Here is a 246,777-nt window from a genome sequence, read left to right on the forward strand (position 1 = left end):
TCACAGCGACCTGACCACCAGACGTAAAGTACACATGGGCCAAGGACAGTACAAAAGGAACAAACGAACAAGTTGTGGAACTAGCATTGAAGCCCTCTTGCATGTCATGTCCTATCAATTCTTGTATTGATTATGTTGATTATGTGTTGCAGTCCAGTGAGTCCAAGGATGAACTTTCTGGGCCATAATTCCAGAAGGTAGATTTGGCAAACACGCAACACGGCTCATTACAAAATGAACAACTTACTTAAAGTGAAGCAGAGTGGTGGCACAACCTTATGTGGGACTGTTTTTCGTTCATAGGAACTTGGGCCTGAGTCAGAGTGGAGGCAATTATGAACAGTACAAAATACCTGTCAGTGCTGGTACACAATCTCCATGCCTCTGCTAGAAAGGGTCAGGAAAAGGTGACTAGAGCCACTCAAATGTTTTGGGGGTTATTTTGACGATGGCAGGTGTGTGATGACTCCTTTTTATTATAGGTTTGAATGTGGCAGATTAATTCTAAACTACTGACAGTAGTCTTTGCCTTTGTTTCACATTCAGTGAACTGGATTAAGATGCAAAATTGCTTCTTAGCACCCATATGAGCGCTGGAAAGACGATAAGAATTTCATTAAGGGTAAATCTTTCTGAAATTTGGAACAAGAAAATATCTGTGGGAGAGAATGGTACTCTTTTTAAAAAGTGTGTAACTAATGGTCGTTTCAGTTTGTAAGCAGAAGGAAACATGTTCATTGAATTTGCTTTACTAGAAGGGCAAAATATCATGTCATTATATGATTTCATGTGCATTAGCAGTTTAAACCGTTTGATCAGATAAACTGAGAATTCTGCTTACTGTATATGAATATTTGTCATGCCTCCTCTCAGGAATTCTAGAAAGCAGCTGTCTGAAAGCTGGTTTTGGAGGCTGTCACGATGCATGCATTGCTTTGAAAGAGCCCTTATAAGTAGAAACTTGGCAAATTAAATTCAATTGGTTGTGCCGCAAGACCCACATTTTCCACTGGTCATAAAGGTGTAACCCACTTTAATAGAAGTTGAACTTAGCAAATGTATTTTTCAATACATTATTCACGTGGAGAGTGCATGTCAGCATTTCATTGCAATTGCACCAAATAAATAGTACATAATCAGATCGTTTTACATTCAAACACATTCTGAAGAAGAATGTGACACTTCCATGAATAAAAGTGAATGAAATATCAAAACTGAGTGACCTAAAAAAGACCCATATTTCTTTCAATATTACACATCCTTTTTCATCTTCAGCAAAATATTTTCCCCCAAATGAAATACTTTTGCTTGTTATTCCAAATTGATTGAAAACTAGCAGTTTAACCTACCCAGCGCCTACTTTTGCTTTGTGGTTTACCAGTTGAGAGACTCCCAGCTTTAAAAACAATTTGATGTAGAGGGCCAGGTGGCAATGCCATCTTTTTCCCAGGCTCTGGTCTCCGGTGATTGTGCACCAACACCCTTCTTCCATGGCATTAAAGGACACACAAGAATCACAACCCCGCTTCCAGTTGACTAGTTTGATGAAGTCAAACAAGTGAAAGAGAGTAAAAACGTTTGTGTGTGTGTGTGCGTATTTGTGTGTGTTTGGTGGGGCAATTTATTGGGCTCCTCCGAGGACAGACAGTGTACAGTTGGAATGCTTGTGAAATATTTGCAGGAGTCACTGACAGGAGAATTCACCACAGTTAACACAGCGGTTTAAAATAGAGGGGTCACTGTCGCAAGTTGATTGGGTCATCACTCTGTCTGTCTTTCTGACTAAAAAAAAATGTTTTCTAGATCTAAATCAATCTGTCCTGCGTCAAGGGGCGTGGATTTCTTTTAACAACGCTCAGTAAATGTTTCACGCCTTGTTCTTGTTGCCACATCGTCTGGCTTTGTGTCCTTCGGCCTGCTGGTTCCCGACAACCAAGGGCAAAGGTGGTGTAGCCGACAACTGTTTGGTGAAGTCAAAGTGTCGCACAGGCGGGCACAAATAACTTTTCACCTCGGTCTGAATTTGAGCAACTGAGCTGTCATGCATGTTGCTTGCTTTGTACCAATTCCCTATACTGTACTTTCCGTCTCAAAGTGACAACATTATGTGTGGGTATAAATAGATACAGTGATGGACCAGTGATTCTGTTCAAGCGCACTTGCACATTGCCAGTCACCAAGAATGTTTACAGTGGGCGATTGGGAACAAAGGAATATGGTGTTTCCAAAGCACTCCATTCTCAAAAGCATTGGTGAGCTCCTATGAGTTGACATGACCACACAGACAATTGCGAGTCTAATACTAAGACTGACTTGTGAGAGGCAGAAAAACAAGTACGAGTTACGAGTAGCGGAAAATGACAGGTGAAGTGAAGTTGAATATTAGCTTGTAGGCAATCTGCGATGTATAATTCTTCTCCTCATCATTTTTATTGTGGTGGATGATTTGGGGGATTTTGCGCAAAAACATTTTGTGCAAAACAATTTTCCAAAGAGGAAAAATCCACTTTTATACACCCCACAGCACAGGATAATCACTTAGAACAGGGACTTGTCAACCAGTGGTCCGCGGTCCTCAAGTGGTCCGTGGCAGTATTGCAGGTGGTCTGCGAAATTGGAAAGGGAAAATAATTGTAACGTTTAAAAAAATAAAATGGGTTTATTATTTAGACTTGATTTATTTTCCAGCTAATTTTGTGAATCATTTACCCATCCAAATTATGTAAAATGCAGCTGAGATTCCTCAAAATAGACATACAGATGCAAATAAACAGCCTGGTTAGGTCTATCCTCCTTCGGTGCAAAATAAAATAATATTCCGCCAAAGCAGTGGTCCCAGAGTTGCTTCTCCGTTATTATAGTGGTCCTTTAGACAAAACCAGTAGAAAACCCATAGTTTAGAATAATCTTTCACAGACATCAGACCTTTACTGACTTCTGAAGGGAGTCAAAGTGATTTGGCCCATAACCAGTGACGTTAGCGATGTGTAATGTTGGCTACTTTATGTAAAAGTGCTGTCATCTAAAAGGTTACTGTTCTGTGTTGATTTTTTTTAAAATAATGCTTAATTTGATTATTTATTTTTTCATTTATGGAAACATTAGGTCAGGGGTGGGCAATTCCGGTCCTGAAGGGCCAGTGTCCTTCATGTTTTTTGTGTTATTAGATGGAGCATGCTATGCTGTCATATACTTGAGATCCATCAAGAGACTTCTTTTTGAACAGTAGCCTAACTGTTAAGAGTGCTTTTCTTCTTCTTTTTTTCTTTTTAGTACAAATGCTCACTTTGAGACAGAAATGCAGAAGATAGTGACAGCACATCTCAGAGAAGGAAGTAAACAGCCACTCTGTATACGGTCACCTCCTGCAGATTTCTTTGTGGATCACTGCACTGTTTTGTTTTGCTCCTGGAACCTGTGGAAGAAGGAGCTCCACAGGTGGCCTTTTTAAAAATCAGCCCATGTCAGTGTAAAAGGACTTGTCTGACGGCGCCATTTAGGCCTCATAAGAAAGCTTTTCATTGCTGATAAGAGAAAAAAATTTGGCTGTGATGGTCTGGCTGCTGTGTGCATACTCATTCTCTCCTGTTAGGGCTTGAATGGTCGACCGCAAGTAGCACCCAGCAGATGCTTAAACCTGTATCAAAACATGTCATGGCACGTATACTTAAACTTTGTTTTCTCCGCAGCGTTCAATATATAGTTGAGTATAAAAAAAAAATGCTGTTGAAATTAGGAAGAGGAGTACATCTTTTGCACACAAGAATTGTACCGAATGAAAGGGGAAAAAATGTGTCATGTTTAACATGGGGAAAACAAATGCTGTGCAGGTGACACATGCTTTTGGGTGAAAAAAAAACCAGTGAATGTTTGTACAGATGTCAGATGCTTGTCTGCAAAATCAGAAACAGGCACATGCATGTTTTAAAATAATGCATAGGAGTGATTTCTATGACTCATCACAGACGCCCACAGACTTCCAAGCACCCTGAAGAGATAGCAATTTAATCCAAACATTCTGACACACATTTTAATAGTTTTACCTCACACGCGTGGTCGTCAGGTCTGTTGGCAAGGGTGAAACCCACGTGTGTTGCATTTTCAACAAGTCATACTTCTGGCTAGTACCAAAAGTTGTGTCCTTGTTCTTCTCGGAAGCCATAGTTTAAAGAGACCCTTTTCTTAAGATGGTGGAAAATCTTGGAAGATTGGAGTCACAAGTTGATCGTCAGCTAGTAAAGTCACAACAAAGTTCCTAAAAAGCAGCTTGTTGGCCAGCCCTGACTTACTGTGTTGAATTTCACTTTGTTCTGGATGTATAGAGTTATCCCCAAAATATTTTTTTTTTTTAACCAAAGAATATAAGACAGTTTTCCCTACTCATCTTCACTTGCTTGTGGGTACTGACTGTTCTTTCCTGCTGCTGGAATTTGATTCATATGCTAATGGAATAGATTCCCATGGATTTCCCTCTCCTGCGCAATGGATATTTTCTACTGAATTAGCTAAAACCCCTACCCACCCCCTCCATCTCCCCTACTGTCTGTGTTGATGTCTCCTATGATGCAGCTTTCTTTTGTTGCTTGGGGTCGTAACAATATTCCGGTTAACTACACATATTCTTTTCTGAAAATATGCCACGTTACCTTTGTAGCAGGTGTGGATGCAACCCTCAAGCCGTTTAGAGATTTGGAAGAATCCTAAATAATCTTGCTGTTTGGGATCGCTTCTCAAATTGAACAGAAAATAAAAAAGTGCAATACTTTGCAAGATTTTCTGAAGATTCAACATGAAGAAATCTAATGTCACGCAACAAAGGCGGCACCCATTTTCAATGTAAAATTAAGTTGTCTTTTTATGTCTGTTATAGATTTTATCTGCGTCAATATCTGTATTTTAGGGCTTTCTGTCTCCTGTGCTGATAAATCAAAGTGTATATTGCACCTTGAAGGACAGTAAAGGATTATTCTATTCTATTCTATTCTATTCTATTCTATTCTATTCTATTCTATTCTATTCTATTCTATTCTATTCTATTCTATTCTATTCTATTCTATTCTATTCTATTAGCCATTTATTGGCCATTGTAGAGCCTGCATTGTTTTACAAGTCACTGACGGCGTCGTGGTTCACTCGGCCGAGTTTTTGGAGGAGGCAAAATGGGTTCAGTTCCAACTCAGTGATGTCGTGAATGAGGGCGTGAATGGTTCTATGTTTCTTATTTGCCCTGTGATTGACAGGGAAAGTCTGGGTGTGAATGTGACTGTAAATTGATGTTTGTGGCGACAAGTCCAGGATATTTTCCGTCTCTCGCCCATAGGTACCCTGGAATAAACTCCAGCTCACTGTGAACCCCAACAAGGACAAGTGACGTTCAAACGGATGATGATCTGTCTAAATGAAACACAAACAAACAAACAAACAAAAATGTAGTTCTAATGCCAAAAAATGTCCTTATCAAGATTTCCCTGTTTTTTGGTTTTGATCTTTGTTTTACTTTCTATTAAAATGCTTTTAGGTCGGTAGTAGCAAGTTTGTTGTTTGATATATTTTACTTCCCAGCTGTCTGTCATGCAGCATCAGACCTGAGCTCTTAACCCATAAAATTCTCAATGTCTGTGAGAGTTCAAAACAGGTGTGGCTCCCATAGCTGTGTGTGAGTGTGTGTGCGTGTACGTGCGTGTGTGCACATACACACGTAGGTACTTGAGACAAATTTAAAGACCCTTTAGGCTATCTTATTGGTGCAAATTGGTTTGACATATCTTTTTTGTATATTGAAAAAAATGAATGCAAAAGGAAATTGCTGCATGCAATTTTTAGCTTCTAAATCAATTCAAGTTGAGTTAGTATCATATTTTAACATGTTGCATATTTTATTGTATTTTGACATTACATACGTAACATTTTGATTGGATCACAAAGCAGTTTTGGAATTCCTGATGTATGACATTTAACTTTTCACCTTTCTCCTCATGACGGCCGCGGGGGTGCTGGAGCCTATCCCAGCTGACTTTGCGCAGAAGGCGGGGGACACCCTGAAGTGGTTGCCAGCCAATCGCAGGTCACACAGACGAACAATCATTCACACTCACACTGACACCTACGGGCAATTTGGAGTGCTCAATTGGCCTACCAAGCATGTCTTTGGGATGTGGGGGGGAAACCAGAGTACCCGGAGGAAACCCACGCAGGCACATGGAGAACATGGCAAAGTCCACAAAGGTGCCGGATCAATCCCGCAACCTCTGCACTGTGAGGCAGACGTGCTAACCAGTGCTACACCGAGCTGTCGCATTGCATATTTTTATATTTTGCATTTAACAGCAAAAATACTACTACTAAAAAACGATTCAAAGTCACAGTTTTAATCTGCCATCAGATACCAGTTTCTAATTTAGTAAACATTTGTAATGAAACCATTATACATGTATTCCACTGATGTTGCAGTCACCCAGAAATGTGTCAAGTGATGTATTGTCGGCATGCAGAATAATCTGGACCACCATGATAGTATTTTGTTCACTCTGTCTTGCATCAGATTCCAACAAACAGGAGAATCCTCCAAAACGTTATAATAGAGCAATTCTGTTTCGGCGCACAGACTGAAACAATCACTTTCGTTCATGGAGCTCCAAAAATGCAAATGAAACGAGGCCTTTACACTTGCACAGACATAGTACCTTTGTCAGCACTCCGTGTTGGACAGGCTGTAAGTCAGGCTGAGAGATGAAAGGTGCAGCTCCTATGGAAGCTGTCTCATGTATAATTTAGACCTACCTGCTTCATGAGCACCATTGGACTAAGGCCAGAACATTAATTAACAGATTAGGTGAAAACCAGGCTAAAACAAGCTGAGCTCATCATCTTGCTGAAAGGGCTAATAAAGTGCCTCAGCAGGATTTATCGTCATATTGCTGTTTTTGTAATTCATCATATTATTCTAATTAATCACATGATTATATCTGTGACTCATCTGATAAACAAAAAATAATGACTTATGTTTTCCATTAAATACCATAAAATTGAAAAGAAAAATAATGCTGTTAAATCTTGCCTCCCAAGATGAAATTTTAACTTCAGTTGTGTTGAGCTCTAACTTCCAGGAGTCTGCCACCAGTTGTCATTTAAATGGCTGATAAGTGCTGCTTCTTTTAAGTAAGTACATTATATTTAGAAAACACTTATAACAGAGAGGACTCCCAATGTGGTCCACATCGTTAAAATGTAGACTCACAAAGCAAGGAAAAAAATCTTACTGAAACGTTTGCCTAGGCAAATGTGTTTTCAAAGGCTAGTACTTAAAACTGCCCAGAGGAAGGAGGCAGCTTTTAGCCCAAATGAATTCTACTGTCTGGGAGCAAAGGACTGCAAGGTTCTATCACCTTTTTTTTTTTTTCTTGTGTGAGGGGCAGTAAGTAAAAGCGATCAGCCAACCGCAGTGACCGAACAAAACAATCAAACGACCCCAGATCCTCTACGCATGAAGCAACCTGACCACTGAGAGAATTGCAGGTGAGGGTTAAAAAATTCTATTGAATTCTAAAATGAACAGGATGCCTGTGCAAAGACGACAGAATAGGAAGTGATGTGGCAAACATGACCTCAAGGTTTCTCAAGCTGCAGGATACATTTTTGGAAAGCGACCCTAAACAGGTGGCAACTTAAGGAGCCAAGCTGTCTGGGGCAACATTGTACTTCAGTTTTTGATGTATTCAACTGATGCGCGTTGTGAACTATCCAGCCTTTAATTACAGTCACATTGCAGACTTACAAATTGTTTGCCATGGTTAATTTGATAGGTTTGGACAACCCATGTTTGTTTGTTCCCATTATTGGCTTGATAGGACTCTCACTGGATTTTGAGCAACTTTTCCTGAACTTAAATAGTTAAATATATTTTATTTGACTGGTGGAGTACATTTGAGTCAATTTGTTTGTGCGATTTTAATTAAGATCATCTTATATTTGTGTGACAAATAATGTTAAAAAAATATTATATTGTAAGGTTTAGTTAATGGTGACAGTTTGAACATTTGGTAGATAATTATTTCAATTGCGTTCAATGGCAAAGTCAACCAAAGAGGGTTGACCATTGTCAAGGAACGGATTCCTGTTGTGCTCATAGGTCGCTCGTAGATGGTAGGCGTGGGTGCTCTCATTTTGTGACTCATAGCCCTGGTTTTCCCAATATGTTGCAACAGCCCGTTAATACTCAGCTCATCATGGTAATGCCGGCGAGTCATATATTGATATAGATAGATAGATAGATAGATAGATAGAGAGAGAGAGAGAGAGAGAGAGAGAGAGAGAGAGAGAGAGAGAGAGAGAGAGAGAGAGAGAGAGAGAGAGAGAGAGAGAGAGAGAGAGAGAGAGAGAGAGAGAGAGAGAGAGAGAGAGAGAGAGAGATAGATAGATAGATAGATAGATAGATAGATAGATAGATAGATAGATAGATAGATAGATAGATAGATAGATAGATAGATAGATAGATAGATAGATAGATAGATAGATAGATAGATAGATAGATAGATAGATAGATAGATAGATAGATAGATAGATAGATAGATAGATAGATAGATAGATAGATAGATAGATAGATAGATAGATAGATAGATAGATAGATAGATAGATAGATAGATAATTTTCTCCCTAATTATACATGATATTAGGCAACAATGCAACAGTACATGACTTCTTCGTTTGTGATCCTTTGTCTCAGGTGGAACTGGAAGATTTCTGGTTTAAAAAAATAATTGAATGAAAATTTCCACTGTTGTGCACCTTAGGCTCGGGCATCACAATAATGTTGTCTGTGTTCAAAATGAAGGGTGAGTGTTCAAAGCGTGCGCATACTACAAGACCAGGCAGATGAGGGAAACCTTCATTTCTTACTGTAATCGGAGCCCTTTGGAGATGAATGTTAATCCACAGGATTGACAAGCAGCTGCTCTTTCTAAACAACACAAAGTCACATTTATCACAAGTCGTCACTGTGAATACAAGCAGTTGTAGCAGACAGTCAGGTTGAGGGATAGTTAACTGCTTTTGTCCTTGCAGCATGAACTTTTGTTTGTGCTGTACGAAAAGGGATCGAAGGAAAATATGAATGTAAAATTGTATGGCATATATAGTGGAGTCAAATAAATGCTAAATAAATAAATTCACAATCACAACACCCATTCTGGGAACACTTCCAGTTCTCGCATGTAAAATGTGTACAAGTGTTAAAACACATTGACACTTTGCCTATCTAACATCCCACTGAAGCATATCTTGTACATACTGTAAATAGAAACACTTTCAGTAGCAGCACTACAATGATAAATCTTCTGCCAGCTGAACATACAGTAAGGCAATCGTTGTTGGCGCTGAAATTGTAAACACAACGGAGCATGGAGTCAATCATTGTGCTATATCTAGTGAGGGGTATCTTCTCTCTAATAGTTCCTTTTCACGTTCAACTGCTTCGCCAAACCAACTAAATACACTTAAGGCTGATCCCACGAACTACGTAATTTGCTGCTTAGTTAATACTTTGGAGCAAAACGCCACTTGCAAGTTGGATTTTCTGGATCAGTGACGAACAATGTGTGGCGCTGACAAGAAGGTGTGAGGAGGTGGCTGGTATTTGAAGGGGAAAAGCTGAGTGTGACTTTGTGTCGCCACGCTGTCTCTGTGAAGAATGGAGATGCTCTTCAAAGCCACCCTGTAGCACTTCTCACCCTGACAATAACCACTTTCTGCTATTTTTGGGTCACCCAAAGTGTGCAGGGTAGGTTACTTTTTGGCAGGTTTACAAAACAGTTTTTGCATAAATTCACATGAATGGTGACGTTATAGATAAAACTTTGCACAGGAAAATTGTTCTTTCAAATCCGCTATGAAAGGGTGAAATTGCGTGCCAGCCCAGCATCCCATTTATGGCAGCTCATTCCAACTACTGTGTCGAAGACTACAATTAACTACATGGTAATCCCCTCCAAATGTGTGCATTAAAACCATGTGTAACACCGCTCTTAGGGATGAAGAATGTTTTTCATTCCAGGAAACACATTGTGAATGAAAAAGTGCTTTAGATGATAGCTACTGGAAGTGCAGGTTTTGATGTGTGTCAGGGTGCGTTGTTTGTGTGAATTCCTGGCATGATTGCAGGTTTGTCAAGGTGCAAACAGACATGAGCTGCATGGGACCGCACTGACAGAGACTAACTTTCAGAGACACATTCAATTTACAGATTAGGTGGCCTCCATTTAAATATGATTACAGTATGCTAGTCCTTTTCTTGAGAGGATTACAGTGGTACCTTGAGGATGGATCCAGAATGTCCCTGAAAAATGTGTCTTTGGGACTATGAGACATTTTACGGGGCCATTTGTAAGATTCAAGCCAAATCAAACGATTCACTTTTTTCTTTCCGCCACTTTGCGACATCTTTTCTGAAAGAAGGAGAGTGGTAAGGACTGAAGGAATGTTCACCACTCACCAGCACAAAATAGCCTACTTTTGTCCTGTGTCAGTGATTGTTTCAGTGTAATGTTAGTCAAGGATCACCCATTCTAGTCATGTTGACGACTGAGCAAAGGTGTGTGATTTGTATTTTCTCTGACTGGTACTTTGAGTGACATCTGTTTTGTGATGTTTGAAAAGCTTGTGATGGTGTAGACTGCAACATTAACTAGGGCGAGGCATTTACTCAATAGCTGATAACATGAAAACCTGGAGTATTTTATGTGTATATTTTGTGGTCTATTTTAATTATGAAAAGAAAATATTGCACAGTGTGCTTCACAGCTCTAGCTTGTTGTGTCAGAATGTACTGAGAAAGTGGATGGTGTGAGGGTAGAAGTTTGAAGTCGATTTGAAGTCTTCTTTTTCTGGCTGTGACACTTACGTAGCATCTGCCAGGTGGAGGAAATGTGAAAGAATTAGATCATCCTGTGATTGATTGGGAAGAAGTAACGGGTGGAATCACCTTTTGCTCGAAATCAACTGGGATAGGCTTCAGCTTCCCCATGATGAGTAATGACAAGTGCTGTAGAATACCGATAGATGAATTCATGTTTCTACAGTTAGAAATGTTCTAGCAGGACCCTATGTAAAATGGAAGAGAAGTAAGTCTGGGCTGTACGTCATCTCTAACCCTATTGAAGACGTGCCGTAGATTTAAAACACGGATGGATGGATAGATGGATGGATGGATGGATGGATGGATGGATGATGGATGGACGGATGGATGGATGGATGGATGGATGGATGGATGGATGGATGGATGATGGATGGATGGATGGATGGATGGATGGATGGATGGATGGATGGATGGATGGATGGATGGATGGATGGATGAGTTAGGTTTAGGATCACCAAGTCATGCGTAACAATTACTTTGGATTAACACACCACTGACTGTTTTTCCATGCGCGACAATATAATGCTTGATTTAACAATTTACACTGTTATCAAGTACAGCACAAGATATAGGAAGAAGATATGTAACAACTACATACTTGCGTGTTTTACTTGCTTTGAGACACAGTAGACTAGTAATTATCAGTCGACTGCTGAACAGGAATTGCATCATCCTCGTTAGTCACCATATGAGACTTCAGTCAGGTATGAAGTCAAAACTCAAATGATTGTACTAAGTTCATTTTGTTTTTACTTGTTAATCACTTCACTGGTTCTTTTATCTCAAACAAATTATTTTAGATTGCATTACCTAACATGTTTTGGCTTGTACTTCCGCGATGAAGTCAAACTCAAATGAGTTTGCACTTACAATTTTAAGTAGTGTTTGAATGTTGTTTAGTGCCCCACAGTTTGGAAAATATGTTAAACACCCCATCAAGCAAACATGAGAACGCTGTCTTGACGCCACACAACCCTGCCAAATTTAAATGATTACAAAAGTCTTCAGGTAACTGGTGGCAATTCAGGCTTTGTCTCCCAAACACTGTGTGTATATTTGTCTTTTATCCTTCTTTCGCAATAATTGTGGAAAAATGGCCAGTGAAAAAACAAAACTTGTAGAAGCTAACGATTTTTAATTATTTTTTAACTGAAGATGAGTGGGCAAGTCTCAACTCGCAGAAACAAAATGTTTTTACACATCCAACACGGGAGCGGTATTAAAAAACAAAAAACTATGCAAAGAACATAACACTTTTAACACGTTTTAATTGATAGTCTGTCTCTCATGCATCTAAATGAGACCACTTTAATGTTCAAAACACATTTGGATGCACTGCAGGTTTAGTATAAAGTGTTAATGTTGAATGTAAATATTGGGTCCCAACCAACATAGACTATGTCAACATCCTCAAATGTTCCTTCCGTTACAGGCTTTATACTTCCATATGGAGTCACTGCCTATACAGAGACTCGTATGAAGTTTCCCAAAAGGAAAATGAACAAAAAAATCTCAAATTCCTATTATGGTTCAAGGCTTTGCGTTTACTTTTACTAGCTTTGATTATGTTTGTTGTGTATGTTTGGGAAGGTAGCAAACTCTTGTGTAACAGATGCACACCGATCTTTTAAGCATGTGCGAGCACGTCAACGGGGCATGCCAGGATGTGAATGGTCATGCAGGTCTGATGGGCTCTGCTCGGAGTTGCTTTCTGTGTGTTCACAGCAGCTATGCACACCTCAGTCGGCAACAGGTCCTTTTGAAGTGACAACAAATGTCTGCTTTTAAACACCCACGCCAGTCATGGACATTTTCTTTGCAGTGGGAAAAGTATAGAAGCTCTGACTCATTGCTTCTTGTACAAAGTGAGCCCTGATCGTGTAAACATGGTCCTCAGATTCATCTCGCGTTGGTGGTATGATCATTCATCAGATAAATCCACATCACCTGAACTTTTTGACTTGACTTTTGGGTTACATGCCTTAGGTTGCCCCATAGTTCTGTTTTCAGGGTATTATTTTCACTTTGCTGCTTCACGTTACAGTTTGCTTCCATTAGGGTCCCGTGTGACAGTGATGTCACATGTCATGTCATCTGTAATCCCGCCACTTGAAGGACTAGAGTGGAATAGTTTGCCATGACTATTCCATCTGCCGTGATCACGACTGGACTATAGAAGTTGTAATTGCTACTTCGGGAGAAAAAAAAGATACTTCAAGGCCAAATTAAGAAGATCAGATAGACAAACTACAGAAAGGAAGAAAGGAAAACAACATTTCTCTTACAAGCATGTGCTCCCATTCCTCCAGTTACAGTACGAGTAGCCTGGAGCAAGTCAAGGCAAAGACAGTTCCCTCTACAAAAGCCCCAATCTTCAAAAAGATGACTCCCTGCTCCTTTCAATGGCGCTCAGACACATTGCATTGAAATCATGAGCACAAGTGTAAATGGGCGTGCATAGTTTGTGGAAGGCGTGATGGAGGAATCCAAGTTAAAAAGAAAAAAAAAGAAGCAGATATGCTTGTACTTCCTCTTTCATGCTCCCGACAGGCCCCCCGCAGTGCAGGCTTTGTCACTGGCTTAGAGAGCCTCTTTTGCCAGGCGAGAGGCTTTGGCAACATATGTCACTGGAGCGACTCTCCTGTCAACCCTTGGGCGCTTGAGTAGAGGGGCGTGTTCAAGTGGGCAGGCCTGAGGTGGAGCAGGAAGAACATGATGTCAAATGTGTTCGTTCAGAGGGAGGAGTTGGAACGCTCTCCTGATAGTGCTGTCTCTGGAATTCTAGCTTTCACCGTCATGCACATCAGGATGTAGAATGACTCAACAATTAGTAAGTACTTCTTCAAAGTCTGTTTGCACTCAACATTTAATTGGGCATTATGCTTTATTTCCATTTCATGCAGCAACTTTGTGAGTTACAGGAGGTGGATATAACAAGTAGTTCATATTTGGGTTGTCTTTTCTAATTGTATTGAACTTTAAATTGTGTGTTGGCAAGGATTAGTTGTGTAGCATGGTAGCCACAACTGATTTTCATACACAGTCTTAGGTAGCATAATCCCTAAGACTTTAAGGCCATGATCTGCCATGTGTTCAGGTGCTGGATGGCACTGAAAGAAATGCTTAGCTTTCTGCTCACACTGACATTAAAGATTACTTGTGTTATCATCAAAGTTGCAGGTTGACAGATCCCCATGTGAATAACAAGTATAATTCATGTTCTTTAGGAGTGCAATTAGTGGAATTGTGCACATGGATGTCATGTGCCGGGGTCTGGTTGACGCTGTGTTGTTGGGATTGACACACATTTACTGTAAATGAAAGGCCCAAACGTCTGCTACTGCCTACTACCGAGGGCCTTTCTGTAAGCAGCTTGTTTGCTCTCTTGGCACTAAAGCGTGTCTTTAACTGTTGTACTGGCAATGGATAACTCAGTCGCAAGCTGCGTGTGAGAATGCATGTGAGCCTGCACTTCACAATAGTAATAGAATAAAAGCAGCTTATCATGTTTTGACAGTGGGAAAATGTGTTTACTACACCACAACAAACATCTAGCCAGCTTTATTTACCATTTAATCCAAGGAAGATAATCACATCAGGTCTATGTAATATATAATGCTTTCTCAATTTGTTTAATTGATTCTAAATTCAAGCAGCTTAATCGTGAATCGAGTCAACACCAATTACCACATTACCCTGCATCGCTAAGAAGATCTAACACATGCCCACTCACATCTTTACAAGTCATACTCAGTCATTGTCGGACATCCCAGCCTCCATTGTTCTGATAGCGGGATTAGCTTCAGGGTGAAGCCGTTTGGCACTGCCAAGACTGCCGCTGCAGACTCAGCGCTGTAAACCGTGAAACGCCGGTGGGCTTAAGCCAATGTCTACTCTGATACTTGGATCCAGCCATCGTAGCAGACACCAGCTCAGCTTTTGTGCCAGTTGGGTTTACAGTAAGCATGCCATGCCACCCGACGAAAGAAAAAATAGGGTTATCTGCAGACAATTTTTCTGCTGCATTGTTCAACAACATCCCAACAATAAGGTACATTTGACGCTATACAAACTGGTTTATGTTCACTGGATTTGTTTTGCATTCATTAAGGCCATGCCTACAATAACATGGAATCCAAATAGATTGGTTGAGGAAAAAGTTTCAAATTAGTAATAAAATATCAATAAATTGAGTTCAAAAATTCTAATCTGAACTCATTTATAAAGTTTATCGGAGCTACAATCATTATTTGAATGACAAACAACTAATTGATTATCAAATTAATCGATTATGGTTTTGAGTAATGATTAATCATTTCTAGACCAATTTTTACCTTAAATTGTCCAAATCCTTTGTCCTGTTTTTGAGTAAAGCGATTGAAATTAAAACTTGTTTTTTAATCCGATTCATCGATTAATTGACAAAATAATCGACAGATTCATTGATTATAAACATATTCGTTGATTGCATAATATATTATGTAAAATGATTTATTTTGTGTTGCTAGCTTTAAAATCAAGTGTGATATTTGGCGGTAACTCAGTGGTGACTCATTTACGCCATTTTCTTAAATCTCCATTACTATATTGAACAAAAGTGAAAAGTGGCCTCAGTTTGAATGGGGTTATTGAATTACTTAAAAACAGGATTATGTAAAAACTATGAACCAGGTTTCTATGAAACTATGTACAAAGGGTGGCACGTGTAGGCCATTAATGAACCCATTCAATTTTGGTGCACATTCAGGAGAAGGTGCAGATAAAGGAAATATTTTCACTTTTCATTCATGTCTGTTTGCACCTGGTCAGACATTGAGGCTCTGAAACACAACATCCCAGTTTATGGACCTGTATCGGAAAATATTTGCAGCGTGGCTGCACACACACACTGACTATGTATTGCACGTTCTTGCTACTCTGTTGCCTAGAATCTTTTGAATTGTTTCAATTAAACGAGACAGACTGGGGTGGCCTTGACTTGGGACTGTGCTTTATTGAATGGCATCTTTCTTTTGACGGGTTGAAATGGCCTTACCCGAGGCTTTGATATCCTCTTGACAGTCTTCACTTTTTTCTTTATTTTTTAGTGCTGTTGGTGAGAACTGACGCACTTTCATTTACAAGTTACTAATTGAACTCACGTTTGTTTATTGGTGATTTGTGCTTTTGTTCATTTTGTTATTTTTTCTGAAAGTGAGTACTACTGTATTATTTTAATAAACGCCTTGTGGCTTATGTTACTGAAAACACGCATTAATGAAGCACATCATTATTTCCTAGAGGGAAAGCTTATTTTGAACAGAACAGAATTTCTCAGCAAAAAGCCGAGAGAAATAGTGTGACTTGTTTCATTTTTTTTCATGGGATTTAAATTTTAGCGATGTTTTCCTTTTGATTTTCCATCCATCCATCCATCCATCCAGCCATCCATCCATCCATCCATCCATCCATCCATCCATCCATCCATCCATCCATCCATCCAGCCATCCATCCAGCCATCCATCCATCCACTATACCGCTTGTCCCCCATGGGGGTCACGGGTGTGCTGGAGCATATCCCAGCGGTCATCGGGCAGTAGGCGGGGGACACCCTGAACTGGTTGCCAGCCAATAGCAGGGCAACCATCTATTTTACATAAATGACTATTTATAGATCAGATTTTGAACACCACCACCTTGTTCATTTGCAGACAAGCAACTCTTCATTTGAGAGGTTTACTCAGTTCTGCATATAATTAGAGCAAACGCTTGCAGTGCCATTATCTTGCCTTTTTATTCTAAACGAACTAGACTTGCCATGACCGTGTTTTTAAAATGCCTCTCTGCAGGTTTGCTGTGCCTTAAAAAGTCCAAGGATTGCCAATTGATCTTTCTCAACGCATATTCCATTACTCCTCTGTGTCCACTGACCAGCGGAGGGTGATGAGGCAGGCAGGGAGCCTCCACTTTGTTCTGCTGCTGGCTCTGAGCACTGAGGCCACAAGCCTCAATATCCCCCCTGAAGGTAAGAGAGTCATTAGTGATCAGCTCGCCATCAGTATTGAACATACATTCGATACATCCTTGGAGGGCCATCGGGGCTAGCAAGACTTTCTCTTCTGGTCTGAACAACATCAGAATCACATTTTTTTTAATTTTATTGTTCATGTTAAGATCATCAGATTGTGCATCCATACTAATGTTGGTTTTGGTTCATATTCGTCTTTACATTGCATGCTTTTGTCTCCTAACGACAGTGGAGCAGCTTCCCACTATTATATTTCACACGACGGGTCCCATAGTTGCCCTTCCTTACGACAACACCGTGACAATCAGGTGTGAAGCAAAGGGAAACCCTCCCCCAGAGTAAGCAATAGTATTTTTATTAATGCTAACTGTACAAAAATGGGATCAGCTGTTTAATTTTCATGTCACCCCTCTGCCTTTTGTTCTCTGCGAGCAGATACAGATGGACAAAAGATGATCTCGACTTTATTCCTCCCCAGTCTGCAACTATCAGAAGTGACCAACTTGCCACGGATGGTACTTTTGTGCTTCAAAACAAAAGCCTTTCTCGATTTCAGGGTAAATATCGATGCTATGCTTCCAACAAGCTGGGAACCGCCATGACCGAGCCAATTGAGCTGACAGTACCTAGTAAGTAACATTTACTGGAAAAAGGTTAACTGTTGTGAACAACTGCAAACAAATTACTGCCATGATAGGCTATTTGTTTTAATATTTATTTCCTATCCCTTTCATTAGGTATGCCGAAATTTCCAAAAGAGACGATTGAACCAATTGTTGTTGAGGAAGGAGAACCTTTCGTCCTGCGGTGTAACCCTCCAAAAGGCGTTCCCCCAAGAAAGATCCACTGGATGTCCATTGGTAAGATCACAATTGTGTCTGTCATTTACACTGACCAGCCACAACATTACACAATCCAATGATGTTTGATTTTTGGATGAAACCAACTGTTATCAAACCAGGCATATCAGGGATAAGAGCCTCATAATTGGTAGCTACTTGGAAATGTTATCATTAGATTGGATTATGACATTAGTCTCAGTATTTGAAAGGAAGACTGTAGAAGGTAGTTGATGCAGAATGGCCTACCTGATGTTTGAATTGTGATGTTTGTTTGCATCGACCTACACTATATTGACCAAAGCAGTGGGAAACCTGACCATTTGCCATCTAGAATGTGGAAAGGGAAGAAAATGTGGGTTGATGCCTCATTTGCTGCCACAATAGGACTTGTGGGAAGACTCGTTACAGAATGCTTGCATTTGTCGAAGGGATGTTAGACTGAAGAAGGAAGGCCAAGTGCCCCGTTGTGCTTTATAGGAATCATCCACCCTTAAGTCCTCCAAGCATGCCTTAAGTGAATTTGCTGTATGCATGTATGTTGCTCAATTCGAATTTACTGGAAAACCAGACACAGCAGAGAAACAACTACGTTGTATATTTAAGTACAAGACATGTTTCATTTTTTGCACGTTTGACTGACGACCAGTTCAGGGTGTTCTCCTCCTATCGTCCACGACCCTCGTGAAGATAGTAAGTAGTTTGGAAGATGGATGATTGAATGAAATTCATTTTCATATCAATGAAAATCATCCAGATTATTATTTTTGCTCCATAATTGCGCAGACCTACTGCATAGTATGGCCGCAATCAAACACTGTGCGGAAAAGAAAGATCCACACCTGAGTTTACCTCACATTGTGTCACTTTTCAAACCTCTGCCAAAACAAAGTGATTTGTTGAGCAAAAGGTGACCTCTGTTTTTCCCTAAGAGGACTGAGCCGAGCGTCTGCCTCTCGAGGAGCCCTCAAACAAATGACAGAAAGTCAGAACTCAAAAGAAGTGCTCGCTGTGCTTTTCTTTTATATACGACCCAAATGCAGAAGAATAGACGCCGAGTTCTCCCAAGTGCCATGGAACATAACTCTGTACTCAGTGTTTTATGAGTTTGCTTTGTGTATTGACTTAAGCAATGACTTCAGGCTATGCTTTAAATGAGACTCTAAATGAAGCTTCAGTGACCCGAGACATAAATAATAGGTCTGTGCAAACCAGCGCACTTCCAATTGGAGTTCACTGGTTCCATTCAAGTACACTTTGTGTTGAAGTCAAGAATAGTATGAGACTACATTGTACCCCCAAATTCAAATCCATCCATTCATTTTCTAAACCTGCTGATTTTTGCCCAAAAAGTGGACAGTATTTTGTAACACAAACAAAACAGGTTGCAGGTCGTAATTAGATCTTTGCGGTGACAGAGGCAATTGAGTCACCAAAGTCAGACACTTAACACTGTCATTAGCAAATCATGCCATGCAGTTCGACACCTACTGCACCAATAATTACTGTTGTTTGCCTTTTAAACTATCACTGTAATTGGCTAAAGAACATCTTTTCATTCACAGGTAGATTTGTTTGCAGACACATCAAATGCACATCCTGTAGAAAACAAAACTATTGTGTTTGTAAAGACAAGTATTCATCAAAACTTTTAATCCATAACTTGGACTCTACAAAACACTGATTTTTTTCCCCTAGTTTATTTAGCAATGGTAGTTTTGAAATAGTGGTAGATGGTAATTTTAACAGTCTACATATGCAGACAGAAATTGAATTCAAAATTCTATTGAGATGAAAAAGCTGCAGATTTGCACGCGTGTCACATGTGACTATATTGGATGCAATAAAAGATATCCCACGATTCCTTGATTTGTTGTCAAATAAATCTGAGTCATGGCTTTTAAAAACGTTATTCCTAAAAATTGTGTATTAATAATTGTTCTCTGTCACTTTCAATCCATGCTTTTTGATTGATAATGAACTTGTGAGAGTGTAAAAAAACATATCTTGCTCATATTTGTTGCTCAGCCTACAGTATGTCTAGTTTTGTTTTGGCATCCGTATCATGTTTCTAAGTGAAATGTTCACTCTTTTTGCAGGTCTGCAGCACATTCAGCAAGATGAGAGGGTTTCCATGGGCACTGACGGCAGCCTGTACTTCTCTCATGCCTTACAGAAAGACAGTCGTCAGGACTACTGCTGCTTTGCCGACTTTCTTCGCATTCGCACAATTGTCCAAAAACCCGCTTTGGCTGTCGAGGTCACTCCATGTAGGTGTATTAGGGTTTAATCAAAACTACTATTGTAGTATAAGAGACATCTGTGAAATGGTGTACAAAAAGAAGTCACTTTGACAAAGTGTAGAGCACTTGGATTTTGTTTTGTAGGCTTGCCGTATTTCCCTAGTTAACATGTTTTTTTATTGCATACCAAAAAGCACGGCTTGTCTTGCTTGGTAGACTTACTTGGGGTGTGTTAGGCAGGGTATTTACTTGGGATAGCTGCTGAAACCTCTGTATGTGTATTCTACTTACAATGTTTTATTTCCACTGCAGGGACACCAGCGAATAAATTTGCTGACAGCAGACACGTCAGTGAGTGATTCCCCCTGCCCCACTTCTTTTATCAGATCCAGCAAAACACAGATGTTTCATTTTAGTGCTTCTTTTGAAAATTTGAAGCAGTACAACTGGGAGATGTAAATAGCTTTTGCTGATATGCCCACTAAATTATGCATAAAAGTGAGGAGGACTATTGTTGTGGCAGGCCCCCCTGTGAGAACACCCAGCCTTTTGCTGCCCTCTGGTGTCCAGACAGAGAAAGTGCTGTTGAAAGGAGCTGAACTTCAGCTTGAGTGTGTGCCAGGGGGAAAGTGAGGATCCGTACTGCAACCGCATTTTTATAATTCCTAATAACATTTACCTTCTATGCCTTGACCGACTTACAAATGTGTATTTTTGCAGTCCCACTCCGACGATAGAATGGATGAAGATGGGAGACGAGCTTACCACTCGAGCAAAATTGGACAACTATGGAAAATTATTGACCATCGCTGCAGTAGAGGAAAGTGATGAGGGCAAATACATGTGCTTGGCCAAAAACTCAGCTGGAAAGGCTTCCCACTACTTTGACGTCATAGTAGAAGGTTAGTCAACATGAGATGCTCACTATGCAAGAAGCACACCGTGGGCACTTTTGTTTTGACTCAGTGATGACAGCTGATTTAACACAAAGCAACCACAACATGTTTTTTCTCAACAACTCCCAGAGCCTCCAAAGTGGCTGACAGCGCCGCCTCATAGCCAGCTGACTGTGATCAGCTCTGATGTGCACATCAAGTGCTCGGTCAGCGGGAAACCACAACCAGACATTATGTGGAGAAAGAATGGACACGTTTTTGAAGGTGGGTGATGGAAAGTCATGTTTTCATGCATCTGTTTGCACACCAGTCGCTGTTGTCAAACACAGAGTTCCAGATGACAAGCAAGCACCTCTTCACAGTAAAAAAGATGAACTTGACTCTTCAAAAAGCACGACAATTATAGCCCTAACATGTTGACACCACAGGCCACAGATTCCAATTTAGCGGAACAAATTTGCTGACGTCCCTTTTTTATGTTGCGCCCCAGTGGAGTCTCGTTAAGTGTCGAAGAACAAGCGTGCTGACCTCAGCCCCAACAAATGTATTTGGGATCAACTCAAACAGAGACTGGACAAATGTTCTTCTGGATGCAGTGGCAAGAATTCCCTTAGACACATGTCAGCATTCTGTCAAAGTCTTCCCAGGAGTGGTGGAAGCTGCAAGATATTCTCACAATTTTTCCTGTGTAATGGTCATGTGTAGATAAACTTGTAGCCCTACATATGTGGTCTTTAAAATGCCAAGTTTTGGTGCACACATCTTTAAGGAAAGAAAAAAAAGAAAACGGTAAATTTTATTGCGAATTTAACAGATTAATTTCTAACATCATTTAGTGTTTCTTTTTTTAGATGACCCCTTGAACAACAAACGAGTGCTTGATGACACACTGGTGCTCCACAATGCCATGCCAGATGACAGTGGCGTATACCAGTGTGAAGCAGCCAACAGACATGGCGTTGTCCTGGCCAACATTAACATCATGGTCATGAGTGAGTAGGCTGTGTATTAAAAAAAACTCTAGGTCACAATCAGAATCACATTTTTTTACAAAGTATGTTAAAGACATGGTGTCTCTCCAGTCCACGCTACATATAAAAAGTCAAATGTTAAACACATGTGCAGATAAAACATTCTTATGAAAAGAAATAAAGTGCAATAATGCATTAATGAAGACGGGTAGACAATTTGGGTAAATCTTCACAAGTTCATATACAAGATAAACGTAATGCAAAGACATGTTTTAAGAAGTTGTGTTTACACTTAAAACATATTCATATTGGTGTCATTTACTGATTTTGTAATTGTGTGCCCTTTTACAAGAAATTATTCACACTGTATACTTCTCATGTACAGTACATGTGTCATGCTCTCCTGGAGAGACGATTACTTACTGTGCTCGAAGCTGTTAAAGTCCCCGTAGAACATAATTGCTTACATTTTAACAAGATGGTATAACTGAGAAAATCAAAAAGCTGCCACCACATGACGGAAGATCAACAAATTAACATCGAAAGTAGAATGAAACCTAATTAGTTGGTGGTTTTGTGTGGGTTCTAATATAGCATGAACACGACATTGGTCATTTTTCCATTCACTTATAGATATGGCTCCTCTGATCCTGACCGCGGACTACCTCGAGTACGCAGTGATACGTGGCAAAGATGTGGCCATGAACTGTAGTGCTTTTGGCTCGCCACCTCCCACTATGTCTTGGTAAGAAGCACACAGGATTATTGGTGAGAAATTTCACAGAAATGACACAAAGGTACTCACAGTGGAATTTTTTGGGGGGGGTGGTCTTGGTCGTAAATAAACACATCACTGAATGTGACTGAGGGGAAAAAAGCGTATAACTGCAGTGTGCGAATCAACTTTTCAAACCACACAGCTTCAGGTATTCACGCCACATGGGCTTCTGTCTGCTTAATGAGATTATCCTTGCCATCCTCGAAATTGGGGCTAATTAGATTCTATTAATGAGCATTAAAGCTCTGCTTCATTTCCTTTTAAAGGGATCTTACACCCTCCAGATACACTTTTCGGTCTTACTAGTTTGTGTCTGGGGATGATCCACTTAAAAACTTGACTGACATGAAAAGAGATTATTATAAGACTGAGAAATGGGCTTTATTAAATTGAAACTTGCAGCAACAAAAACGGTCTTCTGAATATTCTGGTATGGAGACAACTAATAGAGATCTGCACAATAAGTATGTAGCAGTCATCCATTCATTTTCTGAACAGCTTTTCCTCACGAGCCTTGCGGGCGTGTTGGAGCCAATCCCAGCTGACTTTGTGCAGTAGTAGGCAAGGGACACACTGAACTGGACAAACAGACAAACAACCAGTCACGCTCACACTACGGGCAATTTGGAGTGGCTAATAAGCCTACATGCCTGTTTATTGAAATGTGTCTGGAAAGTGGAGTACCCAGACAAAAGTAACGCAGGCATGGGGACAACAAGACCAGAGCTCGAATCCAACCTACAATCTGCACTGTGAGGCGGACGTGCTAACCAGTCGACCAAATGTAGTCATTTGATTTCAAAATAACTAACTGCCTTACAGTTCCCATTCATGAGCCATTTTATTGCCATGGGAAGTACAGATTAAGTGCACTATATGACATACGGCTGTCGATTTGACCAACTACATCTGTAGCGAGGGGTTGTGTAAGCAACTCAACTGGGATAGAAATAGATGCCAAGGTCACAAATTGAGAGCGCCTAAAATTGAAATGAACACGAGCACAATCGGAACGGGTTGACGACGGAGACACTTGGCTGTTATGCATAAGACGTGAGAGTGAAGTGATGCAGTTTGTCAACAAGACTACACATAACAGTGTGGTGTCTATATGTGCTTAATGACTGACTAGTCTGCCTCTTCGCCAAAGTCACACGGGATAGACTCCAGCTCACCCACGACCCTAATGAGAATAAGCGCTATAGAAAATGGATGGATGGAGTTATTCCCACTGTTGCAATAGCCTGCAGCAGCTTCCACTCTTCTGAGAAACTTTGTTCGAGAAATGTTGGAAATTTTGCCCATTCACCCTGAAGAAAATAAATAAAAATAAATGATATTGTGAACACTGTAAAATATTGCTTTTAATTTAGTTCTGCATAATGGAACTTGGCTGTCAGATATGGAGCAACTACTGTATATGAAAGCATTCTTGCTCTCTCTCAGGGCCAAAGATGAGACTCTAGCAACCATTGAGGGAGAAAGATTTGTTGCCCTTCAGAATGGGTCATTACAAATCTCCAGTGTCGAGAAGAACGACAGCAGCAAATACGTCTGTGTTGCAGATAACAGCGAGGGCAAGACATCTATCACGGCTGTTCTGGCAGTGAAAGGTAACACAACGAAATACGAAAATTGCTGAAGTATTAGTAAACAAGATAGTCCTTCAAGGTCCTAGCACAAATGAATCCAAATGATGACAAATGAACTTATTACCAAGAGTTGTACTGGTTGACAGAAATTAGATGCTTGGCCTGAAGGATGACGGGGATTTTAGATGGCAGTTTATAATGACTTGGTTTCAGAAAATGGAATTAAGTGCATAAAATTGGCATATTTTCTTGAAGTCTTCATTTTTAATACTGATATTTATTGTACATTTTCAAATAAAAAAGAAAAGTTCGGTAAAGCAATTTTATGCAAAACAATGTTTTCTTCAATTGAAATTGATGCTGTTCCGTGTCTCATTGCATTCTGAAAGGAAAATATATAATAAATAATCAATTATTAATTATTTAGTCAATCTCCAAAAAAAAATGCATTCTAAACTTTTGACTTAATAAAGTAGCCGCCTTCGGCAGGTATGATATCTGAAAATACGGTTCGGGCAATCTGACCTGTTTTTTTCTTCTGTTGCTAGACCCCACACACATTGTCAATGGACCTCAGGACATGCAGGTCATCAGTGGAACCACAGCCCAGTTGACGTGTCAAGCTAATTATGATAAAAGTCTGGAGGACTCCTTTCAGTTGTCTTGGATCAAGGATGGAGAGAAGATGACATTTTCCATCGAGGAAGATTCCAGGTTTGCAGATGCCATCAAACTTTTCCGTTGCTTCTGTTAATGTATATTTACAAAGCCTGACCTAATTAACGCTTTTTATGTTCAGGTACTTTTTGGGTGATGGCATGCTGCAGATTATGAACGTGAACCTGAATGATGAGGGCGTATACACATGCATGGCCAGAACACGTCTGGATGAGGCCAATGTTTCTGCAATTCTCACGGTGCTCGGTCAGTCTGTCTCACTAAGAATGTATGTTTTGCCACATTGATATGGTCAGCATAGTGAGTAGTGAATAATAATATATAAATAGTGACCACCACATAAGAAAGCATACAAGTTTTATTAGAAATTACCTACATTGTTGGTGCCATACAATGTTTTGGACAATATATTACCAATGTGTAACTCATTCGAGTAATCATCCTCGTTTAATTCTGAAAAAGCTATTGTGACCGTAATGTTGGTGTGTGTTGCAGATGTTCCTGATGCCCCGCAAAATGTAGAGATAAGCGAACTTGAGAATCAGAGACATATTCGTTTGACTTGGGTACCTGGCAGTGATCACAACAGTTCCATTATAGGTGAGGAAAAACTGATGTGAATTATGGGTTCTCCTTTTTAATAAATGTTCACAGACACTTTGTCCCTTCAAAAGTTTATTACAAAGTTTTTGTGTCATTTCTGTTGTAATGTCACAGTTCCCAAGAATAGAATAAGGCTGACAGAAGTTGAAATATTGAAATGTTTTCTATGCTATTTTGTGTTACTCTAAGTGTTTAACTTGTGCATCTAGATGTGCAAAAAATATTTATTATCTCTGATAACAATAGGGCAAATATAGTATTTTCTTTCCCGGTTAGTTTACACATTGTCTTCTACTAATCATCACATTGAATTAGTTCAAATTAATTAAATTAAGTCAGCACTGTCTTCATGTTGAACCACACTTTGACCCTTCATTAAGATAGTACATCAGAAACGCAATGTCCATATATGATTTCAGAAGTTCAAATGAGTGTGCTGGTGTGTACGTGGGTGCGTGATGATAATTAAACGTGCACTGCCCCGATCTCCTGCATGAATACAGAATTCGTTGTGGAGTATGAGGAGAGCCAATGGGAGCCAGGCAAGTGGAAAGCTCTCCACAAAATCCCTGGTAACCAGGCAACAGCCGAGCTGGCACTCCACGGACATCTTAATTACCAGTTCAGAGTGTACGCAGAGAACGCTGTTGGACCTGGCCCCCCCAGTGAGCCCACTGAGCGCTACAAAACCCCCCCAGCGGGTGAGACTCGCTCGTTCGCTCACTCACTCACTCACTCACTCACTCACTCACTCACTCACTCACTCACTCACTCACTCACTCACTCACTCACGTGAATGCGTGCTTTATGCTCTGATGAAATTTTCACAGTTCTTTTAAAATTGTCTCGGGCCAGACAGAATGACACTGTAATTCTGCAGCAGTAAGCTTACTTAGCTTTGAACAGCTTTGTTCCACAACATTTTGTGTCAGCTTCATGTTAACAGTACTGTATGTATATAAATTAGTGTCCAAGAATTAACAATCCATATTTACAAATACCCTTCAAAGTTCCTGATAGGAACCCAGAAAACATTAAAATTGAAGGCCACCAACCTCATCAAATGGACATCAGCTGGGAGGTAAGATTTTACTATCCATAAATATTTCCATATACTAGGATCCAATCCAATGAAATATTGCCGTTGTAGCCACTGCTGCCTGTTGAACACAATGGCCCAGGCCTGGAGTACAAAGTGAGCTACAGGAAACTTGCTGTGGATGACACCTGGACAGAACACATGATCAAAAGACACTCCTTTGTTGTGAGGAACACGTCAACGTTCATCCCATATGAGATCAAAATTCAGAGCAGGAACAGCCTTGGCTGGGGACCGGAGCCTAAAATTGCTACAGGTTATTCTGGAGAAGATGGTGAGTGCATATTGCACCAGTTACTACACATGTAGCACTTATTTATTGTGGATATGCTGGGAAACAAGCTTTCACGCTCATACTTCAGTGCATCATGCAACATTTTCCCAAGAGATACTAAAAGCAGCGTGATTTTTTTCCTTTTCCAAATGGTGTTCATGAAATGGCTGCAACTATAGGAGCTGTCCATTTAATTCAACTGGCTTGAGTTCCATTGAACAACGGAAGTCAGGATGAGGGAGGGAGAAGTGCATGCACATACTGATTTTAGATGCCCTAAACCTTTCTTTTCTTTTCTTTTCTTTTCTTTTCTTTTTTCCCTTAACGCTAATCTTAACCTTTTTAATGGGTTAGCCCACACTGATGACAAGGTAAAATTTGGCAAGTGTGGGCTTACTACTCTAATACACAACACAAGACATATCATAAAAATATCATAATATTCCCACGGACAATAGAGTCTCCTCCCATAATCCACAGATGATCCAGACTGCCAGGAAATAAAAAACAAAAGAGAAGAAGCTTGCCTTACTGTTGTTATCTTATCTGGTAATTATATTACAGTTGCTAACTCTTCTCTTATCATTTTTATCGTGGTGAATTAAGGACACGGTATACAAACACTCAGCACAAACATCCACTATTCTCGCCTGGTCTTGAGGTTGTATCCTCAATGCCTTTCCTTCTCCTTCACATAACAATCACATTGTTTATTGCTTGACTGAACTATAAAAATGTGATTGTAAACATCGATCAGATTATTTTTCTTTTGTACTATTGTAGGACCTATTCTTTTTTTCTGGCAGAGATAGAGGTTAACAAAAGCCCAACACGCCACACCACAGAATGATTGCTGAGGATAATCTTTGTTTTTTTTTTCTTTGCCATTTCAACAATGTTGACAATGAATTCCTCAGCATTCACACACAATTTCCAGGGGAACGTTCATTTCATAGATACATTAAACGTCACTTCTCTCTTAACTTGAGCCTCAACGAGCTCACATTGGATGATTTCCTGAATTCTTTTGTTTTATGGTATCCCATCCCGTCTTCAGTCATCTTTCGCCATTGTCTACGGGAAAATGTGTCAGGTTAAGTTCTTTCCTTCTTTTCCTGTTTGCCTGTGCCACTGTGCTGTAGTGACTTCTCCCACCCCCGAGTGCAGCAGGTGGCAAATAACCTTTTGTAGAGCTGTGAGATCTGAAATGTACCACTTCTGTCTCTGAATCTGCGCGACCTTTATTAGATCACGACGCGCTTGGCAGCGTAGGCCGACTGAGGCGTGATGCTGCTGATATCGCTGCTAGTGTCTGCTTGGCTTCTGTCCTTTCCAACAACCATGTAGAACAGAAATTATGTAGAGCTTCATTTTGGTGTCTCCCCCCCTCTACATAAAAGATGATTTGGGGCATTCTGTGTGCCTGCTCATTTGCTACCACCATTAGCAGCTCAACCAAAAACACTTGCACCAACATTTCTGTGCAGTAATGTTTCTGAGTCCATAAGCTTGACTGTAGTCTCTGTAGGGTTGTGTGACCTCCCTCCATGTGTCCTTTAGTTCCCACCGCTGCGCCACGGGATGTTGCGGTGGAGCTGATTAACATGACTGCGCTGAGAGTAAGCTGGACCCCGGTTCCGCCTGCCACAGTGAGAGGTCATCTAAGGGGGTACCATGTGAGTTTTCGTCAAGTACCACCCCAAAAAATGTGTATGCCTGTGCAGATAATCAAATGAATAATCGGTTTTCAAATTTTAATTGCCTGCTGGTTTGGTACTGTCAAGCGGTGTGCATGTGATTGAGGACCCAAATGCAGGGAAGCAGCGAGCCAAGTGAGTTTCAAAACTGCATATTGCTGACGTCCAGCCAAAACCTGTCACAATTTGGGGAATGTCATATTTTGGGGAGTGAGATTGTTGATTTGGATGATATAAGAGAGATATGACAGAATGATGTTATGTTTTTAACGTACCCATACAAAAATTGGAATGGATTCTCCAGCTGGCGAGGACAACTCAGCGTACACTCTGGAAATTGAATTCCCTCGCCCACTTGTTGCTGTTGAACAAATTTCAATTATGTCACACAACACCCACCTTGTAGTGAAAGTAAAAGTATTTCCTTTAAATAATTCCTAAATTGGTCAGCTTTGCTTGAATTAATTAACGGCTTCTGCATTGACAATACGACTGAAGCCCCCAGCATGATCATTGTTTTTCATCGACTTTCTTCAGCATAGTTTCTTACCTTAAATGACAAGAAAATTGGAAGCAAACAGCTCTGTATTTAGGTCAAGGTGAATGGAAAATGTCTCCCTCGTCGGCAGTAATTGACCATTGCCTGCTTCTTACAGGTTCACTGGCTGAGGAAGCGAAGTTTCCTGAATCCTGACAGGATCTTGGCTGAGCGCCACACGCTGTCATTTCCTGGGAAGAGGACTCATGCCATTGTGCCCAGCCTTGACGCCTTCTCAGAGTATTCGCTCACTGTCAACGTCTTCAACAAGAAGGGAAATGGGCCTAGTAGTGACCCAGTCACCTTCACCACTCCAGAAGGAGGTGAGGTGATGACTCCAACTCTATATCGATCCACCTCCTGATACTCACAACTTTCACACCAATGTAAAATAGACAAATGAAATCTCAACTAGTTGTTGGAAAGGTGATATTATTTTTATACCTATTGTGCTTTTTTTGACAGTTCCAGGACCAGTGCCCATTCTGACTACCTCCAATGCCCAGAAAGAGTCCATCCGGCTTGTATGGGGTCCACCACTGGTGGCAAACGGCATCCTGACTGGCTACCTCCTACAGTACTACCTCAGTATGTGTACACGAGCGCACGCACGCACGCACACACACACACACACTCAATAACTTGCCTGATACCTGATCTATACACACATACTAAAGCCCTCTGGGATTTTACGCATTAATATGTGTTGCGCATTTGGTTTTATGTGTTGTGGGAGGCAATGTGTTTGGTGCAGAAATGTCGTTTAACAGGTTTAGCATATATAAAATGTTTAATGTACATTTAATTGACATGAAAACTTCTTTTTCTTTAAAACAGCCATCTCCATTTGATTATAGCCGACAATGTCTCAGGTCCAGAGGCGTAGCCAAGCCGGGGCGAGCCGGGGCGGCGCCCCGGTTAGGACTCCCTGTGCCCCGGTTGAAAAAAATTGAGCTTTTTCGATTCTTCATTTTCATGCCGTTTTTTTCTTTCGGTCATGCGCAAATGTGCTTGCGCTATTCTATGTGCGCGATGTTATCCATTCACCGTTTGCCTCCCGGACCCGGATGTTGTTTTAGCGATCAGCGAACGGCGTGGGTGATGTTCGATTTTTTTTCCTGTGGGCGCGCGCCCCTACTGGAAAAATTCCTGGCTACGCCTCTGCTCAGGTCCTTAAATTTTTTTCAACAGCTATAGTATGTTATACATTAGACCAGAAACAAATTTGTTGCATTGAAGATATACTGAATTTTCTGTATTGTTTTTGGTGGTCATGCCACGTGTTTGCATTGCCACTTGGCATGTTTACTTTTAGAATTTAAGAATAGGACACTGACAAACCATTGGGATTTCTCTCATAATAAGACTTGTTATCGATTTTTATGTGTATATATATTAATTTCCCTAGTGAACCTATGTTCTGGGTTGAATATAAATTAATTGGAACAAAGAAAGGCTCTCTTCTCAAATGTATGAGTCAATGTTAAACTCTAGATGGCAGTGTTTAATTCTGAACTAAGCCCCACCAACACCCCAAAGAGTGATGACATCTTACGTCTTCTAACGTCTCGCATCCTCTGGGACTGCAGATTCTTTTCCCAAAACAATCATTCATGTCTAGGCTGCTTTTGCCCTGATGCCCTCCCCCATTCACAAGCTTTTCCCAGATGCATGAGAAATGTTGGTGAGTGAGGGGCTTTGCTTTTTACATTTTCATTGGCTGGATAATGTTGTGATATGATAGCACCAGAGCCTCTTCTATGTCTGCCACATTTCAAAATAGAGCTGTGGGTTGATTGTGCCAACCTAGTGCCACAGAGCCATCCACTCTGTGCGTCCAAATTAGTGGATGACTAGCCCGATGGCGTTCATCAGCACATGAAAGACCCTAAATCGGCGTTGAGCTGTTTTGGCTCAGCATCAGCCCTCACCTGCATTTCAACATTGGCGTCGATATTGCTTTTTACACGGCGCACACGCGCTGTGCTTTGATCTATAATGCATGTTGGGTGATATGTTCGAGTGCTCTTGATTGCCGCTATATTCCCACTTCCTTGCACCGCCTCCACTTTATGCAAATGTTTTCTTCTTTCTTCTTCATTTGCTACTTTTCTTCAAGTTTTGCTACTTTGTTTACCCACTTTTATTATGCCGACTGTCTGTTTTGCCACCTCCCCTCTTCATCAACTGCCACTTGTTAAAACTCTTCCCTTCTTTTGAGTTCTATGAATTCCACCGCATCTCCCTCTTGACATCTTAATGTATTCCTGCTCAGCTCACCTGTCACGACACGTATCAGCGACATTTGCCTTCTGCACGAGTGAGGATTACACCTATTCATGCTTTCACATCCCGTGGTCGTTGACCCTTCTTTCAGTATTGTTCCATTAACATACAACATGTGCTTGTGACGTCTCAGACGTCCGCCACGTCCCTCCGCTCACTTGAACTGACATAACCTCTTTCTCGTAGTTAATGAGACCACAAAGGAGGTGCTCGATTTCCGGGAAATAAACATCACAGGGCCCGACAACACCCACTGGCAGCTGGAGGGCTTAGAAGAGGGCAGCCTCTACCGCTTCCACCTCAGTGCCTGCACTCGGGTAGGGTGTGGACCTCCACTTGCGCAGGAGAGCAGCACTGTCACTCCAGCACGTGAGTAGACAGAAAAGATGCATAATGGAGGAGTGGATGATGGGATGTATGCTCTTGTAGAATCCAATGTGATTGGTATTTTTTGGGAACACTCAATCTTGTCTGATCTGGTTAGTACTTGAATTGAATTGGAGGTGTTGTAGGCTTACCTAGCCTGTGGATGTGCAAAGCAGTCCAATTCAATGTTGGTCCCAAGCCCATATAAATGGGGATGTAGCCATTAAGATCAATCATTCAACTTCAAATCCAGTTTTTTTTTTTCTTCATATATAAGCCGCAGGTGTTTCAATGTTTAATAACCATACATAAGAGAATATGCACAAATAATACAATATCATAAAAACATGAGAAATTCATAGATAAGACGCTCTGGATTCTAAGCCGCAGGGTTCAAAACTTGTGCAAAAAGTAGCGGCTTATTATCCGGAAAATACTGTACCTCAAAATAGGCTCCCAAATAGAGAAAATAATTTGTACTCAGAAACAATACACTAGTAAGTTTGTCCACAAAACATTTCTGTGATGGTGGTTGAACTATCAAAACAAACCAAAATCTTTTTTGTACTGGTATTTTTTTTCTCAAAATCCATCTTCTCATTTTCTCACCTGCTTGTCCTCATTAGGGTGATAACTGGAGCCTATCCCTGCTAACTTTGACGATCGCATTCCAAATAGCAATAGTACAATAGAGATTGGAACTAAGCTAACCGACATGCCACTTGTCATGATTTAAATTTCATACAACGTGCATTAAAAAGAACCACAATGTAGTAGTGCATCAGAAATGACGCTCTACTGTATCTTTAATGTCCAGTGAGAAGCGGGGAGAATTGTTGCAATAGATTTCTATAGCAGGCAGTTGCAGTAAAGCATCTGTAATGTGCATTCTTAGTTGATGTAATTGAGAATAATCAATATTCCTTTCCAATGGCAAACTTCTCAAATGCTGCAATTGGCTGGCAACCATTCCAGGATATACTCCGCCTCCTGCCCAAAGTCGGCTAGGATACGCTCTAGCTCACCCGCAACCCTAATGAGGACAAACGCGATTGAAAATGGATGGCTGGAACTCCTCCAAAGGGGTACATCTGATGAATGCAGTATTGCAACTAGAATGTTCATCAGCATGTTGCATACAAAGTACTAGAGATATTGAGATGAGGTATGCTAATGAGAGTGAGAGCAACACCTCTAACATCTTTTATCTGTCGTTATGAAATGTGAGATTTATTTTGTGTTGGTGATAAATGTTTGGCATTTATTGGTATTCTGTGGTGTTATATTTCAAAATATCAGGTGTGTAGTTCAACTTTGGATAGGTATCAAAACAACAACAAAAAAACTATCCACGTTTTTCTCCCCATGTTCTAATAAAATAATAACAGCTGCATTGGTGTTGGCAATTTGTGGTCCACACCGTGAGTAATTATAGAATCATTTAAATTCCAATCATATGTTTACACTTCTGTGAATATCACATTTAGGGGGTCAGGTAAGTATAATAATAATATTTAAAATAAAAAAAAGTCCATAAAACTGTAAAACAAACAAAAAATGATTAGTTATTGGTGGAAATATTGATTTACACAAGTGTTTGTAGCTTTGTTTTCACCAGTCTGGACTCAATATTGACTGAACGGTAAGCAAGCTTCTTTTCCTGTTTTTTTAAACCAAAAACTTTCCTGGCAAGTTTTTTATTCCTATTAACAATTCATATCTTTATATACACAAGTATACTACCTAGGATTGTTAAATGTCTGTAATTTAATATAACTGATCACAAATTAATCAAATGGAAAATGGTTTGTTTTAATCAAATTAAAAAGGATGAACATCCTCTGTCTTTTTAGTTGTTGTCATAATGAACAAACAAGGGAATAGAATTAATACATTTAGGAAATAAATAGACAAAAAACAATGGAATAAATTAATAAACAACAAAACGTGAGCTTACTTATAATAGTAAATGATAACTTTGTTTTTATTTATTTTTTAAACTATGGTTTAGTTAGAGACCACTTAATTTATGGCTCTTAGAGGAGCTTTATTATGCCAAATAAACCTTTTGGAGGATTTAACCTTTACTCTGCAACAAAAAATAATAAAGTGGTGCTTTTCTCCATTCATTCTTGGTGCATTCCTGCTAATTCCTCCTCTCAAAGCACCAGTCCCGCCTTATCCAAGAAAACGACCGGGTCTTCACATTGTGATGTCACAAAGTGAGGAGCCTCCCCGTACCCCCCATAGCAGACTAAACACACGCCCAGATTATCAGAGCTGTACCTACAACCTGAGATGCAGCTGTTCTGATTTTAGTGCATCAAATAAATTATAAAATCTTTCCACGATTCTTCTGAAATGTGCTCAAGTATTAGTCATTGGTTTCAGTGCATTGAATATTTTTGTATGTCATTTTGAGATGTCCTACTTTTCAATGACAATCCACTCAGATATACACAATATCAAATTTGTACTATGGGTCAGTTGCACAGGCTCTCAATTGGGCAACTCCCTAACCTCGAAGCTTCGATTTATCCAGTGACTCCGAGTCCTGTTGTTCCCGCGCAAACCCACCCACTGCTAGATTTTAATGTGATCTACACACACCAAATGAAAATTTAAACAGAACTCGTAGAACACTTGATTTTTTTGTTGTACCATGTAATTTAACTCGGCCTGCTTCAACCAGAACATGTTATCTGTATCAATTCCGTTCAGGCTGCACTGTAATTTCAGCACAGTTAGTGCACAGGCAACACAGAGGCCATTCTGAGTTTTAGAAAACAAGCCCTCGATACACCAGGTGGAAAATGTGGCCGTAAAGGGAGATATTTGTCCTCTCTTTAATAAAGGTTACTCATACCTTTGTGGCTTTTAGGTTTCCTTTGAGGGTTTCTCAACTTTCTCCCTGCCGTAAGATTCATTGTTTGTAAATGCTGCTTGGTGGAAAGATCAAACTGGTTCTGTTTGGGGAGTGTGATCCTCCAGGCATCTTGCTCACGATGTAATATAGGACTGCCAATAGTACCATGCAGGAGCATCATGAATTTGGAGACATTAATGTGCAATGATTGAGAGACAGTGTGGGGGCTGGAAAGAGAACGCTGGGAGCAAATAATTCCACACACTGAAAGGTTTCTTCTATATTTTACCTTTAAGGTAAAGTTATTTGTCAATGATCTAGTAAAAAGAGGATTTTTTTTCCCCTCTTTGGGTCGTTTAAAAGTTTTACAACAGACAACTTTGTCAGTGAATTAGCTTAGAATGAAGTTTATCTTTCATTTTCTGCAAAAGGTGTTGTGTTTTGAATGCTTTTAAAGTTTTTTTATTCACATGAATAGTAATTTTTATGAATTACATTCCAAGGAGTATTTCATTCATTCTAACTCAAATGCATTGAGATACAGTAACAGTTTCTTAGTGTGAGATAGGAAAAGAAGCAGAACGTAGTAACTATTTACAGTATATTGCTGTAATATTAAGATATGCAGACCACTGCCACATAGCTCATTTCACAAACAAGTTTAGAAAAAGATGACATCACAAAACTGATATGGAAAGCAGTCATAATGGCATTTAAGATTAAAAAGAACTTGATTTGTGTGTGGCTAAGATGAGATTAAATGCAAATTAGTTGAAGGATTTCTCTACAAAAAAAAAAGGAACAGAATCAAACAGGAGAAAAAAGTCCATTCCCTTCCTGGGGTCTCATGAGATAAGAGGGCATAAGCGATAACGTGGGTTTCAAACTAGACAAACAGCATCAAGTGCACATATTGCGACTCAAATCTCAAGTCGCAGGAAAAAATAACGACAAGTAAACCACAGGGATTCAAATATTTGCTCTCTTGCACCACATTTGAGCTTGCGCCTTGTTATCGCCAATGTGCTAGTTGGTAGCTTTGAATGTAGGTAATGCTGATAAAAGGTTCTTTTAAAAAAAAAAAAAAAACAGCAATCAAGAACTCTTCAGCATCTCGGCAGCCAAAAATCAGCCATCAGCGGAATCATTCTATTTTAGGACAACACACACACCGACACAGAGCAATAATATTTCTTTTCATAGTTACGGTATTGTATTGACTCAAGTGGAGAAATGACTGAAGAAAAAGAGAGCCATTGAGCACATTTGAGTAGGAAACCGCTTTCAACAGCTCAGCTAATTTTCTACATGATTAGAGCTTTTCCATCCTTTTAGCCATTTAATATTCAGTGTGCATCATTTTATTTTATTTTATTTAACTTTTATTTACCCAGGCAAACAATTAAGAACAAGTTCTTATTTACAACTGCGGCCTAACCATTTTGGGGCTGTTATCAGTATTTTATGCCGTGACGTGACATTCTTTGCGGGAGCGTATCGGCACTTACGCATTCGCCGTCAGCCCGTTACAACGTTACTTTACCCCTGGTTGTACTTGGCCTATTGAACTATTGCAGCTTTTTGGCTGTAGTATTTTATTGAACGAAGAAAATAGACACAATGGACTTTCACTGCTTGTATGTCTTGCTACAACGGCAAGGAACTTCACACCGACATGGAGTCGGCCGACTTCCATTTGGCGAAGAATGTATCCCTCAGGAGATATGGAGAGGCATGAAACAAGAGAGAGAGGACTAAATTGGACAGACGAATCAATCCTTCTGGATCCATGTTACCAGCCAACCGACAAACTGTTAGAAAACTGCAGTTGTTCCTTTACATTTAAACTGAACTTGTAGCAGACATGAGTTATTATATACAGGTTGTCATCTGGAGATTACAATTTCATTTATATCCTGGCACTTCTGCACTGGTCAGTCACTCCAATATTGCGCCTCCTTTATCTAACAGTTTCAAGCAACATGTGCAGCAAGAGGAAATAAAGCTCAGCATATCCGTAATACTACATTTAAAGGCAAAGGTAGCTCTTCATTATTTTCTCTAGAAAACAGTATCTCACATTTTATATATTATTGTATGATGACATATCGTCTTTTGTATTTTATGTACAGCTTTTTGGTACAACTTGTTAAAGTGCTTAATAAATAAAGTTTTGTATCGTGGCAAAGTGTGGGTGAGAATCTGAGGGCTCTTTTCCATGCAAGAGGGAATCCAAGTAATTAACAATATCGTGACAGCTAGCTAGTGTAACAAGACTGTTGTGATACAGCCAAAGGATTAATACATCACAACAGGAAAAAGGTGTTTTGAAATATAAGACCTTGAAACAAACAGTTCTTGCACAATAGGCATTCATAAACACACAAAAAATGAGACATTTCAAGGAATGTGTGCACACTTGATGGCACCACTTTTTACTATTTAAAGCATGCAGCAACATTCTACCTCTACATTTTCTAAAAATATTGAAATTATATGATGGATGGATGGGTATTTTGTGTTTTTTTTTAAATTGCACAGTATAATAATGTGCATGTTAGTGTGCATGTGTGTCCACAACTTCAGTCTTGTTTCGTCACATTCTGCACTATCTAAACAATGTCATTAGTTAAAAACTAATTCAAAAGAATAGGCTTGCAATCCCCCAAATATAATGTATATCTCATGCTGAAAGATATACATTATGTAACGTTATGGGTGAGCCCTGAAAATACTACATAATATTAATGTAATGTTAGTTAGAGATTTCTTTTTTAAATCATCCATTTGTGTTCACTGGGATGCACCACATGTAAAGGAAAGATTCACATACAGTATTGCACATGTTCACACTGTTTTTCTGTTGAAAAAATGACTGATAAAAATTCATCTTTTTTTGTATTTGTTGACTGCAGCTGAGGCTTCTGTTCATAGCAGTATGTATGACCGTCCGCAGCCTCTGACATAGATGTAGTGCGACATGGATTGCAGATCTCAGTTGTAGAATATTTATGTAAGGCTTGGAATTTTTATTTTTCTATTTGGAGTTGACATTGAGGTTTGTTTGCAAGTTCATAGAGTGTGCTTCTTCCATCAGTCTTACCACTAGTAGTTCATTACACAGTAGAACCTTTAAGGCTGAACAGAAGGCTAAGGTCTCGCGCGTCAACATGGATGACGGCAGTTCAAGGACCGAGAGAAAGTCTGTGCGATTTCAAAGGTGATTCTTTTTCCAGAAAATGTGTTAAATTGGAGAGTTGTGTCGCCTTGAGGGTGTTTCCGGCTCAGAGGTTCTACTGTGGTCATTTCTGCTTGCTTCAACGTTTGCTTGCTTATTCTCTGAAGCATGAGTCTAACATTTGAGACTTGTGTCATTGCAGACCACAACTGCTCTCTTTCCTTTCCTCGCTTGATCCCAGGCCGTGCTACTCATCCTCCTTCTTTAGGTATAAGCAATATGGACTTCGGCTCATGCTCCCCGTGATGCAATTTTTAAGTTTACGAACTTTTAACGAAGAATGAGATTCAATGTATGGAGTTTCTTCGCTCTGTTTGGCTCGGGCACCAACTCTGCTTAAAAAAGGAATAGAGTCACATGCACCCACTAGCGCTACATTGAGCCTTCACAAGCCCAAATCTAGCTCTGCCTAATTAAGTCTGGTGGTTGCCTTTTTTAACTGTCATCTCGAAGGGCTTCCTTTTGCTGCAAGCTGCACTGTTCTCAAACCGCAAGGGATATTCTATTTGCTTCTGATAATCCTCATTTTCCTGCCTTCTGTCTCTTTTTTCTGTGCCTGGTCCTGTTTTCCTCTCCCTCCCTTCCATACTTTCCTCTGTCTCCTGCCTGTTTCTTTACACTGTCTCAGTTCCAGGCCTGTTGAACATAAGCTCTTACGTGAGCGACACCTATGCCAAAATCAGCTGGACTGCGAGGGAGGAGCAGCAGGACTCGCAGCTTTACGTGGCTTATATGAACAACCGTAAGCTTCTTGCGACAGCTCCACCCCGACACAAGATTTAGGTGATCGAAAAAAACACTTCAACATTTCCCCGTAAACATTGCCTCAATACCGTAGATATTTCAATTGTACGTATTATAGGATGCAATGGAAACTCTTAAGATCAAACACAAGGAATGTTGCTTTTTTCATGTCAAGGATGGCATTGTGGGGGATGGCATTCATGAGCAACCACACCTCCCAAAATGAGTTACTGTGCCCCCCCTCACAGTGTAGCCTTTTCATGCCAAACTTTATATTTATTTTTAAGCTATGTTTAAATGTATTTATTAGAGCCACCAATCTGTGAGGTAAAGCTAAAAATAAATCAAAACAAAATAGAAATGAGAAAATGTTGTTGTTGAACATCCTTTATACACAAATGTGATGGCTTTACCAAGTGAGCTTTCAACCAGGCCCAACATTTGGCACCTCCTCAAGAAGTTGAGAATTCATTCTCCTTTCTAACAAAGTTGTTTTTCAGACCACAGCGCTGCATAAATCAATCACTTGCCGCTTCAACCCATCCAAAGCAAAACCATGTGTTAAATGTTCTCAATACCAACCATGGTTTGCGGGTGTTGATTGTGTGACAAAATGCGCTTTCCACTCTGGGCTAAGAATCTCCCACCCACACGTATCTGCTCAGACGCCGACACTGGTCATTTCAATTATTTTTCACATTTAAAGTTTCTAAAAAACGCCAGACAAAATACAATGATCAGCTTCAGGGTAAAACCATTCCTATCACAAAGCTCTAAGTACCATTGTGACACAAGTGTAATAAGAAGTTAACTATTGTTAAAAGTAAAACTAAAGCAGTCACATATTTATACATAATACTAATTGATGACGGAAAAAAACAAACTGCAATAAACACCTTAACAATGACAAGCTAAGGTCAGAAACATTTCGTGGCTGGCTCAACTGAGCTCACAAGTGTGTTACAACTCTCTAGCATCATGTTATTATTCCCTGCCAGGATGATTGTTTAAGATTTGCTGCTGGTGCACTTGTTGTGCTTGGCTTGTGTGTAGGTGATGGTAACTGGCGAATATCCGAGGCGGTAAACACGTCTCGACGCTTCCACGTAATTGACGGGCTCAAACCGGGGACGGTGTACACAGTGCGCCTCATGGCCAAGACTTTGCTCGATAACGCTAGCATTTTCGAAGACGTTATCCACACGCAAGTCAAAGGTAAGGGGAGGCAAATTTGTTGTGTGACGTCAGTAGCGCTTAGTGTTGTCTGCTGTTACGGGCCGGCCCAAGGCATATGCAAACTAAACACCTGCTTAATGATATATTTGATTTAATTATTACATTTTACATTTGTTTTTAAACCATTTTGTCACCTTGTTTAAGGTACTTTTGTTCCGTTCAATAACTATTGACATTTCAGTGTAGATTTTCTTTGTTTTCTACAATTTTGCTGATATTATTTAGATTTTTTTTTTGCACTTTTTCTAGTTCCTGCTGTTGCACCTTTTTTTTTTTACCACAAATAATACTCCATATGACACTTTGAAAAGGAATAAGTGGTTTAATTAACACTTAATTAACACTGGAACCATTTTGTTCCCTTTAGTAGTCATTGGTGATATTCCGTATTCCGATGCTTTGGCAATTGTGTGAAAGAAGCCCAATCTCTTCCCGTCATGTAATTATTAAAAGGTTGCAACTGATTATACACATTATCATCTATTAATATTCATCAATGACTGGTCAATAATCAATATTATTGCCAGAAATAGAGAGCACCAAAATTGAATTTTGCTTCGGGCCCCACGTAGGATTGGGCCGACTTTGCTGCTTTGCCGCAGTTTGATATTCACTTAGTGGAGGCTGTGTTCCTGCTCAAGGGAATAAGTGTCATTTTCTCCAGCTTAAATCCGTGCTGCCCCTTCGACATAAACGTTCATAAACTGCCGTTTTAAATGCTTCTTTGATGTCGTCTGCAGGCGTGGCAGGCCGTCAAAGAAACATATCTACCAAGGGCTGGTTGATCGGGACTATGTGTGCTGCAGCGTTCTTCACGCTCGTTGTCCTCACCGTGTGCTTTATGCGGAGGAACCAAGGTGGCAAGTATGCAGGTACGCCGCCGCCTGGAAGACAAGACATGCTCGCCATGGACAAAGGTCAGTTAGTCTTTCAACGGGTTTTGCTATAGGGTCTCCTGTGTCTTTTTTGGAAGTCAACCAAAATAGTGATACCTTCAGTGACATACATCATCCCCCTTGGTTTGGATGTACATCAACTTTTGGTCTTGGTTTTGGTTGACCTCCTGAAAGAATGGGCCTCAACCCTAAAAAAAACCCAACTCTTTGCATCGTGTCTGCATAATAATCTTATCAGGCCTGACTGCGGGGAATAAAGTGATCATGACAGAATTTAACACTTTTCTCTGTCCTGAAGATTTTGTAGGACGACTGGAATACTAGTATGGAAGTTAAAGAAACTTGGAGTTCCTACTAGTCCAGTAGTGGAACGCAAATCCTGAATCCAAACTAAAGTAGGGCGAGATGGAGAATATAAAGTAGCAGGTGTAATTTTTTTCTGTAAATTCTTTCATAATAATAGAAGAACATGGGAACAATAATAATAGAACTAAAAAAAGACCCATAGCTGAAAGCTTATACACAAAGGTAATGCACAGAATGAACAAAATAAATGAGATGGTTTTTTTCCCTCATATTCCTATTCCACCTATTAAAAAGCAAGTCTTGAATTAGCCTTGAAAATGATTTTAAGTGTTAAGTGTGTCTTCCCTGAACCTGTAATTACGAGCTGAGGGTGAGGAAGCTTTAATTAATGAGGTAGCTTCTGTCACTTCTCTATGCAATACAAAGTGTTAGTGAGTTCCTACCAAATTCCCAGCACAGCAGGGTCTGACAAGTTGCTAAAGCACGTGAAAAATATTTTGCATGCCCGTGTAAAGTGTTTCTTCTGAATAAAAAAGAAATCCTGTCAAGGTGGATGAGGCAGTTCCAACTTCTCACCTGTGCTTGTGCACCCGCTTGGCCTCTCTGCTTCTTCATAGAAGAGAAATACTCATTCTCCTCACATGTACTTTATTTCCTCACAAGCTGTCTTCTCCCTTGCAACCCACCTCAGCGTGGGTAGCTTTTGACAAGTCTTGAAAAATTTCACAAGCACTTTTGGACCTCCCATTTTTTTCCCACCCATTTCTTTATATAACAATGTTTTTTTTACTCTGCTCAGTTCAATTTCAAGGCAAGAATAGATAAAAAGTAAGGAATAGAAGCTCTTCGTACTCACATTTGATAGAATGTTTACACAAATCATTTGTTTGTTTTCACTCCTGTCTTTTGAAATTGAATTCTGGCATGCACTCAAATGTTTCCGTGTTGATTTTGCATTATTGCAGCTTGGATGTTAAGTGGCGCTTTACTTTTTTTGCAAGCTTTGCCTGGCAGAAAATCAGCAAAATATTTTAGAGGTGCTAATCGCCTATCAAATTAATTGATAACTATTTTTGATAATATAATAAAAAGAGACCTTGATTGGTTTAGAACGGTCTAGATTCTCAGAATTTAAGCTTTTCAATAATAAATATTATACAATTTCTCCAGTCCGATATGAAAGAAGGCTAACATCAAAATGAAACAAGTGGAAACATCTGCTTTGAATTTTGTCCATTGTCTGAAATGTTATGGCTCAAACCAGTAAATAAATCAGAATTCATTCATCTGTGTGTTGTATGCACTGGCAAATTGAATTAATGACCTGTTTTGCAAAAAAGAGATTGAAATTAAAAGATGTTTTCTAATTGCCAAAATAATAAACATATTGCTCGATTATTAAAATAGTCATTAAGTACAGCACCAAACTGTTTTATTACAGTTTTAGCTATCCTTCTGTGGGCACACACAGGAAACCTAACAATTATATTATTGTAGGTGTGCAAATTGTGGCTAAGGTCTGTCCAGACAAAACAAAATCATGTCTAATAGCCAAAATGCCCCAATTGTTTTTGCAGTGAAAGAGAAGGAAGACCACCCTGATGAGGAGTCACAAGCCATGAATAATGACACCTTCTGTGAATACAGGTAAGCTGCAGCATTTCATTTTAAGGAACCGTCCAGTGATCAATGTGTGCAGAGCCGGCATGCCCATTAGGCAATAAAGTCAAATGGTAAGGGTGCTTTGAGGGGGGCATCACAAAATCGAGAAAAAAAACGATTCAATCATATTTAAATGAGTTATGTATTGCGTAACGTTTTCAAAGGAATAAGCTAATATTCAAATCTTCTCTGTAAGGGGAGGGGCACATTTATTGATATGACACCAAAGAACTTTGTAATCATGTCAATCATGGGGCACAGGGAAGAAAACAAATCCGACAGGAGAAAATAAGATCATTTAGCACAGTGTACTAAGTTGATGGCGTCTTTTTCTGTGCCCCCCCATTAGCCCCCACCCCGACCCAAGTCGAAGGCAAAGTGCACTCTTAACTGTGTGCATGGGTGGAGTTTTCTTCCTTTTGGTATTTTGGTAGATGGCGTCAGTCTTTGACATTGCGGAAGCAAAACATGCATAATAGGCAACCTGTATTTATCAGGGTTTTCCATGTTTATATTCTAAACTACCAATATTGAATTATTCTTAAATCATATTCTAGATTGGGTGACATCATCCTATACGTATATTAAAGTCACAGATAGAAGGGGACCACTGTATAATAGCTCGCTTTGTGGACCATAGTGGGTAAGGCCGGCTCTGATTGTGTGTAATGAAAAAGCTACATGTTGAACACACTTTCAATTTCTTTCTTTCATTTCTTTCTTCCTATCCAAAAGCAAACCTTCCGTTCACGAGCTTTACGAGGATGAGCCTAGAAGACACTTTTCAACTTTCCGTCATGAAATTGGCTAGGTAATCACACAGAGTAGATGAAATTAGTTGAACTAGGACCTAGTAAATGTGTTGTGCTCCCTTTAGTCAGATACAGAGCCTTTTGAATTAGACTAAACATAAGCTTGTGTGTAGTTTGTGTATTGCTTGGGGCATCCGTAGTTTGTTTATTGCAGTGCTTACATATGCATGTGTATGTTTTTGTGCCTCTTACTTTATGCTGCGCTATCATTTGAACTGAGTATTGACAGGGACACTTCATCTAAGCAACGCAATGAGATTTGATACGAGATACATGTATGAAAAATGCAGTGGTGCTCCGACTGATGAGCCATGATGCCATGCGCATAATTTTAAACACATCTTAAATCATTTTCCCCCATTGGAATCAATGCAAATACCAATAATCCTTCCAGCCCACGAAAAATACCATCATTGTGGTCATGTCCTTCAAAAAATACAGTATAAAATAATTAAATACAATATAAAGAATTGTTTTTGCATCATAATTTCATGATTCAATGCTCAGAATTGCCTGCACTTGGTCTAAGGTCAGGTGCGCCATGGCCTTATTACAAAAGAAAAAGGCCACAGTCCACTGAAATACCCAGTATGGTGCAGTGTGAGCTGCCAAATTCCCAAACACACAAAAGGATGCTTGCACGAGCACGAAAATGAATATAAAATATGTCCGTTCTTATGTCCAAACTCGCATGTGCTTTTTATGAATGCAATTCCAGGTCATTTTCTATAACTGCACCACAACAATTCTATCATTCTATGTGGCGCGGTCATGTATGTTTAAGGCGATAGAGAGAGAAAAATATGAGGAAAATGGCACCAGAATAAACCCATCTCCTCTTTCAGCACCATTTACAGCACCATTTACTTGTCAATACACAGCCCAGTTAGGCCACTTAATGTTTCAAAGCCACAGGCAAGGGTCAGAGATTCTAACCTGTGTAGTCCAGCGGCAGAAAAGGATCAATGAGTCACACTGACTAAAATCACATATTCAAGTGTTCAAGACTTCCACAGCAGTACTCTCTTTGGCACATGGGGCTCGAGATGAGTGGGCGGAGGGTTAACTTGGCTGTTGCATTGGATGATTTGATACTATTCAGCTTTGGATGGCAGCAGCCAATGACCGTGTCTCAACTATTTATCTTTTAGCCATGCACAGTGAAAAACATAATGGGACGGATGTTGTTTAAAGACAAAGATATGGCTCTTTTTGGTTTATTATTGCTTGTAGGGATTGGGCCAGTGTAAAAACATTTACCTGCACAGCAAAATGTTAGATTGTTAGTGTTGATAATACCATTTTTTAGTTCATTAAACCCTTGTTAAGGTTAATTTAAGTACAGCAGTGAGTGTGAGTGTTGCAGTGAGTGTTGATTCTAAAAGTAAATTGTGATATTTTCCAATAAACATCTGTGTTGATTTCGCTACTGTATATTTGGCACCATTTGTGATTTGGTGTGAATCTGTGAAGACACTTTGAAGTGTTACATTTAAATTTGAAGTTGTTTAATTAACACTGCCAATTTAGCTGTCAAAAATCAACCAATTGTATGCAATGGCTCACTAATGCGAATAAACACATTGGCAGGAAAATGCAGCAAGCAAAAATTTACTTGGTGGTTTAATTACACACTGAATAGGCACCCAGTGACACAAGCTATACTGGAAGGTAACAATTAAAAGGCCAATTGTCTTTTAAAAAATATGTTTCTACATAAAAATGAAACTTTCCATAACTTAAATTGATAACTTTCTGGACTGTCATTGTTCGGTGGCTTTTTTTGTTGTTGCCGAAAGAAAAGAGAATCAATTGAATCCTGGTTTTCTTGAGATCACTGCTTGGTGTTTTTGTGACAATGATGTTTTTGTTTGTAGAAATCCCCTAAAATAGCCCTTTCTGCCTTCTTCCATTCTGAACATAGTGAGTCACAATTGCATGCTGACTGCCGATTGCATTCCTGTGATGCCTGCCAGGACAATTATTCAACAGAAAGAAACGTGTTGTCTTGGGTGTCTACAAACTGTTCATGCGCTGTACCTCCAAGGGTTATTCTAAAAAGAAATTCATTGAAGGTATCATCATTATCGTCACATTTATTAAATCGTTTCCAAGTGTGCACTTCACACTGTAAATACTTGAAAATGGGTTACGTTGCACATTGATGACTGTTTTAAGGAATTTAAGTCTTCAGATAAAAAAAACTCATCATTATAAATGATGGCAGCGTACTCGTTTAAATGTTGAAGGTTTGAATATATAAATATTTGTTCAACTCCAGTGTATTGCTGGAGGGAGTGTTGGGAATTCAGTGGAGAAGTGAGACTGCTCCTATCTGTTTAGAATGCCTCTCATGCTTGGTTTCATGAAGCTGTTCTGACTGCCATCCCCCCAGTGTGCCTTTAGCCTGCCTATGATGTTGTTTCCTGGCTTTAAAGCTGGATCCGGGCCTCACTTATGCCCTTTGAGTCTCTGAAGGCAATAAGCCACCCACTGCTTTGCCACGTGTCCGGAGAGCTGACAAGTGGTAATTATGCCTCAGACCATTTCTCTTAGGAGACAGCCCACTGCTGCTTTGCCCTCCTATCCAGTGCAGGAACAGCAGGTGTCAAGGCTCAGGGTCTGCTTCCACCCATGAGAGCAGACAGGGGTGTGATTCCATTTTTCTGTTTTTCTTTTACCTTCATCTACTTTCCTGATTTTTTTTTTTTTTTTTTCTTTAAGCAGAGCCTTCCAAAAAAAATTTAGCTTACTACATTCACGGTTGTTTTTTGCCTGTGCACTTAAAGGTGTTTTCCCGTTGTCTTGTTCAATCTCTTTTTGTATAGTATAAGTATAATCCTTCCAAGAATGCCTGGTTGGTTAAGTTTAGAGATATTCACAGAATCTGAACAAGATTCATAGATGGATGATTTATTTTATGTCATTAGACTGCAAAACAATCGCATAAGGTAACGTTTAGAGGGCGCAATATAGACCTGTGGCACTTGTAGCAAACCTGAAAGGTGCACAATGGAAAGAAGCCAGAGTGGATCTTTGTGTTTCCATTGCATGGGCAAAGCAAACCGCTGTGGGCATGTTGCTAATATTAGTCATATATTTGACTTGTCAGAGAATGCTTACTGATTCTTTGGAGTTTTCCAAGACAGTATGAAAAGACTTGAAGTGTGAAAACACTTTAAAACTTAATCAAACCTGTGGATAGGACACCTGAAACCTCCTCCTTGGATCTGATGTTTCTGCGATACCCTGAAACCAAGTCAGTACAGGTCAATGGCCAGACAAAAGTAATTACTCTGGGCCCGGTGATGTGGCTCCACTCCATCATCCAGCTTTTTGTGAGAGGGGGCCGCAGGAAAGCTTTGTTGCCCGACCAGCTGAGGCCAACTTAGAGCGAACATCCCGAAGGAGCCGCAACACAAAAGCATTGAGCCTTTCTTTTTTTACCTCCTTTTTTTTATTTTTTATCAGCGCATTCAAAGTCACGGTCGGCGGGCAGCGGCGTCCATGGCATTACACCGCTTTTCGATAGCAGACACTTATCTTCACCGCACAACAATCATCAGCCAAAGGAGGTTTGATAAGAGCTGAAATGTGGACCGCGTGTGGCCTGCATGGTAAAACTGCCTAATGGAATAGAATAGAAAAGGAAAGATAAGACTGCTTATTAAAAGTCCTCGTGAAGGAGACCTTTGAAATTGTAACGTGCGTCTTTGTGCTCCAAATGGGTTGGACAAAGGTGTGGCGTATATCGAGGGACAATTCTTTCTATAAGTACTTGATGTGACTGTAAGATCATTGCAGCTGCTTTCTGTTTAGAATGCACTTTGCCAAAAATAAGAATAAAAAACAGACATTTGTAGATTTGAATGAATTCACATTTGTCCGAAATCTTTGTGTTTGACATAAATGTTTCAAATCTTTCACACTAGTGGTCTACTTTAAAATGGATTCACGAAATTACGATAATAACAGTGTAAAGCACATTTTGTGAGATTTCAAGTTGTCATTTTGTTAATTATCATTTCATATGGAATCACCACTGCGCACCATCCACAGTGTTACTTTGTGAATTACTTTCCGAACATAGTATTTAATTATTCTGCTGGTGTCGAATGTTAAAAGCAGCCTGATTTTTGGCACTCGTGGAGGGTGCGATCTCACTGCCTGAACTTAAGACCAATGCATCTTGCCTGTTAATAATAAGTAGCGCTTTTCAGAATCACAAAAACACTTTACGTTTAATGTTACGTGCTGAGGGCAGGTTTAAGTCTATTTCTCTTCATCATTCTTAAGAGACTGCACCTCCTTTAAAGTCATCTTGCACCTCCCTAAGAGAAGACGCAGCCACCTCTGCACATAGCTGCTTTGTGTTGCGAATGCTAAATCAAAGGACGGTTGTTTAGGGAATTAGAAAGCAGGACAGCAAGGGAGAAATCTCCTGTTTTGAGGTGACCTCCCGTCTTGTCGTGAGACACCGGCCAACTTGGCCGGTTGCCTGCTCTTAAATTGGCATCTAATCTCCTCGGCCCTGGTGTGCACCCCTTGGGAATTCCGGGAATGACAGGCTGTTTGTCTGGAATTGTATATGCCCCCACTTCTCTCTGCCAACCCCTTCCTTATTCCTCTCTCTTTCTCAATCTCAGCCTTCAACACCAACCCTCCTCTCTCACACACACACACACATATACACACACTCACACACATTTTCGTTTTTCCAGGGTTTGGAATGAGCGAGACTCTTGCAATTTCCATCACGGGCTCTAAAGAGATTTGAAATTGCCTTTGGTCCTGGAGCCATGGCAATTAGCAATTAGTGAAGTGATTGTAGCAAGCCCTCGCCGCCTCCCTTGTGCCATGCAGCCCGTTGCATCTGCACCCAGCCCGCAACCCGTACTGGTGCATTGAAAGCATAAGAACTTGCCTTGTGAGTTGAGGCCACTGTTTCTGTGGCCAAACATGGCCTGCTCATGATTTGCATCAGTTTTTGCTCTGTGTGACATTGTGTATTTGCTTATAGAGTAAAGAAGTCGCCGCAGGTCGTACGTGAAGCTCGCTTTGTTGTGTGCTCTACGATGTCTTTGTATATGCATTCGCTACTGACCCTGGTCTGTTGTTGATGCCAGTGACAGTGATGAAAAGCCACTGAGGGGCAGCTTGTGTTCCCTGAACGGTGATGATGCGGTCGGGGACAGCGTCAGCAGAGACAGCCTGGTCGACTACGCCGATGGTGGAGGGGAATTCAGCGAGGATGGCTCCTTTATCGGGGAATATTCAGGACACAAACAAGGAGGATCTGTCACCGAGGCCAATGGATTTGGCCCTGTCACTACATAATGCCAAGCATCCTTTCAAATTCTGACAAGAAATTCTATATATTTGGCTACATTTATATATAGCACACATAGCTCAAATCTGAAGCAATAGAAATGTCTTTTATAACAAATCTTGCCAAGAGACAAGTGTTTTGTGTACATACTGTAAGGCAATGAACCGAATAATTGAGCTGAGGATTTTATTATGATAATTAAAGAACTTTTTTACCTGTCAATTACATTTTGTTCATACATTGTGTGTTTTTACATGGGGCTCAGAGTCAACACACATTCAAATGCAGACATTAAAGTCCATCATATCCGGCCTGTTTATTTTAGGTTAAGAATATTCTTCTGTTGTCTTTTTTGCAATTTAAGAAATGCTGTACCAAGTTGTATAATTAGTTCATCGATTCACCCATTTTCTACATCACTTGTCCTGCGAGTGAGCTGGAGCCTATAATACCAATTACAAAGCACATAAGGGCAAAAAACAACATTCACACACCCATTGCAGTGGTATTCAATTAACCTCATGTATATTTTCAGCATGTCACAGAAAGTTGGAGTACCAAGAACAAGTGTCACCGAGCAAACATGTAAGATTTAAATAGTTTACTTCTATAATATTTTTTCATAAATATGTAAATCTACAGCAGTATCACAACAAAAAGTAAGCAGCATATATGGTACATTCCAGCTCATCTTTGTTGTAAAAGGTTAGATTTGACTCATTAGTAGTTTGTCACTTCCACACAGAAATACCACATCAACAATATGGATATTTATACATCTTTTTGTATGTAACGGTGTCTTGACATCACCCCTATTAGACAGAGTAAAGTTATCGCACTTAATACTGCTTCAAAGGAGTTGGCTAAAGCTCAAAAAGTGTGGGGCAAAGCAGAGTATTAATAATTTGACACAAATGTCACAAAACATTACATTTTTTTAATGCTGAATATCTCATGGGGTGTGCAAATCAATTGCATACATGTGAATTGAATTCCAAATTGAGAACCAAACAAATGAATTAATCTCTCGGATAACAGCTAAAGTAACTTTATCTAAAGGTTTTGTCTTGTTAAGGCTTTGTTATTTACTAATGGTCCTTAATTTCATAGTAAGAAACTAATTATATTCTTTTAAGGAGAAAATGTATTGATGGTATTGACTTTTTTGTTGTTATTGTTTACCTTATAATTTACCTTATAATTTAAAAGGTTTTAAAAGCAAACAGTCAATTGTTTGCACCAAGTGACTGAGCTATCTTCCAAAGGGTCAAACACTCAGGAATCCCTTTTTCCCCTACCGTTGACCTCTCTTTGGTCTTCGCATGCATAATGCATATCGCTCAAATATTAATCAAGGATATACTTTACATGATTCCAATGAAATAAAGTAATGAATATTTCATTGGCTTGATGCTCTTCTTCTTAGTTGTTGAGGACTTAAGAGTGAAACGAACCTAAAATTATGTAAAATTATGTTGAGTTGTAGCTGTGTTTTTGGCGTCTCTCATGATGTGCAGCATATTTTGTTTTAAACTCACCAGAACAAACATAGCCTTATGGAAGAAAGTACCGTAATTCTCGGACTATAAGTCGCTCCGGAGTATAAATCGCATCAGCCATAAAATGCCCAAAAAAGTGAAAAAAAACATATATAAGTTGCATTTTGGAGGGCAATTTATTCGACAAAATCCAACACCAAGAACAAAAACAGGCTAAATGATACGGTATGCTAACGTGACAAACACAAACGAGGAGCTGAGAACGGGCCTGACGTAACATTCAGTTATTTAAAAAAATATATTACATAAATAACACGTTAATAAAACCATCTGTGTCACTCCAATTCATTAAATCTATCAATCGTCCTTTGTCAACAATGCGTGCGCGCCGCTGACGGCTCTTGCACTTCAAAATATTCCACAGGCCCATATAACGATATATAAATTATATATCAAATAACTATTATATAAGCAATAATGTTATCAAACCATCTGTGCACTCTAAATCATTAAATCCATCGATCAAATTCCTCGTCGTTTGTCTCTGAACAATGGCGCGCGTGCGCCCTGACGTTAGCCTCGTCGTTATTCCACAGATCTAGTAGAAAGACGTGGGTTTGGTAAACGGCTCTTTATTTAACAAAACAAACTTCCAGGCGTGTGGCGGCGTGGACTTCCAGCCACGGAAGTGGAAGAGAGCTCCATAATATAGGACCGGGCGTCCATAAAAGCCATGATCGAGCCCCATCCACCGTCCCCGGACAGCCACCCGGCCGAGCGCCGGCCCTCGACTTCAATCCACGGAGGTGAAAGACAGCTCGGTAGAGCAGGACTGGGCGTGCGTAAAAGCATTGTCCGAGCACCATCCACCGTCCCTGGACAGCCACCTGGCCGAGCGCCGGCCCTCGATTTCCATCCACGAAGGTGAAAGACAGCTGGGTAGAGTAGGACCGGGCGTGCGTAAAAGCATTGTCCGAGCCCCATCCACCGTCCCTGGACAGCCACCCGGCCGAGCGCTGGCCCCCGACTTCAATCCACGGAAGTGAAAGAGAGCTCCGTCGAGTCAATCTTTGTCCTTTATGTAAACAACCGCCGCGCCGCGACGTCGCGCTGCTGACGTCACTTGAAATTCAAATTACAGTAATCCCTTGCTACATTGCGCTTCGTTTATCGCGGTTTCACTTTTTTTTTTAATCTTTTTGAAAAAAAAAACACATATAATAACTCGCTCCTTAGTATAAGTCGCCCCCCCCACCCAAACTATGAAAAAAAACGCGATTTATAGTCCGAAAATTACGGTAGCTGTGAAGTTGTCAATCTTTCCTGAAGCATTTCCCATAACACCAATTATCACAGTGGCTTCATTCTCACAAAATATACGTACATTACGCTTTGATGCGGCAATCGAAAACAATAAGAGAAAATAGTGAACTAACAAAGATGGCAGATGACAACACGTCTCGCCATGCACAACATTCACACTATTTAACTATGTTATTTCTGTACCATTCCTATAGCCACTTCACATTACCAAACTAACTTATTTGCTTAACCAGAGGTGTCAAATCCAGATCCAGAAAGTTATAAAAACTGTCACAGTTTAGCTTTATCCACAAATTCTTGGAATCTACTGACAGTGGCAGGATTTTTCTTTTTTGGACCTGGACATGACACCTCTGGTTTAAACTGCTACATCTGGCTCGAGGCAACACTGTTTTTCTATTTTATGGTTTCTTTTTTCATTTCTACACAGTGCTCAATCATACAAAAAGTACATCCATACATACATACATAGGCTACATAAAGTCCATACAGTCGCACCTACAAGGGGCTTAAGATGTCAGTCCAACCGGCATTCGAGAAAAACATCATGACAAAAACGACACAACACAATAAACAAAAATGTTGCTCTTTGTTAAATATACATAATGAATTTGACCGAAAGGGGAAAAGTGTCTGCAAATGTCATTTTACAAACTATTCACAACTGGAGCTTGTGTGATTTGAGTTGAGTTATTCAGCCTGCAAAATCGTTTGTGCTCATGTTGATAGGTTTCCTGTGACCATCTTGAGCAAACAGCCTCTCACAGCTTTATAAATCTGTCGATAGTCTACTGATTTAAAATACCCAAAGCAGACCTGGCATAAAGCAGTCTGTAAAGCTCTTGCTGGCTCATGTGAGGATAAAGGTCATTTAAAGTGATAATCCCGGTATTGTTAGGGATGATGCCCTCATACGTTTCAAAATTGCTTTCTCTCCACCAAATGCTAAAACATCAGAACAACAACAAACCATTACATCGGTCAAAGCTGCCATTAGGGTCACACTAAAGTGCCTTTTTATGCGAGGATGTGCAGGGTCTTGGGTCACAATGTTAAATATTTTGATTGATGCATTGCTGCATACGGTAGGGCAGTATGGAGGTGTCAGGGTGGTGGTTATAGAGGTTTATAGTTTAGCTGTAGCTTAGCTTTAACTGACATCAGTATTATTCACACACAAAACCATTGATCTTGGTTAAAAGCAGATAACCCCCTCTTTTTCAGTCAATTTGATCAGTATCGATATTTAGGCTAAGTGCCTTGGAAATTGCCTGGTGGGAGGAAATCGATAACATGTTTTCCCTTGCACCCATGGGCAGAAAGCACTCATTGGCTTTAAACATTCCACCTCACACGTGCGCACAAATGCAACGTTGGCAAAATGTCAGTTCAGAATAGGTCTGTCCGGTGAAGAAGATGGCGAGTGAGCGTCACATACATGAAGGTCTCATCCATAATGCACGCGGTCGGGTTCACCGCAAGGGGAAGTGTGTGTGACAGGTGTTTGCTGAGGTGCTCTCATATGCAGCCGGTGAAGAACCGGGAAGCAAAAGCCACACTATGAGGAGTTATGGCAACGTCACCGCTCTGTTTTTTGAAATGGACCAACAATCTTGCGAGGGAATGGCTTCAAGGGCACACTTTCAACAGTCCCACCAGTAAAAGGAGTAAAGGATGGCGGCAGGAGTTGAGCACTTGATGTTATTTCATGTTCTGCTCTTTACAGCTTTGACTACACTTGGAGATAAAGAAAAGGAGGTCGGACTGAAACCAGGTGACCTTGACAGCGAATCGAAATGGTAGTGTTTTATTTTAGACTCTGAATGACCTTTACTTGCCTACAGCTGTTTTCAGACAATGTGGGCTTTTCAACAAAGAAGACAAAAAAGTAAGGGTGTCGCTCTTTAGTAAGGTCTTCTACTCCGTTTCAGAGAAACATGTAACTCTGATGTTCCCACATTGAGGTATTTTATAGGTAAAGGCAGCAATAATGTTGTCAAGTTTGATACATATCTGATGTTCCCATTTTTGTGTCTAATCTTGATTTTTCACCAACTGACGAAAGCAAGATATGAGGTGGACATTTCATCGCAGGCGCTATGATAATGACTGCTAAATTGACCAAGTGAACCAGGACCCACTTCACTAAAGTCATCTTTTTGCAGCGCTTCGTCTGATTAAATGAACTTTTACACTACTTTATTTAATAGTTTTGTATTGCCTTATGTGTGTTAAATGCTGCCCACTCTGCATCCATTGTAGCTTATCGGACCTGGAAGGGGGATCCTCCCATCTGGATTCTCAAGGGTTGACATGTTTTCCAGGTTGGTGTTTTGGGAGTTTTTTCTTGATTTCCTGGGGATTAAGATCAGGGGATGTCGTTAATTTTTGTCAACTGTGGGCATGTAAAGCCCTTTGAGAGGTTTCTGTAATTAAGGACTAAATGAATACATTTGACTTGACAGTAGTTTTCTTGTTTTAATTACCCTTTTCATAGCAGTCATACTGACATAGCTGGAAAGACTCATGTCAAAATGGCACTTTCTATTCTATTCTATTTTAGTCATGGTAGTGTTTTAGAACTCTTACTAATTAACATTGTTTGTCACGTCAACTGACAGAGGCAGGGATCATTCGGTCAAAATATCCACTAATCGCCCTCCAGACCTGCAAGGGGTAGAGAAAAACAGTCACCAAATTTCCTGTAAATGCCAGGGCAGCCATATTGCCTACAAACCAGCATATGAGCTGGGGGAACAAACAAGGGAAGGCCTGTTAGTGAAAGAATAGAAAAAAAGCTTAAAGAGAGAGAGCAAAGATAAAAACCCCAAAGAGACTCCACAGTTCCTGGCCCCACGCAACTGGTAGGAAATAGATTTGGATTCTATAGTTGTAAGTTTGGTTGATGCTTGTTTTGTTTGAAATGTTTGGTTTGGCCTACAAGCTGCGTTTATCTGAACTTTGAATGGCTCAATCAATTTGAAGGATTCACAAAGGCAAAGTGGATGTTTATGTTTGGCATATGCTTATGTTTAAACATTCAATTAAGTTGCTTATTTACTTTTACTTAGTTACTTAATTCATATTTTCCTGGTATATGTATGCAATTACTGAATTTAGTTAAACTTAAAATAATGCAATGTTTTCTTTGTTTAAGGTGATCAAGCGAATCACCCTCTAATTAACCTTGCAATGAACTGCAAAAATGAAAAAGAGGAAGGTCTAAGTTGTTCTTGCGTTCTAAGAACCAAGGCCTTTTTTCAATGTGGTTCAAAGAACTGGGGAAAATTAAGCAATATGTAAAATATGTAACCCATAAAAACAAACACCAAGACTTGAAAAAGAATAGTGAAAGAACACACCACATGATATGCATGTAATTTATATCAGTTACAAATTAAAATAGAAAAATAAAATTCACGCACACAATCAGATTACAGGTACATTTGTTAAAAAGAAATCTGATCCTTTGTTTCATGCCTCAGAAAGAAATATATTTTAACTTTTGTCTTTTACCCATGGGGAATAAAAGTCTACATTTTAACAAGTCTTACCTAAACTCAACTATGACTTTTGTCGTACGTTGTATAACTCATTGAGTGCTCAGAAATGTTAAGCTTGGCACCAACATAATTGAAAGAACACCCCCGACCGACGAGACGTCCCATGGGTCCACCTCCCCTGTTTGTATCATTCCTCTGTCACCAAAACAAAGGACACCACTCACCTTCTGCTCAAATTGAATTTGTCTCACTCAAATGCAAATGTACCAGGACGACTCTGCATACACAGAATCCTTTTAGAAGGCTATTATTTCCACGCTAAACTGCTTTACATGCAAGCCCAGACATTTTAAAATGCCAGCAAGCATTTACGTTTGTGCGTGCAAGTGTGTGTGCATACGTACATGCATGTGTGCAGAGGAGGCAGGAACACTCAACCATGTCAGAAGCTAATGAGACATGCATTGGTAATATAATTACAAAGTCAGGCTGCCAATGTCAGAGAACAGCTTTAGTGAAGACATGGTGCAAGACAAAGTGGACAGAGGGATGCTCACTTGCTTGTGCTTCAATTGATAAGTTACTTAGTTACAAAAAGCACTGAACCTAATATGAGAGTGTTTTAGGGATACTGTCTGGCCTCTTTCAGGTCAAAGATTGATTTGATGAGAATTACTGCAAGCAGGATTGGATAAGAGACATCTAAGTGATGTGTGGGTGGAGAATAATTCTCACACTTCTTCCTACAGCCCAGAGTTGTCAGAGCAACAGCGCGGCACTCGACAAAATCCATATTAAAAAAGTTCATTCTCTTAAAGTCTGTGTGAAAAATGGCATCCTAAACTTGATGACAAATGACTTCCATTTGTTTGTGTACTCACCAGCGATTCTTTTATAAAATGAGAGTTTGAGTGCGTGAAATATTTTCTAATAAGCATTCAGCAAATGTCACAGCAAAAAGCGGCCTTGTGTTTATTCTTCTATTTGCGCTTACATTGTAGAGCAGCAAAATCAGGGAAATTGAGTTTGAAATATCAAGCCTGTAATGTATGAGAAGTATAAACAAGAACATAGAACACTGCAACTAACAGGTTTCAGATTTCTCAGTCTTCGCCAGAGCAATAACTCTACTGAATTTCTGTTCTGTTGCTGAGGCAACGTTTATCAATCAATCTATGTACTTAAAAAATCTGCATGTCAAAGCAAGAGCTACTCTGAAGATCAGAGAGGCTGTGGAGAGGAGTCTCCAGCAAATATGCTTTTCAAGGTGTTTTTTGCACAGGACTTTTATGCGTGTTGAGTGTCCGTGTTTTCCCTTCCTTCTGCATTCTAAAAATGTACATGTAGTTTTAATTATTTTAATAGATTTTCGTTGCGCTGTACTCTTGCAATAGCTATGACAATAAATTTGATTCCATTCCATTCCTGCATGTGCTCTGCAAGTGACTGGCAACAAGACAGTGCAAGGTCAGGCAAAGTCAGCTGGGATAGGCAAATTCCCTGCCACCCTGAGAGGGGAAAGCTGCAGAGAAAATGGATGGATGGCAGTGGTGAACGAAAACAAAATATTTAGCATGAAAAATGTCTTTTTTTTTTTTCCAAAAAGCTTGTTCATACTGGGATTGATGATTGCAGAAGCATAAAAAATGGTAACTACCTCTGATGTCAATTAGGGACTACTGTGGACTACACCTTGCATCGGGTGCTGGTCTAATAGATTTGTTGAGCACAAGATTAATCTCTAATGATTGGTGAGCAGTAAGGGACTGAAGATACTTGAGGCAACTGGGATCGAAAGTTATGTTTTCTTATCAGCAAATTAAAACAAATTTTCGTCGCTGCCTGCCAGTAATTAGTCGTCTGTCACGCCGTCCTCGTTAACAGAGTTCTCAAAGCTGAAGAAAGAAGGAATGAGCAGGCCAGGTTATTACATGTTCACAAAAATTACTGCATTGTCAATTTTTATCCTTTTTTTATTACAACTATTTTCAGCTCGTTTGTTCCTGTATTGTGCTTTGAAGGAACACAGCACCTGAATTATTCATTATGCCTTTATTAAAACGGAGAGATTTGCATAACACACGGGGGGCGGTGGAAAATGCATTAGGGCTTTTGATCCTCGTGTAAATGTCAAATGATTTAGCCTGCCACTGGATCGTCAAACAGCCAGGAAACAGAGATGACGTCTCGAAGTAAACTGAAGGCCGAAAAAGGGGATGGAAAACAACAGCCTCCACTAAGTCAAAACCCCACGTACACACACACACACCGAATCGCCCATAATCAGCAGCCCCGGAACCAGCCTTCTACAAACCAGCACCCACTCCCATGGAATCAAACTCTTCTGCGAACTTGCCCCACCCCCATGGCCTCATCACCCATCAAACCCGGGCCACACCGGCACATGCAACTGAATATGAGCTGACCAAAGAACTTTGAACGTTGCTTTTTCGGGGGGGGACTTTCTGCCCTTGAGCGTTATCACACGAAAAGCCCGGCACTGTATTGTATTTTTCCTGAAAACAGAACTTTCTTAACAAGAATTGTGATTGAACTTAACCAACCTGCGTAAGTCTAATTTTGTTTAGGTGTCTTAGTCTTTTCCTAAAACTGAGGAAATAAAACGAGCATGCGGATATTGGATAATTGGCTTTTGTCGTGAGGCGCGGGTAGCGCGCTTCCCAAATTGTGTACCAAATCCTAGTTGTCCCATTGTTGCAAAAAAGAGAACTAGTGTGATGGTGGGCCCTGACTGATGACTGTGATTATATACAGGCTTTGCCCTTCGCTCCACCATGGAAATACTTGATTCTTTCACTCGCTACGCACATTAAGGCTGTGCGTTAACGAGCACTTACATGCATACGCTGGAACAATGCGCACAGATGGGTGTTATGTATTTAGTGAGCTTTTCTATCTAACTGTCTTCCTTTATTACTCTCTTCGTTAAAGCAGTGTGCCAAGTCCTCGAGGCACACTTGAACCACCTCTGTGTTTGTACTGACAACAGCGGTTACAAACGGCATTAGTCGTCTTACTGGAGTATGTTTTTCTGACGCTTCTGTAAATCGTTGCTAATTGTGAAGAAAGACAAAAGAGCAGCAAATAACTGTGGCGTATTCATCAGATGTGTTGTGCGTCATCCCAAAGTGTTGTTTTTTTGTTTAGTCACAAGAAATGTTGTCCTCAGTCGTGCAATGAAATACAAATTTTGAGTCCACATTAACATTTCCACAGTTCTATATTCAGGTTGATGATGAAGTGTTTCAGTCCTGTCAATGTCATGGGCTCTACAATGCAACCACCGTCCAAAAAGTCACCGCCTCCCCTAATTTTGTGTCATGTGTGGGTCCAAGTGGGCCGACAGGTGGCTGGTTTGCCTGCAATAAAGGCCCGAGGAAGTATATATTAAAAAGAAAAAGCTTGACACTTGAAGCTCTTGTAACTTGATGCTGACATATAAACGGAAACAGGCAAATGAATATTAGCATGGATTTTACATACACTCAATCTAAATAATCACACAACTGTTACTTTTGCATAAACTGACAGTAACACAAGCAAAAAGAGCATCCAATAATACACACAGGCATACAGTATGTTCTTTTCTGCTCTCTGGAAACAAATAGAATTGATGCTGTTTAGATTTTGACTTAGTTTGTTTTGCTAACATTTTGCTTCATCTTCAACATCATCAATCAACTCTACCTCTGGTACACATCTGCCACTACTCGGCTAAGGGATGGGCACCAGAGGGCAGAGCCCAGTACACGTTATGTGGGTTATAAACTAATTGTCCAATTTGCCTTTCTGTACGTGTAGTTCTAGTACAGTAATGTAGTAATATTTGCATTGTGCACAGGTAACTGGAAAGAAATTGTCACATTGCGCTAACAATAATAAAATAAACATTTATTCAAAACTATCATACAAAAAGTACAATGAGATAAACCTAAAATAAAAGTAAGACACCCTTTGGAGACTCGCGGACGAGGCGGAAGATTCAGATCTATAGAGAACCATACTGTCACTTGGTGACATCTTGTGCATGATGTTGGGAGAAGTGTTTGTTCAATGTGTCTGTCAGCAAGCAATGTAATCCTCTATAATAGTTTCATTGTGCACACACAAGACATGTCTGTGCACAATGTCTTTGCATGAATTAGCTTTTGTGTCAAACTTCACCTGTAATGTTAACATTGACATCTCGACATGTCCAAGTGAGGGGCACGGAACCAGACTTGTCTGGGCTGATAATGCCTAACTTCTTCACACTCCAGTGCTTGTGGGTTGTGTCCTCTGCATCTTTCAGTCCAAATCACCTCATTTCATTTGCCGCCATTATACTTCATCACGCCTCATATCTCCCGTATGACTTCACCAAACTTAATTTACTCTGTGTCTACAGGCAACATGCAGAGCGGCACAACGGGGGTGCCACATCCTCAATTAGTGGCCACTCATCCTCCTCTGGAATCCATCAACTTTTGCCCACCTTGGCTTATTGGCACCCTTTATTTTAACTTCACATTTTCTGCTTGAGAGACATCTTCTGAGACGCTCAATTATGAGCCTTTAGCTGTCCTTTACTATTATAGTTAGCCAACTTTGATGCTGACTAATTCAGCTCTTGAGATGATGGCGTGTGAAATGCAGTTCTCCTCGTATGCTATTTGATATGTCGTATGTGGGTGGTTGTATTTGCTCACCAAAGACTATTTTCTCTAGAATGCAAAAATATTAATAGATGACTATTTATAATCATGATCTTCAGTAGCACTAACAGTACAAAAAGAAAAAAAACATGCAATGATAGAATGACACTTTTGTAGTTCAGTAAATGCATTCTTAGCACAAGATGATGATCAGTGGCATTTATATGAAAACAACCATGTTTACCTATGAATGCACTTAAAAAGAAAACAGTATGTATTTACATATTTGACTGGGTTTTATATTTTATAAAACAGAGTTCTATTTTTCTTCATCATCAAAAACATGCAGCAAAGAATATGCTGCTCTTTGTGGACCTGAATCGGATTCAATGCATTTCAAGTCATTTTACTGGGAAAAGTTCATTTTATACACAAGTAAATTGAGTTATGCTTGGTGTGTAAGGCAATACAAGACTATATTATATTAAGGCATATGTTTCGCTTTTTCCTCTGCTTTGTTTCCTCGGTGTCAATCATAGGTAGATCTCAGGCATTCTTGGGTCAAACTACTCTAAGGATAGAAAGTATGGTGCACATTAACTTGTAATTGTTCAAATGATGGATGGATGAATGGATGGATGGATGACTCGATGGATGACTCGATGGATGGATGGATGACTCGATGGATGGATGGATGACTCGATGGATGGATGGATGACTCGATGGATGGATGGATGACTCGATGGATGGATGGATGACTCGATGGATGGATGGATGGATGACTCGATGGATGGATGGATGACTCGATGGATGGATGGATGGATGACTCGATGGATGGATGACTCGATGGATGGATGGATGGATGGATGGATGGATGGATGGATGGATGGATGGATGGATGGATGGATGGATGGATGACTCGATGGATGACTCGATGGATGGATGGATGGATGGATGGATGGATGGATGGATGACTTGAGGGATGGCTCGATGATTGAGGGATGGCTCAATGGATGGATGACTCAATGGATCTAGGGGTGGATTGATGGATGGCTCGATGGATGGATGACTCGTTGGCTCGAGGGATGGATTGACGGATGGCTCGATGGATCGATGGATGGCTTGATGGATCAATGTATAGCTCGATGTATTGATGAAATTCTCTGTTTTGGGGGTGAGGGTCTGTCTCATGCAAATGAGCTACTGTTCACCTGCCTTTCCTTTAGGGCTTTGCTATTAGGAAAGAGTTTACTTTGGCTCAAACAGTCCGAGTTTGAAGTGAAAGGTGGTTATTCATATATTTTTACTTATTTGACTAAATGAGAATTTGATTCTGGCAAGATTTATTTCTACTCGCATTGTTTCCTATGGGTTAAGATTATTTCAGAATTGGAGCAAAATGCTGGTCAATCTGTAACAGATTGTGTCTGAACTTGGAAGTTGCAGGCTATTTCCACTTCTTCCATTATTATATAAACAGCGCAGCATTCACTTGCTGCTAGGCAAAATTGACAGGGCACAATCCTTTCCCTGATTGTTCCTCTGGACCTTTTATATGCTGTTTCCTTGGCAACTTGGGGAAGAGGGCTTGCCTTTACCACATAGCGAAGAAAAAAAGAGGGTTAGATGGCCCAACATCCAAGAGAAAGAGACACACATGCCGTACACACACAATGTAAGGAAGTTACCATCATATTCATTGATAATTACGAATCACAACTTCAAGTAAAACAACCAATGTAATAAAATTAACTTCCATGTTTGGCTTCAACCTTTATAAAGAGATAACTGTACCCTGTGGCTAAACTGTATGAACTAGGTTGTTCATCTGATAGTGAATGGAAAAGACAGACGGCATTTCTTGATGGCATAGCCCACTGGAGGGCCAAAGACAGTTTGCAATTGTATGGAGGCACATCTTTGTGTTTTATCGAGTCTAGTGGAGTTATCATACCGCAGCTGCAGAGGAGCATTTCTACCCAGGTTTTGTTGCGTATAATTTTGCCACAGAGGAGTACATTTTATAACTCTTATCAAAGACTCAATATGTAGAAGCCCTGAAGCACAAGTGCAGTGTAACATCCCATTAAATGTAATGAATAACCTGCTGCCGTGCATACGCATTATTCCAGTCGACCTGGTGGGCTAGTCAGCCTTTTTGGGTTGTTTTTTTCCCACTATTGCCAAGATCAGCCATGAACAAGATGGATGAAGATGGTAAATCTTATTGTCATTTTCTATTATCTTTTATTGAAAGGCCATGCGTTTGTCTTTCCCCGGACACTAGGCAGCTGAGTAGTTTAAGGTTTTGGGAGGGCCGGCGTGCCACTGAATGGAGTGTAATCAGAAAACAACACAGCAGGTCATAAAACTGCACTGCAGTCGCTCAGAGGAATTTGGTGGCCTGCTGCCTTTTTTTGCAGAATAGAGGGAAAACTTTCCTGGCTTTGAACACAATTATATTTGGTCAATGGGGTGTAATGTACAATACATTCATAACTGACTTGGAAATTATATTAGCTGGGTTAAAATAGCAAACACAGAATATGTTTTCTAAGGCTAAATGGTTAAAAAAAAGATTAACAGGTGGCACCCCCACGTTTCAACCGCTTATCTTGTTGGGGTCACACAGGTGAGCTGGAGGCAATTGGGTGATTTGGGCGAGAGGTGGGTTCCACACTGGCCTGGTTTCCAGTGAATCACAGGGCACATTTAGACAATTTAGAATCGGTAATGCAACTTAGATTTGGGACTGTATTTTTGTGATCAGCAGCACTTTCCTCCACTCGCAAAGGTACTCGTTTGTGCTGTTGCACATTGTTGTCGATCGAATGGAAGCGCCTCTCCTCATTCCTGTTAAGTTCAGAGAGTGGCGCAATGCGCAGTCTGCCTGGCATGTATACACAGGTGATCGGTTACGAGTGATGGACAGTTCGAACTGATAAAGACCTAACATTAAATGTTTTGTCAAGTACTGGAGGTGCTGTACATGTTTAGGAAAATTAAAATATGTTGACATGGGGTGGTGGTCTGACATTCTGCTTCAAGTTTCCAAACGTCTCCCTTTTTGACCGCATGGTAAAATTGTTGCAATTTCTGCCTACAGTCTGGCCGGGCATAGGAGCATCTTCCTCCTCGCAAGAATGACAAAGCAGAATTCCTTATCAGTCTGTCGTCTTTGTGACATCTGTCTTTTTACAAGGGGAATTATGGGGCCACGAGCAATCCGAGAGCAGAGATGCATGGATACAACAGCGGCAGCTATCACAGGAGCTGTAATTTGGACCATGCATTATTCAATAGTGCTTTAAGATCTGTGAGGCTCTGAGGTTATTTACACTTTGAAAAGTGGTGGCAGGGCAATTGCAGACATGTCCTGCAGAGCCCAATGGTAATATCTCAGCAGGTGAGAGCAAATATGAATGTGCTAAATTTCTAATAAGTGTCATAAGAACATTGCAAATCATCCCCCCCCCCCCTTTTCTGGAAATGTCATGTTTGTGCCCCTTAATTAGCCTTGATCAAATGTACTGAAAAGTCTTCTATACTGTATGTTTGTATTATATAAGTCCCTATTTACATCACAAGCACCCTTACTCTTACCTATATCATTTTAACGTTTCAGTGTATCCAACATCACAGCACTGTAACTTTCATGTCTCTTCTCTGACAGTAATACAAAGATGAAGGCAAACTTGTTGGTACCCATTGAATCAGCGATGTGGCACAGCTCCTTTGCAACAGCATAGAAAGGGATTGCTTGTTAATGGTGAAAGCTGGCTTCTTGTTGGGTGTCTACCTCAAGAGGACAGCAGTCACTTTTGTTCCCTTGAGCCGTACAGGATGACTTATCAGACTATTTTTGTAATTGTGTCTGTGTCTTCAGAGTCATCTTACATTCATTATAGTAATTGTCATGGCAGGCAGCGACGACTCTCAAACACACTGTCCACCGAGCATGGCCCACGCACTGTGGCCCTTGCTCTAACGCACACTGTGTTGTTTGTGTGTGTGTGTGTGTGTGTGTGCCTGGATGTATTTGCGCCCCAGCTACAGGCCTTCCCTACAAATATTACTCAAGTTTCCTTCTTTATCTAAATCCTTCTGTTGCCATCTACATGTCTTTTGCCTCTGTCTGTGTCAGAGTGCAGGGTATGACGCTCATCCGTGGAGCTGTAAGCATAAACATCTCTCCATCTCCACATCAAAACAAAGAGGCAGCCATTGTCAGGCAAAGGTAGTGAGGGACCAGTCTTCAACCATAAATAACTAGCACCTCCTCGTTACCATTCATGAGGTGAAATGGCAGTGAATGGAAAAGGAAGTGTCATCTGTCCAAGGCTACATTAATATGGTGACAATCAAAATTGTTTCATGTAATTAGCAATAATAATATTCCATCCATCCAATATAATAATAATAATATTAATAATAATGCATCGTTTGCATGCTTTGTGACAAAGTGACGGCTGATCTTGTATTCTTTGAAAACCGCAACAGCTTCTTGGCATGTCAAATAATGTCCCGTCTATATTAAACACTCAGCCCTCACTGTCCACTTGACTTTTCTCTGGTCAGCAGATTTTTACAGTGGGGTTCAAATGGCAATGGATGAATGAAAGCAAATTAGCAATACTCATTTTTTATACAAGGAAAAATGGTGGCAGCATCTTGCGTTTTGCTTTGCTTGAACAAGATGAAGGGAATTCTGAACAGTTCCTAGGGTGAAAGGGTGTGCACACCTGTGCAACCACATTTCAATGTTCAATTTTTGCTCCCCCTCTCAATAATAAGGGTGTGTGCGCAAGTGCGTGTGTGTGTGTGTAAGCGCACGTGTGTATGTGCCACTGTACAAGGGCTGTCGTGCAGGTGACATGGCCGAGACACTCGTAGCTTGTTAAAAGTTGGCTCGACTTTGGATCTTGAGCGCTTGTCTTCCACCTTCCAGTCAAATGCACATAACATTCAGTTATGTGCATTTGATAGTTGGAGAAAAGCTGCAAGAAGACAAACACCTTAATTTAAAATAAAAAATAACTAGTAGAAAATCTGTAACACTGCAATTAGACTTTGTCAAGAAAAATTTATCGCTTTCCAATGTGTCAAAAGTACTCATCCTTACTGTATATACTGAAGTACAAGTACTATTGATCGCTGTCATTTTGGGGAAGCCAGCAACTGCATAAAAGCTTTAATGGGTCCCAAGTGCCCATCTAGCGTAATATTGCATCTAAACTGTTGACCGCATGTGTTAATAACTGCTCTGGGAAAGGCCAGCAGACACTTGGCACACAATGCTTAAATGACACAGATGCAAAGAAAGGCAGAGTTGGAAACAGACTTGTCACAGGTGATATGTCACGACTCCTTCGTTTGTCAGCTCTTAGATCTTTCCGAAGCTCCAAAACTGCATTGCTGATGTTTCACTTCAATTTTTGTTTGAGATGTTTCAAAGATGTTTACGTGAGCAGGAATGAGAGTTATCCCTCTGGCATCTCAATTTGCCTGCGCCTTCTCGTCATTGTGACCGCCTCTGTCAGACATGCCAAATCAATCACCTAGCATAATATTCAGGTTTGATAAATCATATTGTACAGGCAAAATTCATGTCTGTGCAAATCCGCCTATCAGATTGCGCCAAATAAGCTACTTGGCAATTTTGACGATTTGGTGGAAGCAATTCCAGATTCCGCTGTTTTTGATCACGCCAGTTTTTAGTATATCAGGCTCATGGTCTCTCAATTGAGATGTACTGTATCACTTTAATATACTTCTTTGACACCATCTATTGCTCTCCTTGGATTTTGGTGCCATCTTGTGGCATCTCAGGGTATTAGTAGAAAGAACTGAAAGTCGCAAATGGGTGTTTTAGAGTGAATAGCTGCAGTTAGGTTGCAGGGGGGGGGAAATGTGAGTAGATTAGTTTGTGAAACGGGGACGTAGAAGGTGGTTCATTGTTTCATCAAAGTGCATTGACAGTGCAAATGTAATTTTGATTTTTCAGACCCATCTTTCTTTTAATTGATATTACCCATGAATCTGAAATGATGATTATGGTGGTGTGATGTAATCTTTCAATGGATAGTGTGTGCAAAAGTCACCCTTAGCGTTATTGCTTCCCATACAATTATCACAGAAACTGCAGATCTCCTTGGGGGATGGATGCTTCATTTGCTATAGTAACAAGTGACTCCAATGAGCTGCGCATGCTCAATGCAAAGAAAATAAAAAATAAAATAAAACAACTACTTCTCAGATCTAATACACCTGTATCCGTCAATGCTCGTGTGCTTTGTGTGACTGTCAAGTGAATCTGCATTGCGTTTCCAAAACAAAGACTGACCCAAAGACCCTGGTAAGTCAGCACATATTAGCATGATCAACCTCAGTTTACCCGAGAGAAGCTCACATGTCCTCAGAGGGCTTGCGTTTCAGCCCAGTCGCAACTTGAAACACAATCTTTGTGAGGCTGAGCCATGAAATGTACTGCCTGAGAAACCTTCCCTCATGAAAAATTAATTGAGAAATCGAGGAGGTAACATCCAGCTGAGACACATTGCACTGCGTGCAACATTGCATTCAGAAAAACAAAGAATAAATACAATTAACTTTAAACTGTTGTGTTTTTGCTTCTGTCAGTTTCATTTTCAATATTTAAATTTGCATAGCACAGTCTTAAAAGTGAGGTGCGCTGATAAATGAGAAATATTACGCTTTCCATCTATTATGAATACTCTCGTTTCCCTCTACGACTTTGAAATAAACGAGGAAACTGGGCAGACAACAGACAAAAGAGGCATTCGGGTTCCAGCAAAATGCCTTCGTTCTAGCTGCCTTTGAATCTACAATCAGTCACTTTGTTGGTCTGATATTCTGGGATGCAAGGTCAAAGATTTGGCTCCTATTTATCTTTGTCAGATCTTTGAGAGCGGATGAGTAATGATGCGGACGGATCGACAAGCCTCAAGCCGCAAGAAAGATATGATGTATCCCCCTTATTAACCCATGCCATTTCCCTCCATTCAAATTCTTGACTAAATCCAACCTATTTTCTTCCACGAATGCCATTTTGCATTGTGCCCTGTTGTGATGTATAGCCAAGACAGATTTGCTGTTCACACAAAGGATGGCACCCGCAAAGTGTGAGGAGGGGTATGAATCTTGCATTACAATTTGTGTAAGGAGCACAGGGTGTAAGCTGGTTATGCACAAAATGCATACATAGGAACGGAGGATGGTTGCTCACAAACAATGACAAAACATGACATAACAACAAGGGACCCAGGAACTTTGAAGGAGCCAAATAAATTATTTGTGCCCTTGTTGTAGTAGAAGGTGTGAATTGAACCTTTTTTTTTTCTCAACTGTGTTAGGCAACCATGACAAGCATATTCTGGAAGATGGGAAAAAAAAAAAAAGCCAAAACAGTTCAAATATTTCCACTCATACAGTGGGTCTGTGTTTATGCTGCAGGTGGACCACCTCTTTTTCTCTCTGGCATCGATCGAGAGCGTGTTCTTCGTGATGGAAACAAGCAGGAACATCTATTGCATCCATGACCAGTCAAAGCACCTATCAGAAAAAGTCATTCATGAATGTATCTCATTTTTATCAGCACTTTCTTTTTTCCTCGCTACACATCACTAACAAGTATTTCTACAGTTAAGGACTTGTTGGTGAGTTGCATGACGCTCGTTGAACTTTGTTCAACTCGAAACTTTTCCCTCTAACTTCAATATTACTCTATTTAGGAAAAAATATTCCAGAATCATATACTATATTATCTATAAAATCTATCTCCAAAGTTATCTAAAATAATCCTGACAGCTAATTAGTCGGAGGCCAGCAAGACACTAATGTAGCAGTAATGCATAACTACCGTTTTTTTCCGTGTATAATGCGCAAAATTTAACAAATTTATTGTCCTAAAATCTGGGATGCGCATTATACATGGGTACAATTTTTTAAAAAAATTTTTTTTTAATTTTTTTTTTTTAAGAAAATCATGGTACAACAAAACCAACAAGAGGACTGACCGACAAAGTCGTGGAACAAAAAGACATTACCAAAGACAGGAACAGAAACTAAACAGACATCATGACAGTAACACATGCAATGATCCGACGGTGAGCGAGGGGCAGACAGGACTTAAATACAAAACACGTTACATTGATTGAGGTGACACAGGAAGGGAGGGGCGACAATTTAATTTAAAAAAAAAAAAAATTGAGTGCGTATTATACATGGGTACAGGCTTTTTTCCAGCATCAACATGCCATTTTTAGGGTGCGTATTATACATGGGGGCGCATTATACACGGAAATAAACGGTATTCGATTCAAGCAAAAAGAGGAAGTAACAACTTACAAAATAAGCAAGTAACTCCACCAAACGTCAAACATGCAACTATTGATTTTCTCAGACTAGCATGCTCACTCGCTTCATAATATCGTCAATGGATATTCTTCTCTTGTCACATTCTTTCTCATCAGTCTTCTGGCAGAAAAAAGTGCCAAAGAAAAATAAGGAAAAGGCAAGGCAGACAGAGTTCATCATTTAATGATGGCTGAAATTAGGTGTGTTGAGGTGATTTTTTTTGCTGCCTTTATCAAAGAAAATAGGTTCAGCAGACATAAGATAACAAAAGATGAATGAACAACCCTGTCTGTCAACTGTGTTCCATTGATGACTCATGATAGTTTGTCATCTGGTATGATAAATAGGCTACCTGATACTTGGCATATAACTCTCAGTGGTACTTTTACTGAACTTTCAAAATTCACGGTACTACTTCAACTGTAAATTACTCCCCTGCTGAACATGAGTCTCACACAATGCTAAGTTAAATGACAAAACAAGAAGTGGATAGAAAAGCCACTATTTACTCTAAAGTCGCAGTGCGCACATCCATTCCAAAATGACCATTTGTAGTGTTTTATTGCATGCTAAATATGGGGATGTGAAAAAATGCTGCAAAAAACACCCCCAAAACCAACCACATAGAAAACATGTCCTTGACACAGTTATTATAATACCCAGATGCAGCCCTCAATAGAAAACAGTGTTTCAAAGCACTCTCCACATGCAGCGAAAGCTCCCTCATTCGGGCAATTAAATAAGAGCACAGAAACCAGGCTAATTGCTGTGCACCTTGCTTGTTACCAATGCCCCAAGGACACAGTTGAACATTCAGAATATGGTGTCTCCAGGGTGAAGATAGGTTCACCACAGTGGCGAAATGAGATACGGTTCACAGCATGAAGTAGCTTTAGATCCGTGAATGTGTATCTAAATAAGATAGGCAGGTCTTATATGCATCAGCATGGCCATTCTCAACACAGCAGCACGGAATCACACTTTTCTTTTCAATCTTTTCTTGGCATGCGGTGACATGGAGGGATCATTCTTCTGTGCTGTATCACGTGTACAGTAAACAATATTATGAATGTGCATCATCATCATGACGAAGGTTGTCTCAATCCCATACGTATATGAAGCAGAATTATTGGAGCCCTCCACATTCCATGGTTCTGCTTCTTGCACTGTGCAGTATGTTCAATGTTTAGATTGGGCAGTTCAAAATAGTCCATTCAATTGTTCTTAGTCATTTTGGAGGGATTTTATCTGAGTGTTTTATTATGTGGGGGAACTATGACAACTGAGAACTGGCTTTCTGACACTAGGCAGCACATTTCACTCCAGAATGGCTAAATAGTCTTGAGAATTCATTGTACGCTGCAGATTGGAGGTGATGTGCCAGACAAAGAAAAGCAGTCCAAGACAACCAATCCTTCTCCAATGTTATCTCTTTTATGCTTTATTTGTGAGTCTGTAAACTTGGAGCTGATGCGATTTGTCAAAAAGATCCAGTTTTGTCTCGTCTCTGCAAAGTAAATTCTCCCTGAGAGGCTGTGTGGATGCTAAATATGAATTTTCCAAATTCTACTCCCATCAATTTCAAATTATTTAATTCTGGGTTCTTTTGCTTCTGAAGGAAAGGTCACCTGAGCACATCTGCCTCATAGATGCAGAGGTTGCGGGTTTGATGTTGGCTCCGGCCAACTGAGAAAGAACACTAGTCAGAACAGGCAGACAGATATATGGAACATGACAATTTGAAACATTCAAAAAATATTTCCACATTTGAAGTCAAGCAAGTAAATATGTTGCCAAATTTGGTTCCTGTGATTAGTAGGCTGTATAGTGGACTTTGGTTTTCATACATGCGTTGTTTTCAATTCTTTTTTTTTTTTTTTAATTATTTTCATTTGGAGATTTGAAGGCTACTGTGGGCAACACATGGTGCTTTGAGAAGACACTAATTGACTTGAAGACCCTAATTAATTTGAAAGTTACATGGCTGTGGTTAGAATGTGATACATAATGTCAAAACTAGTTAATAAATAACACCATGGCTAAATATAGACAGATGGTATTTGACAGATGCGAAAGCAGATGGTGATAACACTTCAGATGGTACGTAGGTGCTTGTCGGTTTAACTGTGTTAAGGAATCAATGTAGATTGCTGTGCGCTCAACAATTCGGCCTGTCATGCTCTGATGATGTTTCACGTTTCTCACATTCTGTCAAGGTTTCCAACTGATCTTTGGAACATATTTGTGGCCCTGACACAAATGACACTCCCAGAATGTGCACACCGGGTCAGATCAGTGGCGTAGCCGAGCCGGGGCGGCGCCCCGGTAAGGACTCCCTGCGCCCCGGTTGAAAAAATTCGAGCTTTTTCGATTCTTCATTTTCATGCCGTTTTTTTCCTTTCGGTCTTGCGCGAATGTGCTTGCGCTATTCAATGCGCGCGATGTTATCCATTCACCGTTTGCCTCCCGGACCCGGATGTTGTTTTAGCGATCAGCGAACGGCGTGGGTGATGTTTGATTTTTTTTCCTGTGGGCGCGCGCCCCTACTGGAAAACTTCCAGGCTACGCCTTTGGGTCAGATTGTGGAAAATGCAGCACGGAAAATCTCGCCCATCAACCAACAAAATGCCAGGACACGGCATGGATGAATGTGACAGAATGGCTACGATACATCCAAGCTTGCCACAAGAACCACAGCAACATTGGGACAAAATGCGAACCAAACACTATACAATGTGACACCATTTGAAAAAGCTGTGAGATAATTATATTACATAATAGATAAACAAGCCTTCCATCCTTCTACATGTAACGCCTCCAAATGTTGACATGTTCTACTATGAATTTGTCAAATTAAGTTGCGTTTGCCCATTTTGCGTCCTTGCATTGTTTCATAACCATCCTGTTTGGTTCAGGGTGACCTGAAACGTGGTTGTCATTGGCGTCGTGAACATAATGTATAAACAGAGCTTTATTTACTCAAGTCACCAAACTGTTGCACACACTCAATTAAAAACTCTAAAACTCCTTTTGAGTTGAATTTATTGTCAGTTTGACAAGCAGTGGGTGGACGGGCCTCGAACTTTGGTTGTGATAACACACAGTGCTTGGACCATGTCGAGCTGTTCATCAACGTATCAAAAGTGGCCGGTAACCTGTCAGTGTCAGGAGCGAAATGTCAGTTCTGAAAGGCAGCCAGGCTTTTTTATTCTTTTTTTCCCACACCTTAACATCTGCACATTGCCAGGATGGACAATGACACCATTTTTCAATATGTTTGTCTTTTTCTCTGGAAAACAAAAAAATGTTTAACATAAATATTTAATGTCTGGAAAAGACTTACCAAACAAACAAATAAGTACTGAACATTGTAAAAATTATGCCAGGACTAAAATTCAGCCCCCGAAAAGAATCGGTAGAATTTGTATCTTTTTTGGAGCTTGGCTTGTGTTTTTTTTGTTGTTGTTGTTTTTTCATCTGAGCCTGTCCGTGTAGTAGGAAGGCAATCGTTTTGGTTTGTCACGTTCTATTATTGTCACCTCATGTCTGAAACAGTGACCAATCTCCACCAAAATGATACTGTCTGTAATATGCACATTTCTACCCTTATCCATGTCAACGTCTTCGGTTGTAGTTTTCACAATTTTTTTTAATTGTGCCAAAGTTTTTGTTAAATCTCAGGAGGCAGGCAGGGAGGGTAACAATAGCCCCTGTAGTGATGTTAAAAGTAACACAACTGCTCAAGGAAACATTTATCTTTCAGCCACTAAAGAGACGATGTTAGCAGAACAAAACAACGTCCTTGCCAGCCAGATGTGATACGCCTGCCACCACTCGTGCAGTCGAGCACGTTCATGTCCGCCAGTCAGCCAATCCATAAAGCCAAAAGGTAGGTGGGTGGAAGTTTTTGAGAAAACATTACCGTCCTTTTCCATGTATAATGCGCAAAATTTAACAAATTTATTGTCCTAAGATCTGGAGTGCGCATTATACATGGGCACAACACTTTTTGAAGAAAATCTCCCTCCCTTTAATCTCCATCGCAAACCGGATATCATACGGAGGCCGCCATTACAGATGCGCAGAACGGATGCGCAAGACACGTCAGCTATATACTAAAGAGCGAGAGTTCAGTTCTAAACCTAAATGCGTATTACAGGTAATATTTTATTTCAGAACACTTTGCCTTGTTCCTTTTGTCTCTGCTGTTCAAGGGTGTTTTTATTCCTCTTCAACTTCTCTCCCATACAGAGCCGCCTTTTTCACATGTCCGCACGTCATTTTCCACTCTTTTCATTTTAACCTAACTGATCGCGGTGGTGCCTTTCTGGGCAGTCGGAGAAATCAACGCCAACAAAAAAAAATACATCCAGCCTAGTTAAGAAATCACCAGAAAGATCACCATGACAATTATGAACACACAGAAAGATAATAAATAACTGGAACATCACTCAAATATTGCTGATCCCGTTGAGAGTCTCACATATTTCTTCGCTATCGAGTTTGCTACCGCATGCACAGTGATACTGACCGGCAGAATAATATCTGGTTGTTCCCAAAGATTATCTTTTTTTCTGAAATAATTTTACGTTTACGGGCTTAAATAAGAGTCAAAATTTGGGTGCGTTTTATACATGGGTACAGGGTTTTTTCCAGCATCGACATGCCATTTTTAGGGTGCGTATTATACATGGGGGCGTATTATACATGGAAAAAACGGTATGCCATGAATTGGAACTTGCCCAGGGTGCTAACGAAGAAGTTCATGCTCCCAAATTGACACCCGCAAATTCAAGTGAAAAATTATAGGCGCCTATGTGGACACACCTAACACCTCCTGGACAAATGTTTATTGGCCAGACAAGAAAAAGACAAAACTATTTGGCCAAAATGAGATTAGAAATTAGATGGGTTCAAGATGAAGCTTTCAAAACAGAGAACTATGCTAAATTCCGCAAGATTTGATACCATGTTATTTGTTTTGTGGTCATTTACACCAGTGTTCCAATAGAACAGCGATCCCACACACATATCAAGAGTACTTTTAGAAATAATAAAGCCGACTAAAATTAGGGGCTCTAGTTTTGTCTAGCACAAGACACGGTCTAAATTTATGAGTGTTAAATGTTGCCTGGCGGATTCAAAAAAGGATGTTTTGCATGGTTGTCAGTGTAAATGTAGTCGACTTGATTTGCCGCCAATCAAAGCGGCTACTTGCACTCTCTTTACATGGATTTAATGTCCTAGATCTGGAAATTAATAGATAATGTATTTATTTCAGCATTGAAATGTTTACTTTAACAATTTCATACCTCCTGGTGCATTAACAATTACAGGGACATAAAGATCATGTAGGTAATTACCTACTGACTGACAGCTCACTCAATTTGAAAGTCCTTGAAGAATTTCAAAATGGTGTGCCAAATGGTAATTCAACCTGTAACAAAGACCAGAATGTTACCACGGTGACCAACATGGCCGTTATAGTAGGTGAGGAATATGCCCTTTTACGCAGGAAACACTTCCACCGATTTATTTCTATTGCACGTAAGCTGTCAAAGCATTTAACTTCCCACTGAAATCAAGCACCAATGTCATGCTCAAAAAACACAGAGGTAAAAAAAATAATCAGCCTGTTTTTGGAGTAAAACCTAATGCCATAAAACTATTTTGTCTTCAGATAGAAGAATACCATCTTCCGTCACTGCTAAATTGCTGCACGCTGAGAGCCTTGCCAACATAAAAAATAATTCCCACTCTGGCTATGTCTGTGAAAACCAACTTAGACTCATCCATTCTCTTTCGTTATGAAAGCTTTTCTCTTCCTGCCAAATAGAGATCCCAAAGTGTCTATTACTATATTGACGGACAGAGCAGCATCTCAGTGTGTTATCCTTGAGGGGGTTCAACCACTTTAGGGAAAAGTCTTTACCCACTCTGAATCCTTGGTGAGAAGGTTTGGGGTGCACTTTGTTGGGGTTCCACTACATATCATTGAGAGTCTGACCTTAAAGGGATGAGTTGTTATGGGAATTACGCCACAATTTTTCCGTGAATGAAGCCTTTCTTTGCCTGGGCACTCAGACGTTCTGAAGACAGTATCTGGGGATATTTGCAATCTGCGGTGTTACATTTGCAATGTCAAGGACTGGATTTAGTTGACTCCATCCTTGTATTCTACCATTGTTTCTTTTCTACAGGACTCCCAATTCTTCCATGAAATAACAAGTTTATGAATTTACATTGTTAAGTATTGTGTGCAGCTTCTAATCAAGCACAAGTCTTGACTTGTCGCTTTCTCCCTTTTTGTGGTGGATGTCATTCCATTCATAAATATGGCAACAATGTTGGACAATTCCTCTGAATCATTGGAGAAATAATTTCATTGAACAAATTATAATCATCATCATCCACCCTGACTGTGTGGCTTAACTTTTTAAGGGGTGAGGGGGTGGGGTTCATACAGTCATGAGTCATACAGTCTCCAAATGCCCATGCTGCATGTGGGACCGATTACATCATCTGCAAGGGGAGATCTTGCAGTTTACGTGCCAATGTCATGCACAGACCCCAGCAAGACTTTTTCTTTTGCTGTAATGTCAAGTCAGCATGTTTTCCAACCACCCTGGTTTTAATGCAAATGAAGGATGAGGCCAGGACTGGTCGGAAAAGTTAATGTCATGTACAAATCTCAATATTGGTCAAGCGCATAATACCCAGAGGGACGATTGAGTGCTTTCGCCAAACTAAACAGTTTCTGCTCCTAATTTACTATTTTGAGTTGAATAAGGATACCCCTCCTTTGCAATTTAGAAGGTGGCTTAGGAGTCTTTAGACAGAGCAGGTGCTTGCACACACTGTGTGATGGCTCACAAACTCTGATAAGAACTAGACAGAACAAATAAACTCCAACTATGACCATATTCCGAAGTGAAGAGTGGGAACAATGATGCATTTCTCACTGCATGTCAAGTATAAACTACATCGCAGGGTCTGGCTAAAGATGAAAACCAATAACAACAAACTGCTTGAAACAAATAGAATTATTTTTCTCTGAAGCCAAAGCGCTCATTAACAGTTTAAAGGGAAATTCGGATTTGCTGGTTGACCATGCAGCAAAGTGGACCTAAATGGCACATCAATGTAAGTAGTCAATGTGGTATTTATCTCGCTCTGTGCCAAGACAAATTCCCAAAGATTTTTTTAAATCACAATTATACCAATTAGGAACCTTTTTAAATACGTTATGGATAAGTTATGGCTGTTTAAAAAAAATCTCTGTGTTCACTGGCTTCATCTTAGATAACAAATTCCCACTGAAAACCTCGAGAGGCAACTCTGCTCAGTCATGTTTCCCTGAGCTTAAACATATTCTTTAATTAGTATGTGCTGTCCCCTTTGGCAGACACAGATCATTTGTGAGCAACGGAGCTGTGACATTTCAAAATGAAGGAAGGCAGCACAAGTAAGGCTTACAGTGGCATTAACTCCTTATGAATGATCTTAACTTGTATAATGGGATGGTAAACTGTGGTTGACCAGGAAATAATGGACTTAATGATTGCCATGTGTATCGTTTTTTTTTTTTTTTACCACATTTGTTTATTTGTCACATCAGATGGGGGGTTAAATTTTCTCATAATGCTCGGGTGAAAGCTTTATGCACGTGCTTCCAGGCACTAGCATCCGTTTAACCCAAGGGTACCGCTGTTATGTAAATGTCACAATTTCATGGTAATGTTCAAAACATGTGTTCAAATTTTGCTAAAATGACTTGCACCTAAGATTTGGAAATGTGAAAAAAAAAAAAAAAGCATTTTCATTCAACCTAATGACAAAATCTCCTACAAGATCCCTTTCAGTGAAGATAATATCTGTGGACAAAACAGGCACAATTTATCAGGCCATCCTGAAAGCATATCAGAAGACAACACCAACCCACATCTTTCCCCCTCAGTAGTGGCATAAATAGCTGCCGAGGTCGCTGATTGATAATTATCCTTATCTCCAAATGTCTCCCGTTACGGGGAAACAAATAAGGCTAGCGGCGCATTGGCAGACAGAGGTCAACGGGAGGACTTCTACATTTCACACGGCACACACTAAGAGATACAGGTGCCACGGAGTCAGCCTCTCCGACCCCTAGGTGAGATCTGAACGGGATGATAAAGGCAACTGACGGAGAGAAAATTGGCAGATAATTACAAAGGCTAGAGGGGCACATTTTGTACCCCCGTGTCTCTTTCTCTTTGTCATATAACACACATTTATCACCCCCACAATACCACCAACAACAACACACACGAATAATGCAACAGCATAGTCAAGTCAGTGTGCTGTGCAACCTCCACCGAAATGACCTGTGAGCCTGTTGTAATGAACATTTTACGAGATGAAAGGATTATACATATAATGATCAACACATTTATGAGCCCACCAACCAAAATAGTCTTTATGCCACAGCAGCCCTAAATGTAAAGAACAGGTAATTACCTACATGATCTTTATGTCCCTGTAATTGTTAATGCACCAGGAGGTATGAAATTGTTAAAGTAAACATTTCAATGCTGAAATAAATACATTATCTATTAATTTCCAGATCTAGGACATTAAATCCATGTAAAGAGAGTGCAAGTAGCCGCTTTGATTGGCGGCAAATCAAGTCGACTACATTTACACTGACAACTATGCAAAACATCCTTTTTGGAATCCGCCAGGCAACATTTAACGCTCATAAGTTTAGACCGTGTCTTGTGCTAGACAAAATTAGAGCCCCTAATTTTAGTCGGCTTTATTATTTCTAAAAGTACTCTTGATATATGTGTGGGATCGCTGTTCTATTGGAACACTGGTGTAAATGACCACAAAACAAATAACATGGTATCAAATTTTGGGGAATTTAGCATAGTTCTCTGTTTTGAAAGCTTCATCTTGAACCCATCTAATTTCTAATCTCATTTTGGCCAAATAGTTTTGTCTTTTTCTTGTCTGGCCAATAAACATTTGTCCAGGAGGTGTTAGGTGTGTCCACATGGGCGGCTATAATTTTTCACTTGAATTTGCAGGTGTCAATTTTGGAGCATGAACTTCTCCGTTAGCACCCTGGGCAAGTTCCAATTCATGGCATACTGTTTTTTCCATGTATAATGCGCCCCCATGTAGAATACGCACCCTAAAAATGGCATGTTGATGTTGAAAAAGAGCCTGTACCCATGTAAAATACGCACCCAAATTTTGACTCCTACTTAAGTCCGTGAACGTAAAATTATTTCAGAAAAAAGATCATCTTTGGGAACAACCGGATGTTATTCTGCCTGTCAGTATCACTGCGCATGCGCTAGCAAACTCAATAGTGAAGAAATGTTTGTGTAGGGTACATTGTGACAGCAAACGAGCAGGTGATCTAGCAAGCGTCTGATACGAGAGCATTGTGTTCGTATGGAGTGTGTAATGGCGGCCTCCGTATGATATCCGGATTTAGAAAAAAAATATCTATTTTTTTCTTTTCGTACCCATGTATAATGCGCACCCCAGATTTTAGGACAATAAATTAGTTAAAATTTGCGCATTATACATGGAAAAAAACGGTACTTGAGCTTTTTACCAGAGGTTTGTGTTTTGATCTTCCAGACTTTGGAAAATTGGTGAATTATCAAAATTACTTGTATTTTGACTGCTTCAAATAATATATTGGAATTTGGAATCAGTTTGAAATGACTCCAATAATGGCAGTCGTTCCAATATCCTGACATGCCTGTAAAGTAGAACCTTACAATGAATGACCTCTCGGACCTCAGTGAGTGTATCACTCACCAATTTGCAGTCATTTCAATCTCTTGAGGGGGGAAATAAATAAACATTTTGCAGTGTATTTTCTGAAGGAGTACTAGGAGAGTTGTCAGCTTGATGGGGCACACAAAGGGTACTGCAACCCGGATCTGAGTAACCTCAGGGCCTAAACGCGTTGCTCAAAGGGCACCGCAGCGAGTGGTCAGGACATCCAAAACAAATAGTTGCAAAAATACCTATTGTGTCTGTGCACATCAGTTCTAATGTCTTTATAGTCTGACTGTTACTGTGACTTTTTGGGTTGAAAAGAGTTGAGAGTGAACTCGCATTTACACAACAAAACAAATCAGACTCAATAATCTCCTGCATTATAAATGCTCCGATTAAAATTGTGGTTTTTTTTTAACCTTGCCAATTGAGTGGTGATATGCTCTTGTGTTCATTTTGTTTACTTTGGTGAACTTTATTTTGAATTCATCCTCCGTGTGTTGGGTTAAATCACAACCTCCACATTGGCCTTTGGAAAAACACAGCCAATCAGGACCAGAATATAACATGCTAAATAGGCACTATTGGAGATGAGTTGATTCATAGACAATTACTTGTTGGGTAATGTCCGTAATGCAGAATACTGAGCACACTCCTGAGAACTGTTTATTACTCTGCAGTCATCAACCATTATATTGTTTGCAGTAATTGCAGCTGTTTACCGTTTTGATCGTGTTATAAATAATATACTGTTGTAAAGGCTCATGCTGCATGTCTTATGTTGCTTATTGCCCTTGAAGCAACATTGCAAATGTCCTAGAATTAAAAGAGGATTAAATTAATCTTTTCTTTTTTCACTTTTTGTTCATGATATTTAGTGTTCCTTTTTTGTAGGATATGGCAAACTAACTGCAAATAAAACTATTGGAGAACACTGGCAAGATTTTCCTGTTTTGCTCCTACTTCAATTTTTAAGATGAATGGCTGGCCTTTGTTGGCCTTACGGATATAGTCAATTTAAAGCATCCATCTCTCTTATTTGGGCAAGGCATTATTGACCGACAATATTGATTGTTGCTCAACAGCATATTCCAACATAGCCAAAGGACTAAAGCAATGTGTGGGGATGTTGAGGTTTCTGCTCTTGATTGCTCTGTAATTTCTTCTCGATTCTGATGCCATTTAAAAGTGTCACGAACATGATAGCGCACCGTAACAATTCAAACAGAATGAATGCCACTGCCAGGAACGGATTGTACCTGAATGGACTGATTGCAAGTCCGAGCACCTGATACATAATTCAACATGAGCGGACAGTGAGTGACACTGATCCATTGCTTCGATCGATAGCTTTGTTGACGGAGAATCCAGATGAAGCAGAATTGCCGGTAATGATAGGTGGCTCACTCACATATGCTAAGGTTGAGAGTGCAGCCTTAATTGCACAAGCAACACTCACTGCCTTCTTATGTGAAGTCGTATTGACATGCAACATATTGGATTCCATGCTGCGGCAATCAAAGATGGCGGACTTTGTTGTGCAGCGCGACCAGGAGACGGCATAATTAACATTTATTGATAGATGACTGCTGTAAGCCTGTTTGCCTAGTGAATTAAAACAGCTCATTCTGGACTTATTGGTTAGTGTGAGAGATAAATAATAGATGCCCCTCCACTCACTGGCACTTTAGCATGCACCAGGAGAGCCCTTCACCACCCATTTCCACAATTTCTGACATCGATTTGACCCAAATGAAGTCATGACATTCTCCCTCGAAACCAAAACTCACTCCGATCAAGTGCTTTCCAGTGGCCAATTTAATGGCTGCATTAGTGGAATATAATGAGCTTGCAATGGGCTGTAATTTTAAAATGACTTACACGGACATATTTTTAATATATCTTGATTATTGTCAAGCTGGATAATGTAAGTCCTTGAATTTTGTGCCCCCTCCCATGACAAGCAACACTATTTGAATGTTATTTAAAAAGAAATTCAAAGTTGACAATACAGACCTTAGCTGCCATAAATTAACAATATCAGTGGCTACCAAAACCAATTTTAAGTTTTGATTTGCATTATGTTTCTGGAATGGGTATTTCAAAAACCATTGAATCCAAATAATATTTCACTCAAATACAATTATATTAATGTTATGCAAGGATATTTTTAATTCACTGTTGCAGAAAGTACAGCACATAATGCATTGATCAGTATCAAAATGTACCTGTTTATTGTTCACTGATATGTTTCTGAATAGGAAAAAAAAATGGCTATAGCGATATAGGTAACTTTCTCAATTGTAAGGGCTGAAAAGGAAAATTCTGTTTGAAATTCTTCATTCATGTTAAAAAGGTTAAAACATCAAAGTCAAATGGTTTCACATTAAAGCGCCTTAATGTTTTTTTTAAGCAATGTACATAAGGTTTTGTCCTTTTGATCACTCAAAATGTGTTGCTCCTGACACAATCCCAAATGTTGAATTACATTTAAAGACAAGAGGTTTGAAGGGAAGCAATGTAGTGTCTTGGTTTACTGTCGCTGTGCAATTCTTTTTGTTTACACACAAGCTGCTAGTGACTCTGATCCAGTCAAATACTGTACTTAAATAAACAATAGAGTGTGTTGTAGTTTATTTAGTACACAGCTGCTGTAATAAAAATAGAGGCATATTCTTGAGTCACCGCAAATACGGAGCAGCAAAATGAGTAAATAGAACTTTTGTGCTCCATTCATCTTGCTGACATCGAGAACATTCTGTAGCTCAGTTCTCATAAAACTACTCTCAATGTCCTCATTATGTCACTTCTGACATCATGAAGCTTTCCTTGTTCTGGCTTGTCGAAAGCACATGAGGGTCCACTGCTATCAAAGTGTCATGTCTGAAACACTAGCACAGCCTTGTCGGAGAAGAAAAAGCCATCTTAACATTTGAGTAGAGACACAATGAAATACAGTGGATATAAAAGGTCTACAGACCCTTGCCAGGTTTTTGTAAGATTAAAAAAAAAAAGAGACCAGAATAAATCATTGGCAAACATTTCTCATTTTTCACTAAGAATAAGCGCAAAGACCTGTGGAACTCCATTGAAGAAAAACAGCCCCAAAGTATGATGCACCTACCACTATGCTTCAAAGTAGGTGTACTGTACAATGTTCTTTTGGTGATGAACAGTGTTGTTTGGACCGCTCCATTTACAACTTATGAAATTATGGCGACTTTGCTTTCATTCCACCAGAACTCAGGTCTGTGGTGGTTCCTGTCATGGTAAATTTAGGTTTGACATCAAGAGATGAATATGAGACAAAAGACTGCAGTTTATTTCTATTTCAGCTTTTGTTTGAACCTGTCCCATTTGAGTACAATTATTGGAACATGTGACCAATTTTTTATGGCGAACATGATTATGTTAATTATTCAAACTATAAATAATACTGAAATCTACGCTCAGTTACAGCTTTGGAGTTTGTGAAGCGTTAGCGGTGTAACCAACGTAAAAACCACATAAATGTCTGTGGGGGAAACAGACAATGGAAATCAATCAGATCCATTGCACAAACAGTGGCCAAAGCCAACACCACCATTTGGAATATAATGAAAATTGAAAACAATGCCAGAATAAAATATTTTCTGGAATGATAAGACAATAATTATTTAGATTCTCAGATCTTCTCTATTAGCAATAATACTGCATGGTGCTGTAAATCATGTGTGTTGTATTGGCCGAGAGTGTCTAGTTTTATAAACTTCAAAAGGTTGCCATTCTAATTAGAGCAGTTGCAACTCCATTTCATGTTGTTTAGAAACAAATATCGAAAGTATTAAATATATATTAAATGCATTTAACCTAGCTTAAAGATTTCCTGACATTACCTGCAGCGACATGCCATGTTTTCAATTTTACGGGTAAAAATCATGTGACCACATCACTTGGAATTATTCAAGCACTCCAAGCCTCACTGCTGCACCTTAACATTGGCGGAGGATGCTTCCCTGAATAATGTTTCGCTCTTCAGCTCTTTAGTTTTGTTGCCACTGTTTTCACTGTGACCTACTATCTGTCTGTGAAAAGAAGCCCCCGCCCTCTCTCTGTCTTTTCACTGCAGCATTTTGCCACAAAATCTGTTAGGGCATTATTTCTACATGGAAGGTCTTCACTTTCATTCAACATCCCACTTCAAAATCCTTACAAATGCTTCGATTGCCTTATTTTTAGTTACTGCACACGTGACAACCGAGTTATTAAAATTGTTGCATTGAAGCCAATATTTTTGAGTCAAGATTTTCCTGGAATTCAAAAGGAGAAACAGCATGTATAGTACATGAGGGCGCCATGCTCTTCAAATGTGCACATTAGTTATTGATGTTGTATAGAAGCTGTCAAAGTAAATGCAGGAGCTACTATGACGTCCCGAGAGTGCTGAAAGTACCATACAAGGGTCATGGTTATGGAATGGTTTTAATTGTAAAATCATGATCATTAATTAGTCTTGTCCCTTGACTATAATCACATTTATTGATATCGATTCTGTTGAAACATTGTGCAAGTACGAGGTACTCTTGATATTGAAGAATTGGCCAAGTGAAGACTATCAAATGCAAGTCAAAAAGGACTTTGTTGGAATAGTTAATGCTAAGCTAAATCTTTGTGGTGAACCTTTCACTTCTGCAACTTTGTCTTAATGCATTCTTACTCGATTGCAATCTCTGTAGAAACCTTTGTGAAAGTTTTTAGTGGTTTTCCAGGAGAGCTTCTTTATGCAATCAAATAAACATGTCCTTCTGAGATAAAACATCCAAATAATCTGCAAAAGAAGAATACAATTAAGGTTCCAGTAACCCTGAACTTTGTAAGTAGTATACAAAGTGGATGGATGAATCATGGTACAATAGCAGGTTTTGACTTTTTTTTTCACTCTGATCTGGGTGCACCATGATGCACTTCGCCAAATGTAAACAACGCCACTTGGCAGTGTAGGAAACACGTCGATACTTTGAATTAACGGTGCCACCCTTTTACATTGGTAGACCGCTGTTGTACACCAGCAAGAGGAGGCAAAAGTAGGCAAAACCATCCATCCATCCATCCATCCATCCATTTTCTGTACCGCTTAGTCCCCAGTGGGGTCGCGGGCGTGCTGGAGCCTATCCCAGCCGTCATCGGGCAGTAGGCAGGGGACACCCTGAACCGGTAGCCAGCCAATCGCAGGGCACACAGAGACAAACAACCATTTGCACTCGCACACACACCTAGGGACAATTTGGAGTGTTCAATCGGCCTACCAAGCAGGTTTTTGGGATGTGGGAGGAAACCGGAGTGCCCGGAGAAAACCCACGTGGGCCCGGGGAGAACATGCAAACTCCACACAGGGAGGGCCGGAGGTGGAATCGAACCCGCACCCTCCTAACTGTGAGGCGGACGTGCTACCCAATTGCGCCACCGAGCCGCCTAGGCAAAACCAAGGCATTGCCAATTGATAGCAGCCAAAACAAGAAGAAGTGGTGGTTATTGCCTGTACAGCAATCACTTCATATCAAGAGTCAATTACTCAGCAATCAATAAGTAGATGATTTGTTGTTGAAGTTTGATTGTTCTATTATCACATCCTGAGAAGTTCAATAAAATGTTGTGCTTTTATTTTTATGTGCATGTGTGTATGTGGTACAAGCGAACAAGAGGAATAACTTATGTCTTCAGAAGTGATGGGAATGCCAGTTATTTTGACTGTACTGAATAACTAGATTGAATTTAAATCAAATCTTTCAATTTTCGTAAGGTATTTCAAACTCGTTCTATGTGTGAGATTCTAGCGAACTGCCCTTTTTATATTAACCTCACTCTCGTACTTTCTGATGGTGCTGGCGTTTTGCTAGCTTAGCAGTCAGCACACTCCACCAAGCTGGCGGCAAGCTGGCGGCAAGCTCGCGGCAAGTTGGGGCGGGTCCGATGTGCCCTTGTTTTTTAACCTCAAGCACCTGCCCCTCCAAAGGTCACTGCACGACCCTGTCCCTGAGTGATATATGTGCTTGCACTAAAATCACCGCATGTTGAATGGAAATCCTCTGTTCAAGTACTTTGAACTAGGAAATGTGGGGCAATTTAAAGCAGCTTCTCTTTTGCTGATAGCTCTCATTACCTCCAATGCCGTGGTGGACACTTCTCGAACTTTTCCGAATCATCTGTCACTGTCGCTGTCCACCTCCAGCATCGGCTTCTTTCCGACGTCCTCTCATCTTCTCAGGCTCAGCCACCAGTGGCACCAGTGACCATCTTTGCCATTACTGCTGTGGCTCCTGCTGGGGACTTGCCTACAAATGTGTTAATTATTGTGGTTGTTCTTTGCAGTGGTTTAGAACTGCAATGCACCATAATGCAAGAACTGAACTAGAACTGTATTTTTCACGGGCTTCTCTCACTCTTCATTGAGGTGCATGCTCAGGGATTTGAGGATTCGCTCTCTTTTGACAACAATAGTGTTGGTCTGAGCAGTCCAGTCAAAGCCTGCCACAACACGCCCACAAAAAATAAGAAACCACATTTTACATCATGAAAAGTGTGGATGTTACAAAGGATATTGATGTTATTCCAGCATCTCATAAACTATATTAGTCTAAATGCCAAATTTTCAAACCAACAATGTGTTTTAAACTGTAATTTTCATTAAATAATGTTCTGTTTACAGATTAACTTTAATTTAATAAAATGTCATCGCCTTAAATGTTCAAGTCTTTTTTTAAAGCCCTGAAAAATGTTAGTTATCTGGATGGAACTTGTTTCCTTTTAGCTTATATGATCCTAAATCATACTTCTTCACTCATTGGCTGCAAAACATTAAAATTACTCTTGTTCCCTGGATGGTCTTTTGCATCTATTCTTATTCAAATGCGACTACTTGAGTGGGCTCTTCAAACACTCCTTTATTTATCAAATAACGTTTCATCCAACTTTAGATTTCCATGTCGTGTTTTTCCAATCAAGTAAGGTGCAACCATTATTTTGCAACATAAAATCTGACTTTTCCTGAGTTTTCCCTCTAGGAACATATTTTTAATTCACAGGTTGGAATAATGAACAGCTTTTTTCCCCCCCATAGCTTCTCATTCCAAACCCCGTGTCCACCTTGAGAGGGAGTGATAAGACAATGAAAGGCATTCAATTAATATTTCAATGCGAGTAAGAGGGATGGACTTTGGCCCTTGGAGACCAACAGAAAAGTGGATGACCACAGGAGACAAATCTTCTGAATGAGTTGCTTCTGATAATAGCGGTAATGCCGCCCTGGAGCGTAAGACAATGCAGAATGTAGCTGAAGGTGATCATGTGTTGATGCGAAAACTCAAGGATGCGATGGAAACATGAATGAGGTGGCTGCATTTTTACGATTTTTGAGTGACAGCAAAAAGAACATTCAGAATGAAATTGAATAGCCTGCAGATACCGATGGCACTGCGAGAAGGCAAGATACAGGCTGTGACTGAGTATGCCCGGGGATAGATTTAGTCAGGGAATAAAGCTTTTTTTTATAACAAATGGAAACAAAATATGTGAATTAGAGGGTGGTAAACCTTGAGTATGCGGGCTCGATTACCAAAGGTTAACTATACAAACCTACCAACAAAGCCTCATGCTCATTCATCCCTGCATGTTGAGCACTCTATTCTTCTATTCTTGATTACCTTGAAATTATCGTGTCACATTCAAGCCTCTTTCATTTTGTTGAGTAGAGTAGAGGCAGGTAGATTTATCGGTAGAAACGGGGCTTTACTGAGATAACTTTTGACCTCCCGTCCCATATTTTGTGCCTTATCGTGTGGGGAAAAAGTGTTACTGCTTAGAAAATGTTTGCAGTACTAATATTTACGGTAATTATTACTTTACGACTGCTTTTTAGAGTAGCTTAGGGATGGACTCTGGTGAGTTCCTCACTTGCATACAAATGTGAGTTATGTCACCGTAGGAGCATTTGATCTTACCTGGGGCGTAAATACATCTTGCAGCGGTGTTTAAATGGGCTCTCAAGGTTATTTTCCCACCTAAGTATTGATATTGTAATTTATTAAAAATGAAGAGATCAGCGCCAAGATATTCATTTTTGTACACGTGGTTGCCCAGCTCATTCTCATCTGATACTCATCTAATACGGTTCTTGGAAAGGCACTTTGAACATTTAGGTGTGAGTATATAGAAATATGATACTGGACACGTTTTCATGAGAACCAGTATGTTTTGCCACGTTTGACACATAACCGTCATGGAAGGGTGGCAAAATATTCAAATCAAGACTGGCTGCTGGTGAGGTGCAACTACGTTTACCAAATGGTGCCTCTCTGGGTGCCTTTCCTGGGTGCGTGTCGAAAGACTTTTACTGTAGCTCTAAAGTTTTGACTCGTGTGGTAGCCAAACCTAACCTAAGGATCACAATTTAACTCACAAACCGCTCAGCTTTAGTGGCAATAAAAACAGAAAACATTCAATTAAAGCCAAGCTTTATATGCAGTACCAGATTGCATTTCATACTGTACTGCCGTGAAATTACCTTGAATACTATTGTGTCAGTATCACACCATTCAGTTATATGGTTTGTATCACATTGTATAAGCTTTACATCTATTGTGCATTGTATCTGGCTCAATGTTTGTTATGCGCATCCATACTTAGTAGGAAAAGCATTATGGATAATGGATGGATATGTAATGCATGTTGGACTGCGTTAAAATAAAGACTGGTGTAACCTTTCTTTTATAAGATCAGCAGCGATGTTAGAGTGCAAGCCACATCTTTTTTTCAGTACACACTGCTTCCTTAACCAGTATTGGCCAGGCCTGCCCATCCCCTCCCGACACGAGTGTCCCTCTTCCCATTATTCTGCTCCATTGAGTAGAAATCTACTTGCACCCCTCTTGTTCTCTGCTCGAGCAGAATGGTTGGGAGTGACAAACCTCATTATAATGTTTCTCAATGAATGCTCCACCTTTAGCTGCATGTTGTAGCCTGCGGGGGGGCTCTTCTCCTGAGTGTTCTGACCCACGTTTGCATGCTCTCTGTTTGACTGTCCACTCCAATAAATCAGACGCCCAAGTCACGTTTTGTCCTCTTTGCTTTTAGACTGTTACGCATGAGTTGAAAGTCTTCAGGGGGGAAATAAAGTGACATCATGTACTATAGCCGTTTCATTAGTGAGCAGCCTCTGACTTTATTAAATTCACAAACAACCAAGAAAAGTATGTTCTGTGAAATGGTGAGCTGTTATCTTTGCTTCAGTGTTGTATATTCAGAAAACATTGCTATCTCAGAAAATGTGTGAGAAATAATTCATTGAGTTTCAAAAAGAGTTGTTTATTGAGAGTGATTATTATAGCTGCAAAAACCTACGTTTCAGGCCTAATGTTACTATAAATGAATTAATAAAGACATGGCTATAAATTATGTCCAGTGCATGAAAAGCACAGTTTGGGCGAATGTCATATTATGCAGAAACAAGACTCATGAACGAGCCGCAGTCCACTGCAGTCTATATATTCTCACTATCCTCCCAAGTGTGTCCATGTGAATTAGAGGTGATTTACATTTTAAGCCCGCAATAAGCATTAAGTATTAATCCATAAAGAAATGTGCTTGAGTCAGTTGAGGGCTGTTTGTTATGACAGAGCATTGCTTAGAGAATGCCTCCTGCAGATTCATTCAAGCCATATTAACATTTAGAATTCTCAGCGGAATGTCTGTCACTGTACTCATAAAAACAAGCATGTGCTTTTTATACCATTAAGCAATTATATTATTGATTGCTCAGAACATCTAACCATGAATCTCTGTTTGTGACCATTAAACCTGATCTACAGTGCCATTAATGTCAATAAAATTCATGAAGCGCAATTCCTATTGGGCGTGTATCTCGACAACAAACAAAATATTGTCAACAGTTCATCTGATTTGGACTCTTGGATGCACATCAGTGACATGACGCTGTTTGAAAATCACGTGGTGACTTTGACCTTTCCTAACCTTGGCAACATGATGTTGTAACCAACTGGGAGGCAAGCTGTCTATCTCGCACTGTCTTTCAATGATCCCTTTTATGTAAGTGTCGAGGCCAGAAACGTCACCGTATTACGCTTTTTTTATTTAAATATAATGAGTCATTTTGTTATTCTGTGCAGTTAAGAAAATCTGTGCAATCTCACATTGTATTCCATAAAATGTCCCGAGTTTAGAGGACGTGTGTGCATTGGTTACTATGGCTATTGAGGACATCGAGTAATCCTGACTGCACTCATTCGTGCTGCAGAATGCTGTTCTGCTGGTCCAAAATTATAAAGTCCCCTTCGGGCATCCCTTGGTTTGTCCTCTGGGATCAAGTGTCCAGTGTGTGGCACACTGATGACAGGTGGATTGCTGAGTGTCCCAAGGAGGACAGGAGCTGTAACATATTTTTGAAAGATTAGTCAAACAACGTAGAACTTAAATTAGCAAACATTTGCAAAACTAGCATAGTTTTACATCTGACCATAAATTGTGGTGCATTTTTGCCATTGCGACCCTAACTCGAGTGTGCGCTTGTGTGCGCGTGTGTGTGTGTGTGTGTATGTGTGTGTATATCCATCCATTTACTGAACCGCTTAGTCCCCACGGGGGTCGCGGGCGTGCTGTAGCCTATCCCAGCAGTCATCGGGCAGTAGGCGGGGGACACCCTGAACCGGTTGCCAGCCAATCACAGGGCACACAGATATTTTAATTGATTTAATTTTAATAGCAAAACGACAAACGTGTTTAATGTTTTATACAACTAAATCAAAGTCAAAGTCAGCTTTATTGTCAATTTCTTCACATATTTTCTTCAAACCAACATTAGGGTGAAACGTGCTCAGAACTATCAGATACTACCTGCACTCATAAATGTCCCACAAATCCTGGAGTACACACACAAAGACACGCACGCACACACACGCACACACACACACACACACACACACACACACACATGCACACACATTTCCTGTCAGACATTGAAGCATGAAATAGCATCTTGATCACACCCACAGCCGTGGCGGTTTCATGCAAGTGCATTGTTCTAACGTGCAAGACAGCAAGCGCATCTCTTCGGGAAGTTTATGCTGCCTGCAACTATGATTCTGGGTTCCCGCCACAAAAAAGCTTCTTGCATCTTGAAAATGCAATTGTCTGTGCCTCCTGCAAGAGGATTAGAGGGTTGAGAGAGCTCGCCGACCATTCAGGTTCACAATTGCGATGCTTTTCCACGCATGAAATCGTGAAGCCTTCCCAAAAGCTTAGTCATCCGCTGACAGCAACACATTGTGTCTAGCATTGAATATCTCGGGACTTCTTTGTGCATTGTCCAATATTTGGTGCTGATTAAATATTGATCTCTATACATTTTTGAACACGGTGAAAAATGTTCCCCTGAGTTAGATTATATGGGGCGTTACTGGAGGCCCCTCATCATTTTTCTGATTCCAACAGTTTGAGTCAAGAGGCGAGATTACTACATTCATTTCTCTTGCAGCCTCTCAATATTCAAGCTGAGTAATCAGCAAGCTTCTCTCCGATGACCTTTCACTACATTTATTTTTCCGCTGCACTAAAAGCCATCAAGATTGAAGGGAAAACATTTCATGCCAGTTAGATTATCCCATTTATTCAAATACTGTCTCCTGATCATTTTGGTTGGAATGGTTTATTTAAATGAAAATGGTTAGTCATATCTGAAAACTTTGTCAAAAGTAATGGAGAGATGTTTGTTGTCTACTCATACAGTACTGTAGCAAGGCACATATACGTAGATAGTGTGCTATTAAGGGTAGAAATACAATACTCAAATTTAATATGTGAATACTGTACTCAATTTTTTCTCTAGCCGTAATATATCAGAAATTAATAAACCGAAGCTGCTTTCATCCTCGACATTGTGCCGCCATGATTATAATAGATGTTGCATTTAATCATTTCTCTTGGGTGAGGGATTTTACTGATTGTGAAAAATGAAAATTAGTTTCAAGTGTAGGAAGGCAGCTTCATCAGCATCCTTAACCTTGGTTCATTAAAAACTCTTCTTCAACACTAATAATTACAGAGGATCTCCTACTATGTGCCTTCATGTTGCCAAAAGGTACGTATGTCTCATTTAATTGAATATCAGTTACCTGTGTGAATTAGGGCATGACTTAGACCTCCTACTACCACCTCCGACGCATCGCCAAAATCCGGCATTGCCTCTCTCTCCCTGCCGCTGAATCCCTCATCCACGCCTTCATCTCATCCCGGCTTGACTACTGCAACTCCCTTCTCACTGGAATCACTGCTCACTCACTCCATAGACTTCAACTAGTCCAAAACTCTGCTGCCCGCCTCCTTACCCACACCCGGTCCCGTGAACACATCACTCCTGTTCTCCACTCTCGTCACTGGCTCCCCATTAAGGAGCGTATCATCTTCAATATACTCCTCCTCACCTTCAAAGCCCTTCACCACCTGGCTCCCACTTACCTATCCGACCTCCTTGTCCCCTACTGCCCCAACCGTCCCGTCCGATCATCCAATACCTCACGTCTGACAGTCCCAAAATCTAAACTCAAATCCTTCGGTGACAGAGCCTTCTCCTGCACGTCACCCCCGACCGACTCTGGAACTCTCTCCCTCAGTCTGTTTGTGAGTCACCCACACTCTCCATATTCAAGTCCCGTCTAAAAACTTACCTCTTCTCTCAAGCCTATGACCTCCCCTACCCATAACTGGTTTCCTCTTCTTAATTTTATCCCATTGTCTCTTCCCCGTCCCCCTCCCCCTCCCCTCCTGTATGTCTTTGCCTTGTTCCCTGTAAGCGTCTTTGGGGTTTTGAAAAGCGCTATACAAATTTAATGAATTATTGTTGCCAGCCAATCGCAGGGCACACAGAGACAAACAACCATTTGCACTCGCACTCACACCTAGGGACAATTTGGAGTGTTCAATCGGCCTACCAAGCATGTTTTTGGGATGTGGGAGGAAACCGGAGTGCCCGGAGAAAACCCACGCGGGCCCGGGGAGAACATGCAAACTCCACACACACAATATTATTATTATTATTACTTGTATTCTCCTGAGTTAATTTTACAATGATTTCACCAAAACACATTTTCTGGAAGCTTTGGCATAGCTAAACTGGACTAGAAGTGTTTTTTTACTAGTTTTACTAGACTAGTTAAAGTGTCAGAATCAGATGCTGAAATTTTGATTCGCTATCACAATTAGGCACCAACATTTGCAAAAGATGATGAGTCTGAGGTCGCTCCATTAGATTCTGTATTTACTTCCACATGCCATGTTGCAAGCTGTCACGAAATAAACAATTAAGTGAGAGATTTTGTTATTAACAAGCTTAGTAATAGTACATCAAAGACGGAGGAGTGGAACAACTTGAGTATGATCAATAGACCTCCATCCATTTCTCACAACTGAGGATTTAAAGCTGCTGACCTTAATACCGCTAGTGGCGCTAAATAACCAAAGAAAAAGGAAATATAGAATAAAAGCGGACAAAAGAGCCCTAAATTTAATAATTGGACATCATTAATCCAATTTGACCAATCTTTTTTGAATTGTTACACTGTGTGCGCTGATCGCCTGCATGGACGCCAACATACATTGGTCTGGAAACAAGCCGACTGTGTTCACTCCCAAAACGTTAATGTCCATTTCTAACAGCACGCATCTAGCAAAAGACAGAACACTCCGCCCATATGCAAAGTTAGCCCGCGCTTTGCGCTAGACTTGCCCTTGTCGTGAAAACTGGGCCCATAACGTCAAGAGTGTAAGACTTGTCTTTTGTCTCCTACAATTGTCAGCTCAGTGGGCTAGTGGTAGAGTGTCCACCCTGAGACTGGAAAGTTGTGGGTTCAAACCCCGGCCGGGTCTTACCAAAGACTATGAAAATGGGAACCATTGCCTCCCTGCTTGGCGTTAAGGGTTGGAATTGGGGGTTAGATCACCAAATGATTCCCAAGTGTGGCACCGCTGCTGCTCACTGCTCCCCTCTCTCCCAGTGGATGGATTCAAATCACATGGGGATGGGTTAAATGCAGAGGACAAATCCCACAACGCCCAGATGCGTGTGTGATGATCATTGGGACTTTAATCATTTTTTTTTAAATATAAACTTATACATGACATCTCTATCTGAACCACTTTCCACATATCATCAAAACTCCAAAAGTGTTTGAACCTTTCTTTAAAGTTATTTATGCAATGTATCAGAGCTGTTGAGTTTGATGTCAGTCACCTCAGTACTATAACGGCACAGAAGATGTCAAGATATTATTTTCTTGCCCAAGGCTAGCGAGCAGTATTCAATCAGTCAGTCCGTCATTTCAGTACTGTAATGGCACATAAGATGTCAAGACATTATTTTTTATTCAAGGCTTGCAAGGAGTATTAAGTTGTTTGAAAAGAGAACTCCGATGACGCTTGTATTGCTCCTCTAAAGTGCACTTCTTGTTTGATACTTCCTTGCTGTTTGTCGTTCATTTATCCTCCCACACATGCACATATACAACATATTGTAAGAGCAGACGTCAAGTCTCCTTTGAGCAGATGTGGGTGAGGTGTAACAAATCAATGCACTAAAACTGGGGAAAGATGGACTCATTTTGGATAACTTTGACTGCATTATTCATTTGAGAAAACAGAGAAAGTCACAATAGCAGCCACAGCAGTGTTAATCTAGAGGCAAAGAACATTAAAGAGAAAGAAGTCAGTAAACCTCAGTGCAGAAGTATATGGTGGATCCTGGTGGTGCTCTTGAACAAATTGAGACAAAGCTCACCCGGAAGGTCCTGTTAATTAACAAACTGGAATATGTTACTTGGGTAAACAGTAATTGCAGTGTTAAAAACCAAGGTGAAGTGACTTACTTTATCGTCACAATAGGTGATATAATATGCTGGAGTAAATTCACAACATTTTCAAAATGTTAATTCTACTTGTAATGTGTTCGTGCATGTTTGTGGTCTTTTTTTTGAAAAATATGCTATTCTTGTGACAACACTGGCAGAGACAATGTTCCACAAAGATTTAAGTTGTCATTACTGTACAGTGCCTTCCCAGAGTGGCCACAACTGGCAACATTGTTCAAAATTTGATTTGACCATTTTCTAAAACAAAGCATTCCGTTGAGATCAATTAGAGTTAGAATAGGGTATTTTGTTCCAAAGGCCAACCTGACACCCCCATAAAGCTTTTAACTGTACTGGCGATGTGTGATAATGTTAAAGTGTTACTTTTAGTCATACATGCACAAGTTAATTACGTTAGAATAAAAATAAACAGTCTTTAAACTTTTTCTTATTAATTATAATGGTGAATGAGAAGGGGTCGTAAACATAGCGTTACTAAGGCACATCTCTGACCTCATTTCTTGACATCAGTGGTCCCCAACCACCGGCCCACTTGATACTGATATGTATAGCACCTCACACCAAACTCCCGGGTCGGTGAACATATGCTGGAGTATGCATTGAATAAGAGCATAAATGTGTCCACTCGGTTTGTTTGATGTCATGTTATCAAAAAATTATCCACCTTTTGACAGATGGTGCCGGTCCGCAAGATATCTGGAGGCCATGTCTGATGATGGAAACATTTTTTGAACTTCATAACTTATTTTGGGATATTTTGGTCAAATTGTACAACTTCTGCAATGGCAGATAAAGAAAGCTCAACCACTTCATGTACGGCAAAGAGTCACAAGCTGTTATTCTTGGGCAATTGACCACTTCAATTGTTCTCGGCTGAGTCAGGTGTGCGGCGGGGTGGGCCTTACAGAACTTTTGCATACAGGTTTTGCTCATTCACACTGCATGACAGCTTTTTCCCCCCATCTGCCCTGCGGTGCATGGAGACAGCTGCTTACACTGCAATGCACATACCTTCACAATTTCTTTACAATGTGTCAAATGAGAAAGCTGCTCCAGGATACGTGACAATAATGAATTCAGCTCATGCTTGTGCTACAGTATGTTTGATTAGGAATTCTACTGGCCTGAAAATCCTTTTAGTTTTAACAACAATCATGTTGATAAAGATTTAAAATTAGTCAACCATAGCTACCTTAATTGAGTGGCTTCCCTGCGATTGTAGCCAGTGTTCATAGATCCCAGGCAATGAGTTCATGCCATTTGAAATAGCATGAACTGATTAATCGTGAAGTAGTCTGGGTTGTAGCCCTCTGTTAGCGGAACATCTACTTCTATTTCATGGTTCAAGAGCTCAGCTTTTTAGCAATAAGAAGACAGATTGGCTCAAGGTTAAATGCTTTGGCAGGGCAGTCATTAGTGTGCAGCAAGTGAAGGCTGGTGGTAAGAGGAAAAGCGAGAAAAGGAAGAAAAAATCAGTCTTGATTTTCTTTGAGATATCTTGCGCTCACAAAATTTGGCCTGTGGAGCAAAAAGTCTCAAGTCAATACCAACGTTCTTACCATTTTAAGAAAGAAAATAAACTTTTCATGTTTGTCCATTATGAGCGTTGAATCGCAATATTCATCTCACACTCTAGAGAGAAGATACATGGATACATATATACTTTTATAAAAATTGTTTCCAATTTAATGCATCAATGAAATCATCAGGCCCTACAGCATTAATCCAGCATATCATTAATTTCATGATCCCTTTATTGATGTTGACTTCTTTTGGGTAAGGCAATCAATGCTTAAAAGATAAAGGAGTTATGCTCTCAAAGACGATCAGAGAATAGGTTTTACGAAGAAAAAAAATCAATACCACTATAATTTTTATAAAGCAAGGATGCAACCCACACAACAAGAAAAACAGAAAATGCTCAACTGGCCATATTTTTGTTTGGGTAAATAAGATTGAACTTATTCAAGTTCTCCCTCAGTTGTTTGGCGCAGTGATACAACCACCGACTTCTGCTACTACTAACATTGTTTGTGATATATACTAATTTTATATAGATTAAAAAGATATTCTTTGCTTATTGTCAATTTGATACAATGCATTCCGGCATGATATGGTTGTTGCCCACATTGCTGCCCTCTGCCAAGCAAAGCAAAACAATTGCAAACTACTACTTGCATCAGTGATAAGGAGTCAAAATGCCACACTGGAATAAAGTAAGCGAGATAAGCCTCTGTAGCGTTCTCTAAAAAAAATTAAGAAAACAATGGGAGGGTGCAATTTGACAAGTCCACCTGCCCAAATACCAATAGGGGTGCGCCCTGTCGTTTTAGCCCAGGCGCTTTTAATAGGCTGTTTTCAGGGTGCGTATAATATTTGAGTGTGTGTTACCCTTGAGAAATTATCATAGTCGACCTACTTATGTGATATTTTTATTCAATAGCATGGCGTGTGATTTCTGTAGTTAAAAATGGGTGCCTTGTCTCAATAATTGCTGTGAAATGTGTTGAGCGCTGGGTTAAAACGGCAAGACAGGTGATATAGTTTAATTACTCAACTACAGACAGTACCGGGATTTAAAAATAAAACATCTATTCTAAAGGTGGCCATTGTTTGCATAATGCTTGTGTAAGGTTAGAGGCAGACTGTAGACACGGCAACATCTGTTGATTGTTGCTTAATTGTTACAATGCAATGGAGTGTGTAACTGCTTCACATTATCTGCTTGTCATTTTATTCCTGGTTGCTATCAGTACTGCAGTATAATTAGAGGGGTAACTCATTTAAAGATATTTGTGTTTCTTGTTTGCCTCATTGTTGAATCCCCTGATGTCTCAGACATTACACTGCAGCAGTGGTGTCAAGCTATTTTGAGAGCTCATCTGCAATGTTTATCTCATAGACGTTTCACCAATTTTTTTTATTGTTTAGTGAACTCTTCCGCTTGGTGGAAATACGGTGATAGCAAACAAGTTATTCATTTATTGTGTCGGTTTGGGGTAAGGTTTTTATTTTTGAAGTGATTGACACACCCCTGAATTTACCGTGACAAGCTTCTGTTACATTTGATTACATATCCTTTTCTTCTTCGACGGTATAATTTGGTAATAAACCACACATATGTTGTCCTAAATGCACAATGTCACAAAAAGGCATATTTTGTAGAAGTCAGGCTTGATATATGGTGGTTGCAAATATTTTAATTTCTGCTATAACTGCAGCTTTAAGTACTTTTTGTGCATAATTTTTAAACGTCATTTGGGCCTATTCAAAGTCCTGCTCTCAGCAGAAAGTTGCTGTTACTTTGCACAAGGACATTCTTATCGGCCATAATGACTTCAGGCTACTGGAATGCGCCAAAGTCACAATGAAGCCTGCCATTGTGACGTTTTCATTTTTTTTTTTTATTTTTTTTTTTACATATCTGCTCTCTGAAACCCTTTGTTTCAAGCATTCATGCATGTACACATTATGAAAAGTACAAGCAGTTGTACACTTCTACAACTGCCAAAATCTGTGTGCATTTCATGTCAGTGCTCGACAGCATCATAGTGGATACACTCCTGCAACGGGACATTGTTCTCACCAAGATTGCTTTGATATGAGACACCCTGACAGATCTATAGCAGCTTCTTGTCAATCAAAGGCAGAAAGCAAAGTGTGGCGGAGAGATGAGTTTTCCTTGACTTGTCTTATATGAACAGTGCTTGAATGAGCAGCCTATTTCACGCAGGGTCCCGCAATTTTAACGCATCGGAGGCATTAAAGAACATCTTGAATTTATGTGTCCAAGACTTTTATACTGAATCCAGAAAAGATAATCTCCATTCTGGAGTCAGATAAACAAACGTGGTGTGTGTCAGGTGTTAAATGGCCCATTCCATTCCTGGCAATAGAATCCGCTTACTCGCAGGTGACTCCCCGCCTCTGGTACGGCTTTGATTCATTGTATAAAGGTGAAAAGTAATTAAGGATCTCATTCCGATATCTTTCTGCATGAGATTATGAGCTACTTTTTTCTCGGTGTTGAAGATGCCGTCGAAGATGATCACATTGCCACAGACAAAAGGTGTTGCGCCTGCTCAGCAGCAATCAGCATGGTGTCCTGCCCAGCTTCTCCACACTCTAATTTCAACCATTCACCTTTTATACGCATAACCAAAACTCATTGCTGAACATAACGCTTCTTCTTCATAACGCTGCTTACTCTCAGCACCGTGACAGAGGTACTGGGTGTTCAAAACAGCCAGGAGCTATAAGGAACGAACATTAAAGACATTTTACTCACTCCTGTATATTCTCACAGAAAATTTATAGAAGCGTGTGGCCTCAGCAGTAAGCGTCTAACTCCGATTATAACAAATAAGAGAAATCCAACAATATGGCCCGGCTATATGACATATTTAATGTAGCCTTGTGTTAGACAGCTTTTAAGGTCTGTTTCCTCCTGACTTAAGGACATTCACCAGTGTGAATGTGTCACAGAGATAATTCAGCTGTCGACTGTCCTTCACTTCATTAAAATTGAATGATATCACACAGAGACAGGTGTACAGTGGGCTGACCGAACTCTGCCAATGCCAGGTTGGGCCATGTGCCAAGTATTGTACTCTCACAAATAGAGCTGGCCCAGTAGAAAAACCTCATGTGGTTATTTTTCTCACAAATCACACTTATTTTTTAAATATGGAATAATGTGCGGTGTTGTGATTTGAAATAAACATGTTTCCATTAAAAATGTGCAAATAGAATGGCAGTTTAAACTGTGCAAAAAAGGTATATTTTTATGCTCTCAGAAAGATGGTCTTGGAAATGCATGTCGGTCTGACTCTGAAAGTAATACCAAGTTATTTGTTTTAGCATCTCAATTACTGCCTGAGGAAATATCTAATCCAAGAAAGAGCATGACATCCTCCAAACAACAATGAAAAACTAGTCATTTATAGAAGTATATTCATACTCGAACCCCCCATGGAGAGCAAAGCGAAACAAGTAAACCGCACGGGGCAAAATTCTTGTCTTTCTTTTCTAGAAAACATCATAGTTAGAAGATGACAAATGTTCCCTCCAGGTTGGAGGATATAAATACTCTATATTCAAGCTGTTTCAGATGTTTGGTTTACGGTCGCCTATGTATACTATCAAATGGTCCTTGGTGTGCCATAATTAGCATAGTTGCTTAAGGACTGTTGTACTCGTTTGGTAGGTTAATCCAAATGGTCCTTTTCTCTCCCTTTCTTCTTTCGAAGGCTCAGCAGGGCATTAATTAATTTCTTCTGTAATTATCTTCACCCGTTGATTCTCTTAAATCCCACTCAACATGGATGAATTATGGGCTAAAGGCATGGCGAATAAAAAGAGTTTTGTCAACACAGCTGGTTAGTCTACAAAGATTGGTTTAAATTGTGATGATGGACCTGGCATGACTTGTATCAGGAACAAAGTAAAAGGCATGTTAAAAATTTCAGGCAACACTTTTTTCATTTCATATATGAGAGTGTATGTGCTCAGCTTTTATATAGTATATATATAGATATACGGGCGCGCGCACACACACACACACACACACACACACACACACACACACACACACACACACACACACACACACACACACACACACACACACACACACACACACACACACACACACACACACACACACACACACACACACAAACGTGTATATATAAGTAATGTTTACATGATGATGTTTTGAAAAAGCAAAAACAAAGAAAATAAGCATAACCCTACGTAGTATCCATACATTAACTCCAAATCTCTGTTAAATTATCAATTTTATATATCAACACTATTTCAGTTCATTCTGGGGGATCAACTATTCCCCCCCCCCCCTGCTTTTCTCTAGCAACCCAGGAAATTTTCCATTAAAGTAACGGATTTTGGTTTTAGTGTGCCCCTTGAGTGCAACTATATCTTAGAAACACTGATCGAAATTGTAGTCATGTAAATAATGTCTACTTTGCAAGTTGAATAATATATGGTATTGGTAGAAACGTCTCTGCAGAAACTTGAGATAGTTTACAATCTCTATGGAATTAAGACTCGGCTCGAGGGGGAATGAATACTGCACATAAAAATGTAAAATTGCAGCGCGTCTTCCAGCTCTGCGTCCCTTGTGCGCAGAGGAAGTGCGCGTTACACGCTCTCGGACGCTCGCTCGTCCACCTACGTCAGACTCCAGCGAGCCTACCCCAACTAGTCTCAAACCCCAAATCGCCACACGCGAAGCGCGCTCGGGAGGAGAACCAGCATCTGACAGCCACTGCTGGGCTTCGTCACATCGGACTTCTCAGAGAAGGAGCGTGAAGTAAGAAGAGCTGCAGAGGAGAGAGAAAAAAGAAAAAAGACGAAAGAACGAGCATTCGATGGGATCTCGAGGATAAAGAACAGAAGCGTGAGAAGAGTTTGTTTCCACGCTCGGTACTGGTGCGAGGCTGAAAGGAAATGTGCGCCTTAACATGGATATCCGAGGAGGGATAAAACTCGACAAACACCACCTACTCGAACTGAGGCGGGTAAATCATTTCTGCCTCTTCTAAGTACTATATTTGATTTAATTACGGCGTCATTCATTTGTGTTCATTGACTGCTTCGCCATCGATCTCCATCTTCCCCTCATTAAGGTCGCGCGTGTCCTCGCTGACTCCGGGTGAAAAGCTGGGTGGTACACCCTGGACTGGTCGCCAGCCAATCGCACATTGACAGACAGACAAAATATCCATTCACACTTTAGGAAATTTTAAAGTCTACATTAAGACACCTCTACACATGAATAACGCATGGTCAAAAAGATAAAGAAAATTAAAGGGGGAGTGCGGGGCAATATTGAGTTTTTTTCAGAATCCTTTTTATTTCCCAAAGAAATTACTGAGCAGCAAGCACACATATTGTACATACATGTGTCTTTAATTGCATGGCTTTGTAAGCATATGCATCATCAGAGAAAATTTGTATATCTTGGGGATGTATTGACATTTATCTTTGTTTACATATCATGTGTTCTGTGCGGGGTCACAAATCCACCTATTGCCACAGGCAGAACTCATTTGCTGTCAGTAATCAGAGGGGGGATTGAACTGAGTCCGGGCTCATCATCTCTCCCAGTTTTTAATTGAACTGAGCTCTGAGCTTGATTGCGGTTAAGATTGTCCAAAAGCCGCACGTCAGCAACTTCATTGCAAGTTATTCTCAGAATCCTCATAGAAAGTGTGTCCGATGCAGCTTAGAATTGATCACTGAGAAACACAATGGCCCCGTGGCAGTTCTTTTTTTGGTTTACCTTTTTGTAGGTATAATGTTGACTTTTAAACCAATTTACTCATTTTTCAAAGATGTATTATTCATCCCACATTTTGCATCTTTCTACATCTATTTGGGCACCTCCTTCATTGACACACTTGTGATGATGCCACTGTGTCTGAAATAAGAGGATGAAACAACATAACATGCAGAGAAAAGCAGGAAAAGTAGACATTGCATTGGTAAATGAGTACTAAAATGTTAGATTAAGTTGCTTCTCACCATGTTCTGAGGTGCATATGAACATGTGGTGTACGGCTGCATGTTTGAATGTCGGGGATTATCGTCTAAATTTAGTTAAGGTCATTTACTACCCCACAGAGAGTTTTTGCTCTGGGGTATAGTACTTTTGGTTATTTTGGGCAGTCTGTTGCTCTGGATATAGCTTATGTGATTACGACTAATGAAGCTTTATTTCACATTGCCGTTTGCACAGCTGTTTATGAGCACCCCCCCCCCCCCCCCCCCAACACACACACACATTTACAACATGTTTGTCATGCAATGAGACATGAGGCTAGGTACTGGTTGATTGGTGCACGTGGAAAACATCCAAAAAGAACCCAAAACTGCTGTCCAGTATGAGAAATGTATTAGGTTTATCTGTTTTGTTGTAAGGGCACATGGTGAAGCAAGCATAGTGCTGCAGAATTTCCCACAAGATCAATTAAATGTCTAGTTCAGCCGGGCAATATGGCCAAGGCCATAGCTCAGTATTTTTTTATTTTTTTTTTCCTCTGAATGGCGATACACAATATATACGGTAGTCTGCAATTTTTCCAAAGCTGGAGATTGTTAAACTCATAACAACCCAGTATATAAAATGTTCCCAATACTTAATGTTTCCTTCCTTCTTTGAACTTTGTGTAGCTGCTCATCAAGGCTTTGTTTTTTCATGGCTAGTGCAATTTGGCATGAAATCTGTGCAGGGATAGGCTGGAGCGAGACTCGGTTTGGGTATTTTCATAAATGCATGCAAGCGGGTGCAACATGCCGCATTAATAAAGAGAGGGGAGGGTTGCCATTGTGGGCATGAACACATCTGACTTGAAGTAGCTCTGATCAGTCCCTGAAAAAGCGAAAGACGTGCTGATATTCTTTAGAAGAATAAATTGATTTGTTCGTACTTCAATGCAAGAAGAAAAATAGACGTCTCCTTTAGTGTGTCGACTCCATGAATTCGTTCACAAGCCACATAAGCAAAACATCTATCCATTGTGACCAGTTACCGTAATTTTTGGACTATAAATCGCACCGGAGTATAAATCGCACCAGCCATAAAATGCCCAAAAAAGTGAAAAAAAAAACATATATATGTATATAAGTCGCTCCTGAGTATAAGTGGCCCCCCCACCCAAACTATGAAAAAAAAACGCGATTTATAGTCCGAAAATTACGGTAATTGTAATCTCTGACTGGCAATAATGTCATTAGTGCAGACTACTGGATTACTGGAGAATATCCCATCTGTTGCTTATCCCCACAACAAAGGGGAATTCAATGCCCAAACTTTCTTTGGAATAATATGTTCTGTGCAGCCCAACTAGTCAAAACACACTCATCTGATTAATGTTTGTTTGTGCAATATGAATTCAGCTGGGAAAATACATCTGTTTCTATCCATCTCAGGGGGCAACCATTTTGCAACTCGACAATTTTCTGAAACTGAACCGTGATTGGCAACTGTGATGTCATTTTCAGTCAACAGGAAATGGCCGCCCCTGAGATGGATAAAACCGGGTGACATTTGCTGCTTAAATTATATATAGATATATATATTTTTTTACCGTTTTTTTCCGTGTATAGTGCGCCCCCATGTATAATACGCACCCTAAAAATGGCATGCTGATGCTGGAAAAAAGCCTGTACCCATGTATAATACGCACCCAATTTTTATGAATTTTCTTTTATGAATTTTTTTTTTTTTTTTAAGTCCCAATGATTGTCACACACGCAGGGAGGCAATGGGTCCCATTTTTATAGTCTTTGGTATGGTCCTAACTAGGCTGGATGTAATTTTTTCTGTTGGCGTTGATTTCTCAGACTGTCCATAAACGCACCACCGCGCTCCGTGCGCGCACGGGAAAGAGGCGTGCGGACGTGAAAAAGGCGTCTCTGTATGGGAGAGACGTTGAAGAGGAATAAAAACACCCTTGGAAACCAAAACTTGGTGATTTCAAGTTTCATTTCGAGGGACATTTGTCACGTCTCGTCCCCAAAGTTTCTGTTCGCGTCGCCCCTCTCTTCCTGTGTCACCTCAATCGATGTAACGTGTTTTGTATTTAAGTCCTGTCTGCCCCTCGCTCACCGTCGGATCATTGCATGTGTTACTGTCATGATGTCTGTTTGCTTTCTGTTCCTGTCTTTGGTAATATCACCCTGTCTTTTTGTTCCACGACTTTGTCGGTCAGTCCTGTTGTTGGTTTTGTTTTCTAAAAAAAAAAAAAAAAAAAATTTAAAAAAAAAAAACTTAAATTTTTTTTGTACCCATGTATAATGCGCACCCCAGATTTTAGGACAATAAATTCGTTAAATTTTGCGCACTATACACGGAAAAAACGGTAAATATTAATCAGAATGCTCTGTTTAGACTGGTGGGGCCACATACGACATATGATTGTAAAGACAAGTTTGGGGTTGAGCTCCCCTTTAATAAAAAGGTTAGCCGCCTTGAACCCTAAACCTGCATGGCAAACTTGAAGTTCATGAATAAAAGTCCCTGGCTTTAGTTTAGTGCCTTCTTCTTAGCAATCTACGAAAACGTTGCAAACAATAACTGAAAAACAATAAAACATGGGTTAGAAGATCTTGCTCATTTTGCTTCTTCTCATAAGGCACATGCAAAAAATGTAGTTCATATGAATTCCTGTTTGGTGAAAGCATCAGCAGTTTTCCTGCCCTATACTCTAATACAACAATTTCATTGTGTGTGGAAATGGAAAACACTTCCACAATACCGGAGTAACATCAAAGAAACATATTTCCATCTGAATAGGAACAGACAGTAATTGGCCCCTTTTCCAGTATTTGGTGAGAAAGTGAGGTCTGATCTGATGCTGCTCATGGCTCCTGCGAGTGTGCCAGCAGGATTTAGTGAAAAGAGCTGCTTCCCTCACTGAGATGTTAAAGTTGAAGCCTGTCTCCTGGAGCTTTTCATCTAAAAGCTCACAGTGCCTGCTCCTTCTTGCTACAATTCTCCCACTGCAACATTTCAAACTGAACTTTGAACTGTTGGGACAAAAAATCCTGAAATTGCTCATAGAGAGAATGGCGGCAGCCAGTACTCAGCTCACTAACAAGCACATTGCATTTTCCGTGACTATTGTATGACAAGATATTGTTGCTTCAGCAGCTCAACACTTTGGAAGAGCAGTCAGAGAAAATGGTTTTATTAGCAGTAGCAGGTGAATACGTTTAACCCTGCAGCAATACATTATTCTCTCTATTTTTACTAAATTCATCACTGCCATGCGACCATATTTAAGTGCTATCTTCTAAGTTATTACTTTAAGGAGCTACCTGAAAACTGGTGCCCAAAAATTGTTAAAATTTCAAGCCTATTTGGAAGGGATGAATCCATCAAAGGACAGTGGCAATTTTTTTGAGATGTTTAAATCTGGACATGCAGATAGATGCAAGCAGGGACAACCTTTCAACATGTGCTATTGTTCTTGTCGTAGGGGAGATTGGGACAAGTGGTCTCGCAGAGCGCCCCGTTTGGAGAAATGAAGAAGCTGGCATATGATGTGTCACACCAGCGGCTTGTGGGCTTACATCAAAACACTATTAGTCTCTTTGTTTTGCACCGATATTTGAGGCTCAGTCTTGGCAGGCGGATATGTTGGATTTTCCTCAATTGGCTCCCACGGTGAGCTGTTTGTGGAGAACCGAAATTAGTTGGCGTATATAACCTCACTTCAAACAAGTTTTCAGCATAATCTCACTGGCTACTTTATTAGGTGTACCCGCACAACCCTGTGAGGTGCAGAGCTGGATTGAAATTTCAATTCAATTTCAATTCCTTTGCAAAGATAATAATGCCACTCTGACATTGGCAATCAAAACAAAACCTTAATCTATAACCAGAACAATTCAATTGAAAAGACATGCAACACAAGAAAAGGAAATCAGTACAGAGAGAACTAAAGTAATGCGCATGCATAATAAAGAGATCACAACGTAGAACATATGACTCTAGTCCGAAAGGCTTTACGCTGTCCTCCAGTCAGTTCTAGACTTTAAAGTTCTGCTACTGTTCTATAAATCGCTGACTGGTCTTGGTCTTGAATACCAAAGGTGGCCATTTACACCTGTTGTCACCTGTGCGTGGGTCCGTCATTGACAAAATGTTGTCATCAGACTTAGCTGGCGTAAATTTAAAACACTGAAGGAATAAGCATTGATGAAATCAATTATGGTTTGTCACCTGGTCCACCACATCTAAAATTAAGGTTTTAATTTTTTTTTTAAATAAATCAAATATTCTAAATATTGTCTGGCATTATACAAGCTACAAATTCTTTGCCTTGCTTTTATATATATTTACATTTCACATTGAATTACCTTGTGAATGAAATGTGTTTTATAAATAAAGCAGCCTTGACTTGAGACTGCAAAGTTTTGTGAGACATGCACGGATATTTGGAGGAATCGACATTGCGTGCTGGTTGCAGCCAAATTATGCACTCCATTTTGCCTCTACAGTTTTGAAATGTATCAACATTTAATTCCACACAACTATGAAATTCTTAATGATTGATTTATTGATTACTATGGTCAACTTTGGTGATGGATACTGTCAGTCTCTGTTGGTGATGTAATTGTGTGAATAATTCTGACACAAATTTCCCCCTATAAATGTAGTTCCAAAAATTGGTTGCTGTGTGTGACTGTGCACCTTGACTGAAACTCCAGTTTCAGCAGAAGAAACCTCTTAGCTGTGTGTATGGTGTTGTGACAATCTGCAACAGTATGTTGTTATTGGTTCTGAAAAATAATCCAGGTTGACTGAAAGCATGTGGGTGGCCAAATATCTTGCGTTACCTGTAAAGCTTCAAATACTGTAACCAATGTTGATATCGTCATTGTGTACCCTGTCCCTTCTGTGCTCCTGCTGCAACATCAATTTCCCTTTAAGGGACAACCGTTTCTGATTAAGATTCTGATAGAGCTCTATAGGATGTAACAATATCGTGTAGGTACACCATATCTAATGCCAGTGAGAGAGTACATGCATATTAATTACCTGTGACATTGTGAGGTAATCTCAAATACTGAAAGACAAATGAAGCTCAATTGCTATCGTTTTTGGTCATTTAGTTTCACAGCACCACAAAACTGCGAGACACAATCTGACAAGATGCCGCTATCTGGTCCAGTCTGTCACGGAAGTGCTACTGTGGCACTTTGATTCACGTGCGTGGAGTCAAGAAGGGAAATTTCACGATTACTAGCAATCTCAATGGGAGCGGGGGCAGAAAATGAATTTTAAATAACCTGCAGGGCCTCACAAGCTGTGGGATGGAGGAAAACACAGATCAAGCGGGTGTCAGTAGATCAAGCAAAGTCACAGCTCAGGTGATAAAAAATGTAGCATCTGCCATTTTTACTAGTCTTGTATCGTCTCTGTAGGGAGTGGGTGTCTGGTCTCATTCATGTTTCAGTGCTTGAGGGTGTGCGCTAGACCGAGAGTGTGTCTGTACTACGGCCCAGGATTTCAGTGTGGATTTTTATCTTCATCTGGACGAGGAGCACCTTTCTATTAACACACTTTTGATCCCTGAAAAAAATGATAGCGGCTGCGTGATCATTCGTAGAGGAGAGGGTCAAATCACCCGGCATCACTGTCCGACTGTTCTACAATTTTCAGTTTGTCAGCTTCAGCGGCTGCTGTCAGATGAGACAAGGATAAGAGGTAGCATTCTGACAATGCTTGAAATCTTGAGTGCTTTTGTCTGTGGAGATTAGAGGTTATTCACCAACAGGAAAACATATATTCAAAAGTCAAATAAAACACTTTTATATAATAGTCTTCTTTCAGGAGTAGGACAAAATGGCAATATTGCAGTATAACACAAGGTTGTCAATAAAGGATGCATCAATAGAATACAAGTTCAAGAACTTAAATGTGCATAGGATACTTGCTGATACCACCAAAAAAGCAGGCAAACAAGAAAACCCGCGCGCACACACACACACACGCACACAACATGGGAGTAATCAATTTCCGTAAGTCATTGCTCTTGTGACAACCAAGTCATAAGGGTAAATCACTGAAGATGTTCAACAACTGCTGTGGTCACTGCGGTACCTGACCTGCTACTAGTCAGCATCTTTAGATCAAAAGATGTCTTTTATCCACCAAGTAACTGAGGCCTCGTGTCTGCCAGTAATGGAGGTAAAAAGTTAACGATGAGAAGATTAGATGAGACTGCCTTTTGAATGGAAGATCTCAAGTGTTTCCAAACATTTGTTAATTGAGCTCTCAAAGGTGAATGATCAGCCAACACAATTTTATATATTACAGTGAACCCATATTCCTTTGTGTGCCTTCGTGTGCCTCCTCCCTACTCACCACACACCCATTCCCAACCTCCAGGCCTCCACAGCCATGTTCGACCAATTCTCAATTTCCATCACCATGTCGTAACATAAGGTAAAGTACAACTTGAACGAGACGGTGCCTGGGAACTCAAAACAAGTTCCTGTAAAGCTGTCATTTTGCCCGTTCAAGGTTTCCGCCCGACAGCGACGTTGAATGTTTCTCAGCGTTTTTGGAAGAATTTGGGTGATAAAAATGTTTTTTTTTTTACCCAGTGCATTTCAATTTTCCCTATTGACCTCCCGAGCTGGCCCCTCTCCCCGCGAATAGCAGAGGGTCCACTGTACAGCCGCGTATCATTATACACATGTCAGGAACATTACTTGTAAGGCTATAAGTGCCTTTCTGTATGTGTAAATCTACCCTGCCTCCAGCCCAAGGTCCACTGGGGTTGGTTCCAGCTCTTCCACGACTCTAATGAGGACAAGTTGTATAGAGAATGGATGAGGTTGCAGTGCTACTGTAGGTTCTGGTAAATTTCAGGTCCTTCTCTTTTTATTATAAAATATGTAATATGTATTCAGTGAAGCTCTTGCAATTATTCTCTGTTGAAGGAGAAGCCCTGCAAAAATAGCTGAAAGCATAAAAAGGTGATTTGAAGTCTCTGTTTTATTATTTAAAGCTAACATTTACTTATGGCATTGGCATTGTAATAACCGCAGGATATGTCGAAGCAAAGATGACACTCTAAAGTCAATCTCCATATTGAGATTTATGGGGTAGACGTGTTGCCTTTTAATGGCTTTGTAGACTCAGAAGTGAGTGTATTGTATGCAAATGCAGCGCATGTACAGTATGTATTCACACAATGAATAGGCATGCTTGCTTCTGCTTTTCAAAGATAACTCTCAAAGAGCAAATTTTCCGTTGTCTCTTTTTTCCACTGCTTGCTTCTTGATAGACTCAACAGAATAGTATTGTTTTCAACTCTCTCGTTAGTTCTGCACACTGATTGTGACCAGTCAAAGAAAACTGTGTCCTTACTCAGTTCAATGTATCAGCGAGAGTAAGTTTCGCGAATTTTTTCATGTCATTTAATCTTTTCTCACTTTATCACTAGCTTGTCACAGACAAATATTTAATCTTGTAATCACACTGGAGATGTCAACATGTTTGGGTGTGTTTGACAGAAAAATGATGTCAGCGACAGCAGGAATATGTCTCATTATGGGAACTTTTTTTAGACCCTAATACGGGTTGCATCAAAAATTAGACTCCAAGAAAATGTGACTCCTCCAAGGAACTGCGAATAGTTTTGCGCTGTCAGCAATTTGCAGCAAAGATTTAATCTCTGCATCTTGGAGGAATTTGAGAAGACGTCCAGTGCTTCATTGCATGTCTGACAACCAGTCTCCTTTTTGTTTTGTCTCAGCAAGTTTCAGTACAAGCTTGAAATCCCATTTGTTTTTATTTTGCAGACATGATCCCTGCTATGCACTGTTAAGCACATTTGAACATTGATTTTGTCTTTGTAGTCTCTGCCTGGACAAATCTTTTTGTTTCTGTTTTTACACTTCCTTGCCTTAAAGCTGTTTTCAGCTAATTTTCTTTTGTCCTGAAATGCATTTTCAAAGATTTTTAAGAAACAAAGATCAAGTAGTTTTTCAGCATTTTTAGGTCTTAAATAATGTAAATAGCTGTCGAGAGAGACACTACTATGTTATCGGAAACCACAGTACTCTACGAATCAGTTCTTAAGAACTTATTTTAATTGGAATTGGAGTAGTTGATGACTGATGAATTTATTTTTGTACAAATTAAACTACAGAATATATTATTGCTATGTAAATGTCTCTCAGAGAGGTGCCATGGTGCACATCTGCTTGGACGTAACATCACATAGCTTTTGTCTCTAGCCCACTACCTCGTCGAGAGTGAAATAAGAGTTGTTGTTTGCAATGCAAAAAGTAATGCGCATTTTGCCTTGATTGAATCAACATTCAATTTCAGGCAAATAATTGGTTCTTTATGGTCAATAATTGCTTATTATCCCAAATAGATATACTATATGGAGCACACTCATTCAATGCATTTTCTTTTAACTACAACTAACAACTAGTGTGTCCTAAGAAAAAAAACTTTATTCACATATTGGTCTCCATCTTTAGTAATTTAGGAAATTTAGCCTAATGCCCATCTGTATTTGGAATTCACTTCTAATGTGCCCCCCTTCCTTCTCTTCTTGTTAACAGGGAACAAGTGTAAGTGCTCAAAAGGACAAAGAAAGAATATCATACATTTAGCATTGGATTTAAGATCGCATCGACCTGAGACCATCAAAATGGAGTTGCTGTGGAAACTGGCACTGCTGCTGTCATTGCTGGACTGCCTGGCAGGTAAACCTCCTGAATGACCAATTTTTATTTTCTGTGTATTGGGATATTAACTATGAATTGTTATTCAAAAATTGATGACAGCTCTAGAAACTACTGAATAGAGGGCATCTGAAAAAAAATGAGGTTTTATGGCGCCCAGCACCTTTCTAGTAATCCCTGTAATTTGTGGACAATGTTGATGTCTTTTCCCTGCGATCTTCAAGCAGCATGACTTCAGTTTAGGGGCACTGCTAGGAAAAAAAAGAGACAGATTTTCCCCTCTGAAAAAAACCCTCCCTGTCTTGCAGTTGAAAATGTGGTCATTCTTTTTAAAGGGCACTTCAATCATCAACCTATTTGTGATTGCATGGCTAGTCGCACAGAAATCCTTTCACTGATCTTGCTTTTAATGAGAGACCTAAATTGAGTCTCTTACAAAATGTTCAGGGTCAAATGTGACGTCTCCTAATGTCGGAGTTTGAGGATGAGAGCAATATAAATGAGGGTTTTGCGGCATGAGCATAATACATAAAAGAATGACGAATCTTTCATGTTGTCTTGTTACAGATTACCCGTTCCCCCCAGTATCTGGGCTGTAAAATAATTAGCATCTGTGTGCCTTACTTCATCACTTTGTCTCTTTGTGCTGCATTTTCACACCTACATATGCAATTTTGGCAATTAGCACGGTTTATCTGTAAATCCAGTACACATCAGATGATGTGTCGCTAAGTGTCAGTTGATAAAGGATTAGAATCTGCCGTTTAAATTTGTGTCCCTGTATTATAGGCCCTCAGGCATTATCTGGACACAGTAAAGAGTGAAGAGATTTGATGCCAGATGAACAGTTTTAATCAGAGCATTCATGACAGTGCTGCATACCATACAAAAAAAACTAATTAAATGCAAATTATAGAATATTTTTATGTTAAAGGCAAACTACTTCTTTTGAAAGGGTTTTGTTGGTCAGACTTGGCTGTTTGCAAACAATCACTCTATATGATACATTTGTCTTTTTCTAAAGACAGATTATAATCAAATAAAGCAAAATTACTGAATTTCAGTCACTGCAGCAAACTAATTCACACATTTTCATACAATAACATTGATTGTCCAGATACCGTAATTTTCGGACTATAAGTCGCGTTTTTTTTCATAGTTTGGGTGGGGGGGGGGGGCGATTTATACTCAGGAGCGACTTATATATGTTTTTTTTCACAAATCTTTACTTGATCATTAACACATCACTTACTTACAAGTATAGTTGACCACTTCACATGTTATTTTTAGTATAGTTGATCACTTCACATGCTTTGATATCTTTATCTTGAACATATTCAAAACATAAAAAATAGAGAGAAAAAAATCAAATAAAGTAATTAACACTAAAGCGCCATATCCTCTGGACATGTCCTCTGCCACCAGGATAACATAAAGGACGAGACATTTGATCGATGGATTTAATGATTTGGAGTGACACAAATGGTTTGATAATATTGTTGTTTATGTGATAGTTATTTAAAATATAGTTTATATATCGTATGGGCCTGTGGAATAATTTGAACTGCGGCGCGGCACACGGCATTGTTGACAAAGGACGATCGATGGATTTAATGAATTGGAGTGGCACAGATGGTTTTATAAACGTGTTATTTATGTAATAGTTTTTTTTAAAATAACTGAATGTTACGTCAGGCCCGTTCTCAGCTCCTCGTTTGTGTTTGTCACGTTAGCATACCGTATCATTTAGCCTGTTGTTGCTCGTTCATGTCTGTTCTTGGTGTTGGATTTTGTCGAATAAATTGCCCCCCAAAATGCGACTTATACTCCGGAGCGACTTATATATGTTTTTTTTCACATTTTTGGGCATTTTATGGCTGGTGCGACTTATACTCCGGAGCGACTTATAGTCCGAAAATTACGGTACTTTAAAGTGCAACTGGTTATGGTAGTTATGTATTGAAACATGTGAAGCTGCCTTTCACTTTCAAATCTAATTTTACTTTCAGAAAAATTTCAAAGTGAAAAAAATAATTCTCTTTTTACTCATGACAAAAGGTCTGTGATTATGACTGATGTAGTTTCTGTTCCCACAGTATATGAGAGGAGGTTGGGCAGTTGGCCATGACAAAAGCCTTCTTATAGCGGAATACATTAAGACCCTCAAAGCCTTGGTATTCTAAGAAATACATGAATAGTATTTTAGAACGCATGAGCACGATACTGAGTAGCATAAGCAGTGTCATTATATCAGGTATTTGCTTTGAGGAAGGTTATACGTACACCAGGCAGCCAGCCGGCTAGTACGTGGACGAGCCGATGAGCCAGAAGGAAGTCCTTTCCATAGAAAGTTCATCGGGAATTAACCAGATCCCTCCCCATTCTTTCCACCCAGGGGCGCTGGATGTGTGTTTGTATATGTCAGGGAGCAGGGAGGTGACTTTGGACTTGGTTGGAAGATGCATTTTGACCCGTCCGCTTAGACTTTCCTGAACCAGCCATCATGTGAAAAATGCTTCAGCAATACTATCACAACTCTTGAGAGGAAAATTACAGTCAATTTCAGTGTATTCCTTGCTTGGTGAAATCACGCTGATACCTGTATCTCATATCTGACTTGCTGTAAATACACTAAACAGGCACTCACAAAAAGAGTGAAGCTTGCACCCACTAGGGGTAGAGTTTTGACAAAACCACTTTTATCACAAGAGGGGTAATGAAAAAGCGTTTTTATTCTTTTATATAATACAACAGTTTTTAGCGGGGTGGGAAAGCAAGTCTAAATTTCCCTAACTTCTGTTTCTATGCCAGTGTTCTGTTGAGCCAAAAGGAATTAGCTCAACTGTCAACCTAGATCAGGGGTGTCTAGACTGGGTCCTGGAGGGCCGCTGTCTTGCCTATTATCCATGGATGTGTCTGAATGTCCACTCTTATCCCCTAACCCAGGTCTATTCAATTATGATTTCAGTTGGGCCAGATTTTCACATCAAGAAATGTAGCTGCGCCATACACATTGGTGAATTGACACTTTTTGTCAATTTTCGAAACAAAAAATTCCCCTATATCTTGCCACTCCTCCTGTTTTTAGCACCGCTGGCCACGGTTCAAAACAACACCGTCAGCAAGGTGGGTAGGCTACGCGAATGTTGCATTCACCGTTTCAAACACTGCAAGAGTTTTTGAAATCTTGCAAACTGACATGCCCTCTGCATCTCTTAAATGCAATTCAATTAAGGCAGCCTGAAACATAGGCTCGGGGCCCCCTGTGGCCTGTGGGCCACTAATTGAATAGGTCTGCCGTCTTAAAACGCACTCGATAGGGAATAGTAATAGTGTGCACATTCGGTCGCAGCCCATGTCTCCCTGCTGCAACGCACCTGATTGAAATGAGCGGGATCGTGTTCAGGCTTCTTCAGATACGAATATTTACATGTTAATGTCGGTTATGAGCCAGAGGTGTCCACCTTAAAACATGGGATATTTACAAAGAAAGGTGTTTATGAAACAGCCGTTTTGATGAATGTATGTGTATGTAAACGAAAATTGAAATAGATCACTTCACAAGTGAACAGCATTTTCATTCCATTTGGTCATTTGGTTTCATTCTTATAAGAGTACAATGCTTCAAGTAAACTATAACTGATATAAAGCTTCACGTCCAATGACGACAGGACACTTTCCGGATTTGGCAGTTTCATTGGTCAGAAGTGATGACACTGTCGATAAATATATTGGTCGCATGGAGCTAGTTGCTAAAAATAAATTATCCGCGTCAGATATAAGTCGCAGCGCAGTGTTCAAAATGTGGGGAAAAAAGTAGCAGCTTGTTGTCTGGAAATTATGATTTATACGTAATATGCATCATGTAAATATTTGTAGTTTTCAATGAAATCTTACAAATCACAAGCACTTCATGAAGATATGTTTCATATATACTTTATATCTTAGGATTTCTGGTTTGAAAAATTCCTGATTGATTGGCAACCAGACCGAGGTGGATTCCACCTTTTTCCCAGTCAGCAAAGAAAAGCTTGAGCTTGCTTGTAACCCTAAAAAGGAACGTTTTGAATTTTGGATTCTGTTTTTCATTTATTTTGTTGATTTATCACAGGTGTCATCTGTGGTCAAGCTACTGAAAAGCTGTAGGCATAGCAGGCAGTCCTTGATACATTGTGACTTTTCAAATTTATCATCACCACTGATCTTTTGAAAGTGCATGCTCTCCTGAAGATCTAGTCAGTAGAATGCAGTGCGTTACATGAAAAGCAGCTTTGAAGGCTGGTCAAAACAAGGCTTTTTGTGAAGAAATATATTATACAGCCCTGTACGTGACTGTCGCTGTTTTTTTTGGTTGCTTCATTTTTTGGGCAAGGAGTTTGCTAAAATGCTCAGAAAGAAGGTATAATTGGAGGTAAAACAATTATTTCATTTTTTAGAAGTTGCACTTTTTTTATTGATTTGTTTTGCAGCATTTGTTTGGATTTAAGACCATTGTGTAACATCAATGTGATAGTGTTGTGACTCAGAAAATAATCTAAGTTTAAAAACGAATGGATTTTTAAAAAAAAGTGTTTATCCTTTGGTTGATGTTTCAATTAAGGTAGCCTCTAGTAGCTATTATCTGACAGCTAATAACCTCCTCACCATTGCTGAGGGAATAAAAGCAATTCAATAACAAATGGTCCTTGCTGAAGCAGCATGTTTCTCTGCCTATGTACATGGTCAAAGGAAATAATAACAACCAAGAAATAGCTTTAGTTTTCTCATCCCACATACAGAGTTAATCGTAATCAATGATATGTTTCCCCAATGAATCTGCTGTTAGACACCATCATAAAAGGGGTATTATTGCATTTCTTGTGAACTAGTTTTGATTTGCGCGTACATAGTATAGTGCAGCATGCTTGGCTATTACTTGAGAATATTGATCTAATTTCTCTTTTTACAGACAATATTGTAAGTAGTGGCAATACCCCAAAGCCAAAGTTTTCACTCTTGGGCATTTTCATTTTATGTATCAATATTTTTCCTGCTTTACCAATAGTGCTAAGGTTATGAGCTTAATAAATTTGAGAAGAAAAAAGTTGCCTAATATTTTGATTAGATGTGCTTGAACCTATAGTATAACACCTGGTATAACCTAATCCTTGAAATAATATTTGTCTCAATGAGAGATCTGAAAGATGTCCGTTATCGACTCACACAGAGACGAAAGCTGGTTCTAAAAATAAGATTGGCTTTTTTATTTGATGCATAAAACCTTGAGCTGAAACGAATGGATTTGGGACCTCTCAAACGGCCGATAACTCCCCTACAGCTGACTCCCCATGTGCCTGTTTATGCATGCTGAGGTAAGATGTAGGTATTCATTTGGCGTCAGCTTGTATTGAATTGGAGATAAGTTTTCATGTCAGACCCCAAAACGGCTCGGCTCTCTTCCTTCCTTCCACCTACTACGGTTTTTCCTTGTTTGAGAAGCCTTATGAAATGTCTGCATATTATCACTATCAGGCAGCAGGTGACGGATAAGAGTAGAGGCGACCTATTTTCTTTAAAGAATCTTTCATAATGACCTCCATCTTGGTCCCAATGTATTGAATGGGGAACTTTCTGTCAGGATTTTGGATCAGTGCACTTGCCAGATAGAGTGATTTTTCATCATTTTGCTTTCGCAGCCCAGAGGTGCTCATGGCTGGTCTAGCCACGGGATTCTGCCTTAACCTCGACTTAGATCTGCAAATAGGTGACAATCTGTCACCTCTGGTTACTTGTCAGATGCATTCCCACATTGCACCTGGTTGCTCAAATTAAATTCTCTAGGGTAAAAGAAAACGTCCTTGTTCTGTTGATTTCAGACTGATACACAAGCTTTCCTGAAGCTCTCTGTCGCGAGGGGAAATAAAAAGTTTCAGGGTGTTTACGTCAGTGTGAACAGGGCCTTCAACCTCAGCCACAGTTCTCAATTCCTTCCTGTTTTTCCAACCCTTACTCAACATTATGCCAAAAATTGCAACGGTGCTCTCGACAGACAGGCCATTTAAGAGCTACCGTCATAAGCCCTTGGTGGTGTGACCAAATAGAATACTGCTGTTCATTGACTTGACTATATTAAGTGCACTCCGCTTTGGCATTCATTTTATTGATTTCTTTAAAGAGGAAACAGTTTAGTCTTATATGCATCAATTTTCTGCACCACCTTTCCATATTATGGTCACAAATGAGCTGGAGGCTTTGGACACGAGGTACGGTACAATCTGGACTAGTCGGCGGTTAGTCACACTTCCATTCACATGGTACAAAATCTCTTCAGCATAGAAAAACACATTGACAGATGCTTTTTGTTAAAAAAAACACATTAATCTCTATCGGTTTTACACAGCTCCTTGTTAAAATGTCCTCCCTCGCAGTACTTTGACAGACATCCATCATCTAACAAAACCACGGCCTTTTAGCCTGCGTAACCTTTTGAGAGGCTTTTCATTGTGGAGGCGAACAATCAGCACACAAGGCCTCTTGTCAAACATCTCCACCATTCTCAGTTATTTTTGGGGATAAGCCTTGTACTCTCAATGCTCTAGAAACCTGCTTTTCCGACGAATAAGTTGTCTAACCTCCACAGCTTTCTTATTCCTGTGCCATTACACAAATGCAAATGCATTCTCAAAAAGTCTATAATAAATTCCCTTTACAATTACTCCAAGCATCTATTGTTTGCAATGCAATTACCATGAGCCTTGCGGACTATTGTATTCACTGTTGCACCTGTCTAATTAAAATAGGGAGGGGATTTTGCATAAAAAAAATCACGCTGCTTTTCATTTTTTTATTCATTTTGTGGAATAATCTTTTTTTTTTTCGTTTCCAAAAATCCCATGCTTAACATTCTGACTTAGATAGCAGACAATTTCCCCTGGACAAGCGAGCGAAGTGAGACTATAAATATGCAGTGGTTCCCCATTTGCAGCAATTAAAGCTTTCACCGTTTTCGACAAACTCTCTGTGACATTGGAAAACATGGCTAAATGCATTCTTCTTGTAGTTGTAAATGATTAATTTAATTTTAACAGATGCATTTTATTAAGAAAAAATACTGTCAGCTTATGTTCCTTGTTGACCCTGAAATTTCTGCGTGACTCTGCCTTTCTCTATGTACAGCATCTTATCCCATTTGCTTCCTTGTGCTCTACCTGCCTACATGTACAAAACAAATTTTAGGTTTACTCGAGGCATCAATACTGATATACATATTTTTGTGTGTCTCCGTATAGGTAACAGACTTTTGCTTAGGCCCGTGTTTACCAAACAACCCGGCAGTGTGGTGTTTCCCCTTCAACCTGGAGAGAATCAGAGAGAGGTGGTGTTTAGCTGCGAGGCCCAGGGCCATCCCCCACCCTCATACAGGTAAAGCCTACAGGCATCGCTCAGTGTTCTGGGTGGTAGCAAGCAATCTAAAAGCATGTTTGCTGTAGACAAAAGGGTTTTATGTTTAAGACCTGTTGCAAAACAAAAATATGGAAAATTGGTCCATCCGCCACAGAAGTGAAGCCACGCAACCTTCGGAGGACCCAGCCTGTGAATTATGCACAGCCTGAGAGTTTGTGGGTTTGGAGAGGCAGAACATACCTGATTGAACTGTTTCCATCTGTACTGCCTGACACTTTGGGTTACAACACTCCCTTTTGGGGCACTCTGAATAACAGAACGGCACATTTGAACATTTTTCTTTGATTTTCCAAATGGTCTTTTTGTTGGCTCAAACACCATAAACATATACGTATATATATTACATAGATGCTCTTAGCTACACCAGGGCTGCCCAAGTTTGATCCTCAAGAGCCCCTTTCTAGCCTGTTTCAGATGTGTCACAACTGCAACACACCTGATTCAAAAACAAACCAACCAAAAATGTGACTCGCACATATTTTTTCTTATTTGTGCTGCATTTTTGGAGTAGTGCAACTTATACTCCAGAGTGACTTATTGTTTCAAAAAATCTAGTATTATGTATGTACATTTTTTGTGCAACCCTTCACTAAAAGACATTATGCTCTTTAACTTAATATATGGGATGTGATACGATTTAAAGACGGTTTATTTTGAAGTGGAACAACCTGATTGAGGTCAATTAAGTGATTTCGATTCAATCCAATATGATACAGCCCAATTTGACAGGGTATAATGCAATGAGATTCTTATTGTCATTGTGTAATATGGGTGAATTTGTCAGTAGGTAACTTTAATGTAGCATTTATTTTAAATATAAATTTCTCCGATAAATGACGGAAGTATCTTGGTAAGTTTTAAAGTGGAACGTTTCGATTCAGGTCGACTTGATGTAGTCGCATCTTTTGAATCAAAAGTGATTTTCCGATTCAAATCGTGTTTTCGAGGACATTTGTTCATTTTTCTGATGTATGCCCAATAATACACATACACATGCAAAAAAAGAGCATCATAAATTTATTGGACAAAGCTATTGATCAATGCCACACTTGCGATGACATGTGGATATGGATCTGCGGGAGTCTCCTTAACTTACTGTTGTCTTTCTGAAACCATATAGCAACTCAAAAGAATCTTGCAAAAGACCTTGATGGTCAGGAAGACAAATGATAGTCTCAAAATGTTTCACATTTAAGAAACTACATGTCAAAAATCCTGTAATCCACCAAATATGTACTCTAGAGTCTCAGCATTTGTTTTACGCACTGATCAATGCCCAGCACCTTGCCTCTTAGAAAAGATGACAAATGAAAACAAACTGAAATATGCTATAATTTGTGTAAAGGCCACAATCAATCCTTTGAGACCACATCACATTTGCAATTCAGCACAATATAGTTAAATGCAAATGGCCTTTTAATGTGTAATAGGTTGAAGTGATCCCCTTGAAAGACAGTTTATTCTGCCAGCATTATAGCTTCTGCATCCTGGTTGTTATGTTTAATTGAAACAATTATAGAAAATCTCATTATGTTTATCAAATTAAGTGCACATTGACCAGTTTATTAACTATTTCTGTGTGGACAGTCAAACTCATCTTTGATAAAATGAGTCTTTTATTATGCCAAAAGAGCATGTCCAGCTCACATTAAATTTAGCTTTAATTACAGCAAGTACCAGGTGGCAGTTGATATACTCCATTTAGATTGCTCGCAAACTGCTATGCTGTAATGCTTCTCTTTCACGGAGGTGACTTTTATGGATATTCGAGTGGTCATTAAGGGTTAAATAAACAAAACATATTGCACTCATGACTTTGGCAGCTTTTTGCTTATGAAAGGTCACCGATTGGGAATGTTGGAAAAGGCTTTGGTTTTTGTAGATTTTGGATCTCTCTGTTGATCACCTGGAGGAAAACAACTGGGCTATTTTTAGGAGCAATAAGGATAAATTCATTTGTCTTAACCTACAACGGAAGACTGCTGCCGTGAAAATAAAAAGTCTTCACAACCCTTTTAAAAATGACATTTTTTTACAATAGATACTGCATACATAATATACTTATATTTATATATATATATATATATATATATATATATATATATATATATATATATATATATATATATATATATATATATATATATAAACGAGACCAAATAAATCTTTTCAAAACCATTTTGATACGATATGTTTCTGTTTACTGTTACAATATGTATTGCAATACGTGTGCTTTATTTTACCAATATATTTGTGAAAATTGTCATATGAATACCCAAATATTAGTTTGATTATACCTGATATCAAACATGTTTTCTTCAACGGTTATTGATGCTTTCAGTTTACCACCAGCGCAGTGCCTGTTTGAGATATGTGCACTTTGAGAGACATGCCAGCAAATTTTATGAAGGAATGTGCAATATTGATTGTGACGCCTTCTTACCAATACGTGAATTATAAAGAGGCCCGCAACGTTATATTCCCAAATAAATTTTTTAGCACACCCCTACAATTAGATGGGAGTCACAAGACACCTGTCATCGCTTAAAGTGCCCCTGACTAACCCTAAATTAAGTTCTGTTTTAGTCGTTATTTTCCTGACATTTTTCACATCTAACAGCATAAGAGGAGAGCACTTCTACAGAATCTAGTTGATCTCATTATTCAACAATATTAGTGAAGAAAATAGTAAGCATAATTTCCAAGGCAGGAAATATTTCATGGAACACTGTGAGGATAAGCCTAATAAAATACGGTGCCAACAGTGACACCATTAAGAACTTCAAAATTCATGAAAAACAAGTAAAAAAACTGCTCAGGTAGGTTGCCATGACATTGCTGCAACATTGAGGGAGCATCAGGAATTCATGGAAGGCACTGGTTGTGAAGTACATGTGACAACCATCTCCCGTCTTCTTCATATGCCCGGGCTGTGAAAGAAATTGAATCAGGAAAAAATCAAGTTTTGAAATCTCCCAAATGCATGTGGGAAAAGGTGTCTTGGTCCGATGAAAGCAAGGCTGAGCTTTTTGGCCGTTATACCAAAAGGTTAGTTATTTGTCATGACTGTTTGCATGCAACGCTTTCAAAAATTCAATTTCAGAAACAGCGAAGCATCACACTTTTGAAGTAAAGAGGAAACTGACTACTTTATCAGTATGGTGAAAGACATCATGACTACAAGGTCTTTTATTGATGATAGAAAGTAGAAAGCGGAAATTTGCGCCATGATGTCCGTGCTTCACGGTTTAGAGATAACACAATTAATCAAAACTACCATACATATATATATATATATATATATATATATAGACACACACGCACACACACATATACATAGTACAAATTAAACACAAAACCACACTCGCATCCACACACACATCGACACACACACACATACGCAGACACACCCACGCAACCACACACCCACACGCACTTACACACACACAAACACAACAACAATAATGCAAACATTTGCTGCATTCTAAAAGCAAGCTTTGTGGGAAGATGAAAAGATATTCTCAGAAAAAGTTAGAGCTTTTCATTTTGAAGGAAGGTCTCTTGCTTAAAGCCTAAATGAGCCAGAAGAATCTTTAGAAAGCTGCTTTGTTGGTCATTTCAGGAGATTGCATTATGGTTTGATGCCTGCATCAAACATGAAAATGTGCTATTATTTCTGTCATGAAAATGTTTTTAATGCCACAATTTGTTTGTTGGTTCGTCTGCAACTTCCCATTCCATATATTCAATTGAAGTTTTATGTGGGTTGATGAAGCAAAACTTTCTTAACGATTGTATTTTAGGAAGCCATTCTGATTTTAAAAGAATCCTAGTTGCAGTATTTCTTCATTCCTTACAAGATATTTTGGATTATGACTTACTCGCTCTTTTTGCTCTGTCTTATTTTTCACAGGTGGAGGCTTAATGACTCTTTCATCGTGCCAACGTCGGGGTCACGATATTCCCTTACGGGAGGAAATTTACACATTACCCATCTGAGTAAAGCAGACGATTCTGGCATATTTCAGTGTCTGGCATCAAACTCATTTGGCACGATCGTCAGCAGAGAGGCCAGTCTTCACATTGCCTGTAAGTTCATATGGGAAAACTGTTCTTTTCAATGTTTAGAAAACAATTGAAACAGAAACATTTTGCCGCCATTAAGAGGAAAGTAACCTCGCAAGATTTCCAGAGTCACGGTGCCCTTGTGAGCTGTGTGCTTGTCAAAAACAAGTCAGAAGAGGCACTGGAGAAATATTTTTCTGCTGATATCTTTCCACAAATTGTGGCTAAAAGGGGTTCGAATGAAATTGTTATCATTTACAAATTCATGTATTGAGAGAAGGGGTTTCAAGGAATCCTCAATTTTAGTTACTGATATTTCCTTGTGCTAATTTAAATACATTTTCCTGTGACAAGGTGACAAACAATCCCAAAAGGTTGTTTATGTTGAGCCAATTTGGGTTTATTTTTATTTTATGTATTTAAAGTTTGAGTCTCTTCAATTGAACTTCAAATGTTTTCACTACAGCCTGATGTTTGCCCGAGTAAAAGTTTCATTGAAACGGATGTAGCATTTTACTGAAAATATTATGACCTCGCATGATTCTCTAGGAAATGACGGATGCGATCTCCCTGCAATAACAACGCTCTCCATTGCGTTAATAACGAGAAAACACAAAGCAACTTTTTGTGTTTATACAATTCAAACAATCTCTCTAGTGCTCCATTTGAGTCTTTGACTCTGTCATGTGTTTATAAACTTGCGATCCATTTCATGAAGAGTGTGTGATTGTGTGGCGGGGCCTTGACAAGACCCCATATAGCTGCTGCATCACTGGCCTCATCCGTCATATTTTATACGGGTCTGGGGCATCTCTGATGGCAAGGTGAGCTTGGGGCCTGCTCTGTTGATGGGTGTCCATATCAAGTGACAGCCCTCATATCGATTAATAGATTGTACAGCTTGACAGAATGCTGATGTCTGTCTACCTGTCGGTTTGTCTGCCATATCATATAGTAGAAGATGCACAGATGATCTCTTGGTGCACAGAGGGCGAGTACTACATGTACCCACATCTCTAGGTTTGGGTGCGTCCTTGTCCCTAGTGTATAGTACAGATTGCGGGGCTGATGTTCTATCAGGTTTTCTGTCATATTCATCCTTCCTGTCACTTTTCAGACACGACCTAAACTGCATTTCATTGTGATAGCCCTCATCCATCTCCTGGGCCAGACCTCAGACTCACTGCTTTTGTCAACAGCTGGGGACAAGTTTCAGGGCTGATATGTCATAGATCATATTTATTGGTCCTGGTTTAACTTAATTAAGTGTGTTGTGTGATTGAGCATGTCTTCAGCCAAGAAAATAACTCACAGTGCAGCAGCCTGTTATGAGAGTCAGTCCTGGGTCATTTGTAACACACTGCGAGTCCGAATAGGGCAATATGCTTTTTCAAACACCTCGGGGCTGACACCTCCCTCGGCTATGTGTGCTGTTAGACAAAGACAAAGCTCCCCCTCAATGAAGCCAGGGCTTGGATCTTCATTCGTATCTGGTAATATAATCAAGGCTGGTTTCTTAAGAACATAAGAGAGCAATTGTTTCTAAAAACAACACTACATCGTCTTTAACAATGTCTTTATGTGACTCCCTGCTGACACTATCACTGTCTTGGATTTGCCTCAGCCAAAGATAACTGCAGATCCAAATCCAGGAATGTGGAGCTCATATGTTAAGAACACTTGTAATCCTCTGCCAGATGGATGCTATAACAGTTTCTCTTACCATCTGGACAGACTTAAACCCTGACAAATGTTCTTGATCCAGATGACAACAATTACTTTTTTTTTAAAAAAATAGAGTCTCTATTTCCCTATTACAAGTGTTGGATTAAATAATTTTGGCAATTGCTTAGCCAGATTGTGTTTTAAAATCTGCCTGGGTTATTCCGGTGCTAAATGGGCAAGTTTTGTAAAATGACATCAACTATTGCGGTGTCAGGCATGCTGCATTGGGTCACTGTCCTGATAAGGAGAAATGCACAGCCGAGTTAGTGAGCTGCATATAAATCCACAAGGGTATAACACTGTGTTTAATGAAGGGTGAAATGGCTGTATATATGAAAGCAAAGCAGGATGTGACTCCCTTGTATCTAGCTGCCCGTGATTTCTTCTATCAAATTCAGCCCTGTAATTACTCTTGCTTTGCATTCTCCACATTTTGTCCTATTATCTTACCTGTGTAGCATATTTGTTATTTATTTTTTCCCACTTGAACAACATCAGCTGTGTACACATTAGTCAATGCTTCTGGCCTAAAATCAGACCTTTGGACTCTGTGAGGTAGCCAGTGTTTCTTAAAAATCAATTACAGGCCTGAATTTCACGGAGGAAAGCAATACTGCGTATGTCCCGTAGATACACTCTGCAGTGTTATTTTGAGAAGAAAGGAGAAGTAGTCAGGGAACAGTTGAAAGCCTTAAGAAAAGTGATGATTGACTGCATTTTACTAAGCAGCTGTAAAACATTTCAAACATAAAAATGTCCGTGTTTGTGTGGTTATTATTCACACTTTTGAGGCTAGACACTCTTTATTTGCCTTAGAGTTATGTATTTCTCTATTATATGTACTCTATTGTGTGCTGACAAAAGCACCCTGCAGTGCAGTCAGAACAAATAAGTATTGCTCAAAAATACATATTAAAAAATATACATGTAAAAATGCATATAATATAAATCGCACCCAAATAAAAGCCACACCAGCTAAAATTCGGGGAAAAGCCCCTTTTTTTTTTTTTTTTTTCAGATATAAGGCACACTGGCCACGCGTGATTTAATGTTTTATTTCCATATATAGTTAGAGAAAATGCCCAAATCTTACAACATCATAAAAATCATGAAAAATCCATAGATAAGACACACTGGACTATAAATCACAGGGTTCAAAGCTTGTAGAAAAAGTCGCGGTTTATAGAATATAAATATAAATACAGTATACATTTTCAGAATACATTTAACTCTTAATTTTTGATGTCATTATTTTCTTTAAATCTGAAACACATATACTAATTTTACATTGGTTGCGTCAGTACAGTACAGATTGAGAAACCTCATTACACATTTAGAGGAAAAAAATGGATTTAGAGATTATTTTATATCTCTATTTTAATCTGGTTATCGTCTTGGAAAAATAAATGTAAACGATCAGACAGATTTTTTTCAGTATTTAAAACGATGAGCTTTTTTCAATACATCAAAGATAACATTAAATAAATCCAACTAAAATGTTTATAATTTCAGTCTTTGTTTAATTTCATGTTTCTGTCCATGACACTTTACTGTGGTGTTTCTCATGGCACACCACCAAACAAAAATGTAAAAGATCCCATAATAAGCCAGTCCTAATGTAAGCACTAATTTACTTATTCAGTGTGAGATGAATCCCTGTTTACCTGAACATAAAGCTATTATTCTGTTTTATGAACATAGATTAATTGTACCTTCTGCCATCAAGTGGGAGAGTATTTGTTTTGCATGTCACTTGCAAAGATATTTTTTTTGTAGTAAAGAAATAATTCAGACAAATTGAATCAGATCATTATCTGCAGAACACTTCATGATCTCCCACACGTGGCACAGTGGATGTGAATCTGAGTTATTAAGAAATCATTTTGTGGGAGTAGATTTTAGGCGACGGTTGGCAGGCAAGTCTCTCAAGTAAACAATGAATAAAAAAACAAAACCAACATTGGCTTCTTAAATGTATTATCAATTGTGTGGGTCTGTAATGCTTGTTTTATCATAGATGTAAAAACACCCAAAATGAGTTTACCCTCTAACAGAGTAGCTTTGATTTTTCTTTGGTATAATCTCATTCATTACAGTGGGTCACATTGGAGCAGTGCTTCTCAATTATTTTCTGTTACGCCCCCCCCTAGCAAGAAGAAAACTATTCGCGCCCCCCCTCCCCACCGTGACTATCCTAACTTGTCTTGTAAATCGTAAAATGTTGCACTGTCGCAAACGTGACAGAAGTAACAATGGGAGCGCCACTGCCCCCTGCTGTAGTAAACGCGCAATTACACTTTATTCTAGTACTGCCAAAAAAAAAGCCTGTTCCCCAGGGTCACACGCGCCCCCCCAGGAATAGCACCGCGCCCCCCAAGGGGGGCGCGCCCCACTATTTGAGAAGCACTGCATTGGAGTAACCTGGCCAAAACAGCTAATTCACATTCAATTTCATGGATCTGAAGGCACTCAAAATAGCCCAAGCAGCGGCATGGAGAAGCACATGGAGGTGCAGAGCTGTGATAGGCTTGATAAAATGATCCAGGAGTGCAGAACAGCTTGGCTTGTCAGGCATTGTTGGCTTTTAGTGTGTCTAGCTCATTTGCACCTACCTCAGCATATGCAACTTGAATATTGATTAGTGGAGTTGCACTCTCAGAGTTTAGGAAGTCTTATCTTTTTCTTATACCTCTGCCTCTTCTTTAAAAAAACAGTTATGTCATATAATCATATCTATATTATTGTGAGAAGAGGTAAACACTGGTTGTGAGCAGTACTCCGTGAAGTGTTGTCGCTAAGATTAAAAATGTATTGCACAATTATGTATGTGCATGCCATGACATTTTATAGCTGCATGCAAACTTTGATATCATTTTTTTATTTATTTTATTTAGTAGATATTGTGACATTTTTGCGAGTGGTGTAGGGGGACACGCTCCTGACCTGTGTGGGCAGCATGGGATTGATTCTCGCTCAGTGGCGGTGTGCATGTGGGTGCGACTGGTTGTTTGTCTCTCTATGTACCCTGCGACTGGCTGGCGACCAGTTCAGGTTGTAGTCTGCCTTTTGCCTGATGTCCACTGGGAGAAGCTCCAGCACCCCCCGCGACCCTGTTCGGGATCAGTGGTGTTGAAAATAGATGGATGGAATGTGAAATGGAAGACTGACTTTAGTTGCTCATGTACAAAAAGTTGCTCATGATAGTTTACCTTGACACCTGGAATCACTTTGTGTGTCTTTAATAGATCCTGGTAGATTTTCCTCTGGGAACGCTGCCAAGGTGAAGGTTGGCACATTCTTTTGTTGCATTTTGTTGCATATTAGTACATGTTTGGATAGATCAGTTATATAGCCACCATTAAAAAAAAAGTATATTAGTCTGGTGTTGGGCTGCAGCAAAACAGTCGGTTGACAAAACAGTCACCATTTATTGGCAACAATTTTGTATCAGGGTGACTAATATTTGCCAAGAAAAAGACAATTGTGACTTTCACGAAGCAGCCAAGCTTATATCACCAGTCCATACATAGTTTTTGTTTTGGATACTTCATCGAAGGTAAGCTTTAAGCAATGTTAGAAAATGTATGCTGCATCTCCATTTTCATGTAGTGAGTGATTTAGTCTTTGCCACTGCATCCAAGGTTTTTCACTATCCACTTGTCAACCTTTTAGCCTTCATTTTAGCACATGTTTAGTAGATTACAATATAGCCCACATTAACTCATTAGGGGAAAAAAAGCAAACACAAGTCTGTATACTTTCCCTGACAAGCCTCTTATCCTCCTAATCTTGACCTACAAATGTGGCATATTAGTGATTGACATTTTTATTCGCTCTCTATATTTTTAATTGAATAGTATACCTTGTCTACCTTGTATTTAATTATTTATCTTGACTGTATTTAATTTATTTTCAGTTTATTCCCACTGTTCAATAACCCCACAATATCTGACACTATCTGATTCTTGTGTCCTTTTCTAATCAGTGCAGAATACATGTTGGTCTACCCTACGTATATGCAATCCTGTTCATAATTTGCTCTTTCTATGAAGTTTATATTTTCTTCCACATTTTTTATTTCACGAATCATTTCGGGCTCACTCTATACTTCTTTCCTGCCTGTTGTTTTCTTTCTATCCATTTATTGTGTGCTTTGTGCAGCTAATTGCTTGTATTGACTTCTACCTGTTTCGACACACACTGTCACAAAGCAATTGTGTCATTATCGCAAGAAAGGGACAAAATAAATAGCACATATTCTCTTGAGCTTTAGTCCAGATGGAGGGATCTACAGTTTATGCTGCATGAGCGGGTGTATGTGTTTCTATAAATAATATTTCCATTGTGTAAGAATATCATCATGGATCCGCCACAGAAATTCTGTTGGCCATGGACGCGTATAAACAATATGCCATTACAAAATAGGAAAACAACTTTATGGGGGTATTAGGAACACAGAGACCCATTTTTTCTCTCAATGTTTTTGTTCATTTGTGTATTTTTCAATTGAGTGATGATTATGTAATTTTATGGCAGCTGCATCATGGTTTTGGTTTGCACTACCTGCAGTATCTAAGATGAAGGCAAGATGCAAATTGTTCAAAGTTTGTCATCATGTACTTGGTCTTTTAGTCGGAGTCATTTAATTGCTGCTGGTCTTTGTGCAGTCAGAGGATGAAACACAGAAAGTGATAACAATGTGCAATTGCAATTAAATTCACTCATGCGTGACTTGTACGAGAAGCATTGCTTTCTGCCCCAGTCAGAAGTGTTTAAGCACTTTAAAAAGTCGTGTCGACTTCTATGCAAACATATGTGTCGTGAAAAGATTAAATTGTTATGCATTGAAACAAAGCCTCAAATGATAGTCCATAAATAAATTCATGGAGAAATCACAGATATGACTGATGTTTTTTCCCCCCATCAATAAAGAACTTGACATTTCTTGTTTGCCTCATTTTATAGCTTTTGTGAGAAATAAAATGATGATTCATCTTTATTGTGTTTTTAATGTTAACAGACTTGGAGAATTTCAAGACTCAAAAAAGAAATCCAGTGAGAGTTCGTGAAGGCCAAGGAGTGGTCTTGCTGTGTGGCACACCACTCCACTCTGGAGGTAAGGCGCCTTTTTGTTCTACCAACACTATGCATAAGTTTAACTAATAAGTGCCCTAATTGTGGTGAGCTTTTGAAAAAATTCCATGATCAAGTCAGTGAAAGAGAGAGAGAGTGAGAGAGAGAAACCTGGAGATTAAATAGTGGAAATTGTATCATTATTCTGTGACACTATGTTGGCCCACTGCTTTATGGGTTACAGTTTGTTTTGTGTAGGATATGACACTCTCAAATGGTAAATGTGCTTATACTAAGCACTTTTCCACCTTCAAGGTACTCAAAGCGCTTTCACGCCATCTCATCATTCACCTACTGATGACGCAGCATCAGCAACAAGTGTGAGGGTTCTGTTTCTTGCTCAAGGACTCATCAGCATGGTCACAGGCTGTGACTTGTGTACTGTGAACAGCAAATGGATTTTCATTAGGGGTAAGAAAAGCTTTGGCAACAAGACTGGCGTAAAACAGGTTGTGTCAGGATTTGTTAGGGCTCCCATATCTAAAAGGATCACCCTTTAAAATTCGAGACATAGCAATACATCTTCATACAGGTCAACATGTCTTCTGTCAGTAGCAGCAAATAAAGCTGAATGTTAGGCCGATGCTAGAGGAAAATAGCAGCCATAGGAATAATGCACCGGGCTTGCGCTGACTTTTTAAAGACAAAGACATAGCTCCTCCTGCCACCTCTATGGTGTGCTTACCATTATTTTCAGGATTTGATTTGAACACGTTTAACAGTGAGCCGGTATTACAAGTGAAATGGAAAACGTTCACATAAAAATCTCACTGCAACAAAATTGAATCAGCGATTGTAGTTTGTCTATCTTTTCTCCATTTCTCCTTGCATGGCTTCCCGGCCAGCCAGTCACAGCTTCGGCCGCTCGTCTCACTCGCTCTGTTCCTGTCGGCCATTCCGTCAGAAAGCTGTGGTTAAGGGAATCAAAAGAGTCTCGAGCTGTGGGAAAACATTCATCCTCATCTCAGTAGTGCTTGTCATTGTTATTATTGGTTGCTTTTTATGTTTTTAGAACCTCAATGTTGGTGCATCTGAATTGTAGAGCATTTTGCACTCGATTTGGTGGTTGCTTTTGTTCAAAATAATCTGTGCATGTCTGTGCGTGTACTGTGGAACAGTGAATGGCCATCAAATGAGATATTGTGCTTTGATGGTTTATTCTGCATTTATTGAATTAAAAGGTCGTATATGGTAACTTTAATATTATTCCAGCAATCACAGTGTATATTTTAAAGAGTTTGTTGCTGTCACTATTATAAACGCTATCCATTAAACTGTTGACTGGAAGTTAGCCATACCCAAAATGTGAAAATTGTGCGTGCATAGAGTCCATTGACTTGACATGGCTTTGCTTTTGATTGATTGCGTGCACCAAATCCCTTTGGAGTTATATGAATAAAATATACAAACAGGCATGAGCTTCATTTGCTCTTCATGTACTCTCTTGAAATGACACTTGAGTCTCAGTCTGGAGCTGTTGTATGTTATCCTTCAGGGAATGCTAATTAAGAATTGGTTGTTCTGAATTATTTGAGATGAATTGACTTCACGCTTATGTGTTATTTTTGTTTGCTGATACACAATTACCTGAATTTGATAACCATGTATCTTCGTGCACAAGCTGATGTTACTAAAGGCTGCTACATTGGTAGAATGGTCTAGAATGCTGGACTAAGCCTTGATGGCCTTGTTTGGGAGTTTGGATCATCTCTCTGCAGCGTGCTAGGGGTTCTGGCTTGCCGAGGATGTTTCCCTTGATATGTGCCTGGCGCATCTGACAATTTGGTGGCACAGTCATTTGAAACATATGCCGCTATGTGTTGACGCAGGCAGCATAAGACAGTTTTAGTCAATTTGAATCGGGGCATAGGCAGATTTATGGTTGTGGATGTCGTGGACGTCATTGTATTTCATTTATAAATATGACAATGGCATGCATCGTACACTACTAAATCGTTATTTATTCATTTTCTGAACCGCTTATCTTCACGAGGTTCCCATACGTGTCCTTGGGTGGTAGGCGGGTACGTACACCCTGAACCGGTTGCCAGCAAATCGCCGGGCACACATAGGCAAACAACCATCTGCACTCACAATCACACCTACCGACAATTTGGAATGGTCATTTGGCCTGCCATTCATGTTTTTGGGATGTGAGAGGAAACCAGAGTACCCAGAGGAAACCTACACAGGCATGCAGAGAACATGCAAACTCCACACAAGAAGGACAGAACTGGACTTGAACCCTTCACCTCAGAACTGTGAGGTGAATGTGCTAAAAACTGAATTACCCCTAAAAATAATTTACATTGTATTTTATATTTACGTTTATTTATTTGTTCATATTGTACTTGAATTACTGCACATATTATAGTGTCAAAATATGATTGTTACTTGGGCTGTGAAGTCTAATTTTGAATATTGAATGAAATGTAAATGTCATTATAAACAGGACCTTTTCTTTTGATTTCATCATATCACTGAAATTTAGCCCAAGCCTGCTTTTGGACAAGCAAGTAGACTGCTTTTAGTATTTACTCCATAAGTCCCTTCATGCCTTGTTGTGATGGATCCTAGCTTTTCTCTTGAGACACAGCACAGAAATTGAAATGATCCATTTTCTACCAATATTTTCAGAAGCTGTCATCAACGATTATGACTAGTGATGGAAAGGTTCAAATTGTGACATGATGTCAGTCCTAAATTTTTAATGTCATTTCTGAAAGCCTGCTAATATCAGCAGTCATAATGATGTAGTATCTGATAGTGTTTTCCCTCGGCACACACAGACACATACAGGCACACACATTTACACAAGCCCCCCCCGCCAAAAAAAAAAAACAAGTGGCATACATTCACAATATTTATATTTTTGTACGTGTATACATGCTTCATACATCATGCATACATTACTTTTCAATTCAACACAATATTTGAAACACAGATAAGACATTTAGACTACACACTCAGATTTATCTATCTGTGAGAAACAAGCTCTCATAAAGGCTGAAAGGATGTAATTCATGATCACAAAACAGGGATCTGCCTCATTTCCCCTTTAAGGGATTTCAGTATCCCATGCATGATTCAGGGAGCCATTATTTCACTTTCACAATGCCTCAAAGTGCTTTTGACAGCTCTAGAAAGTAGCTGGATGCACTTAAAATGTAGTGAATCTCTGAGCTCAAAGTATTTAAATAAAAGAATGTCCAAAATTGTATAAAATGAAAATCTATTCACAAACCATCTTTTTCTGCATTTAGGTTGGATGTTATTCGTGCCATCCTTTGCTTTTTAGAAGGTCTGAATATGTGTGGTCAGACAGAACCTGATGCATCTGACCTCTTTTCACTAATGGAAGGAGTCCTTTTATATCTACTCAAGGCTGAAATCGCTTGTTCTGTTTTTGCATTGCAGCTACCCTCAAACATTATGTTTGCTAGCAACAAACATCACATATAGCTCACAGAGATTTTATGTGCGTGACCTAAGCCATTTCATGCAGGGAATGTGGAACACATTTGTGAGTACAATGAACCCAAGACCTGCATTGAACATCTAAACTCCCAACCATAAATATTCCTAATTTTAACACCCTAGATGTAAACCAAATTCAGTGTTCGGGTAACGTGTTACAAAAGTATTAGTTGTAGGCAGTAACAATTTGATATAACTCAAGTTTATTCTGAAATATAATTAGTTTCTAGGTCCATGTTCTTAACTACAATAATTATTCACTCGCAAATTTGACTGGGGATGCGAACTATTACATCATTTACAAGATGAACTCAGCTACTCTAACAGGATTTTTTGCCCCTCTGAGGAATTCTTGCAGCAATTTGGAAACTCATTGCCCATTTAGTAGTGATGGGCCAAATGAAGCCCGATTCAAAGTGTCTATCAAGTCCCACACAAAAAAAAAATCATGCGACCGAGGCCTCAGTTTGTATGGAGGACCTCATTCGTTCATACCTCATAACACGACACTATATAGTTGATCCTCATCGCAAGTAAACTTTACCAGCTACATTATGGTTGCATATTTTGCTTTCCCTTTTAAAATCATTATTCATTGAAAATAACTTTGTAACATCACAAAACACAATATAATTTTAAGCTCATTTCAACATTATTCTTAAATCTGAATGTTACAATTTATAATTGACTTCTTCGCATGTGTTTATTTACAAAGTGTGAGCATACTAGCTTGTTAGTTGCATTTGCAGTCTGTAAAAATAGCTATTCCAAAAATGTTTTCTATTAGCCAGTTTTGTGTTACATCTTGTGCCATTTTAGTGTTAGACATAACACAAAAATATGTTGATAGCTGGTAAGTTTGTTAGCAAATATCAGATGTTAATACACAAAATATACCCACCCCCACACGTTGAAACAAGTTGCTTGTATACTCTCCTCTGATACAATACACACACATAAAGCCAGTCTTGATTCACTTTGTCCTTGGCCTGTCATGTTCTATTTTTATTTCTTCATCTCATGCCATTACAAAGGAAGTGATGCTGCATGTTCATTATACACAAGCTAAATAGAATTGCAATGAAAATATGCCAATCACTGTCATATAGTTTGGATTACTCCATTCCAGCCCTTTCACAGAATGAAAAATCATCAAATTCCTAGTGTTTTATTATTATTATTTTTTTATTTATTTTGTTGCCGTAATTTCTAACCATCCTGTTATGGACTTCTTATTTGTTGTTGCTTTTGTCATTCACTGCACCTTTTGCAGGATGTTTCAAAAGTGGCAATTAATTTACACGATCTTGTTAGAATGAGTCCTGTGTTACCGTAATTTCTAACCATCCTGTTATGGACTTCTTATTTGTTGTTGCTTTTGTCATTCACTGCACCTTTTGCAGGATGTTTCAAAAGTGGCAATTAATTTACACCATCTTGTTAGAATGAGTCCTGGGATGTATTATTTAGGCACAGGGGGATTCTTACAACTGCCCCCACAGTGAGTCCAATGGATCAAGTGAGGGAGTTATTATCAATATTTGTCAGAGGGACGAGGGTAAACGTCAAAGTAGAAATCTATAATTTATACATGGTTTCAATCCAAAGATAAATGCTTGACTCACTTTTTACTTAAATCCGGGTGGCGGGTTCAGTTCATTTACAAATTACAATGTTACACTGTTTAAGAGGAGTGAATAATAGATAACAATGGTTATTGTCCTGAACGTTGTCAACTAGGTTTGTCTCATACCTTGACTTTCTCACAATGCATCGTTACAATTCCATTATTCTATGATCGTAATTATTTTATAATTGAAATACATAGTTGGGGTACGAGGTGCATACTACCTTAGTTATTATCTCACTCTAAAACAACTTATAGCAGCTATTTAGTAATAGGTTTGTCAGATGTTGGTATGGGGACAGGATAACTGCAAATGGACAATGGAAAGTTCCATTAACATCAGAGACACCATCCTGACGAGGGCTGGACAAACGCTGCCGAATTATCTTGACTCTGAATAAGAGATATGGCTGACTGCGATGCAAGGGCAGGTGAGGATCTTATTGTTTCAGACAAGAAAAGACAACAAAGATACAATAAATGACAGTGAGAAATGAGAAGAAGTTGATGATGGGGACTATAAACAGTGCAAGACACTACTCCTGAAGTAGAACAGACCACCATAGTAACACATTGTGAGTTTGCTAACTAGATTCCAGATGATATTTAATCATGTACCTGCAAGAAAATAATGTAAAATGGCCCAAACATCAAACTTTATCAATAGCTGGATCAGAAATTTCCTGTGCGAGGAGAAATGGCATCACCACTATTATGAGACTGAAATCTGGTTCATGCCTGATTTTGCTGTTTTGCTGAAAAAGTTAATCTGACATAAATAGGTCCAATTTCTGCCTGTTATTTTAAAATTATCTTGACCTCACTAAAATTGAGTAAATGCTTGACTCTCTTGGGGTATACACCTAAGCAGACTCATACTCCAGCACAGGCTGGATAAAAATATAAAGCTGGAACCATTGTGTGTTGTATTTGATCCTGAGGAGGGAGGTAAGTGTTAACACAGCATGTTGGGTAGGTTTCAGAGAATTGATTCATCATTTTGTGAGAGTTGTACTAAGCTTGTACTTTAGGTCAAGGATATAATAAGGAGCAGACCAGTCTCTCTGGTTGTTGGTATCAAAACTTTAGGTTTTTATGGGGAATATAATGTTTCTGTTGCAAAGCCTCTCTTCTACTTGGTTCATATTACTATGGAAACTCAATTTAATGAAGCATTAATAGTAGGATGTGGTGGTAACATCCAATAAAGTAAAGATGCACTTGTTACCATCCCAATTTCTGACCTCCTCCACCATAATTATCACACTCAAAGCAAACGTTTCATATCATGAAACCAACTTTTAATACCTCACAAGGACAACCCAAGTACATATAAACTGCGATCAATGATGATTTTATTGATTAATTCACTCAGTACTGTAGTAGAGGGCTTTCAAGTGCTATGTCTAGACTTTGATTTGGCATTGGCCAAGTCTTCTGTTTTTTTTTTTGCTGTTCAGAGTGAGACTTTCTTTTATGTTTTGGAGCATTTGTCACATAATCCAAGAGTGCTGGACCTTGAGGGCATGACTGGATGTATGCCTGTAGGAATTTTTGGAAGACATCAAGGTCCCAAAGTAAAAAAGCAGCCTGCCCCAGACCATCACACTGCCACCACTATGTTTAACTGTTGGCAGTTTTTTTTTTTTTTTATTGTAATGGGCTGTACACCTCTACACAATTTCTCCTCAAAATCTTAAGGTTTTCTTGGCGATCTGTGTTCTTTTTCGCCAGCTGAGGTTTTCGCCTTGCAACTCCCTCTCGGATACCTTTTTCTACCAGTTGTCTTTCTCAAAACTTGTGTCAGAAACAATTACATTCCGTGAGGCCTGTAGTTCATGGGATGCAGCTTGTTCTATTGTGGCTTCCTGGAAGATTCGCAGTTTCACTCCTGGAGTAATCCAAGACACCAACTTCGGCAAATATTCACAAGTGAACCTAGTTTTCCTCATTTGTAGATAATGGCTCTGATCATGGTTGGCTGGAGTCCCAGAGGCCTGGAAATGGCTTTGTAACCTTCCACAGACAAAATGTGTTTGTATTTTACTTGGCCTGTCTGTGTGATAAATCTAGAGTTTATTCATAAATCAGGTAGAGGGCATTATTCAAGGCATCATATAATTTTTTTAATAAAGCATCTGTAATTTGTGGATTTATTTTTTGCTTTGAATACTTGCCAGCCACAAAATATAATTGGAATACCTGCTCTTAAAATGTACTCAAGTGTGGTCTGATCATTACAGTAAGTAGAATAATGAATAAGATGCAGTGGTTAGTATTGCGGTGTAAATATTCTAACGTCTTTGTGCCATCACAATTATCACTACAACATAGTGAACCCAATGCATTAAATCATGCATTCAGGATGAGGAGAGTAATTGCTTCTTGGTTATTCATTTTATTTTTTAATCACAGAAAGCTGGGTCTGTTCGATCCGCTAATGACTTTATCACTTAAGGCATGTCTTTAACTTGAAATGGCTGCTGATTTTCTCTGCGGTATTTGGAGAGAATGTACAATCATGCATCTTACATCTGCTATGTCCGTGACTGTTTACAGAGCTTACCTTCACATGGATCTTCAACGAGTACCCATCGTTTGTCATCCAGGACACACGGCGATTCGTGTCCCAGAAGACAGGCAACCTCTACATTGCCAAAGTCGAACCCTCGGACGTGGGCAACTACACTTGTGTAGTCACCAACACAGTCACCAAAAGCAGTGTTCAAGGATCACCCACACCCCTCGTGCTTCGAGTAGACGGTAAGAGCAATGCCACAACCGGAGGAGCTTGCATATATTCAGATTTTGATTATTTTAGTTTTGCATTATGCTTCACATACAGATCTAAATACAATATGAGATTGTGTCTTCAGTTATCCTTGAAATTAGCATGGCTTCTCCGTTTTTCTTTGTCATCTCTTCATGAGAACAAAATTAATGATTACTGACTTTGGAGCGACTTGGCAACGTGTTTAGCTGCACTTGTGGCCAGCTAAAGCTTGCCTCCAGCTCCGTCTACTTCCCTGTAAGGTATTAGTGCCTTGCACAATGTTAACGTGCATGCGTGTGATCCAGCCTTGGGGTCACGTCCTTAGATATTTCCATTGATTGTCTTGCACAGGCATTATCACCATTGGGGAACTTTGTTTTTCATGTTTGTGACATTTTCAGGCTTTAAGATGAATACAATTATGTGACATCAATTCTCAATTTGTCTTTGGAACACCAGGTGTAATGGGTGAATATGAGCCAAAGATTGAGGTGCAGTTCCCTGAAGTTGTCCCAGTCGCCAAGAGCTCTACTGTTAAGCTGGAATGTTTTGCGCTTGGAAAGTACGTTCCCCTGTGTATTATAACTCCAGTGATGACTCACAATAAGTTGCCGACTGTACCAATAGAATCTATTTTGTAACGATTGGAAAATTCAGTGACAGTAATTGGATAAACAAAGTATATCACATTCTAATGAATCCTTTTTAAGCTTCAATTTTGACCTTAATTGAAACATATCTTTTCAAGGCTTTTAATCCTTCAATCTATACTTCACCGTACAACAATGTGATATAAAAAAAACCAAAATAGTTTTCATATAAAGTCAAGTTCATTATTGTTGCTGTTTTTTTTGTGGGTCTTTTTCAAAATTTTCAATTAAAAAGCATCTGATCTTTACTTTATATTTGATATGTTGTGAAATTCATCGAGTATAAAATTGCACATGTAAAGAGTGTATGGCTGATGTGAAACCTATCTGTATCAAAATCCCTGAAGAATTTGATAAAATTATAATTCATGTACTGGAGCCAAACAGTTACCGCAATACAAATTAATAGAAGAGGTCTTTGAGGACTCCTAGTTGAAGATGGCAGTTCGGTCTCTATCTGCTCAATCAACTGAGACAAAGTACCAATCAGGAAGACTAAATGTCTTCGGCATTAGACCGAATGATGAAAGTCAGCCTGCACAGACTTGTGATGAAAGACGTACATTGGCGATATGAAGATGAAAAGAAATGTCTCTTGAGTCAGTGTACGCGCCAACTGTCGGCAACCTCTCGTCTACAATTAGTGTTTAGGCGCTGAAAGTGCAATGCTTCTGTTGCCTTCTTGCCCATGAATTTGAGCAGGAAATATGGAAATTCAGCTGTTTTATTTGTTTTAATCATGAAATTATTATAATTATTGGCTTGACAAAGAAAGTTGATGTAAATTAAAGACCACAAAACTAAAATAGAAAGTAAATTCATTCATCTTTCTAACCACTTATATTCACAAGAGTCGCAGGCGTGCTGGAAGCCTATCCCATCCGACTCCGGGCAGTAGGCAGGGTAGGGAGGTCGCGGCCGTGCTGGAGCCTATCCCAGCAGTCAACGAGAAGTAGGCTGGGGACACCCTAAACCAGTTACCAGCCAACCGCAGGGCACACAGAGACGAACAACCATCCACACTCGCAATTACGCCTAGGGGCAATTTTGGAGTACTCAATCAACCTACAAAGCATGTTTTTGGGAAGTGTGAGGAAACCGGAGTGCCCAGAGAAAACCCACGCGGGAACGGGGAGAACATGCAAACTCAAACACACAGGAGGTGTAATCGAACCCACACCCTCCTAACTGTGAGGCGGACGTGCTAACCAGTGCTCCACTGCCACCCTATTATTATTATTATTATTATTTGCATTTTACATTGACAATCTAAAAGTAAAAGTTCAATGCAGAGACCTGCGGTCAGGGAAAGCAGGGTAGCCAGAGCTTTGCCTGTATCACCACTCACAATGGCCTGGCCCTGAGGGCTCTCAGTCGTCTCAGCAAAAAGTTTTGACAGTTTCTATCCCATTACACAAACCGCAAAATTTTTAAATCAAATTCCTGATTAAGTGGAATGATTAAAAACATAATCCAACTGTCCATATCTGCTGCTGGTGTATTGATATTATCTTATGACAACACTGCAATATATTGTGATAAAAGGAGTCTGTCCCATACCCCTGCTAAACACTCATAATATTGCTTACATCCATGTAGCCCTGTGCCAACCATCAGTTGGAGGAGAGTCGATGGCGTCTCTTCAGGAAGAAAAGTGGACATCAATAAAGCCAACGGAGTGTTGGAGATCCCTTACTTTCAACAGGAGGATGCTGGGATGTATGAATGTTTGGCTGAAAACAGCAGAGGCAGGAACTCTGTAAAAGGAAAACTGTCCTTCTATGGTAAGCTCATTCGATTGGAAGTAATGGCTTGGGTGTAAATTTCAACATGTCTTCCCTTCCTTGCACTGCTTGCCCAAAAACTGTCCAGTTACAGTCTTTTTGTAATCAAATACTCTAGCCAATGATTTATAGAGGTTGTTAAAAAACCTCAAGGATTCTCCAAAACTGAGCAAGATTGAAATTGGTTCAGCAAAAAATTGTAGTTTGGGAGAGTCCGGCAAAAAAGTTTATGTTGTTATAAAACGTCTAGCTTTTATTAGAGCCTGTAAATAACTGCATCATATATTGGTATGTGGCAATATATTAACCTGTGCCCAATAGCTCATTTCTGGCAAGCTCTTTATTGTATCGGCAGCTAACATTGGGCGTAGCATGCACAGATTTATATCACCTTTCAGGGAGAAGTGAAGTGATTTGCCCCTCGCCAACACTGCCCTTATGGCCGTATTCTGAGTAAGCTTTTAATGGCTCTTGATGAAAGAATTTATAGTTTTTCTTCCCATTATCTTGCACTTCATGCTTTAATGATGTCTTCATATAAAGCTCAATTGGGATTTGCTTGAATTAAATAATCATCCACATCTCATTTCTGTAAGAGGGATGCTTTTGATATGATAATGTGGGACTTTGTGGTGGCACATGTGGTGGCTCAGTTATCTGAGGTGAGAATTGAAAATGCTATTTATGTAACAAAAATATGCACAGAGAATTGGCGTATGATGTGATCAGGTCTAATTTAATTTGAGGTTTTAAATCACAACATAGTCATGTGATTGTGCTCTCAGTATGCAATTTCAACAACTTGATAGCTTGGTGCCTATTACACCACAAACTCTTTATGCAACACATCATGTCAAGGAGATGGACTGACTTAGATTCCTCTCCCTCCTTGACCCTGGCAGGTTTTCCTGTATTAATGGGTCTTCTCCAAAAGCACCATAAATCTTTCTATTCTGTCACCAGAGATTAGGTGCAAATTATTTATGTGACATAAATATAGAGGCATTCTTGGAATTTTAGATGCCTCAAGTAGTAAAAAGAGAATGCAATGGTAACTCAAAGATAGACAACACTCCATTAGTGGATTATTTCAAAACGTATAATTAAGATCAATTGTATTTGGAATAATTTGTCTTAACTGTTACGCCATATAACTCTTAAAGTTCTAGCCTTATTTGTCCTTGTGCAAGTATTTGCCAAAACAACCGGTAAGATATTAGCTTGTTAGAAGCGATGAAAAAAGCTGAACAAAAGCAACTGGACACTGTTGGAGTCTTCTTATTTCTTGGTAACTTCTGTTGCATATTCTTCTCTTGGAACATTCTTGTTCTTCTAACACTGAAGTTGTCATTTAAAAAAAAAAAATACCAAAAAAAGGAGAAAAATCAACTCCCACAATGTTGAATGTTGCTGCTTACTATTTGGTGCAAATTTAAATGGATGTGTGAAGATTTTAGTCTCGTGGTTGTTGTGTATGTTGGGAGTTCTTATGAAGATTTTGGTTGAACTTCTAATTGTATGTCTTTGGGATGTTCTGACTTTCAGATACCGCTGTGCTTTTTACCTTGCTAAAAATTACCGTATTTTCTGCACTATTAGGTGCACTTAAAAACTTAAAATTTACTCAAAAAAACACAGTGGAATGCGGCCCCCGAGGACTTGAGTTTGACGCCCCTGGGTTAGTTGGAAGTCGATTCATATTTTGTGTCTTGAGCTAAAGAGTCTGAAGAGTGACTTGCTTGCATTACCAGGTAAACAGTTAGTTTGCATATTTATTGTATGTGGTTTGTGACAGCTGCTCCTCATTTGACTGAGAAGCCCCCAGATGCTCAGAAGACTATTGATGAAACTCTGGTGTGGGAGTGCAAAGCCAGTGCCAAGCCTAAACCCTCGTACCGCTGGCTGAAGAATGGAGAGCCTCTGGACATGATCGAGGTAAGGGACTTCTCCTGAGTTGGAATTTGGATGCTTTTAATTGCTTAATTCTGCACACCCCAAAGCACCACAAATATTAAGTGGAAAAGGGACAAGAAGTCAAGGATAACAGATGCAGCCGCAAAATGAGCCCCAACGTGAAATGTTTGGCAAAAAATATTAACGATGTTTCTAAACAAGGCGTATTCCAAGTTTTGCTGTCTACCAACTGCTGTGCTTCACAGTTCCAGCTACGGATATTTAATTAGAACACAGTTGAAAAAGGTTTTAGTCCACGATAGCCAGAAGCTAAATACATTGCTGTATGTATTCATCTGTATGCATTACAACTGCAGACTTTGGTTTGTACAGGCAAGTCTGTATTAAATATCATAAAATCAAATATGCAGACTAAATTTGTCTTCAAAAAAAGAGACTGATTTATACATGTTTGCGGTGAATCTAATGAAGCAATTTTCCCCCACCAATGACTCTGTCAACAATTATCTCCTCTATTTTGTATACTACTCAGTGTCTTTTCTCCTTTAGACAGTGGCACAATACCTTAATATTTAATCTCCATTCCCAATTTGCCCCATTTGTACTTTGTTGTAGAGTCGCCCAAATGAGTACAGGTAACCTCCGCGTGATTAGCCAATGTTTCTCTCTTTAAAATGATCGACGACGTCAGCTTCCTGGTAACTTGGATTGTGAACTGATATGATATTAGTAGAGCTTAAACACAATGATCACACATTATACAAGAATGTTCTGCTTCAATTCATTCCCCAATGGGCTATTAACTTTGAAACCTAATTCCTCCACATATAATGTGATATAATAATATATAATATAATAATATTTTATGTCGAACGTTGCATATTTCTATCACAGAACATTAGATTGTTCTGGAAAATACACAAACTCAAATTACTATCCCGTTAAGTGCTCTGTTGAAAACCAGCAAATGGTGAGAGCGTATAGTGCATAAGTACAAAGAAAAGGCTTTTGAAGTGTGTGTTACTCTTGTCTTGAGGAACTACCATTAATAGCCGCTATTACTTTCCCTCCACCTCTAGTTGTCTTCACTGTGGATTTAAGTAGTGCATTTAAGAACAAACCTTCTCAAAACCTCACCTTTGAAATTATGTTTAGCAAACACACATTTATTGTGGAATTAATCCTATTGTCAGGGACTCTATCAGATGTTTACCACATGTGTTAATTATTATGAGATGTTTTGCCAGTCAAAGGTAATTTCCCGGTTTGGCACCCATAGTCACTAGAATGCCTCAATATTGATCTGTAAATACGTACTTTTGTGAAACGTCCTCTGACAGTCTACTCAGGTAACATATTCTCTGCGCATGTGACTGTCTACCCAGGTAACATATTCTCTGTACATGTGACTATATTAATGAGTTGAGGAGTTACCATTTTCAAAATGCCACCGCCAACAGCAGCAGCATTAAATCAATTTCCAAACCCAAAGGTCAGTGTTGTAGCGAGAGAGTGAGTGGGAGGAAAAAGTGAAGGGGGAGCCAGGGGGAGCATTTGTTATTTCTCATTAGAACGTATCAGTCCCTGTCCCTGTCTTTTTCTGTCTTTTATCTCCCTTTTTTGGTTCACCTTCTCTGTGGGTCTCTATTATGTTATTTGCTCCTGCTATGCTTTTCTGACCCTTCCTAGAAGAATAAATGACTCAAAGGAGAGCTGTCACTTCAAAATGTCCTCTTGTCAAAACAAGGACCTACTCACTATGTACTGGATTATATTTTGCTTAACCATCAACATGCTTGCTTCAGTATGAGTGTGGACTTTCAGTTTTAAAAAAGTCTGAGCACACTTTCAGTGCGCTTTCAGATGTCAGGGAGCACCAATACCTCTATTGTTTGTTCTTCAGAGATCAACTTGCAACAGTGCTGTTTTCGGAATAACAAATGATTTAATGCTGCCGGAGGAGCAAACAAATGCAGTTATTCTCTCCACCGTTAAAAATTTAATGAGGCCAGCACGATTTTTATTAAATCAGGACAGTGGGAACAGAATGGTAGTGTGACACCACCTCATGCAATCACGCAGATGTCGTTAGTCTTCATCACCTCCTGGGGCTTGCAATATGTAACCTCAAAAGGGCTATCTATTCAAAGTCACAATGAACACACATATGCATCCTTCCCTGGCCCCAAACCATGCAGATAGTTGTGTTTTATTTGGAAACTGCATCTTATCCATCCTCACACAGAACTCCCTCAGGCGCCAGGTCACCAATGTGCCAATCATGTGACTGAGCTTTAGATCTGGCACCAGTTTGAAGCTCCTCAGCTGTGTCACTGACAGACTTGAACCAATTGACTTTTCAAGTGCCAGCTCTGGAGTTATTCAAGATGACAGACACACATATTTGCCACATAGCCATTGAAACTAGAGTGGGACATCTCAGGTCAAACACAATCTGTTCCAGAACGCTGGCTGATCTCCATTTTTTACGTAATTCAACAATTTTTTTTTATTCAGTAGAAAACAATGGAGATGGGGTAAAAAGAACAAATACTGTCAATATTGATACAACCCTCACCAATCCACCCACCCCCTCCCACACACACACACACACGCACACACACGCACGCAACACACACACACACACATGCATATACTGGCTAAACTGATCTTGATTAAGACTTACTGAAGTCTCACAATATTAGCTGATATCTCACTTGAGATCAGTCACATTATGCATAATTTCAGTCGTACCTCCAAATGTATTTGTGACATGAATTTAGAAAAAAAAATTTCAACCTTAAAACCATTCAGATTTGGGTGTTCCACAATACTTGTCAGTCACAAAAACAATTACTACAATGGTATACTATGTTAGAATTACAAAGTAGAAGAGTCAAGTGACCTTTCTTTGTGTTGACATTTATCTTTTCATTTAAATTGAATGGTTTAAAAAAAAAAAAAAAAAAAAGTACAGCAATTGCGTGATGAAGTGGTAAATATTTTTTTTAAGGTGTGATCTCAACCACTGTGAGCACTGTGTTAAACAATGGGGAGTTGCAGCAATTCATCATGGTTCTATTAGGGCTGAAGAAAATTAGCACGGTTTTCGATTATCACCCCCCAGGTCTGGAAAATCTGCTGCTAACACTTGAATTAAATCAGGTTATTCATCAGACTGAATCCAAACCGTCCAAATACAGCACTAATTACCTACCTTCCAGTAATGTGTGTTCTCGTATGAGCAACTATTTTATTTTGTGATGCCACTGTGGCACTAATTGGGGAGTTTTCTCTCAGGATGGTTTACATAAAATCAAAGGTCAGTTCAGCAAAGTAGTACGTATATCTCCTGCATAGCTAATTGCCTGTGTGTGTGTCTACCTTAGTTAACTTTCAAGATGTCCAACTACAAAAAGGTCTACACCAGAAAATTAGATTGTGTTTGCAGATGTATCTTAGACAATATAGCAAAGTTCCAGCATGAAGGCCAAGACCATTGCCCTTTGAATACAAATGATGTCGCAGTACATGACATTCCCTGCATAGTGATTACAAATGCCTTCTGTGTATGTCTTAAGCAGGACCGGATTCAGGTGAATAATGGAGTGTTGACTATCAGCAGCTTGAGTCTGGCTGACATTGGCACGTACCAGTGTGTGGCTGAGAACAAGCATGGAAGAGTATTCACCAATGCTGAGCTTCGAGTCATAGGTAAGAAGACTTTGTTGGTACCTCAGAATATATTCACATGATGTAATTCTATAACTTCTGACACAGTTCTGGTAAAAATTGTGTTACTAACTTTCGTCAACAGCTAAGAGACAAAAGCTAGGTGTCAAAAAGCAGGTGTTCTGCACTGAAACAATCAATCGTGATGCAATGCCTGAAACAAAACTTGTATTATAGTGTATGTCAGTGTGTATGGCAGATACATACTGACATGCATTGGTAGGCGCTCACTTGCAAGGTGTGTTCGAACAACGCCAGGACTGGTGTTACAAAAGACATTCTGAATCCACACAGTTTTTTCCTTTTTCTACATAATCCCCTCCTCCTTAAAGGATTCTTCAGAGCTAAACTGCGGCTCCGTTGTCACATGGATCTTGATTTCATTTAGTCTTTGAAACGGGTTCCCGTGAAGATAGTTTGTAATCACCCACAGCCACGTCGGGTGTGTAGGGAAGTCGCTACAGCATGACAATGTTCTTTGTTGCCATGAACTGTTGCATGCTGAGGGCATTGTGAGTTACGGCAGGCAAGTGATCCTGCCTCAACTCTTTCTATTGATGTACTGATTGATTCTCTGGCCCACATTGATCTCGCAGTTTGAATTATATCTTTAGTGACACCAATCCTGGAATCTCTCTGACCACCGTGTATGTCTCCGGCGCCAGCTTGTGTGCAGACTTGCAAGAGCTTTCTGCTGAGCGTGAGCGCATACCAAACTGTATGACACACCGTCACCTCAGTAATTGAGGCCTAAAGGACCACCAAGGAAACCTCCCTCTCATTTTGCATTCTTTCATTTTGCTACACAGCCCTCATTCTTCATGCATAATGTCCATTTTAAGGGAAATGCATGGAAATGGAAAACCCACTTTCTTTCACATTAAATATCCTCTTAAAATGATTGTGTGTGGCTCTGTGAGCATATGTGATTGTGTCTTTCTTTTGCACAAGCAACCATTTATGGTTAGAGAAAGGGGTGTGAGAGCCGGCCTATATTTGTATGTTTTTAGATGCTCATTCACTCTAATAGTGTCCTTGGTGGGGCTCTAGCTTCTCTATTCATGACCATCTTAGTGGCCTAGTGGTAGAGTGTCCGCCCTGAGACTGGAAGGTTGTGGGTTCAAATCCCGGCCGGTCATACCAAAGACTATAAAAATGGGACCCATTGCCTCCCTGCTTGGCACTCAGCATTAAGGGGTGGAATTGGGGGGTTGGATCACCAAATGATTCCAGAGCGCGGCACTGCTGCTTCTCACTGCTGCTTCTCACTGCTCCCCCAGGGGATGGATTAAAATCACACAGGGATGGGTTAAATGCAGAGGACAAATTTCACCACACCCAGATGTGTGTGTGACGATCATTGGGACTTTAACTTTAACTTCATTGCAGCAGTAATTCAAGCCTTCCTACTAGAACTGAATGATTTATCGTTTTCAGATCGAAATCCTGATCGCAGACAATGCAGATTTGTGATCACCAAAGCTGCATTGTTGTTTTTTAAGTGTTCTTTGTCGCCAAAAGCTCATTAATCAGAGGTGGCATGCTACTCGTGGATAGGTCACGCTAATGAATCAGCTCTGAGCTGATAAAAAAAAAAAGAAAAAAGCGGCTTGTCCACGTCACACAATCACCCATCATCCCGAGTTTCCATTTTCCCATCTGTTCACGAACGCTAGGCACTAAGCTAACTTGCTCTGCACAATGTTTATGGACAGCAAATATGAGCTGCGTGGTGCAAATCCTCTGCATTACGGAATTGATCCTCGCCTCTGTTGTAACTCTGTGACTACAGGCAAGTGTGGAGTAGCACACTGTGCAAGAAGCGAGAACCTAAAAAGCTGAAGAAGTTACTGCAAATTACTTGACTTGTATGAGATGCCGAGTTTTGAAAGACCAGAGTAAATCCTTAGATGTTCAGTACACTTTTCACAAAGGTTTGACTCGAAATGTGTTAGGGATAGGAACAACAAATTAATATCACAATTAACAAGTATTTGAAAATATAATAGCACAGCAGCTACGTACGTTGTAAGTGTAAAAACTGAAATTGAGTCGAATTACGGCTGACGTTAGCAATGAGGAGGAGCTTGTAAGAGCAAGAGTATGATAAATGTTTAGAATGTCAGCCATATTATTTGTGCTTAATTTGCACCAGAATGTACTGGGTTTTGGGACCTACTAAAAAAAATAGACAATTACATAGCTTATTTCATATCGTAATTCATAGGGAAGTGTTTCACATACAAATAGGATAAATTATAATGCCACTAAAGTAGTGGGAAGAAACCATCTAATTTCTTGTTTGTTTTGACTCTCATCTAGCCATCGCTCCAGACTTCTCACAGAATTTGTTGAAGGCCCAAACTCTGGCGCGACAGAGTGGTGATGTCCTGATCGAATGCAAGCCCAAGATGTCTCCTTGGGGTGTGATTTCGTGGAGGAAAGGAAAAGAAGCCTTGAGAGACAACCACAGGTACTGGGTTTCACTGTGAGTGTGTCTTGAACAGTCGACTGCTATCGTTATCGAAGCGAATTTCATGGACATGTTAGCTTTTGTCTACTTTTTTCTCATGTTGACAAACTGCAAATAACCAAACCACGGCAAACAGTAAAATCTGAATATCTTAAATTTTGCATTCCACCCTTTTCTCTTTTGGATTCCACATTTTCTCTTTGACTTAATTGTTCTAAGGGTCTGGCTGGGGCTGGCTTCCACACTGTTTACAAAAAGGTAATTGACCATTCTTAGATCTATCAGCTCATTAGCAGCATGTGAGCTCTGCACGTCTATTCAAACTCGAGCCAGATGATGATGATGCAGGCAGTGAGACGTACATAATAGAAACAATCCCCAAAAGGGCAGATCAATGACAAGCTGCAGAATAACATGCCTTCTTCTGCAGTAGTGGATGTGGCATCAAGGGAGCCAACTGGACACCTTATCTTATTAGAAATCAGCTTGCATGGATCAATGCAGTACCTCATTGAGCAAGGAAAGACAGGACGATAAGGGGCTCTATTTTCATAGACAGTGCTCTGCATAAAAACGGCCACAACTTGATTTCCGTGCAGGTTCAAGCTTTCTTTCTCACAACGCCACGCTGTGTTCTGATGGACCTAGGATATTTTCATTTCCGTGCTCCTAACATGCACCAAATAATTTGGTGGCAGAAAGTACAACAATCTTTAGCCCGGCTAAAAATGGATTTAAATTGTGGTGCATGTGCATCATCGCACATTGACACTGCAGCTCAATTAGGATTTTTTTGTCCGTATGCGATCTGTATCTGAAGATAGTCTGAACGGCTCAATTCCCTTTTTTTTTTTGCATCCGACCTAGGACACTTTCATATGTCGTCGTAGAATAGATATGTATCCGTTGTTTTGTTATGCGGCCGCTATCTGAACGGCCAGGTCACGTATATGCGACCTGCATGTCATCGGGGGTGAGGCAGATTCTTTTGATTGTCCGTGAATCTGCAAATTTGTTTTGAGCAATGGTATTCACTTTATACTTGACGTTTATTTGATCTCGCTTGAAACATGAAGCATAACAAGCAAAATAATGTAAAAAGTATGCATGCAAAATAGTTGCCTCAATTTAATTGTCACAAATTTATTTTGTCTATGTGAAATCTGAACTTTTATACACATTTTGCATCCAATTGACGAGCATTTTTTATGCCTGTCACCGTTAGCATAGCTAGAAAGACAAAATAAAATAATTTAAATGAGAATACAATAAAAATAATTAATACAAATTAATTCAATGAACATACACTACTTTCACTTATAACCTATACATGACATACGGTAATTGGGCGTGTACCGGACCGAACCAAAAACCATGAGCACAAAAAGCGTGCATTTTGTGAATTGTTGAATAATAATGCAATTATTTTATTTTTTATTTGGAGGGTGCTTCAAGGGACCTTCAGGATGCACATTGTTAACGTGTCCCATTGTACTTCCTGGAATGGTGTCAAATGCAAGTCAAAACCTCCCTTATCAAAAAGTGTTCAAATCTGTTAGTGATTCATTGCTATGTGTTTGAATGTGTTCAACGTTCAGGAATGCGCCAGCAGGAGGCAAATCACACCTGCTGCAACATACATCGAATCCAATTTTGTCATTCCACACGGGATTAATTGCTCGGCTTGTTCAGCATTTTTCTTTCCTCAGATATTTATCCACACCACAGTGTGGGAGCAGTTGAAGTCTTAACTCAGAAACCCCAGCCAGACAATTTGTTGGGAAAACTGATAGGCTGGTCTGATAGTAATACCAATACCAGCCCAAATGACGCAGTGGTTACAGCTCTAAGATGTTTTATTTGAAACCGAGCGGCTGCATCAGCACCAAGATTATTTGTTGTGCTGTGAAAAGATCGACCCAACTTGCAGCTTCATCATCCTCTTAAACATAAAAAGAAAAATGGAGCTATAAGGCCATGTGCAATGGCACCCAAATGGGGAGATTTCCCATTCGGGTTTGTAGTGGGTGAGTTGCATACCAAATGTAGACTTTGACATTATTGCAGCATCTCTCGCAAGCCTTTTCCCTGCTTCCTCGCTCGTTAGATTTTAGTTTCCACTGCACAGAAATGAAGCTTCTACCAGCACTATTACAGCAGTAGCACAGCAGTAATCCATCCCACTGGCAGAACTAAAATACCCATAATTCCTACTTAATCTTTCAGGGATAATGTTTTCAAGGATGTGGAGTAGAGAGGTACAAACTAGCTAAGAATAAAGCAGAACCTGATGTGTAAATAAAATCTTGTGGCAGCGATTCCGCTAATCTGACGGCATGCAAATGCAAATAGAACAAGATAGCCTTGACGTTTACGTGTACTGTATGTGGAGAGCTGTAGGTCAATGTAAAGTGTGTAACGAATTTAATGTAAACCCTGATCACTGCCACTACTATTTGTAATACAATACTGGTAATCATGCTCGAGAATAGTAATATGGTTAATAGCGTAATTCATCAGATATAGTGCAAGTACAGTTTTTCATGCCCTGCCTATGAAAAAAACATCATGTCATTGCAGAGAATGAAATAAACAGATTGCCAGAATATCATAGTAGTAAATAGTTTTACTATGCCATCTTTCTTTAGTGGTCCAAATTAAGTTTTCTTTTTATTTACAGCCTGATAGTTTTTTGTTGCACCATGGAGAGACAGACTGAGCTATTCGATTACACCCACTAGCTCACTTTAACACCCACCAATAAGGTTGAAAAGTGCCTATTTACTGTATCACACTACTCAATCTTTTATGTGCCTCACAAATATCACCACTCCTGTTAATTGCGCTAGTGCAATATTTGACAGGAGGGAGACCAACGTAAAAGCTTTCCAGATAGATAATGCTCTTCACACATCCTTATCCTCGATAATCCCTTTCAAGATTGCTGAGGAGAGAACTCCACATACAAGTGTGACATCTCATATCCATAACGCAGTGTTGCCGTCCACGACAAAAGACCCCTTGGGTTCGCCTGCAAGATTAAATTTGCTGTCCCACAGGTACAAGTGGACAATGTATTTTTATTCCCAAAGTCTTTAGGGCAATATTGGTCATTTTGGCTCAATTTGGAGGGCTTCAGGCCGCCTGCAAGGTATCCATTAATAAAGAGGCGTGTTCAGCTATATTTTAAGTAAGTTGTGTTTGAAATATTGGCATAACCCCATTACTGAGTAGAAAATGGCATCTTGAGCTGGGTAATTAATTTCAAAGCATCCAAATGTGTTCAGGAAATTGCTGTACAATCGGGGCTAGGAGGCAGGATAAAAAATTGATGGCAAGAAATTTGATTAAATTGGCACGACCTCTCTTACTGACAAAATGACTTAGATTAAAGATTAAAAGACAACTTTGTCTGCTGCCATCGAACATGCCAGCGGCACTCAAGTGTTGTTTAGCTCCCTGATAATTTACTCAGTAAGGACCACAATGATTATGTTAATGCTCAAATCTGTGCTCAGAGGAATTTATGGTAGCAGCTTCTTTTTAAAAATTGAGATAAAACCATTACCCCAAAATCAGATAATTAGATAAATAATTCAAAGAGATGTGATTATTTGCTGGAGGGTGTTCATCTTTAACAAGGTCATGGGATTAATGTCTGTCAAAGATTTTTTTTGCTGGTTTTGGGAGAATAGATTTTAGAGACCATTCATATTATTTTTGGTCATTATTGTCCTTTGTAGATTATCATAGTCTGATACAGCATTACATGATAAATGAACATGATGAGTCTCTCAGTAGTAGTTTTTGCTTTCTCTGCAGTGGATGGTGTGTTTTTCACTGACTCTAACAAAATGATTTTGCCCTGATTCTCAATAGAACTATTCACACCAGTAATTTTCAGCCAATTTCTCTATGTTTACCTTCCCAACCAAACAAATCCTGCTGTCTTTTTTAATAAATTTTTCGTTTTTTTTCAAAAGGTGTTTGCAGCACACAATAAATGCAATGCCATGTTGACACCGAAATGCTTTTAAAAAATGCTCCCATTACAACCGAGGTGTTTGGAGGCAGCATATCTCGGTGATTGTATTCTACAATGAGGCATTTCCAGCCATTTTTCCACTACATCTGCCACAGAGATCTTTCTATGTGTACAAATATTGGTCAGACGTTTTTGAAACATCATAACAGTACCCACAGGGTCATATTATAGTGTATTTTCAAACACACAAAATGTGAGATTACTCTTTGTATTTGCTTAGCAACTGAAACACCCCGAGTGTGTACAAACCCAACATGTGTGTAAAAAGCTATGTAAGTAACATGGAAATGAACATACACACACAAAATATCCATCCAACCATCCATCATCTACAGTTTATCTGGAGGCGGGTCGCAACTTCAGCAGGGGAGCTCAAACTTCCCTCACTCCAGCCACCTCATCTGGCTCCTCTAAATGTGTTAAACTCTGGGTCCCTCCCATATGACAGAGATAGGGTGAGCGGCTCGAAGGGAGAGCCTGGACACCCTGCAGAGGAAACTTTCGCCTGCTTGTCATAGTAATACTATGTGTAAACTACAGCGTCCTGCATCCTTGCCACATGTGCAAGTCTTCAAGATCTTTTTTTTTTCAAGTGCCCACGTTGTGCTCCCAGCCCCACTAAAGGTTGCTTAGCTCGTGTCTATGTCTTTCTTTAAATTGAAGAAATAAAATCAGAGGTCAGCTTTTTGTTTCTGTCTCCACCTGGTAGGCCTCAATGTGGTGTCATGTTTCTAAAAAGAATTTCATAGCTCTCTAATTGGGACATGTCTAATGATGATACAAGTTGTTTCCAGTCCAATTGTTACACGCCGTTAGCTGGTCAGGACTGACGCTTCCTTAGAAAATGTCTCCCCTAGAATTGTGGTGTTGTGTAATTCCCTCCAATCAATCAGTGTACATTTTTTGTACAATATCTCAATGATGGCAGCACAATGGACACTGGTTAGCATGTCCGCCTCACAGTTCAGAGGTTGCAGGTTCGGTTCTTCCTCTGGCCCTCCCGGTGTGGAGTTTGCATGTTCTCCCCGTGCCTGCGTGGGTTTTCCCTGGGCACTCCGGTTTTCATCCCACGTCCCAAAAAGATGCTTGGTAGGAAGATTGAGCACTCCAAATTGCCCGTAGGTGTGAGTGCTAGTGCAGATGGTTGTTTGTTTCTGTCTGCGCTGCGAATTGGCTGGCAACCAGTTCAGGGTGTCCCCCGCCTACTGCTCAATGACTGCTGGGATAGGCTCCAGCACGCCCGGGACCTCCGTGGGGAAAATCGGTAAGGAAAATGGATGGATGGATATCCCAAAGATGTACCAAGGGATTGTGGGACTTGCGTTCAAAGCAAGCAAGAAACCAGTACATTGAATTCTGTCATGGTAATTTACATACACACGGGGTCCCATTAGCCAGCGATAAACTGATGCACCATAGAATTACTTAGAGTTTCTGTGACATCAACTTGTTCTTCAAATCTCTGGGAATTGGAAGCATCTGCTCTTCACTGCACAAGAGTTAGCTTGGCGAATTTTCATCCGTCATATATGGTTATATTTCACTACAGCAGCTCGTTGACAGGTAAAGCGGCACAAGCACACTTTTTGCGTCAGATGAAATCTGCCAGGCTTGACTGATGACGGCAACATTTGAAATGAGAAGCTTTGTTGTTGTCGCTTGCTGGGACAATCTGTTGTAGCGGCTCAACCTTCTTTTATTGTCACGCAGCCAAGCGGGTCGACTTTGTTCCTCCTGAGATTTCACTGACATTTATGAGGAATAATTGAATCAATTTCAATAACTGGTGAAGGCGATATTTATCTTTTGTCTGACTGTGCTTTTCTCAGCTTTAAGTCGTTAATATTCATAAATGCAACAGCAACACAAGAGACACGGCAATTGAGAGAATTCTACCCGGAGAATTTTTTCATTCATGGCTTTACACAATAAGATTTGACAATTTATTTTTATGATTAACGGCAGTGTGAGATTTATAATACAAGTATACAGTGGAAGTGTTGGACTGGAACAAGTTTAATTTATGATTATCATACTGCATACAGGGTGAGTGCATGCATTTGGCATCAATTTGTGTATATATGCCTTAGGGAGTCAGAATTTAAATATTAGCAATTTAAGTACAGTTTACACGGTATGAGTAGATCTTCCCATAAAGTGTACTGTTCTTATGAAGTCACAGTGCAGCGAAATCAAACTGTGGCACTTAGTGCTGAAGTCCTGCCTATGTCACACTGCAGCGCAGGGAGCCAATTAAATTTTGCTGAGATAAACACCAGGCTCAATTTAAAACGCTTTAGGATAGTGGGCTTGTTCATTTCAGCGGCATGACCATGCAGGTTGGCGCAAGCCGGGCTAAATTTCCATTTAATTTCCTTAAACCAACACTGATGCTGTCAACGGTCTTAATCAGATACGCCTTATAAACTTTGTATAAACTGTATGTGTCTGTGTGCGCATTGTTTTCCGCAGAGTTACTGTGCTGGATAATGGGAGTCTTCGCATATCCAATGTCTCTAAAATGGATGCCGGTCTGTATACGTGCGTAGCCAGAAACCAGTTTGGCGTAGCAAGCAGCGCCGGTAGCCTTTTGGTTAAAGGTAAGAACTTCTGTTTTGTTGGATTAATCATTGCCTGGTGAGTGACTGACAACCAGACTTCTCGCCTAAAGTTAGATGGGATAGCTCCAGCTTTCCTGACCCTAATGAGGGCAAGTGCAATAGAATTTGGGTGGATGGATTATTAATCTTCCTTCACTTTTAACATAACACACTTGAATGAAAAAGAATTAGATCACCAATCTGAACAGAAGCAAAAAAAGAGAGAAACATCTTTACCATTTCTTCGTTTTGCTTGCAGACTTGAAAGACCACACTTCATTGCCACAAAATGCTATGGCGACATTGAATAAAAGTCTTAATTCAAAGAGAACACTTGGTATTTCTGTTTTCCTGTCACATATCAGTGACGAGCAGCTAAAATTATAAAGCAATTACAAACGTATAAATACAATAAAATGAAAGCAGCTGATGTGCAAGATATCCTCGACAATCAGCAGTCATTGTTGTTGCGCTTTAAATCACACTAAAGTCACACACTTCAACTAAGGTGCCCATGTATATGCCATGGCCTTTTAAATTACTTTGTGCAGTCCAATTAGTTGCAAGAAGCTAAAAGCTGATTGCATTTGTTTGCCTTAGTGTTTCGTTTATTTTTCTGGACAATGGCTTTTCTTTTTAAAACCTTCTAAATAACACTCCTCTGCTGTGCAGTAAGATCTTGGGGTCATTTTAAAGAGCCGAGTTGACAACAGTGCTCTATTAGAGTGGCCTTTGGTGATTCCTCTTCACATCTACTTTGAATTGCAAATACATTTGCTAGAAACCCAACTATTCATTCCCACATCCCCAGTTCTTTTCTTTCTATGTACAAGTTGTGGTAACATATGGATGATCTGTGTGTTTATATTTATAAATTAGAATTTTAAGCTCGTAATTTTTCAAATACAGTATCACTTTTACATTGTGTCTTTTTCAATGATCAGCCTGAATGTTTTTTCATAAATAATTATTGCTATATTACCTCTTCGTTGTACTGGGTCGCATGCCTCTGCTAGAGAGGGAGAGGGAATTGCTGCTGGAATTGCACTGGTGCGTTCGTTTAAATGGGAATTTTGACATTCACTAGTTAAAACTACAGACAACTTTTTTCTCATCAGACTATGTCTTTGTGGTTTATTTTAGTAAAGGGATCATTGCAACAAATAGTGTGAATTATACAAACAAATCTTGCTTTCTGCCTCCAGAGCTCAATCCTACTTTAATATATCTAATTGTTGTGTACCTTGGTTTTCAGAGTGTGAATTATTCTTCCATCTGGAATTCATGTCATGCTTTGTATTCCTTCTTAATGGGAAATTAAACTGCAGACATAGCATTTAGGCTCTACTTGATCAGTATGAGCATATTGAGGCATACCCACAAAATTTGCAGCAATTTCTATGCTAATTCTGATGGAAATATTAAAATCTAGGTTGTAAAAGAAGCCGCTTCAGAGCTATAAAAACAGAACTGTTCCGAATGAGGATTATCGTGTGCAGGGGAATACTGTATGTTGTGAATGAGGAAGCCAATTTGCGATTTCCCCCGCAGTCATAACAAGAAACGAGCGTGACAGCTCTGCTATCAACGGGCAGAAAGTTTCACTCGTTTTGCATCCAATGTTGAAACGTTGCCCAGACTCACCTACAATGCACCACGACGACCAGACAGTTCTCTTTAGCCGCGACCAGATAAACAACTTGCCTTGTCTTGACAGAGCTTTACTCCTCTGTCTACTAGAATACTTATGACATGCATGTATAATTCACTGCTCACCGGACTCTCAACCTTTGCTCCATTATCTATTTTGTGTATTAAACGAGAACCCATATGAGACAGAATAAAGATCCCGTAGCTGGAGAAAAGTAAAATGCTAACCCAAAAAGTGTTGACACAGACTTAAATTGCATTTCAGGCCGAGTTTATTTTTCTTTGCCACTGCAGCAGTATAGTGACATTGGAATGTGTTGTAATTTATGCAACCCACATAAGAGGTACAATATTTGCTCACTGACAGACCAAATACAATTTATTCTGAGTTGGGTGAATATGTGGACCAGGACTAAAAGAAAACAAGAATGAGTTGTATTTTTTTCCATTTACAGTTAAATGTTTATGGAACATAAAGAAGAAAAGTCATAGGATAATATAGACCCATACTCAAAAAGTCATGCAAAAAGTGTGTGATTCATGAATAAAGGGAGAACTTATTGCTTAGCAATTTTTCAACCAGTGCTCCATGTTTCCAGAGCCAACTGTGATCACAAGCCCGGCCGGTCATCTAGATGTGACGGTGGGGGAAAGCATAGTGCTGCCATGCCAGGTTTATCATGACCCCTCGCTGGATCTCAAGTTCACATGGTTCTTCAATGAGCAGCTCATCCACTTTGGCAGCGCTGGAGCTTATTTTGAAAGAGTTGGTGGGGTAAGTGTTATAGCTCTGAAAGTAACACAGCCACATACAAATAAAATCCCTCACACACAGGAATGGTAAGGCTTGCGCTATCATATACAGCAAATATCTTTAACCGCACACTTCTTACTTAACTAGTTTAAAGAGACTCATGGGAGAGTTGGTCTTCATTGTATGTAAAAGAAAGCTCCACCAATTCAGTTTACAGGTTAATTTATCCTATACATCAGGGAGCAACCTATTCATTGTTTGCTTATAAGAAACATACAGATAAGTGTTAAGGGCTCTGTGGTTGCTCGTTGAGCTGGTAATATTATCCTCCATCGACAAGAGCAGCAAGTAGTTAAGTCATTATGCAGTGTGCAGCCAAGCATATTAGTTGATCATCTATAACAATGTTTCTCTCCTAAACAAGAGAAGCAATTATGATGTGCTTGATCATTCCCTATTTATTTTTATCTTGCACTCAACATGATCATGGGCAATAGTAGCCTAATAATGTCTCCTGCCCTGCAGTTTATTTAATCTCTTGACCCCACTGCATTCAGATCACTAACATGCTGTGAAAAATACTGCATAGCGAGTGTAGGATAATTAGCAAGCTCCATGACGACTATTGGTCAGTCAAGAGTAAGGATGGAGAGCGTTTTAATGTTAACGATACTACAATGATCCTGTAGTTAAACACTAATTTTATCTGTACTTTTTGTTTTTAGAAAAACAAAAATATTAGAATAAACATGCTGTACATACTTGCAATATTTTTGAAGACAGTCATAGCAGAAGCGATATTATGCATATGTATGTATATATTAACGAGGTAACACTTCCAACGTGACTATCTTCCAAAATATTACCAAATGTTGTTCTCATATTGTCAGATTATTATTTTTATATTTTTATGCATGGCCAAACAAATTTTGGTGACAGTCGGGCACATTTGTTTTCGTTCAATCAGTGACAGAATGTTGCCACTGTATGAGACACCGTAGAACTTGTAAACTTATACTAGTTTTGATCTATTTCCCGAGAATGACTATCATATACATACACCTGGGCACATACATTTTGAAGGTAGAATGCATTTGGCATTGAGAGACCTTTGTGCAGAAAAGTTGAATAAATCAAAGGATAGATATGATTGAAAGAAATCTTAAAACAAAAATTGGAAATAACTGCAAAGCACGACTGTCTCCCTGAGGTTACGCCATTGGATTCACTACCACGGATCTCACTCATGAAGTGAATACCAAGAAAATCTGCTATTTTATTGAAATAAATTAACCTGAAATGTTTTGACAGCGCTCGGCCGGGGACATAATGATCCGCAATATTCAGCTCAGGCATGCTGGGAAATACACATGTGCAGTTCAGACCAAGGTGGACAGTGTCTCTATTGCCACTGATATGGTGGTCAGAGGTAAGATAAGACGTATCACATACTCTATGCCAATATATTCAAATTGTGTAGAATTTAGAAGCACACACAGTATTGTAAAAGAAAGAGAAAACTTTTAATTCAGAGAAAATCAGTCATTTTTACATTTGAATTTTTCTTCCTCGTTTCAAGTCAGCTTTTTTCTCTTTTCTTAAACGAGTCAGATACTGCACAATTGATGAGAGCTCTCAATATAATATAATATCAAGTCAAGTCAAGTCAAGTTTATTTGTATAGCCCTAAATCACAAGCAGTCTCAAAGGGCTTCACATAGACAGAAATTGACAATTATTCTCAAAGCATCCCCTGATCTTAAGCTCCCAAAAGGGCAAGGAAAAACTTAAAAACCCCTAGCAGGGGGAAAATGAGAAACCTTGAGAAGGGACCACAGATGGAAGGATCCCCCTTTCAGGATCACCAGGTTGAAATGGATGCAGAGAGGGCACAAATGATACAACATGAAAATCAATTAAATAAAAAGTGGATGTCCATGTCACAGCAGAGGGCTGCCGAAAGGAGCCCTCAATTGTCCTGGCAGTGCTCTTCGAGGAGGTTGAGCTGCAGTTCCCCTATCCTGAATTGGCCACGAGAATCCAGATAGCCGCTGTCAGCATGGGTACCACCTAACCACCTCCCCGGCCGGGGAGGGGGGAGGGAGGGGGTGGAGAGGGAGAGAAAACAAACTCCAGCCGAATCGGCCACTGCAGGTTAGTTAAAGGCCATGTCATAGAAATGTGTCTTTAAACGTGTCTTAAATGTTTCTACTGAGGTAGCAGTCCTAATATCCATTGGTAGGGCATTCCAAAGCTCTGGAGCCCGAATAGAAAATGCTCTAGAGCCTGCAGACATTTTCTTAGCCCTCGGTGTCGCTAAAAGGGTAGCGTTTTGCGAACGAAGGTTACGAGACGGAACATAAGGAACAACTAGGTCGACGAGATATGAAGGCGCTAAGCCATGCAGCGATTTATAGGTTAATAGAAGAACCTTGAAGTCACATCTTAAATGGACCGGAAGCCAATGTAAGTTGGCTAGTATTGGGGTAATGTGATCAAATTTTCTTGTCCGAGAGAGCAGCCTTGCAGCGGCATTTTGTACTAACTGTAGACTTTTGATGCGGGAATATAATATAATATAATATAATATAATATAATATAATATAATATAATATAATATAATATAATATAATATAATATAATATAATATAATATAATATAATATAATATAATATAATATAATATAATATAATATAATATTGTCCCTCCCTGTGTGGAGTTTACATGTTCTCCCCGTACAGAGTAACACGTACGGTCTATAACAATGTTTCTCTCCTAAACAAGAGAAGCAATGCCTGCATGGGTTTCCTCCGGGAATTCCGGTTTTCTCCCACATCCCCAAAACATGCATGGAAGGCTTATTGAGCACTCCAAATGGTCTGTAGGTGTGAGTCCGAGTGCGGATCTTTGTTTATCTCTGTGTGCCCTGCTAACGATTGGGAGAAGGGGAAATCTATCTTTAGTATTTTCTGCCATCTAAGGTTAATATTAAAATTAGTAGTGGAAAAAAACTCTACGTTTGTCACATTATACAACATACAACATAGTATAGTATAACAACATACACGCAGTAGCAGCTTATTGAAGCAATACAATTTACAGCTTTACACACAATTAATACATTTAAAATGTTGGCCCTCAACAGCAACTCCAGTTCCTCACATTGCCCCTTTGGAAAATAATTTCACACCCTGGCGTCTAGGTCCTCCAGGGCCCCCTGTGGACTGTCAAGTGACTCAGGTGACAGAGACCACGGCACTCTTGACCTGGGGACCTGGGATGGACAACCACAGCCCCATTCTCAGCTATACCATCCAGGCCAGGTCACTTTTTTCGCTCGGGTGGCAAGCCGTTTCCACTGGTAGGTTGCTTACATCTAAAGGATTTTAAAATATACATATGAAATGAGTAAATACTTCAGTGACAGCTCCAATGTGGATTCTTCAGAGTTTTGATGAAAGGTAATTTGGTGTGATGTCTCTTAGTTCCTGAGCTGTTCGGGGGAAAGCAGTTGTCAGCCACTGTCATCGACTTGAATCCCTGGGTGGAGTACGAGTTCAGAGTACTGGCAACCAACAGCATCGGAACAGGAGAGCCCAGCAAAGCTTCTAGAAAGGCCCGCACCAAGGACACGCGTATGTACCACAACTTACTCATAATTAATTTCAAATCAACACCACCAAAAGTAAGCTTATTCAGGAGCTTTGTTGATTGAAAGTGGGGAAAACACACGAAGCCCAGCATTAGATATTATGAAAGGACTCAATTGTGCCTCTTGCTCATGCAAACCTCCCTGCTGCTGTTGTCAGCCAGGGTATTTTGTAGCTTCACTCGTCTTTGTGAAGAGAAAAATGAATGAAATGAAGAACTAAATTGAAACTTAGTGGTTCTAGATTCTGAATGTATCATGCAGTACATGAACTACATTTCTGTTTGCAATTTCAAAATGCCTGAAATATCTGAATCTGATTGCTCTGATGAAAACATTACTTATGGAGTAAAGCGTGTTTTTTTTACGGCATGAGGCATCTAATACTTTCTGTTCATATAAAAGTTCCCAGGGTGACTCCGGCTAGAGTGAATGGTGGTGGAGGGGGACGTTCAGAACTGGTCATCACTTGGGAGGTATTTCTTTTTTTCTCTGAGTTAGTATTCTACCTTTTATTTTCCAGAAAGACATTCCTGCACATTCTGTATTTTCTTTATTTATTCGACTTTCCCCCCGCCTGTGAACCGCAACATAAAGATTAACGCTCAAGGCCTGTTGGAATAGTCATCTTTTTTTTCTCCTTAGTATAAATCCACTTATGCAGCGTGATAAGTACTTGCAATTTCAGCATCACCCTCAGCCATATTCCTCTATATTCCAATGGTGCATTTCGTTTGGTATTAATAACTTTAAATATCACTTTCTTGAGTCATCCTTATGAGTCATCTTATCCTACTCTAGCCTGTTCCAGAGGAGCTGCAGAGCGGCCCCGGGTTTGGCTATGTGGTGGCTTTCCGCCCACTGGGTGCACAGGGCTGGATGCAGGCTGCTGTCACATCTCCTGACGCCTCCAGATATGTCTTCAAGAATGAGAGCATTCCCCCTTATTCATCTTATCAAATCAAAGTCGGGGTTTACAACAACAACGGAGAAGGGCCTTTTAGTCCTGTGGCAACCATCTACTCAGCGGAGGAAGGTGTGTAGCTACAACAAGTGTAGTGAAACAAACACAACTGCGCAGCATGTAGCATCAGATAAATGGTACGTAATGTGTGACAGTGAGAATGGCTTCAGAGGACATAAAACAACCTACGCCTTCCCTTCTACCCGCGACATCCACCAGATATTGTTTTTAGTTCTTTACTCTTGTTCTGTCTCTTTTTGCTGATTTGCATGCACCGTAGGTCGATCTTACCCGCGACTTTGGTGGTGGTTGGGTAACGCTAATGCTGACACTGCAAAGAGTATTAGTTCACTATACTTACACTGCATTAACATTGAATGAAGGTTCATGTATGCAACTATCCTCTGTCACATAACTATCACTGCTAGAGGAGCAATTTTGCACTTTTTAAAGTACACAGAAACAGTTTTTATTATTTTCAACAGCTACAAAAATATCAGTAGTTATCAATATTGACGAAGACAATGTTGATATCGTATATAATTCCCTTATATTCAGAACCATGTTTCAGCTATATCGCCCAGTCCTACTATTATGTTTAAGAAAGCATTTATTTAATGTTTTTATTGGAGAACAGTTTATTTGACTTTTTCAAAGGTGTGTTGAACTCAGATTAAAGGTTAAGTATTATATTTTAAAATGATATTAAATAAATGCAGCCTTATTTTTCAAGAGTTAGAAAAATAAAAATAAAAAACATATACATTGATATCGACCATATACTTTGCAGTCAAATCGGGCAATTTTTAACATCATAGTCCCCATTAAATGTGGGCTATCTTACTTTTTGTATAATAATCACAATAATAAGTAAGTGGTAAAAAAAACGTGTATGAAGGTGTGAAGCAAGTATATATCGAGACAGTCTTGTGTACATTTCAGAGCCCAGCAGAGCACCAGGGAGGCTCAGGGCGAAGAGCATCTCAGCATCTGTGGTGGAGGTCACCTGGAAGCCTCTGGCCTGGAGCAACAATCGCAGACGCATCCTGGGCTATGAGGTCAAAACAGCACATGCCCACACAATTGCAACTGGTCACAAAAAAACTATTCATAGCTTTTTCTTGCTACTTTTAATTAGACACACTATTTGTGCATCGCTATATTGATGAAGACAGTCATTTTATATTCCGGACACACTGTGTCTGTACACCTCAATCTACGGCTGTTCTGTGTGTTATAAACAATAACATATAGTTTGGGTTTTTTTCTTTAGTTGCAGTACTGGGGGGTAAAGGCGAAGCAGGAGGCGGCCAGTGTGATTAGGACGGTGGGGAATAAAACATCAGTGCACATCAGAGATCTGGAGGGCAGCAGTACCTATTTGATAGCTCTGCGGGCTTATAACAGCGCTGGAGTGGGTCCACAGAGCAGCATTGTCAATGTCACCACCAAGAAGCCTCGTAAGAGCTCCTTTTGTAACATAACTGGCAAAATGTATCCATTGATGTGTGGGTGTGTGCAGGTGACAGTCAACACAAGATAAATATTTCCTTCCCAGAGTAAAATACAGTACTTTATACAAATAACCAGTTGGGAATTTAAAACATTCAGTCTGAGACTCAACATTTAACCTTCCAAATGCTCTTAAAGAAAGCCAACCTCCCAAGTCTTATCAGACAATAAATTGGCCATGACGATCAGTTCAATTGCTGGGGAAAAAAAAGAATACTTAGAGCCTTTAGGGATGTAGAGTTATTGACACATTCACTTCTCCAGTGTTTATACATTATCAGCAAAACATGATCTTGTTCCGCAATTAAGATCATAGTTCAATTATACGTTGAATCGTTATGCTTCGTTTGACTCCTTGCTACTCCTTGTTTGACTGTATTAGTCTTGCTTCTACCAGGAGTGAAACTCATCCTTCTATTTTATTTTGTCAGTTTATTATGTCGCTAATTTAATGGACCACCTCCTTCATAATGCAAATTATGCTCGAAGAGGATCTGGCAGTCAGTGTTGGGCCACACTGTGCACGTTGTTTCGGCAAGATAGTGCACGTCGCAAAATGAATGCATTACAACTGAGCCATTATGTTTAAGTCTGGTGCATTTAGCCGCTGTTGGACGGGATGTTTGGATGATATTAAATGCATGTATAGATGTTCAAAAAGAGCAAATAATAATCACAATAGTTTTGACTTTTGTTAACCAAGGTGTCTTGGCACCTCATCCTTCTCACAAGCAAACAAAGCTACTACGCCTGCACCACCTGCGTCACTGTTCAACTGTTAATGAGAAATATCCTTCATGCTGAGTTGGTTCTTGACTTTAATGTTTATTGATTGTCTGCCTTGTTGTTTTTATCTCCTCACGACCGCCTCTTCTCCACCCCTCTCCAACTCTCTCCCTCCCACTCTAGCACCCAGTCAGGCTCCCGTCAAAATCATGTGGAACACTTCCAACTCCAAGGTCATACTGCACTGGGACCAAGTACACGCTCTGGACAATGAGTCTGAAGTGACGGGTTATAAGGTAATGATAGGAGAATAAACTCAATGCTGCTTCACTGGCAATTTAATGCAGGCAAAAGCGTAAAAGAATACAATTGACACAGTTTAAAAATTATTTAGTGACTAGGACATATATTATATACACCCGAACCTCTATTTTATATGCTTCAATTCCACGCGGCTTTGTGTTCTGCAATTCTTACAATGAAAAACACATATCACTCATGTTCCGGACAGATTCAACTGTGAAAAACATGAGTAACTGATGAGCCCAATTTCTTTTAAAAAATGAATCATTTCCAATGTGAATGCACTACAAAGTACAAAAATACAGTGTTTTGGGAAAATGAGACACAGACGATCCAACGGTTAATCTCCCTACCAAGCAGCCTGATCCCAATCTGATCTAGAACCTCATATGAAAGCAATTTTGGTCAGATTTGAAAAAATCTGAATTGAGCCATGCAGACTGTCTTCAAAAAGACACGGGTCGCACCTGGGCAAACATTTTGATCTGGGTCGCATTTGCCTTTTTTTTTAATGACAATTTTGTGTCGTGACTCAGAAAGTTGGGAAACACAGCATTACTTGCTGGAGTTGTTCCCATTAAGTGGTCCTACGACCTTCACCATATCCTTGTCGTCTGTCCCAATGTTTCATCGTGCAGGAAACAAACATATTTGTTTTCATCTCTTAGGTGATGTACAGCCAGGATAGACACAGCCGTCCCAGCGTGGTGGAGACCAACACCACATCCTTAGAGTTGTCGCTGCCCGTCAACGAGGACTACGTCATCCAGATTAAACCTTTCAGCGAAGGTGGGGAGGGCATCAGCAGTCGGCAGATTACAATCCCCAAGATAGCAGGTAGGAGAGCTGATACATAAAACATGCAAACAGAACATTTCCCGCCACTGTTGCTGTATCACATGGAATCAATCATTCGACTGGAAACATAAGAACTGAGTGTGTAGTTACATACATGTGCATGTCAGTGAGCTTTGCAATGAGTATTGTTGTTAGGCCTCAGTGACATATCAATGTTTCTTTTTTGGGCGGAGGATTCACATTTTTTGTTGTAGAAGTTTTCCCCCTATGGGATTCTGTCTTCTAAATTGATTTTTTTCCTTGTGAGAAAAAATAGATTTTATTTTTGGGAATATCGCCCAGCTCTAATTGCTGTGGGCCAAAAATGGATTTGAGACAGAATTGTTTGTTTTTAAATAAAACATGACAGAGGCCTTCAAAGCAGATCAGTTTGGCAAGTTACTGAGAGAAGTGCTCCAGGCTTTTGATTTCACTGCAAGTATGGATATGGCATTGATCCTAATTATTTCTTGGACTATATATCTCGAAAAAATTCTAAAGATGCTGAAAATAAAGAAGATGTTGTAAAGCAGTGGAATCAGGTTTATCGATGCACAGTTCCACAGGCAGCAGTACAAATATTATTCACCAACGTACATTGATGGACGCCATGTAAATAATGTACTTTAGTTGTAAAATGTTTTTTTTATTTGTTTGTTTTTGCAACTTTTTTTGAATGCCAGGTTCTTCTAAGCGTGTGCTTAACACACTAGTGCCACCCAGTGGCCCTCCTTCAAGCAACACATTCATTTATATTTCTTTCTGAAACTTGCCCGATCCACCACAAGAGGTTGATTTAAAAATTAAATAAATCAGAGCGGCACAGTGGGGCACTGGTTAGCATGTTGCCTCACAGATGTGTGGAGTTTGATCCCGGCTCTGGTCTTCCTGTGTGGAGTTTACGTTTTCTCTCCGTGCATGCATGGGTTTCCTCTGGTTACTCCCACATTCCAAAAACGTGCATGGTAGGTTAATTGGGCACTCCAAATTATCCGTAGAGGAGATTGTGAATGCGATGGCTATGTCTATGTGTGACTGTACTTGAATGAAGTTGTGTTGTTTTGGTCGGAAGTATGCCAAAGTGTTTATTTTTTTTTTAAATTATGATCATTAATTTAGTAAATTGTAGTTTCCTCTCTTAAATTACCATTGAATTTTTCCAACTCTGAAAATTCACAGAATTTTGCTACGGTACCCTAAGCACTGTTTTGAAAGATATTAAAAGCTGTTTCTAATATTTTGACCATGTCATTATTATTTAATTTTTTACACAAAAGGGGGAAACTTTTGAAAGTTTGATGTTGTCAACAACAAACATAGTCAACTAAACCTCTCTGAAGGTGTTAGTCAAAATTTGATGTGCAGGTTTTCCAGTTGTTGAGTAGGCATTTCCATTACATGTTTGTGTGTGTGATTTTTTTTTTCAAGACTCCATCGCCACGGGAGCTGCCTCGGTGTCTTCATCACTTCCTGTGGCCTACCTTGCTGCTGTCATTCTCACAACCAGGATTGCGCTATGATCAATTCAACATTGCAGCCTAACATCAAGACAATGAGCAGGTGTAAGATGTGAGGCCTGGGAGCCTTGTCTTCACTTTCACCTGCTTCCCACCTGACTGTGTCTTTTGTCCTGTGCAAAAGATCGACTTGCGAAGAATGCGCTTCATCCTTTTTTAAGGAGTTATTTAAAGAAACTGGCCCTTTAAGGAGGCGTTGATGTGACAGGAATTGACCTGCAGCTTTTCTGGATGCTTTTTTTGTTTGTTTCTTCTTTCCTCACTTCTAATATATGGATAGTGTCATCTATTAGAGGTTGTGTACCCATGATGGATTTTTCCTGGATTTTCTTTCTGTCATATGGAGACTAGCAGAACTTTCAGAGGAAAAATCCAAACAAGTGACATTCTAGTTCAGAGTGGTTGATTGATAAAATTCATCTTGCCTCCATTTAGACTGTGTTTTGGAACACAAAACAAAACAAAAAAAAGAATACTGCTGATTCCGGGCGAAACAAGGTACCCGATTGCCCTTTGACAAACTCCAGTTTGAGACGTCTGTGACTTTACCTGCGTCTTACTGATGCTTTTTTTATTTTCAGGCTGCATCCCATCAGGCATAAAACAGACTGGAACCAAAGTTGTGATTCATAGATTTGACAAGGCCAAACCTGCTGATGGTGAATCGATGTCTTACCTTCCTCCTCCATATTCCTTTCTCACCAAGTGCATAATGATGGCACGCTGAGAGTTGTACATTCAATGTATGGAATCCTCAGGTCCCAATTGAGCCTTAAGTCTTCTAATTAGGATCCATGTTGTTGTTGTTGTTGTTGTTGGTATTCAACAGTTGCATTCATTTATGTTCCTAATTTGTTTCTCCATGTTGTATTGTGTGTTCAATGTACTTTGGGGCAATGTGGGCTCATACAACACCGTCTTTCATCATGAGAGACAGACTCTTCTGGCTTACTGAGTATGGGTTATTTGTAATTGGCTGTTATCAGATTGAGGTTGGCAAATTTGCTGGATGTTCAGATGGTTAAACAAGCTTTTAATAAACATAATGCCATTTTCCTCCTCAGTCTCTTTCTCTTGACTCATAAAAGTAGTCTTTGAATGGAAGTGATGCATTCCTGGTCTGTATGCAGCCAAAGGTTTCTTGAAGCTGCGTTTAAGACCTTCAACTTTTTTCGCTGTTCATGAATATCACATTTGTAGGGAAAATGTCACCAAAATGCGATTGGAACAAAACCAGTTGAGGAGTTCTGCTGTGATACAGTTTGCTGTCCATGCCTTTAATGTGCAATCATTATAGATTATTATCTTAAAAATTATATACAAATAAAAATGTTTCCAAATGTCACAAAAAATCGTTTTCTAGTGATACTGTGCATTTCTTTTGACACAATATTCAACTGGCCAAAGTATTTTTAATTGTATAAGAAGCCACACTCTCGTACTGTATCACCAATTAATTTTACCACTCTCGCAATCGATTTTATTTTACAATGTATTTAAATTTCTGGAATATACTTATTTTTGTTTGAGGGAAAACTTTACATTCACACATTTCTTATATGTTGCAATATTTGATCAAAATAATCATTTTAAGTGTTTCATATTAGGTTAAGCTATGAACAAGTTGAATATGCAATATGGGTATTTTGTTCATTTCTGAATATAATATGACCATATTTTTTATATGCGGCCTCAAGTGATGCATTTGATCACAAATGTAATTCATGCTCAAATGACAAACACTGAGCAAGGGAAAGCCAAGTACTAGTTTTGTTTATTTGTTTGAGAGAAATGCAAGGACAATGTACAGCAAGGACACGGCACAACTTGACGGAGAAGCACTGCAGAAGAAATGAAGCTGCAGAAGGAGTGCAGAGGGTCTCAAAGTCAAAAGCCCACAGCATCTGCAGTTGATCTCAAGTAGGACAAGCACGTTTCTGTCACGTGCACAGGAAGATCCGATATGATTAAGTGTAAGATGACAAGCTCACGTGCACTGTGTTGATGCAAGGCTGTCTTTGTTCGCCGCTGCCCTCTAGTGTCCTTCAGGACCTCGGCAACTACTTCACATCTTCACTGACCTCGACCGAATACAGTAACTACAAGGTACATGACTGTTTTATTTTTGGTCCATCTTCCATTCCAGTCACACGACACGCAACGGAGCTACACCACACAAATGTAAATGTTGGATAATCCCCTTACTTCTTGAGCAAAAAATAAATAAAAAATCTTACAACAATTCTTATCAGTCACATGATCCAACCCTTTGCAGAAGTTCTACATCTAAGGACACTAGTCTTGAGTCCTTGTCAACAGGCTGGCACTTCAGTAATTACATTTCTAGTTGATACAAAAAAAAAAAAACTTCACAAACCACAGCCCATTTAATTGACAAGTGGCACATTGCACGTTTGTACTGTCAAAATAAACTGCAATCCGAGTGCTGCACTTTGCTAGATAAAGAACAGCATTCTTGACGAAATGAATGAAGCGTAAATAAAACGTGGAACAGCAACAGAGTGTGCTTCTGTTTTGTTTTTCATCATGGAGGGGAGGAGAAAATGTCTATTTTTATGAAGCCTATTAATTGTAAAAACATACAGGTCAGTGTCAGTTGTGGGAAGAGGGATACAGTTTATTATCTGTTATCACTGGGTTTTAGGAGTACGTAGCCTGGGTAAATCTGCACCTTCTTTCGGTGAGCACTTTTCATTTCCTGTCAGGAAGTTAAATTTCCTCTTTTATACATCTGGTCTGGATTGTGATTGACTTGATCTCTGTTGTTTCTGTCATTACAATCTGAAATCATAACCATTCACATTGGCTTAAATGCATTACTCAATTAAAGACCAATAATGCAAAGACATTGCCATGCAAATATGATCTCAAATATCGCTACAGAAGCTCAGTGATGATCTTAATCTAATCACTACACAAATATGCAGTTAAGCTCCTTGGGCTGAGAAAGAAGGGAAGGAACTGGGCCCCTTTTAAACATGCCGAACTGTTATGGGAATAGAAGATGCATTAGCAACTCCTGATTTGTAGATTCAAAGGCAGAAATTGTTTGAAATGTACAATTCACAACGTTGCAGCAAGTCATATTCATCAACACCACTTACACAGTAGAATTATAACTCAAAGTAAACGATGGGCCTGGAAGACACCACAAGAGGGCGCTATTGTTCTTCTCTATTTAACTCCTTTATCAGTGCAACGCAGATATAACTATGTCCATTTCCAGTCGTCATGACAGTTATTCAGTGCATTACCAATTAGGAAGCATTCACAGCAGAAGTTTGGGAACTAAGAGTTATACTACTACATATTCACCTCTCATCCCTTTTTGCACCACAATATCACAAAAATGAACAAAATCTCTTTGAAGTATAAAAAGTAACAATTGTCGAATTCTTATAGGGCAAGTTATCCACCACCAAACTTGTCTTCCTTAAATTTTCTTTACAGCATCAACCCAAAGCATTCTGTGTCACAAAAACGAAGCTGTGTGTCAATAGAAATCAGAATAGTAGAAATTAGATTCAAAAGGTTTTGACTGGGTGGTATGGGACATATGGAGACTGCCACTTGGGATGATAGGTCACAGCATCTCATCTCTGGAAATCACGACTGTAGGAAACAGAAGAGAGGTGTACATGTAATTTTAAAACAACGGGTATTCACGTGACTTCAAAACAACTAAACTGGTTTGGACTTAAGAGAATAGCATATCTGTTATTGCAATGGTCTGTCAGAAAAGTTCGAGTTGTATTAACGCTAGCTTGTGATTTTACGAATAGCAGTACCAAGACTTATGATTGCACAAACTAGAGTTTTCTGAGTGACATTTGTTTGATTTTTTTTTTTTTTTTTTTTGTGGTGTAAGATGAATATTTAGGCACTCGTAAGCTGCAAAATAGCAAAAGCCACCTTGTTCATTGCATGCTTATTTTTTTAACATTTATCACATATGACCTCACTTAGGGAGAACTCAACAGACACTTCCTACACTAGTAATCATCAGTTTCTATTTGAACTGATTTTTTGCATGCACATTTTAAGAAGTCAACATGGCTTCTTGCACCTCTTCTCCATGCCGTTCCTCAGCGGATGATTCTGTTTCCCTGACAACTACCGCCATGGTCACCTGCATGTCCGGATGCTGCTGCTTGGCCTCCTGGATTGCAATGGCCAGAGCCTGCCAGATCAGATCAGATGATATGATATGTATGAAAAATCAATTTACTGAGTTCAATATTATGGCATGGAAGGGCTGCAGTGCCATGACCTTGTTTGCATTGAAATGTGCACTTCACCTGTTCCTGGTCCACATCATCATCTCCTGTGATGATGATCCTCTTTTCAATCCTGGTCTCTGAGTAGCCTCCTTTCACCGTCTGTGAGTTAAACACCACACTAAACAGACTATTCCACATGAAATGATGATCTTTGTAAATGTTTATTCTCAACCTTGGTAACCTGTGTGGTCGCTGATGTTACATTTTCCGTGACAAGGATGGGAGACCCCGTTGACTCTCTTCCAAGACTGCTCATATGCACCTGTAGGGGGGAAAGCAGTTCACACACCTGCCACTATAAACAAACTTCTAGTTTGAAAACCTGACTTCATATTAAAACAGTACAACACTTAACCAATAACCTTATCACCTAATCCAAGAAGCCCGTAACCCTAGTTTGAAACCCTAACTTTAGATTGAAACCCTACTTTCAAAGCCTAACCCTAGTTTGAAACCTTAACCCTAGTTTGAAACCCTTTTACAAAATACAAACCCAGGTTTGAAACCCTACTTCGAAACCCTAACCTTAGTTTGAAAAGCTGACTTTTGTTTGAAACCATGCTACGACACTTAACCAATAGCCCTAGCTTTAACACCTAAACTCTAACCATTAAACCTAATCCTAGTTTGAAGCCTTAACTTTAGATTGAAAGACTCTTCCCAAAGCCCAACCCAAGTTTTGAACATTAACCCTAGTTTTAAACCTGTCTATAAAACCCAAACCCATGTTTAAAACCCTACTTGGAAAACCCTAATCTGAGTTTGAAGAGCTGACTTTAGTTTGAAACCACACTACAACACTAGCCCTAACCTTAACACCTAAACTCTTACGCTTAACCCTAGTTTGAAAACTTAACTTTAGACTAAAAGCCTATCTCCAAACCCTAACCCTAGTTTGAAACCTTAACCCTAGTTTTAAACCCATCTACAAAACCGAACCCGAGTTTAAAACCTTAGTACAAAACCCTAACCCTAGTTTGAAAAGCTGACATGAATTTGAAACCGTACTACGACACTGAACCAATAGCCCTAACCTTAACACCTAAACACTAACCCTTAACCCTAACCCTAGTTTGAAACTCTAACTTTAGACTGAAACCCTATTTCTTAGGCCTAACCCTAGTTTGAAACCAAAACCCTAGTTTGAAACCCTACAAAACCCAAACCCAAGTTTGAAACCCTACTTCGAAACCCTAACACTAATTTTGTACTTCCAAATCATAACCCTAATTTCAAACCCTACTTTGAAACCTTAACCCTTGTTTTAAACCCTACTTAAAGACCCAAACTCTACTTTGAAACCCTAACCCTTGCAAATGGTTTGAAAAATTTCCAAGTACATTTAAAGTATATTTCAATTCAGCTATTACTGAGCACAAGCCGCAAGACTAATCTAGCTAAGGAGAAAGCTGTTACAAACATCAACAGAGAATTGTTCCTTTTAGTCTTTCACGCTGATCAAATGCCTATATTTTTCCGGCGTGGAAAGACTTGAGCTAACTGTGAAGTTGTGTTCAATGAGAGTAAGAAAATAGAGCCCACAACGCTGCAACGCGAGAGTTTTAAATTGTTAATCTGCTATTTATAAGATGTGTCAGTGACAAATGGTCAAATGAAAAAGCAATTGTAAGGACATCTTGGGAAAAATCAGATTGCGGTCCTAATGAAACTGCAAAAGACATGTCCCCACCATCCACAGTGTCATATGCGGCTGTGACACTGTATATGAGATGTTAAACTAATCAATCAGGCCCCCAAAATCAATTTTATCACCCCCATAATTAAAGAAAATGTTAACAATCTTTATAAAAATGTTCAATTAACATTACAGAGTTTCTTACTCTTGCAACAGATTTTTCTGAATTGTGCAAGTGTATCTGTTGGCGGGTATAACACTCACAGGGGAAATGCTCTGTCTTGTGGAGTAAGAGACCTCGCTCAGGCCAGTCATACCGTGATCCTGCAACAAGTTACAGGTCAAGACCCAAACTACAAAACCAGTTCCTCTCTTGAGTCAAGATGCAGTACAAAGTCACGATTGCATCATGACAATGAACACAGAAGAACACTTTACTTAAATGTTGATACATTGAAGAAAAAATAAACCGTGTAAAAACAAGGTGCCCCAGCAAACCATTACTACCATATTACGCAGTCCTAACCAACCTGATCTGTGAACTCCACGATGGTTGTTGTGACCTCTGACCCATTGGGCTGGGTTTCTGTCCTCACGTCCGTCTTCCTAACAGCACCGATGACATCACTGGGTTCCCGACTCAGAGGCGTGGCGCTGGTGACACGACTGGCTTCTCTGTGTAACTGCTCCCTGTCCACTGAACATGACACCGGTACCGACCTCTTGGGCTTTTTGGGCACTACAGGCTTGGGAGGAGACCATAAAGCAAAGTGTTGTTTCTCAAGAGAAAACCAGTAAACAAAATCACATATTGTTTAGGCCTCAATTTATGCAAATATCACCTTAATATAGCAGTTTATCCTTTTTTTTTTTGTATACTACGTGCCCTCAGTAGAGATGATTGAATGTTTTTTTGTTTTTTTTTTAACCTGTCAACAAAAAGTGTCCACAACCTACTTTTGAGTTCCGATCCATCAATACAGAATCAGACAGGCTGAACAAATCTGAAAAGTTCACCTGCATATCAGGCCGTTTGGATTCCGTTCGAACTTCTTCAACTTGGACAGGCTTAGCCGGAGGACTGCTGCTCACTCCTCTGGACACAGGAGGCGCAGACACCAAAGGAGGCGACGACCCAGAGGGCCCTTGCTGCTGAAGGAAGTCGATCCCGAAGCGCAGGCCCCCGTCAGGCGACGAGTCCCGCTCGCCCAGCTCGGTCATGCCACGGGAGAACTCTTCCATGCCTGTGTGGAGGTCTGTGAGAACGGTGAAGTCGACCTCGGCCTCCAAGCTGGAAGTGGAGCTGACTGTGATGCTGGAACATTTGCGCTCGATGCCGAGGTGGGTTTCCTTCAAGTACAAGATCTCGTGGTCTTGATCGTCCTCGGACACTGACCCCAGACGTCTCTCCCAAGGCTCCCGCTACAGATACAGAGTCCACGTTAGCTCTGTGATGCAGTTGAGAAAAACTAACTAGCCTAACTTTTGAGTATGCTGTATACCTGCGCTAAGGGGAAGACTGTGGAGAATTTTGAAGCACATATTCCAAATACACATCAATTGTTGTAACATTACTTCATATAAAACTTTATATTTGTAGAATTACTTGACATTAATTACTGTAATCTTTCTATTCTCCTTTTGCATGTGTGACTTTTTGGGACAATTTTTCTGAATAGATGATGAATAATGTGAGACATATTACTAAGCTCCAGCAAGAGCATGTCGTGAGCAGATTCACATTCCTAGAAAACACTCAAGTACTGTCAAAGTATTTCAGTGTCTATGATCACCAGGTAATTAGTCATGGCGATGACTGAATATAATGCTTGATCATTGTCCACACTCGTATCTCCCTACATCCATCCCTGTTTATGACATTCCTATCTAATGGACATAAGAAAAAGTGGCCTAATGAGATATAAAGTACCCCAGCGTTCCAAATTGCAGCGCTTGGGACGAAAAGGAGTAGAGTAAAAAAATGCTGGGACTCCTAGTGTTAACCAAGGTTTAACCAGTTTTATCATGGAAGCTTTCTATTTTTATTTCATTAGTTAGCTTGAGTATTAATATTTTGGATTGTTTTCAGTCAAAACTATCATCCAGTATGATGCTTATTGACGACTCACCGAGGAATCGTTGAGAGGTTCCTCATGAATGGCAGGTGTCGGAGGGGTCTCCTACAGAAGAACAAGCAGAAGTTATTATACAGTCAATAATGGATCCAATCCAAAATTCATTCACGACAGTCTGCCTAATAATACCGAAATAACAGGATTCAGTTAGAAAAATGAACACATTGGTTATAACATTTAAAAATGTTTGCAATGTTCTCTGCTGATTGTTTGTGTAATGCGTGAAAAGCTGCCCATTGGGATTTCTTACTCAGGCTGGGAAGAATCACAAGAAATGTCCTCACTGATGCTATAGTCAGAAGCATGCTATTTTTCATTTCAAAAGAACTGCAATGCCATGCACTGAACCGTTCCACTTTTTACACAAAAAGAATAAATAACTATTTTCAAGGGAAAGGTATACTACATTGGAAATGGAATGTATGAATGCCTAAAACCAGAAAGGTTTGGCAGCTCTGCAGCCTCTGACCGTGTCTAATCGACGTCTTTTAGATTGACGAGTGTTGCTACAGAAGTGCCAATGCAGGTCATTTAGTTTCACGGCCTTTCTCGGCCATTTACCAATAGATTTCGGCGGAGGAATGGTTGGAAAAGGCCTTGCGCTTCTTGCGACAGCAGCCACCTTTGTCATGTGAGGATGTTGGAAGGATAAAGGGGACCTTGGTATAAAGGTCTGTGACGTTCTGAAATGACCAAGCAGATGTCAAGCTTTGCAGAGGGGGGGAAAGGAAAGCAAAAAGCTCGCTGGAGCGTGGAGAAGAATTAAGTCGATCAATGACTTTTGCTTTCTCTGTCACATGAGCTGTAAAGGATGAGCGCGTGATTTTGCTGTACTTTGGAGATGGCAAACACAAGTTCTGCATGTCATTGCGTCAAGCTCATGCAATGTTTTACTTCCCCATGATGGACAGACAGTTTTAGGTGGTTTACCGCTTGCTTCCTCTTGGTGGCGTCTTGGTTGGTTCTGTAGTGGATGTGGCTGCAGTCAGTGTTGCTGTGGCGGTCTCTGGACCACTGTTTTTTCAGAGGGAGTGTTCGTGGGGGAACAGTTGGTAGCCTGGACAGGAGCCTCTCTGCGTTATTCTGAGCATCTTCCGGCTTTTCGCCACTTTTTGGCAGCGGACTTGCTGCATCCCTAAATTCTCTCAAGTCTTGTTGATGATGCAATGTTCCAGCGCCACTGTGGTAGTTTCTAGCTGCTGAGTCACTGACTCTATCTGTGGCCAGTCTAACATTATCCTCCACACTTCTTTTTCCCGCGGATTCACCTTCTGATTGTGTCATTGCCGTATCCCCCACAGTAACCCACGTAGACTGGTTAAGAGGATTTATACAAACTATGGTGTTTTTATTCAAAGATCTTTTGGATCTCTGCGGCTTGAGAGGAACGACTTTGGTGACTTCATGCTGTTCACAGTTGAAACTGTTACAGAAATCTTTCAGCAAACCTTCAGAACTCAGGCTTTCGATTTTCTGTGTGTCATTTGACATCTCGGCCCCTTTTCCCTTTGAGTCCGAATCCAGAGTCTCAGAGGAGAAAGCAAAGTTCTTTGATGGCACTTGAGGTATGTTATGCTCATGTTGGCAAAGCTTAACATCTTTGCTCGGTGTTCCATTTCTTTGTTTTGTAGTTGGTGAACTGAATCCATTTTCATGAATGTAACGCTTTGTTAGAAAATCATGGCCATTGTTAGCAGCCAAAGGACAATCCTGGGGGCTTCTAATTGTCTGTCCCATTGCTCTTAAGTCAGTTTGAAGAGATTTGCCACTTTGAGAGTTCCACATTCCCCCATTTTCCTCAGCCCAAGGTGTGACCGTCAGTGTGTCTCTAGCCTCATTAGAGTCACAATCCAGCGCTCGTCCAAAAGCATCCTGCTTGTCAATCAAATTGACTTCACCAGTCGCCTATGTTGACATAGAGTAAAGAGTTAGCCTAGCGTCACACCCCAATGTTTACCCTACGAAAGACCAAAAGGGATTTTTCAAGACATGTCAAGGGCAAATGCAAATCACGTCATTCCTCCGTTATTCATCAAGATGTCTTTTTCTCACTGGTTCGTTCAGCCTCAGTAAGTAACATTTGGAATGTCTGCTTAAGACATTACAGGACATTTGGCCAAGCCAAACAGATCAGACAAAAGGAAAATCTTGAAGTCATTACTCAGTAATCAAATCACATTCTTACTGGTTTCCGCTCCGGGGTTCCTCCGGGAGGAGTAGCAGAGCAAGCTCGTTTCTCCCGCTGGTTCATCTTGCTATTAGGCTGCCTCAAGGCCCTCTTCAGCTCATTGATGCTGGCCTGGTGTTTCTGTAGAACATCTTCTGGCTTGTCCAAGAACTGCTACTTACACAGTAGAAGTCAAGGCTGAGTTACAAAACACCAAAGAGATATTTTCCAGATCTTTTAAAAAGGCCCAAATTAAACAGGGTGTTTTTGCACTCTCTAAGGCTTACACATTTCCTCTGCTAGATTACGTATCATTTGACTTTGTTTACACCCTCTCGTCATCACATTAGCAAACTTCCAGTTTACACGTTGAACAAAATGTTTGGTCCTCTTGGATACTAAAAATGTTTCTTGCCAAGAATGTCATACCACCAGGAAGGCTCTTTTAAAATATACCTTATTTCTAATGATCATGCATTTGGGGGATGAGCAGCACAGCTGGTTATGTGCATTCTCCCCATGTAAAATGGCTCACATCATCACAGCCTATGCCAACCACCTTATTTTATTGTTGCTGTTGACTTGTTTGATGTGCTTTGTTAAATTACATTCTGATCAGTAGCATATGGTAACTTTCTACCGAGACATATTGGCATTCTTTCAAAGAACATTCTGGGTTATGTGGAAGGATCATACATCGCTAAAACAGCCTAGTAATGCGCATGATCCTCAACTAGTCACACATTTGTCACACTGCTCTTTACTTCCTCAGGAGTCATAACAAGTCAGCCATTGTGGTTGTGTTGGTCATTTTAGAATACATTCCACACCCAAGCCAACGTGTTCACTTGGTTTGAGGTGTGGACTGTTGGCCAGCCCCTACAATTTTCACACTCCCAGATGTGTAACAGTATGGGTGAACGATTTTGGATGAATGACGTCGGTTCCAGATGATGGCGTTATACAGTAGAATGACTTATTTTTGCTTTGGGGAAGACACCACTCGACACCCTCTCACTACATTCAGACATACAGGTTCCAGCTCCTTGGTGCTCAAAACAAGTCAACAGCCTCAGCAAAATAAGTCGTTTGACACATTGTATAGTGGAATGCGTTTGCAAATATGGCACTCTGAAGTCAAACGAAACATTTTTCATCTTGTGTTCTTGCACGACAATAATTGACGGACATCAAGGTAGACAAGATAAGCAAATACCTCCTGCTTGGGCCGAGCCGAGGCCAGATCCTTGTCCAAGTCGGGAGCAAGCCAAATGCGATGAGGCGATTTAAGCAAAGCAGATGATGGTGTGATTTTATTTCATTAGTTTGGTTGATTTTCATGCAAAGATGTAAAAGCAAAGGGGGGAAAAAGGAAAACCAGCAGGCAAACATTCATCATCAAACAATCTCTTTCAACATTGGCTTATTGATTATTAATATACTAATTCCCAGACTAAATATAAGTAACAAGGACTACTTTCCCTAAAGACTGTGTAGTAAATGATTGTGTAAACATTGTGAGTGTGTGAATACATAAGTATATATTGTGTGGCGGGTTCCAATTAAAAAGCATGTTGATGCTCAAAAATGATCATTTTTCACACTTGGCTGTTGCAGACTGAAACGTCAAGAGATTAGTCATTTGAGAAAAGAAGCACTGGACAATCAGCAATGCTTGAGGACCATCTGTTTGTAATGAAAACTAAAAATTAGAATGAATCATTCCCTTTAATACAAGTGAATGAGTGCCTCTACAGAAGCATCCCTGCCTAAGTGCTGATCTGTTAAACGTTTTAGTACATTTTCATTCATTATTTCCGAACTGTGTTTGTTCTTAAAAAGTATTAAGGTACATTTTAGTTATGTGGAATACAGTGTGATGAAATAATTATTAGGTGCATAGTTTTGATATTTAAGTTTGATAATAATGTTAACATAACACAAAAATGTACAGTCCTTATGACTATATGAGCCATATCGATTAATTTGATAATAGAAACAGGAATGTTTTATTGTTTTAGCAACATGTAGGCCCATTACACAATTGTACTTCATTTTGGTCATGAGGATTAAACTTTTTTTAGGTGGTGTGATTGACAATCACTGGTGTACATTGTAACTTGGGTAATGTTTCTTTTTAAAGATTTACTAATTGATTTAAACGTAAACTATCCATTCATCCATCCATTTTCTGAAACGCTTCTCCTCACGAAAGTCTAGGCGTACTGGTGCCTATCCCAGCTGACTACAGGCAGTAGGCGGGGGACACCCTGAACTAGTTGCCAACCACTCGCAGGGCACAAATGGACGAACAACCATTTGCACTCGCACCTATGGGCAATCTCCAGTGTCCAATTGGCCTATCGTGCATGTTTTTGGAATGTGGGTGGAAACCTGACTAGCCGGGAAAAACCTATGGAGGCACGGGGAGAACATGCAAATTCCACACAGGACTGCCATTTTTTTGTCCCCCCTTCATCTTCTGTCCGTTAATTTGTGAACAACTCACAGTGTCACAACAAATTACCGTAATTTTCGGACTATAAATCGCTCCGGAGTATAAGTTGCACCAGCCATAAAATGCCCAAAAATGTGGAAAAAAAACATATATAAGTCGCTCCGGAGTATAAATCGCATTTTGGGGGGGAATTTATTCGACAAAATCCAACACCAAGAACAGACATGACCGAGCAACAACAGGCTAAACGATACGGTATGCTAATGTGACAAACACAAACGAGGAGCTGAGAACGGGCATGACGTTATTTAAAAAAAAACTATTACATAAATAACCCGTTTATAAAACCATCTGTGTCACTCCAATTCATTAAATCCATCGATCGTCCTTTGTCAACAATGCCGTGTGCCGCACCGCAGTTCAAATTATTCCACAGGCCCATACAACGATATATAAACTATACTTTAAATAACTATCACATAAACAACAATATTATCAAACCATTTGTGTCACTCCAAATCCTTAAATCCATCGATCAAATTTCTCGTCTTTTATCTATCGTCCTTTGTCAACAACGCCGTGTGCCCCGCGCCACAGTTCAAATGATTCCACAGGCCCATACAACGATATATAAACTATATTTTAAATAACTATCACATAAACAACAATATTATCAAACCATTTGTGTCACTCCAAATCATTAAATCCATCGATCAAATTTCTCGTCTTTTATGTCATCCTGGTGACAGAGGACATGTCCAGAGGATATGGCGCTTTAAAGTGTTAATTACTTTATTTGATTTTTTCTCTCTATTTTTCATGTTTTGAATATGTTCAAGATAAAGATATCAAAGCATGTGAAGTGATCAACTATACTAAAAATAACATGTGAAGTGGTCAACTATACTTGTAAGTAAGTGATGTGTTAATGATCAAGTAAAATTTTGTGAAAAAAAACATATATAAGTCGCTCCTGAGTATAAGTCGTCCCCCCCCCCAAACTATGAAAAAAAAGCGCGACTTATAGTCCGAAAATTACGGTACCAGCATTGGAATTCTGCAAAATCTCCAGCTGAATAGAAGTAACATTTCTTTCAGGGAAAAAACAGTCACAAAAGGACATGGGGTGCAGACACAAGTTGCGGTACTAAACCAACAACAACCACAAACAGACGCACGCATAAGTGGCCAAAATACCTCTGGTTTTGAGTCTACAGGCGAGGCTGCTTCCTCGGCCTGCAGGACAAGACAAGCCAGAAGGGGAAAAAAAGGTCAAAAAACAGCAAAGGGGGTGGTTAGTGAGAAAGGATGATGACATTAGAGCAGGGAAACGAGAGAAATCTTGTAGAGATGCTTCAAAAAAATATAAGGGGATTTAGAGGCAAGTGAAAGATTTTTTAAATGCCTGGAGAGGAGCTGAAAACCAGTGAGATTAGTCAAATGATTGGCAACAAAGGGATGGTGAATACCGCTGTCCAATGCAAAGGACGTTGAGCATAAATGGTTTCACAGATTTTATCATTGTGGATGTTTGTCAAGTCAAGGATGTGGGTCAGTACAAAACTCTGAGAACTGTATTGAATAAAATCTGTTTTGATCAGCAGTAAATGTGAGAAAACATACCTTGAGCTCCAAAGTTTTGCTGCATGTTGAAATGCTCGCACCACGAATGTGCTCTTGACCGTGGTGCAGCTCTAAGTCTCGGTCAGTGTCGTGATCATGGTCTTGTTCCGCATAGTGGTAGTGATCCTGGTCTAGGTCCATGCTGCCTTCCTGGTCCAGGTCTTCTCTAGACATGAACTGTGTTCGTTCACTCGAGCTTCGCTGAGACAACTGGTCCATACTATTACCTAAAGTTGAAGCTGGTTTGGTGCCAGTGGAGGGAAAGTGCTGTGTTTAGTTTTAATAATTCACGCAGGTACACTTTACAAAAATCCATTTGACACACAATAAATCTTGATTTGAGGGCAATTATACGGTGTGGGGTGCAGCTTTCTAAATTGTTTTTGTTCACTATGCTGTGCGGCCCATTTTTGCACTCACCTCAGAGGCATTATAACTGAGCCCTGTGAACGTTGTCAAGTAAAAAACAATGTGACCAGGAAACAGATTCTGAGTTGGTCTATTTGATTCCGGCCAGTAGTTTTATACTTTGTCACAAATAACATTTCTCACTGGAGTCATTTATAACATTGTGGTGACAGAATGACAGGTCGTGTACTGTGCTGTAAGCGAGCCGTGCAGTTATACTTTTACATTTTTAAATGATGGGCTCACCATCAAAAAGAGTCTACAAACGTCTAACCATATCTAAAAGTCAGGACAAAGCCTTGCCAAGAAAGATTCCTTCCTTCAGAAGACCATAAAAAACATGGTTGCAGCCTGGAGGGATTCAGGACGAATAGGAGCTCTTACCCCCGTCAATACTTCGGGACAGCAAGTACCTCTTGCTAACAGAGCGATCAAAGAGAGGAGCAGGCCTGTCAATCAGAGCACTGGCCTGTCTGGTTTGGGCTTGAGTTCGCCCACTGTAGCGGAACTTGGAGCCAATCACCAGGAAGCCCTTTGGTGGTGGCTCTGGAGATACCAACCTGTAAAAACAGTTCCCAGAGTATATTTTTGAGGTTAAAGAAATTAACGTAAGCAATTTAGTCCTGGATTTCTGCTGATAAAATGAGGTCCCTAACCCATATGGCCAAGATTTGTCTTGATGCACCCAATCGAAAAATGCATGACGCAATCAGCATTCTTTAAAGCAGTGGTCCCCAACCACCGGGCCGCGGACCAGTACCGGTCCGTGGGTCACTTGGTACCGGGCCGCCAAGCCGCACAGAATTTTTATTTTTTTTATCGACGATCAATTAATTCAGGTCAAGACCGGTCACGTGACATGCTTCCCCAGTCGAGCCCGCAAAGCTAATATGTGGCGACAGGCTAACTAACCAGGCAATGAAGCATTCAAAACTGCTTCAACACATGGAGACCAAGCATCCTGCAATAAAAGACAAACCTTAATCACTTCGGGTGTCATTGTCTCACGTCTAGATAGGACCGGCTCGTTTCTGAGAGACAAACTCAGTGCTCCCACTAATTCAACGTAATGGTGAGTTTTATTTTTGTCATTTGTACTTGTTTTTATGTCAGTCGTATCATTTTATTTCATCGTATTTATATATTTATTATAAATGTATTATTCATTTATTTATTTATATAAATGTATTATTTATTTATATAAATGCCGGTCCACGAAAATATTTCTGACATGTAACCGGTCCGTGGCGTTAAAAAGGTTGGGGACCACTGCTTTAAAGAATACGTAGAGGCAGCAACTACCTACATGAATGGTTTCTGACTGAATCAGCAGTCCCGCTGCTTTGACCAGCTAAACTGCATTCTGTTTTGTCTCGGTTGCTTCAAGATGATCAATCAACAATTGCACACAGACAGCAGCGTTCTTAATGATTGTATGATCAATGATCAGGCCCATTCCTAGTGGCTGTTTTGTGCCATGCAGCAATGCAGAATAGGCGAGTACCCAAGTCCTACCTGAAGAAGGTGTGGTGCTCAATGCAAACCTTCCACAGGCGCTTCGAGGCCCGATGGTTGGGCAACTTGAAGCCAATGGTGCTCTCAAACTGTTCATACTGAGCCGTGAGGGAGAAGGAGTGATGGATGGTGAGAAAAGAAAGGAAGGGTGAGAGGAGAGAGTGCGGGGAAAGATGAAGGGACAGTGTGAGGGTGAGCTGTGTTTACTGCAATGGAAGAATCGATATATTTTCTTTTCCCTCAGACACATTTTCTTTGGTGACACGTACGGTACAACTCCAGCCAACTGACAAATAACTCCCTGCATCAGATGTTCAGTGATGTGAAGAGAAGTAGCATCTGCCCAATCAATAGGTTGTTAGCAATTTCACAGGCCTTTAAATTGTCCTTTCAAAAACACGACCCTGACCGTAAACATGTAAACTCACACTGACTTGAGGAGATAGAGAAAAGAAATTCAGAAAACTTTGGCTTTGTTAGTCACTGGCAAGATAGAAAGAAAATTGCGCTCATGAAAGTTCGGGAAGAACAACCAGACATGTTAACCACTATTGCACCCTGCTGACAACAGTGAAACCATTACTACCGTAATTTTCGGACTATAAGTCGCACTGGAGTATAAGTCGCACCAGCCATAAAATGCCCCAAAAAGTTAAAAAAAAACACATATATGTATATAAGTCGCTCCGGAGTATAAGTCGCCCCCCCACCCAAACTATGAAAAAAAACGCGACTTATAGTCCGAAAATTACGATACATGAAATAGTGGAGTCTATGTACCCTCGTTTCACTTAGCGAGGATTTGTCATACGATCATGAGCCGTCGTCATTGGGCATTGGGTTCATTAATTGGAAAGTTAAGCATCGTCCAAAAAGACATTACCTCTCCAGGACGGATCTTGATGTAGAAATTGCTCCTCTTGTATGAGATCTTGAGGATCTTTGGCCAGGCAAAACGGTTGATCCTTAGACGGTCTCGGTATATGAGCAGACCATTGGCGCTCACGCCAAGCATTATGTCGATTCCTTCGGAATCCTAATCATGGGAAAATCTCTGTATTAGCATAAGTAACTACCATATACTAGAAATTGTATCGCCACTATATTCTGTACTTGTACCTTAGCGTGATGTAAGTCTACCCCATACATTGAGAGCTTCTTTGCATTTTCTAGAAAATTCACTTCTGCATCTGCTGGACTCATTCCTCTAGGGTGGAATAATCACAAATGAGTCATCATTGAATCTGCCATACCCCACAAAGTTTCACTGGCAATTAGGTGAATTTGTGTGCCGACCTATAGTTACGATGTAGCTCCATCACCCTTTCCTCCAGCTCCCGCGTCTGATTAGGGGCAAAGCGAAAGTCAGCCACATAATCCAGCCCGTGTTCCTCGGGCTCATAGTCACCCAGTTCAGCCTGAACAGTGTAGGAGCCCAAAAGGGCGTGCGTTACAAAAGAACAGGGCAGACGGCCGGACAGGATGTCGTCCCTCAATTGCAGGCACAGGTAGTACCTAACAAATATGTAGAGACTTGTTAGGTTTAGCCTTCTGTCTTTTTGTTTTTAAGATGACTGCACAAATACACTTTCACCCTGCCAAAACATCCATTGTTGCCAATGTAGGCTCGAGAGACTTCAAATCTTGTGAGACTTCAGCGCACTTGATTTTTCATTCATGTTTTTTTTGTTTTTTTCTTACCTACTATGGCACAGGGTACCCCTGGCTGTTACAGATGATAAAAGTTTTATTTTGTTGACATTTGGAGTGTGGAGTGTCCAATTTAGCAGTTGCACATTAGGTCATGAGCAAGTAAATGAATGCATTATGTGAAGATTGGTGATTAGTCCCATAAAACTTGCTCAAAGACAATAAATGTTATTCAATAATCAAAATTGGATCCAATTGTACAGTATAACAGAAGAATCTTTCATCGCTTATATATTTATAACCACACAGCTAGTGGTTGATTACTCCTTGGCGTTTTTAATAAAATGTCCGTCCAGAAACAATTTCACAGTTATACAGACTGGTTGTCTTGGACACGAGAGTACTTTCAGATCGGGGGGAAAAGGTCATAAATACAAATACCAGTCGTGCCAAAATTACAAAAGAACCATTGCTTTGCGGTTGAAACCAACTCCAGTAAGGCTTCCTGCGTGTGCTCACTGGGTCACATGGAAAAAAAACATCTTCTATAAACATAGTAATTGGAGCAGCATGGCTTTAGAGCGTTTTATATTTGCTCATTAAATAACCAGTCAGCAGTTCATCTATTATTACTAATACGGATATGCATACTTTATGTCATGTTTGAACCCTTTTCTGTCAAATATGCCTTTTTTTTGTTGATGTCAATGCATTGTGGAGTTTCAACAACCGGTAAACCTTGTTGGGGTTTTTTACCAAAACGATTGGTGGCCACAGACAGACAGACTTTTGGATCTCTCGATCATTCGATCTTTTGGGGTATTGGCACTGAACTCTACATCTGGATTGCATATTCTACTCAGGGGATACACTTTCCTAACACAGAAAGGTTAAACGAGTTGTGGAATTTAGTCACACATGTTGCTATGCATTTCCACAAATTGTGTGATTCATCCTTTTGTAATTTGTCCCAGCAGTATTGGATTAAAACAATTAACGCAGTGTTTGGAACCAACTGGAAAAACCTAATAATTTTACTTGGACCCAAACATCAAACGCTGTTCTGGGCGAAGGTTTCAAGACCAAAATAGGTCATGTCTCAATCAAGCTTTGGCTCAGTCGCTCATTTGATTGTCCAACTATGATAGCTGAAAAATATAAATTACGGTCGGTTTGTCTGTTTTGAATTTACGGAAATATTTTTAAATAGAATTGGTTTCACACTTTGAGGTGAGTCATTTTGTCTCTGCTCTGTCTAAACTGTTTTGTTCAACAATCTTACTCAAGTGAAGTGATGGCCAAAGACATTATTAAAGACTTGAGCTGTAGAATTCCGACCAACCTGGTGATGTCTTCAATGAGCACTGATGGGTCTGGGGGGTAGAATTTAACAGAGAATCCCAAAATCCAGGCGCCAACTGTGAACAGATTAGCAACATAGACAGTTAAGCACATTTCCAACAACCTTCAACCACTCAGCTCAAGTTTACATTGTTGATTTTGGACCGAATATCCATTCTATTGGACTGTACCGAAATAATTTATTGTACCTGTACATTTATTTCTGCTGTATATTATGGCAAAATATGAATTGGTGTGATAATTGATTACAGCCATATTCACTAGGTCAGCGTGGCAGTCTTGTTGATGTCTTGTATTGATGATATCTGCTTGGTTTTCTGCCATGTACAATTATTGTTGATAATTATTGTGCTAAAATCTTTATAATGATTTTTGTTGTCACTGGAGGGGTCAAAACTAATTGATTAATCAAATATCTTTAAAAAGTACTCATCCTCTGATTTCCACCTCTCAACAGTTACAATGCTTTGATTGGTGTAACAATTGATGATTTTTGTTTTTCACGTAAGCAGACGACATATCGTTTGTGTTTCATCAGAATGAGAAATTTGTTAACATCTGCTTTACTTTGGAAAACAATAATGAACATTTATCCTTCTTCTGACCGGTTATGGACCAAACAACTGAACCGTAATCAATTCATTGGATACGAAAAGTATGGATTACCTGTAATTGCAGTGCTAAATTTAAAGTAGCCTCAGACGCATGTATCCAACGAGCAGCTCTTTGCTAAACCCAAGAAGTTCTAAATTCAAGAAGGTTGGGGCTCCTGTGTGATTTTGCTTTTGTTGTTTATTTGGCTTTGTTTAATCATAAAACAATAACAAATGATTGACAATCATCGATTAATAAAAAGTCATCAAAAATATATATTTTGTTATACAAAATGAATTCATGGTCCAATTAGTCCAATAATCGATGGAATAATTAAGAGAATAACTGACTCAAAAATATTTGATATTGACGGCCTTAGTTACTTATGATGAATGCCGTTAATTCTTAATGCATGGAAAATGGAAAATGCCACAGAAACAGGGGTTGAAAACATTTGAAAACTATTACACCCTTACTTTAAACTCAACAGAACTTCACGACTTGATAAAACCTTCCCCTTGCATGATTTAGCCCTCTGTTCAACTTTTCTTAAATGAACCAACCCCGTTCTCGCTCATCTTTCTAATCTTTTGTTTCTTTGGCAGTCTGATAATGAAGTCGAGGTCAGATATTTTTGAGAAATCATTTCATTGACAAACTGCAAGCACGTAGTCTAGTTCATTAATCGGATACATACATGCACACGTGTGCACTCATACACACACACACACACACACACACACACGCACACACAGAATATACTGAGTGTGCATAGTCTCTGTCTTGTGCACTTACTTCGAATTTGCTTTTTAATCTCCTTGGACGGATCCAACCAATGCTGATAAAGATGAAAAAAAGAGACAATGCATTTTTGTGAGATTTGACCTCAGCAAAATCCCTCAGCTATATTTCAAGAGCTCCTTGCTGACTGTCTTGCATAGCTGAAAAGCAAAAACTGGCCTTTACAAATGACAGGAAACATCAATATGGGTGTGATGAAGGTTAACCAAATCCTGCTTGTTCTGTTTAATGTCACCAGCAGCTTTTATGAGTCTCCTTCGAGTTCAAGCACCTTCTTTTAAAAATGCTGTATAATCCTATTTTCAGTCTGAAGCCAACATGTTTGGACAACATCAATGTAGCATTGATCTTGTTCGAATTAAGGTTCCATCTGGTTCATTTGATAGAATGTCCCATGCATAATCAATCATGTAAACATCTCAATTCACATTCCAATCTTTGCGCTCACAAAATAGGTGTACAAAATCAAGCACTACATGCTGTTTGATGTGTCATTACATATGTGCCACAATGATTTGCCTCAAACACTAGGCTAGCAGGTCTTTATGCTCAATTTGTATTTTTTTTTTGATAGAATCCAATTTCTTTTGTGGAAGCGTTCACATTCCATTCTGAAATGCGCCTTCAGTCTAACTAGTGTGTGAAGCAAATGTGGTCAGGAGAGTAGGTGCCACGGACTTGTCTTGTCATTATGTATTTCAGATCCACAGAGTAGCGATTAGTGAAGAGGTGGAAATACAAACCCCACATAGGAAGGCCGGAGCTGGAATCAAGTCCTACGCCTCTGAACTGTGAGGCAGACATGCTAACCAGTGCTCCACCCTTATATAATTTTTACATATTGGCTGTGAAGGAACCGTGCTCGGAACAAGCCATCCCAAATATTTCCAAAGGTGTGTTAATATGTTGGCAAGACCTTGGTATTGTCGGGGTCGTGGAACGTCAAACCGAAGTAGTCCCTCTCCAACAGGTTCAGATGGCCACAAACCATATCCAGCAGTGTTTGGCCCTTGGAAAATTTCTATCAGACACACACACACACGCGGACACACACACACATCGTTATGAAAAAAATGTACAATAACAGTTGTAAGTGACTAAACATGTTTAATTTATGCCAGCAACAACTAAAAAAGAGGCATACAGACTACGGAATGTTTACCACCTAACATCCATAAAACTATAAGGAAGTCCTGACGTTGTCGAAGGCTTATTTGTCAAGGCACTAAACAATAGTACTGCATGTTGTATAAAAAAAATTATTCATCGTTGACGTTTCATGTCCCATAAGGGTAAAAACCAATGCTTAACATCATACAGATGCCAAGTAATGACTACCCCCTGCTGAATGGGAGTGCCAACAAGCGTCAGGCGAAGGAAAACACATCACCAGCTAAACAACAGATCACACATTTTATTAATGCAGCCCTTTGGGGGAAAAAACATGCACACTGTTGATTGCACACAAACATACACAATGTGCACACACACATCTCCTTGGGCAGTCCAGCTCCTACGGTGACAAAGCAACCAAAGCAGCTGTTACCATAGAAACAGACGTAATAGGTTCCTTGTGCCCTCTCCCACTCCATCCTTTTCTCTTTGGTAAGAAAAGACTAAAGCAGTGAACACGAGAAGAAAGCCAAACAATGTGCCCTTTTTTTCAAAACAGTAATGAAGAGGAATTGGACTTTATTGCGCTTGAGCAATACACTATCAACACCATCAGCGACCGACAGTGTGTGTGTGTGTGCGTGTGTGTGTGTGTGTGTGTGTGTGTGTGTGCGTGTGTGTGTGTGTGTGTGTGTGTGTGTGTGTGTGTGTGCGTGCGTGCGTGTGCGTGTGCGTGTGTGCATGTGCACGTACATGTGTGCCCTGGGATTGGCTGGAAGTTCTGGGGTTACTTCCTACTGCCAAAGGATGGATGGATGGATGGATGGATGGATGGATGGATGGATGGATGGATGGATGGATGGATGGATGGATGGATGGATGGATGGATGGATGGATGGATGGATGGATGGATGGATGGATGGATGGATGGAAAAAAATATTTAACCCCATTTTGAAAATGTCTTTCAGCTGATTATTGAACACAACTTACTGTACTGTATTTTCCGCACCATAAGGCACACTTAAAAGCCTTTAAGTCATGGCAAACACGCGCACTATAATGCTGTGTGCCTTATGTGTGGATTAAATACAAAATAGACCCTGCAATTGACTTTGCACTTTTTAACCCGAAATGCCTTATGGTGCGGAAAATATGGTACTCATACATACTGTAAAGTGTGCCCTGGCTGGTCCACCACGATGATGCTGTAGACCACTAAGCTAGGAAGATACAGGGTCGCCGTGACAACAGCAGTGCATCAACAATGCCCCTTTAACATGACTATTGTCGTTGGTTCAGTAATTACATGCAAATGTAAAATAATAAACAGAGCAGACGCTAATCCCTTGTGACCTTGTGTCAGTACAGTGGCTTTATTTTTCTCCACATTTTTTCATTTGTTATAAATATATTTAATAAATATCTTATTTAAACTGATCTGAAGCAAAGATTTTTACATTTTTGAATTTTGTTGCTATTTGATTCTGTTTAGCCACAAAATCCAGAAGACATAGAAGGAACTTCCAAAACAGTGAGACTGATTCACATTGACGTGCGGTTAAGTAGCAGAGGTGAGAATATGGCCATTAGCATTTCTGTAAATTCAGTTCACTTTACAAACACTAACAAAAAAGAGAGTTCCTATGGAAGCCTCAAGCAAAAAGGGAATAGAATCCCAGCTTTAATTGTGGGACTTGATCAATATCTCGTTTACCAGCCAAACCTTGATGGTAGGCAAAGTCAGGCTCTCTGAGTTTTTCGCATCAAAACTGCTTGCTCAATGCACTTCATAGCTGAAATTACAGTTTGGATTTTACAGCATTCATCATTGTGTCCAAACACTAGACTCACCCACGACCGACCATATGTCTCTGCCTCTCCTCCCCCCACTTCTCTTTATCGTTTCCTACGCCTATCTCCCTCTCACATTCGATTTTCTCCCTGGTCAAACATCATCTGTCAATTGCAATGTATGGATTTGCTGTCAAAGTGCAAATTCTGTGGACCAAGAGACGTGAAGGGATGGATGTGTGTGGATCTGATGGACAAGGAGGAATTATGTATGTAATGTAATGAGGTAAAACAACGCAGATACACAATACGCATAGAGGTTAGATAGAAATAAAGATTTTATTTACTAAAGAATGAGGTAGGCAGTTGGAATATAGACTCACTAAATGCCTTCCTCCCGGAGTCTGACCGAAGCCACGGCCCTCACCAATGTGAGCCTGCATGATCTGCACTGTCAGGACGTCACGTGTGCATGCACAAACCGTTCTTAGCTAGGTCTGCTGCATCACTAGCATGATCAATTCATTATAGACTGTTGTGTTATTGCTCTTCTTTTCAACTGCTCAATTTTTTCCATAGCTTGCGATGTCATTAAACAGCCGAAAAGCACGCTTCAAGGACAGCAGAATCACACTCGTCACACACTTGCTGCACAAGTAACATGGTCCATTCAGGGTTCTTTCACAACATCGGGAAGAGAGGCCAAATTGGAAAACATGATTACATTTTGGCTTAATTGCCTCGCTGGCTACGCCGTTTAATGGAGGAAGGCAGTCACGGCAAGGTCTACAAGTAATGTTGTCGACAGGGATAAGGTCAGCCATTGTCGTAATAGACCAGGGGTGGCCAACCCGCGGCTCGCGAGCCGCATGCGGCTCTTTGGCTGGTTTCATGCGGTTCTTTTACATTCATATCAACATTTGTGTTTATTTTTTGTGCGTATTTGCTTCGCTTGAGTTCAATATGGTATTTTGGTCAAATCCCGCAAAGGAGGAGGGACAAGCGCATTTGTGGAGTGTCAATTCCGCTCTCAAAATGGCAAGGAAAAAATGCACAGCTAAACGAATATATGACGATGAACACGGGACATTTTTAACAGAGTTAAAGTTGGTTTTTGTTGAACGCAATGGCAAGCCATTCTTCCTGATATGTCGGACGTCATTAGCGCCTTTAAAAGCTTCAAATGTTCAGCGACACTTCAGCTCACTTCATGCCAATATCGATAAGGACCTTCCAAAAGGGACTGAATTTCGCAAGTACAAGTTTGGACACTTTGAAAAGTCAGGCAGAAAAATAGGTACAGTTTTTCAAAAAAATTACGAAGCACTCAGAGACTGTCTCGCTTGTATTGTTTCAACTGGCTTGGAACATTGCACGGGCTAAAAAGCCATACAACGAAGTGGAGTTCGTTAAAAAATGCCTCAGTGAGGTTATTGAAATCTTGTCTCCTGAAAACGACAAACTAAAACGAATGGTCTGTCCCGCCACACATAGTAAGTGAAAAAACGTATGTCTTTGTTTGTGGAATTTGTTGAACTGAGAGTTTGTCTGTGTGAGACGATGCGCACAATGTTCATTGTTGAAAATGTGGTCTTTGGTCTGTGGTTTTAGTACTGTAGGAGTCCATTTGTCATTATCATCTTGGTGTGTGACATGATAATGTCACACAATAAATTTGGCTGAGCATAGGTGTGTGTGTGAGTGTGCATGTGTGTGTGTGGGGTGGGGGGGGGACGTTCATCTGTGCTCATGTGTATGATGTGGCTCTTTGCGATGACACAGTAAAAAATGTGGCTCTTAGTCTCTGACTGGTTGGCCACCCCTGTAATAGACCCTTCAACAAGTGCATGGGCCAAAGGGGTTAAAGAGCTTCAGAATGAATGATCTACGGGCAACCGGGAATGTGGAATGCTCAATTAACATCCACCAATCTTCCTGGAAAGTCACCTCAAGCCGCACAGTTGCTGAGCAGTCGCGGTCGTTGATCTGAGCAGCACCCACCCCCACAGTGAAAGCTGTAGTATTTCCTGACTCAGTCACATTAAGTTTTTCACGACACACAGTGTCTCTCTGAGGTGCAATGTGCCGTGCTGAGTCAAATCAAGGATTGTTCAAATGTAGTAGAATTGCTTGCACAGTGTGACGGCAATCAGAAGCATTTTGCACATTTTAAGATTGCTATAATTGCTGCAGCATTATACACTTTATAAATGAAAGCCTAATTAAAATATAGGTCTGCACTTTCACAGGATGATAAAACAATTACTGAACAAAATTCCTCTGAGAATGAGTCTGTGTAACTCTTGCGGGTGTTCACGCCGAAGTATACATGTAAAATAAGCCTCAATGGGACTGTGAAACTTTTGACCCGCAAACCTCAAGGTTGTTTCCATTGTTTTAGCTGAAGAAACATTTTTTTAGTCAGTACAAAAAGTGGCTGCTATTCATTCAAAACCAATCTGTTGGGTTACCTGACCTGAAGCTGTTCTGTTAATGAGTTCATTTTATTTTTCCCAATAGCTGCTGACTGATTTATCCAAAGTCATTTGGTAGTCATTCATCATCTGTACCATCTATCCATGGAGTCTGGCCATTAAACATTCCTCTGTGACACCTCAATGCTATAACCCGTGCTGACTCGTATTGGAAAATTCCATATCAGTCAGTGTTCATGTACAGTCACTTCGCTATTCAGTTCTTTGTGGAAATTCACCTAGTATCACCAGAGTGACATGGAAGTTTTCATTAAATTATGGAATAATGTAGTATATCAGTTTTTGGTCTGGCAGTGGTGCAGGATTAATAAGTTTATAGACATGAGCAAAATGAGCTGCAAACTAAAAAGATGACAATAACATAAACTACAGCTGAATGACGATTTAAGTCAGAAAATCGTGGAGAAAATAGTAGGCCAGAGAGAAAAGAGGCCAAGATTTGAAGTTGTTGTTTGTGTTCTGACATGGGTTTCTGATACCGGGTGTGCACGCAGAATGGTGAGATCTGTGACATCACAATAGCACAAAACAGTGAATTGGACGAACAAATGTAACAAAGAAGAGGAACAAAAGAAAACAATGGGAGACATTCACAATCACATTTCCGTTCCCCATAGGCTGAATTCATTCAATTGTCACAAATGTCGACCAACCAACAAACAAGTTCTTGTATTGGTTCCGTTTATGCAGCAAAATAAAAAACTAACATTAAACACATACACAAAAAATAATAACTAAGTCTCAGACAACTTGGTAAATGGTGAAAGCATGAAAACAGAGTTACCTGAACTCAACTTAAGACGAGTTTAGAACTTTTAAAATGTGTGCGATTTTACATCTTAGTATGAGGTTTTCATCAATTTAATGTCTTGTTCCAATAAAGGTCAGAAAAATGTATTTGGGGTTGGATTAGGATGTCCTTTTGGCCTGCTGAGTTGGTCACTGCTGGTCTCTTCTGCAGTAGGCAACTCTGATTGATTTAATTAACGGCCCAGATGCCAGTAGTAAATGACAGGGTGAATGAGTGTAGCTCTTAAAAATTCCACTTGTCCCACTTCAGCATGTGAGTATGCAAATGGACCACAGAATTGAGCAATGTACCTCAACGGCGGTCTCGTAGTCTGAGCCGTCAAGCAAGTTGACTTTAACAGGGACTGTCTTGGGCCTTTTGTTGCTCTTCTGGGGTGATTTGGAAGCCTTGCTGGGTGTCTTGTCTGAGCTTTCATCCACATCTCGATAATCCTCCGGAATCTGGACAGAGAGAGTCAAAAAGTGCTTGTGTCCTACCATCCTCATTCAGATGCAATTGCTTGTTTCACATGATTAATTGTTCAATTGGTAAAGCGTTGCAGAAATATGTAAAGATGCTTTGTCTAGGTAGGAGGAATGATTGAGAGACCCGACTAAAGTGAGCTGCTGTTAGTTACCCAGTGCACCCACCTGATTGGTTCGCCTGGAGTCACCCTCCATTGCACTTTTCATTTCCTCTGCCAAAGCCTTCTCTGTTGTCATAGAAATAGATTGAAGACCTAAGAGCACATATAAACACAGTCAGCTCTAATTTTGCTTGCTCAAAAGAACAATGTGCTTGGAATGATTACTGGCCCTAAATATCCAATATGGCTGATTGATTGAACAAAACGCTCTCCCTCTGTAACTATCCTCACATTAATTGAGTCATGCTGGCATACTGTATTAGTCTCAGCTGCCATTCGCATCCAGCCGGCTTTTCATGCACGGAAAGGATCTTGAAATAGAGAAAGAGCGCAGGGTGCGAGCTCCTGCATCCTGTCTTCTCAAGCAGATATAAACGTAGATTCTATCAGCAGGCGAGGCTCGCAGCAGGCAACCTACGTAGATACGTAGAGGGGAGGAGGCAGGAAGGGGTAGTGATCTGATGATGCGGGGGGAGGTTATGAAGAGAAATGATAGAACACAAGTAAAAGGGGTTATGAAGAGTCTGACAGCAAGGTGGAGAGATGGACATAAAAGCAATAGCGCAATATACTGGTGACGGATGAGACCTGTCATGTGAAGGTGACCACTGCGCTCTGGTCCAACCCTATCTTTGCTCGTTCTCCAAATAAAAGAGCTGAAATTCAGACTAGGCGTCATGGCAAAGAGGGGCAAATTACTCGAGCTAAAACAGTGACATTGCTATCAAAAGAGAGCACAGGATCAGAGCGTTAACATTTACTTTATGTCAGCTGAACTTGGCCAAGATAACACTGGAATTATTCTTTTGAACTTCTTTTAGTCTTTGAGTTTAAATTACTCGACCAAGTAGGAATATTATATTGTTACCAAAGCTTGGCAATTCTATGCAAATGTACTGCATTTTCTTCAAGTGGGATTTATTGTTTGTTTGTTTTCAGTTTATTGGTGCACTTGCATTGCAGTCAGTCCTAGTGCTAACAGTCAACACAAGCAATAAACCATTTCTTCAAGATTTTTTTGTAAACATCCCAGGGACGTTGATGGTAAGTAAAGGGAAATGTACTTTCGGCAGTTTACAAACACATTTGATTAAGGCTCCGTTAGACACATATAACCATATCAATATAATTTCTAGTAGTAGTGTGGTTGCTTAATAAGTGGAAAGGAATGTGCAGGCTACATGAATTTGTTTTCTTCAAAGTATTGTGGAACAGGAGGTCCGGAAAGGGAGCATATCTCAAGGCCGATGGGAACGCGAAAAACAACTCGTCTTTGTGGTCCAGACACCTGTGCTGAGCAGGGGAAAACCCAAACGAGGAGGAGATGACCACAGACCATCGACCAATCACCACACAATCTTTTGCATGTTTGAATATTCATATTGTGTTTCTTTAAAACTGGGCAACCCGGAAGAATGTGTCGTCTTTCTGGTCACGAAGGCACACGAGTTTTTGTGTTAAGGACCCAAAGACCCAGGCGCCTGTATTAGCTTGCTTTGTCAAGATTAAACAATTGGTAAATTCGGTCTGATTGATCTACTGGTCTTCTCTTTGACAGAACGAACTCGCAAAATTGTTAGGTGCGCCAGTGTGTGGATTAGAACATAGCAATTTTTGTGTTAAGTGTTGATCACAATTTGGAGTCAGATCAATAGCTAAAATCCGTATCCTAACAGTTTCTTGGTGACCCTGACGTGATGTCAAGAGAAGGGTAATTGACAAACTCGTGGTCTGTGTCCAAGTCATCGGACAGTTAGTCTGGGACAGCTGTCTCCCGGTCGGCGTACCGTTTGAATAAGGAATAAGCGCACAACGTTGAGCTGGTACGACGTCTCCTAAACCCTGAGCTCATCAATGATAAGGTAAGCAGAATACCTGTTACTATATGTCGAAATTCTGCAAATTGAAAGAGGAAATTTAAGAGGAGACTGTCGTTCAGATCAAATAAGGTGTGCAAGCTTTTAAAAACAGTTAAATTCCGTGGTGGGAGGGCGGGCTCCTCTGTTCTTTTAGAAACAGTTAAATTCCGTGGTGGGAGGGCGGGCTCCTCTGTTCTTTGAGAAACAGTTAAATTCCGTGGTGGGAGGGCGGACTCCTCTGTTTTGCTTCGTCGTGGCGGACAAGGGTGCGGTGACGATCGCATTCAAATAGCTGGGGTGCTTGTGAGATCCCCGAGGAGAAGTGAGGCCTCCTCAAAAAGTATCCGGTGGTAACAGTTCCTCCTGTGAGAGACCAGACCGCTAAAATATCCAAAATGTGCAACCAAATTGGGGGGAGTGTGTGTGTGATGAGAGGAATGAATGGAGTGAGATTGAGAGGAATGTATGCTGGAAGTGCAAATTGTGAGCTACATGAGAGATGGATTCGAATCCCTTTGTCTGTGTGTTCTGTGTATGTGCGTAATCTCTGTAAAAGTTTGTGTCAGTCTATCGTCGTTCGTCTGAGCTCTGCGCGAGCACTTTGTGTATTGGCGTGCGTGCCGTGCGGATGCGTGTGTGTATGTGCGGTTGTGTGCGCGCTCGCTGTGTGTGCGTTTATGTGTACATGTGTGGTTGCGGGCGTGTGAGGAGGAAGATGGGATGGATCAGAGAATGTTCAAGAAGGAGGGGGCCCGTTCGGCTCATACCGGCAAGGGTGGGGGCCAGCAGGACATGCGGGCCTGGCCAGATTGTGACGTCAACATTGATACAATGTTGAGGAGAAGTGAGAGAAGAGAGGGGGGCTAACTTGTAAATAGTGATGAGATAATTGCTCAATTGATGGGGGTTAATAATTATCCAAATTTTAGTCACATGTTTTGAGGGACCACAGCAACAACATTGTATTTGCAGGCCATTAATTTAGTTGGTGATGACAGTGTTTAGATAAGTAGATTGTTTTATCAAAAAATGTGAGAGTGAAGGAGGAGGTTTGATTTGTAATCTGGCATTTGGGTGCCACTTTTAAGAGTCTGTGCAGGAGCATAGATTGTTTTGGTTGTTTTTAAAGATATATTTAACAGTTTATTTCGGTGCAGTAAGGATATAGCAGTTTTGAAAGACTTAAAATCGAAAGCAAAATTACATTTTAATTTTGACATATGGCAGCTAACATGAGGATGGCAAATAAATAAATGAATAAATACTAGCTCAAATGTGGCATGTGTTTTAAATTGGGCGATAAGGCATTCACTTTCGAGCCATTTAGCGCTGCTGACAACAATAATTTATGAGATGGTAAATCAAGGAGGAATGTCATAGTTGGAACACAGGCGCTGTATGACCTATAGATTGAACAATAACATTCACCGCATATGTTGTGAATTGTTAAATTATATTACAGTTTATTACAAAAGATTTCGGAACTTTATTTGATGATAAACACTGGAACGAGGATTTTAGCCGTGTTAATGGGTAGGGTGGATGGATTGCTCAGAAGAAAAAAAGCATTTGATAAGGGCGGCTTGATAGTAAGATGATGAGTGTGCGCAACTGATAGGATACAAAATGTTAATAGGAAGATTTGGGGTGTAAGAAACAAATACTACACAGGAAGATTGATAACACAAAGATAGTTTTGTTAAATTTGTGTCCCAGTGTGTTCTTCCCTAGTGCGTGGCACGATTCCTGAACTGAGTCCTCTTACTCCACTGGCTGTCTCAAAATCAACAGAGGACTGTCCCTGATCATGAGACACCTTTGAGAACAACAGAAACTGCTATCATGCTTGAAGGGGGCAAGCACAGCTTTTCACAGGACAAGAACCATACAGTTGGTGGAATACACACAGTTGCAGATCAGAAAAGAAAATGGACTGAAAGAACAAAGACAAGATGGACGCATTTGAGAGTGGCGGACGATCCAGCCCTGAATCATCATCATGAGAATTTAAGAGGAGAGGCTGCTAAAGACTTGCATGAGTCACATGAAGTCAAACTGGACACATTGCTAAAGACTGCTGAAGCATTACAAAGTTGGTGGAGTGTGGGACAAAAGGGATGGAAGTGTGTTTGGGTGCTGGGGCGGACATATCTGAGGAGTTTTGATAAAAGAGGGAATAATAAGGCTGCTTATTGACACTGAAACGGGGATAACAACAAAATACATAGATATGGACAGCGAAGATGCACTAATAATAACAAATCATACGACAGCGTGATCAGAAACTTTGCAAAGTGGATATTGATCGATAGAAATTAAATTTATCAAAACGACAGAATTTAATTATACATCAATTGCGACAATTGATTTAAATGACACTTTATGATAGGCATTTATGGTTAGGGTTAACAATCCATCCATCCATCCATCCATCCATTACTGGTGCGGCTTGTCCTTACGAGGGTCACGGAGGATTCACAATAATAATTAGAATTTGTAATTTTTGGAGAAATTGTGTGTGAAGGCGAAGAGGCTGAATACAAATTCGGGGAATGCTACAAGATTATGTTTAAAATTAGAATGTGTTGAATTGGTCAGAAAATCGATGAAAATACCGAAAGAATTTTGTAAAATTGGGCGTGAATTTTAAAGTTGAAAATTTGAAATTTTTCACAAGTGGGAAGTTTTGGAATAGGTAGGCATAAGATGAATAGTTAAAAGAAATTGAAAAGGGTTGAGTCAGTGAAAGAATAATTAGAAATTAGAAGGGAAAAAGGGAATGTTGCAAAATGTTACTGCAATGTTGAAAGTGAAAATGTGAAATTTCAAGCTAGAAAGTGAGAGAAGGTGAATTGGAAAGTGAAAGAAGGTTAATTGGAGGAATTATGTAGAAGAAAATGAGAAATATTGAATGTGCCATGAAGAATGAATGGTGAAATATTGGCTTAAAATGTATAAATTTCTCAAAAATCGTAAATATTTAGAATATTTGGCATGAATATTTGGAATGTGTTAAAAGTGGAATGAGGTGAATCAGATGAATTCGTAGAAGTAGTTAAGTTAAAAAATGAATAAATGAAAAAGAGGCAGAAGAATGCAGAAGAAGTTGAATAATGATAAAGTCAAGGCAAGGCAAGTTTATTTATATAGCCCACAAGCAAGTCTCAAAGGGCTTCAAATGTACAAAAATTGACAATTTAAAGTACAGGAACAATAAGTGTGAGGGCCACAATGATGATCATGACAGCAAAAATATTCCTAATTGGTTTTGATAGGTAGAAAGGGGGAGCGTGGAAGGTTTTCAAACTTTGTGATATAGCGTGACTCCATTATCAAAAGTAAGCATTTAATTTTAAGAATTAGCATCAACAAAAATGAGAACGATAATCTTCAAGGTGATAGCGTAAGTGGCAGGAGGAAGCTGTGTATATTGTTTTTAAACATTATTTTTGGTATCATTATTTTTTAGGAGGGTCAGTTATGCTTGTGAGAAGATGACTGAGGGAACAAGGTAACAGTAAAAAAGGGAGTGCTCTATAAATTGTTGGTTCTTTGCCAGAGGTAGTTATTTGGAGGGATGAATTTAAACTGAAAGCCAAATGGAACTGTTTAGTGGAAGAAATATGGGAATGTGGAAATATTACAGCTCGTCACAAAGTGTCAAATAGTCTAAGTGTGAGATGTGAGCAAACTAAATGGGGAGTTAAATCATGTTCCAGCATTATGCATATTGGCAAACGATGAGAGGACAGGAAACCAGACAATTAGATATTAACTTTGGATTTAAAATAAAAAAGGGAAATTTTAATTGAGGAGAAAATTTTGCGTAGGGACGGTTGTTTTTTACAATTTAATATTGTATGTTTTTATGTGTGTGTTGTGGAATGACAGTTTGTTTGTAATGGTGTATGAATGTCAAGTCTGTGCTTGTGGTGTGGTGTTTGTGTATTGTGAATGGTTGACATGATTCAAAGTTGGGGTGATGTGATCACAGCAGAGGATAACATTCCTCTCACCTGAAAAATATAAAGATACTACAGATTTGAAAAAGCACAATTGATCAGGACTAATTTTGGACTAAATATGGGTTTAGGATTACTCAGGGGCACCATCGACAACAAAACAGTGCGATGGAGAAGGCCCATTTCAGTAATATGGTTAGACAAGACAGAACTGGTATTGAACGTTAAGACTTTGGACGATTTGACGTGTGACAACTTTGAGCTCACCCGACGGGGTGACGGACTAGGTGGACAGTGACCAAATGTTTGACGCTTGAGCTTGCTTGCGACAAGTGCACGCTCTGCTTTGTTTTTCTGTGTGACTTAATTTTTTTGCAGCAGCAGCAACAGCCACCAGCCAAGGAGCGGATTGCGCGCTGCTTGCGTAACTTGTTTTCGTTCTTGCAGGTTGTCAATTGCGTTCGTGGAAAATTTGTATTGAATTTACATGAATATGTTAACCTTTGCCCTTTTGGTTTTTATGATGAACTTGTTGATGACATGGTTTTCAGGACATGATCCGCGGGCGCCAGGATTCATTTTATGACTGTTTTTATTTTGATACTTGATGTATGTTTTTGTGTGTACAAATGTCCGCTATCAGCAGGGCTATAAGCTCACTGACAGGAGTGCGATGATTTTTGTTTGTGTTGCCGAGCGTGTGGTGGACGAGCTAGAGGTTCCGCAGGCCTGGCTACAATGAGTGTGGTGATGAGAGGGGATGCTTAGCAGGTTCCTTTTGATACATAATGACACATTGGGTGAATGTGTCAAAAGGGGGAGTGGTAAAATAGAAATGGGTGAGTATGTGGTAAGATAGAATTGGGTGAGTAGGTTGTAAAATACAAATGGGTGAGTAGGTTTCAATTTGTAATTTTGATATCCAAAAATTTTTTCCAAATCCACTTGTTTTTAAGCTTTAACAGGACATGCCAGAATTCAACTAGCAGTGATGGAAGGAGCAGAGGAAGACCAGTGACAACTGGTTGTGGTGTGGTGACAACAAATTATAGCATGGCTTGCCAAAGGATGCATAGGGTATCTGTGCCCTCGTGTCTTTTGTGCCTCATAACCACTATAATGCCTGTAGTGGTTGTCCCCATTGAAACACAGAATCTCAATTGGAACATGGAGTCCCCACTGGCGGGGCTCCTGAAGTGAGCCAAAAGAGACGTTTTGCCCCCATGGTTGAGCGACAACGATCCAACATATATTGACGCCATAGGTGTGCCAGATAAGTATGAATTCGTTAATCAAGTGTCCTCGGGATTCAAAAGCATTTTCCTATGGATCACCCCCAATAAAAATGTATCATTTACAGCGGTCCATGAACAATTGGCATTGATGTCGTTCCAAAATAGAATTGCGTTGGACATGCTATTGGCTAAGGAACATGGTGTGTGCGGAATGTTTGGTGATGCATGTTGTACTTTCATCCCCAACAACACAGCGCCAGGGGGCCGACTGGCCCAGGCGGGAAGAAAGGACCGACAGCATGCTGGTCGCTGCTTGCTAGAGTAACGGGTGATGACCTCATAAATGAGGTCATGAGAGGGAATAAAGGGAAATGTACTTTCGGCAGTTTACAAACACATTTGATTAAGGCTCCGTTAGACACATATAACCATATCAATATAATTTCTAGTAGTAGTGTGGTTGCTTAATAAGTGGAAAGGAATGTGCAGGCTACATGAATTTGTTTTCTTCAAAGTATTGTGGAACAGGAGGTCCGGAAAGGGAGCATATCTCAAGGCCGATGGGAACGCGAAAAACAACTCGTCTTTGTGGTCCAGACACCTGTGCTGAGCAGGGGAAAACCCAAACGAGGAGGAGATGACCACAGACCATCGACCAATCACCACACAATCTTTTGCATGTTTGAATATTCATATTGTGTTTCTTTAAAACTGGGCAACCCGGAAGAATGTGTCGTCTTTCTGGTCACGAAGGCACACGAGTTTTTGTGTTAAGGACCCAAAGACCCAGGCGCCTGTATTAGCTTGCTTTGTCAAGATTAAACAATTGGTAAATTCGGTCTGATTGATCTACTGGTCTTCTCTTTGACAGAACGAACTCGCAAAATTGTTAGGTGCGCCAGTGTGTGGATTAGAACATAGCAATTTTTGTGTTAAGTGTTGATCACAATTTGGAGTCAGATCAATAGCTAAAATCCGTATCCTAACATAAGCTAATGTTGTTTCTGACATATAAAGTGGATGCTTTCTCCTCCTGTAAGAAAAGCACTGCCAAGAATGCTCAAAAGTGTTTATTGCAAAACAATGCTTATGTGCCAGGTATCTGGGAAACAGTAAATGGGTGGGTTTCACATGGCACTTTTCCACATTAACCACACTGAGAATGCTTTCTGCTGTTGCTTCGTTCACATCCTGATGTATAAACAATTCTGAAGTTTTACTTTCTGCGGGGAAAAAAAAAATCCTGATGAAAACTGTTGCATGAAGAGTGAATATTCCCAAATGCTAGCTACAAGACCACAAGTACTGGTTCCTGGCCCAGATGAAGAACAAGTTTTCCACTTAGTTGTACTAAGTTCATCTTGTTTTTCCTTTTTAATTACTTCACTTGTTCTTTTATATCAAACAAATTAGTTTAGGTGCATTACCGGACATGTTTCGGCGGGTTCTTCCGCCTTCATCAGAGTGTCACTGACAGTGACAATCACCTAAAATAGGCACCTAAAATAATTTGTTAGATATAAAAGAACCAGTGAAGTAAGTTTTCCGCTTGGAAGGTGGCACACAGATGGGTTTGAAAAACACAAATTGAGAAGAATTTGGATAGAAAGTCTGTTAAACAGCTTAAAGTATAAACAGCATAGCCCGAGAAAAAAAAAAACAGTGTCAAGCGTGCCAATTGTGCCATGTATTTTTGTTCTGAACTTGTGTTTCAATGGCCTGAACCAACGAATAATAAATACACAGCTGTCAAACTTCTCAATGACTCACTTCTTTTTACTCATACCACGTGCAGTTCATTCATATCAGAGTCCTAATATGAGAACACCCAATGGTATGAATGAATGATGGTTTTCAAGTTAATACATTACAAATAATATACGTACATGTTATGGCACTTTTTTTAAGGGGATGGGACATTTCTTCCTAACCCCTTAGCGGCCATATTAAAGATATTAAAAATGTGATGCAACAACAAAAGAAAAGATGACTATATACATTTTTGAATGTTTGAGGAGTTTCTGTAACAGTTCATCTGAGGGTTTGTCTGTCATTGGTGGAACGAATCAAATGCTCTTGCCAATGGACTCTCGCTTATAAGGTGTAGGTTACTGCTCTACACAAACATGTAAAATTGGACACCGGTGCAGACTGTTAAAGATGAATGTGAATATATTGTATAAGTCTCCACCCTTTTCTAGCCATAATAGTCCTAATGTTCTGGAGATAATTACTACAAGATGCTGCAATGCCATGCGTTACTAGAGGAAGTCAGTGTCATGTTCTGCTGTCAGTAACTCAGATAAAGAATTCCTGCTGTGTGTCACTCGGGATTGTGTCAGGCCTTCCAACTGACCTTGGCTTTGCTCTCCACTTTAGTCATGCAGTATCTCCTCAGGGATCATTATACTCAGCGCCACGAGCTGATGTCAGTCCAGCAGCTAGACTTCAAAACCAAACACACTAAAGTGGAAACATATGTCAAACTCTTATCCAACAAAAGAAGCAAAATGTGACCCCCACAAAAAAATCGCAGCAGATTTACGACAACAGAGCTGATGGGGAGTCTCGTAACCCTGTCATCATGTCTGTCTCCATAAGCATCTTTTTACGAATGTGCCTCACACATTCTATTTAATGAATATGTCCATATGTTTGGGTGCATCCGCAAATGTTCTTTATTTCCCCCTTCATCTAGTTTTGGCCCAAAAACAAATGAGAGATCAGATGATAGTGTGTAATTTTGAGCTGTCTGGATATCTGAGGGAAACAGTGGTAATGTTCTTAAGACCCATCACCAAACATTGTCACTCTAAATCTGCCAAGAGAAGTTTAAAAACAAGCATGTCACTGCTTTCCGATTTTGCTGATTGTTCTAATTCTCATCTTTTAGAAAATAGCACAGATTTGTTCTAATCAAGTAAAGAGGTAGAAGTGAGCCACTATTGGCAGATCCTGTCAAAGCTATAAAAACACCACCATCATCCTTCAAAGAAGCCCTAATTCTGCATTTAAATACGGTTTACATCGAGCTGTTGTTTTTGGAAAACACAATACCCGTGGGAAAAATGTGATTTCAGCACCTTCTCTTTTTTACAATTACAGTTGGGCATCCACACCCTCGAATGGCCACCAAACAAACATTCACACCTCTCTTTTTTTTTTACTTAACTAGGTTAGGTTCACTTAACATGTGAAGAGATTGACAATAAAGCAGACTTTGACTTTGATTTGTACAAACAAAAGACCTCCTTCAAATAGAGCCCTGTAACTGTGTACATTGAGGCTTCAAACTGAACCGTTTTCAGAGATCATTTGTGTGACAGTGCGTTTGCATGTCCTGTATGTAACAGGAAATTCTGCATGCTTTGTAAAATAATCCATTGTATCATCACTGACTTCTACACACAGTCTGCCTTAGGCTATAAGGATCCTCGCCATGCCATCATGCTCTTACTCCAATCAGCGCTTGCTTCCAAGTGGCACACACAGCCAACTCATCAATTCTAACTGGGCTCATGGTAGCTCTGGGAAACCAGTACAAGACCATGGGTGGGGGTTGGGTGAAAGGGAGTGGCAAGATGTCCTTGTTCAAGGGAGAAACACACACACACATATACGTACGTACATACACACACACATAAGCCTGAGACTCTTGCACAGACCATTGTTGGAGACAGCTTGCATAGTACAGCTTCAGTCTGCTGCAATTCACATCCCAAAGCAACAGAGATAAATGATTCATCTAAAGAAGCAGTGAGGCCGCAACCTCATCCTCCCTGGGAGAACGCAACCAGGAAAAAGCCGTGCTCTATAGATCGAGTAGTCGAAAAACAGTAGTAGTGGAAGCCTTAACTCATAGAGGCTTAACACATGGAGTCAGTTTATATGTAGTCCTCTTTTGGGGAGGATATGTTCTAAATAATTTTCCCTTGTTTGTGTTCTTCTCTTCTGTTGGGTGGGCAAGATGTCATCGGGGCCGCCACGAATCTTTCAATTCAGTCGTGCAGACCACAATGCCAGGTCCCCACCTGATGCATGACCAGTGTTTATGCACACAACCATCAGGTTGGTCAACGGCAAACAATCGTTGTTCTAATTGCAGTGTGAAAGCCTTCTACTTTGCGGCAAACAGCAACTGCAATTTGAAGAAGTCATGACAATTTAAATGTAAAGCCACAAAGAATCTGTCACATTTAAACTCAAATTTGACTCAAAGTTCCTCATGAAAGATATCAAGTGAACCAGCTCAATATTTAGGGCATCTTGGGCTTGATTTCTGCCCCCAAATGAGGCTGCCTTGCAAGTTAGTGGCGATCAAACATGATAGTCACAGCCAGTTCAAGAGCATCATCTTCGTCCGCACGCAGTCCAACTGAGAACATATCTCTTCAATCAGTGGCAAGAGAGATGTCATGCCCTATGCATCGTTTTGTGCATGACTAATGGGAAAATTGTAACTTTTTTGAAAACTAACACAACAGAGTCATCAGGCGGGCCTTTTTTATATGCAGTTGCTGTGGAAACTCCAAGCTAACATCTTCTGCCAAGCGTATCAAAATAAGATAAGCGAAGGAAACGCAAGAGAGCAGCCTCCAGGCACTATTTTGCCTGTTGACACACTTGAGAGGTGAAGCGTCGCCTGGTGCTATAGTGAAGGCAGTGACAGCTCCAGTAGAAGTGTGAATACTGAAGTGGCGGAGACAGAGGTGGTGGGTGGAAGAGGGTGAGCGACAATTTTCCATGTGACGAATCAGCCACAACGCTCACACACGACAAAATTATGCAGTGATTTGACCTTCGAATAGCCTCATTTGGCGTTTCTGATTTGAATAACAGTGGCATATTCAAGAAGACTTATTTTAGTGTCTTATGTAGGTGGATATGTTAACTCACCCAGTAACAGCTATTTTTAGACCAATATTTTTACCTTAACTTTTGAAAGAAAGAAAAAAAGAAAGAAATATAAATACCTAAGTCACTTGGATTAAATGTCTTGACTCTGAAAATACATCACTAAATATTTTTATTTGGGTGGGCAGAACAAAATTACAGCATTGAGACTTTCTCACTCGTATTACTACTCGTAGTATTATCAAAGTTTGGCCAACTTGTAACTCAAATATATCTCAGTTGTGCACTGCTGTAAATAACAAAAACAAAACTTATTATCTTAAAGTCTCTATAAAGTGAGAACAAATATCTTGTTAAACTAAGCATGCATCGGCACAAAATCAAAATGCACCATTTTTTATAAGCCCGAGCATATGTGCGCTGGTCTACGACTGCTATGAGTCGCTGCTTACCAGTCAAAACAGAGGGATAACCATAAAGTCATAACTTTAAAAATGTCTACTAAGAGAGATACCAGAACAGTCTATGTCATGCGTACTTTGCTCGGTTATCCATGTGGGGCAATAAAGTACATTTTATTACATGCTCCCATTGTCACGTTCGGGAATGGGGCGGGGCGACCAAATGCAGCTTGGACCAGGGTTTATTGAGGGAAAAGGAAGTTGGAAGGGAGGATGAGGAGAACAAACCAACAGGAATCAGGAAACTAACAAACTGTGGGGGCAGAGTGACAGGGGGAACCGACAGACGAACAGAAACCGACTAACCGACTAAGACAAAGGTAAAGGGACTAGACGAGAGAGCACAGAAAGACAAAGAGACAAGAACAATCCGACAGGGGAGTGACACGCAGACAGGACTTAAATACGCGACAGGTAACGAGAGGCAGGTAACTGTGACTAGTCCATTAATTGTGATCAGACACAGGAGGGGAGGGGCGATACGAACAGAAACCATGACAAGATAGACATAATAGAACGACCGGAGACGAGTCGCGACACCCATCTTGAATTCACCTTTTAAACATTGTTGTCCTTTCTATTCCATGTCTTCATCTGGTGGTTGGCTGTGCATCAATACACTGTTATAAGTCAGTCAGAGAACGACTCTTCAATACTTCTCAAGGGGGAAATTGTTCACGAGTGTGCATGATGAATGATGCACGCAGCTGCATGGGACTTGAGCATTACCCTTGGCGTGGTTCTCTGAGAACACACTGACAGGAGGTTTTATTGACTGCTTGTCTGCTTCTACAGATGCTGGATAATTTTTTAAACTGGGGGAGTCTAAGTGAAGACACATTTTTGTGTCATAATGTGATCGTCATGCAGAATGAAACTTCATTATTGTAAAGTACGGCCCATAGGCAACCGACTTGGCAACAGCCTGTTAAACAGTCATGCAATTGAATATTATTTCTGTTTCAAAAACAAAAAGGCCTGCAAAACATGTTACGAGAGCCTCATTACCTAAATGCACATCAGATAGACTGAGATAGGAGGAGATGATTAGAGATTCGGGGACGCATGAGTGGACAGATGCATGTACTGTTGATCTAATTTGCCCCCTCCACGCCTTTGCCTCCATGAAGTCAGAAGACGTACTGCTTGCTGCCTTTGGCCCACACAAACATCCACAGTGTGCAGACAATGAGCAAAAACAGAGACTCTTGACGTTCCTATTCCAACAAATCCAGAGGTGTTGTTAAAAAAAACTCTTCTAAATTCTCTAACATTGTCCTACAGAAAATAGACACTTTGATGGCTAAACTTAGACTTGTGTCCACATTTTATTTTTAGTAAGCTCTCTTCCTTCAAACCATTTTATTTGTTTTCACTGCCAGCATGACTGCAAAGTACTGCTGTTCATAGCTGGTGACAGCTGCTTAACATAAAAAAATGGCAAACTAAATATAAACTAATTTGTAATAAACAGTAGAGTATCTCAGTATTGTTGAGCCAAAAACATAAAAGATGGCTAAGAGGAAATAAATTATTATTATTAATAATATATTATACGTTATGTAAATAGTCATCTATAGCAGTGGTCCCCAACCTTTTTTGCGCCACGAACCGGTTACATGTCAGAAATATTTTCACGGACCGGCATTCATATAAATAAATAATACATTTATATAAATAAATAAATAAATAAATAATACATTTCTAATAAATATATAAATACAATGAAATAAAATGATACGACTGACATAAAAACAAGTACAAATGACAAAAATAAAACTCACCATTACGTTGAATTAGTGGGAGCACTGAGTTTGTTTCTCAGAAACGAGCCGGTCCCATCTAGACGTAATCGGAGACAATGACACCCGAAGTGATTAAGGTTTGTCTTTTATTGCAGGATGCTTGGTCTCCATGTGTTGAAGCAGTTTTGAATGCTTCATTGCCTGGTTAGTTAGCCTGTCGCCACATATAAACTTTGCGGGCTCGACTGGGGAAACATGTCACGTGACCGGGACGAGTGTCTTGACCTAAATTAATTGATCGTCGATAATTTTTATTTATTTTTTCTGTGCGGCTTGGCGGCCCGGTACCAAGTGACCCACGGACCAGTACCGGTCCGCGGCCCGGTGGTTGGGGACCTCTGATCTATTGTACAGTAATCCCCCGCTATATCACCGTTCGCCTTTCACGGCCTCGCTGCTTCACGAATTTTTATCACAGTGCATTGTGTTATGGCTTCAGAAGAAAAAGACACTACAGAGCGGAGTCAGGCCGCAAAGGTGCATTATATAGTACATAATTTGTATTGATTATTAAAGTTAAAACGAGGGATTACTGTAATCGTAATTGCAGCCAGTATACTTATAGGCCACCATACTTTTGTTTGTTTGTGTGGTGCCATGATATTTTTCCTAAAAAAAAAAAATTCTAAGAGCCTTATTTGTTGCCATAAACGTACCTATGGAAACATTACACCCTGGACTATCACCAAGACACTGAACACGAATGCATTGATTTTAATGGAGGCAAACTGATTTCATTTCAACCAGCATTCCCCTTTAATCTGCAATAAACGTGTTGCTTCACTAGACCAGCAGTCACTTCTCCGGCTTCCACTTGCACACAAAGCACGGCGTGCACAGACCTGGTGTCTGTGACGAGCCCACGCCTGCCCCCTCTGCCACACCCGCGACAATACACACACCATCTTCAATGAGCTCATTAGATGATCATGTTCGGCTTCAAAGCCTGTGGCGGCACGATTGCGAAATAAATGATTCGTCTCGGGATGATGATGGAGGTGGAGAGCGGTGATGGTAGGAAAAGAAAGGTGCACCTGCTTACAGCTTCTGCACACTGGGCCTAATATGCATGGAATAGAAAGATGCTCTGATTACATCTACACCAGTACGAGGTGACGCCCAACAGATAGTGGGTGCATTAAACGTGTCAACGCCCTCTGTCCCTTTGCAAAAGAGACAAAGCGGTGCCTTTGTCCGGCTGCAATGCAGCTGGCCCTGAAATGCCATTTACAGGCAGCCAAACGCAGCATGCACCTGTTCAGCTAGCGCACAAAACAAATGCAGTCAACTCGCAAGTCGTACCTGTGTGGTGGTGCCGGGCGTCAATACCGGATGCGGATCATGGAGGAAGCGGGTCGTATGCTGACCGCCGCCCCGCCCAGCGCCTTCTTCTGCCCGGGGAGATGTAGCCCTGCAGGCGGGGAAAGCAAGCAACCACAAGCCGGCGAGAAAGATTTCGCCGACCCGAGGAGGGGGAGGAAGAGAGGGGAACTCCTAACGTTGCGCGTTATGCGCGTGAGCGCCACTCAGCATTTGCCACGCAGCATCACGTCGTCGTTTCACCTTTAACTCCTAACGTTGCGCGTTATGCGCGTTATGCGCGTGAGCGCCACTCAGCATTTGCCACGCAGCATCACGTCGTCGTTTCACCTTTACGGTTTTTCTCTTTTTTCTTTTCTTTTTTTTTTTAACCTAAGCTATTTTTACATTTCGCGCCCAAAAGCTGGAAATATAGTTGGCATAGCAACAAATACAATACAGCCTGTATAAATTCAATCAAAACTTTTCAAATGATATACGTATTGCATAAATCAGCAAAACGTATGCCCTCCCACGCAGTTTGATTTCACGTGAACTGGTTGTTCCAAATGAAAGCCGAACTGCTGTCAATTAACAACCGAAACCCATTTAGCCCATCCTAGGCATTTGGTTTGCACTTTGCAGATATAAGCTACAGTTGGCAGTAAACAATAAGGAAAAGACTTGCTGAGAAGATACAAAAATGTCATCTCCGTATTTTTTTTATTTATTTATTTTATTTTTACTGTAGGATGACATAATATCACTCCAGCACCTGACTTCACCATAATGGAAAGTATCCTAATAAATGATTGGGAATTATGTGTCTGCTGCCTGAGCCACGTTTTGTGATTAAGTGCCATTGTGAGTGTGATTAGGTCCATGAGTGAAAGTCACAGCTATTTGAAAAAAAATATGTACGCAGCAGATGGGGTGAAATCCAATGTCCGTGTGGTACATGGGTTGAATATACAGAGAACAACTAGGAAACAATTCAAATGTAAGTTGGACCAACTATACATAAAAACATTCATACCAAAAAGAAAGAATGGCTTATTTGGGCTCTGATTCGGTTATGTTTGTTTGTCAATTCTTATCGTTGATTCTTCAGTGTACTTGATACATATACGTACGGCTAAATTCTCTTTGGTGAACGTATGAAAAATACCAACAATTAAATTTGTTCATTCCTTGAGTCATGCAAAAACACCCGTTCAGAGGCAACTTCTCATAAATGTTTGTTAGTGAACTCTTTTGTGCTGAAATTTGACAGTACTGGCATGTGTCTTGCATTTATCTATTTCCATGACTGACCCAGGTCATGACTGTTTAGAAATTCTTTTTTTTTTTGGATTGGTTGACTGTTTGATTGTCCCACTGGATAATGAAAATATCTATTGTGTCTACATATTCAGGTTCATAACCTTTTCTTTTATCCATCTGATTTTATTTCTTAATCATCTAAGGGCCTTAAATTTGGAATTCAACCTGGGAAAGTTTGGACCCAAATAGTTTCTGTCATACCTCAGTGGATGAGGGTGACAGTTCCAAAAGGATTTTGTATTGGGAAGCTTTTCAAATTGTAACACACTGCTACTGAATGTGTTTGTATTCATCACATCTGTGTTGATTGATAAACTTGTGAGGCGCGCATGCATGTGACTGCAACTCCATGATTTATCTTAAAATTGTTGTGTTGCCAGAACACACCAGAGAGGGGTTGTAAAATGTGTCCACATGGTGGCAGTCACAAGCCGTCACCATCAGCACACAGGTCACTGAAAAATTCCCTTGCTTCCTGTTATCCAATGCATTCCCTGAGTTAATGTTTTTTTCTGTTTGCAGTGCCAAATGTTTCTAAGATTTGTTACCATCATGATGCCTGCGTGAAGGTTCAAGGTCCTACAGATAAGAAACCTCGCTTGAGCGCTCCCTTTGTGGTCTCACAGCATTGCCTGCCTCTTATTGTAACTGACGTGAGATAAGTATTTAGTAAATATAAATAAATATAAATAATAGTAAATACTACTATGATTATAAAAAAAAATTAAAATATATATTTTGGTGGAGCCATTAAGTTTGCGAGGCCCACCGACTGCCAGTTGCTCATCCCTGGTCTACTGGATAGAATTAATAGTCTTCACAGAAAATACTTTTGATCACGCAACCAAAACATTGTTGTAACATACGAGGGAGCACAGCTGCAGGATATTGTCAACATATCTGATGGACTGAAATCCCCCCACAAAGGGTCCACCAAACCCTTTGGCTTGACTACGTAACATGAGACCAGTGGAGGAATGTAAAGGTTACTTTTAAGTACCGTTCCGAAGGAAGTCAAACCCAGAAAGCTGAACGAAATGCATGGTCCATTCATGTAAAGAGCAAATAATAAATAAAGAACAGTATACAACAATGAATGAAATGCAGGCTACGTTTAATATAGTAGGTCCTCGGCAGTTATAATTTTGGATTATTATGAAAGCCTGTAACGTTTCCACAAGCATCAAAAAATATTTTACAACAAATTAGTTTATTGTTAAATAAATAAATAAATAAATAAATAAATAAATAAATAAATAAATAAATAAATAAATAAATAAATAAATAAATAAATAAATAAATAAATAAATAAATAAATAAATACCACTGTCAGGTAACTACTAGAGTTTACTTTGACCTTTGGATGTTTTTATTTGAAAAAATATAGTCCTATGTATATATTGGCCACAGTTTGGCTTTAGCCACAGATGCTTCTACTAAAAGAGCCCATTTACAAATAGATGCCTCCTGAGATGGATATAAACGCTTGATTTTGCTGCTAGATTCATATTTCAAAAACCCAGAATACCGTGTTTGGACGAGTGGAGCCACATCAAACACACAATTGTAAATTATATTTTTTACTTGACTTCCTCTTTAATATAAAAAATCACCAATAATGTTTACTTTGATTATTTTGTACGATATTTACATTTGTTTGATGATCTTAAGTATTAAAGTGGGAGAACTAAGAAGTGGGCTGATGCCTTTTCTCAGCATTGTACATTTGAGAAACAATTCCTGCAGAAACATTTGGCAATGCCATTGAACACCATATGCAGAAGTTCCGTGTCAACGGAGCTCGTTCTGCTCCTCAATTATTTTCTGTGATGCCCCCCCAATTCTCATCTGTGACTATAAAAAGTATCATAAGTTTATAAAATTGTAATGAGTACACCTCTGCAGACCATTTTACCCAAATGAACATGTTCCATGAGGTCACACGCCCCGACCCCTGCCATCAAGGTCACGCCCCCCAGGGTAGCCCGCTCCACTATTTAGAAAAGGACTGCTCTAAGCAAAACAGTAACTTTTTCTTTCAGAACTTTTTAATAATGGTGCTACTGCCATGTTTTGTAAAGCAAAAAATGAGTACAAGGCGCAGTTATTTCAGTGTACCACTGTTTGAATTACAACTCACAATTAGTGGTTGTGCAATCTTACAGTGAGTGGTATGTATTCTTTGGATGTCCTTTTTTCCTTTGTGGTGTCACTTGCCATTAGTCATATAGCATGTATTATTTTGGGAGGATTTAAAGGACAGCAGGAATCCTGGAAGTTTCCCATGAAACAGCTCTGTGTGTGCCTGTCCATCCATTTTCTCTTACGTTTTGTCCTCAGGTCCTCATTAGGGTCGTAGATGAGCTGAGCCTAGACCAGCTGACTGAGCTGCAAACAGGGTAAGATAGAGGCTACAGTTTTCTACTGCCATGTAATGGAGTGTTTTATTATGGTAAAAGGTTTGTCAGTTTTCTGATCAAATAAGATGACGTGTATCCACTTCATTTTACCGAGATCCCACATCGGTTTTTGAAATGTGTTGTGCAAGAGACTGTGAATTACTCATGCACTGAAAAAATATTTCCATCAAAACCACAGAAATTCTTTCCTAATTGAGAGTGAAAAACAAGTGAAGTAATAATGAAATGTTTGTACTTGTTAGTTTTTGTTGCAGCTGTTGGATTCACACCTATCTGAACAGGGTTGTCTGCACCTTTTATGAAATGCCTGCGGGGATGCACTATCAGTACATGTAGCGTCACATATTCTGCATAATTTGCTTGTTGTCAAAGTCAAAGTCAAAGTCAGCTTTATTGTCAATCTCTCCACATGTCACAACACACAAAGAGACCGAAATTACGTTTACTCTATCCCACACTGACGAGACACCTAACACGATAGACGTACATGTACGCGACACAATATAAAAACAAGAAGGCAAAAAGTCAAACAATCAATAGTAAGAGTGATGAATAAATAATAAATAAACAGATAACACAATAAATAAGAGGAGCAAAATGGAGCCAGCAAGCATAGCGCAAAAGTAGAAAACATCATAAACCAAAAGGCACAAACAATAAATAATAAGAGTAATAATAAATAATAAATAAACAGATAACACAACAAATAAGAGCCAGTGTGCATACAGACAGTACAGACTGTAAAAGTACAGGACGCTACGCAGAACGGGGGAGCGAGTTCAGGATCCTAACAGCCTGGAGTATGAAGCTGTTTGAGAGTCTGGTGGTGCGGGAGCGCAGGCTTCTGTACCTCTTCCCAGAGGGCAGAAGCTCGAACAAAGAGTGAGCGGGGTGACTCACATCACTCACAATCGTGGTCGCCTTGCGGGTGAGATGGGAGGTGTAAATGTCCTTCAAGGAGGGGAGCGAAGCACCAGCAATCTTACCAGCCGTGTTCACTATGCGCTGCAGGGCCTTCAAGTTGTAGTCAGTGCAGCCGCCACCCCAAACAGCAATACAGCTGGAGAGGACGCTCTCAATGGTGCCGCGGTAAAATGCAGTCATGACGGCCGGAGGAGCGCTCGCTCGCCTGAGTTTCCGCAGGAAGTACAGGCGGCGCTGGGCTTTCTTTGCCAGTGCTGCGGTGTTGGTGGACCAGGATAGATCCTCACTGATGTGCACCCCCAGGAACTTGGCGCTCCTCACTCTCTCCACCACAGCACCGTCGATGGTCAGCGGCAGGTGTTGGGTGTGACCCTTCCTGAAGTCCACAACAATCTCCTTGGTCTTGTCGACGTTCAGCAGGAGGTTGTTGTCCCTGCACCACGTGGTCAGAAGGTCAACCTCCAGCCTGTATTGAGTCTCGTCTCCCTTGGTGATGAGACCCACCAGAGTCGTGTCGTCAGCAAACTTCACTATACGGTTGTCGCTGTAGGTTGCAGTGCAGTCATGCGTCAGGAGGGTGAAGAACAGCGGACTGAGCACGCAGCCTTGGGGGGCCCCCGTGCTCAGCGTGATGCTGGCGGAGATTTTGTCGCCAACACATACGTGTGCATTGGCAATTCATAGTCTGTGACATGGCATGTTACTGTGGGTTTAACACCTGACTTATTTAACTCTGTATTGTTTTATTGTTTGATGAAAGGATATAAAACTTGCTAAAATGTAACTTATTCCGCCTTCACATTTAAACTGTTTGGACTGGTTTGGTAGTTGCTGCCTGGACTCCTCACCGACTGACTGGGACAAGATCTAAGGTGGCCCACCTCCTCGCAGGCGCTGCTATTGAGATAACTGTATAGATTCATTGGGCTGGGACTCACTTTACTGAAGGCGTCTTTCTGCAGCGCTTCATCAGAAAGGGTCGAGAACAATCCTGACCCCGTCAAGAGCTATTCTTCATTCCACGGCTTAAAAATGGATTTTTCCTTAATGACAACAACCTTTAAAGTATTATGACTGAAGCACCCCCATTGGCTCATTGGCAGAGCAGCTGGTTGAATCGCAGGACGTCTCAGACTTGCTGTTGAGTCGACTGCCCGAACGCCGGTGTTACAGTTCAACAGGCTTCCATATTAACTGGCTCCGCATTCCAGACGTGGCCATTAGGGCAATGTCAGTCCAGAAATGTTGTGTTTCCGGTCTGCACACTCGTCAACAGCTGCATCTAAACTGTTCAACTGCATAAGTGTTTAATTCTTCAATGAGCCATAGAAGACAAGGTCGTTCTTCCTGGAAGACACAGCTTTGCTTCCCATTTGTCTGCAGGTAGAGTGGGAGCAATGTCTCCCCTACTCTACATAACTGGAGAAATTAGGACTGCCAAATAGTCATTTTTTAAAGGTATCTTCAACTATGAAGTTTTTCTGCACTCATTTTCTGCAATTTGAGTAGGGCAAACCTAGTATTGTGAATACAGAATGGCACTATTTTTTTTTATAGCTCATGGCAAGGGATTCCCACCCCTCCTCTTCTGCCAAAATAGAAGATGAGTGGGAAGGAGAATGTGGGACCCCCCTGTCTGAGAATACTTGGCAGGAGGCGTAACACAATATCATCATATCATCGGTAAAAGCCCGCGACTGTCTGACTCAATATAACACCATACATAGGCTACCGAACATTATTTAAGGGAGAAAATCCATGAAATCTATCCTGATTGCTTCCCCCTTTGTGAAACGTGTATGGCAGTTTTGTGTATGTGGGAAATTTGTTTTGAGCTTTGTCAGAAACGTCATCGTTTGTCAACGACAATTTTTGTTCCTATGATGCTTGATTGACCACCCCCCCCCACCCCCAACTGATTTAAGGGCTAAATCTGTTTTGTTAAATCTAAACCAGACAACTAATAGGTTATTAAGGACCAATACATTTTATAAACTGCCATTTCACTTGTACCTGTTGTTATAACCTTTTTTTCTTCCTTTTCTTTCTTTTTTTTTTATTACTCATTCAGCATCACCTGTATTTATTCTGGGAAATCCGGGAAATTTTAGGCATTTAAAAATTTACTGCAGCCAATAATTGTGATTTACACTCTTTTGTGCTTCACTCCAACTCCCCAACGTGCGTCAGTCAAAGTGCATCCCTCGAATTGCATTATGACAGGCCGTTCATCATGCAAATTAACAACAATACAGCAGTCTATGTTGGCATAACTTACATAGTTCATGGCTTTATGACCACCACACACACTTGATTGAATTGAGTTTGACTAAAGTATGTGTTTCAGATGATTTTTTTATTAATATGCAGGATGCTTGACAGCAAACAATTCCCAAAGAGAAAACACAGTTCCCAATAGGTTGGAAAAATACTGCATATTTTCAACATGTGGAATTATAGTACAGGAAGGGGATCTACACTACTATTCGTCCATCTACAGGGGTCGCGGGCGTGCTGGAGCCTATCCTAGCAGTCATCGGGCAGTAGGCAGTGGACACCCTGCACCTGTTGCCAGCCAATCGCAGAGCACACAGAGATGAACAACCATCCGCACTAGAATGCACACCTATGGGCAATTTTGGAGTACTCAATCAGCCTGCAAAGCATGTTTTGGGGAGGTGGAAGGAAACCGGAGTGCCCGGAGATAACCCACACAGCCACAGCGCTGGAATACTCCACACAAGGAGGGCCGGAGTTGGATTCGAATCTGAACCCTCTGAACTGTGAGGTGGACATCCAATCAGTGTGTTACTTGTGCTGCCCCCTCTAAACTAGTAAAAGTAGCAAAACAAAAATGCATTAACCTATATTGTTAGAAACGATATTCATACAGTGTCAGCACACCAGCTAAAGCATTGGCTTATGGTAAAAAAAAAAGTATTAAATTATATGAAAACATGACAAAGTCACCTCTAAAGAAAAACAGTGAAAAACATGAAGAAGCCATTATCACGTATCTAATGAAAACCTTGAGATACTAGTTCAATTTTAAGATGTTGCCTCAAGATTATGATGCTATAACCACATAGACACATGTTGTTACAAACTTGATACTAGCAGTCCCAAATGGAAGACCATGTTACATACCTGAAGAAACTCATTTCTGAAAGAGGCTCAATAACAACAAAACCAAATTGAAGAATAAATGTAGACTGTTATTGAAGTGTATTTCTCTTGCTTATAATGTAAAGGAAATGAAACATGTTCATGACTTAAAACTATAAAAGAAAATGTGAAAAACAAGGGTGAAAAAAGAAAACACATGAGCTCCCTGTGCACAGACAATCCTCTGGAAATTCACAAAGGTTATATTTTAAGATCCTTAAATGATTGCCACAGGTGCATCCCAAGTCCCTTTTGAATGAATGTCTAATCATTAGACTCTTATGTACGAGGTCAAATAAAGCTGAACTGGAACAACAAATGGTAAGCTGCGGTGGGGGCTATGAACCTGGCTGGTTAGGCTCTTTGCACAAATATTTCCCAGGACTTACTGTGGGAATGGAAGATGATATTATTGGTGTTCTCTGCACAGGCCTTAGACTGAAGCTCCGGGGTAGACCTTCGTTAGACTTAGCGTGACCTTCCAAGGAAAATGGGTTATACATCGGTTGAGCCTCAAAGGATGCAGTCAGTCTCACACCCTTTCTGAGGAGAAAAACATGCGAGGCTTGTCTAACCTGGCATGACAGGAACAAAAAAAATCCTGTATAGTGCTACACGTATGCTATACATAATACATATATTTTTACCTAATCAGACTCAAACGTGATTTTTACCTCGTTCGCCCCCAAGTACAACTTGTAATGAATGATTCATATGATGACCTTATCAGCCATGCAGCTCTGCGAGTCAATCGTTTCACCATGTCCCATAGGTCTTCATTTATTTTCAGAGGAGTCAGGAGCATGAGAGTTGTTTATGGCTGCGTGTGGAGGCACGTTAGGAAGTTCAGCATACTAAAGTCATCTGATGATGCAAAGGGTGCAGAGGTAGGTTAAAGGCTTGCAGATGACAAAAAAAGAGACAGCAAAACACCTGGTGAGCTTGCCGTGCTCTCAAGTGAAGGTTCTGTTTGATACTCTCCCAGACATACCTCACTGGGCTTGGTTTTTAATTATACTCTTTCTTCATACCAGATAAGTATCCCGTCTAGTCAAGATGAGCGGTATAGATTAATAGCAAATATATAATTATGGGTTTAGACTGTCAGAGTTCCCCTACAAAGATTACCTAACATATAAAAGTTTCCCTTTTGTTGAAATTTGTCCCAGAGTAATAGTAGAACGATTTTGGGGATGAATTTGGACTGCAACTCTTCATAATATTCAATTTCCTATATCCAAATGAGCTACATTACTTGCTATTAAATATTTATAAAAAAATAAATATACAGTGGCCGCCATCTGCAATCATTTTACCTATTTATTCGGCTCGGGCCATGGTCTATGTACTGTGTGTAAATACAGCGTACTTTGATCAAGTATGTCTCACTGACAGATCACAGTTGGCTCAGTTATCGTTGATTTACGATAGCTCGTATCTTCAAATAGTCTGATTTAGCAGGGGTATCGTAATCTCGCTTACTTTAGGGTTGTCTGACTGACTACAGTCAATGATATTTTGAAAACATTCATTCGTCCATTTTCAACACCGCTTATCCTGCTTGGCATCACGGGGGGGTGCAGGAGCCTATCCCAGCAGACATTGGGTGAAAAGCAGACAACACACTATATTGTTCAGCAGCCAGATGCAGGGCACAAATAGAGACGAAGAACCAGTCACACCTGCGTGCACATCGTCACTTTTATTGTCATTTAATATACCACATTTGAATGTATTCGGCAGTACTGTGAATTTGCCAATTTCTTCTTTCTATATTGCTCCAATAAAAGAGAACTCGATACATATCTCAATATATTTTTCAATGATTCGGTTTGATTTTGACCTTTTAAATAAAAAATGATGAAAAATGAGAGAGAGAGAGAGAGAGAGAGAGAGAAAGAGATTAATTTACCGTTTTTTTCCGTGTATAGTGCGCAAAATTTAACTAATTTATTGTCCTAAAATCTGGGGTGCGCATTATACATGGGTACAAAAAATTTTTTTATTTTTTTTTTTAAGTCCCAATGATCGTCACACACGCAGGGAGGCAATGGGTCCCATTTTTATAGTCTTTGGTATAGTCTTAACTAGGCTGGATGTAATTTTTTATGTTGGCGTTGATTTCTCCGACTGCCCGTAAACGCACCACCGCGCTCCGTGCGCGCACGGGAAAAAGGCGGCTCTGTATGGGAGAGACGTTGAAGAGGAATAAAAACACCCTTGGAAACCAAAACTTGCCCCTCGTCGTGACGCGGAGCCGCAACAAATGTTTCGGATTTGTGTAGGGTACATTGTGACAGACAGCAAACGAGCACGTGATCGAGCAAGCGTCTGACACGAGAGCATTGCGGTCGCATGGAGCGTGTTTGAAGTGAACAGCAGAGAAGAAAGGAACAAGGCAAAGTGTTGTGAAATAAAATGCACAGAACGGCTGCGCAAGACACGTCAGCTATATAAAGAGCGAGAGTTGTTTTCTTCCTATTAGTTTCAATTCACAGTTTAATTAGCAGTTTCAATCAGCAAATAACAAAATGCGTATTACAGGTAATATTTTATTTCACAACACTGCCTTGTTCCTTTGGTCTCTGCTGTTCATCCTAAAACACAAAGGCGCTCTTTAAGCAATGCGACAGTGAGCGCCCGGCGCGCTGCGGTTGCGCGACCGCACCAAATTAAGCTCCCTGCGCAGTGCGCACTGAGGTCCACTTAAATTTTAGAAAGTACATCAGGACTTTAAAAATATCTTCTAAATTTCAGCGACGGCTCTGTCACAATAATGCGACCAGCGCGGTGCAGTTGGGCGGTCGGCGGCGCGCTACGGTTGAGCGTTCTCTCTCGCGGTCTCTCTCTCGCTCTCGCTCTCTCTCGCTCTCGCACACACGCGCACACACGCACACACGCACACGCGCACACACGCAAACGGGATATTATACGGAGGCCGCCATTACAGATGCGCAAGACACGTCAGCTATATAAAGAGCGAGAGTTCAGTTCTCTACCTAAATCCGTATTACAGGTAATATTTTATTTCACAACACTTTGCCTTGTTCCTTTCTTCTCTGCTGTTCACTTCAAACACGCTCCATGCGACCGCAATGCTCTCGTATCAGACAAGGCTTGCTCGATCACCTGCTCGTTTGCTGTCTGTCACAATGTACCCTACACAAATCCGAAACATTTGTTGCGGCTCCGAGTCACGACGAGGGGCAAGTTTTGGTTTCCATGGGTGTTTTTATTCCTCTTCAACGTCTCTCCCATACAGAGCCGCCTTTTTCACGTCCGCACGCGTCTTTCCCATGCGCGCGCGGAGCGCGGTGGTGCGTTTACGGGCAGTCGGAGAAATCAACGCCAACAAAAAAGATTACATCCAGCCTAGTTAAGACCATACCAAAGACTATAAAAACTGGACCCATTGCCTCCCTGCGTGTGTGACGATCATTGGGACTTAAAAAAAAAAATAAAATAAATAAAAAAAAAAATTCATAAAAATTGGGTGCGTATTATACATGGGTACAGGCTTTTTTCCAGCATCAGCATGCCATTTTTAGGGTGCGTATTATACATGGGGCGCACTATACACGGAAAAAAACGGTAAACGTGTTTTAGGTCCGCCGCTTTCCGACCCAAGGTGAAGAGTGTACAAAAAGGCAAGAGTCAGCGAATACTTTGTTTGCTTTGTTTTTAATTATAAATCTCTTTGAATTACACTGAATGATTTACCAAAAGTTTAGATGGAAGCTTAAAAAAGACATTTGTAAATTATCATAAATACACAACACTGTAACCCCAGTATTAGCTTCAGGTCCCACTAAAGTTAGTGTTCCTTTCCTCTCTCCAGTTGACCACATCATGACACTATTATCGTACCCAGCACAAATATACCACCAACATAAACAATCGTAGGAACTAAGGTATACAAGACAAACAAGCAAATAGTGTTTGCTTCCTTTATGTCAAGAGGCTACTTGCACAAGTGGTCGAGTGGGACCTACTAGTAATTATTGGTCGGGCAAGAAAAAGTCTAGCCCCAGAGGCTGAAGGAAATGTTGCCATTTGACTCTCACTCTATATTACTGACTTCCCTCTGTGAATAAGCCCCATACGAAAGTCCAACCCCATTCTGCTGGGGCCGTGGGCAACACATTTTTTCTCCAGCGATAAAGATTCTATCTCGATTGAGGTGTTTTGTCATTTATTAATAATGCCCTCCAACACACATTGCACATACAAACTCTCACTGGTGTTATTCCGTGTTTCTCTCATTATTGAAAAACTCTATCCTCTAATTCAGGGGTCTCAAACTCCAGTCCTCGGGGGCCGCATTCCTACATGTTTTCCAAGTTTCCCCGGATTCAAATGCTCAGTTCATCCTCACGTTCTGCAGGAGCCTGAGAATTGAATCAGGTGTGTTTAACGAGGGAAACTCGGAAAACATGTAGGAATGCGGCCCCCGAGGACTGGAGTTTGAGAGCCCTGCTCTAATCGAAACTGAGCATCACATTCTATCATCACCTCCCCATCGATGTCAGTCATTCATTCCATTTCTAACAAAAAGATTCAAGCAGTACACCATGATTATAAATCATTCCTGAAGGGAAAAGTAATTAAATATTTGGCTCCGAGATACATGACATTTAGGCATGACCCTGACACGGGTTGTGACTACATTCTTTTTCAACCATACGTAGTCATTCCTCCAGCCCACATTGTCAGTATTGATACTCATTTCTTGCTCGCCCAATTGTTGCTCAAAATAGAGCTCTGTTATAATATGTACCTAAGTCAAACAATATCACATTTCTCTTGGGTTAAGGTTGGTGTAACAGAGAACAGAGTAAAGTTTATATATTTAATAATATTCATATACCTTTATATTATTCTGTTAAAAATATGTACAAAATGAGACCTTAATTTTAAACATAACATCAGGAAAAACATCATTATACAAAGTAGAAGAGTGCCTCAGTATTTATTATTATTCATTATTATGAAATAATAAAATTGCATCGTGCTTCAGTACTTTCAACCACAACTCAAAATGTTGTTGTCCAACATCCATGTAGAAATGTTGTCCATGGCTTATTGAACATTTACAGCTCACCTCATTGCTTTGAAAGAAACTCTGATCCACAATGTGTTAGCAGATATGTTATTTACGTAATATGAATACAAAGAGGGAGTCTGATCAAGCACGGCAATAAGGTCACACGGGATTTTCAAGGTGAAAGCAATCCTTTTGCTGATCAGGAGAGAAGTCAAAAGAGATTAGCCTCCAGGGAACTGTATCGAATTTGCTGAAGTGTTCTGAAAAGCACGCGGCCTGATGGAACTTGCACCCAGAATTATGATGCCTAGGAATGTCGTTAGTGTCAATCTCCAAAGTTCTTTCCTTGAATGGGAGTGTACCTGTGGAAGCAAGTGTGCCAAGCAGAGAATGATGGGCTGAAGATGAGGGATGGATCCGCTCCCTGAAGAAAATAGCACAAGATGAGGAAGTGTCCAACTGTCAGCCAGGCCTTGGGACTCTGTGAAGACTCGGTTTTGGCCCAGTCTGCAGAGAGCTTAGACGGGAAAACACAAAATTAAATTACAACACAAATTCACTTGGCTCCTGAGAAAGTTCTATTTCTCTATGGAGAGAAAAGCAATGATCCAATGAAGACGGAATGAAATTGCTGCAAATTGCCAAAGTAAAATTTTGATGAAATCTGCCTCTGGTTACATACATTTCATTATGTGCATTATGTGTTTCGGAGTGGACGTATTTGTATTGTGCTTTTCGCAACATTTAGCCATCATTCTGTTGATAGTTGTGCTGTTTCTCTCCGTTTTTGGCATCACGGTGACTAATGACTGAGAATGGCCAAAAAGCAGACATAAAACTTGATGTCTCCGCAGTGGCAGCAGATAGAAAGCTGATGTCCGATCAAAAAGGTTCAACAGCATGAAATGTATGATGTACATGAACAGGGCATTACTTCTACTGTAATTCAAGATTAATTTAATGCAAGTTGATTTTTGAACAGCGGAAGGCTATTCGAGAGGAAGAATGTAAATATAATAAATTGAGGTCTGAAACGGATTCCCTGCCTTCCATTCATTTTGATGGGAAAAGTTACCTTGGTTTATGAATGTTCAGAGTTACAAATGGGGTCACAGAATGAATGAAGTTTGTAACTTGTGGCACCACTAAATTTTTGAGAAAAAAACTTCTTATGATGTCTGATCACTGCCCCCAGAAAGCATGTTTGTGTGGTTTTAGCAGATTGCTATGAGGATTTAACTAAAATTAGAACAATTCCTTACTTTGGCATTGGGGAATAGGCTTATTGGTGCAGTTCAACAATGTAATATTTTGCACATTTAAAATACGCATGTAGAGCGCCGGCAAAAATTTGATGAAGTGACTGCATAGAATGTTTGTTTTGAAAGGTAAATACTAACTAGACTCTTTTCTAAAAAAATGCAAATTGCTCTAGACTTTTAAGGAAATTAACACAACATTTAGATTTCTGTGCATTTTTTGTCAAGTCAAATCACCATACTAAGTTGTGCAAGTCTATTCCACTGGGGAGATCTCTGCATAATTTTTCTATAAGCAACCTTGACCACAGTTGATTCCAAAGCATGTTTCTTGTATAAATCATGCATGTTGGTGCATGTGAAGTCTGTAGAAACATTCCCCCCTGAGCACATCAAAGTGGAACTTTGCTGTAAAACCTCACATACATACAAGACTATTTGGATTTTGAATAAATGAGTTAAATGTTTGCAGTCCTTTGTGGTTTTCTCACTCCGAAGTCAGGTCTGTCAGTTGTAATGGTGGCATCCAATTTGACATTTAGGGCTCTATTTTCGGAGACAGGAGCACATGTGCGCTCTACAAGTTAAGTTAACCCGTGTTACCGTGTTGTAGACTGCGCTATGCCATGCTGGGCAGTCCTGCGAATCGAATGTCTTTTCAATTACAGTCAATTTATTTTTCATTATTGTTAATATTTGATGTTATATGTTTTGTAAAGCATTTTGTTGCTGCAAAAGCTGTTGTGACAGTGCGATATAAATAAGGATGTACTACATATTGTATTGTATTGTATTGTATTGTATTGTATTGTATTGTATTGTATTGTATTGTATTGTATTGTATTGTATTGTATTGTATTGTATTGTATTGTATTGTATTGTATTGTATTGTATTGTATTGTATTGTATTGTATTGTATGTGTGTGCATAAGGAGGGGCGTCACACAGATGAACAAAAAAGAGAGGAGAGGATTTGGTTGGCTGTGTTGCCTCCCATAATGGTGCAAACGCTCATTTATAACTGAGCCTGTCAACAAACATAACAAAAGAAAGAACAGAGTGAAAAGGAAAAATGGAACTGACCTTGACTGACAAAAAAGATGGCACTCTGGGTCTTCATCCAGAGAAGCACACAGGCAGCGCCGAGTGTCTCTTTGCTGGTGCTCACTCGGTCGTCCAGCAACAGCACGTCGGATTCGCTGGGATCCTTGGTAGCTCGACATTCCATAGGGTACCGTGCGCCTGCAAGTTTCCAAAAAGAAAGGCTGTTTTGTTCAATGGAAGCAAAACGTGCCTAAACAAATGTCCTCATGTTTGATGGCATATCACAAGATAAATGACAGAACATTTCAATGAACCACACATGTTAAAGGCTGCATTATCCGTGAATCGGGCATGCATCCAGAAGGAGGAAGATCTACTGACTAGTGAATATGTATGGTAACATACCCTTCTATGTCAACAATTCAGTACTAAAGTGTTGTCACTCCTATCATGTTTTCAGCTTTTCAGTTTAATGCATTTAAAAACAAATCTGGAATGTGTTTTTCTTTGTCTTTAATGGCCAGACAGTCTTACTTTGATTTGAAAAGTATTGCTGTTGGCTTTACTCCCCCCCAAAATGTTAACAAAGCAACCTATGTAAGAAAAAAGTATACTACTATATGTGGTTAGCTTGCTTTAATATGTTCATGCATGGGAACAATTGTCTATGCCAGGGGCTTTCAACAGGTTTAGTCCAAGAGACCACCATTATAACCAAGAAGTAACTCGGGCACCACTGCTTTGGCAGAATATTATTTTATTTTGCACCGAAGGACGTTACATCTATACAGGCTATTTATTTGCATCTGTATGTCTATTTTGGGAATCTCAGGTATATTTTGACATAATTTGGATGGTTAAATGATTCACAAAATTAGCTGGAACATAAGGCCAGATTAAATCATAAATCACTTTTATTTTTAAAATGGTATAATTATTTTCCATTTCCAATTTCATGGACCACCTGCAATACCGCTGACCACCTCATGACAATCCCTGGTCTATGCCAACAAAATCACTGAGTTCTGTATAGATTAGCCGATGAACAGCCAGTAACACTTCAATACTTCATGTTAACAATTGCCAATAGTGTTTCAATCATATAGCGAGTTTCTCAGAGCACTTTACACTGAATTCCTCTGGAGGGTCAGTATCTTGTTCATGAATACTTCGACATAGTCACAATGGCCGGAAATCGAGCCATGCATATCGTGACAAATATTGTTTTTGTCTCAAGTTGGTTTACTGTTTAATTCTTGTCTGCCAATAATGTGCATTAAACTTGAACGAGGCATTACTACTTTTCTCTTTTAATAAATACACATTCACACTTGAGGGCAGGGTTCGGTTCCGGCTCTGGTCTTTTTCTTTTAGAAAACTACAGATGTGCTCCCCTTTCTCTGCCTTCCACTGTGAGGCCTCCCTGGAAGGTAGGCAGTGCTTTCCCGTTAGGGTTAGTTATGGCTATTGCTTATCATGGAATGCCTGTAACTATGCGTATGCATGTGTGTGTGAGTGTGTGACTGAGTTGTACGACAACAAGAAAACGTGTTGCATAGTTGGCTTCTCTAGGCTTGGAAACATGTGTGGGTTTGTGTTTTTGACACTGAACCTGACAACCGCAGGAGGTGGGCTGCTTGAAAAGTGGATCTCCGGTCAAAAGAGTTTGAGCATTATATATGTACCAACTCTTACTAAGTCTCATATAATCAGACTGTTATGTAGTGCAAAAAACCTGAACCTCTGATGGGCTATGTAGAATATTAATCATTCCTCTCGCTCGCTCTTTCAGTGCTATGAAAGATTCTTTCAACATTCCTGCCATGGAATTTGAACTGACTGCAAACAAATATACATAGGTAAAGGGAGACCTACTGCTGACTTCAGCACATTTCCATTGTGTGCGGGCATGCAGGAGCCGATCGCAGGGCACACAGAGACGAACAACCATCCGCACTTACGTTCACACCTAGTGGAAATTTGGAGTGCTCAATCGGCCTACCAAGCATGTTTTTGGGATGTGGGAGGAAACCAGAGTCCCCTGAGAAAACCCACGCGGGCACTAGGAGAACATGCAAGTTCTACACAGGGAGGCCACTGTGCTTTCAGTTTGTAAACATGGAGACCTTGTAGGTCAGCTGTTTGCCTCACACCAACTACCCCGTATTTCTTTTAAAATTTCTTGACTTTGAACCTGACACACAAACACACGATGGTAAGAGAAAATTAAACAACAAGGATAAACAAATTCTGTCATGGATTTGTTTGTGAGGTAGCTGCAAGTGGTCACACATTGTCACAGAAAGAAGATTACCGTAATTTTCTGACTAAAAGTCGCACCGGAGTGTAAATCACACTAGCCATAAAATGCCCAAAAAAGTGAAAAAAAAAACATATATAAGTCGCTCCGGAGTATAAGTCGCATTTTGGGGGGCAAATCATTCGACAAAATCCAACACCAAGAACAGTCATGAACGAGCAACAACAGGCTAAACGATAGCTATGCTAACGTGACATAAACACAAACTAAGAGCTGAGAACGGCCCTGACGTAAAATTCAGAGTTATTCAAAAAACTATTACATAAATAACACGTTAATAAAACCATCTGCGTCACTCCAATTCATTAAATCCATCAATCGTCCTTTGTCAACAATGCGTGCGCGCCGCTGACGTTGCGCTGCTGTCGTCACTTGAAATTCAAATTACAGTAATCCCTTGCTACATTGCGGTTCGTTTATCGCGGTTTCACTTTTTTTTTCTTTTTAAATGTTTGAAAAAAAAAACATATATAAGTCGCTCCCCCACCCAAACTATGAAAAAAAACGCGATTTATAGTCCGAAAATTACGGTAATTGTCCTTGTCTGGCAAGTCATACACATTTATTCTGTCTTCAAGCTTGGCGCTGATAGACATCGGTTAACAAGAAGAAAAGTTGTAAAAAATGACAAATTTTTGCTTTGCCTAAAGACACTGTAGCGGCTACTCATTTTCTCCCAGAAGATTTAATTTACAATCTAAATGATGTCAGTAAGTGAAGAGCCCAAGCTTGATAGCTGGCTTCATCCTCATCCACTTTAGACTAATATCTGCTCTAAAACCAATTAAGTCAAAGTCCATCCAAGTTCAGGAAGCCTTGCAGCGGGATCAGGTTAACAGAGTAGATGAAGCAAGCAGAGCACGAAGAGAGCACATCCGTGGATCAGCGGTTCGCCAATCAATTAGAGGTGTTGCAACATGATAAGCAAGGGAGAAGATTCCCTTGGGCCCCGAGCTGAAAAGGGTCTTACATGCTTCTGCTGACATTGAGTCATATCACTGCAAAAATAAAAACGTGACGGTACCCGCAAAGGAGGTTCTGACTGCCAGAGCAGCCTGCTAGGCCCCAGCCAGTGACGGATAGCTGATTTTGACTTAGTATATCAATGACACATCTTTAAACTGTGACGGATGGGTTGCCTCTTGAAGAACTCTATAATGATACACCCCTACTCACAGGCTAGTTGGATATTGTGCCTGCAGCAAAAATAAAAACTAACTTGTCGATCAAGACACGTTAATTTGCGATAGCTGAGAAGGAACGGCAGCTATCTTGAATTGAGGTGAATTAAAGATGTCTTGAACTACAAATATGGCTAATTAAAATGCCTTGCATATCTCAAACTAGAGTTACAGATATTTGTAATTCATTTTAAGATACACTATCTGTAGTACACATGAATGGCGAAAGTAATGGCTGCAAATATCTGAAATTACAAATCTGGAAAGGAAGAACAAAGGGGCGGGTCTCTGAAATGTTCTTTTCTCTAAGAAATGAGTTACAGATATCTGAATCACCTATCCATTGTTGTGAACTATTTGTTAGCCGTTGAATCACACCCCAAAATACATTGGTGTTTAAGCAGGAAAACGTGATTTAATATAAAAACAAACATGAGAGCTCTACTTTAATAGACACCACACTCGAATGTGAAAACAGGTGCCTCTAGATTTTCATGAAGATGCAAGTCTCTTTTAAAGTGTTTGGGAATTTGGCACATCAGAGTGTGCCATGCTGACCGAGGGCATTTTCCATGTCCCTTGTGCACCTGAAAATTTGAAGGCAGAAAGTGGACAAAACCTTAGCTAAGTGCGGAAGTGAAAATGGAAAGGGGCAAGACTTGAGTACTAAAATGAGTAAGGAGATCCCAGATCAAGTTATGGCCACTAAACCAAAGGTTACATTTGGCTTCCTCAACCACAAAGACTGCAAAACAACATGCAAATGAAAACACACTGCTAGGTTTAAATTCAATGATAACCTGGCAAGAGTCAGATTGATGTGTGAATCACTCACAAAAGTTCTCAGTATCAATCTGGGACTGTTCCACTGTCATATGCTCAGGAAAGGTGGGACATACAGTTCCATAGTTGGAACTGATTGGGATATGTGGCAACTTGTGCATGCCTACCAGCAAAAAATTAACAAATTGCCTCTCTAAGATGACGTTAATTGCAAGTAACACAAATAAATCTCATTATCTGAACCACTTATCCTCACTATTGGGTTACAGCTTTTAATAAATAGGAAAAAGGTTTTGTATATGGTGCTTTGAAGGTGTTTCTTGGTTTTGTGTATTTAAAATAAAAATGAATTAAAAGGAGAATGCGTTCAACCAAATACATTTTTATGGACGATCTTGTTACAGTCATTGATTGTTTTGGTCTTGATTCTGTCTCAACTCCCAAAATTCTTGGTCTTGTCTTGGTCTCTGAGTTCTGATCTTTCGGATAGTAAGGTCTTGAGGACCTCTGTCGAATAACACTGTGTTCCTTTCCAGTGCTCCTTAATGTCAGCACTAGACACCAAGTATAATGATCCACTTTCACATCACACAGTCATAAATCTTAAAATAGCCAGGGGCCTCTTGGGAAATAACACAAAGTGATGCCAAGCAAAATAAAAACACTCTGTTCCATCCAGCGGTTTGAAATGTTTAATATAAAAGGAAACCTTTTAAAAAAATGTTATCCCCCTTTTGTGGCAAAGATTTTATGCTCACGCTCAAAATTGTACTTTACATGTACGTATATCAGTATACAGTGAGGACATTCAAATATGTCAATCTGTCCTGACTTGCTAGGCGGTGAAAGGGAGTGTTGTTAAATTGAAATAGCCCAGAGCAATCTTGGCAAAAGAAGACAGACCACAGAAAAAAATACTGTCTCGCTGAAAGAAAGAAAAAAAGGTATTCAAAAATGACAAAGAGAAACCACCATGGAGATAAGATGGTGTCACTTTGCCGAGGAAACTAAACCCACTGGTTCGTCAACGGTCATGGTTCCCAAGCAAACCCTCTTCTTCTTGCACTCCAGTCAGCCTCTTGCCAATTCACCCTAAGACATTTAAATGATTGTGACAACTGTGGCCCACCAATGGATTATGAGCCAATGGTAACTTTGTTACCTCTATATAGCAAGGCAGTAACTCCTTCTACAATGTGTTTATGACAACACTTGGCAGACCTCATTATTTGGGTTATTTATCACCCCGTAAATCACCTGTTTCTGATGGACTTCACTGACAGTACTGTTGTTGTACTTGTTTTTTTGTTTGTTGAACAAAAAGTTGGTGCTCCAACATTCTTTGGGCATGATGTCAACATATCAGACCACACCTTCATAATATTACAGCCCAAAGAAAAACGATTCTGCATGGATGAAGCTGACTCTATTTGATCACCGGCTTTCCTGTTGGTTTCCACACAGTCGACAGATTTATTTAAAATTAATAAATCGATTAATTATCACGCCCATCCTTACGGGCAACAGATATACCCAGGAATTTATTATTTCCAATCATAATTTCCAATGGTGGTTTTTGTTATAAAACCGAATTGGGGGAACAACCAGTAAACAAGAACAGTTTGTTTGATTCCAGAGGTTCCTCTGGATTACTCAATCTTAACACGCTGCACAGTGGTTAAGTAGTGCTGCCAAATGGCTAGAATGTCATAGCTTCAGTCCAATGGACTCTGGCTTCCTCACACAGCAGTCATGCCTCATGGTCTACCAGGAGCCATGAAAAATGTATTACCTTTGGCAATTATGAAGGTGAGATGGATTGCTTTCACCCCTATTTGTTACCTAGTTAGTCATCTTACGCAAAAACAAAAATAGCATTGATTTCCATGAATGTTTGCGATGTCTGGAATACAGGCAAGGCCCATTGCAGTTTCAAAATAAAAATGACCAAGGAGATTTCTTGTCTCTCATTTACATTTGACTGTACCAATTTTAGTAACGCTTTTATATCTTCTTTGCCAGTAAGTTTTGTTTTGTGAATATGCAGACTACATTGTTTTCACCTTAGCAGAGGACTGCATTCTACCGAGGGGTCTTTCAAAGTACTCGTGTAACACAACCCAACATTTCACTCAACTGCCAAAACATGAAGATACTTGACTAGTGTAAAATGTGCACATACTTTACAGATATACTATACTGTACTTGTGAATCAAGGTGCATATTACTCTCATCTTATTCTCCAATCCAGTATGATTTAAGGTTCAACCAAGGTGAACATAAATTCATTGCTGCATCATCCTCCCACGCATCCCTCCCAAGTCAACCCTGTCACTGTATTTCCTTTAAAGCCCATAAACCCCTTCAAGATGTTTAAGGTCAAAGGTTAGATCACTTTCTCAAACGTGAGAACTGTATAAGTCTTGGAGGAATGATAGAGTTTTACTGACGAAAGACACAATTATTTTTATGCCTCAGATGCCACAATCAACTAACTTTCAATAAGCGATTCATGGAACCGATCACCAAATAGGAAGAAAAAAACATGGCTGACTCCCGGTTGGCCTCAATTCCACATTAACTATTGGTATATGTTTTCGGTTAACCTCAATTCCACATAAACTATTGGTATATGTTTTCGTATTGTTTTACGTTTTTTAATTTATCCCAAGCATTTTGAACAATTCAAATAATTAATAGCTGCATATGTGTAACAGCATCATAGTATGTTTGCTGAAACATCAAATAAATAAAAAAGAATGCACTCCGACTGTATTAGATTGAATCTTGGACACATTAAATTCATGTAGCTATGCTAATTTTCCATCATTAAAGAAGACATGACGACTACCGTAGCTGAGGTGCATTTTGGGTACTACTTTTATTTAATTGTTTGTCTTTGAGATTTAAAAAATAATTATGCAATTGAAAAGGTCATATTTATACGGAAGAGGATTAGGGCCAGTGAAGAAAAAAAAAACGAGGGGTGACAGGATTCTGACTTTTTTCTCAGAATTCTGACTTTATTCTCAGAATTCTGACTTTATTCTCAGAATTCTGAGAATAAAGTCAGAATTCCGACTTTAAAGTCAGAATTCTGAGAATAAAGTCAGAATTCTGAGTTTAAAGTCAGAAATTGGGAATTCTGACTTTAAAGTCAGAATTCTGACTTTATTCTCAGAATTCTGACTTTAAAGTCGGAATTCTGACTTTAAAGTCAGAATTCTGACTTTATTCTCAGAATTCTGACTTTAAAGTCAGAATTCCGACTTTAAAGTCAGAATTCCGACTTTAAAGTCAGAATTCTGAGAATAAAGTCAGAATTCTGACTTTATGGCGTGGGGTGGCGGAGGGAAAGTCAGTGTGGTGTGGTTTTGACCAGAGAGGACATTATGTCGTCAACGAGTGACTTTTTGCGTGCCAGAGGATTGCCGGAGGACATCATTTCACACTTGGAGGAGCAGGGGGTGAGTAAATAAAGCATTGTGTTCATTTTGGTGACTGTTGCGTATATAACTGGCTCCGTGTAGCATGTAGCTCCGTTGCTAATTGATAGCTCTTGACGGGACGCGCCGCATTTACACGTAAAGAAGCATTATGCGCATTTTTGTTCATTCAGTACTCAGTTTCATTAAACCGATGACGTAATGCACGATTATAAATATATATACACGTCACGGCAACGTCACATAGCGTCGGTAAAACCCCTTATGCCTTGCTGACTCTCCATACCACAATCCAACGCTAGATCATTTTAAGTATTTACACACTCACATTAAGTCAACTGATGATTGAAATAGTGTATAAAATGAAATAAAAAAACACATAGACTTCAGGTATAAATGTGGCTTAATAAATTCTTAAAGATTAAACAGTTGCAACATGTTTGTCGAGTGTGGATTTGATTTACTATAAGTATTATATTTGTGCTTCATTCTTTCAAATTAAGTGATTGTGTGTGACAGATTTCTTTTTCTGTCATCGTGCAGATTGACAGTGATGTCATCGCACTGATGGACGATGCCGCTCTTGCCAATTACATCCCTCGCTATGGAGACCGCATTGCACTCTTTAATTTTTGCAAGACAAAACAGCCTACATCCAAAAGAAAAAACGGACTTTTAGAAAAACTACGTGAAAAAATGAAACTCAGGAAAGACAGTGACAAAGAGGACACCACCTCAAAGACACAACCACAAGAGACAAAGAAGCAGAAAACAACAAGAAATATTGCGATCGGATGGATACACAGTGATGGAAAGATGACCAAACAGGTGAGGGAGAAGCAGGGAGGGGGTACCAGAAAACTTCAAATGTCCACAGAAGCTGGGTTGAAAGACATTCTCAAGGAAGGAAAACAACTATTTTTCCCAAATGGGATTTCTCCCAAAGGATCAGAATTGGACTTTGAGTTTGAGGTTTGGGATTTCAAACAAAACTGCCTCACTGATGACACCTGCCATTCCATCGGCTATATGTACGAGGCTGCAAAGCTAACATTGTTGCGTTTTTACATTGCAACAAGACCAAAAGAGAACCAAGATGATGTCCACACACATGAGGAAGTTACGTCAGACAATGGCAGTGAATACAATGCCGCAGAAAGTGACGAGGTCTCTGTTTATTCAAATGAAGTCTACCAGCTATTCAACATTTCTGTTGATTCAGAAATTACCTTTGGTCCCACATATGACACACAGGAAGATACAGAAGTCACAATGATCTACGATGGTCCTGCTATGCCCCTCAATCCACCTGATCCACAAGATGTGTTGACTATAACTGTCCACTCCAGTGACACATTGAATGATATGATAAGAGCATTCTGTAAAGAAGAAATACTGAACAAACCACTCAGTGTGAAACGTATACTCCCAGGTGATAGAGAAGAAGCAGGTGTTGGGTCTGGAGTACTGAGAGATGTTCTCACCTGTTTCTGGCAGGAATTCTATGACCGATGCACCCTTGGTACATCAATTAAGGTGCCATTTATCCGTCATGATTTTTCTGCAGCAAAGTGGAAAGCAGTTGGGAGAATACTTATAAAAGGTTACCAAGAGTGTTGCTATTTCCCAAACAAACTTGCGTTTCCTTTCCTTGAGCAAGTGCTTTTCAACTGTGTCTACAGTGATCCAAAGGCCCACTTTCTGCAGTTTGTGAGCAGCCAGGAGCGTGACGTTTTGATGGACGCAATGAAGAACTTTTCAGAAGTGGACCAAGATGATCTTGTGGAAGTTCTTGACAGCTATGGGTGTAGAAAGAGGATCACACCTGAAACCTTTCCCACAATACTGCAGGAAATAGCGCACAAAGAGCTTGTCCAAAAGCCCATGTTTGTTATTGACTGCTGGAGGGAGGTTACTTTTCACCATGACTTCATAAGTCCTGACGCACTTAACAAGTTGTGCTCTGACTTGCAACCTACTTCCAAAAAGGTCTGCCAACTGCTGAAATTTCCAAACGATTTCACCTCAAAGCAGAAGGAAGTGGTAAATCATCTGAAAAGGTTCATCAGAGAGTTGGATGAACTCAAGCTTCAGAAATTTCTCCGGTTTTGCACTGGATCTGATCTTATTGTCACCGACACCATCCTTGTGGAGTTTCAACAAATGACAGAGTTTAGTAGAAGACCAGTGGGGCACACGTGTGGAAAGGTTTTGTACATTGCTGACAGCTATGAAAATTTCCCAGACTTCCGATCAGAATTCAATGCCATTCTTGAAAGCAATATCTGGGTCATGGATATTGTTTAATTGTGTCAATAACCATAAATCCGTTAATTATCCGTTGTAAGTTGCATCAACACAACATATTTTGTTCACTGTTCATGTTGGTCCGTTTTTAGAATTTTATAGAAACAGCTTGCATTTGGCATTGTGTTCCAGTTATATAAAAGTTCTAGGGCTTTATTAAAATGACCCAAGATGTTATGCATAACCATTGGATGGTTGTTTTCAGCAGCTACATAGTATTAAGTGAATGCTTCTGTAATGAAGAGTGGTAATATTTTATTGCATTCAATAAACTCACTCTTTATCCACTATGTATTTCCAGACTGCACCTGAATGTTGGTATATAAAAATAAAGTATTATGTTGTACAGATGCCTTCTATGAAAAGACACAATTTTTAATATACAAGTAATACATTAATACTTAATACATATTTAAGCAGTCAAATTCAGGACATTTCAAGCAAAATGTAACATCTTGGTTTTTGTTAGTCACAAATGGAAAAGAATAACCATAGATCCGGTAAGCATAGTTAAAAAAAATTCAATTTTGCAATGAATTATTCTGTTTAATTTGGGTCATTAAGGAATATTTAAAGGTCAAGAAGGCATTGTAGGACTAAAAAAACATAGTAACTGAGTATACAGACTACTGATTAAAAAAAATCAGTTAAATTATTTTTCTGAGGAGTTTATATGTATTACATCAATACGCTTGTCAAACAATCTTCAGTAATTCCTCTCTCAACATAAGATACAAGTCACTTGCATGCAATGGATCTGATGGAGCGTGCCATTCATTTTCCTCCATTAGCAGACAACACAGTTCAAATACAGTTTCATCGCAAGGAAACTGGCATTTTGGAGTGCACTCTTCCATACACGCAGTGATATCTTGCATTCCAGTGGGTTTTAGTCGATCCTCGGCACTGTGCATGGCAGGGAATGAATACATGACGACTGGCCGGCCTGAAGCTGTATCACCGTTCGACCTTGGTCTTATTTTGTGTGAGTTCCATGTGTTCACAACTTCATCCAGCTCATCCTGCACAAGAGCAGCATAGTTAAGTATTTAAGTACATTGTTATTTTTTATTATTCAATTTATTCATTTCAACTTCAAAAACATGATGGGAGATACAAAATATTTTACCTGCACAAGATTAAGAAAGCAGAACTGGATAAGACTTTTATCCAGAAAATCTCCTGTGTAGTGACCATCCTCCTGAAGAGTTTGAAATAAATTAATCCAGAACTGTGCGCTCTGTTTGCGAAGGATGGACCACCACCCTTCAATGCGCTGATTGGCAGTACTTCTCCCGTAAAGAAAACTTTTCTCCCCAGCAAAATTGTCAGAGTGGTTTTGTCGCAAAAACACTTGCATCTGTTCAACACAACCATTTTCTGTGCCCCTGTCTGCACGGATCCTCTCTGGACATCCACCAATGCGCGAAACTGTTTTGATAAAATAACTTGCAATCACCTTGGGATCATTGTTTGTAATATAGGCCTCTGCCCATAACACATACCGGCTAAACCCATCAATACAACCATGGATGCAAATCCCATAGGGTTTTAATTTATCATAGCCATCCATGTGCCAAAGAGCATTTGGGCCTCTGCAGCTGTACTGGCGTCTTCTAAGGCGTCGTGCTCTTCTTAATTCCACGCCGACTGGGTCAACCAATTTTATAATTTGTCTTATTGTATCTTGTGAGACAACAAATCCTTTTTGAATCGCACGTAGATGAAGCCAGCGATAACCTTGCATCTGGCCACAAGTCAGGATTTCATGCTGGACAAAAGCCAACACATCTCCCAGGTCCGACTGATTCTTTCTTCGGAACAGACCAAGTCTTTTACAAGTTCTCTTCAGAGTCCTAATACTTATAATAGTCTGAGCATCATGTGCTAAAACTGCAAGTATTTCCTTGTTGCTGAATGCAAGTCTAAAGCATAGCTTGATTAAGTCATCCAAATCCGGCTTTTCGGGCACTGGTTGAGTTGCACCCTCCATCAGTCACTTTATCTGCACAACAAAGTAAAAACAATTACAATTTGTCAAACACAACAGTGGGCATTTTGAAAACATGACTTTATGACAGTATGCTTATTGTATAAAGTTGTTTTTAATACTAATACTCCTGGTACGATGTCAGGTGTAACATCACTAAACAAGTCTCATCCAGTGAGTAAATAAAGACGTGCGTGTGTGCATGATTATCCTTCAAATGATGTAACCTTGAATTGTGGTGCGTAGAATCACCACTCTTAAACAACAGTGTGATCAGTGTATTGAGTTAAATATAAGGTTAATTTAATGATATTGCGGCCGGTCACAATTAGCAAGGCATAGTTTATGCCGCAAGTCGCGGTGTTTTACCGACGCTTTGTGACGTTGCCGTGACGTGTATATATATTTATAATCGTACATTACGTCATCGGGTTAATGAAACTGACTACTGAATGAACAAAAATACGCATAATGCTTCTTTACGTGTAAATGCGGCGCGTCCCGTCAAGAGCTATCAATTAGCAACGGAGCTACATGCTACACGGAGCCAGTTATATACGCAACAGTCACCAAAATGAACACAATGCTTTATTTACTCACCCCCTGCTCCTCCAAGTGTGAAATGATGTCCTCCGGCAATCCTCTGGCACGCAAAAAGTCACTCGTTTACGACATAATGTCCCTCTGGTCAAAACCACACCACACTGACTCTCCCTCCGCCACCCCACGCCATAAAGTCGGAATTCTGACTTTATTCTCAGAATTCTGACTTTAAAGTCGGAATTCTGACTTTAAAGTCAGAATTCTGAGAATAAAGTCAGAATTCTGACTTTAAAGTCAGAATTCCCACTTTAAAGTCAGAATTCTGAGAATAAAGTCAGAATTCTGAGAATAAAGTCAGAATTCTGACTTTAAAGTCAGAATTCCCAATTTCTGACTTTAAACTCAGAATTCTGACTTTATTCTCAGAATTCTGACTTTAAAGTCGGAATTCTGACTTTATTCTCAGAATTCTGAGAATAAAGTCAGAATTCTGAGAATAAAGTCAGAATTCCCACTTTAAAGTCAGAATTCTGAGAAAAAAAGTCAGAATCCTGTCACCCCTCGTTTTTTTTCCCTCACTGGCCCTAATCCTCTTCCGTATATTTAACATCTGTGTTTGTGAATGGTTGCTTTTTTCAAGCATTAAGCCTTTGTGATCTTGAAATCGGGTTTGACAAGAGCATGTTTTTTTTAATTACAGTAACTGGAAATTCTTATTAGGTCACTAGAAAAAAATGAGGAGAGTCAGAGGAAGAAAGTTGCATAAAGTTGAGAGGGTATTTGAAATAATATCTGTAGTATCTTCTGTCAAACAATGACCTATAGGTATTTCTGTTGGGCATGCCATGACTAGAAAACTGACCTGGGGTGCCTGAAGCTTTCTGGTGTGGTTTACTAAAATGTTTGCATTGCGGCTTGACAGGTATTTATACACCCCGAGAACACAATTTCACAAATATTCACATTCGGTAGTAAGATTTAGTCAACTTCAATTGCCAAGTCGCTACACTCCTCCTGGTTGGATGTCGCAATCTCTTAAACCTCAAAAGAAATAATGCATCGTGAAACCGCTTGCTCAGCAACCCCTCGAGAAGCAATCTTATCACCAAATTGGGCCGCAAATCTTCATCCCCGCCAAGTCGTTTAAATCCCATCAGTGTACTACAACTACAGATGCCGCATCACAGAAGTAGAACAGATCTGTGATCTTAATCATAAAAATTAATAAATGTAAAATGTTGCTTTACCAGCTCACCCCAAATATGTCAGAGCGTGTGAAAAACAATCAGCTGCACCCACAGAAAAATAGGTATGGAAATTATGCAAACTTTCCTGAAATGTCTAAATAGAGTTTTTTCCTGTTTTTATCAACCAACCTTACCTAATTATCTTCGTTCCAGATATACCAACACTTCAGGAACATGTAACAACGATGTACCGGGGAAAGATATATGTACGTATGTTTTTTTTATATATATATAGTATAAGACAAAAGGTCAGAGATACTTGTCAGCGTTAGTACTGCAGACCAAAACTCGAAAGTAACGAGTAAGGGCAAATATGCAATATATATACCTGTATATGTGTCATTATCAATCAGATTTAATTGAAGCTCATTTATTTGTAATCTATTGTTTTTAATCTACCGATAGGGGCTACAGGTGTTTTTTTAATTCAACATAATTTAATAGATTACAGCACATATATATATATATTTTTATGTATTTATTTCTTTATTTATTTATATTTCAACCAAAACATTTGTTTTTGTACTTGTTGGTAATATGTGCCGTATTTTACAAAGGATGTCTTACTCGGGAGTATTGATCCAGATGATGTCCAAATGACAGTAATAGATGCACTCTTTATCCTTGTAGGAATAACAGGTGCAGCGCTTCGATCTGGACTTTGGTTCCGTCGCGTCAGAATTCTTTCGAGCCGCGACTCCGCCGGAGTTCAACTGCCCCGTGCTGGAGCCCGAGACACCTCCGGGGCTGACCTCGGATATGACCCAAGCATCACACCTCAAGACTCCTTGTATTGCACAGGAAACATATTACAGTATTAGGAAAAGAGGAAAAATGGGGAACGGCTTGCACGATGACGAGACCCACGTACCTTGTAAGAAAAGCACAGCAAGGATTTTGTAAAACATGATTCTCGCCGGCATATGGGAAATCCTTATTTCGTGTGTTAAATATTCCCAAATTGTAAAGCCTGGTGGTAATGCAGCGAAGTGGTCATATTAATCCAGCATTTGTAAAAATCCACTGGTGTCCATGTGCAGATCTGGTAAAAACAAAAAAAGAACATTATTTATTCCTCCGTTCATATTTGTACCTTCACGTCGTACATCCTGCGCGCAATTCTGTGTCGACCTGTCCTTACTGGTCCTTGCCACAAACTGATACGCCTCAACTCTTCAACGCATCGCAGTCTCGGAGCATCTGAAGAACAGAGCAGCGTGCTTGCCCGCCCCCTATAAACCCCGAATAAAGATCGATGGGCTTTGGATAGGCTGGGGTGCACCAACGCGACCCCCAATCAAATGAGCGTGAAAGGGAGGGCTCCACTTGTGCTGCTGTTGATGCAGGGCATAGGAATGGGGCTATGTTTCGTTTTATTTAGGGGTAGAGCTATGTCATCATAACATTGCATGAGCTCGGTAATATGTGTCCAGCTGGATGGTGAGGATCTACTATTTCCTGTACCATCACAGTGTACAATCTCAGTTCTCATGGTTCCGTTCACTCCAGGTGTATGTAGAAAACAAGATCAAGCAGCCACATGTAACATATCAATATCTAAATGCATGCTGGGTTATATAAGAGACTTCCTAGAAATAACATTCGGTGCCCGCCGGGGAAGGCCAAAATGAGAAGTTGCCTTTTAGTTCACAAGTGAAGTCGGCGCCTTGGTGAGGAACATAAAATGAGGTGACTGTTCAATCTTTCCTAAAACATTTACAGGAGTCTTCCAAAACTACAAATAGGCAAACGCACTACAAATGCAAACAGGAATGATGCAAACAATAAGACAAATACATAATGCTAAAGAATAACAAAAACACACAAGCACACAAAAAATGTTAAATTAAAATTTTCTTTTGTAATAAAATTGTTTACTGTCTGGTACACATTGCATTTTTCTATTGCAATGAGACCCAGGGACACAAACACTTATGCCATTTGTCATTCAGCACATTTCTTTCAGGTTCTATTGTGTTTATTATATGTTTTCCTCTGTCATTACCTGATCCCTTGAGCTGGGTCGTTGCCCAAAAAACACACCAAACCATAGAAAAGGCAAAACACTTGGGGAGTTCAAAGAGTGAAACCGTAGACGTGGTTTCATCACCCAATTTTATGTTTTAGTTTTTAATTAAACACTTGTGTATCGAAGATCAGAGTATTGTGGGAAATATGTCTGAAAATTACGGATGAATCACAGACATATCTTTAATTCTCTATGGCAGCTCAATTTTAATCCTTATGTGAATGAATAACGTAATGTATGTATGTAATGTGTTTTATTATGAGTTTTATTACAGCTACACAATTGCAATTCATTTTAAACCATCCATCCATTTTCTATACCGCTTGTCCCCACGGGTGTCGCGGGCATCCTGGAGCCTATCCCAGCAGTCAGGGGACACCCTGAACCGATTTCCAGCCAATCGCAGGGTACACAGAGACGGACAACCATCCTCACTCGCACTCACACCCCGGGGTGATTCGGAGTGCTCAATCGGCTTACCAAGCGTGTTTTGGGGATGTGGGAGGAAACCGGAGTGCCCGGAAAAAAAAACATGCGGGCACGGGGACAACATGCAACCTTCACACAGGGAGGGCTGGAGGTGGAATCGAACCCGTGCCCTCCTAACTGTGAGGCGGCCGTGCTGACCAGTGCTACACCGTGCCGCCCTCATTTTAAATCATCTTTCAAAACAATCACTGGATGTAAAGTGGACCAAGCTGAATCCCTTGATGACAGATGATGATGAATGATTTCCCAGAAACAGATTACTGTCTTGGTGGAGACGTTTGGGCTTTCCTGCCGCTGCCTCCGCGGGCCCACCCCAAATGGTAGATGATGTAACACGGTCAGGGGTAGCAATTGTATAAGTTAAACCTGTTTGGTGGTTATGATCGCAAATGTGACGCATAACATAAAAAATTACTCATTAGGAAGTGACTTGTTGCTCATGCTGTTGCCAGACACACAGAAGCAACCCCGCATTTGTGGGATGTCATTTGTTTTCAAAGTGAAAAGCTTTCAACTACACTGGAGTCACCATCCGCTAAACATCAGCGTCCAGTGGAGCCCAAAATCGCGTCCATAATGCGTTGGCTGGTTGAGGACCGCATTTGTACTTAACCTCCAAAATAATAAGAAATCTGGTTGTTAGTACATCCGCACCACAGTTCAGAGGTGCAGCATTCGATCCTTTGCATGTTCGCCCCTTTTGCAAAATATCCCAAAGTTAGGGCAAATTAACCTAATTTCCAGGGTCGGTCGGGTTTTTAACCCAGCAGTTTAAAGGGTGTGTAATTGTCAGTCTGTCAGTTCGCCATGACTATTTTCAGCACTCCCGTCAGTCAAGTACATCATACACTTTGGCCATGTTTACGTTTTTTGTTCAAAGTCTGAATGTTAGCAATATTGCAAATGCACAAGGCCATGTTAACACCTGCAAAAATCCAACTATGCTTCTTTTTGTTATAAACATAAGTGAGTCCTTTTATAAGATGAATATTTGGTTCTACCCACGGCTATCAGAACACCTCCATTAAACAGAAGATTCATTTGTGTTCTGTGCAAGTGCTGTTCGCAGGGAATCTTGGTCTTTTGAACTACTTGTATCCATGGCATCTGGGACACAACACACTGAAAATACAAGCAGAGATAAACAAGCATGCACAGAACCACCCATCTGGAACAAGGAGGAAACCAATTATTGTATTAGTGTGTTGAAGGATATGAATGTCTTTCTTGTCAGAAGAAAGTAAGAAGCGGAAATGCCGTATGTAGTAGTGATATTCCAATTACCATGTACATGGGTGTAATTCTGCTCAAGTATACACGGGTTAATCTGATTATTTCAGAAAAAATAATTAAAAAGTATATTAATAACAATTATTTCACCCAAATAATGGCGACATCTAGTCTATAAAGGCAGAAAGACCATTTTTTCCCCCCTGATCATGTGGGGTCTTATTTTCTTAAAATCTGTTGAAATTGGTATGTGTGTATAACCTCCTTCAGGAGTGTTACTGACACTTGACATATTTATTTGGCATGTGTATCCATGACATACGTACACTAAAGTATAGTCTCATCTGTCATGAAATGCTTTCTCAAAATTACCTTTAGACTTTCACTTACGAATGTGATTATCTCGTCAAATAATTGATACATAGCACGGAAGACGTGAGAGTGATCTTTCCTCTCTTTCACAGCGCACATTCATCATTATCTTTTCTTTTCACCCAAATTTGACCTGAGCTGTTTTGGCCACGTGCATGCCAGACATTCCTGTGGAAGCCATCGTGCTATTGTCAAGGTAATTTTCAAGGGAACACACTAATGAAGGGATCACGTAGGAGTTTAGAGAAAGTATGAAATGAAGGTCATCACTTGTTGACTCCAGTTCACAGGAAATCAGACAGGCAGTGAGGTAAACAAGGCAGACAAAAACAGGAGCAAGTAAAAGTTCATGCCCTGGGGGAAATGAACATAGACGAAAAGAAGGCGGGACGCAACATTTAAGTAAGAAGGAGAACAGAGGAAGGCCTTTAACAGAGTGAAAAGTCGATGAGACAAATATTAGGATATTAATTAATAAAAAACGAGCAGGGCGGTGCAATCTAAGGGCAGGGTTTGATGGTTTTGAGCTTCTCTTGCTGATGTAGTATAGATGAATCCAGACAATAGAAGAGCAGATTGGCCATTAAGTGAAGCACAAAAGTAAAAAAAAAAATACGCACATCTTGTGCATGATGGCTTCTCGACTTACTGCATTTTGTGCAACTTTTCCTAACATTTGCAGTTGATTTCCAAATGTTACATTCCCAGGGATGTTCAGCATTAGAGGTCTGACTTGCTGTACTGTCTGTGCAGAACAACACTAATGACAGGCTAGAACGAGCACTGAGACAGCACTAGTGGGTGAGTAAACACTTTGGTGTCAGGGCCATTGTGGAGATTGCAGATAATGAACTAGGAATGCAGATGAAAAGCATAATCGGTGTTTGAAAGATGCTCCCCAGTGATCTCAACAAGGTAGGACAGACACTGTGGATTGATGACTCACTACAGCTAGTAAACCAGCGCCTCAGGTGTGTGGCGTTCTCTTAACACACAGAGACCTGCAGGCAGCAGACTCAAGATTAAACAAAAAATGTCGAAAATCTTTCATAAATGTCTCATCTTCGGTGCGTGAAACCTCTTCAGCGAAGCTCAGCGGTGCATTTTTGGTGCAATCGTTTTGTTTGGGTGTGTTTCCATATCCATGCTGAGAAACATAAACATTTATGTCAAGCCGCATGGCTGTTGGAATTGTGTTTTTTTGGCATGTTTGAAGCAATAAGAAAGAATGAAGTGCTTGAAAAGCTTGAAAAGAGCTCCATGATAGGGTTGGTTGTTGACGTTTCAAGTATTTAATGATTTCTACGGGTGAATGTCATCCTGTCTCATAAATCTATATAAAGATTGTCTTTATTAGCACCACAATATTCACAAACCATTCAGGACCATATAGAGCATCCCAAAACATTGCCCAGCAGAAGATTTTGTGTGTCTTGACAGAACAGCAAATGTGCCTGAGATATTATCCAGTTTTATTTAATTGGTCTGAAAATTACCATGCATTTACCTCAAGGAATATATCTATGCCAGGGACATGTAGTAACAGAGCAATGTTTAATGTTCTTTCATTACTGCCATTACCATCAAACATCACGATTATTTCGGGATACATACATCACATTCCAAAGATTGGGAAACGCTGATGTAGTGGATTCCATTTCATTCATCATTTTTTTGATGACTGCATCTGGGCTGTGACGCAAGTGTATTCTCACTCAGTTGAACATCTGCTTGAAGGAATAGTTAAGAGGAACCCTGCTCGAGAGAGCAGCAGGTAACAGATTGCAGTGGAAGCTAGCTTCGGCTGTTAGATTACATGTATCACGTGTTTGATGAGAAAACAATTTTTTTGCGCAAAGCCAGGGGATCTACAGACTTACTGTGGTGATGTTGAGCTTCTGAGGTAGGGAGTGCAGAAACAATAAACAGCAGGTATAAGCCAGTTGAAATGAACAGGGTGAAGAATGAGTTCCACACATTTCAGGATGATTAGAAAATTGTGCATTTGGCCTGTAGCGTAGCTGCGGATGTTACACTATCTCTTCCATTCCAGTATTCATATGTTGTGACACAGCACGATCCAAAGCTTCCGAGTTTGATCCCTTGAGCAAGATACCGACCCCCACATCCCCCAGAGACAGAGGCGCCATAAATGGGATGCAAGAGGAAGGGGATGACGGGTTTAAGAGCTCATGGAGGGTCCAGGGTTAGACTTTTTTTATGGGGCCCCAAATGATTGAAATTGCATGGTGCTGCATCAGCAGTGTCAAGAAGCTGTTACTTAACATGACAAAATGTTCCATAAAAAGGGGGGAAATACGTATTAAAGAAAAAGTACACCATTCAACTCAGTAAAATTTAAGTTGTCAAGCGCGTTTGTGTTGCCTGCACATACAAGCAAAGAATTAGGAACCAATACTTTGTCACAATGTCTGACTGTCTGCTTGATCCAACATTAAGCTGGCACAGTATACTCGTCTCACGTCATTTCTTCATCTGCCCTCCTCTTAGATACACAGAGCCAGTGAAAGCTCGGTTTTCGTGTCAAGAATGTGTGCTACAGAAACAAAACAAATATTCCATAAGCAACAGCCGAAGTAATGCGCTGCATTGCATTGCAGTCTCATCTATTACAAAGGACACATTTCCAGTAGCCTGCAAACTATACAGCACCACCCTTTGGGGAGCCAGAGTACTTCAAGGGAGGCGGCAGCTTGGTTTAGGATAAAGAAAAAAGAAAACCTTGTGTTGCAGACCAAATGGACATGGGGAGAGGAGAATATCTGAAGGCAGATATCTAAAGTCATGTGAAAAACATTGTAGTATATCCAAACACAATGTACATTTCTTGACAGCAAAGATTGTTGTGTTACTTAACAAATACTGCACTTAACATTGTACAAATAAATGGATCCTCTAAATACCAATTTAATGGATTTCCCATTTTCCCTATTTTCTGTCTCAGATGTCTTGCTTTTCTTCTGCAAGTGAATGAATATATGCCATATGAGCCCAAATTCATGGCATGAATGTATTTTGGGACTTACTAGTCCAGAGTGTATACTACCTTTTCCCCAGTCAGCTGAGATGGACTCCAGCACACCTAATGAAAGCAAATGTAACAGAAGGATAGATACATTTTGGGGTGATGTTCTACAATATTTGTATACCTTTACTTTGAAAACTGCTTTGAAACTATGTTACAGTGTATTAAAATACACATTTTTGTGTCTACCCAAAACATGATGGTCAAAATCATGACATCAGTCTTCACCAAATACTTTTTGCTAACCGGTGTCATAAGCTACCTGTTATAAAGAGAAAAGGTGTGTTAATAATCATAGCAATTCAGAGGTGCAGGGGTCGATTCCAGCCTTCCTGTGTGGATTTTGTATGTTCTCCCCATGCTTCCGAGAGTGCTGGGATATTCTCTACCATGCCCTTGACCTTCGTGAAGATCAGCGATACGGAAGATGAATGAATAAAATAATTTAGATAATAATAATAACCCCCTAAATGAGCTTTTACACAAACACTGAACAAGAATAATAATCGGACCGACTATAGTAGTTTTACTTTCTATCAGTCATCTTATGGTTTTGGCAAGGCTGTACCACAGGTGAAAACACTGGTCTATAAGAGATAAGAATTTAAATACAATAGTGTGCAAAAAAAAATTTGGTGCAGTAAAAACGGAATTTCACCTCGGATCTATGACAGCTCCGGTAACATGTTTGAAAGAGACAAGCAGATAAATTATGTTGGATCTGGAAAAATGGGGTCAGTGAACATTTGAAGCTTAATGTGATCCAGGTTCCATGCACAGCTTCTGCAGAACTGAATGCCAAACTAAACTGACCTTCGTTTGGCTCCTGAAATCATCATTAGGACTTAGCTAAAAATAAAATAAAACAATAAAAATTGAATTACTAAAGAAGTATTTATAATAAACAAACAAACAAAAAGACTAAAAACTTCAACATCTGCTATGGAACCTATCGTACATAAACTTGACAGTTAGGATTTATGCTACTGTGGCGATGGGAGGAACTGGCTTTTGACCAACAACAATTCATGTGAAGATTACAGCAGGAGATAACAGACAGTGTGAAGCTACTGTGGTTTCAATTCCTTTGTGTGTTTAAACCTCATTATGTCAATAGGATTAAGTTTGTACAACATGTCAGATAGTTTAAATCTACAATAAAGTAAGATTAGTGAGAAAATAATACAAAGTATTTATGTTTCAACAGTTTTCAAACCTGCCAGGTGACTTCAGTAGAGGTGCTTAAGCCTGAGAAAAAAATGGGCACGTTAAGAAGACGATGAGAAAGTTGCACGGTGCTCATTAATGATTTTCAAACTACTTTGAAAGAATCAAAGGTGGCCTAATATTCAAAGGATTTTTTAGATTGCTCAGGTAAATTTAGTTGGTTCAGCTGAGTAATTGTGAAAGGCCTAACCTACTGCTGAGACCTTCTGCCGATGTTCTCAACTACTGTGGACACATTGGAAAGTAGCCAAATTATACATCAAGCTTATTTGCAAGCCTTAATCTAATCTAAACCTTGTCCGTTTGCGTGTGTTTATTTATGGCAGAGAGTATAAAGTTTATTATTTAATTCCAGGTGGGTGGCTGAGACAAAAAAGGCAGGGCATTTATTGCCGCAAAGCTGCCAATTTATTTATTTTTTCAAAGGAATCTGACTGCAAGCATAAGCTTTTCTTGCACGACTGAAAACGAGGCGTTTAAAACAATAGATGTAGGTACTCTGCAAACATTGAGCCATTATGTTACCATATGACGCACATATAGAGAAAAGCCAAGCATCCTTAGCCACCATGCAAGGTCATGTCTGTCAAATTGAAGCAAAAATAAGCAATACTTCTATTGGCTATTTATGGGGGGAATGCAAAGCATGCACTAATCAAATCATGCTTCTCTCACCACAAAAAAAAAAACTGAATGTATAGAATCCATAAAATAGGGTTGCACTAATTGTGTTAATCTGAGAATACAGCTGCTGTGTTTTTAATTAAATATCAAAAATGAACTACATTAATCATCAGTCAGTTACCTGTGTTGCTCAAACTATAAACAAAAACCAAGACCAAATTCACTTTTCATTACGCATTAGAACGTCCCCACCCTGCCAGGAAGATCTCTGATTGTGTAGGCCTCGTGTTTGCCTGAGGTGCAGTAGAGACAACACTGCAGTGCTTTCTTTCGTAATCGTCCTGTCACACTAAATCACTCACAACATTCTCTTCCCCGAGCAATTTCTTGTAATCTTATACCACACTTGGAAAATAAAGTTTTTTAAAATGCCTGTTCTTATCTTTAACAAAATAGTAAGAGCATCCTTTACCAGAAAATCGCATAACGCAAGAAATTGATCAAATTCACTGTAATTAAGAGTTGTTAAAATATACTGTAGGAGGGGTCAACATTGAATGAAAAACTAAAAGTCTGCATTTAATCTTGATTTTTGAATTCCTTATCCATTTCGGTGATGCAAAATCATAAATCTGTAATGTTCTGTAGCATGATCATTAATTTTGATTTCACCATCGTAACGCAGCAAAATCATAAAGTGTTTAACACTTAAGCAAATCAAAAGACAAAAAAACAGCAGCACTGTTTTGGTCAACTGGAGTGTATCAAATTCCATAAAGTTAGATTGCAATTCAGGAGTTACACCAAAGCTACATCATGTTGTGCCACAAACATCAGTGACAGATCCATCAGTTGGATTAGTCAACTAATATATTGAGAAAAAAAAACAATGATGGAATTTTACATTTAAAAAACATCAACATTTAGAAAAAAAAAACATCTTTATGCAATAGAAGTGTGGTGAATTCTCTTCGATGTTCTGCTGGTCTCCATATCAAATGGTGGATAGGTGCCTGGCTCCGGGAAGGAAAACTTCAGTGAGACACGGCTGATTGGGGAAAGATGTCAGAGTGAAGTGTCTCTCGCCCTAGCAAAATGTCGAGCCCCCCTTTGTCTTCCCTCGCCTTGACTCTTGTACCACGCGCCCCCACCTCACTCGGGCGCACGCACACGAGGGCTGCTGGATGTCCTCTGACCCCCCAGCCTGCCTTGTTGATTCTATGCAAATGGCCGATTGCTGTATCCTGGGTCCTGGAAGTATGCCTTCCTGGCCCAGGGCCCATAAAATGCCATGCGCGCGTGAC

General features: G+C 40.0%; 6 protein-coding genes across 17 annotated transcripts; 3 read left to right on the forward strand and 3 right to left on the reverse strand.

The window, feature by feature from the left end:
* Positions 1-13,442: 13,442 nt before the first annotated feature.
* LOC133170606 (neural cell adhesion molecule L1-like protein) lies at positions 13,443-49,090 on the forward strand. 7 transcript variants are annotated; one of them, XM_061303687.1, is made up of 28 exons: positions 13,443-13,739; positions 16,738-16,913; positions 17,146-17,254; positions 17,352-17,545; positions 17,654-17,776; positions 19,855-20,025; positions 20,311-20,349; positions 20,522-20,627; positions 20,719-20,900; positions 21,024-21,158; positions 21,746-21,886; positions 22,499-22,610; positions 24,090-24,256; positions 24,784-24,949; positions 25,035-25,159; positions 25,409-25,513; positions 26,020-26,217; positions 26,527-26,597; positions 26,667-26,889; positions 28,450-28,565; positions 29,243-29,447; positions 29,590-29,712; positions 31,597-31,779; positions 38,509-38,622; positions 39,678-39,839; positions 40,601-40,777; positions 42,640-42,709; positions 43,460-43,991. In XM_061303687.1, exons 2-28 carry the CDS (start codon positions 16,832-16,834, stop codon positions 43,533-43,535), a joined length of 3,675 nt encoding a protein of 1,224 aa, XP_061159671.1. In that variant the 5' UTR covers positions 13,443-13,739; positions 16,738-16,831; the 3' UTR covers positions 43,536-43,991. The 7 variants fall into 7 exon arrangements, with proteins under 7 accessions (XP_061159671.1, XP_061159679.1, XP_061159646.1 ...); XM_061303695.1 differs by having other exon boundaries at positions 40,601-40,732; positions 43,460-43,982; XM_061303662.1 differs by lacking the exon at positions 43,460-43,991 and adding an exon at positions 48,663-49,090 and having other exon boundaries at positions 13,444-13,739.
* A 50,011-nt stretch (positions 49,091-99,101) lies between these two features.
* On the forward strand, positions 99,102-165,555 carry cntn3a.1 (contactin 3a, tandem duplicate 1). Of its 4 annotated transcripts, XR_009713712.1 has the most exons (24): positions 99,102-99,446; positions 109,024-109,167; positions 116,415-116,547; positions 120,503-120,678; positions 127,400-127,495; positions 135,176-135,379; positions 135,849-135,951; positions 137,639-137,823; positions 139,619-139,758; positions 143,319-143,451; positions 145,792-145,942; positions 152,460-152,587; positions 154,837-155,012; positions 156,303-156,420; positions 158,194-158,352; positions 158,477-158,626; positions 159,046-159,116; positions 159,442-159,676; positions 160,547-160,662; positions 160,878-161,064; positions 162,026-162,138; positions 162,814-162,982; positions 164,411-164,997; positions 165,081-165,555. XR_009713712.1 is itself a non-coding variant. In XM_061272258.1 (23 exons), the coding sequence occupies exons 2-23, from the start codon at positions 109,113-109,115 to the stop codon at positions 164,500-164,502; spliced, it is 3,090 nt and encodes a 1,029-aa protein (XP_061128242.1). In that variant the 5' UTR covers positions 99,102-99,446; positions 109,024-109,112; the 3' UTR covers positions 164,503-165,555. The 4 variants fall into 4 exon arrangements, 3 of the variants coding, with proteins under 3 accessions (XP_061128242.1, XP_061128246.1, XP_061128243.1); XM_061272258.1 differs by having other exon boundaries at positions 164,411-165,555; XM_061272262.1 differs by having other exon boundaries at positions 143,322-143,451; positions 164,411-165,555.
* A 701-nt stretch (positions 165,556-166,256) lies between these two features.
* On the reverse strand, positions 166,257-207,641 carry si:dkey-178k16.1 (band 4.1-like protein 1). The gene is made up of 24 exons (XM_061272257.1): positions 207,464-207,641; positions 191,990-192,078; positions 191,651-191,800; positions 186,066-186,170; positions 185,144-185,186; positions 183,735-183,810; positions 182,039-182,257; positions 181,862-181,949; positions 181,626-181,778; positions 180,743-180,840; positions 179,612-179,787; positions 178,820-179,058; positions 178,394-178,432; positions 175,955-175,993; positions 174,757-174,912; positions 173,502-174,476; positions 172,566-172,616; positions 171,454-171,858; positions 170,967-171,182; positions 170,701-170,760; positions 168,973-169,062; positions 168,819-168,899; positions 168,587-168,700; positions 166,257-168,132 (listed from the first exon to the last, which is right to left on the reverse strand). The coding sequence occupies exons 2-24, from the start codon at positions 192,059-192,061 to the stop codon at positions 168,127-168,129; spliced, it is 3,651 nt and encodes a 1,216-aa protein (XP_061128241.1). The 5' UTR covers positions 192,062-192,078; positions 207,464-207,641; the 3' UTR covers positions 166,257-168,126.
* Positions 207,642-218,954: 11,313 nt separating this feature from the next.
* Positions 218,955-237,786, reverse strand: edn3b (endothelin 3b). Of its 3 annotated transcripts, none has more exons than XM_061269415.1 (5): positions 237,598-237,786; positions 237,328-237,498; positions 237,024-237,243; positions 222,679-222,837; positions 218,955-220,853 (listed from the first exon to the last, which is right to left on the reverse strand). In XM_061269415.1, exons 2-5 carry the CDS (start codon positions 237,377-237,379, stop codon positions 220,799-220,801), a joined length of 486 nt encoding a protein of 161 aa, XP_061125399.1. In that variant the 5' UTR covers positions 237,380-237,498; positions 237,598-237,786; the 3' UTR covers positions 218,955-220,798. The 3 variants fall into 3 exon arrangements, with proteins under 3 accessions (XP_061125399.1, XP_061125398.1, XP_061125390.1); XM_061269414.1 differs by having other exon boundaries at positions 237,588-237,786; XM_061269406.1 differs by having other exon boundaries at positions 237,550-237,786.
* On the forward strand, positions 230,188-233,027 carry LOC133145697 (uncharacterized). The gene is made up of 2 exons (XM_061269378.1): positions 230,188-230,390; positions 230,913-233,027. Exons 1-2 carry the CDS (start codon positions 230,316-230,318, stop codon positions 232,674-232,676), a joined length of 1,839 nt encoding a protein of 612 aa, XP_061125362.1. The 5' UTR covers positions 230,188-230,315; the 3' UTR covers positions 232,677-233,027.
* LOC133145703 (uncharacterized) lies at positions 232,915-235,423 on the reverse strand. Its single transcript, XM_061269392.1, has 3 exons — positions 235,267-235,423; positions 233,806-234,681; positions 232,915-233,698 (listed from the first exon to the last, which is right to left on the reverse strand). The coding sequence occupies exons 2-3, from the start codon at positions 234,667-234,669 to the stop codon at positions 233,372-233,374; spliced, it is 1,191 nt and encodes a 396-aa protein (XP_061125376.1). The 5' UTR covers positions 234,670-234,681; positions 235,267-235,423; the 3' UTR covers positions 232,915-233,371.
* Positions 237,787-246,777: the final 8,991 nt, after the last annotated feature.

Source organism: Syngnathus typhle, linkage group LG2 (assembly GCF_033458585.1).
Source record: "Syngnathus typhle isolate RoL2023-S1 ecotype Sweden linkage group LG2, RoL_Styp_1.0, whole genome shotgun sequence".
NCBI lineage: Eukaryota > Metazoa > Chordata > Actinopteri > Syngnathiformes > Syngnathidae > Syngnathus > Syngnathus typhle.

What these genes read in the sequence shown, in the direction of transcription:
- edn3b (XM_061269415.1), bottom strand. Translation starts at nt 237,379, where the DNA reads ATGCCGGCGAGAATCATGTTTTACAAAATCCTTGCTGTGCTTTTCTTA. An exon ending in ATCTGGATCAATACTCCCGA is followed by an intron (nt 222,838 to 237,023) that starts GTAAGACATCCT and finishes GGAAACTTGCAG; the next exon opens with GCGCACGGTACCCTATGGAA. An exon ending in CATCTTTTTTGTCAGTCAAG is followed by an intron (nt 220,854 to 222,678) that starts GTCAGTTCCATT and finishes TTCCCGTCTAAG; the next exon opens with CTCTCTGCAGACTGGGCCAA.
- LOC133170606 (XM_061303662.1), top strand. Translation starts at nt 16,832, where the DNA reads ATGAGGCAGGCAGGGAGCCTCCACTTTGTTCTGCTGCTGGCTCTGAGC. An exon ending in CCTCCTACAGTACTACCTCA is followed by an intron (nt 29,713 to 31,596) that starts GTATGTGTACAC and finishes TCTTTCTCGTAG; the next exon opens with TTAATGAGACCACAAAGGAG. An exon ending in CAGCACTGTCACTCCAGCAC is followed by an intron (nt 31,780 to 38,508) that starts GTGAGTAGACAG and finishes ACACTGTCTCAG; the next exon opens with TTCCAGGCCTGTTGAACATA.
- LOC133145697 (XM_061269378.1), top strand. Translation starts at nt 230,316, where the DNA reads ATGTCGTCAACGAGTGACTTTTTGCGTGCCAGAGGATTGCCGGAGGAC. An exon ending in CACACTTGGAGGAGCAGGGG is followed by an intron (nt 230,391 to 230,912) that starts GTGAGTAAATAA and finishes GTCATCGTGCAG; the next exon opens with ATTGACAGTGATGTCATCGC.
- LOC133145703 (XM_061269392.1), bottom strand. Translation starts at nt 234,669, where the DNA reads ATGGAGGGTGCAACTCAACCAGTGCCCGAAAAGCCGGATTTGGATGAC. An exon ending in GCTTTCTTAATCTTGTGCAG is followed by an intron (nt 233,699 to 233,805) that starts GTAAAATATTTT and finishes GCTCTTGTGCAG; the next exon opens with GATGAGCTGGATGAAGTTGT.
- cntn3a.1 (XM_061272258.1), top strand. Translation starts at nt 109,113, where the DNA reads ATGGAGTTGCTGTGGAAACTGGCACTGCTGCTGTCATTGCTGGACTGC. An exon ending in GGCCAGTCTTCACATTGCCT is followed by an intron (nt 120,679 to 127,399) that starts GTAAGTTCATAT and finishes TAATGTTAACAG; the next exon opens with ACTTGGAGAATTTCAAGACT. An exon ending in TACAATCCCCAAGATAGCAG is followed by an intron (nt 162,983 to 164,410) that starts GTAGGAGAGCTG and finishes TTTTTTTTCAAG; the next exon opens with ACTCCATCGCCACGGGAGCT.
- si:dkey-178k16.1 (XM_061272257.1), bottom strand. Translation starts at nt 192,061, where the DNA reads ATGACAACAGAGAAGGCTTTGGCAGAGGAAATGAAAAGTGCAATGGAG. An exon ending in CCACCAAGAGGAAGCAAGCG is followed by an intron (nt 172,617 to 173,501) that starts GTAAACCACCTA and finishes GTTCTTCTGTAG; the next exon opens with GAGACCCCTCCGACACCTGC. An exon ending in CGACCACACAGGTTACCAAG is followed by an intron (nt 168,900 to 168,972) that starts GTTGAGAATAAA and finishes TTTAACTCACAG; the next exon opens with ACGGTGAAAGGAGGCTACTC.